This window comes from Typopeltis vanoorti, chromosome 12 (assembly GCF_054136105.1).
Source record: "Typopeltis vanoorti isolate ZY-2024b chromosome 12, IOZ_Tvanoo_1.0, whole genome shotgun sequence".
NCBI classification, from domain to species: domain Eukaryota; kingdom Metazoa; phylum Arthropoda; class Arachnida; order Uropygi; family Thelyphonidae; genus Typopeltis; species Typopeltis vanoorti.
In genome coordinates, this window is record NC_143560.1 from 15,524,451 (window position 1) to 15,812,808 (window position 288,358).

The 288,358-nt window shown below is 36.1% G+C and overlaps 2 protein-coding genes across 3 annotated transcripts; one reads left to right on the forward strand and one right to left on the reverse strand.

The window, feature by feature from the left end:
- Positions 1–426: 426 nt before the first annotated feature.
- LOC150100595 (glycerate kinase) lies at positions 427–98,418 on the reverse strand. Of its 2 annotated transcripts, none has more exons than XM_090401578.1 (5): positions 98,289–98,418; positions 72,108–72,537; positions 64,346–64,503; positions 25,577–25,752; positions 427–1,402 (listed from the first exon to the last, which is right to left on the reverse strand). In XM_090401578.1, the coding sequence occupies exons 2-5, from the start codon at positions 72,503–72,505 to the stop codon at positions 515–517; spliced, it is 1,620 nt and encodes a 539-aa protein (XP_090257704.1). In that variant the 5' UTR covers positions 72,506–72,537; positions 98,289–98,418; the 3' UTR covers positions 427–514. The 2 variants fall into 2 exon arrangements, with proteins under 2 accessions (XP_090257704.1, XP_090257705.1); XM_090401579.1 differs by lacking the exon at positions 98,289–98,418 and adding an exon at positions 80,883–80,959.
- Positions 98,419–110,764: 12,346 nt separating this feature from the next.
- On the forward strand, positions 110,765–242,433 carry LOC150100596 (WD repeat-containing protein 82-like). Its single transcript, XM_090401178.1, has 9 exons — positions 110,765–111,040; positions 132,007–132,104; positions 159,077–159,143; positions 166,456–166,555; positions 171,792–171,908; positions 209,220–209,375; positions 220,104–220,173; positions 228,268–228,410; positions 238,607–242,433. Exons 1-9 carry the CDS (start codon positions 110,865–110,867, stop codon positions 238,640–238,642), a joined length of 963 nt encoding a protein of 320 aa, XP_090257304.1. The 5' UTR covers positions 110,765–110,864; the 3' UTR covers positions 238,643–242,433.
- The last annotated feature ends 45,925 nt before the right edge of the window (positions 242,434–288,358 follow it).

Below are 288,358 nucleotides of genomic sequence, written 5' to 3' on the forward strand. Positions count from 1 at the left end.
TGATACTTTAAGATACACAAAACAAAATAATTGCGATAAATAAATAATATTCACTGTGACATATGTGGTTTGTATAAATATGGAAGCCTCACAGATGTTTTTATACAAGAAGATAATCATGTTCAAAGTAATACTGCAACAATAACAGATTAATTATTGTTACAGAAAGTTTATATTTTTTATAAGTCTCTATATAATAAAAATGCTTTTCTTTATGTGATGCTGTTTCTATCACAAGCAATTTCTATTTCAAGCACACATTCTACATGTAGTAGTCAATTTCTAGGATTCACTGCCACTACTTCCAAACATACTGCATTGCAATCGAACTCAAACCACAAATACCATTTTTTTTTCTTCAGTCAAAAAAAAAAAAAAAAAATGATATTTTAGATCCTATGTACATAAACTAGTAAAACTCTTTATTGGCTGCCTCTTTTGACAGATTACAATGTTTTTAAAAATGGGTGATAAAATTGTAATTTTTGTTTCAAAATATGAAATATTTAGGGAGTTAACATTTTGTTTTTATCAGCAAGATTTGTAAATCCATAACATTAGTTCCTGTATGTCCTGTAATCACATGACTTTTGCCTCCATTAAAAGATGTATAAAAAGAAAAAGAATCATTATTCTGTAAAAAATCTGCAGCATTTAAGCCTTCTAATTGTGCTTCTGAAACAAGAGAAATATAAGCTAAGGCACCAGCAGCTTCAGTAGGACCATCAATTCCATCAGTGCCTGCACTCAATACAACAATATTGCCACAGGCATAATCACTTTTAAAATACAAAGACAGCTCCAGAGCAGCTGAGAGAGCCAATTCCTGATTTCTTCCACCTTTTCCACTACCTGTTATTTTTACTGTTGTTTCACCTGCACAAATAATACATACAGCATCTTTTCCTTCCTCCTGCACAGCATTTACAAATTTATGGAGATTCTGATCTGGCATATCTAAATTACCAGCTATTTCTGACAAACTGATTTCTGTAACTGTTTCATGAAATCCAGAATTATCAGGATGTCTTTTCTTCAGCAGATATGTACCAAGTTTTGCCAATGTCCTTCCAGCAGTACTAGCTTCACCAGACAGTGATGTTGTTAAAACATAGGTTGCATAACCTAAAGACTTTGCTTTGTTTTCTGCACTAGAAACAGCAGTGTTGTTGTTTCCAATTAGCTCATTCTGTACATTGATAAATATCTCATCACAATTCATGTTAGATTTTTTTTTATTCATTAAAACATTCAATGCATTATGTGGAATTTCAGTTAGAAGTCCATAGCTTTCCAAAATAGTTATTGGTAAATTTGAAGCATCATTATTTCTCACTGTTGGGCCACTTGCAATAAGATCCAAGGGATCACCAATAATATCAGAGAGTATTAAGGATATCACCTGAAATACACAATAAATATATATATATATATATATATATATATTTAAAATTTGCAATTATTATAATGTAATTATTACAATATTACAATAATGTTTCAATTTAAGCACCTGTATATAATATATCATAAAAATCATAAACATTCCCTGTCTTCAATAAGTGGAAATTAATTAAAAATGTATAAATCATCTTTAAAACAGAATGAACACTTTGTTCTTATAATCAGCATAAGGTTTTTTTAAATTCAAATTCTTTAAAAGTATTGCAGATACAATGCATATGATTTAACAACTTTTGTAAAAAAAAATTATAATGCCAATGGCAAAGAATTGAACCAACAGTCTGTAATTAATGTATACCATTGATATTGACTTTGTCTTTTCATAATGCTAGAGCAGTGGTGTATAACTTTTTCAGACAGCCATGAGACAGATTTCAACTAAAAGTGACTGTGAAAGAGATCTGTCATTATTGTTAAACATCCTTTAAACTCATTCAATGTATCTGCATTCACCACAATGCCAGGCAATGCATTCCATTCGCCAATCACTCTCCAAGCAAAGACCCTGCTCCTTATTCCCCTACTCACACCTGCCTTATACAGCTTCCAGGGATGGCTCCTTCCACCATTTTATGAAAAAGTTCTTCCATATTAACCCATAAAGAACCCTTTAACTTAAAGGTCTCAGTCGTATTCCTCCTCTTACTCCTATTTAAAAGGCTTTGCAAACTGCATTCCCTCAATCTGTCTTCATATCCCACATGTCAAGGACCTTGGTCAGTCTTCTCATGAGGAACAGAAAGTAACATGAAGAAAACAAGGCCTAAAGTCCTAAATTTATCTGATTGGCTTGACTGAACAACCTTTGCATTCAGAAGATGGTCTAAGGATAAGTATCTCCCATATTTGAGGCCATTTTATGCATCCAAATTTACTTTGGATTTTTAGGAAAGAGACAAATTCAAGAATCATTCTTTCCTACCTGTATTTGTAGGAAGTTTTCCCACTTGGTTATACTATAAATTATATGCTTAGTTTAATCCTTTATCCAAGTGTAACAAAGTTTGCACCTGAAATAAACTCAGGACAGGGCAACTCGTATATAGAAGATAATGACTTCACATCATTTGCCTTAGTATCCCATAATGCAAAGCACATATCCTTAACAGGTATATATAATTCTATGCATTATGGGAAGGGTCACTACCCAGATCAGCTTCAACCTTTATTCAGGTTTTGTCAGTGGGAGCCAGACCTAGAGGTGATACTAAGACAGAACACAGATCTTTGCTGGTTAGATGGGTGAAGCATTAATGCTTTTCATATTCCCCTTTGTCTGAGATGGAGGTTCTTTGAGTGGAGTGTTATTGAGCTCTAGACTCGCCCTGTGAGGGCATTGAGATTAGCTACATTCAGCTGAACATAAGATTGATTTGGGTCTTTTATATTTGTAGTATTCTGCTTCATTGTAGTCTGAAGCTTGTTTGATCAGTAGGTTTGGATGATTACTTGCCTTGATTAAGAACTTTTCTGCTAGATCATGGAGAAAATATAAGGAATATTGACTTCTCTGTAAATCTGGGAGTTTCTTATGAACCATGGGGCATCCAGAATCATTCTCAGGCATTTGTTCTGTATCCTCTGCAGTTTTTGAATATTTGTATTCGAGGTATGGCTCCAAGCAGGAGATGCATAGGTGATGATTGGGCGTATTACCATCTTATATATAAGTAGTTTGTAACATACATTCAGCTTGCTTCTTCTGTTGATCATGGAGAGTTGCGCGATTGCTTTAGATGCCAATGTGTTTTATATGACTGTGGAATTTAAATTTTTTTCATGTAACACGCCCAGGTATTTAACCTCGGTCTGCCATGGAATCTTGACTCCTAATAGGTGGTGTATGTCCTTCTTGCTCTGGACCTTCTTTTTAGAAAACATTATAGCTGTACTTTTTTGGGGGTTTACTTGAATCCTCCAGTCCATCAGCCATTTTTCTAGTATACGAATACTGCTTTGGAGTCTGCTGATTGCCAGTCTGGGGCTGAGTGATCTTGCTAGTAGAGCAGTGTCATCTGCATATAATGCAGTGATGGTTGTACTAGGGTTTTGGGGAATGTCAGCTATGTAAATTGAAAATAACAAGGGGACAAAGAAAGAGCCCCAGAGGCACACCAGCCAGGATTTTGCGTCTAGTTGATGCGATTTCATTTATTTTGACTTGCATAAATCTGTCTTTGAGGTATGCATCTATTATTTTTATTAGCATAATTGGTAGGTTGAATTTTATGAGTTTATAAAGCAGGCTCTGATGCCACACCTTGAAAGCCTTTGAAACATCTATGAAGACTGCAGCTGTATGAAGGTTCCAATTGTAGCCTCTTGTGATTTGCTCAACCAGTCTGTGCATCTGTTGTACAGTACTATGGTCTTTACGGTATGCAAATTGCTCATTTGGAATGATTCCTAACTTGTCAGTTTCAGATTGAATCCTTGTGAGTATAACTTATTCAGCGACCTTACCAAGACAGGGTAGAAGGCTGATAGGTCTGTAGCTTCTGGGAGTTGAGTTTTTTTTCAAATCTTTTTGATAGCGATGATGTCGGCAGTCTTCCAGGTTGTGGGAAAGTGCTGAAATCTGAGAGTAGCATTGATTATGTTGACTAAATGAATTATAGATTTTCTGGGTAGTAATTTGAGTATTCTGTTGGTGATGCCATCTGGCCCTGGAGCCTTTTTCTTGTTCAGATGGGCTAAAACATTTGTGATTTCTGCTAGAGAAGTAGGTGTGATAGGTTCAGAATTGTGCTTTTGTTGTCTTAAGACTTGCTTGACACAATGGTGAATTTTATAGATAACATTGATGTTTAAATTTTCATAAGAGGGAGAATTCTAGAGAGTTTGTCCCAAGGTATAAACGAGTGCAGAGGAGTGAGTTGCTCGAGCATACCAAGCTTAAGTAGGATGGGGTGGTGGTCGGAAGACAGTTCATTTAGTGTCTCCAGCTGATGCTGGTATCTAATGTTTCTGAGGATGACTATTTCAAGTATATCTGAGCTTCCAGTTGGGCTGTGATGAGTGGGCTCTGTAGGTCTGGCAATAACTATTGAGTTTTGGGTTGAGTAATTGTTTAGTGTACAACCTTTATTGTTGACTGTGGACTGAACCAAGCTGTGTGTTTGTCATTGAAATCTCCAGCCATAATAATGGAGTCAGTAGAGCTGAGAATGGAATCCAAATCAGATGCCAACAGTGGGATGCGCCGTAGATTTTGATGGTATCGTTAGTATGAACTTCAATACCTGTTATCTCAAGGTTCTTGGTTTGCAAGTTGCTCAGGACATTATGGTTTAAATAATTTTTGATGTATACGACTGTGCCTCCTCCACCAGCAGTAAGTCTGTCTGTTTTATACATCATGAAGCCCTGTAATTAGGGCTATTAGCTGGCCTAAGATGTGTTTCATTAACTAAGATTATATCAGGATTGTATCTGTGAGTGAACTCTTGCAGTTCAAGGATTTTGTTTAACAGATCATTACCATTCCATGCTATTATCATGAGTGAGTTTGGTTTGAATTTTTTTTCATACATTGTATAGATGTCAGTATGGATTGGATTTCTAGCTAGAATCTCTTTCTGGAGTCCGCGCAATTAGTCCAGTGGCTGTGTGCTTTGCAACGATATGCCTGGGGAAGGAGTGTCCTAGGTTCGATTCCTGTTGGTGACGTGAGGAGCTGAAGGATCTTCCTCAGCCATAGCCAAGTTAGCCAGTCATGGGCGTGGACAGTAGGGTTTTTTCCACAATTTATCCTGGGGTTTTTCACCCTGCAAAGCAGGCAAACCGAACTTGAGAACTCAACACTATGGACATAGGATACAACAGGGTGTAGGGCTGACCACCTTATCCTGTGAACGGTTTGAGGTTCGATGATTAACTAACCCTCGACACTGCAAGGTAAGAGAGGGAAAAAGAAGATGAGATTAGATCTCTTTCTGGAAGATGGTGAGGAGCTTGCTTTGCTGAATTCCTGCAACATTGTGGCAAGAAAAGCAGTTAGAACTGATGTTAAGTTGGAGCTTGTTTGCTCCTGAGATGAAGGAATCCAAGTTCAAGCCACCTCTGCATATGTTTTGGTCATGGATGAAGATCACATACCTTCCTGTGCTGCTGAAGGCGAGGTATTTCGAACAGGAAGGCAACCTGCTTGGTTGCTTATGGTGTCATTGCATGAGAGAGCAGGATTCACTCTTGCTGACCCACGATTTTTTGGGCAGAAAAGGCACCGCTTGTAATTTGCAGGGCGAGGTCCTCTACGATTAGCACAACAGTCAGGTATAGTTCTTGGCTTAGTGCAGGAGCTGGTCTGGTGTCCTTCACCACATTTTAGACATTTGTAGGCTGCTCTAAACAAATTTTGGGCATGCCCAAACTTTTGGCATCTGTGGCATTGGCCTGCTGATGCCCTTTTCCTTAGAGGCTCAGTTGTAATTTTGAGCCTGCAGATATCTGTCACTTCGTATATCCTTTTCTGGGTGTTACTGATTTCTACTCGTACTAAAGGCATTGGCCTTTTGTCAGATCTCAGCATTCTGCTAACTTTGATTGAGGTAAGTCCTTGACTGATGAGGTTGGCAGTGACCTCATCCGTTGTGATGCCCTCAGCAACCCCTCTGAGGACCTTGAAAGTTTATTTTTCACTTGGTTAGAATATAATAAATTTAGTTTAATCCTTTATCCATGTGTGAGAAAACAAGGTTTGCGCCTGAAAGTATCTTCAGGACTGGGGTAAGGTGGTACAACACCGGGCAACTCGTTGCAAAGGTGGAGCAAGATAACATCACTCCTATCTCAGTATCTCCCATAATGCAGAACACATCGCCTTGTGGATATGTCTAATGTTATGCATTAAGGGAAAGGCCACTACCCTAGTTTCGACCTTTATTGAGATCTCTTCAGTGGGAGCCAGGCCAGTGGAGATACAAGGCAGAAGCATTTTGCAAGATCATCTCTACCTATAGGAGTTGTCAAATGGTGTGCCACCTTTTTAATAAATTACTCTGGATTGAGAGAAAGATGTTGAAAGTTTATTTTTCACTAGGTTAGAATATAATAAGTTTAATCCTTTATCTCAGTGAGAGCAAACAAAGTTTGCAAATGAAAATATCTTCAGGACTGAATATAATGTTGCACTAGCAATAAGTTTTAAAAGAGGTATACCGTGAGTAGACATATCGATACAAAATTAATAACAGGAAAAAAAAAAAAAAAACCTCACGTACAAAGATTATTTAACAGTATAATTTTCGCCTGTGTGTCACAGGCATCTTTAGTACATTAAGCTCAAATTAAACAATAACTGACAATTCCAAAAAACGCCACCTAAGTAGCTGGTAGCTGGTGTAAGATAACTAAAAAGGTCAATAACTTTCCTAAAAAAAAAAAATAATATTAATAATACAATAAAAAGTTAGGAAAGATTAGCTGATTTGTAAAGTACTATCTCCCATAAAGGAGATAGATGTAAGCCGTCGGATATGTTTAAGTTAGGAGAATGAAGTAGAGTTTCACATGTTTCTTTATAAAGGCGTTCCATGAGAAACTGACTTTTGTGAAGAACTCTTGTCTTTCTCCAATGAACTCTGTGTCTCTAGTGAAGAATGTACAAGGCATCAGTGAATGTATAGCAAAAGTTTTAAAACCACTGAATATTTTTGTTGCCTTTCGACCGTTTACAAAAATCTCCACCTTTCTCACTTCTCCTAAGGACAAGCTTCCACATCTTAATCATCCAGGTGTCTACCAGATTCTGTGCTCTTGTGGATTATCTTATTTCGGACAAACGGGAAGATCTGCCTCTATTCGGCTAGAAAAACACCAATCTGATATTGAATACTTTAAACCTAAAAAGTCTGGACTTGCAGAACATACCATCTTCACTAGACACAGAGTTCATTGGAGAAAGACAAGAGTTCTTCACAAAAGTCAGTTTCTCATGGAATGCCTTTATAAAGAAACATGTGAAACTCTACTTCATTCTCCTAACTTAAACAGATCCAACAGCATACGTCTATCCCCTTTATGGGAGATAGTACTTTACAAATCAGCTAATCTTTCCTAACTTTTTATTGTATTATTATTTTTTTTTTTTTTTAGGAAAGTTATTGACCTTTTTAGTTATCTTACACCAGCTACTTAGGTGGTGCTTTTTGGAATTGTCAGTTATTGTTTAATTTGAGCTTAATGTACTGAAGATGCCTGTGACACACAGGCGAAAATTATACTATTAAATAATCTTTGTATGTGAGTTTTTTCCCGTTATTAATTTTGTATCGATAGTGTTGCACTATCTTACCTTGGTAAGTAGTACAACACCATGTAGTACAACACCATGTGGTGTTGTACTACTTACCAAGGTAAGATAGTGCAACACTATATTCAGTCCTGAAGATATTTTCAGCACAAACTTTGTTTGCTCTCATTGGGAAAAAGGATTAAACTAAACTTATTATATTCTAACCTAGTGAAAAATAAACTTTCAACATCTTTCTCTAAATCCAGAGTAATTTAATAAAAAAAGGTGGCAAACCTTTTGGCAACTCCTATAGGTAAAGATGACCTTGTTACTGCTTCTGCCTGGTATCTCCAACTCTGGGCCTGACTCCCACTGAAGAGACCTCAATAAAGGTCGAAACCAGTCTGGGAAGTAGCCAATCCCTTAATGCATAACAGTATACATCTCCACAAGGAGATGTGTTTTGCATTATGGGAGATACTGGGATAGGAGCGTTGGTAGCTTGCTCCATCTTTGCTACGAGTTGCACTACTTACCAAGGTAAGAAAGATAGTACAACACTATATTCAGTCCTGAAGATATTTTCAGGTGCAAACTTTGTTTGCTCTCACTGCGATAAAGGATTAAACTAAATTTATTATATTCTAATCTAGTGAAAAATAAACTTTCAACAGAGTATAACTACTTTATATGTTTAAGAGAAATGTCACTAAGGAGATAATCTTTAAAGTGCTCCATAAAGTAGTTAGAAAACAGAAGAAAGAGAACTCCCCATTGCTATACCTACCTTCATTTTACTTTCTTTCTTCAGAGGGAAATCAGCCCCTTATATTAAGAACTCTTTGGATTTTAAAAACAAAATGTGTAGTCTTTGTTTAGGTTCTGCAGAGGTTATGATTAGTTTAGTATAGTCTAGCTTTTCACAAACATTCCATTAACAGATACCACTAATTTGTTTTGTCACAATTTTCCTTCTGCCATCAAGCTTTCTGATTTTGTTATTCATTCTCACTATTTTACTGTTCAAGATAAATTATATCAACAAACTGAAGGTATACGGCAATCAGAAGTTCTCTTTATCCTACATCTGCTAACTACTTTATGAAGTACTTTGAAGACTCTCTTCAGTGATATTTCTCCTAAAAATGCACTCTAGTACAGATATGTGGATAACATATTTGTGGTATGAAATGGTTGTCCATCAGATTTAGGACTTTTTTTCTATAAAATACATGCAGTTCATCCTAGGATTCAGTTCCCTTTAGACGAGGGACAACACAATCAGATATTTTCCTAATTTATTGATATTTCATCAACTGAATGCCAGTCTACAATTCTCAGTATTTTGGAAGAAATTGCATACAGACCATTATATGGAATTGTTAACAAGGAGGCTTGCCCCAGTAAACAGAATTATGCTATTTCAGAAACTAACAAGGAAACTGAATATGAAGTCACTTTGGAAATACCTACGCTAAAGCAAATCAATTAGGGAGACAATGAGGGAATTAGAAAAAGTAGAAAAGTAATCAGCGAGACATCAGAATGACAAAAAGATACACAGCAAAAGGAAAAACAAAGAAAAGTATTGAATAATCAGGTAACATTTCACATAAAGGTCATTATATAAAAAAAAGAACATTATATAGTATGCAGATTCAATCATAAAACATGCAATTGATGACCATGTGATTACTTCTAGGTGCTAAAATCAAAAATTTAACAAATGTAATGTAGAAAAAGAAAGGCAAAAGGGATGGTAGTTTTAGTGGGAACAAATTATTTGTCGTCTCATGATAAATACAGTATCAGAGAGGCCATGAAATGACAATTGAAAGAAGGGAAGTGTGGAGAGTGAGAAAAAGAACAAAAACATTTAGTATATTGCCTAGATAGGATAGAAATGAATTAAGAAGGGTCTATTCAAACTATTTCATGCATTGGCTGCACAGAAAACACGTTTGCAAGTACAGGTAACCCTCGTATAACGCGGATATTAGGTTCCATAGAAATGTCGCGTCATATAAATCGCGTTATACGAGACATAGATCACATAGAAAAAGTAGGGTTTGGTTCCGAAATCGTTTTTTTTTTAAGTTATATAAACAACGACATATCCAACAAAATCAATATTTTTATTTAATTCAGGTAATTCATGTAAGTTAAGAAAACATAAACTATGACAAATACATAGTATAAAATTATAAAAATTACAAACTGTACATAAATTTCATTGCACATAATGCATAAATGTTTTAGACACAATAAAATAAAGCACATATTTTAATTGTCATCATTATCTTCAGAAATAACATTTCGTAGATGTTCTTTAAGTGGCCGGAGGTCGTCACCACTTGAAATTTCTTGGGCATCATTTGTATAATTCTCATTGCATACTTCGGCTGTTTAGTCATTAAGAAGTCAGTAATAAGACTTTGCTTTCCACTATGTTGCAATTTTTTATTAAGTTCATAATATAGCGCTAAACAAATGTCCAATTGTCTCATGAATTTTCCCGAGCGCTCCAGTGAGAGATCATTATCCGTAAAATAACTTCCTAACTTTCTTGCCAAGTTTAATCCTTCTGCTAATTTCTTTAAACTGAATTCTTTAATGGATTCATCACAATCAGAATCTTCGGCAGAACTTTCCCCACCATTTGGTTTAACGGCATCTATTAATAGCACCAGTTCCTCCTCATTTAAATCTGTTTCTCCAACAATTAATTCACTAATTTCGTTTTCAACCATATCGCAAAAGCCCTCTCCACCAAAAATGTGCGTGACGTTTATTATACGACGTAGCTGGCATCCACTGGAGGTACGAAATTTTGTTCCATTACAGCCATATTTTTTTCCAGCAAGCATTCAGCATAGAGGGCTGTAATTCCTTAATGGACAGAGAAATAATTTTTACACAATTCAATATTGAAAACTCTTTCCATGCTTGAGGCAGTGTCATGTTTGAATTAGATTCTATTTTTTCCAAAATTAATTGAAATGTTCGCCAAATATAATATGACTTAAATGTTGATATTATTCCTTGGTCGAGTGGTTGAATAAGTGAAGTAGTATTAGGCAGCAAAAAAGTTATTTTAATATTCAGATGGCTTAAATTTGTTGGGTGGCCTGGTGCGTTATCTAAAATTAGTAGAATTTTGAAGTCCATATTCTTTTTCTTTGTGTAACTTTCTACATCGGGTACAAAAAAACACTTGAAAAACCAATTTTCAAATATGCTAACTGTAATCCATGTTTTTTTGTTGGCCCGCCAATAAACAGGTAGGATGGACTTGTCGAGCCCTTTCATTGCACGAGGATTTGCAGATCGGTTAATAAACATTGGTTTTGTCATGTAATCACCTGAAGCATTACTACAAAACAGTAGAGTAATTCTATCTTTGGAAACTTTAAATCCAGGAGCTGATCTTTCATTTTTTGAAATATAGGTGCATTTTGGCATTTTTTTTTCAATATAACCCAGATTCATCCACATTGAACACCTGGTCTGCACTGTAACCACCTTCTTTAATGATTTTTAAAAGTTCTGCTGGGTATTTCCAGGCAGCTTCAACATCTGCTGATGCTGATTCTCCTTGGATTTTAAAATTATACAAAGAAAACTGCTTTTTAAAGTTTTCGAACCAACCCTTACTGGCAGAAAATCCATGCTGAGAGATTTCTTCTGAAGAATCTTGATCAAGTTCTTTTAAATGTTTATAAACTTTGAGAGCTTTTTGCTTAATAAGGTGCCATCCAAAGGAATTTTCTTTTGAGTGCAATCATCTATCCAAATCATGAGATTTCTCCATTTTTTCTATTAGAATATCACGAACACGAGTAACGTGCTTTGCATTTACCGTTGACCCAGCAATAACACTTTCTCAGATTTTATGTTCATTTTGTTTGATTGTTCGAATTGTTGATTCATTTAAATTCAGAGTCCTTGAAAAAACTCCTGGTTTTTCTCCAATTTTCAACCGATCCAAGAATTTAATTTTTTCTTCGAGAGAAATGAACTTCCTCTTCAATGTTGGTTTTTTCCCTTTTGTTGCAGTTTTAGTGGCCATTACAATAAAAATAAACTTTAACATAAAAAAAAAAAAAAAGCATTATATATGTATGTAATTCACTAGAAAATAAACTGCTCTGCTTGAGAATAACACACTTATGATTTTAAATGCACTTTCCTGGCAGAAAATGAAGACAATTTTCAACAATAAACATTTTTTATAGTAAACCCTACATGGCGAACCTATGGCACTCGTGCCAGAGGTGGCACATCTGAGAATTTTGCTGGCACATCAACGATTTACAGGTGATATCCTTTTATATGCTTATAAGTTATTCAAGTTTTTTTTTTTAATTGTTACAATACGTACTATTGTAACAATTAAACAACTATTGTAACAACTCTCAGGTGACCCTGTAACCCCTAGAGAGCGCGTCCCCTGGGTGGCGGATAGGGGAGCCCACCATGTGTGTGTGTATGTGTGTGTGTGTGTATATATATGGTGGGGTGGTCCGAATATACTGAATAAGGACTCGTGGACCAACAGAGCCATAAGGGGCAATCATCTTGATTGTAAGGGAAGCAGCACTCCCATGGACCCCTAGCTGGATCTATCCTCTCCTTCTTCTACTTTGAGGAAGACCCACTTACTTTAATCTTTCCTATAAGGCCTTATCAGCCAACTCTTCTTACTTTATGACCCTTGTGCTATTAGAGTACTCGAGGGCCATGGGGTCTTTTCATTTCTGGTCTTACAACTATGTCCTCTCTATAAACCTTACTATATTTCTTCTATAATCTACCCTTTCCCCTTCAATATACCCTATTCCTCCTATGGGTTTAAATTCGGAAGAAGGCGAGTTCAGAAGCCTTAAGGTTGCAGCCCTACCACTGAACTATTCCATCGTCAAGCTAGTCCCCTGACATGGAGAACATAACCATACTTGTTATGGTTATGTTCTCCATGTCAGATAATCAGATTCAATCTGATTATCTGACAGAAAAAGATAATCAGATTGAATCTATGGGAAACGACCCTGGAATGGAAAAGGGAAAACGAAAATGGAAACGACAAAATATAATACACATAGCACACTGGAATGTAAGAGGAATAGCATATAAAGAAATAGAATTAGACCAGTTATTAAATGAAAGAAATTTTAAAATAGCAGTAATCACTGAAACAAAAAAGAAATTAAAAGGAACTATGAGAACTGAAAATTTTAATGTGATATACAGTGGAGTCGACAGAGACCAAAGAGCACAAGCAGGAGTCATGATTTGGATTCATAACTCCCTTTCAAAACAATCAAAACATTATAAATTATGGAATGAAAGAATAATAGAAGCTAGAATAAAAATAGATAGAGGTTATTTAACAATAATTGGTTTATATGCCCCAGAAGAAGGAAGAGAACAGGATAATATTGATTTTTATAATCAGCTACAAAACATATATAATAAAATAAATAAAAATGATTACATAATTTTAGCAGGAGACTTAAATGCAAGAATTGGAAACACGAAAATTAATAATAATATAGGAATACATGGAGAACACACTCTAAACAGAAATGGTAAAAAATTGATTGACTTTGTAGTTTATAATAACCTAAAAATAACGAATTCCTTCTATAAACATAAAGACATACATAAATATACTTGGGCAGCAAGAGGAAGGAAATAAATATTAGATTACTTCACATTAAATGAAAAGACATCAAAATTTTCACTAGATGTTAGAGTTCACACAGGATATGAAATAAGCAGTGACCACTTGTTAAAATAAAATTAAGATTACCACCTAAATGGCTACAAGTAACAAGAACAGAAAGAAAAATTGAAACATTTGTTTATAAAACTAGACTATTGAATGACACAAATGTACAATGGCTATATGAACAAATAATTAACCAGTATCTAGATGAAATAAAACAAAATGAAGAAATAGAAATAGAATGGCTTAATATAAAAATGATACTAAATGCAGCAGCAAATGAAAGCTTAGGAAAAACCAAAAATTTCAATAAAAGAAAAAAAACTGAAGATCTGGGATGATACAATCAAAGAAATAATCAAAAAGAAAAAAGAATAAGAGCCATAGCTAAAAGAGAAGTCAGAAAAAGACATAGAGAATCATGGAATAAATTTGTTTCTAATTTAGAACATGATTTATATAAAATAAGACCCAATGTATATAAGATTTTGAAACACCTAAATGCAGATACCAAAGAAAACATAAAATTAAACATTGAATTGAAATTAGAAGAATTTCTAAATTACTACACAGAACTGTGGACAGACAAATATTTTAAAAAAGACAACTGGCAAACAATTAACGAAAATGAAAAGTAAATAACTGAAGAAGAATTAGAAATCAGCCTGAAAGAAACAAGAAACGGAAAATCACCTGGAGAAGAAGATAAGCTAGGTTCAGAACTATATAAATACGCAGGAACAAGATTCAAAGGAAGACTCTTATTATTTTTAAATAAAATTTACTCAACTGGTATTGCCCCCTATAGAATGGAAAAAAGCAATTGTGATTCCTATCTTTAAGAAAGGTAATAGAGATGACCCTAAAAACTATAGAGGTATCAGTATATTCATGTTACAAAATATACAGCAGAATCTTAAATAACAAACTAATGAAATATTCCGAAAACTTTATTCTAGAGGTACAAAATGGATTTAGAAAAGGACGATCATGTATAGACCCAGCCTTCTGCCTAAATTTAATAATAGAGAAAAGAAGAGAATATAATTTAGAAACACATATTGCATTTATTGACTTTGAAAAAGCATTTGACAAAGTTAAAAGAAACATATTATTTAACATATTAAAAGAAAGAAAAATATCAAATAATATCCTAAAAGCTGTCACAAGTATATATGAAAATAATCAAATACAAATAAGATTAAATCATGAGCTATCATATACAAGAGAGATAAACCAAGGGGTCTGACAGGGATGTCCCCTCTCAGCAACTCTTTTTAATATCTACTTAAATGAAATAATAATAAAATGGAGTAAAAATTTACATCAAGGAATTAAACTTTCAACTACATTTAACTTAAACACTCTCCTCTTTGCAGATGACCAAATAATAATTACAAATTCTGAAGATAACTAACAGAAAGCTATTTTAAATCTAAATGAGATATCCAAAGATTATGGTATGATAATATCAATGGAAAAATCAAAAACTATGGCCTTTAAAGGACAAGATCCAGCAAGAACTAAAATAATATTAGATAACAAGGTCTTAGAACAGGTGAATTCATTTAACTACCTAGGATGTATGATCACTTATGAAAATGAAAAAGATATAAATATAAAAATTGCAAAATATTTAAAAATAACAGGAGTAATTAACTCTATATTTAAACCAAACCTAGTTCAAAAACAAACCAGGCTAAAAGCATACAATACATTAGCCCTACCGGTCTTAATGTATGGAAGCGAAATCTGGACAATAAAACAAAAAGACAAACGAAGATTAACAACAGCAGAAATGAAGTTTATGAGAAAAACTGCAAAGTATACCCTATTTGATCACAAAAGAAACAAAGATATTATGAAAGAATTAAACCAAGAACCAGTAATTGAAAAAATTACAAAATATAAACATAGATGGATGGAACACGTTCAAAGAATGAAAACACGAAGATTACCAAAACAAGCCTTAAAGTACAAGCCATTAGGAAAAAGAAAACCAGGACGTCCTCTTAAACGATTCAATGATGACTTCTACGGCCGGAACAGGCCATACTAGGCCTAAATTCTTGATACGTATGATGATGATGATGACGTACTATTGTAATACAAGTACAAGTTGAATTTTGTTTTACACAAGACAGCAGCTATAAAGATGTGCATATGACTGGTGCAGTATTAACAAAAGATCGCGTGACCCAAAGAGAAAAGCAACCGACAAGTGTTGAGTTCAAATGCTAATTCTCTTCAATCGAATTCCATAACATCTGAAACTGTCATGACAACATTCACTATTAGTTGTAACACATTCACAACAGGGTGTCATTTATTGTTCCGATGGAACTTCTCATTACTGACTGGCTCAACTCACACAAACGTTTCAACCCTAGCTTGAATTTTATGGCTTCTTGTTTGCATTTGAGGTGGCAGGCAAACTCACACATTCATTATATGGCAAGTTTCAATTCTTGGTAGTCTTTTATTTTAAGTTAGCCTTTGTGATCTGTCATAATGACACGGAGAATTTCAAATGCAATAAAAAAACACTTATTTCATAAATGAAAAATTGGACAATAGTTTTTAGTTAGATACTATGTTTCAGTGCTACATATGGTTTTGCTCAAGTCTATACAGCATAGTGTGAGAGGGGACATGTGATTCATTAGTTAGCACCATTTTTATTCCAACTGTCTCTAATTACACTATTTGTTGAGAATGACACAGACTGCAAAAGCCTCTGTACAGTACCTTATTCAATGATACAATAAAACTAAATTCGATACTTATAACTACTTCCGCGATACAGGCAGACACAAATTTAACGAAGATAAAATTTGATTTAAGTCCTGCGGTGAAAAATATGAAAAAAAATAAAGGGTTACTAGAATTTGAAACCACGTTGAACAAGGGATACCACAATTTGTAGACTGCATTATATCGAAACCGCGTTGTATAAGTATTGCATTATTCAAGGGTTACCTGTATTTGGATGTGTGAAGTGAGTTTGAGAATAGAAGGGGTTTGAGGATTTTTAGGAAGGGTAAGAAGGATAGGAGAGGGAGGAGGATGCTGCTAATGATGAATTTGAATCCAGTTATGGTAGAAAGTCATGATTGCAATACTAGTAACAAATGTCATGTTGCAAGCAGTTTGAAGCTATCTGGTATAAGGTGAAGTTTAACAAGATCAAATAAGTAATGGGGTGTTGTTACAAACTTAGTGGATTAGTTGCTAGTAATGGCAAAATGCATTGCCAAATAAGCATGATGGGTACCAAATGATTAAATATCCCAAGAAATTTTAATTATCCAAACAATCATTAGGTGGCAGCGAAATCTCATGAGAACAATGAAGCCAAATTTATTGAGATGCTGCAAGACAGTTTTCTTAAGCAGCATGTGTCAGAAGAGCCTGAGGTTAAAGAGAATTACATCTGATTATAGTATGCCCACAGTTTCGAGACCCTTCGACATTTCTGTGCATGTGAAAATAAGGAGAATTCATTCCCATTATAGGGTAATCAATCCATCTTGTGGGATGGGTTATTTATTACTACACGTCGGAAAATTAACTTCTATTTTATGATCATTGTAGGTGTTAAAGTGATAACTATTTCGCTTGCATAACAGTTGGAAACTTTTACGTATAAAGCATGTAAATTCGGGTGTTGGTGAACAACTCGTACATCGCCTTATTTCTTTCTCCCCTTCTACATGAATGGAGTCTTCTTGGCAGCTTTCCAATGACAGCTCTCTATACTTTGGGCAGACTATAAAGAGCAAAAGGGATTTTAACTAAAGATATTGACTGTTCCTCTGGTAGATAAAGGTTACATGCTGAACTACAAAGCAGGAAATTATGACCAATTGAAAATGTTGTTGGAAGAGAAGCATGGAAAGCACTTAAAAAATGCTGACATGATTCAGTATCAGAATGTGTCCCTAGAGTGCAAAGAATAAATAGAGTATGGGTGAAATAGATGTGTAAGCTTATTGGGTAAGAGATTCATAAGAAAAAGATGATGTGAAATGAATACTGTTTGCATATATATGACATCTGGTTGGCCTAGTGGTTAGCGTATCCACTCTCCAGCCAAAAGGTTGCGGGTTCGAATCCTACCATGGGCATGGATGTTTATGATTGTCTGTGAAAATACTAGTGATGGTCAGTGGCACACTCAGGATTTAATCTAGGAGGGGGCAGCGCTCAGGATTTAACCTTTGGGGGGGCAAGTTGAGTAGACGTTTTGCGAATACACATTACACATTGCATACGACCTATAACTGAGCATCTGCAGTGATCGCTAATTCATAAGTAGCACACAACATAAATTTAAAAAAAAATTAATTTTAATTAGGAAAAGATTTTTGGAAATTTTTCTAGTGTTTTTTCCTTTTCTTTGGGGGGTGCCCAGGCCCCTTACCCCCCCCCCCCCTCTGGGTGCGCCACTGGTGGTGGTGGTTGGTGTTAAATGACATTGGATTGGTGTGCAGTTTGTTGTAGTTGGTGGATTGAGTGGTGAAGACAGAGTTGAAGAGTAGGTGCCCTCCCTCAATGAATCTCTTTGGACTCCTGGAAGGGGTTGCATAATAATATTTGTTCGAAAAATTATAAGGAGCAGTCCAAAAATGTATGCTAACCCATTGCAAAAGAGTTACAACTGTTGTAAGGATAGCTGAGTACAAAAAGAAACTAGCAGTGTAAGTTAAAAATAATCTAAAGGAATTCTATCAATTATGCTGCAAATAAAAGAAAGAATGAGAACTCTGCTGAATGTAGATGGTATGCATGACAAATGCAAAAGAGATTATTCAACTGAGTGTGTCCATTTTGCTAAGCTAGCAAACTGGTGTATGCAACATTCTGCTCACTGCTATCTCATCAGCGGATGAAAAAACTCAGGATCTGAGGAGAAGGTATCAGAGCTGTTGCACAAACTGAATAACAATTCAGCAGTAGCATTTGTTCTGGTATCCCATTGGATATCGGAACAGATGCTAAAAGAATGTTCAGGTAAACTGTCTGATACTTTGATCAGGCAATATAATTTCACCTTAAAAACAGGGAAGATTCCAAAGGAGTGGAAAAAATGTATGATAATCCATTGTACCAAGGTGGTGCAAAGACTGATATGTCCAACTGTCAGCCTATCAGTGTCTATGGAGTGGTAGTGAAGATTTTGAAAAAGTTAGTAGAAGCTCCATATAAAGAAATGAGATGACAGGTAATTTATCTATACTTTGCAGAACAGCATGCATTTACTGAAGGAAGGTCATGTTTAAGCAACTTGCTCACATTTTATGAGGGTGGTCTGAAAAGTTCTCAGCCTAACAATGAAAAAACAAATTTATAATTTCAAAATTATTTTTCTTTTTCAATATAATCTCCCTTAAGACTAATAGATTTATTCCAGCGATGCTCCCGTGCCATTACCTCGCCCCTGTAGTAGTTCCCAGTAAGATCATCAAAATACCCCTCTACAGCTGCAATCATCTCTTGATTCGAAGAAAAATGCTGCCCAGCGAGAAAGTGTTTTAGTTTTTGAAAGAGATAGAAGTTAGAGAGAGTCAAATCTGGGGAATATGGTGGATGGATGTTCCAACAATTCATAGTGCAGATCCCTTAATTTTCCCATTCCCAAAACACCTTTGTGGGCAGGTGCATTGTCCTGGTGAAAGATAATTTTTTTTTATTCTGCAAACCAGGTCTTTTCTCACGAATTTTTTCAACTAGTCTGGTTAAAAGATTGGAATAATATTCCCCAGTTATTGTTTTACCCTTTTCAAGATAGTTAATAAACAAAATGCCTTTAGTATCCAAAAACACCGATGTCATGACCTTTCCTGCTGATGAAACCAACTTTGTCATCTTTGGCGCTGAACAACCGGCTTCTGTCCACTGTTTTGACTGCTGTTTCGATTCTGGTGTGTGATGTGAATCCAAGTCTCATCTGCAGTAATAAATCGACACACAAAATCAGTTTTATTTTGTGAAAACGCTCCAAGCACTGTTCAGAGATTTTCATGCAAGTGCATTTTTGATCTGCTGTGAGCAAGCACGGCAGCCATCTTGCGCAAAGCTTTTTCGTTTGCAATTCTTCATACAAAATATATCCTTCACATTCTTTTGAAATGCCTATAGTCTCAGCAATTTCATGCACTTGGACTCGCCAGTCATCTAATACCATATCATGCACTTGATCAATGATTTCTGGTGTTGTTACACTTTCTGGATGTCCTTCAAGTAGATCATCTTTAAGGCAGGTACAGCCACGTTTAAACTTGGCAGCCCATTTCTTAATTGTCGGAAACGAAGGAGAAGAGTGCCCATGAACTTTAATGAATGTCGAATAAATTTCTTTTGGCATTAAACCTTCTTTTACAAAGAATTTTATAACCACACGATACTCAATTTTATGCATTTCAAGGGATACAGACAACACTTTTGCTTCAGACAGCTGTATAAAACAAACTACTTGATAGAATGACTTGCAATTTCACATGGATGCTTATGACAAACGTACCAACTTAAAAAAAAAAAAAAATCTGAGGCCGATAACTTGTCAGATCACCCTCATATAATAATATTATCATTGAGTTAGACAAGGGGAAATGGTTATACCATGATACTTTTAGACTTTGCTAATGCATTTGACAGGATACACATGGAGCACTGTCATATAGATTGGAGAATATGAGATTGTATTATGAAATATTCATAGATATGCATAGATAACAGGATGGCTGATGACAGATATTGAAAAGTGCTGGGGGAATGGAATGGGGGGAATGAGTCTGCAAGATAAGGTGACTAGTACTGTACAACAAGAATCAGTCCTTATTCCATTACTATTCAAATTTTTAATGTAAAGATTGAATAAGAATGAATTAATGACTTTGGGAAGGATTTCAATTTCACAGATGACATACAGCTGTGAAATTGAAATCCTTGCTGATGATGCAAAGATATGTAAGAAATATGGCTGATATGCAGAAGTTGCAGAATAATTTGAACAGGCTGCAATTGCAGGCATGTAAAAATGGCTATCAGTTCAATGTTTGTAAATGTAGTCATACACTTTGGCATAACAAGATATCGATGTTGTGTTATATTAGTAGGATTTTAAAAAGAAACAAACTGTATCTCCAAAATGTAAGTCCAATTTAGTTTATGCAGATGATGTTGTACTCCTAAATAAATCCAGTATAAGTCTGAAGGAATCCCTGACTAAACACAAATATGGTACAAAAATCAGCACTCAATGGACAAAGACATCGAAAATAGGAAGAAAACAAAAACATCGACTGCATCCTGAATGGAGAACCCACAGAACAAGTAAAACGTTTCAGCTATTTAGGCATAATTTTTAGTGAAGATGGCAAATTAAATATAGAAACAGGGAACAGAATTAGCAAAACTGGTATGGAAGGAAGTCAACTGAATAAATTTATATGCAATAAGAGAGAAATTAATCAAAAACTAAACTAGCTGTAAAGGGGACAGTGTTTAAACCAATTGTAACTTATGGATCTGAGAGCTGGTTGTGATAGAAATGAAATACTTGATAAGACTGTTGACCATAGATATGAGGGTTCTGAGAAATAATCTTTCTTAGGGAAGTGAATAGATTGCATCAATGGCATTATTGCATTAAAAATGAGAATATCAGGAAAGAACCCCCAAGGTTGGTCAATTGGTAGAGCCTCTGCTACTAATGGCTCAGCAAAAAGTTAAGCATGTTTGAGCGCAGTTAGTAGTTGGAAGGAGTTCAATCGTTCAATGCTGTTGGCACACTCTCCTTTGATGAGTCTTTGGACTCCCTGGAGGTGTCACATAATAATAATAACAACATTCAGGAATGTGTTAGCATAGCTAATTGCCACCGATATGGTCACTTAAACAAAACGGGAGAGGACAGATCAGCATAATAAGTGTTTACTTGCTATGATGATGGGGAAAAAGATCCAAAGAAAAACTAAGGCTTTGGTGTATTGATATAATAAGATGTACCTTAGAAGAGAGAAATATAAGTTCTGATAATATTGGGATTTTGACAGATAACATATTTGTTTGGAAGAAAATTGTTGAAAGGAAGTTAGTAATGAAGTACAGTGATACCTCAGCTAACAAGTGACCCTGATAACGAATTTTTTCAGCTAACGAATGTTTTAGTGGATGCGCACGCTAACATAAAGCAGCAAACATGAATGGTCGGGCCATTCCAGGAGCTTATCTTTTCCATCTGTATGTGTGTGATGAAGACATGAGCTGACCACATCACATAGAGGAGACCCACCAACCCGACTGGGTTGTTTACGTTCGAGACAGGGAGAAGTGAGACGCCTCATACCAGTGCACGCTCCGTGTGAATATGAACAAGAGAGGTAAGTGTGATCGTGGAGGTGTTTGGGCCCACGGTGAAAGAGTACCTAAGAGAAGAAAACTTGCCCCTAAAAAGGCTGTGCTTCTTCTGCACAATGTTCCAGGGCATCTACCTGGTTTGGAAGAAGATTTGGAGGCAGAATTTAACTTCATCAAGATAAAATTTCTTCCTGCAAACACCACATCTATTTTGCAACCCACGGACCAACAGGTCATATCAAACTTTAAGAAATTGTATACAAAACACATGTTCCAAAGATGTTTTGATGCAACTTCATTTACCAGTCTGACTCTGAGGGAATTCTGGAAGGATCATTATCATATCCTTCATGCTATTCAAGTCATTGCCATGGCATGGGACAAAGTGTCAGTTAGAACACTTAATGCTGCCTGGAAAAAGTTATGGCCAGACTGCTGAAAGATAAGAAGTGCTGTTTCCAGTGTTCAAGATGCTGCTGGAGAACTTGCTGCTGAAAATGCTGACAATATAGAAAAGATAGTCTCCTTGGGCAAAGCATTACATTTGGAGGTAAATGAAGAAGATGTAGAAGAATTCGTTGAAGAACCCTCTTTTGAGTGTTCTTCAACTGACAACAGAAGATCTTGAAGAGTTGAAAAAGCAACTGAATCAGGAAAGAGACAAGGAAGATAAAGAGTGATCATCAGAGGAGGAGGACAGCAATAAAAAAGGGAAGAATGCCAACAGGTGACATTAAAATAATGCTGCACTACTGGGAAGAGTTTCAGTCGTTGGCTACAAAGTGGCATCCCAACAAAGTCGAAATGAACAGACTTTGTGCCTTGGTTGAAGACAAGTGTCTGATCACTTTAAAAACATTCTGAAAAAAAGAGAAGTTCAATCAACTTGGGATATATTTTTGACTTCTCCTTTAGCAAAGAGACAGAGGCCAGCTACTGAAGAAGAGGAGACTTACCTTGAATAACCTTTGAAAATTTAGAAGAAGAATAGTAAAAACGTTGTGTACATATTTTCAGTTTAATAAAGTGTATATAACAGTGTAAAGATCATCAGCTTTTCATTCTACTTTCCATTCTCCATCTAATTGGGTAGCTGTTCATCTCAGCCTTAGGTGAGTTTTTGCCCTTTTATAGTGTGCTTTTTACTATTTTATAAAACTTATCTTTAAATAGTAGGCAGCATCCAGAACGAATTAAATGATTTTCTATAGAAACCTACTGGAAATCATGTTTCGGCTAACGAATGTGATTCGGAATGAATTATCTTCGTTAGCCGAGGTACCACTGTAATTCTTTTCATATAGTACTATTTATAATATCCTGTATATCTCCTCCCCTTATGGCATGAATAAAGAATTTGACGATGATCATCAGAATGTCAGTTAAAGGAAAGACCATCGACACATCTGAATTCATTACAGAAGCTCACAGTTATGTAGATGAGGTGAAAGACCAAAATATCTCTCTGTTCATCAGCATTAAAGAAAAGTCTACTGGGTAGAGTGGCATCGAGAGCATATTAAGATTTGGAAAATATTCATGTACCCATATAATTTTTGCAGCACAGCGTACATATTCACACACATCACAGATAAATACCTAGATTAAAACTATCTTTCTATTAAATAAACATATCATGTTGGAAGCTTAATGGATTGTATACAGCACTCAGAAAGGATTAAAAATAGAATTTAATTCTGCCTATATTTCGTCTCAGTCAATGAGACATCTTCAGGGATTACAAAAAAACCTAATGTAACATAAAAACAAATAACAATACTAAGCCCAACCACGTGGGTGACACTGAAATGTAAAGTGTCAACTTTACATTTCAGTGTCACCCACGCCCAGCTAAGCCCAACCATGTGGGTGACACTAAAGTCCTATCTTGGTGGAGCACCCTCTAAGGGTGGTTGTAGGTGGCCTGGAATGTAAAGCGGGACCTCTGGTGATAAGCGTTTCCCAAATATTAGGAAGTTTAATGCAACCATATTCGTTAAGATTTGAATTAGTTAAGAAATTCAAAAGAGAATAGAATAGTCTTTCTCTTTTGAATTTGCTGTGGTGGAGCATGGTGGTTTTTTCCCATGAGATCCTGTGGGTTGTATCCAAGACATGGTCAGCCAGGCCTGACTGACCATAGTCATGGTTGCAGATGTATGACTTATGTTCCACCAGGCGGATAGTAGCTGATCTGCCTGTCTGTCCAAAGTACGCCAGTTTACAGGAACAGGGTACTTTATAGACTCCAGGCACTGAGAGAGGATGGAGCTGATATTTTGTAGAGCGGATAAGGGTTGCAAGTTTGCGGTGGGACTTAAATGCTGTGTGTAGGTTGTACTTTTTAAAATTCTTGGCTATTTTTTCAGATGTGCCACGGATGTAGGGTATGGTGATGGCATTTCTAAACTCTTTTTGAAGAGAAAGCTGGAAAATTGGGAGTGGGGGAACTGATTATTTTTTTTAATGCCGTGATTGCTGTAGCCAGTGGAGAGGATAGTGTTGTGTATGTGGTCAAGCTAAGTTGTAAGGGCGGTTCCACTGGAACAAAGATTGTGGGCTCTCTTGGTAAGAGTTTTAATAATGCCATATTGTTGAACAGGGTGGTGGTGGGAGCGTTTGTGGATGTATCTGCCTGTGTCTGTGGGTTTTCTATATACTGTGAAGGAAAGTGTACCATTGGGAAGGTGTGTAACTAAGGTGTCTAGGAAGGGTAAACAATTGTTCTTTTCCTTTTCCATCGTGAACTGGATTCTTGGATGTAGGCTGTTGGATGGTACACTGTTCTTCGCAGTATATAGAAAACCCACGTACACAGGAAGATACATCCACAAACGCTCCCACCACCACCCTGCTCAACAATATGGCATTATTAAAACTCTTACCAAGAGAGCCCACAATCTTTGTTCCAGTGGAACTGCCCTTACAACTGAGGACCACATACACAACACTTTCCTCTCCAATGGCTACAGCGATCACAGCATTAAAAAATAATCAGGTCCTCCCTGATCTTCTCTTCAAAAAGAGTTTAGAAATGCTGTCACCATACCCTACATCCATGGCACATCTGAAAAAATAGCCAAGAATTTTAAAAAAGTACAACCTACACACAGCATTTAAGCCCCACTGCAAACTTGCAACCCTTATCCACTCTACAAAAGATCAGCTCCCTCCTCTCAGTGTCTGGAGTCTATAAAGTACCCTTTCCTGTAAACTGGCATACTTTGGAGACAGGCAGATCAGCTACTATCCGCCTGGTGACAGGCAGATCAGCTACTATCATACATCTGCAACCACGACTATGGTCAGTCAGGCCTGGCTGACCATGTCTTGGATACAACCCACAGGATCTCATGGAAAAAAACCACGATGCTCCACCACAGCAAATTCAAAAGAGAAAGACGAGTCTTAGAATCAGCAGCAGCAGCTCTCAGGAATCAACCAAATCTTAACAAATATGGTTGCATTAAACTTCCTAAGATTTGGGAAATGCTTATCACAAGAGGTCCCACTTTACATTCCAGGCCACCTACAACCACCCTTAGAGGGTGCTCCACCAAGATAGGACTTTAGTGTCACCCACATGGTTGGGCTTAGCATTGTTTGTTATTTGTTTTTATGTTACATTAGGTTTTTTGTAATCCCTGAAGATGTCTCATTGACTGAGATGAAATATAGGAAGAATTAAATTCTGTTTTTAATCCTTTCTGAGTGCTGTATACAATCCATTAAGCCTCCAACATGATGTCCTCACAGCAATTAAGCCTCTACACACAGATAAATAAACATACCTGTGCAGGCCATGCAAGTTTTGCTAATCCACCACCTTTGACCAAAGATAACCTTTTTCTAATACAATTGAGTTCCTGTATAGTAGCCCCTTTTTCAGTTAGCAGTCTTATTACATGATTCTTTTCATGTAATGTAAGTGGAGGAATTGGAGCAGGAAGTAATGCTGAACCCCCACCTAAAGGAAATGTATAATATTGTATTAAAATTATATGAATATTTATATCAGTTCAAACTAATCAGTCTAAATGAAATAGAAAGACATGATAATCAGAAGATTCTGAGTATAATAAACTTAATAAACTTAATTTTTAAATTTATAGCCCCACAGCTCTAATAGCACACATGCAGGCTGACATGCCAACCAATTTCAGCTGGCATGGTTGGCTGAGTGGCAAAAATATCCGCTCTCCAGCCAAGAGGGTGTGGGTATGAATCCCACCAAGGACACATGTTTGTGAATGTCCTACTAACCAATTATCATATGTACTGCTGTGACCTGTGTCCTGGCACAGTATGTATTTCTTTGATGTCTTTATGCCATAAAAGAAAAAAAAATCAAAGCCATCAAATTCCAGTCTGTATTCACACTGAGATTTACAATATGATGAGCACCTCCAGTTCATCTACCTCAATTCTCGCATCAGTCTCTATCACATTAGCAACAGCAAAATCTCCACCTAGATGATACGTCTGCAAATCGATCACTCAGCAGCTCCAGTAAATCTTTTGCTACTGTCACCTTCCTACCATCAGCATTGATTCAAGTCATCCTTCCATAGTCATTCTTTGCTTATTCATTACATAGCAAACAAATTCTTTTAAATTTACTTTGGCCTGCTTAGCTAATTTTTTTGTGATAATCTGATTTGGTCTTCCTTGACATACTAGTCACTCTTCTTGCCTGCACGTTGTACTTGTTCATGAGCATGTTTATTCACCTTTTACTTATATTCTCTTCACAATGTTTTTTTTTTTTTTTTTTTTTTTTTTTTTTTTTTTTTTTTTGCAGCTCTTACTTTATATCACTACTCATCCATTTAACCCCCCTTTTGGTTTATCTTCCTTACCCAGAGTATGGTGTCTGATAATACTTCTCTCAAACAATCCTTGACAACCATTCCATGCACTACTAACATTCTTTCCTTGTAGTTTCTTATTCCATGATACTTCTCCAAGCTGCCTCATAAGGTTCTCATAATCACCAGTTCCACAAAAATCATTTCTTGACTGAGAATTCCACATTTAGCAAACTCCCAAAGTTCATGAAAGTCTCCCATGCATGGTCACTTTCATGAACTGGAGGCAGAGTGGGATACCATGGTTATTGATTACCAGATCCAGCACCTCTAACCCCTGGATTCCCTCCATCACATATTGTTTCAGGTAATTATCCCTCAGTAACTGTATAAATTTCATTTCCATCTTGCCATGGGGCTTTTCTCCTTCTAATCCATATCCTCATAGCTGAAGTCTTCCATAATAATTGCTCAGCTTCCGCTCATTGTGCTAATCTTCCAGTGCATAATATTTACATTTCTCTGGACCTCCTGCTCTTTAGTAGCAATATATTTTGCCTACTAGCCTGTATGTCATATCAGATAGTCTCAAATGAACCATCTACCTCAGACCTAAAATCCTCCTTAACTTCTATTTTTGTTGGTTGAAGTTCTTCGGCTATCATCAGCATATACTCTCTTCTTGTCCTATGTCTTCTCTGCAACTGCAAAACCTCTTACATTCCATTCCTGCAACTATATCATTTTCTGTTAACCAGGCAAGGCCTCCTTATCCATCGGGCTAAATGGGATATAGTCCAGGGGCACCATTGATCTAAGGGCACTTAAGAACCAAGTATGGTGAATTTTTTTTTTTCAATTTTGAATGCAAAAATCTCTATTTAATTTGAAATGTCATCGAAATTAAACAAAAATATTATTAGGATTTTTTTATACAGCTAACTACGCAAATCATTAATAATATTTTTAATAACATTTTTAATCTTAAAGATTGCTTTTCTTCATTGTGAATTAGCTTAGAACTAAGGTTAGATTAGAAAGATCTGCTGAACAAGAATTGTAAGTAGTTGTAATACTAAACAAGAATGTATGCCAAGCATATATGTTTATAAGATAATATATATAATGGCGATTTATGCTTAATCAAAGTATGTCTTATATTCAGATAATGTTAGATTGTGAATTAACTTATAACTAAGGTTAGATTAGAAAGAATTGAGACTAGCAAGAGTATTGTAATGACATTGTGTATATACATGAATGTAACTCATTCTACTGTTTGGCTTAATTAAATGGTTTGTAAGCAACACATTGGACTCATTCTATCAATGCACTATCCTAAAAAAATTCATACCAACATAAGACAGAAGTTTATATGAATTATATTTAAGCCACGACTAGTTTAAAGTAAGAGTAATATAAGCGGGGGAATATAAACAATATCTGCTTTGTCTTTGGTTTAAGATCTTATAAGCTCACACTCAATACATAGTCTAACATGTGCAGTCATTAAAACAAATAAATTTGTTAGACTATAGAGCGTGAGAAATAAGGTATAGTAGAAATAGATAAATAGCAGCAGTCGAAAGTTAAGGCAGCCATCCATTCCCAAATATTAAATAAAGAAAGCAAAGGCAAAGCAGGGTACACAGATCCACATTATTACACAGTTAGTAGGAGTGTGCAGACCAGATTTTTAGCTTCTGGTCAATTTTATATTACCCCATTAATAGCTTATAAAAAGTTTCTATTATGTCCCCTCTCTTCTGCCTCTCAATCAAATTCTACAATTCTACAACTTCAATCACTCCTCATAGGCAACATTCCACAGACTTATTACAAGTTTGCTAACTTATCTTTGGATTCTCTCTGCTAATTTCGCATTCCCAAGAAACCCAGTTTACCAAGATGAGGCCAAATCATACAGATAATAACTCTTACACTTTACTTGTCAAAATGTGTTCTTCAACATCCAAGTAATCCCCTAAGCTTTTTTTGCTATTTTTGCAATATGCCCTCTGAACTTCAATTCTGTCTACTATTACCATCTCCCCCCCCCCCCCAAATCCCTCCTCATCAGTTTCCTGCAATCATATGTAGGCAAAGCATATTTGAGAAGAGACCAACAAAAACTGTGAAAAAGAAACTTCAGAAAGAACAGACTGGCTTCAAGACAAATGACTCAGAAATCATGGGAATACAACAAGGATCTGTATTTAAGTTTTATAGATCTGGAAAAGATATACGAAAAGAAGAAGAAAGAACTACTCAAAACACGATAATTAAATGGTATAAATGGAACATTATACAGAGCAACACATAGTCTATCTTTAAGTTGCAAGTTAGCTCTATTAGAATTGGAGGAGATACAAGTTGGTTTTGTATAAAATCGAGTATATGACAAGGGTTGTGCACAATATCTCCATTATTATTCATCATATATATTGATTACACATTGGACACACCTAAAACAAACCATTGCAAAATCTGCAGCCAAAAACATCCCAATAAAAAAAGAATGTAGTCCATGGATTACAAAAGAAACTCTAGAACTAACTGGAAAAAGGAAACAAATTAAAACAACAGATTGGCAAAACCCAAATTACTTGAACCTGAATAAAGCTATTAAGAAATTTGTCAAAAAGATAAAAATGGCTATATCCAAAACATCTGTAAATAAATAGAAAGACACTTCATCTCTAATGAAACAACAGATTTATTCAAGAATGTTACGGATATAACCAAAAAATTCAAAATCCAAAACTTAATATAATTGCAGAAGAAAACGGCAAGATCTTAAATGGCACTAATGCGAGAAGATGGAAAGAGTATTGTGCCGAGCTTTACAAGGACTCAGCTACTCAACAAGATGATGCAGGGGGGGGGGTATGGAAACCATGGAAATGGAACCAGAGATCCTCAAAAGTGAAGCAGAACAAGCAATCAAAAAATTAATGAATAACAAAGCTCCAGGTCCTGATTCATTGGCTGAAATGCTGAAAAACCTTGGAGAGAATGCAGTCAACTGGATACATGATTTATGCAACAAAATCTGGAAGACTGGAAGATGGCCAAAAGATTGGACTAGTTCCACCATTATTATAATCTACAAAAAAGGCAATCACAATAAATGAAAACTACCACACCATTATCTTTATCTCACATACCAGCAAGATTTTGCTACACATTATTAAGGAATGATTACAAAGTTTTATAGACCATCAGATCTCAGAAGAACAAGCAGGATTCAGAAAAGGTCAAGGAACTAGAGATCATATATCTAACATCAGACAAATAATTGAAAAAGCAAGGGAATTCAACTTAAGCCTTTATCTATGCTTTATAGATTACTCCAAGGCCTCTGACTGTATGAGGTGGGATATTTTATGGGATATCATGCAAGAATCAGGAATATCAAACCATCTAGTAACCCTCAAAGAACTTATATCAAAGAAATCAAGCAACAGTAAGAATTGAAAACTCAGTGTCCCCTGCATTCCAACTTGAAGGATCAAGACAAGGATGCATACTCTCACCATTATTATTCAACCTTTACAGAAACTATAATGAAAAGATCTCTAAAAAAAGTGGAATGGAGGCATTAAATTAGGTGGCTGAACAATCACTAACCTACTATTACCACAGATGACACAGTGGTAATAGCAACAAATGAACAGGAATTAAATTCTATCCTAAATCAATTAGAATGGAAAAGCTTAAGCCGTGGTTTACAAATAAATCAAGACAAAACCAAAATAATGGTTTTAAACAATGCAGAGGAGATAGATATAGAAGGAATTGAAATTGTTAACAATTTCAACTACCTTGGAGTGATAATAACAAAAAAAGATGGATGTAAAAAAAGAGATCAAAAGAAGAATAGCACCAGCTAAGAAAGCGATGACTGATTTAACTAAGATCTGGAAAGACAGTCACATCTCCAAAAAGACCAAAATTAAGCTTGTAGAAACCTTAGTTTTTTTCAATATATTTATGTACTTATTATCCAGTAGCCTTCTAAGGACTGAATTCCATACAAAATCACCCATTATCCTTCAATATTTGCTTCTTCCTACTAACTTCCTCTTTCTCATTCGAATCAGCCAATTACTTCTTTATACATGCAATTTATCTTCTATATGTTGACTTTACTCTTCATTTTCATTAACTGTTACCCAAACTCTTCCACTTCATTTCCATTGCTTTTATCAACAGCACTTCCATCCATTTTCTGCTTCTTGTGATGCTTCACATTTTTGGAATGCTCTAATTTGCCACTGCACTTCTCACACAATAATACTTTTCTTCTTTTCATTCAATCTGACAGTCCATAAATTTTACACATTCCTGAAGCACAAGTAATACTTTTCACAGCATATCCACTACAAGAAATCCAAGGAAAAATTCAATCTTCAACTTGATACCTTTCACACTGCTGGTAAGTGCTTCCTTATACCCACCATTTTTGAAATATCAACTCATCATCATCATCATATGTTTCAAGGATTTAGGCCTAGCATGTTCCGGCCTTAGAAGTCATCGTTGAATCGTTTAAGAGGATGTCCTGGTCTTCTTTTTTCTAATGGCTTGTACTTTAAAGCTTGTTTTGGTAATCTTTCTGTTTTCATTCTTTAAACGTGTTACATCCATTTATGTTTATATTTTTTAATTTTTTCTATTACTGGTTCCTGGTTTAATTCTTTCATAATATCTTCGTTTCTTTTGTGATCAAATAGGGTATACTTTGCAGTTTTTCTCATAAACTTCATTTCTGCTGTTATTAATCTTTGTTTGTCTTTTTGTTTTATTGTCCAGATTTCGTTTCCATACATTAAGACGGTAAGGCTAATGTATTGTATACTTTTAGCCTGGTTTGTTTTTGAACTAGGTTTGGTTTAAATATAGAGTTAATTACTGCTGTTATTTTTAAATATTTTGCAATTTTTATATTTATATCTTTTTCATTTTCATAAGTGATCATACATCCTAGGTAGTTAAATGAATTCACCTGTTCTAAGACCTTGTTATCTAATATTATTTTAGTTCTTGCTGGATCATGTCCTTTAAAGGCCATAGTTTTTGATTTTTCCATTGATATTATCATACCATAATCTTTGGATATCTCATTTAGATTTAAAATAGCTTTCTGTAAGTTATCTTCAGAATTTGTAATTATTTGGTCGTCTGCAAAGAGGAGAGTGTTTAAGTTAACTGTAGGTGAAAGTTTAATTCCTTGATGTAAATTTTTACTCCATTTTATTATTACTTCGTTTAAATAGATATTAAAAAGAGTTGCTGAGAGGGGACATCCCTGTCAGACCCCTTGGTTTATCTCTCTTGTATATGATAGCTCGTGAATTAATCTTATTTGTATTTGATTATTTTCATATATACTTGTGATAGCTTTTAGGATATTATTTGGTATTTGTCTTTCTTTTAATATGTTAAATAATATGTTTCTTTTGACTTTGTCAAATGCTTTTTCAAAGTCAATAAATGCAATATGTGTTTCTAAATTATATTCTCTTCTTTTCTCTATTATTAATTTTAGGCAAAAGGCTGGGTCTATACATGATCATCCTTTTCTAAATCCATTCTGTACCTCTAGAATAACGTTTTCAGAATATTTCATTAGTTTGTTATTTAAGATTCTGCTATATATTTTGTAACAGGAATTTATTATACTGTTACCTCTACAGTTTTTAGGGTCATCTCTATTACCTTTCTTAAAGATAGGAATCACAATTGCTTTTTTCCATTCTATTGGGGGGATACCAGTTGAGTAAATTTTATTTGAAAACGATAAGAGTCTTTCTTTGAATCTTGTTCCTGCATATTTATATAGTTCTGAACCTAGCTTATCTTCTCCAGGTGATTTTCCGTTTCTTGTTTCTTTCAGGCTGATTTCTAATTCCTCTTCAGTTTTTTCCTTTTCATTTTCATTAATTGTTTACCAGTTGTCTTTTCTAAAATATTTGTCTGTCCACAGTTCTGTGTAGTAATTTAGAAATTCTTCTAATTTCAATTCAGTGTTTAATTTTATGTTTTCTTTGGTATCTGCATTTAGGTGTTTCAAAATCTTATATACATTGGGTCTTATTTTATATAAATCATGTTCTAAATTAGAAACAAATTTATTCCATGATTCTCTATGTCTTTTTCTGACTTCTCTTTTAGCTATGGCTCTTATTCTTTTATATTCTATTTCATCTTCTAATCTTTTACTGCTTAACCATTTGTGATAGGCTTCTTTTTTCTTTTTAATTATTTCTTTGATTGTATCATCCCAGATCTTCAGTTTTTTTCTTTTATTGAAATTTTTGGTTTTTCCTAAGCTTTCATTTGCTGCTGCATTTAGTATTGTTTTTATATTAAGCCATTCTATTTCTATTTCTTCATTTTGTTTTATTTTATCTAGATACTGGTTAATTATTTGTTCATATAGCCATTGTACATTTGTGTCATTTAATAGTCTAGTTTTATAAACAAATGTTTCAATTTTTCTTTCTATTCTTGTTACTTGTAGCCATTTAGGTGGTAATCTTAATTTTATTTTAACAAGTAAGTGGTCACTGCTTACTTCATGTCCTGTGTGAACTCTAACATCTAGTGAAAATTTTGATGTCTTTTCATTTAATATGAAGTAATCTAATATTGATTTTCATCCTCTTGCTGCCCAAGTATATTTATGTATGTCTTTATGTTTATAGAAGAAATTCATTATTTTTAGGTTATTATAAACTACAAAGTCAATGAATTTTTTACCATTTCTGTTTAGAGTGTGTTCTCCATATATTCCTATATTATTATTAATTTTCGTGTTTCCAATTCTTGCATTTAAGTCTCCTGCTAAAATTATGTAATCATTTTTATTTATTTTATTATATATGTTTTGTAGCTGATTATAAAAATCAATGTTATCCTGTTCTCTTCCTTCTTCTGGAGCATATAAACCAATTATTGTTAAATAGCCACTATCTATTTTTATTCTAGCTTCTTTTATTCTTTCATTCCATAATTTATAATGTTTTAATTGTTTTGAAAGGGAGTTATGAATCCAAATCATGACTCCTGCTTGTGCTCTTTGGTCTTTGTCGACTCCATTGTATATCACATTAAAATTTTCAGTTCTCATAGTTCCTTTTAATTTCTTTTTTGTTTCAGTGATTACTGCTATTTTAAAATTTCTTTCATTTAATAACTGGTCTAATTCTATTTCTTTATATGCTATTCCTCTTACATTCCAGTTTGCTATGTGTATTATATTTTGTCGTTTCCATTTTCGTTTTCCCTTTTCCATTCCAGGGTCATTTCCCATAGATTCAATCCGATTATCTTTTTCTGTCAGATTACAAGCAGGATTATGTTCTCCATGTCAGGGGACTAGTATGACGATGGAATAGTTCAGTGGTAGGGCTGCTACCTTAAGGCTTCTGAACTAGCCTTCTTCCGACTTTAAACCCATAGGAGGAATAGGGTATATTGAAAGGGAAAGAGTAGATTATAGAAGAAATATAGAAAGTTTATAGAGAGGGCATAGTTGTAAGGCCAGAAATGAAAAGACCCATGGCCCTCGAGTACTCTAATAGCACAAGGGTCATAAAGTAAGAAGAGTTGGCTGATAAGGCCTTATAGGAAAGATTAAAGTAAGTGGGTCTTCCTCAAAGTAGAAGAAGGAGAGGATAGATCCAGCTAGGGATCCATGGGAGTGCTGCTTCCCTTACAATCAAGATGATTGCCCCTTATGAAATATCAACTATCACAAGAAAATAAACAACAACCAAAACCAACAAAATTAAAATCACAGTACCACAGGAACAATGCCTACATCCAATCTGGCTATTGCAAAAAAAAAAAAAAAACCTGCCTTCTTAGCAGTGGCAACACAGTTTTATTATAAAAATATAATTTCTTATCAAGTATAATAGGTTTTAGCATTAAGGTTATCTGAGATGGATACTGTAATATAAAAATTATATCTGAGTTTGTTATACTAAATGTACCAATGAATAAAACATGTCTGCCATATTACTATTATAAATGGAAAATAAAATAGTTCAGATTTACCAGATTAAGAGTCTTTTTGTAACTCTTATAACTATCTAGAATCTTCCAAGCTTACAGTGAACTCAATAAAGTTCAAAAGAATGAAAAATTAGCTCACTATGCTGATTATCCTTTAACAGCACTGTTACTATGGAGCTTCAGTGATTTTTTTTTTTTTTTTTTGGTGGGGATGGAGTTCTTTAAAGAGAATTGAAATCACATGTCAATGAGAGGGCTGAATGAGTTCAAGAGTTCAACAGACTCGTCACAGGAGATTCCACCCAACAACTAACATACTGGTCGTTGAAAGTTTATTTTTCACTTGGACAGACTATAATAAATTTAGTTTAATCCTTTATCCGAGTGTGTGCAAACAAAATTTACACCTGAAAGTATCTTCAGGACTGGGGTAAAGTGGTACGACACCGGGTGACTCCTTGCAAAGGTGGAGCAAGCTCCCACTGAAGAGACCTCAATAAAGGTCGAAACTAGTCTGGGTAGTGGCCCTTCTCTTAATGCATAACGTTATACATATCCGCAAGAAGATGTGTTTTGCATTATGGCAGATACTGAGATAGGAGTGTTGGTAGCTTGCTCCACCTTTGCAAGGAGTCGCCTGGTGTTGTACCACTTTACCCCAGTCCTGAAGATACTTTCAGGCGCAAATTTTGTTTGCACACACTTGGATAAAGGATTAAACTAAATTTATTATAGTCTGACCAAGTGAAAAATAAATTTTCAACATCTTTCTCTAAATCCAGAGTAATTTAATAAAAAGGTGGCACACCGTTTGGCAGCTCCTATAGGAGGAGATGACCTTGTTAATGCTTCTGCCTTTGTATCTCCACTTGAGCCTGGCTCCCATTGAAGAGACCTCAATAAAGGTCGAAACTAGTCTGGGTAGTGGCCCTTCTCTTAATGCATAACGTCATACATATCTGCAAGGAGATGTGTTTTGCATTATGGGAAATACTGAATTAGGAGTGTTGGTAGTGTGTTCCACCTTTGCAACGAGTCACCCGGTGTTGTACCACTTTACCCAAGTCCTGAAGATACTTTCAGCGCAAATTTTGTTTGCACACACTTGGATAAAGGATTAAACTAAATTTATTATAACATACTGGTCATAAACATTCCACATTCACAACACCTCTGACAATGCATTCTACTTACCTACTACAGGTAAGCTCACTTCAATTATACAACCTCTACACTTGCCTCTCATTCCCTCCCCTCTCTCTCTCCCTCTACTCTATATATAATCCCTTCTGTATTAATTTAGTAATATCGCTCAATGACTTAAATGTTGCGTCATATCTTTTTAGGCAAGCACTTATTCCACAATTTCTTCATCATCACAGAAACCAGATGGCTAAATTTATACACCACAGTGGAGATGTGACACAGATAAAGAACAACTTTCTACAATATATACTTGATAATAATGATAACTAATATTTAAGGAATTGACAGCGTATACTAGAAATATAGATTAAATAAACTTTAATATATACTTTCCGATATTTCGGCGAACGTCACGTTGCCATCTTCTTGGGAACTTACTACAAAGACACGTGCACACAAGTACTAATAACAGCAAATGAGACTGAAGCTAGGAAGCTAGCGTTTCCTAAAGTCCTGATGGTGCCCCCTGGGGGGCTATATTGGTAGTTCTTGGCCTTTGGGCTGAAGTTCTTCTGATAAAAGTTTCCCAAATTTGGGGCAGTTTCATGCATCCAAATTTGTTGAGGTTTGGCATGTTCCTAAGGGCCAAGGCTGATTCCATGAATAGTCTTTCATACTTGAACTTGCTGCGGTGTATTACTGTGGCTTTCTTCCATCTTATTCTGTGGCGAGTATCCAGAGCGTGGTCTGCAAGCCCAGAGTGGCTGTACTGGTAAAATCAGATGTAATCCTTGTGTTCTGAGATTCTGATATTTGCTGTCCTGCCTGTTTGGCCAAAGTAGGACAGTTTACAGCTGCAAGGGACCTGGTATACACCAGGTAGGTCTAGGGGAAGTGGTTGGTCTTTGGTGGAGCGGATAAGGGATGCCAGTTTTCTATGTGGTCTGTAACAAGTGGTCAAGTCATGTTTTTTTAGGATTTTATTGATTTTTTCCGAGGTGCCTCTGATGTAGGGAATAGTGATAGATTTAGAGTAATCTTTTTTGTGAAGGGGAGGGGGTGGTGGGTTGTGGATAACTGGGTTAAGTATTTTTTGGATTTTTTGGAGGGGGTAGCCGTTGGCTGAGAAAGTGTCACGGATGTGATTTAGTTCAGTGGTTAGGGCTTGATCATTAGAACAGATTATTTTTGCCCTGTTGAATAATGTTTTAATAAATCCATATTGTTGTGAGGGGAGGGTGGTGGGATTGTTGGTGAATGTATCTGCCTGTATGGGTGGGTTTTCTATAAACTGAGAAAACCAAGGTTCCATCAGGTTGGCGGGTGACTAGTGTGTCTAGGAAGGGGAGGTTATTGTTTTCCTCTTTTTCCAGGGTGAATTTGATTCTAGGGTGTTGGTTGTTCAAGTGTGTTAGGAAGGAGAGGAGTGAATCCGGGCCATGTGGCCAAATAGCAAAAACATCATCAACGTAGCGAAGCCATATGGTAGGTTTTTGTGGGGCTGAGTTTAAGGCTTTCTCTTCAAACATCTCCATGAAGAAGTTGGCCAAGGGTGGGGAAAGTGGTGAACCCATGGCTGTCCCCTCTATCTGTTTGTAGAATTTTTCCTGCCAAACGAAATAGCCTGAGTTCATTGTAAACTGAAATAGGGTTGAGATATCGGGAGGAAATTTAGCTTGGATTAGCTCTAAGGTTTCTTTGAGGGGGACATTCGTGAATAGCGAGGAGACATCAAAACTGACCATTATGTCATTATGTTGGAGTGTAAGGTTTTCTATACTGGCTTTGAAGTGGGCTGAGTTTTTTATGTGTGATGGTGTATTGCCAGTATAGTGTGAGAGCGCTTTGACTAAATGCTTGGCTAGTTTGTAAGTGGGGGAATCAATGCCATCCACTATGGGACGTAATGGCACATTTTCTTTGTGTATTTTTGGGAGCCCATATATGCGGGGGGGGGGGTCTAGAGTTATAGGGTTTTAGTCTGTTGGTAATCTCCACAGGCCAAGAAGTGACCTTCTTAAGGAGCCTATGGAGTTTTCTAATTTGTGAGTTGGTGGGATTGTAATCAATGGGGAGGTAAGTGGAACGATCTAATAATAAAGCCTTGAGCTTACCTGTGTAATCTTTAAGATTAAGTACCACAGTGGCGTTTCCCTTATCCGCTTTGGTGATCACTATTTTTTTGTTTCTTTTCAATTCTTGTAGTGCCTTGTATTCACTACTGGATATGTTGGATTTTGGAGGTTTTGCTTTGTTGAGAACACAGGCTACATCCAATCAGATATCGTTGGCGATGTGGTTAGGCAGTTGGCGAATCCTGCGTTCAACTTGAATCATTAATTCCTCAGCTGGTAATTTCCTAGGAGCAATGGCGAAGTTGTGACCATGTGACAGAGCGTGGAGTGCTTCTGGCTTTAAGGTAGCTGACGATAGGTTAACAACAGTGTTGGTTTGTAGTTTGGGCGCCGAGTTCTTTGTTAATTTATCAAACTTGTTGATATGTCGGCTTCGTACTCGTTCAAATTCTTTTTTAGCTGCCGTACACGAGACGTCATGTAGTACCGACCAAAGCTCGTGATTCAGCGTAAGTGAAAGCTCATTTTCTAGCGTTGATATAGCGCTGTTTATGTTGGCTAGGGAACCGCGTGTGGCGGTAATTTGCTCCCGAAGTAATGCCTGGCTAGCGCAGTTGTAAATACGGAGAGCTTTCTGTGAGATGAAGCGGTGTTTAAATTTGACACAGTTCGGGATGACATGATTATCCCGGCAGCGTTTTAGGAATGCCAGATGGTTAAGTTGTCTGGATAATTTCAGCTTCAGTTTGCCGTAATGGCGGGCCTTGCGTGCGAAAAAAAAAAAACATGACTTGACCACTTGTTACAGACCACATAGAAAACTGGCATCCCTTATCCGCTCCACCAAAGACCAACCACTTCCCCTAGACCTACCTGGTGTATACCAGGTCCCTTGCAGCTGTAAACTGTCCTACTTTGGCCAAACAGGCAGGACAGCAAATATCAGAATCTCAGAACACAAGGATTACATCCGATTTCACCAGCACAGCCACTCTAGGCTTGCAGACCATGCTCTGGATACCCGCCACAGAATAAGATGGAAGAAAGCCACAGTAATACACCGCATGGAATCAGCCTCGGCCCTTAGGAACATGCCAAACCTCAACAAATTCGGATGCATGAAACTGCCCCAAATTTGGGAAACTTTTATCAGAAGAACTTCAGCCCATAGGCCAAGAACTACCAATATAGCCCGCCAGGGGGCACCATCAGGACTTTAGGAAACGCTAGCTTCCTAGCTTCAGTCTCATTTGCTGTTATTAGTACTTGTGTGCACGTGTCTTTGTAGTAAGTTCCCAAGATGATGGCAACGCGACGTTCGCCGAAATATCGGAAAGTATATATTAAAGTTTATTTAATCTATATTTCTAGTATACGCTGTCAATTCCTTAAATATTAGTTATCATGTTTAACCAGCGTATAAGCCTCTCAACAAGAATACAATATATACTGTCTTTCTCCTGATCATAGCATCAATATGCTGTGGGATCTTTAGAGCTTTTCTAGTGTATCTCAAACTTGAGGTCCCCATTAACTATCACACCTAGTTACAAAATTTCCATGACCTCCTTGAACAGAGTTCATCATGCAATAAACAGCATTACATCCAAAAGAGAATGGGGAGAGGAGCAGGAAGAAGTACTTATGTAGGGAAATTAAAATTAAAAAAAAATACAAAATGACAAATAATGAAATATTGTGAATTTGCGAGATTCAGTTATTTTTTAAATTGTTATATATATAATGCTTTCTTTAATAATACACTGCGTAATGCTATACTTTATGAAAACCATAAAAGAAATCAAAAAATAAATTTTTTTTCAAAATAGGAATTAAATTTAGGAGAAAAATTTTCATTGTTAGCATTCAAGATTAGCTCTGCCACAGCAGAGCTAATCCCAGATATTATGGTCACTTAAACAGAATGAGCAAAAGAAATGTTAGATGGTAAAAGAAAGGTTTGATGGAAAATTTTTCATGCCAGAATGGCAAAAAAAAACACCCAAAGGAATACCAAGGTCTGGTGGATTGATTCAGTAAGATGTGCCTTAGAAGACAAAAATATAAGATTAGATAACATTGCACTCGTGACATATAACAGATTAGTCTGATGTAAAATAATTGTTGAAAGGAAGTTAATAATAACATAACTTTTTCATGTAGTACTATCATACTATTGGATACTAGGTGCCGTATTGTGTGGTGGGGGCGAGGAATTATCACTCCTGAAGGATAAGTAACTTTTTTCATATTTTATTTGAGAATATTAGATTAATGCGCTGACGAACAATGCCAGCAAAGACCATATTGTTGGGCGATTTGAATTTGCAGGATTTTATTCAGCACAGCATGTGAAGTGTATCAGTTGAGAAAATTAAAGGATATGTAGAAGGAAATTGAAACTAGAGAGAAAGAGAGAGAGAGAGAGTGTATATTAAGTTCTTCAAAAGTGAGTGTCAGGTGATGAGACCACAGCAAATATTAGTTTCAGTAAAGAAATACTGTGAGTAGACATATTACTTAGAAATTATAATAACAGAATTAACTCACATAAAATATTATTTATTAGTATAATTTTCACCTGAGTATCGCAGGCATCTTCAGTACATGTAAAAAGGCTAATTAAACAATAATTGGCAAATTCCAAAGGGTGCCACAATAGCTCATAAACAAAAGAAAAAGGTCATTAAGTTTCCTAACTTATTTAAAAATAAATAAATAAAACACACACACACACACACACATATATATATATAATTAAAAAGTTAGGAAAGATTAGCTGATTTAAAAGTACTATCTCCCACAAAGGGGGATAGACAAAGTTTCACATTTCCTTATATAAGGCCATTCCATGAGGGACTGGCTTTTGTGAAAGATTCTTGTCTTGTTCCAATGAACTCTATGTTTAATGTTGATGGCATGCTCTGCAAGTCCAGACCTGTTCAGGTTCAAGGTACTGACTATACGACTTGTGTTCTTCTATCCGAATAAAAGCAGATCTTCCTGTTTGTCCGAAATAAGATAACCCACAAGAGCAAGGAATTTGGTAGACACCTCGATGACTTAGATGTGGAAGTTTGTCCTTTGGAGAAGTGAAAAAGGTGACGATTTTTCTCATATGTCGAAAGGCAACAAAAATATTTAGTGGTTTTATAACTTTCGCTATGTGTTCACTAAATGCCTTGCACATAAGGGATAGGAATATGCATTATTTCTTCTGTATTTGAAGAGAAAGATATATCCAAACTACTTAAAGCTCTATTGATGAAAGAATTCTTATATCTATTAGATAGAAAAAAGGAAATAATATAGGAAGCTTGTCCAAAGGACAAGCTTCCACATCTAAGTCACCCAGGTGTCTACCAAATTCCTTGCCCTTGTGGGTTATCTTATTTTGGACAAACAGGAAGATCTGCTTTTATTCAGATAGAAGAACACAAGTCATATATTCAATACCTTGAACCTGAACAGTCTGGACTTGCAGAGCATGCCATCAACACTAGACACAGAGTTCATTGGAACAAGACAAGAGTCCTTCACAAAAGTCGGTTCCTCATGGAATGGCCTTTATAAAGAAACATGTGAAACTTTACTTCACCCTCCCAACTTAAACAGATCCGATGGTCTACGTTTATCCCCTTTATAGGAGATAGTACTTTTTAAATCAGCTAATCTTTCCTTACTTTTTAACTGTATGTATGTATGTATATATATATATATATATATATATATATATGTGTGTGTGTGTGTGTGTGTGTGTATGTTATATATATCTTTTTAAAAAAGTTAGGAAACTTTTTTTTAGTCATCTTACATGAGCTACTTAGTGACCCCCTTTGGAATTTATCAGTTATTGTTTAATTAGCCTTTTTGCATGTGCTGAAGATGCTTGTGATACTCGGGCAAAAATTATACTAATAAATAATATTTCACATGAGTTAATTCTGTTATTATAATTTCCTAGTAAAGCAAATATTAGTAGAGTTGATAGCACCGACTGTTGAATGGAAAATGATGTTATTAATGTCAAACATGTGGCCATGGAAATAGAAAAGAATGAAATGGACATAAAGAAATTGTGTACTTGAATGTTAACCTTCACAGTACAAAACATGAAATTGAAAAATTGCAGAAGCAACAAGAGATTAGCAGGGCTGAAAAGAGAAAGAAGCAGGGAGTCCGAAGGAATAATACAGACCAACCAAACAAACAAGAAAAAGTTAAGGAGAAGATTATATATGGAGACTCAATGATCATTGGAGTACTTAATGAAAGTGTGACAAAATTGTGTCTTCCAGGTGCAAAAATTCACGATATTAGCCATCACCACTTTTGCATCCATCTGGATGCAAAAATGTAAGTCGAAGAAAATAATTGTCTTGGTTGGTGCAAATGATTTTGAGAAGCAAGAGGTATTCTATGAGGGAGGATGTAAAGGAGTTGTTAGAAGAGTGAAAAGGTGAAGATTGTAAGTTTCCTACTGCTCTATGATAGAAGTGAACTGAGAAGAAGGGCACTGATAAGATAGCTAATAAGTCTATACATAGATTGTGCAGAAGGAATGATGTATGATTTTGGGACCTGTGGTCTGTGTTTGATGGAAAGAAGATTTTGTACAATGCTGATGGACTATATCTAAATGGATTTGGTGTTAGGTATCTAGAGAGCTTTGTTCACTGAGCATGCTGAAGTGCAAATTCAGAGAAACAAGCAAATAGGGTGAAAGCAAGTGAGTTTGTGTGAAGGCACCCATGAAGTAAGAGAGTGAGAATGACCAAGTGAGGAATCTAGTCTCTCAAGCAAAAATATTGAATATTAAATAGAGTAGTCAATTCAGAAGTAAAGGTGGGTAAGGGCCCAAAGAGATGCTGCAGTTTCTATATATTAATGCCAGAAGTATCAGGAACAAGATGGAGGAATTCTTTTCATTGGTTAGCACAACTTTGCCAAAAGTTATAGGCATTAGTGAGACTTCACTAACAGCAGATGATGTAGTTACGGGAATAGAATGTGCAAGGTTTAGTATTTTCAGGGAAGATAGAGAAGATGGGGTGGGGGGGGGTTGATGATAACAGATGAATTGCAACCAAAAAAAATAGGAGATATGTTGGAAGGTGGCTGTTCATTTGAAGCAGTTTGATTTGAGATTAAGGCCAGTAAGACAAAATATACAGTTGGTTATTGCTATAGGCCAGAGAGTTTTGCAGATGATCTAGAAGACATGCATTGCCAAATTAGTACAATAAGTACAGGTCGAGTGATTATTATGGGGTGCTTCAACTATGGAGATATAGACTAAAAGAAAGAAAGATCACATGGCAGGAAGGAAATATAATTTATACACCTACTAAGAGATAATTACTATGTGGAGGGGACTAGGGATGGGACAGTATTGGACCTGGTCATAGGATCAGAATAGCTATTCATAACCAAGGTGACCACAGTCTTGACTTGGGAGATTGAAAAACATGAGGAATATTCTGTCAAGAAGGGTATATGTGGAACTACAGGATATTATGACAAGCTTAGCAAGAAGCTTAAATCTGTGCCATGGCATAAAACACTGCAGAGAAGATGTTAGTAGTGCATGGGATATAGTTAAGGATTATACCTAAGGTAAGAAGGGTTAACCAGATAGGAGTTAGCGAGAGCTGAAGAAAATGCTGTGGAGGTATATGAAGAGAAAGGTGACTAGCAAACATGAACAGTAAAAGGCTCGGGGAAGAAAGGTGATCAGAAAGGCAAGGAAGGCAAAATCAGATTATTATTATTATTATTATTATTGTTCCGGGAAACTCCAAGGAGTCGACAGACTCATCGAGGGAGGCCCTAACATCATGTCAAGAACAACTATTCAACATTCACACAGAATCTATCATACCTTGCCTTGAACTCATTCACGGTCATAGCACCCACAACAGACTCTGGAAGCTTATTCCACTCATTCACCACTCTCCAAGTAAAAAACCTAGCTCTAACACCCTTGTCAACCACACTCCTGCCCAGCTTCCAAGGCACCCATGAAGTAAGAGTGTGAGAATGACCAAGTGAGGAATCTAGTCTCTCAAGCAAAAATATTAAATATTAAATAGGGTAGTCTGTTTAGAGTCAAATAGAGTAATGATTATGAGAAAGAATCTAGCCAAGCAGTCCAAAGGAAATCCCAAAGAATTCTTTATTATGGAAAGTAAGAGAAAGAATGACTATGGAAGATTAACCTTAATGAGTGATGATAGTTACAAGGTGACAGAAGCAGATAATATAGTTGAGTTATTGAGTGACCACCTTGAAAGGGTATATCATCCTAATGAGTTTAATACTTTACATATGTGACAGACACTGATGTCGGAACAGAGGTGAATGAATTGGAGGTTCTTAGGATATTGCAGAATCTCAATGTAAATACAGCTCTGGGATTAGACGGGACATCAGCTAGGGTTTTGCAAAAATGTGCAAGGGAATTGGCAATGCCTCTAACTAGGCTCTTTAATTTAAGTCTCAGCTCTGGTAGAGTTCTAAGGGAGTGGAAAGAGGCCAAAATAATTCCCTTCAGAAAAACAGAAAGCTTTTGATAAAATGCACAGAGAAAACCTATAGAATATAGGTTGGCAGAGGAATGCCAGCCTGGTTGGCCAAGTGGTTAGAGTATCCTCTCTCCAGCCAAAAGGCTGCTGGTTCAAATCCTGACGTGGGCATGGATGTTCATCATCATCAAATTCCTGACATGACCTTTAAGAATGGATGTTTGTTTGTGAAAATACTAGTGGTGGTAGATGGTGTTGGTGAAGAAGATAGTTGCAGCTGGTGGAGTGGTGGAGACGGAGAGCTGTAGAGCAGGTACCCTCATTTGATGAGTCTTCGGACTTCCTGGAGGTGTTATGTAACAATAATAATAATATAATGAAAAAAACAAAGATATCCATTACATTTGGTATAAGTTACAAAGTTTATACAAAAATACAGTTACAGTTAAGTAATAAATTAACAGAAGAGATTGAAATAAATCAGGATGTAAGACAGGGATGTAGCTTATCTCCAACTCTATTCAATATATAATTATTGATCACATTATAAAAATATGGAAAACAACAATAAAACAAGATATCCAGTTAACTAGAACTGTTATCAATACAATGCTGTATTAATAATGGTTGTGGTTATAAATGCAGATAATCAGACTATATTACAACAGAATGAAGATGATCTTCAAAAATCAGTTCATGAATTAAACAAAAGAAGAATCAATACAATTTAAAAATTTCACAAAAGAAAACAAAAGTCACGGCATGTAAAGGTCAAGACGATGTTAGATCAAAAACATTTATAAAAAATAAAATAACAGAACAGATGACACGGTTTAATTATTTAGGCTGCATAATAATATATCTAAAAGATATAGATGAAAAAATAAATAAAAATAAAAATAGATGAATAAAAAAACAAGACAAGAAACTCAACTAAAATTTTATAAAGTAATAGCTGTTCCCACTCTACTATATGGTTCAGAAATATCATCATCATCAAATTCCTGCCATGTACATTCAAGGGGTGTACAGGAAATGATAGTACTACATGAAAAATTTACATCATTACTAACTTCCTATCTACAATTTTCCTCCAAATCAGTCTGTTACTTGTCAAGACTCCAACATTATCAGATCTTATATTTCTATCGTCTAAGGCAGATTGTACCGTATCAATCCACTATACCTTGGTCTTCTTCTGGGTTGTTTTCCTGCCAACCTGGCAGAGAACACTTGTTTTGCTAATTTTTCCTTGCCCATTCTGTTTAAGTGACCATACCACCTGAGATTAGCTCTGCTAATGCATTCCTGGATACTGACAATATCAAGTTCTTTCCTAATATCCTCATTTTTAATATGATATTGCCATTGATGCCATCTGTTCACGCCTCTAATCTTTCTCAGGACTTTCATATCTGCGGTCTCTAGTCACTGGTCAAGTGTTTTACTTCTGACCTATCTCTCAGATCCATAAGATAAAATTGGCTTTAACACTGTCTTGTATACAGCTAATTTAGTGTTCCGACTAATTTCTCTATTATTCCATATGAATTTATTCAATTGACTTCCTACCATACCAGTTTTGTTGATTCCGTTGTCTATTTCCATATATAATTTACCATCTCACTAAAAATCGTTCCTGAGTAGCTGAAATGTTTTACTTGTTCCACACGTTCTCCATTCACCATGCAGTTGACATTTTCAATGATTCTGCCTATTTTCATTGTCTTTGTCTTTTTATTGCTGACCTTCATATCATACCTATTATAAAATTATTCAATTTAGTCAGGGAATCTTGCAGACTTGTAGCGGATTTATTTAGAAGTATAACATCTAAATCAAAGAGATGACATTAACATCTCCAATTTTGATATCATGTTTAATACCACTTTCCTTCATAATGCGATCCATATAGATAACAGATGGCATCAATGAATAACAGAGAGAATAATGCACATCCTTGACTCACTCCAGATTTAACATTTAACCATCTTCCTGTACATTCTTCAATTCTAACTGTTGACTTACAACTCAAACACAGACTAAGTATTGCTTGATATAATGCCCCACTGACACCATATAACTGTAGCGTATTGAATAGTTTCTCTCTTGGCACCTTATCATATGCCTTTTCCAGATCTACAAAACTTGAATATAGATCTTTGTTATATTCCCATGATTTCTCAACTATTTGCCGTAAAGTGAAGATCTGATCCTGGCAGCCTCTAATTGGCCTGAATCCAGCTTGCTCTTCACCATGCTTTTCTTCCACAATTCTTCTCAACCGTTTCTCAAGTATATTTGCATAGCTCTTGCCAGGAACACTCAGTAAGGAAACACCTCTGTAATTCTCACATTCAGTTTTATTTACCTTTTTATATATGGGTACAATAAGAGTAGAGAAGATGTTGTGGCCTTACAAGAAGACTTGAATAAATTGAGTGATTGGGAATGGGGATGTGAGTTCAATGTTGCAAAATGTCATCATCATCATCAAATTCCTGATATGTACCCTCAAGGGGTGTACAGGATATGATAGTACTACATGAAAAATTTACATCATTACTAACTTCCTATCTATAATTTTCCTCCAAATCAGTCTGTTACTTGTCAAGACTCCAACATTATCAGATCTTATATTTCTATCATCTAAGGCACTTTGTACCATATCAATCTACCAATATCTTGATCTTCCTCTGGGTTGTTTTCCTGCCAACCTGGCAGAGAACACTTGTTTTGCTAATTTTTCCTTGCCCATTCTGTTTAAGTGACCATACCACCTGAGATTAGCTCTGCAAATGCATTCCTGGATGCTGATAATGTCAAGTTCTTTTCTAATATCCTCGTTTTTAATATGATATTGCCAATGATGCCATCTGTTCACGCCTATAATCTTTCTCAGGACTCTCATATCTGTGGTCTCTAGTCTTTGGTCAAGTGTTTTACTTCTGACCCAGCTCTCAGATTCATAAGTTAAAACTGGTTTGAACACTGTCTTGCATACAGCTAATTTAGTGTTCCAACTAATTTCTCTCTTATTCCATATAAATTTATTCAACTGACTTCCTAGCATATTAACTTTGTTGATTCTGTTGTCTATTTTCATATTCAATTTACCATCTTCAGTAAAAATCGTGTCTAAGTAGCTGAACTTGTTCCACAGGTTCCCTATTCACAACACAGTTCTACCTGTTTTCATCATCTTTGTCTTTTTATTGCTGACCTTCGTACCATATCTATTACAACAGTTATTCAATTTAGTCAGGGAATCTTGCAAACTTGTAGCAGATTTATTTATAAGTATAACATCATCCGCATAAAGCAAAGAGCTGACATTAACATCTCCAATTCTGATATCATGTTTAATACCACTTTCCTTCATAATGTGATCCATATAGATAATGAATAACAGAGGGGATAATGTACATCCTTGTCTCACACCAAATTTGACATTAAACCATCTTCCTGTACTTCCTTCAATTCTAACTGCTGCCTTACAACTCAAATAAAGACTAAATGTGTTGAGGCTTAAGTGCTGTGAAGAATTCGTGTTAGAGGTTTAATGGAATATTAACAGCACTGATTAAAACTAAAGGATTAAATTTAAAGGATTAAAACTAATTTTAATACTTCCAATATTTCGTCTTCGTCACAGAGACATCTTCGGGAATTACAAAAACTTTTTGTAACAACACACACAAATACAATACAAAGTGAAACTAAAGTCCTATCTAAATGGTGCGCCCTCTATGTGCATTTGCAGGTGGCCTGGGATGTAAAGAGGGATCTCTGATAATTAAAGTTTCCCAAATTTTGGGAAGTTTAATGCAACTGTATTTGTTTAAATTAGGTTTCTTCCTGAGTGCAGATGCAGATTCAAAGAATAGTCTTTCTTTTTTGAATTTATTATGGTGGAGCATGGTAGTTTTTTCCAGGAGATCCTGTGGGATGTATCCAAAATATGGTCTGCAAGGCCAGATTCACCATAATCATGTTTGCAGATGTAAGAACTGTCTTCTTCTAACCAGATGGATGCTGACCTGCCTGTTTGTCCAAAGTAAGTAAGTTTACAGGAACAAGGTACTCTATATACACCAGGCACTGAAAGAGGAGGGAGCTGGTCTTCAGTGGAGCGGATAAGGGTAGCAAGTTTATGGTGGGGCTTAAAAGCTGTATGGAGGTCGTACTTTTTTAATGATCTGGCTATTTTTTCTGAAGTACCATGGATGCAAGGAATGGTGATGACATTTCTGAAGTCCTTCCGAAGAGATGGTCATGGAATGAAGGACTTGATTATTTTTTTAATTCTGTAGTCATTATAGCCATTGGAAAGGAAGGTGTTGTGTATGCATTTGAGTTCGGTTGAAAGGGCAGTTTTACTGGAATGAAGATTTACTTGAACAAAGATTACAAAAAGTTTTTGTAATCCCCAAAGATGTCCCTGTGAAGGAGATGATATATTGGAAGTATTAAAATTACTTTTAATCCTTTCTCAGTGCTGTTAACATTCCATTAAACCTCTAACATGAAAGAGTAAGTATCGCTTGATATAATGTCCCATTGACACCATATAACTGTAGCGTACTGAATAGCTTCTCTCTTGGCACCTTGTCATATGCCTTTTCCAGATCGACAAAACTTAAATACAGATCTTTGTTATATTCCCATGCTAGAATGTGCAAAAAAAGAGGTCTGGAATTTGTTGATGTTTCAAGTGTGTTTGAAGGAAAGAGATAGTTGTATGCTAGAGATGGGCTGCATCTGAACATGGAAGGACATAAGCGATTGAAGAAGTTACTGTTTTCTGAACAAGTTGAAGTAATTGGGCAGGGAAACTAATATTGAAAAGGTTGAGTGTAAGAGAGAGAAACTTTAGCACTGATTGTATATCTACAGATCCTTATTCATAGAATAAATAGCAGAAGAGAAGGGATAAAAATCGGCATGGGACTACTGAAATTAGTGACTTATATATCAGTTCTAAAGCTGGTACAAGATCTAGAGGGAATCTGCAATTTTTGTATACCAATGCAAGAAGCATTCGAAATAAGAGAGAAGAATTTTTGGCATTAGTCAGTGCAATCTCACCAAAAGTTATAGGCATTAGTGAAACTTGGCTGTCAGTAGAAGATATGGTCACTGGAATTGAATGTGATGGGTACAGTATTTTCAGGGAGGATAGAGAAGATAGAACAGGGGGGAGGAGTACTGTTGATGATAGCTGATGTGTTGCAGCCAAAGAAAGTAGTATATCAAGATGATAGACATACGAATGAGAGTTCATTTGAGGTGGTCTGGTGCGAAATAGTGACCAATGCAACCAAATATACAGTTGGATGCTGCTATAGGCCAGGGAGTACAGGGGGAGATATTGAATTCATGCATCAGCAAATTAGTGCAGGTTTAGCAATTATTATGGGGGATTTTAATTATGGTGATATCAATTGGAAGGAGGAAATATCACGTAGCAAAAAAGAAATGGAGTTCACACATCTTTTACGAGATAATTACTTGAAACAGCACATAACTGAAGGGACATGTGGTGTGAGAGTGTTAGACCTGGTTATTGGTTCAGAGGATATATGCATAAGTAAGGTGTCCTCTTTACTTCCAATTGGTGAAAGTGATCATGTGGTATTGACTTGGGAAGTTGCAAAATCAGTAGATTTTTCTGCTAAGAAGGGATATATGTGGAACTACAGGTTAGGCAATTATAACAAGCTTCAGAGTGAGCTAGCAGCCGTTCCATGGCAGAACATATTGCAGGGGAAAGATGTTAGCAATGCATGGGATAAAATCAGCAGGTATCTGAGGAAAGCAATATCAGATCGTGTCCCCATGGTCAGGAAGTCAAACAAGGCAGGCGTTAGATGGATGAGCAGTAGTATCAAGCTAGATCTGACAAAAAAAGAAAATGTTATGGAGAACTTACAAGGAGAAAGGCGATCAGTACACCCATGAGCAGTACAAGGCTCAAGCTAGGAAGGTTACCAGCATAGTAAGAAAAGCTAAATCAGATTATGAGAAGACCTTAGCCAAAGAGATCAAGGGTAATCCCAAAGAGTTCTTCCGCTATGTGGCAAGTAAAAGGAAGAATGACTTTGGAAGGATAACTTTAGTGGGTGCTGATGGTATTGAGGTGACAAAATTAGATGTAATAGTCAAGTTACTGAGTGATCACTTTTCAAAAGTCTATCACCCAAATGAGGATATCTCTGTACTTGTAGCAATAACTAATGTGAGAATTGAAGCTAAGAAATCAGAGGTATTTAATATATTGCAAATTTAAATGCAAACACTGCTGTAGGCTTAGATGGAATATCAGCTCGGGTGTTGCGTGAATGTGCAAATGAATTGTCAACCCCCTCTTACTTGGATATTTAATTTAAGTTTGAACTCCAGTATGGTCCCTAAGGAGTGGAAGTTAGGCAAAGTGGTTCCTTTGCATAAGGGTGGCTCTAAAACTGCAGTAGTTAATTACAGACCAATCACCATCTAGGGAGTAGTGGTAAAAGTATTGGAAAAGTTGATTAAAGACAAAATTCAATGGGTGAATCAGGATATGATACTCTATAGAGGCCAACATGGTGTTGTTAAAGGTAGATCCTGCCTTAGAAATCTCTTAACTTTTCATAATAGAATAACATCTGAGTTGGACAAAGGAACTGGCTACACAGTGGTACGTCTGGATTTTGCTAAGGCTTTTGACAGGATACCCCATGGAACACTGTTACGCAAATTGGAGCAGATGGGAATGGATACTAAATTGGTGATATGGATAGGAGAATGGCTCAGGGAGAGATACCAGAAGGTGGTGTATGGAGGAGCCGAGTCCAGGATGAGGCAGGTGAACAGTTGTGTGCCTCAGGGCTCTGTGCTTGGGCCATTGTTGTTTAATTTGTATATAAATGATATAGGAAATGGCTTAAAGGGAGATATTCAATTGTTTGCTGATGATACAAATTGGGTAGCGCAATAAAAAATCAAGCTGATGTTGAAAGTTTGCAGGATGATTTAAATAAGCTGGTAGAATGGGCAAAAGGTAATGGATGTCAGTTCAATGTGGAAAAGTGTAAAGTCATGCATTTTGGGATTAAAAGATATAGAATAAAAAAATAAAAAGATATAGAATAAAATATTTTTTCCAGAGTAGTGATGTTTTTGTTAGGAGTTCTGGAAGATGAGAGGATGATACTACTTTTTAATCTAATATCATTAGCTATGGGTTCCGGTAACGACGAGACTGCCTTTTCTATATTACAAATGATATCCACTATAGGGACATTATGAGGTGTTATCGCAAAATTGAAACCTTTTTTTAAGTATATTGATCTCTGGTTTTGTTAATACATGATCCGATAAATTAAAAATAACTTTGCTGTCTGGTAGAGAAGGTTTTGACTTAAAACGTTTTGTATAAAGATCGTTAAATTTTTTGATTTGGTTTCGTTTGCTTGTTGTAAAGGTTTTATCATAGCTAATAGTGACTATTCTGTCCAAATGCAACCATATGTCTTGATCTAAAGTACTAGAAATATCGTCATAAATCTGATAACAGTCTAAATCTATTTGGCTTAAAAGAAATCTGGTATGCTGTATCCATTCACGTAGAAATGCCAAAGATGTTTTAAAATAAATATGTTTTGCTCGTCTTGAATGGAATTGTTCTTTTAAAAATAGAAACTTTGGAATAATCTTGTTGTCGATACATCTTTTCAAAAAAGTGAGGGGATTTAATAGTTTGGCTTTTTTACATTTAAGGAGTTCAAAACGGCATACCTTTCTTTTGGTTTCCCCATGGGTTCTATTCATGTTAAAAAACGTTTAATTTTCTTGACCAAAAAGCTCTGGAAAGACTTTTAATGGGATTATATTGATCAAGTGTATATAATAAACAACTAAGTTATACCAACTAGTTTCACCAACTAAGGCTGTTGGCATCTTCAGGGTACATAACTGATGTAAGGCACTAAAAAGTAAAAAACTGTTACAAACTATAATCAACCGATTCCAATTATATTAAACAAAGAACAGAGCGCGTACGATACATTCATAGAGCATGGATGATATCATTTGTTGTTATTTAGGAACGTTCTATAGTTGGCACTATAATTCAGTTCTGGCGAGTTGAAGGATCTGATAAGGGTCTTCCAGATCACGGGCAAGTTAGTCCTTGGTTCCTGTTAAGGTTTTGTATACAGCGGGCAACTGTTGTGGCCTCCTTAAAAATTCGGGAGCGGAAGTCCTCCTCCTCCTCCATGTAAGGAATTGTGCTTCTATCCCACTCTATGGTATGGTTCATTCTTGAGAAATGAAAAGCTAACCCCGATTTTTCTTCTCTGTTATTATTGATGTCACCTATGTGTTCTTTTAATAAACATCACTACTCTGGAAAAAAGAACATTGTATAGTTTGAAGAAAAAGAAAGACATTATCATATTGAAGGCAGATAAGGGAAATTCAACAGTGATTTTAAACACCAGTGATTACGAAGATAAGATTAACAGCTTATTGTCAGATACATCAACCTACCGTGTCCTAGTCACAAACCCAACACTAAAGAACCACAATGATACCAAAAATTTAATACGTCACGTGGTGAACTGGTCTATAGACTTAAAACGAAGATTGAAATCCATGCATCCACTAACACCAAGAATATATGGCGCTCCTAAGGTACAAAAAAATGGAATACCACTACGCCCGATTGTGGATGGAATCAATTCGCCAACTTATCTGTTATCTAAACACCTGGCAGGCCTCCTCAAACCACACATCCATAATTTGGATACTTATATACGAAATTTGCAACATTTCATTGAGAAGCTGAACTACATCTCTATCTCCAATATGGATTTACTCACCAGCCTGGATGTTACATCTCTATTCACTAATATCCCTGTGGAGGAAGTCATCAACATTTTAGGAAGTTTGCTCCCACAAGACATTACTTCTCTGTTCCATCATTGTTTAACATCAAACTTTTTCTTATGGAATAAAACCATATATCAGCAATTGACTGGCCTTGCAATGGGTAGCCCCCCCTCTCTCCATCTTGTGCTGATCTCTTTATGGAGGATTTTGAAAGTAAAATCTTAACTCAAACAGACCCTAAACCCACAGTATGGTAGAGATACGGTGGGTTTGGAACCACACAAAAAAGGACCTGTTCGACTTTCTTAAGAAAATCAACTCCCTACACCACACAATCAAATTCACTCTAGAACTTGAAGAAGATAACCAATTATCATTTCTGGACACTTTAATTAAGAAGCTTCCAAATGCTGGTATCAACCTCTCAGTTTACCACAAACCTACCAATACAGGATGTTATTTACATTTCACTTCCTGCCACCACATTTCTCAGAAACTTAGTATTGTACACATGTTGAAGAACCGTGCCTCTCTCCTTACAACAGATCAACAAGACCTCTAGGAAGAGCTATCCCCGATATCTACCAACCTTACCATGAATGGATTTCCTTGAAGAATCGTTCACAAGATACTTTTCTCTGAACCCCGACAAAGACAACAAGATGATATGTTATATTATTTCTACCATCGTCATTCCCTACTTAGGGACAGTTTCCAATGATTGCTAGACTCCTTAGACAAATAAAATAAGAGTGGCCTTTAAACCCACAGAAACGATTAGACATTTCTTAAGATCTCCAAAAGAATTAATTGAATTTATTCTCAAGAACGAACCATACCACAGAAGCACAATTCCTTACATGGAGGAGGACTTCCGCTCCCGAATTTTTAAGGAGGCCACAACAGTTGCCCGCTGTATACAAAACCTTAACAGGAACCAAGGACTAATCTTGCCCGTGATCTGGAAGACCCTTATCAGATCCTTCAACTCGCCAGAACTGAATTATAGTGCCAACTATAGAACGTTCCTAAATAACAACAAATGATATCATCCATGCTCTATGAATGTATCGTACGCGCTCTGTTCTTTGTTTAATATAATTGGAATCGGTTGATTATAGTTTGTAACAGTTTTTTACTTTTTAGTGCCTTACATCAGTTATGTACCCTGAAGATGCCAACAGCCTTAGTTGGTGAAACTAGTTGGTATAACTTAGTTGTTTATTATATGCACTTGATCGATATAATCCCATTAAAAGTCTTTCCATCGATATTATTGATTAGTGATAGAATTAAAATATCTAATACGCATTTGGTTCAAATTGTTATTTTATTTTTTCGCTTGTGAAAATCAAAACCCACAAAATCGCACCGCAGGCTGCGTTTTGGACAGCCTTGATACAAAGTGATGTAAAATATAAATGAAAAATAGTTGTAACGTATAATGCATGAATGACTTAATATTACCTGTAAAACTATTATGTTCAAAACAAAGGAGAAGGATTATTCTTTGAAATGAGTCAGCAGACAAGTTGCGGGACTTGTGAAAGTTGAAAAAAAAAAAAAAACATCAAGAACAAAGACCTTGGAAAAAGAATGCAAAAGTTACGTTCGCATGCTTGAGCATAGGCATGAAATTTGTGAAGGAAAAGACAAAGAACAGAAAGGATATTTAAGCTAAATGGTGAGTAGGAGAAGCCATTCACTCATTCACCAGGGTTCACTGAGGTTCCCCGGAGTTCCCAAGTCTTCCGAGAAGTTCCGAAGTTGCCGGGTTTCTCTGCAACCACCAGCACCTGTGGATGGGAACCAATGGAAGAATCTCAAGAGTGAAGTCCAAGTCACCCCAGGAATTTATTCATAAGAAAAGCATCCAGATGTCAACTACAGAGGAAAATAAAAGGAAAGATATTGTTCGAACTGCCACTAAAGATGAATGAATAGCTGCAATGTTTAAGTGAGAATAAGAAGCATCCTAATCAAGACAAATGTATGAGGTGTCCTAACAGAACTGTCGCTTAATACAGAGGAATGTTTGTAAGGGAAGATCTGTGAGTAATTGTAATATATCGAAACTCTTGTGCTGGAAATATGTACAACTGTGTGAAAGCATGAAATAAGTGTTTGTCATTAATTATGTCATAATTTGTCTTAATTATGCATAATACTGTGTTGTATAGTAGAGTAATGTATAGTATTGCAATGTATGATATTTAATAGAGTTTGACAATCAGGATTTAGGTAAGCTAGGATGGACAGCCATAACTAATTACTTGTCTAACATGTGCTTATATTTTTTTGGTTAAAATAAATGATTTGTTAAACAGCACGCTGATCTGATCCTGATGCACTACCCCGAAAAAAATTAAAAACCTGTGTGCTGATAGGATATCGCCATGATTAGCTTCAGTGATGAGTAGGATGGACAGAAGTTTCTGTTATAGTTACGAGCCCTTGCATTGTCGATATTCCAAAACTTCAATTCCTCACTCTCGGAAATTCAGTCTGGCTGGCACAGTCGAAAAACAAATATATTTGCTAGGCTGCAGAACTTAAGGACTGAATAAGTTGTACACGTATGGATGACTTCAATTGAAATTAGAGCGGGCCATATTTATGATTTAGGATTAAGGCAGGGCAGAAAAGGGGGGGGGGACATATCCAGCATAGGTGAAGTAAAAACCTAAAGGAAAGGCATTAATTAGATCTATGTAGTGCATATGTATATACAATAATTAAGGAAAAATTAAAATAAAGACAAATTTTACAAATGCCACAGCCGAAGCAGATATGAAATATAAATATTAATTTTATGGTTATTCATTTTAATACAAATAGATTTCAAGCTGTGTATCACATTGATGGCAGTGTACTCCAGGAAAGAGTTGAAGCTAGAGATTTAGGGGAGGGAGGGTAGAAGACAGTTAAAGTTGAGAGGACATATTGCTAAGGTAGCCCATAAGATTACTTGGATAATGAAGAACACATTAATATGCTCCCTCATATGCCCCACATCTGGATTACTGTGCTCAAGACTTATTCCCTGGGTTTCTTGGGGGATGAAGAAGTGGTGGAGAGGATTCAGAAGTGATTGACAAAGATGGATAAGTAGGATGAACAGAAATTTCTGTTATAGTTATGAGCCCTTGCATTGTCGATATTCCAAAACTTCAATCCCACACTCTCAGAAATTCAGTCTGGCTGGCCTATGAGGTGAGATTGAGGGTGTGTGAATTGCAGAAGTTGGTTGATAGGAGCTAAAGAAAGGATACGATAGAAACATTTAAGTTGCTGAAAGCGTTTTATAGGATTGATGCAAGAGAAATGTTTCAGCACTTGGCTAGAGGGAGCAGAACAAGGGGTCATCCCTGTAAGTTGAATAAAGGTGTGGGTAGAAGGGGTGTGAGACTCAATTTTTTGCTTAGAGAGTTGTGAATGAATGGAATGGGTTGCGAGTGCTTTGTCTGTTTGGGTTCCATGTATGACAGATTGTGTGAATAGATTGGGTCTCCCACGACAAAAAAATTCGTGAAAAAAGACCTGGTTTACAGAAGTAAAAAATCATCTTTCATCAGGACAATGCACCTGCCCACAAAGTGTTTTTGGCAATGGGAAAATTAAGGGATCTGCAGTATGAATTGTTGGAACATCCACCCTATTCCCTAGATTTGGCTCCTTCTGACTTCTATCTCTTCCTAAGATTAAAATTCTTCCTCGCTGGTCAGCATTTTTCTTTGAATCAAGAAGTGATTGCAGCTGTAGAGGAGTATTTTGTAGATCTTACTGAGAACCTGTAGTGGTTCTCAGTAAGAACAGGATAATGGCACTGAAGCATCGCTGAAATAAATGTATTAGTCTTAAGGGAGATTATGTTGAAAATTAAAAATAATTTTGAAATTATAAATTTGTTTTTAAAATGTTAGGCCAAGAACTTTTCAGACCACCCCTATATAGTAGTAATATTTAAACTGTCAGGGAGGATGGGAAGGAAGAAAAGAAAAATAAAACACTATTGTTAAAATTAATTATATTATTATACGGCATATCCATGGAGTCCAGAGACTCATCATGGGAGACCCAAACAACTATTATATACTCAAAACTTATCATACCTCACCTTAAACTCATTCACTATCAGAGAACTCGAAACTAATTCTGGCAAATGATCCCACTCATTTACCACTCTCCATGCAAACAATCTAGTCTGCACACCCCTACTGACCACACGTTTACAGAACTTCCAAGTATGATTCCAGTTCTCTGACTATTTGTCATGTGTTGAAAAATTTCCTTTGCATCAATTTTATAAAACCCCTTTAATATCTTAAAAAGCTTCTATAATGTCTACTCTTTTCCACCTATCAACTAAACTTTGTCTCATACACACACAACTTAATCCTCATAGGGAGCATTTCCACAGATCTCAGTTGTCTCTGAATCTTCTCTACCCACCTCCTGATCCCCAAGAAACCCAGGTAACCAAATATGTGCACAGTACTCAATGTGTGGTCAAATCATAGTCTTAAAAAGATGGACAATAACTTCCCTATCTTTATTTGTTAGCATGTTTACAACATACAAGTAATCTTTTGAGCAATTTAATCAAAGGATAATGTTTGGTAAAACTTTGCAATATGACCTCTGAACTTTAACTCTCTGTCCACCATTATCTCCAAGTCCCTAGCTTCGTCAATTCCCTGCAATCCAGTACCATCAATATAATACACCATATGGAATCTTTTCAACCAAAATTACATAACCTAACATTAAAATGACAAACATTATCCTTTGTCCACAATGCTAATTTATTTAAATCATCCTGCAGGATATCTATATCATTTTATCAACTATGCTCTCCTGCAGTTGTGCATCATCAGCAAACTAAACATCCCCCCCTTAAATCTTTCCTTATATCAACGATATACAAATTAGTCTAGAGGTACTCTACAAATGACCCTCATTCTCCTAGATTCCACTTCACTATACACTATTCTCTGGTGTCACTCCTATCCATTCCCATTTGTTTCAACTTTTGTAATAGCTTTCCATGTAATATTCTGTCAAATACCTTTGCAAAGTCTAGCAGTATAGCAGCAGTACAGCAGTGTAGCAATTTCCTTTATCTAATTCTGCAATTTTGTTACAAAGAGGGACAATAACTTCCGTATCTTTATTTGAAAGCATGTTTACAACATCCAAGTAATCCTTTGATCTATTTTATCAACTTTTGCAATATGTTTTAAACCGAAAAAGAACTCTGGAGGTTTCTAACAAAAGTATTTTCTATTTGGATCCACATATGATGTGATCTGAGTATATTCGTGAAGCAACAATATTCAAGTTGTAGTTCATATGTTGTCCACATGATAGCAGTGCTGACAGACACTCACCAAGGGGAAAGCCTTTCAGAACCCTTGCTGATGAAAGTCACTTATGAAGCCACAAAAAATTTTGAAGACTGGATCATGGAATGTAAGAAAACTGCACCAGTAGGAAAAACTAGGCATGTAACAAATGAAATGGATAATTACAAGTTAGACATTTTAGGCATGAGCAAAGTCAGATGGACTGGTTTTGGTAGACTTATAACTAAAGACAACAAGACAATATTGTACTCTGGATCAGAGGAGAAGCATGAAAAAGGAGTTGCACTAATACTAAACCCAAAAGTCTGCTGGAATGAGAACCAGTAAATGAGAGAATTATAAAAGCCAGGTTCTATTCCAAATTTATCAAACTTTCTGTTGTGCAGGTTTACACACCTACTAATGATGCAGATAAAGAAATAAAATAATGCTTTTATGAACAACTCCAAAAGGTAATAAATGTTCCAAAACACGATATGATAACTCAATGGCAATCTTAGTGCAAAAGTGGGTAAAAAGTCATGAGTAGAAGAAAACTCCTTAGGTTTCGAGGCTTGTAGAGACCGAAATGAAAATGGCATGATGTTTGTATCCTTTTGTGAAATGAACAACTTTGTCATCATTGGAAGAAGTATTCCAATTTAAGAATGAAGCAATACGTAAATTGACTTGGATTTCACCGGATGGTAGTACAAGAAACCAAATTGATCATGTTGCTATTAGTAAATTCGTAAGATCCATGCTTGATGCGAGTCAAACGTAGTGCAGATGTTGGTTCTGACCACTTCTTGTTAGTGACAATATTGAAATTAGAACATCAAAGTGTATTAAGAAAGAAAAGAAGTTCAAGAACTGCATTTGATATCGAAATATTAAAAATTAAAGAAACAAGAGAAAAGTTTGCTTTGAAGGTAAAGAACAGATTCAATATATTAGAAATAGAGGAAAATCAAGATGTAACAGTAGAAAACAACAAAGTAGAAGTATATTAGAAAAATTTCAGGAATGCCTACAATGAAGTTGCTGAAGATGTAATTGGTAAACGGAGAAAAAAAGAAAAATAAAGAATGGTTAACTGCAGAAACTTGGAAGATCATTGAAGAGAGAAAAATGATTAAATCATTAATGAACAATACAAATTCAGAACGATTACATAAGGTACACAGCAGTTGCTATAATAAACTAAATAAAAGTGTAAAGAGACCTGCAAGGGCCGACAAGAGAAAATATATTGATGAATTAGCAAAAGAAGTGCAACATGCTGCAGAAAATGGACAAATTAGACAACTTTATCAGATTATAAAACAAATCAATGATAACAAAAAAGTAATCCCTTCCTCCATTAGAGACAAACAAGGAAAGTTACTGAGAATTGACTCCAAAATTGAAGCAAGATGGAGAGAATATTTTAATAAAACTTTGAATGTAAAGGTAGATACAGGATCTCAACAGGCACAAAATATTACAACCAGTGTAATACCCACTTTAAGCATTTCCGAAGATGAGATTTCATTGAGAGAAGTCAAAGATGCCCTGAAGGCACTAAAATCAAAGCATGGCAGAAATGATAATATCAGTGCCGAAATGTTAAAAGCTAATCTTAACACTACTACTACCAAATTACAAAGGTTATACAACAAAATACAGAAGACAGAAAAAATTTCTCAAAAATTCTTCAACAATGGAAAGAAGCAGTAATTATAAAAATCCCCAAAAAAGGAGATTTGACCAAGTGTGAAAATTGGAGAGGAATAAGTTTGCTTTCAATTCCTACAAAAGTTTTTAAAATTTTTCAATTAACAGATTAAAAAAGGAAATTGAAAATTTATTAAGAGAAGAACAGGCAGGTTTCCGAACTGATTGTGGAACCATCCAACAAATATTCACTCTTAGAAATATAATCAAACAATGTCTAGAATTTCAAGCCCCACTTTACCTAAACTTCATTGATTTTAGTAAAGTGTTTGACTCAGTAGATAGAGAGAAACTTTGGAAAATATTAGAAGAATATAGAATACCTTATAAATTTCTCAACATTATTAAGAATATGTATAATGGCAGCAAGTCTTGCATGGAAGTAGAAGGAAAACTTACAGACTTCTTTATCATTGAAACTGGAGTTAGGCAGGGTTGTATTCTATCTGGTCTATTATTTATAATTTTAATTGATTGGATTTTGAAAAACTCAATTAATCATCAAAAGAGAGGAATATGTTGGAATTTTACGCCCACAATGGAAGACCTTGATTTTGCTGATGACATAGTGCTCCTGTCCTCCAAGCTAAATGACTTACAGCTTAAAACTGATGACTTTGCTCGCCACACAGAAACTGAGGGTCCTCATATAAACAAGAAGAAAACCAAGGTCATGCAAATAAATGAAAAATCAAATAAAGAAATTAAGTTAAAAAATTAAACAACTGAAGATGTTGATACTTTTATATATACCTTGGATCAGTGATAAATAAACAAGGCAGCACCGACGAAGATGTTTTACAAAGAATTACTAAAGCACAAAATCGTTTCAGGTCATTAAATAAATTAAGGAAAGCATCAAATATTACAGTTAAAGTGAAAATTAATATCTATAAATTTATTGTGCAAGCAGTACTGCTATATGACTCTGAAACTTGGTGCAAAGTAATAAACTGGGCATTTTCCAAAACAAATGTTTAAGAAGAATTTTAAAAATCTGGCCAAATACAATCACTAATGAAGAACTTTAAAAGAAAACCTTCTCCAAGTCAATAGATGAAGAGATTCACCTAAGAAGATGGAAATGGACCAAAGGTCATCCAAAATTAACTTGGAGAAGAATGAAGGAATCCGAAATGAAGGAGGCAAGATAGACGAGTTGGGAAGAAGCAAGAGCAGCTGCAAGGGACAGATGGAAAACCAGCATTGCAGCCTTATGTGCCAGTAGGCATGGAAAGACAAGTTACACTAACAGGTAATCACACTTGTGATATTGCGCTTTGATAATATATGCTACATACATTTCTGCTTCAAAATATCATAAAATAAATTTCATTGAAAACCTCCGAGTTCTTTTTCAGACATCCTGTATTAATTGAGGAGACAATTACAAGTCTGTAATTTGCTACCACTACTACTGTCTTGAAGCCACCTTTATGCAATGAAACTCTTTTCTGAGCTGAGACTTAAATTGAACAACTACATCAGAGGCAATGCAATTCTCTTACACATTCATGTAGTACACAGGCTGCCATGCCATCCAGTTCCACTGCTGTATTCACATTGATATTTTTCAATATGCTGAACACCTGTTCATCTACTTCAATTCTGACATGCATCTTTAGATGCATGTCAGAATTGAAGATCCTGGTAGAGATTTTGCAGTTACATCAGCAACTGCAAAATCTCTACCAGGATGATACATCTTTGCAAAATGATCACACTCCAACTCACCAATTTCTTTTGCCTGTCAAATTTTTACCATCAGCAATCATTAAAGTCATCCTACCAAAGTCATTTTTCATCTTACCTGCTACATAATGGGAAAAAAAAAAAAAAAAAAAAAAAACTTTTCTGGATTTACTTAGGCCTGCTTAGCTAATTTTCTTTCATAATCTCGTTTTCCTTTTTTACCATACCAGGCAGCATTCTTGCTTGCGGTTTATACTGCTCATGAATATGCTGATCACATTTCTCTTTATATTCCATCCACAGGCTTTTCTTTTTTTGCAGTTCTTGCTTTATATCTCTACTCATCCATTTAATCCCCACTTAGTTAATCCGTCTGACCTTGGATATGCAGTCTAATATTGCTTCTCTCAAACAATCTCTGACCACTTCCCATGCACTACTGACATTATTTCCGTGTAGCTTCCTAAGACATGGCACTGCTACAAGATAACACATAAGTCTGTCATAATTACCAGCTTTAAAGTTCAACATAAATCCTTTCTTGACAGAGCATTCTACATGCCTAGCAACATTCCAGAACAAGAATGCAAGGACATTCAACCCAGAATGTCTACCTTGGTTATGGATATATCTTCTGATGCTATTACCAAATCAAACACACTCAAACCCCTGGTCTCCACTATAACATGTTTCAGGTAATTATCCCTTAGCAACTATTCCACTTCCAGCTTGCCCCTCCAATCTTGTCCCCATAGTTAAAGTCTCCCATAATAATTGTTCGGCATGCACTCAATGTGCTAATCTGCTACTAATGGCTTCTACATTTTCCTGTGGACCCTCCCACTCCCAGTTTATAGCAGCAGTCAACAATATGTCCTGGCTTCTATCTCATACCAGATAGCCTCAAATGAACCATCTTCCCAAGACCTAAAATCCTCTTTAATTTCTAATTTTGTTGGTTGTAATTATTTAGCTATCATCAGTAATACTCCATCTCCTGTCCTATTCCATCTATCCTCCCTGAAAATACAATACCCTTTACATTCTCTTCCTGTAACTATATCATTTTCTGTCAACCAGGTTTCATTCATGCCTATTATTTTTGGTCAAATCAAGCTGACCAATGCAAAAAACTCCTGTCCCTTATTCGTGATACTTCTGGCATTCATGTATGAATTTTAACATCCTCTTGTATCCACAATTACCCTTGTGTAATGTAATTACCAACGCATTCAAACTGGAAACCTGTAAAATTTCATTCAGCATTGCATAATCATTTCTGTACATATGCTCATTTATCACAGGGTGGCCAGACTCGTGTTTGATTATATACCCCTAATATGTCTAGTTACTCTGGTTTTCCACTTCCAAACTGACTAAACATCCAACCATCTTACTCCAAAACTATTTAAATGCACCCTGTCAGGTATATATATATATAAGCCCTTTCGTCCACCAAATTCACCCCATATATCAATGAACTGCATACCCTTCTTCCTGCACAGTCTTTTTATTGACTCATTAGCAATCATGGCCCTTCTTCTTAATTCTGTCCTTCATACCAAAGCAACAAACTCATAATTTTTACTTCCTTACTCTTCATTTTTGCTTCTTTCAACAACTAGTTCATATCTTTTCTCACTACATATTTCTTTCCTTTCAAATCATTTGTTCTTGCCATAAAAATCATCTCTATCACTTCTCCCTTCTGAACTATGCTTTCATCACTTGCTCATTTAGTATACCTCTTATCATTGAATCACCATACAATACCTTATTCTTATTTCCAGTTTCTCATGCTTTCATACTTTCCAAATTCACTTTTTCTTTCCTTCTCCCTCCTGCTCTACAACACAGCAATCATTTCTCCAGTTGCTCTAGCTCCTGTTTTGTCTTGTAAAGGATATAAATTAAGCATGCTATTTCACTCCTTACTGTCACTTCATCACTCACATTACTTTCAGCCACTTCTTTTAGGCTCTCATTTTGCACACCACCATCATTCACTACTTCTACATTTGCCATAAAACTTTCACTGTCTTTCCTTATATCATTAATATTGGTCACTTCATTTTTCCACGCTCCACATGATGCACATTTCCAGCACTGCCAAACAAAACATTTGCAACAAACTATCTCTCCATTCTCGTTTTCATACCACAACCCATTCATCCTTGGCAATGAGAATTATAATTTCAATTATATTTCAATATCAGCATCATAAGAAATGATAAAAACAAAATTAGCAGTTTTTTGTTGTTGTTGCTGTTTTGTTTTTATAATTAATGTACAAAGAAGTATAAGTTATAACTATTTTCAGTTCCAAAGATATACACTATATTTTAAGAATCATACCTGAAATGAGAACCAGCAAAAGGTCAGTGTTCTTCAGACCAGTAACTAGGTCTATTACCTTTTCTGTTGCACATTCTGAAGCTCTATCAGGAATATTGTTTGTAGCACCTTCCATATATTTAACACCATTAAAAACTCCAAGTGAAGCATCATCATCACTAAAACAAAGCATCAATATACTAATAAAACATAGTAAATAAAATATATAAACATGAAAGTCCACACAAATCAGTACAACTATTATTACTAGATTAATTTTAATTGCATTTTACATGCATACAAAAACAGATCTTAAGTAATGAACTAAAAATATATTATTACTTCTGTCAATATATTTGTATTGCTGTTTAGTATACCTCTTTTAGTATACAAACTGATATTGGGGTGAGGGCATTTTAAATTTCTATATTAGCATTTTTATGATAATACATCATAAATTCGTCACCAAGCTGTGCACATCACTGTTTGATAAATTTCATGTTCACTGTTATTTATTCTTCCTTCAAAAAACTGATTCCTTACTGTGGATTTTCCTTTTAATGCAATGGAGGGGAGAGGAAAGAAAAGAGAGAGAGAGAAAAGCATGGATTTCTTTTTCAATGGAGAATGATAAGAAAATTGAATATGTTACAGGGATGTGTGAAGGATTACCTAAACTATTACAATAAATTTATTATTACGTAACACCTCCAAGGAGTCCAAACACTCATTGAGGGAGGACACCTGCTCTACAACTCTCCATGCACTCAATCCACCAGCTGCAAATAAACCAAACCATCTACCACTAGTATTTCCACAGACAATCACCAGGCCAGCATATATATATACGTATACAGTAAAACCCCGTTTTTACGTTCCCGCAATGTATGTTTTCATGCCATTTACGCATTTTCTGTTGGTCCCATCTTAAGGCCTATTTTTACGATATATTGTTTTCTCGCCATTAATAACTTCATGTGGATGTTATTTCCCGTGATTTGCGTTTTTTTTCTTGGGTGGAAATAGTGATTTTCGAATCGATTTCCTCTCATTCAAATCGATTTCTGCGGAAATCTGCGCATTTCTGTTTCCAGATGGCGTTGCTTTCGGCTGTAGTTTCATTTCCACCATCACGGTGACTTGCACGCTTGCAGCAGTGATGTAGTGATGAGCAATATGAAACCGTGATTTTTCAATCACAGTACGAATTGATATTGCAGAATTTCTGCTACATAATTTAGCATGTGAAAGTTGCTTTCAACTTGCGGTGGTGAATTATCCATGTTAGTAACATGGAGAAAAAAAGACAGAAAATGTATTTCAGTAGAAGAAAAGATGGCAATTCGGCGACATGTAGATTGGCATGCCAGAACGCATGTACGTGCATTTAGCAAAAGATCTTGGACTCTCTGTGTCCACTTTGAACACGATAATAAAAAACAGGTCAAGTATTGACCTCAATGCAAAGCAATCTAGCGCTATGTCAAAAAAAAAAAAAAAAAAAACGAAAATACAGTATATCCAGACATCAACATACGATGAATTGGATAAACTTGTGGTGGAGTGGTTTGTTTCTATGAGAGCGTCGGGTATTCCAGTCGATGGTACTATACTCCGAGCGAAAGCCCTTGAATTTGCTGCAAGGTTGGGGATTAATGGTTTTATTGCATCAAATGGATGGATTGATCGTTTCAAGACTTGTCATAATATTGTGTATAATCAAGTGTGGAGAAAGTAATAGTGTTGCAGGGGAAACTGTAAACCAGTGGAAACATGAACTAAAGACTATTATTCAGGACTATGAATCGAAAAATATTTTCAATGTTGATGAAACTGGGCTCTTTTATAACATTCTGCCAAGTTTTGTAAAACATTGTGTTTTAAAGGAGAGAAGTGTCATGGTGGAAAACTCAGCAAGCAGAGAGTAACTGTTTTGCTCATGGTCAATGCTGATGGATCAGAAAAGTTACCTCCACTGGTAATTGGTAAATTTAAGAACATGAAAAATCTGCCTACTAAGTATGATGCCAACAGCACAGCATGGATGACCAGTAGCATCTTCACATCCACCATGCATGCTCTGGATGTTAAAATGGGGACAAACCACCGCAAAATACTACTACTGCTAGACAAACGTCCTGCACACCCTGAAGATCTGCAGCTCAGAAACATTAGATTAGTGTTCTTTCCCCCTAATTGTACAAGTGAGCTTCAACCATTAGATCTAGGCACCAATCATGCATTTAAATGGAAATATAGAAAAATGCTTGTTGAAAAAGCTGTGTTTATGCATGATAATGGTATGGACCCAAAACAGATCACCATATCAATCCTTGATGCCATGCATTATGTGGCCAAAGCGTGGATGCATGTTACTACTGAAACCATATCCAATTGTTTCTGGAAGGCAGGAGTTACGTTTGTGAAAGAGGAGGAACAACTACAGGAGGAAGAAGAAGATATGTCAGAGCCCAACAACTGGTATGTGATGGATGAGGCTTTCTCATTTCAAGACTATGTTGATGCTGGTGTGATCAGATCAATGGTACCAAGTGTAGAAGACATCCTATCCAACCACCTTGGTGAAGAAGAAGAGGAAGAAGTGGTTTGAAGAAGACTGTGATCAAGAACCTACCATCCCCTACTAGTAAAGAAGCAATGGAAGCTATCTCTGTTTTGAGGCGGTATATTGCAAGTGCATCAGGAGATGATGGGGCATTTAATGCCTTATACACTGTGGAGAGGCAGGCGGAAAAAAAACCAAAAACAATCAACAATTAAAGATATTTTTAAATAGATAAATGTACATGATTGTAAATTCATTTATTTTCAGTCATTAAATTTTGTAATCTAGTCTGTAGACTCGCATACTAACAGTGTCATCTTTCAGCCTTTTTAAATTTTTTTTTACATTTCCTGCTATTTACACATTTTTCCATCAGTCTGCTGGAAAGTGTAAAAAAGGGGTTTTACTGTATATATGTAGAAAGTTTTTTAACTTGGGTATACTATATGTTAAAGATACCAAGCAATTTTATAAACTTGGTTTTACTCCTTTTTTCCAAGTAAGCAAACAGACAAGTAAGTCAAGTTTGTGCCTGAACATAGTTCAGGTCTGAGGCAACTTGTGGTAAAGGTGGAGTAAGATCTGATCACTTTCCTTTAGTATCTCTCCTAATGTAAAGCACATCGCCCTTGCAGAGATGTGTGATGCTATGCATTAAAGGAAGGGGCCACTACCCAGACTGGTTTCGACCAAATTTTACCTAAACAAGTTCCTACAAGGTGCTTTGACCTTATTAAATAAAAATCTCAGGATGAGAGAAAGATGTAGAAAGTTTTTTAACGTATAGTATACCCAAGGTAAAAAAAATTTCTACATCTTTCTCTTATCCTGAGATTTTTATTTAATAAGGTCAAAGCAGCTTGTGGCAACTTATTTAGGTAAAATTTATAAGCTCTGCGTTACTTCAACCTTGGCATCTCTGGGTCTGGCTGCCACTGACGAGACCTCAATAAAGGTCGAAACCGATCTTGGTAGTGGCCCCGTCCTTTAATGCATAGCATCATACATTTCCACAAGGGGGTATGCTTTACATTAGGGGAGATACTAAAGGAAAGTGATCAGAGTTCACTCCACCTTTACCACGAGTTGCCACAGACCTGAACTATGTTCAGGCGCAAACTTGACTTACTTGTCTATTTGCTTATTTTGGAAAAAGGCTTAAAACCAAGTTTATAAAATTGCTTGGTGTCTTTAACACACACACACACACACACACACACACACACACATCAGGGGCGAATTCTCCATGCTTGCTATGCTTGCTGCGCAAACTCATTACTTGAGAAAGAAGTAATATTTATTTGTTAATAAATGCATGCATTTATAAGCATTCCATTTAGGCTTTTATTTTTGTAGACAGAAGACATCTTAAGCTTGCACGGCAATAATTGAGCTTTGCATTGTGTATCAAAGGTTGAAGCTTGCTTGTCTAGTCAAAGCTACCTTGGCTTACTCGGTTGTGGGATCTTCCAGGTTTTCGGTACAGCATTGCGATTTCATGCGTGCTCATAGCCATTTCCGCTCCTTTCACGTCGTCTTAAACACAGGCCATACGCAGTCAAAGTGGCTCTAGCCAGTGAGCTTCAGCCAGCCTTTATAAGTGTGCGTGTTGCTTAGGAAAATTAAGTTACAACCAACTTTTTATGACGATGTTATTGACCAGTTTAAAGAAGAACCGTAGGGTAGAATTTGTATTCAAGTATCTAAATTAAAAAAGATAGAATATCATTTGTAAAATAAATGTTGTATTTGTATGATTTTTAAATGAACATAAATTTCTAAATATATAGTTTTAAATGGTCAGTAATTCATTATTCTGCTAATTAGACTTCAATCACACCTCTCACTCCCTGAATGATAACAAGAGCAAACATGAATTTCAAGCCAGCATTCACCGCTGATATATATAGATATATATACACACACATATGTATTCATAAATTGGGGACCTACTAAATGGATGACTAATGAAATCAAATAGGAACTGAGATGAAAAAGAGAGGTGGAGAGAAGCAGCATGAAGAATATAAGAATCAAGCCAGGAAAGTGACTGGTACAGTAACAAAGACAAAAATGGAATATAAGAAATGATCTGTACTCTCTAGTCCAAGGAAAATTTTAAGGAATTCTTTTGTTATGTGACCGATGACAGGAAAAATGGTTCTGGATGAATGAGCCTGTTAGATGGAAACGGTGAGTATGGTGAAATGTATTTAACATAGTGGAGATGTTTAATGATAATTTTAGTGGGCATTTTACTACCCTCAAGGTTTCATTCCTTGAGGGGAGAGGGTTAAAGGTTTAGAAGTGCATAGAACAGGAGGATTTATTACTTAATGGATGGAGAGGGTTAAAGTTTTACATGTGCGTGAGGAGAATGTGTTTCGAATACTAAGTATTCTGGAAGGTGGCAGGATCTTTCCTCGAGGAAAATGTCCTTTTTTTTTTTTTTATCACAAAACAGACAAACCAGGATAAGAATCCACTATGAAGATATAGCACACTATTCAGAATGGATAAACTATCCTATCCTTATTAAATTTATTCTTTCTTTTACTATTACACAGTTTTCAGAACTACTGAATAAACAAACAAAGAAACAACACTGAATGTGAAAAAACCAGAACACACATGCTTCCGTTTATGGATGCCACCATAAGCCTATGCATACTGGCCAATACATAGGCACCACCTAACACAAAAACATGAAGTCATTAACATTCCCCAAAAACAGAGCAATAACAATTTAACTGGTCATCAAACATGCTCATCACAGCTTTAATTATAACAATACTTTATAAACAATGGCAATAGCAAAAATGCTATTAACAAAATTCTTCATAAGCCTAATAAAAATATACAGGGTTATTCAAAATGAAGGAGCAGATTGTACTTGTTTATGAATTATTTCTTTCCAGCAATATAAACATGAGTTATACATCACCTGACAGGAAAACTGTCAGATATTCAGGCACTCTATGTATGTACTTCCTGTAATATGACACATATCAAAACAACAGACCATTTTTTCCCTGCTGCCATACAATTCAATGCTGAAGTTCTTGCAATGTGGCACAACAGTATCTTTAATGAATCCCCAAAGATAAAATCTGCAAGTGATCAGGCCTGGGGACCTAGATGGCCACTTGCAGAGCACAAGCTCATCAGTCCCACTTCGAAAGATCCAGTGGTTAGGAAGAGTTGCATTGAGATAATTATAGACATTATGGTGAAAGTGAGGCAGCGTCCCATCTTGCACAAAAATGAAGTAAGCAGAGTCATCTTTGAGTTGAGGGAACTACCAGATTTGTAACATATCGAAGTGTGGCATCCCAGTTACTGTTGCCTCAGCAAAGAAAATGGCCAATAAATTTTTCTGAAGGAAATGGCACAAAGCACATTCACTTTTGGTGAGTTATTTTCATGTTCAATGCTTGCAAGTGCATGTTCATGTCATGTTCTGTCCCCCATATTTTTACGTTATGATGATTCACTTCACCACTTAAGTGAAAAGTTGATTCATCAGAAAAAAATGAGTCATCCTCAAAAGGCTTTAGCCTCCATGTCATCCAACATTTTTATGCCAAATGTCTAAACGTTTTTCTTTGTCCCCATGATGCAGTGCCTGCATTAACTGCAACTTGTATCCTTTCATATGCAACTGTTTCCTGAGAACAAACCATAGTGTTGTTTGAGGAGTTCCTTGCTTGCATGGTTTGTGGATTTTCTTGCACTGCATAGAAATGTTTGTCAAATTCTTTCAACATTAACTTTGAAAACAAGTGGACAACCTGGACTTTTTATTTTACAGAGGCATCCCTCTTCTTGAAATTTTTTGTGTCATGAGTAAATCTGCTTATGATGAGGGGGTTCTTTCCAGGGGCGAATGCCGGTCTTGAAATTCACACTTGCTCTTGTTATTATTCAGGGAGTGAGAGGTATGATTGAAGTCTGATTGGCAGAATAATGAATTACTGACCATTTAAAACTATATATTTAGAAATTTATGTACATTTAATCATACAAATACAACATTTATTTCATAAATGATATTCTATCTTTTTCAATTTAGCTACTTGAATACAAATTCTACCCTATGGTTCTTCTTTATGAACTGGTCAATAATCGTCATAAAAAGTTTGTTGTAACTTAATTTTCCCAAGCAACATGCAGACTTGTAAAGGCAGGCTGAAGCTCACTAGCTAGAGCTACGTTGACTGCGTATGGCCTGTGTTTATGTAACAGAGTGAGACGACGTGAAATGGCTATGCGCAAGCATGAAATCGCAGTGCTGTTGTGAGGGCCTGGAAGCTCCAACAACCAAGCAAGCCAAGGTAGCTTTGACTAGACGAGCAAGCATCGGCCTTTGATACAAAACACAAACTTCAATTATTGCCACGCAAGCTTAAGACGTCTTCTGTCTACAAAAATAAAAGCCTAAATGGAATGCTTATAAATGCATACATTTATTAACAAATAAATATTACTTCTTTCTCAATTAATGAGCTTGCGGCAAGCATAGCAAGCATGGAGAATTTTCCCCTGATTCTTTCTTAAATTGAGCACAGAATTTACATCGAACCACAATTACAGAATTATGCTTTGCAAATTCAACAACACAAAACGCTTTCTCCTGTAAAGATGCCATTTTTTGTTAACTCTTTGAGCAAGTGACTGAAGAATCTTTTGTTTCAAGTGCTACTAGAATGTGAGGAAAAGTAAACTCTTATAGTTTTCCTATCAGGTGATGTATAATATGTGTTTGTATCATTGGAAATAAAAGTTCACAAACAAGTATAATCTGCTCCTTCATTGTGAATAACCCTGCAGAATAGAGTAAAACCATGACAATTTCAAACATTAAATGGATATCAGAAAAAATAAACAGAACACTACATAAGTGTAATCTTTAAAACAAGTACAAAATTAAAGAACTTGGTCTTTAGATGCACCAAGAGAGTGCATCCCTCATAATGCACAATTCACGTATGCGGTGATATCTTTAATTAACGAGACTAGACATTGTCATGGATGCAAAAAAAAAAGTTATGAACAGCATGGTAAATTAGTATGATGCAAAAAATTTCCTAAGAACTTTTCTTAGAAAAGAGGAGAAAAACAAAACATGCTCTTACATATTCTTATGAAGTTTATCATTACATGACACTAATTAGTGAGATATAAATTTCAAAATTAAATTATAGTATACTTACATACATTTGTTCAATGCATTCCTTTTTCAGAGTTCCTGAAGGAATGGAAACTATTCCATCCACAATATGATTTCTCAGAATATTTCCAACAGCTTGGGCCATTTTAAATACTGCTTTTCCAAATCCTACAATATACACATTGTTATTAAGATAATATTTTTTCGACCTCACACTAAGAGAATTTCCTTCAATGACAAGAAACTGGGGAATTATCTTTTCTGGAAGAACAGAGTTTACCCCATCTTGAAAAATGGTAATAGAGTCATTCTTCATTTTAGAAGAAACTGATGACATGGTTTGGCTATATATTGTTTTGGCTCGAATGAATGAAACTTGAAGTTTATTACTTTTACAGATATCATTAAGAAATAACCAACAAGAAGAATACAGTCTTGTGCTCATTTTCCATTATGCAAAAAGAAGAAATGCTTGCCCTAAAAGAGAAAGTTATCATTTTACACTTCTCATTTGTAAATGAAAGTAACTTCTGTATTTTTAGTAATAATAATCATAAACAAGTTGCAAATAAAAGTTTCCGAGTCACTGTTATTTAAAAATAAAGTTTAAATAGGGTACACATAAAATGGATGAATGGAAAGATTAAGCAGGTAATCTGGAAGAAGGCATTTCACGTAAACTGACATGAAACAGATTAGTGAGTTAGATAAGAGCCTAGCAACTGATGTATGGGAAGTAGTCTCAGAGTATTACTGTTGAACATGTATGCTAATGATATCAGGGGAAGTTTAAATGGAGAAATGCAGCTGTTTGTACATGATGATGCAAAGTGAGGAACACAACTGCTGTGGCTCTACTCTCCCCCTTCCCAAACAGACTGTGTGAAGATGGTAGAGGTCAGTGGGACTACTAATTAAACCTTGCAAGTATAAGGATTTGTATCTGGAAGGCAAGGAGTGAATTCAGTGTGTTCAATTGGTAGGGTACACCAAAGGAGGCAGAGAAGAATAAGAGAATAATGACAAACAAGAACCTTAAATTATGTAAGGCATTTCAAGACTCATCAAGATAACATAGCAGATTAAGCATGAAGAAGGCACCAACATATAGGAGTAAAGGGGGGGGGGGTTATAGTTCCACTCTACAAAGTCTTAACTTTGTAGAGTGGAACCATATTCTGACATACATATTCTGATACGTAGAATATCAGAATATGTATTCTGATATTCTACAATGGCCAGTATTCTGACTACTTATATACAAAGCGCTGGTCACTTTTTTGAGGTGATGAGGAGATTGTAGAAATTACTATTATTAACATCTGACCTCCATGGAGTCGGAGACTAATTATGGGAAATATACATGATCACACACAAAGCCCATCCATCCTTAAACTCATTCAATGAGTCTGTATTCACAACACTCTCAGCCAATGCATTCTACTCACCAATTGCTCTCCATGCAAATAACCTTCTACTAATTCCTTTGTTCACACTTTCTTTATACAGTTTCCATGGATGGCCTTTTGTTTAACCTCCCTTTCCCATTTTATGAAAAATGTCTTCCATGGTAACGATCCTGATCAACTTATGTCTCAATCATATCTTTCCCTCCTGTTCACGAGGCTTTGCAATTTACATGCAAATTACATTCCAAAGACTAGTTACTACTTTTGTGAATCTTCTCTGGACCCTTTCTAGCATATCCTTGTCACCATGAAAACCAGGTGACGAAATCTGTGCATAGTAATACATATGAAGTCTGATCAAGGCCTCACACAATGGAATCATCATATCTTTATTTCTGTGCACCAAGATCCTCTGCATCATTGCCATTATCTGATGTGATGACTTCACAACTTGTGCAATGTGGTCCCTGAATTTCAGGTCCTTCTCCACCACCACTCCCAGATCTTTCAGCTCCTCTCCCACCTTCAAAGTTTCTCTACCAAGTGCATACTTTGCATCCCATCGTATAAAATTTCAAAAGCTTACATGCTGCAACACTGAACTGACAGTTCCATTTACTTGTCCATTCATGCAATCCACTCAAATCCTTCTGTAAGGCCACATCTGCTTGACTGCATTGTTCTACCCAATTTTGCATCATCTGCATATCACAAGCCCATCCCAATATCATTAATATATAAGTTGTACAAAAAAAAAAGGCCTCGATACAGACCTCTGCAGCACACCACTAGTGCCTTTTCTCTTACAGAATACTGCACCTCCACATACAACTTTCTGATACCTATCTGACAGCCAGTCACTGATCCAACTCACAAGTCTGTTATCCAATCCCATCTGTTTCAATTCATTTAACAGATTCTTGCATTGCAGTCTATCAAAAGCTTTTGTAAAATCTAAATATATCAGCATCTCCCTTGTCCAATATAATTGTCACCTTGTTATAGTACAGTACATAAATAAGTTGATAAAACATGATCACCCTTAAACAAACTCATTCTGACAATCATAGAGAATACTGATGTTATCACCTCATTTCTGTATCCTAGTTTTCACTAATCTCTCCAATGCCTTAACATAACTCCAGATATACAGATTGAAACTGAAATTTTATTAACACTAAAGAAGTAGCACAAATGAAAATATAATACAACAGATGCAACAAGTATTTAGAACAATACAAGTGATAACAGTAGATAGTAAAAAGTAATATTACACATTATAAAAAATATCTTAAAATCATTTTTCAAGTGGTAATATAGAGATTGATAAAGAAAATACTTAAAAATAAAGAACAGAAAATGGAAATAGGCTAAAAGGAACTATACAGTGTGTTTGACCAAGGACCATAGCCATGCTGGTTACTATAAAAATTAAAATGTAGGCAATACAGTCACTAAAAAATTAAGTGACTATCTATGAGGATACATGTACAGTAAGAGAACAAATTAATCCAAACAAGCCAAATTTTCAACAAGCTGAGTTTTTGGTTTTTGTTTCCATTCACAATAATTTTGGTTTTTCTGTTTACTATTTTGGTTGAGTGTTGCGTGTTTTAACAGCCTCTACGATGTTTATTAATAGTGTTGTTTTAATAGTGTAAATAAGTTGACATTCATCATGTTTTATTCATTTTGTGTAGCTATAAAATGGACACATCTCCAAGAAAGTGTCCATGACTCAAAGACAAACTGCCAATGAATGTAGTGTTGGTTTTGGTACTGTTAATACAATTTTAAAGAAATTTAGGGAGAACTACCTTCTCTCCTGAAAGAAAAGGAAAATGTGAGCAAAAAAAGGAAACCTACTCTTACTCAATATCATTTACTAGTTAGGAAAAGCAAAATGAATCCAAGATTGTCTGCTGTAGACTTAAATAGAGCCTTGGCAGCTAGAGGCATTAATGTTTCTGACATGACAGTCTGTCGAAGATTGCTGGAAGTAGGGAGAACCGCCCACAGAACAAAAAAAAAAAAAAAAGAAACAACTGGTGACAAAGGCTACCTAAACAGAAAAAGAGGTTGTACACAAGGATACAAAGATTAGACTGCTGAGAAGTGGAAGAAGGTAATATTCTCAAATGGGAACCGTTTCTTTGTCCAAGGAGTGCGAGTACCCTATGTTCGCAAATTAGTGGAGAAAAGAATGGTCCTACAGATCCAGAAAGACAAAGAAGTCATCTTCCAACAAGATCTTGCTCCATTCCACATTTCAAAAAAAGTGAAAAAGTTCCTCAAAAATCACAATAACCAATTGCTTCAGGGACCAGATAATTCTCCCGACATTAACCGAATAGAAAATTTGTGGGCTATACTGAAAAGAAGAATTGGAAAATTAAACTGTGAAAAGTATGGTTTTGAGATGCAGAAATAAGAAAAATGTGATCTACATTAGTAGAGCCCATGCCTAAGCAAATTAATGAACTTATTAGGAACAGAGGAGAACATATAAATCATTAGGTAAAGTTGGAGTTTAATATTTGTACTTATTTTCTTGCAAAATTAAAATTTTTCTTTAAAATATGAGCATTCAGATTAATTTGTTCGTTACTGTATACATACAGTATATAACTAAGACAAAATATATAACATTTAAAGTAATTTCCTATAATATACATTTAAAATAAAAGTCAACATTATTCAGTCTCATGAGGTAGTCTTCCTTCTCAATCTTTTTCTAAAAATGCATCCTAACTTTATTTCATTTGACAATATATTGTAACTGCTTGTTGCTAAGTGCTCACAGAGGTTTGTGAAAAATTTCTTTGTTTGCCTTGGGAACTGCAAGCAAGTTCAAGCCATAATATAAACACAATTTACATTAAATACAGTAAAATTTACAATGTAATTTCTTACATACAGTATACAATTATATACATTGAGTTTCTATAATGGGAAAATGTTAAGAATGGCAAACAGGTCACTAGTTGAATATGGTCAATTGAATCCTGGTCCGCAGGATTTGAAGAGGATAAATTAACTGTGGAAAAGGTACAGAGGTAGATAACAAAGAGAGGTTCAGGACTGTACAATGTTAGTTATGAGGATCGGCTGAGGGAATGTGGACTGCAGAGTTTGGTGGATAGAAGTGTTTGGTGATAGAGGTGATATGACTGAAACTTTTAAACTGTTGAGAGGTGGTTACAGGGTTGACACTGGGGAGTTCTTTCGCTTGGTTGAACAGTAGGAAGGAGTGGTGACAAGGGGCCATCTCTGGAGGTTACGAAAGGAAACTGTGAGCAAGAGGGTGAGGAGTGGTATCTTTTCATGGAGGGTGGTTGAACCATGGAATGAATTGCCTGATAGAGTGGTGAGAGCTAGAATGGTCAATGAGTTTAATGAGTGGTATGATAGACTTTGTGTTTCCTAAGAGGGACCTCCCATGTTGAGTCTTGATAGACTTGTTTTTCCTAGGGAGGACTGCCTGCAAAGAGTCTTTTGACTCTGTGGAGGCCTAAATAATAATAATAATATTCAAGAAATTAGTAATGGCTGTAGTTCTGATTATTCTATTTTGTATTCGAATCAAAGGAAGAAGATTGTTCTAGTATTCTCCACCCTAATAGGTTGGGATATAATTGGTAACAGCCTTTATGCAGTACAACAATTTCACCTTCTGTCCACTCTCTTCAGACTTGTGCTGTTTTAACTCTTATTAAATAGACATGCAAATACTACTGTCAACTCCTTGGAGCATTCCAATAAGACACATGATGATATGTCATCAAATCCTATTGCCTTATTGACATCAAGTTTATTTATTTCCTTATATATCTCTTCATTGCTCATAATTAAAACATCCTCTCATATTTTCTCTGCACTTCAGCTTCTCATGATTTCACCAAATCATGAGACAACACACTGATAAGGATAAAACAACCTGATAAATTGTTCACTGAATACCTCAACTGTATCCTCTACAGCTGTTACTATTCCACCATCTTCAACCATTAACATCATCTTGTCATACTCATTCTTCCTTCTACTTGCCACATATCTGAAAAACTCTTTTAGTTTGCATGTGAAGTGACTTCATGTGTAAACTTTGTTTGCTTACACTTGGATAAAAGATAAAACCAAGAATATAATTTCTTGGCATCTTTAATTTATGGTAAAGCCAAGTGGAAAAATTTTTAATACCTGTCTCTAATTCAGAGTATTTTAGTAATAAGGTGTGCCACCTTTTGGCTACTTGTATATGGAAATACGACTTCTGCATTACTTCAACCTTGGTATATACCTTCTGGGTCTGGCTTCTAGTGATGAGACCTCAATAAAGATCAAAACTGGTCTGAGTACTGGCCCTTCCCATAATGCATGTGATACTAAGGCAACTAATGTGAAGTCATTAGCCTCTATATGCAAGTAGCCCAATTGTGAAGTGACTTCACATGCAAATTTGTTTGCTTACACTTGGATAAAGGTTGAAACCAAGAATATAATTTCTTGGCATCTTTAATTCATGGCCAAGTGGTTAGCGTATCCACTCTCCAGCCAAAAGGCTGCAGGTTCGAATCCTGCCGTGGGCATGGATGTTTGTGATTGTCTATGGAAGTGCTAGTGGTGGTGGTGGTGGGCAGTAGATGGCATTGGTGTAGTTGCGGTTAGTTGTAGTTGGTGGATTGAGTGGTGGAGACAGAGAGTAGTAGAGTAGGTGCCCTCCCTTGATGAGTCAGTCTTTGAACTCCCTGAAGGTGTCACGTAATAATAATAATAATAATTTCTGCCTGTTTTGCAATCTTCCTAGTCAAATGACCACTTTCTTCAAGCAGAGATAGAATAACTAGATTATTTAGTGTTAAGTTCTCTAATGCAATGATCAGATCCAACACTCTTGAACCTTATGTCCCCCTTCCATTATATGTCTTATTATTATTAAAACACTTAAGGAATAGAACAACGTAGTTAAGGATATAAATTAAATTTTAATAAATATTTTCTGATATTTCGGCAACGTCACATTGCCATTTTCTAAAGGAACTTACAAAAAAGTTACATGCACATAGGCACTACAACACAGAAACTGGGAATGAAGAGATGAAGCTATTGTTCTCCTAACAGTCCTGATGGTGCCCTCTAGCGGGCTAAGTAGGTGTTCTTGGCCGTTGGGCTGAAGGTCTGCAGATGTAGGCCTCCCAAATTTGGGGCAGTCGCATACAACCAAATTTGTTGAGGTTTGGAGAATTTCTTAGGGCTGAGGCTGATTCCATAAAGAGTCTTTCAAATTTGTATTTGCTACGGTGTATCACTGTAGCTTTCTTCCACCGTATTCTGTGGCGTGTATCCAGAGCATGGTCCGCAAGACCAGAATGGCTGTACTTGTGAAACCGGATGTAGTCCTTGTGTTCAGAAATTCTGATATTTGCTGTCCTGCCTGTTTGGCCAAAGTAAGACAGTTTACAACTACAAGGGACCTGGTAAACACCAGGTAGGTCTAGGGGAAGTGGTTGGTCTTTAGTGGAGCGGATAAGGGATGCCAATTTTCTGTAAGGTTTTCTCCATTATATGTCGCCTCAAAGTAGTTATTTTTGATTCTTATGGTGCAAAGACATCAAAGATCATAGTGCCAAGACACAGATTACAGCAGTACATATAGTAAATGGTTAGTAGGACAATCATAAACATCAATGCCACTGGCAGGATTTGAATCTGCAGTCTCTTGGCTGGAAAGTTGAAGATCTAGCTTTGGCGATCAGCAACAAGTCTATAAAAAGAACTGAAGAAATACTGACAAATGGCTTTATGGCAGTTCTATAAAAAATGGAGATTAACACCAAATTCTGGTAAAACCGAATGTTCTTGCTTTCACCTCAATAACAGACTTGTAAATTAAAAACCAGAGATATATGCTGATGGAACATTAATTTTGTTTAATCCGACACCTAAATATCTGGGAATAACTCTGGATAGAACTCTGTCATATAAACAGCATATGATTAATATCGCTGCTAAAGTTTGCACCAGAAATAACATAGTTCAGAAGCTTTGTGGTACTATATGAGGCTCAAGTGCCACAACTCTGTGGTGCACTGCCATGGGTCTAGTTTACAGTGCATGGTGCTCCTGTCTGGTTCAATAGCTACCATGTCAATAAACTAGATGCTCAACTTAACTCCACTCTGCGTTTAATAACAGGTTGCATTAGGAGTCATTAGGCTCTCCACTTTGAGCCATATTGCTTCTCTGGAACTGTGATTACAGGAAGCCTTGCTTCGTGAATATAAAAGAATTGTAAATAACCAAACCTTCCAATACATGAATTTATTCTAGATGCTTTATCTAATAGACTAAAATCCAGAAGACCTGCCATAAAAACCACCTGTAATCTTCTTAGCCAGAATGACAGTATGGTGAGTAAGTGGGATGTACTGTGGTCCCAAACAGTATCACCTGAAGCTCATAATTATATAAACATCTTCCAAAAACCATCTGGATTTGACCTGCCCAGGAATATATGGATGACAGCTAACAGGATTCATACAGGTCATGGTGTATGTGGAGACTTACTTTCAAAGTGGAATAAGATACCAAATCCCCACTGTCCCTGTGGAGCCAAGACCTAAACCATTCGCCATATAATACAGGAATGTGAGCTGATGGCATATCCAGGTGACTTTAAGGATATCTTTGACCTATCCCCAGAGGCGATCGATTGGATTAAAAACCTAAATGTTAAAATATGATTAATCTTCTGTCTGATGCTTGTCATAAATTTTGTGTTTGTACTTGCCTGAATGTAGATGCTTTACTTTTTATTTATATTATCATATATGTGTATCTTATCTATATTCATGTGTATTTTATCTCATTGTCTTTTAACCACGTGTACATGCCATACGATAAATAAATAAATGGAGAGTTGAGACACTAACCACTCAGCCAACCAGGCTGGCTCACCTCAAGTAATACCTCTCAGTAGCTATATAAATTCCATTTTCCTCCCTGCCTATGCCCATCCCTCCTCCCAATCTATGTCCCCATAGTTGAAATCCCCCATAATAATTACTCTACCTCTACTCATCATGCTAATTTGCAAGTGGATATCAGGGAGAATGCAGATGTATGCACTCTCCCTGATATCCTCTGGATAATAGCAGCAACCAATTACATATTTGGTCCTGCTGTTCTCTATCACACACTAGATAGTCTCAAATGAACTGCCCTCTGATCCTCTGTCACCCTGATGTACTTCTCTTATGCAGTTTTAATTCCTCTATTATCATTAGCAAAACTCTCCCTCCCATTCTGTTCCTTCTGTCCTTTATGAAGAAACTACTCGTATATCTCTTGCATTACATTCTATTTCTCGTGTAACTGATTGTTACCATTATTACTGATATTTTTATCATTATTTACCTTATGCTATCTCCACAGTATCCTTTTCTTCAAATTTTGTGCTTAATCCTTTCATTTAACCATTTGACACTTATGTTATTCAGCCTCTTGACCATCGTAATACATTCGCACATTGATGTTGTTAAATATTTTTTGGTCAGTTTTGATGAAGCATTTTATCCAAGCCATCCTGTAATGTTTTCATAATTACTAGACTTGTAGTTCCACATATATCCTTTCCTCACAGAGGTTTTCATATGGTTGGCTACCGTCAATGATGATCACCTCATGGTCTCTCTCACTGACTGTGAGATAATGTGACACTCCACTCAAAATCAATCTGATGAAATTATTAGATCTAAGACTGTTGATCCTTGAGTGCCCTCTGTTACATGATGCGTACGATAACTGTCTCTCAAGAAGTTCATTTCCTTTCCCAAATGCTGTCTCTTCCTTCCAATCTACATTTCTCTCATTCCTGATACTCCTGGCATTTATAAATAAACACAGCAATTCACTTTTAAGTCTATACCAGTCCTGCCCATGCCACTTGTTGGTTGTGATTTCCCAATACCCAACCAATTCTGCCATGGGATCCTTAGGGGTCTCATATCAGTCCCGAGCCTGGATAGAGGAGGGGGGGGGGTCAGTCAGATGAGTGTCGATGCTCTGACCGTAAAGAAAAAGCACAATTGTTATCTGATGCCTATACAATCAACATATAAAACATGCCAGTTCAGACGTCACCCAGATGAACAAGGTCCATGATACCAATCGAGCAATTGGGATACCGAAAGGAAACAGAAACTGAAACTAACAGAAATGTTATCAGTAAGAACATGGAATGTACAAACACTTTGGATGTCATGGAAACTAGAATTACTTGATGAGGAAATGAAGAGATATCGATGTGATATACTAGGACTCCCAGAGATGCGATGGACATCATCAGGAGATGCGAAGTCATATGGTCAGAGCATGATACCAAGAAAGAAGCAGGAGTTGGTTTCCTTCTTAAAAAAGAGCTAGAGAGGTACTGTTAGGTTACAAACCAGTCAATGAACGAATCATAGTAGCAAGATTTCAAGCAAAACCATTTAATATATCAATAGTCCAGATATATGCACCCACATCTGACAGCACAGATGAAGATATTGACTTATTCTACAAAGATCTGACAGAGACAATAGAAACAATACCCAAGCAAGATGTACTAATTATTGAAGGAGATTGGAATGCCAAAGTTGGAATAGGTAATGATGGCTGGGAAAGTGTCATGGGAAATTATGGTTCTGGAGAAAGAAATGAACGTGATGAAAAAATTTTAGATTTGCAATGGACTACGAGATGATGATCTGTAAAACAAGATTCCAACAAAAGGAGTGTAGAAAATGGACGTGGCGATCAAATTATGGGAAAACCAAGATCGTGATCAATATAATTACAATTAAAAGAAGACGGATAACAGCAGTGTCGAACTTTTCAATGAGCAGATATAGACTCAGATCATAGTTTAGTAGTTGCAAACATCAAGTTGAAATTAAAAAGAAAATATAAACTCCATCATCACAAACAAAGAGACACAGCAAGAATAAGTGAAGGAGAAAGAGGAAGAAGGTACAAAACAGTGTTTTGTACCTTCTTCTTTGTAACTTAAAAGTGTGGACAGAGAAAAAATTCAAATCTAAGAGTGAAAGGAGTAATGAAGGTGATAGAAGATGCAGTGAAGAAACAGTACCAGAAGAAGAGAAGATCAAGAAGAAGTGGATTAGACAAGAAATACTGAAGTTAGTACAGGAGAAGAGAATGTTGAAGATAAGAAGGGTTACATCAGAACAAATAGAGGAGCAATATAAAAGAAAGTGTAATGCAGTGAAAAAGCAGTCAGAAGCCCAATGCAATAATATAGAACAGCATGATTAGAACAATTAATGGCAGATGGCAACCAAAACAGACCACAATTAAAGATTTAGCAGATTTAGCACAGCAGATTTAGGCAGTGTTGGGAAACTGATTGAAGAATTGAAGCTGATATCACCTGATGTAGACATTTTAAGAGGAGAGGTAGAAAAAGCAATAGCAGCTAAAATAGAATAAGAGTTCTGGTATTGATATCATCACTGGAGAAATGATTAAACATGGTGGCGAAAGTGTGGTTACAGAAATGCACCAACTATGTAATATGGTATGGAAAGAAGGGAAAATGCCAGAGGAGGGGGTGAAATCGATATTAGTGACATTATACAAGAAAGGAAATAAGCTAGAATGTAAAAATTATAGAACAATTGCTTTGACGAGTCACCTTGGTAAAGTGACTCGTCAAAGATGATGATATTGAGAGAAAGATTGAGAACATAATTGGAATCATATCTTGCAGATGAGCAAGCAGGATTTAAGAAAGATAGAAACACAATTCAACAGATTTTGACAATGTGGTTAATAGTAGAGAAAGCTAGGAGAAAAAACAAAAACATGTATACCTGCTTTGTTGATTTTCTGAATGCATTTGACAGTATCGACCAGAAAGTGACATTAGCAGTGCTAGAATCCTATGGAATTGATAGAAAACAAATAGCTATATTAAGAGATGTTTACAAGAATGCAGTTGCAGCAGTTAGAATAGGTGATGATTTGAGAAAATGGTTTAGAACAAGCAGAGGTACTAGACAGAGAGACCCAATATCACCAAGCATTTTCATCGCACATTTAGAAAGAGCAATGGATAAAATGAAAGAAGCTTCCAAAGGAATACCTGTACACAGAATGAGAATTAACAATCTGAGATTTGCAGATGACACTGTTATTATGGAAGAAGATGAAAGAAAACTACAAAAGAACATTGAAACTGTTAAATGAGGAAGGAAAGAGATTTGGACTTGTTATGAACTTGGAAAAAACAAACACAATGGTATCCGATGAGAAGAACATGAAACAAAAGATACAAGTGGATGGAATTGATATAGAAAATGTAGAACAGTTCACATATTTGGGAAGTAAAATGACATATGATTTGGACTGTAAAAAAGAAATAAAGATCAGGACTGCAAAGGGAAGAACAAATCTGAAGGCCATGGATAACATCTGGAAAAGTAAAGTGATGATCAGCCTGCAAACTAAACTAAGATTGCTGGAAACATGCATCTTTAGTGGTGTACTCTATGGATCTGAAATGCAGGTAATAAATACAGAATCAAGAAAAAGAATTTTGGCAACATGCATCTCTATCGGAAGATACAACCAAAGGTGAATCTAATGCAGAAGATCGTAAAACAGAAGCTGCAATTATTTGGACACATCTACAGAATGAGTGAGGACAGGAAGATGAAGACATTCATGTTTGGTATTATGGATGTATAAACAGAATAGAATGGACAGACGACATAAAGGACTGGTGTGGAATGGATGTACAGAAACTGTGCACTGGACAAAGAAAGGTGGAGGAAGATAGTGAAGGAGGCATCGGACACCAACGGGCAGTGAGCCCATGGTTCGTGATGATGATGAACACCTAACCATTCCCAATCACCTTTATCACAACTTAACCTATCTATTTCCTCAGACTCAATTACATCCCAGGCCCCCATACACACATTCACTACTTCCAACATCCACTCTCTTTATACTGTCTCTCTCTCTATATATGTGTGTGCCCACTCCAACTCTCCCATTTCCTTGTTCATCTTACATCCTTGTTCTCTCATCATTATCTCTCACACTACTACTATTATCATTTAATCCACTTCAGCCTCACCAGTTCTTCTCTCCTGATCTTTTGCTTCACCTCTTACTTCCTTTGCTCTCTTGCTCGTCTTTGCAGCAACAGTCTAACTCACACCAAATCCATTTAGATGCAATCTGTCACTTTTATATACAAATCCATCCTTCCTTCAAATGCATCGCACACATTTACAAACTCCATTCCCTTCTCCATACACAGTTCTGCCAACATGCTATTCATGATCCCTTCTCTCCATTTCAACTCATCACTATCACACTCTGGCAACACACCAACTACCTTTCCACCCACACCATTATCATTCACTATCCTCAACAACCTCCGTATATATCCATCCTCACATTCTTCTGATATTCACCAAGTCATTGTTTCCAACAAACCAACAACAACTTGCTTGCTTTTCATATTTAATGCATCAGTTATGCTGATAATCCTCCCTCATAAGAAAAACATGGAATCTCTCATTTGCCATGCCTCTAATAATGGATTCTCCATACACCACTATTCTCAAGTGATTCGTCATCTCTTTTTCTCTGCTTTCCTTCATCCTATCCTTTTTCACTATTTTACCTACTATTCACTATCTTATCCACCAATTTTCTCAAGTCAATATACATAACAGACTGGCAATTGCACTGTCAGTCTGTATTTTGTTTCCTTATTTCTATTTTTTTACAGAGTTTGGTGAATAGAAGATGACAGGGAGACCTGACTGAGCCATTTAAACTATTGAGAGGTATTTACGGGATTCATAAAGGATATTTGCTTTGCATTATAGGATACTAATGCAAGTGATGTGAAGTCATTAGCTTCTATATACGAGTTGCCCCAGTACTGAAAATACTTCAGGCACAAACTTTGTTTGCCTGTGTTTGGATAAAGGATTAAACCAAGTATTATTATTATTATTATTATTAAACAAGACCTCATGGAGTCAAAGACTCATCTAGGAGGTCATTTTATCTCACACACATCTCATCATACCGCGTCTTAAACACATTCAAACTCCTTGCAGACACCACACTCTCAGGCAAGGCATTCCAATCACTCACAACTCTGCACGAAAAAAACTTGCCTCCCATACTCACACCCTCTTTATACAGTTTCCAGGGATGACCTCTGGTTCTCCCCTGATCTCCCACTATTCTCTGTAGAACTTCTCCACCATTGATCCTATAACAACCCCTTACCAACTTGTAGGTCTCTATCATATCTCCCTTCCTCCTTCTCTCCACTAGACTCTGCAAATTACATCTTTTCAATCTTTCCTCATACTCGACATTCCAGAGGTCAGAAACTACCTTAGTCAGTCGCCTTTGGACCCTTTCCAACATCTCTTCATCCTTCTGAAAACCAGGTGACCAAATCTGGGCACAATAGTCCATGTATGGCCTAATCAAAGCCTTATACAATGGAACAAGAATCTCCCTACTTCTACACATAGTGTCCTCCGCATCATTCCCAGAAGTCTTTGTGTTGTCTTCACAATTTTGGGGATGTGTTCCCTAAATTTTAGATCCTTATCCACTATCACCCCCAGATCTCTTATTTCCTCTACTTCCAACAATATATTCTCGCCAAGCATAAATTCTGCATCCCATCTTTGTTTTTGAAATTTTAAAACCTTATTTTGCAACATTGAACTCACATCCCCATTTGCCTGCCCAATCACTCAACTTATTAAAGTCCTCCTGCAAGGCCACAACATCCTCACCACTCTTCATGGCTCGTCCCAACTTTGCATCATCTGCAAACAACTGAATATCTCCATCCAAATCTTCTCCAATATCATTAATATACAAGTTAAATAGTAATGGCCCTAAAACAGATCCCTGAGGCACTCCACTAGTGACTTTCCTTTTCCTGGATATTGCACCCCCATACACAACTTGTTGATACCTATCAGATAGCTGGTCTCCAATCCAATGCACTAATCTAATATCCAACCCCATCTGCTCTAGTTTGACTGTCAACTTATCATGAGGTACTCTATCAAAAGCTTTTGCGAAATCCAAGTATATTACTGTGTATCATTCTCCTCTGTCCAAGGAAGCAGTCACTTTATTGTAATAAGTAAGTAGATTACTAAAACATGACCTCCCTTTAGCAAATCCATGCTGTCCATCAAAGATTATACCATTGTTGTCAACCCAACTCTGGATCCTAGTTCTCACAAGCTTCTCCAACAACTTAACCACAACACCCAACACACAGATAGGCCTATAGTTTGATGCTTGAGTTCGATCACCTCCTTCATGAAGTGGCACAATCTTGCCCTCCTTCCACTCTTTAGGGACTTGACCAAGTGCAAGACTCGTATTAAAAAAATATGTCAAGGCAGGTGTCAACTCTCTGGCACATTCCTTCAGAATACGCGGTGATATATTATCAAGTCCCACAGCCTTATTTACATCTAGTTTACTCAACTCCCCAAACACCTCTTGCTCACTTACAGTCAGTCTCTCCTCCCCATCATCAACTGCTCTTAATCTCTCCATGAAGTCACATTCACAAGATTGAAAGATCTTTATGAACTGCTCATTAAGTATCTCCACCACACATTCTGCAACAGTTGTCTTTATACCATTTCCTCCAATCAATGTCATCCTTCCATAATCATTCTTTCTTTTGCTGGCTACATATCGAAAGAACTCCCTAGGATTCTTTTTGGCTTCATTAGCTAACTGCTGTTCATACCTCTCTTTAGCTACTCTCACCAACCAAGTCACCCTCCATGCCTGGTCTTTGTAGACCTCATGAAATTGGTTACTTCCACTTCTCTTATGCTGCTTCCACAGTGCCCTTTTTCTCTGTATTGCATGCTTAATCTCTTTATTCATCCATCTCACACCTACGTTATTTAACCTTCTCACCCATGGTATACACTTAGACATTGCATCTACTAAATATTTTTTGAAAATTCCCCAAGCTGCATTGATCTCTTTTCCAGCTAACTCCTGTATAATTTCTTGGTATTTTTAATTTAAACCAATGTAAAGCCATTGCAATCACACATGGCTCTATGAGAAAAAATTTAGCTCTCAACCCTTTCTTGAGTGCATTCATTCTCGACTTTTATGGATGCTCTCTTGTACTCTCTCTCTCTCTCTCCGCCCTCTCTAAAATGAAAAATTCCACCTATTGGTATCCTGCATGAACCCTTCAAAAATGATTATACATTTGTACATCTATATCACCTCTCTTTCTCATATTTCTTAGTGTGTCTGCAGTCCAAAAATTTTCAATCTGTCCTCATAACCTACACAATTCTGATATCATATTTCACACTCTCCTTTGCACCTTCTCCACTGTATCAACATCTTCTAGGAAACCAGGATACAAGATTTGTGCAAAACAGTCCAAATGAGGTCATATCAAGGTCTTGTAAAGAAGAAAAATAACTTTCTTATCCTTACACATCAATGTTAGTTTCAGCATTGCAATTATCCTCTGAGTTGTATCTGCAATCCTTGCTATATGATCCCTGACTTCAACTTCCTATCTACTAAATGACCAAGATCCCTTGCACAATCAGTTACTTCTAGCACAATCTCACCAATTTAATATGACACTGGATATCTCATTGCAGCAAAGCACATGATTTTACATTTCCTAACACTGAACTGAACCATTTCATGTCTGCAATTCCAGCCTATTAAAATCATTCTGCAAGGGCATTCTTGATTGTCTATCTTTGCATCATTGGCAAACGGCTATATTTTTCTTCAATCTTCCAATGTCATTAATGTAAAGACTGAATCACAATCCAAGGGCTACCAGTGTGATACACAACTGGTCACCTTAAATCTTGCAGATTTGTTCACCCATACAACACCACTTTTTGATATCTGACAGCCATCCTCTTATCCAAGCTAATAGTTTATAATTCAATCCCATATTCTCCATAATAAATTTAGTTTAATCCTTTATCCAAGTGTGAGCTAACAAAGTTTGCGCCTGAAAGTATCTTCAGGACTGGGTTAAGGTGGTACAACACCAGGGCAACTCGTTGCAAAGGTGGAGCACCTTAACCCAGTCCTGAAGATACTTTCAGGCGCAAACTTTGTTTGCTCACACTTGGATAAAGGATTAAACTAAATTTATTATACTCTAACCAAGTGAAAAATAAACTTTCAACCCATATTCTCCAATTTATGCAACAGCCCTCCATGCTGCTGTATCCAGTCCAAAGCTTTATCAAAAGTGTCATGGATTATAAAACATTATAAAATGTGACCAAATTACTCAAACGTGACCTTCCTGTAGTAAACCCATGCTGTTTATTGCAAAGTAGACATTCTCTGTCAACCCATTTCTGTATGCAAGCTTATACAAACTTTTCCAAAATCTTCAAAATAATCTTACACCTTGCCACATTAAAGTGATTCACATTCTCCTTTGGCCATACTGCCAGTCTATCTAAATCATCATCCTGCAAATATTTAACATCACTTTTATTAACTACTGCTCTACCCAATTTTGAATCATTGGCAAACAACTGAATAATTTCACAGATCCTTTCTGATATCATTACTGTACAGAGTAAACAGTGATGCCCCAAGAATGGAGCCCTGTGACACACCTTCTACTGGACTCGATTCCTGAATAAACTACTGTCTAGTATCTCTCCATCACCAACTTTATATTCATCCTCGTGTGCTACAATTTATTTATTAGAATTCCATGTACCCTGTCAAACGTTTTTGCAAAGTCCAGCAGTATCACTGTATTATAAAAGGTGAGCAAGTTACTGAGGCATGGCCTACCCTTCACAAAACCATGTTATCCCCCCCATACAGTATTCTATTTATGTCTATCCATTTCTTTATTTTGCTCTTAACCAACTTCTTCAATGCCCTGACTACGACTCCTGATATGCTGATCGATCAGTAATTTGCAATTACCATTACTGCAATATCTCCACCTGGATGATATATAATATACTCTTGCCAAGTGTTCACTTAGTAATACAATTATTTCACCAGATTCAGTTACCTCCCTACCATCAGCATTCATTATTCTTTCATAATCATATCTTTCTTTTACTTGCAATGTACCAAAAGAACTTTTTTAATACACTACTTGAGATTATGACAGGTTATTTAACAGTATTAATTCATAACACAAAATATAAGAAAATATCAAAAATATGGTATACTCAAAACACTAACTCACAGAGCTAGAGCTATTTATTCTAATGACAATGCTCTTACTACTGAACTCACTTGTGTCACACTTTTTTAGCCAATGGCTATAATCCTCTGTAGCTCACTCGATACAGACAAAGTCCTTTTGGTTGGAAACACCTGGATTCGATTCCTGTCTACAACATGAGAAACCTTTATCTTGTCTCTTTCGACTAAAGGTGAATATGCTGGTCTCATAAGGGGGGTCACCTGGAAACTCGCCCTGTGAATACATACACAGATCTACACAGAGCATGAATATGTGGCAAACAACTCTATCTCTTCCACATACATCAATATGTGGAAGAGATCGAGTCCTCACCACGTCATTATGCCAGTAGTTAACCAGGAGTCGCATCGTGGTAGTCAATCTCCTAGATAGGAAACAACACATGAATGGGATGGGATAATCCCCAAAGAATAGAAAAAATACTAAATACTCCCCAGAAATTTCCTCCATTACTTAATTCTCTATACACAAGACTACAGCAAAATTGTTACCATTTCATACATTCAGGGATATCTGAAAAGATATTCTAGTGCTTAATAAATATCAGCTCAGTGCCACATTCAAACCATATGGCAACATTCATCCTTTCAAACTCTAAGAACAAACTCTCTCCTTTATCACATTCAGGGGTATATGAAGTGCCTTGTACTTGTGACCTGGCTCACTATGAACAGACAAAAAGAATTACCGACATCTGCCACTATCATTATGGCAAGTCAGGACTAGCAAACCACACCTAGAATACCCCTTCATGCATGATCAGATGGAAGAAAACAAAAGTTCTACACAGAAGTCATAATTCAGAGAAAGAAAGATCATTTTTGGGATCAACAGCAGCTTTAAAACATTCTCCAAACCTCAACAAGTATGGCTAGCAGGCAGTCATTTTAAGATAAAATTAACATGTTTTTTTTTCTCTCTCTCTCTCTCTTTATCCAACAATAGATGGTTTCAATTAGGACTTTAGTTCCTTGTTGTCCATTACAATTTTTTAAATTAGTCCCACTATTATGCCAAACTGTTGTGATTTCATGTACTGACAAACTATGTTTGTGCTCTGAAGACAGTGGATATAACACCAGGAAATATTAGCAAATAAGTAATAATTATTTTCTTATGTGTTGTGAATTAATACCACTAAATAAACTGTCACATACTGCCAACACATAAGCCTTTCTACTCATCTTTGAGATTTTTTTTTATACTGCTCATTTCCTTTCATACTCTGATTTTGCCTTTTTTACCATACTGGTAACCCTTTGACCTGTGCTTTGCACTGTTCATGTGCCTGCTGGGCACCTTTCTCACTGAATTCCTCCACAAATTTGTCTTTTGTTGTAGCTTCTGCTTAATGATGGTATTTATTCATTTAACCCCCACTTGATTTATCGTCCTGACTCCAGGTATGCAGTGTGCTATTACTCCCCCCCCCCCAATACTCCTTTACCACTTCCTGTGCACTATCAATATCTAGCCCTTGTAGTTTCTCATGCCATGGAACTACTTCAAGCAATCTCCTAAGTCTGCCATACTTACCAACCCTGTAATTCCATATATTCCTCCCTTCTTAACTGAAAATTCCACACATTTAGCCACCTCCCAAGTAAAGACCACATGATCACTCCCACCAATGTGGTCATATTGGTTATAGACAAATTCTCTGATATGTAATTACTAGATCTAGCACTTTCAAACCCCTAGTACATTCCATCACAAGCTGCCTTAGGTAATATTCCTCAATGACTGCATAAATTCCATTTCCTTCCTTCCTTCCTTCCTCCCACATGCACTTTCCTCCTCATCTATGTTCCCATAGCTGAAGTTACCAAAATAATTACCTGTCCTCCACTCACTCACTGAGCTTATTTAACAATGCATACTATCCCTGTCATCCTTTACAGCCCCCGGTCTATAAAGGATGATGGGAAAAAACAACCAACTGTATATGTTTTATTCTGCCAGCCTCTGCCTCACACTGAATGGCCTCAGATGTGCTATTCCACTGGCCTGCAGTTAAACTCTTACTCTCTTTGGTTGCAGTACTCCTCTGCAGTTCTTTTCTCTCTATCCTCCCTGAAAACAATATGCCCTTCACATTTTATTCCACTAACTATACCATCTTCTGTCAGCCACACCCCACTAATGTCATCCAGGTGGTGACATTGCAGGAATAAAAGAATCAACAGCTTATATGGGAATTGTGGTGAATGAAGTGGAGGTGAATATCTATTACAAAACCTCAATGTCAATACATCTGTGGGATTGGATGGTATACCAGCTCATGTCATACGTGAAGCGGCTAAAGAATTGTCAGTGCCCTGACCATTTTCTTTAATTTGAGTCTCGGGTCTGGGTTAGTCGCAAGGGGGTGGAAAGAGGGGAAAATCGTTCCACTGCATAAAGGAGGTACCAAGACTGCTGTTGCAAATTACCAAACGATCAGCATATCAGGAATCGTTGTCAAGGTCTTGGGAAAAATAGTCAAGAGGAAAATACAGGATTGGATATATGAAAATGGGATACTGTACGGGGTAGTATGGTTTTGTGAAGGGTAGATCACGTTTTATAACACAGAGACAGCTGAACTGGATAAGGGTATTGGGTTTACGGTGATTCTACTGGACCTTGCTAAGGCTTTTGACAGGATACCACATGGAATTCTAATCAGTAAACTTCAGCATATGGGGATGGATACAGAGTTGGTGAGATGGATAGGAGGGTGGTTGATGGAGAGATATCAGAGAGTGGTTTATTCAGGAGTAGAGTCCAAAAGACGGCCTGTGACTAGTGGTATGCTGCAGGGTTCTGTTCTTGGACCACTACTGTTCAATTTGTTCATCACCGATATAGGAAAGGATCTGAGAGGAACTGTTCATTTGTTTGCTGATGATGCAATAGTGAGTGCACAGGATGTCAAAATTTTGCAGGATGATTTGAATAGTTTGGAGGACTAGACTAAAGAGAATGGATATCAATTTAATGTGGCAAAATGTAAGGTTATGCATTTTGGGGTGAAAAGATTAGCAGCAATATATCACATTGGTGGAACTGTACTCCAGGAGATTGGCGAGGCCAGGAATTTGGGAGTGTTGGTGATAGGGAGTTGAAGGTTAGGGGGGCACATCGCAAAAGTGGCTAAATCAGCTCATCAAATCACTTGGTTGCTGAAAAATACTTTAACAAGCATAGACAAACAGGTTATTGTTTCTCTGTATCGAGCCTTGATAAGACCCCATCTAGACTACTGTGCCCAGATATGGGCACCAGGGTTTCTTATGGATGGTGAGGAGGTGGAGAGGATCCAGAGACAAGTGACCAAGATGATAGCAGGTCTATGGAATGAACCTTATGAGAAGAGGTTGAAGATTTGTGGGTTGCAGAAATTGGTTGATAGGCGGAAAAGGGGTGTTATGATTGAGACATTCAAATTACTGAAGGGTTTCTATAAGATTAATTCAGAAGACACTTTTGAGAATAGGACTGGTGGTGGGAGGACTAGGGGCCATACATGGAAGCTGGGCAAGAGCATGGTTAGAAAGGGTGTTAGAGCTAGGTTTTTTACTTGGAGAGTGGTGAATGAGTGGAATAAGCTGCCAGAGTCTGTTGTGGGTGCCTTGACTGTAAATGAGTTCAAGGCGAGGTAGTGAATATCGAATAGTTGTTCTTGACATGATGTTAGGGTCTCCCTCGATGAGTCTATAGACTCCTTGGAGTTGCCCGTAATAATAATAATAATGTCAATGGCCAAGATGAACTAACCAATGCCCAAAACTCCTTCCCCATCTGGCAAATCATGGATTTACTAGATTAATGTAGAAATTTTTGATAAAATATAAGACGAGGACAGAATAAGAGGACATCCCTGGAAGTTGTATAAGGAGGGTGTGCAAAAGGAAAACGAGGTGAAAGTTTTTTGTCCACTCACTTGGAAAGTAGTCAGTGGCCTATACTAAATAAAGGCTTAGTGCATGAAACAGTATATGAGATTAAGGTATTTAAGCGTTATGCTTGATAGTGGGGGGGGGGAAGCTCCCATAGAATAAATCTGTTAACTCCATGCATAGTCTGATGATAATAACAACAACAATAAATTAGAAAATTTTCAGTAAGCACTAGGAGCAGAAATCTTTTACAACACAATGCAATGTTTTGCTTCTATCCAATGATAAGTTCAATGAGCCCTACCAACAACAGTACACCAAGAGCACTAATGATATTAATGTCAATTCACAATGAAACAGATATGTATATAAAAAGTGTAAAAGTGGTCTCAAAAATCCCAAGTTGAAACAAAGTCTCATTTTGCATAACATTTGGAAGGCTTTCACACAATTACATAGCATATCAGACCTAATAAACTGCTTACATCTAAAAAAAGTAAATAAATAGCATGACAATACAGATTGGCATAGTTAAACTGAATGTCATGCGATAATTTTTATTTTCTTTTTTAACAGTTTAAAAGTTTCAAGAAATTTTCTTCCTGAATATTTTCCTAGTTTCTAACTTCCTGAAGAAGCTATCAGTTTTATTTCAGTAAAATTAAGGAGACTACAACCATGTTAGGAATATTTCATTTCCTGATGTTTCGCCTTCATATTAAGGTCAACATCTGGAGTATACACACACAGACAAAGACAAGCTATATTACATTTCAAATAGAAAGCCAAAGTGACAATGACTTAATCAACCATTATTCTACTGAGGGTGCTTAAGGGTCAAAGCTGTATAACAAAGGAGACCTCCACATAGCCTTTAAAGGAATGCGGGGAACCGACCATGGCTTCTAACCTAATGTCCAATCCTCACCTTCTCTTAGGTACCTGGATATTGAATAAACGAGGATGGGCTGGCAATTTGGGATTTAGCTGACCAAATTGTATTCTTATAGACTTGAACCACAATACAAAAATGATGGCAAAACGTGAAAGAATTTCATGCCAGCTGATGCATCGCCCAGTTAAACAAGAACCCCATTATTTTCACCAGGAAACCAGGGCGAAAAGCAAAAAGTCAGCTACTGAACAAATCCTAAAACACATCCCAACTCAATCACGAGAATTTAACATCGATACTATCAACATAAGAAGCCTGAATGGCAAAGAAATGGAGCTAGCTAAGGAATTGGGTAAGCAGCACCAGATCGACATGATAGGATTGACTGAAAAAAAAAAAAAAAACAGATGAGATCTTTCTGAGCAATAAATACAAAATGTTACATTCAGGCAATGACAATCAAGGAAAAGAAGTAGTAGCCTAGTATTCAACGTTAAATATGAGGCAAATCTTCTTGAATGACAGGCGATATCAAGTACAGTGATGTGGGCAAATATGAATGGGGAACAGGACAATGAGACTTATTTGTGCCTATGGTCACACAGAAGGTTTTATTAAGGTAGACGTGGAGGAATTTTTTGAGGCTTTAGAGAAAGCAACTGACACAATGAAAAAGGAAAAGTTGTTCCTTGTTGGGGATCTAAATAGCAGAGTAAGAAATTATTGTCAGACATACAAAAATATTTTGGGAAAATTTGGAGAAAAGGGCAAATCTAATAAACTTTTTTATTGTATTTTTGCTCAGGACATCAACTGGTTATTACTAACACCAAGTTCCAACATAAAAATGTACACAAATTCACATGGAGAGAAGATGCAAAGAACAAGAAACGTCTCATTGACTATGTTATTGTTGATAGCGATGTTTTCTCTCTGGTGCAGGACACTAGAGAATACAGAGACAAATGTAAGAGAGCTAACCACTGTGCAAAACTAGCTAAACAAACGTCACGAAAAGACTTTCATTAGAACACAGAAATTAAATATCAGGAAGGTGGCAAGATATTCTGGAGCCTGTTGAAAAAGCTCAGAAATGGAGGAAAGAGTGCTGTAAAAGGAATCAAAGATGATAAAGGTGACATGAAAACAGGAGAAAAAGATATCCTTGAAGTATAAAGTAATTACTTCGAAAACTTGCAAAATGAAACAATCTGTGACAGCATGGTGGAAAAAAACACTGACCAGGCATACAATCAAGAATACATATCCATACTTGAAGTAGTAAAAACCATCAAAAGCCTGAAATGTGGGAAGGCAGCAGGAGTAGATGATATTCAACCAGAAATGCTCAAGTATGGAGGTATAAAAGTCTTACAGTGGCTGCACTGCATAATTCAGAAGGCCTAGAGAGAGAGATGAATTCCAGATGATCGGAGTAGTGCTCTCATACTACCCATATATAAAAAGGGAAATAAAACTGAATGTGAGAATTAGAATCATTTCATTACTGAGTGTTCCTAGTAAGATTTATGTCAGTATACTTGAGAAATAGTTGAGAAAGGATTGTGGAAGAGAAGCTTGGTGAAGAACAAGTTGGATTTAGGCCAAATAGAGGCTGTCAGGATCAGATTTTCATGTTATGACATATAGTTGAGAAGTCATGGGAATATAACAAAGATCTGCATTTAAGTTTTATAGATTTGGAAAAAGCATATTACAAGATGCCAAGAGAGAAGCTATTCAAAACGCTGCAGTTGTATGGTGTCAGTGGTGCATTACATCAAACAATACTTCGTCTTTATTTGAGTTGTAAGTCAGCAGTTAGAACTGAAGGAAGTACAGGAAGATGGTTTAATGTTAAATCTGGTGTCAGAACAAGGATGTACATTATCTCCTCTATTATTCTTTATCTATATGGAGTGCATTATGAAGGAAAGTGGTATTAAACCTTATATCAAAATTGGAGATGTTAATGTCAGCTCTTTACTTAATGTGGATGATGTCATCCTTCTGAATAAATCTGGTACAGGTCTGCAAGATTCACTGACTAAATTGAATAACTGTTGTAATAGATATGGTATGAAGGTCAGCAATAACAAGACAAAGACGATGAAATAGGCAGAAGCATTGAAAATATCAACAGCATTGTGAATGAAGAACCTATTGAACAAGTAAAACATTTCAACTACTTAGGCACGATTTTTAGTGAAGATGGTAAATTAAATATGGAAATAGACAACAGAATCAACAAAGCTCCTATGGTAGAAAGTCAACTGAATAAATTTATATGGAATAAGAGAGAAATTAGTCGGAACACTAAATTAGCTGTATACAAGACAGTGTTCAAACCAATTTTAACTTACAGATCTGAGAGCTGGGTTAGAAGTAAAACACTTGACCAAAGACTGGAGACCACAGATATGAGAGTCCTGAGAAAGATTAGGGGCATGAACAGATGGCATCAACGGCAACATCATTTTAAAAATGAGGAAATTAGTTAAGAACTTGAGATTGTTAGCATCCAGGAATGTGTTAGCAGAGCTAATCTCATGTGGTATGGTCACTTAAACAGAATGAGAGAAGAAAGATTAGCAAAACAAGTGTTCCGGTCAAGTTGGCAAGAAAAAGACCCAGAGGAAGACCAAGATATAGGTGGATTGATATGGTAAAAAGTGCATTAGAAGATAGAAATATTAAATCTGATAATGTTGGAGTCTTGACAGGTAACAGATTGATTTGGAGGAAAATTGTAGATAGGAAGTTAAGTCCTAAATTTTTCATGTAGTACTATCATATCCCGTACACCCCTTGAAGGTACGTCAGGAATTTGATGATGATGTTATTCTACTGGCCACACCCACACAACCCATCTGCTCAGTAGAGGGTGTGGCATGATTCTTCACTCTAATACAGCTTCCACAGTACACACACTTTGCACCACTGAAGACAATGCTGCATGTTGGTTTGTGTGATGTGCGGCTTGCATATTGAGGTACTACCATGGGAAACCAATGTTGCGAGCCTTGGTTCTGAATGTTTTTGTGCAGACTCATATTCTAGTTACAATCCAAGATACAATGTATCTCATGAGTCCCAACAAGTGTTCTTCAGGAGTTTATCGAAAAGGTAATTGACTTCAATAATATTCGATTGTTGCAATTATTTGTAACTGTTAGCATTCAGTTTTTTTTTTGCCTTTTTTTCTACTTCATTCATTAATTTCTTTAACAGTTCACTTGATTTTGTTTGCCATTTCCAAAAGAACAGTAGCAAAATAGCTAGCTTTATTTTATATCAGTGGGTGGTTCTAAACATCTTTTTTCCCCTTCTTTTTCCTCTAAGTGGCCCAATCTAATTTCTGTTGGTTGTTCACACAGAGGATATTATTTTCTCTCTTAGGCAATCATACAATACAACACAGCTCTTCAGAGCAGGTGATGTGTTGACTTTAGCTAATTGAACAAAAGAAAAAAAATCATATCTGGTATTAGAGTTCCACTGCAAGGTCGACTGTATGTACATCACATGCACTTTGATTCGGACTAATCTCCAGGAGTCCATCCTAAACACTTTTTGCCTGCTTAATAAGTTACAGGAATTCTGATATTCGAACAGCACCATTCTTATTTATTTGTTCTCGCACGATTCATACCATATTGCAGAATCTCATCATCTCGACATACAAACATAACGAACAGAAAACGTATTTCATTACTTACACGTTGAATCCTACATGTGCGCATTGAATAATAACCGGTATCACGGTATGATAGATGTGAACTGAGACGAAAAGCTATCAGTATGAATGAATCAGTGCGCAGGAAGATTAGTATAAAGCGGTGTTTTTCAAATGGTGGTACTCGTACTATTGGGATACGAAAAAGTCTTGTAAGACAAACAAACCGTTGTTAGAACATTTGTCGCCCTAGGCCAGCACTATTTCCCCTCCTAAATTCAAGAAAACATGTAAAATTAAAAATCTAAAACGGCGCTTTTACGGTTGAAATACAATTTTCCCAGTTTTACAGCCGTCCTAATTTGCTGCTCTTAGGCATTTCCTTAGTTGTTACGATGGCAGATTTTTTTTATTACTTTTTTTTATTAACTTTTATTTTTTTGTCACCGTATCATCGCAGGCGACAAGTGCAGGACTGTTCTATAATTAATTTTTCAATAACTAAAAGAAATTTGAAAGACATTGTAAACAAAATGTATGTGTTGGGATATTGTGTGTAACTCAGTGTACAGCATTTGTACTGCTCAGCAGCTAGGCTGCTCGAAGAATAGGCTCTAGTCGCCGACTAGAGGAACTTTTCTTCATCTCATATGAAGATGAATATTATTATTATTATTATTATTATTATTATTATTATTATTATTATTTCTACGGGTGACTCCAGGGAGTCCTTAGACTCATCCTAACCTAGTATGAATATATATAGTTGGTTTCTGCTAAAGAAACTTTTTCTAAGCCATTCGTCGACCGGTTCCCGAGTTAGTTGATCAGTCCGGTTTTTTCTCGCAGAAAATCGGGTTTTTCATCCCGGAAGTGGTGAGCATTTAAAGTGGCTGCCCAGTGGAAGTGGTTTTTACACTCCTCAGCACTAAACCGTCAAATCACCAACTAGAGGAACTTTTTCTAAGCCTCTTTTCGACCGGTTCCGGAGTTAGTCGATCTCTGGCTAGGGCAAGCGGAGTGTTTTTCTCCGTTTTTCTCCCCGGAAGCTCGGATATTTCGTCATGTAAACTCAAGAAAATCGACCGTAGAACCCACGCTGTTTTCAGACATTAAAAATATTGTGGTAGGGTTAGGTACCACGAGATGGCAGCACGTTTTAATCGTCTCTTTACTGTGTGCCGCATAATTAGTGATAGCCTTGGGCCAGCTATCTCCGATTGGCTACCAGTGCATATTGAACTGCCCAATCAGTCTCCAGAAATTAGAAAGGGCTAAAACGCCCTCGCCTACTCCCTATACGGGAATAAAAAAGCACTAGCTATTTTTTTTTTTAAATTCCTTGTTAGGATTAGAGCTTACAATATGGCGACACTTGTTAGCCGTTTCTTCACTGGATGCTGCTTGATATCAGTGATCGTCTTGGGCCAGCTAACCTTCTCCAAACTGCGTTTTCCTGAGATGGTGGTACATTGGTGTTATTACAAATTTTAAAGGGTGCATAAGTGCTGAGTTTGGTGGTTATGTGAAGTGACACAAATTCGGAATAAGGTATCTTCAGAAAGCATTGTTCAGTGAGAGTTATGAAGTGCAGAGTCACAGAAATGTTTAGTGAACATGCAAGTGAGTGTCAGTCTAAGCAACATAGAGATAAGCAAGCGGAAAAATAATCTCATGATATTAAATGTAGATCCCAAGTTCTTAAGTTTAATTGGATAATCAAAACAAGATGTAATGCAGCTTGTAGGATTAATGAAGAAGGGGAATTGCAGTGTACTAATGTCAGAAGTATTCGAAATAAGTGGTGGGAGTTTTTGCCATTGTACAGCTGAACTTGACCAGGAGTTATAGTCATTAACTAGATTTAGTTGACCGAGGTTGAAGCAGTCATAGCGATAGAATGAAAGGTACATAGTATTTTCAGAGATAAAACAGGAAACAGAATGGTAGAAGAGGTTTGCTGATGACAGTTAAATGATTGAAACCAAACAGAAGTGCATCAATAGAACAGAGATGTAGAAAGCAGTTCATTAGAAGGCATCTCATCTCATATGGAGATCATCCAGATGAAATATGTAATTGTTTGGGGTAAAGGCCAGGGGATATAGAAGGGAGGCTCCAGATGGCATGCATTGACAAATTAGCATGATGCGTATACGTTGAGTAATTATTACAAGATATTTCAGCTATTGAGATATAGATTGAAAAATAGAAATGCAAGGGACTTTAGCACTTTCTATGATCAAGCTCTTTAAGTCTCAGGGAGATAAGGAAGTTGAATTTATATAGCTGAAAAAGAGATAATTACCTGAAACAGCTTGTAATGGAAAGGCCACAATGTTAGAGATTACTGGCTCTACCAATAACATCAGACAACATATTAGCAACCAATCTGGCCACACTGCTTCTTCTGGAGGAAAGTGATCATATGTCTTGACCTGTGAAATTGCCAAACATTCAGAATTTTCTATTAAAAAGAAGGATATGTGGAATTACAAAGTAACAAAGTAGGTCATTATGACAATTGGGCAGCGCAGCTTGCAGCAGTGACATGGCATAGGCAACGAAGAGTACAGGAGATGGTCAAGGGGTGTTTGAAGAAAGCAGTATCAGATTATATACATAGCTAAAAGTAAAAGTCAGAAAGGAGTTAGATGGATGAACAGCATAATTAATTAGGAGTCTTAGAATAAGAAAAAACTTGGAATGAAGGTAAAGAAAAAATGGAGCAACATGCCCTTGCTATATTTAAGGCACAGGCATAAAAAGTGACCTGTATAGTAAGGACGGTCAATACTAAGTGTGAAACGAATCTAGATAATGAGGCCCAATGATATCCTAAGGGGTTCTTTCATCATTTGGCAAATAAAATTATTACTATGGAAGGATGACTTTAACAAATGCTTATAGAGTTAACAGAAGCAACAACCGAAATAGTTCTGTGATGGAGTGATCATTTACAAGGGAATACCATCGAGTTGGTGATACTGCAATGTAAGTTGTAACGTTGACTGATGGCAAGCTATACTTTTGATGCATTGGAGGTACTTAGTGAGATTCTGAAACAAATGAGATTAGAGGATATACCAATCCAAGTAATAGAAATGCAAGGGACTTAGCACTTTCTCTGACCAAGCTGTTTAAGTCTCAGATATAAAGTACCAATGGAGTGAAAAGAGGAAATAATTAGTTATACTATAAAGGAAACTTCAAAAATAACAAGAGGCCAATCAGCATCTCAACAGTGATGGTTAAGTTGGAGAAGTTGGTTAAAAGACATGATTTAAAATTTTGTAAACAGAAATGTGATAATCGCAAAGGCCAAAATGGTTGTGTGAACGTTAGCACCTTGCCTTTAGTGATTTTCTTGCTTTTTTATACTAAAGTAACAATTAAGCTTGATAAAGGAAATTGCTTCTCAATAATACTGCTGGACTTTAAAAAGGCGGTTGACAGAATTCTACATAGAACTCTGTTGCATAACTTAGAACAAATGGAGCTAGTGATTTCGATTAAGGGAGAGCTGATGGGTAGGTATAAAAGAGTGATTTCTTGAGGGATTGAGTCTGGGAGAAAGCTGGTGACTAGCTGTGTACCACATAATTCAATACTTCATCATCCGCTGCTTAATTTGTATATCAGTAACATAGGAAATGATTTCAGGGGAAATATTAAGGTGTTTTGCTAATAATGAAAATATGAGTAAATGGAGAGCCTTCATAGATGACATAGAGATCCTGAATGATGACTTGAATAAATGGCAGCATTGGCAAGTGTAAATGATTACAAGTTTAACAGCAAGTGTAAAGTGGCACACTTTCAGAAGAAGCAATTCAGTTCCATTGAATTGAATTGCAGGAAATTGGTGAGACTAAGAATTTGGGGGTTCTTGTAGATAGAGAGTTGAAGTTTGGAGGGAATATTTCAAATATGGCCAAAACAGCACATCAGATTGCATGGTTGTTGTAGAACACACTGACAACCAGGGATCATAAAGATGTTATTCCCCTTTATAAGGCTTTAACAAGTCACATCTGGACTGATGCAAACAGATTGAATTACATGGATTCCATCGGGAAGAAGAAGTGATAGATAATATTCAAAGTGAGTGAAGAACATTGTAGCAAGTGATGGAATCATTCCTCTGAGAATAAATTGAAGATCCATGAGCTTCAAAATCTTACACTGGTAGGGAACAAGAGGGACATGATAGAAGCATATAAGTTATTAAAGAGTTTTATAGAATTGACAGTGAATGTTGTTTTCAGAATATGTCAGGAAGGGAGAGAACAAAGATTAATGCCTAGAAAATGCAAAACAGCGTGTTTAGCAATTGTCTTAGCACTATATCTTTAGTTGGGGATAGTGAATAGGTGAAATGGGTTGCTAGATATAGTTGAAAGTGCTTCGTTAATGAATTAGTTCCAGGAATGTCTAACTGGATAAATTTTCTGATTCCATAAAGATACCGTGTAATAATAAAAGAAGCGGTTGTAATTCTATGGAATTGACAATCGCATCGATAGCTCTAGGCCACCTTAAGAAAGACTGTTCTAGGTTTGTTTCTAGCAGCCGACTAAAGGATCTTTTGCTAAGCCTTTCTTTGAGCAATCCACGAGTTAATCGATCTCCGGCATGGCTATTGGGTTTTCTCTCTCTAAAACTCGGGTTTTTCATCCCATAAATTCAATAAAATCGACAGTTATAGTTTCGATCAGATATCTGATTGACTAAGGGTGGAGATTCACTGCCCCTCAATCTCGAAAAGTTACATAGTGTTAAAATAGTTTCATCTACTCCCTTCGGAAAATAAAGGCATTAGTGGACTTTTATATATAATATAAAAGTCCACTAATGCCTTTGTCTGGAAACATTGTCTGGAAACTTATTTTTTTATTATATGGGCTCCTCCATAGACTCAAAGTGAGGGATACACTAAAATTTCACCAAGCATTTGCATAATACCTCTCATACATTGTTGGCTTGAATTCATTCAACAAAGCAACTCATGAATGACTACAGAAACCTATTTCAATCATTCACAAAGCACATAATTCTCCTCTCGCCCGTACTATCCACAATCGTATTGAGTTTTAAGGTATGACTATTACCTTTCAACACCTATACAATGTACAAAAAAATTCTTCAATAGTGCAATTGGAATCTTCATCTGAACGTTTTTTAATTGAATGAGTTAGCTGATCTCATGCTGTGGCAGCAGTGTTTTCCGCTTAGTAACTTCAGTTTTTTCATCTCACATACAATCAGATCGGCAAGAGAACATGCACAATTTAAAGAAAAAAAACACTGTGAGCGATAGACGGCTCTCCGCAGTATGGATAGTGCAGTTGTGTGGATAAGGAGGGATGTATGAAGTGGAGTAACCACCCGCGATTCATCCATAACGAACACCTTGGACCTGTGACGTAGTAATAGTAATATCGATTATAATCAATCCTCTAATCTAAACTCTTTACATGACATATATGTCTCCATCATATCTCCCTGTTCATTTAATCAGCCAAATTTTGTAATCAAGAAATCGTCAACCTGGGGCGACTCGTGCATTGGCACTACGGAAATGAAGCACCCCCTATTTTTCGAGATATATAAATATATTTATTAATTTATTTATATTTGCTTGTAATATTTAATTTTATCATCAACAATCCTATACAATTATCTTATTTTGTTTAAAAAATAATAAAAATTCATATTTTAGCACTTAAGAGGACAAACGATGCTAGCAGCATTGTGTTTACCATAGTGTCATATTGCTACGCGCGCAAGCGTATCCACGTTACGCATATGAGATGCGGGCTATTAGCGTAATGTGGCACTGTCCGTCACGCAGTTCCACTGCTGTTTATATGCAGTTTGCGCCAGTAGTAGAATGTTCGTAGTGCTTATCGTGTTTACTCCGTCTCTTTAAATATTTGGACATTACAATTAAAGACATAACATTTGTTATAGTTTTTATTTTTGAACGTTATTAAGGTTATTGACAATTATGGCCTCAGAAATGCAAGGAATTCTTTCACTAAATATTCAGCAGCTGCTAAATTATTTCCCAAGGAGAAATTAGCTAATTTTAAAAATAAATTGCCTGCAGAAGAAATAAAATTAACCACTGAAGCATATCTCATGATCAACAAAGAAAACTTGAAACAGAACATCGAGTATTCTACAGGAGACCCGATATGCATGATTATTGTAAATTAACTGACTTGTTAATTAATTGATCTTTAAGTAATTTTGAATTATACCGAACTCTATAATTTTATCGATAATAAACAATATTTTTTCATCTTAATTTTTACCATAATTTTGATATTTTATCCAAACACATATACACTGTACTTACAGTGTGTATGTATATTTCGAAAGTTGCAGCACACCCACGATTTCAAGCCACGAACCGCCACCTACGTTGATAAGGAGCATTCCCACCACCATCTTTATCACTAGCTTCTAAATCGTCTCTCCCTTCTCCACATCATCAAGAAATCTAAGTGACTAGGTAGGTGCACAATAGTCCAGATGGGCTATCAATGCCTTACAAAGAGAAATAATAGTCCCCCCCCCCACTCTCTCTCTCTCTCTCTCTCTCTCTCTCTCTCTCTCTCTCTCTCTCTCTCTCTCTCTCTCTCTCTCTCTCGTGTGTGTGTGCCTGCGTTAACACTTTCATTGTCAAGCTGAAAATTGGAATTTCGTGTGGTGGCTAAATTTTTTTTATTTTTTTTATTTAGTTAACGACGTCCACGCGAAAACGCGTGATCGGCCGCTTGGTTAGAACTCGCATCGCGCGATATCGTTCATTGCCAAGCTGAAAATTGAAATTTCTTGTGGTGGCCAATTTTTTTTTAAATTTTTCATTTAGTTAGCGTCGTCCACGCGATAACGCGTGATCCGCCGCCCAGTTAGAACTCGCTTCGCGCGATATCGCGTGGTTGTCAATGAACGTGTTAAAGAGAGAGAGATAAGCTCTTGTGCTGCTGTGCATTGTGCAGTATGAACTTTAATTCACTCTCTACTAGCACCTCCAAATACATAATCCCATTAATGTCCTACAGTTCAATTCCATCAGGGTATCACTTAGTCGGTAATTCCTTCAATTCAAAGCATAACCGTACACTTTACCACATCAAAGTGTCAACCATTCTGCCTATCCCACACTGTTAATCTTCCTAAATCACCCTGCAGGACTTGTGCATCATCTTTATTACCCATGCAGCATATTACCCAGTTTTACATTGTAACTAACTGAACATTTTCTCTCAACCCAGTTGTCTATGTATCGTTATCATACAAGTTAAACAGGAACCTTCCTAGTACCGATCCTTTTGACAATTCCCTAGACACAGATCTTCCGCTGGACTCTTCTCGTCCATAAATTACCCTCTGTCTATATACCACTCCATGTTCGAATTGATATCCCATTAAATCCCATAGCTACGCTTGGCTCATGGATCTGTTATACGTTACACACTCCTATTTCATCCTCCTCTATTTATTATTATTATTATTATTATTATTATTATTATTATTACATGACACCTCCAGGGAGTCCAAGGACTCATCGTGGGAGGGCACACTACTCTACTTCGTTAATACATTGCATCCTCTCCACCACTAATTAATTTCCAACTACGATACTACTACTAGCAACGCCATCTATCTCCCATCATCACCATCAACAGTATTTTTTGTAAATTGCGTGTTCTGAAGACCGATTTGTCGGTGAGCGGGATGAAAAACCCAAGTTTCCGGGAGAAAAAACTCTGCTACCACCGTTCGAGTTCGGCTAACTCACCTTCAACTGAAAAAGCCCATATAAGGATTCCCCTCGTCACGACGAGAATCGAACCCAGGTCTTTTCTAATCGAAGGGCGTAATGTTCCACAGTTCTTCCAATTGCGCTACGGCGGCTACAATCAATTATACATCAATTCTAGTCACACTGGTAATGAATTTTCTCCACCTGGATGAAATACCTTTTGCAAAGTGATTACTCGCTGCCTTAGCCACTACATAAGGTCAATCACCTTTCTACCATCAGCATTCATGAAAATTATACTTCCTTTTATTTACGACATACTGAAAAAAATACTTGGGATCACCCTTCTCTTGCTTAGCAGATTTGCTTTCTATGCTGATTTTGCTTACTTTATCATAATGATCATCTTATGTACTTACACTTTTCCAGAGGCTGGCGGGATCTGAGGTGTTAGAATGATCTGTCCCCCCCTTCTGATTGCTTGAGGCTCTGGAATTGTTCCTAATTTTTGGGGGCCCCAAGCTAGAGTGTCGTGTGCCTTTGCATTAGTAAGGTTCTGCATACCATTTGCGATTACATTTCCGGATCAAGAGAAGCAACCAATATGTTTTGTCCCGTCAGTCTCTATCCTATCAGATGGCTTCATAGCGGTTCATAGTATGAATGAAAAACCCACCTGAATTGTTCACTTTCATAAATTTTAACTTTGCTGCTTCCTGATGAAATTTCGTGTACTATGGACATAATTTATTTGTATTTCCACACATACACTAGCAAGCTTTCTTCACCTTTGTTACAACTTCGAATATATTGCTTCATAAACGGAAAACTTATTTATAGCTACATTTCAAATTAGAAATGCATGCTGAATTACAAGACTTGATCACCTGGATTTGAATTAGCCAGTCTCAAAGATTACAGGATTTTTCCTCCTTGTAATCTTTGTTACAACTTGGCTTTTAACCAAGCAAATGGGCTAGAGGACATAACTGATGATCAAACGTGATATACTGGTCTCAAATCCGGAGTTGTTTTGAAAGAATCAATGAATATAAGTTTCCCCGCCTTCTGCTTTCCCAATAAGTAATCTCCGATGATTACACTCATCTCTTTCTCTCTCAACACACAACAAAATATTTTAAGTTACTGAAACATGGAATGTCTGGATTATCCTTTTCAAAATCCTCTCTGGATCATTCTTTTCCCTCATTACCTTCTCTGATCACATTCATTTTCCAATTTATAATCTTCATCCCTGCATTTCCCTCAAAACAATTTCTGATTTCATCTTACATATACCATTTCTTGTAATTTATTCCATCCCCTCCTTTACCAATCAATATCTCTCAAATTTACGTCCAAAGATTATTATTATTATTTTAACGGTGTCTCCAAGGAGTCAAATGACTCATCGCGGGAGACCAGACATTGACACACTCACCATTATTTACACAATACCTGTCATACCTCTCCTTAAATTCATTCACAGTTGAAGCATTCACAACCACCTCTGGCAAAGCATTCCACCCATTCACAACCCTACAAGTAAAAAATCTAGTCCTAACACCCTTGTTAACCACACTCTAACACAATCTCCAGGGATGGCCCCTCGTTCTCTCACATCCTGCACTGGTCTTAAGAATATCATCAGTATCAATCCTGTAAAATCCCTTTAACAATTTAAATACCTCTATCATATCTCCTCTCCTACGTCTATCAGCTAGTTTTTAGAGCCCACAGATCATCAATCTATCCTCATAGGGAACATCCCACAGACCTGCAACAATCTTTGTAACCCGCCTCTGAATCCTCTCCACCACTTCCGCATCACCAAGAAATCCTGACGACCAGATCTGTGCACAATAGTTCAAATGCGGCCTTATTAATGCCTTATAAAGTGGAACAATAACTTCCCTGTTCCTGCTTGTTAGTGTGTTCCTCAACAACCATGTAATTTGATGTGATGTTTTGGAAATCTTTGCAATATGCCCTTTAAATTTAAGTTCTCTGTCCACAATAACTCCCAAGTCTCTTGTCTCATCAACTTCCTGCAATTCAGTTCCGTTAATATAGTAAACAGCATGCGATGTCATCCTCCCGAAGTTCATCACCTTACACTTAGCCACGTTGAACTGACAGCCATTTACCTCATTCCATACAGTCAGCTTATTTAAGTCATCCTGTAAAATATCCACATCATTTGAATTGATTATCGCTCTTCCCAATTTTGCATCATCAGCAAACCAGTGGATATTTCCATTCAAGGTATTTCCAATATCATTGATGTACAAATTAAACAATTGAGGACCAAGAACTGAGCCCTGAGGTACACCACTAGTCACTTGCCTTTTCCTGGACTCAGGTCCTCCGTAAGCCACTCTTTGATATCTGTCCACCAGCCATCCTTTAATCCAAATCACCATCTTTGGATCCAAACCCATTTGCTCTAATTTATGTAACAGAGTCCCATGTAGAATCCTGTCAAAAGCCTTTGCAAAGTCAAGCAGTATCACTGAGTAAGGATTTCCTTTATCCAACTCCACTGTTACTTTATTATAGAAAGTAAGCAAATTACTTAGGCAAGACCTGCCCTTCACAAAACCATGTTGCCCCTTATAAAGTATCATATTGCTGTCCACCCAGTCCTGAATTCTAATTTTAACCAATTTCTCCAAAATCTTAACCACCACTCCAGATATATTGATTGGTCTATAATTTGTAATTAATGCAAAACCTATCATTGGAAATATTTACAGTTAAAATCTCTATTTCCAATTCGCTTCAAAAGTTGCATATAAAATTTGCACTTGTGTTTCTCACATGCAACAATTTTTCCTTCTCCTCTTGAAATCGAGATTTGTTAATACAGTGTTAGTTTCTGCACTACATTTTCTTCTGTTATCTATTGTCCGTTATTTTGTTCTATGTATACGAATTAAAAAAAAACTTATTGGTAGTCTTGGATAGCTTTCTATGATTGGTTAAGGGATTGAGAATGGCTGTTCACAATTCCCAAATGCTAAATGGCCTCACCTCTGTGTAATTAAAGGCAAAAGCAGATTTGTTATTTATTACAGTCCTTTGTTCTTTAAGAATATAAAGGACTTATTCACTGTTCTGACTAGATCATTATTACGACAAAAAAAAAAAAAAAATCAGCTAACGCCTTTTTATTCCCGTATATACGGGAGTAGGCGAGGCCATTTAGCCCTATCTAACTTTTGGAGACTGAGTGGGCAGTTCAATCTCCACTGGTACCCAATCAGAGACAGATGGCCCAACGCTATCACTAATTAAGCAGTACGCAGTGAAGAGAGACGGCTCAAATGTGCCGCCATCTCGTGGTCTCTAACCCTAACACAATATATTTAATGTCTGAAATAATGTGGGTTCTACGGTCGATTTTCTTGAGTTTACAGGACGAAAAACCCGAGTTTCCGGGAGGAAAAACCTGCTTGCCCGTGCCAGAGATCGACTAACTCGGGAACCGGTCGAAAAAAGGCTTAGAAAAATTTCCTCTAGTCGCCGACTAGACTCGAAACCAAGACTTCCTTCGTGCGGCCTAGCGCGATGGTGTGCAAACGCCACATCCACTGAGCTACACAGGCTCTCTGATTACGACAATAACATTTCAAACCTTTTCGAGTGACAGACATCCCACATCCCTAGCCCTTGTTTTCCATAGCTCCAGCTCTTTTCTTATCCAAATTTTCATACTCTGCTCTGTTTTCGCCCTGTCTTTTATTTCACCATACTGCTTTATCATCCGTTTCACTTGTTTGCATTCTATCTAATAATCTCATTCTTCACCAAAATGGACATTCATTGATGGTACATATAAGGAAATTGATTATTATTATTATTATTATTCATGTATCTTTTATCTTTACAGTGTCTTAGAGCTTATCATGCCTCACCCGAGAACTGTTATACTTCTCTTGAAACTGTTCATCATCACCACTTGTGGAGAGCATATTCCACTCCTTCACCACGAAAGAAAAAATATCTGCGAATTCTGCAATCCATATTCCTTTGCTTTATTTCTGCATTGAGCTCTTAACACTCTACAATCCCGATATCATTTTAGCTATCAGCCTTTAAGGGCACACACACACACACACACACACTCCTCCATCATTTTTGTTACTTTATATCATTGTTTTTATTTCACTGTTTAGAGAAACGGAAATTTTTATGGACTCTTAATTTTTAGATAATTTTTTGAGAGGGATGCGTAAGTGGAATAATCAAAATTTTGACATGCCGCAAGTGATATTGGTGTTTTTTGCTTAAAACAATATAAGTAAAAGCCTGCATGTTTTTGCTCATGATTGCTAAGAGTAAATGTGGACTGTGGTCAGTTATCTTTCAAAATATCTGCTAATTCGCGAAAATTGCCATTCTAACGTGGTATTTCGTTGATTTTTATTTTATTTATTTATTTATTTTATTTTATTTTTCTGTGTTCCAGAATACATTGACTAAACATGCATTGATTTTGGCGCTATTTGAAATAAAGTTCGGTTATTATCGAGAGTAAGATCATTGAAAAGTAAACAATGATGCCATGGGTCATTTACACACCCAACAGTTTTAATATGAGAAACTAACTCCATATTGAAATCAATCAGCGGAAATTTTTGTTATGTTATAAGTTTAATAATATAAATAAGTACTAACTTCGATATCGTTTTGGTGATGACCAATGAGAATAAAGGTAGTCATCAGCGTTTACATTTCCCGCCATTGTTGGAAAATCTAATAGCGTAAAGCATTTGAAAGATGTAATGAAGGAAAAGAAACACAACCAAATAATTGGATGTTTGGGAAACAGAATTTCAAATGTTGAATGAGAAAATGAAGCTTGTGGATCATGTGGTTCAAAGTTTCAGAGTAGCGAAAGTATTTAGAGAGAACACTGATCGCATCAATAGCTTAGATTTTTCTCCTAACGGTGACACTCTTATTTCCAGCAGTGATGATGAATCAATTGTAATATATGACTGTGAAAAAGGAACGTAAGTGATTTCTCAAGAAATGAAGATGAAATTTCAGTACTTGTGGTAGCCTTTTTTTTTTTTTTTTTTCCATCCTGGGTGGTATATAATATAAAAAAATATACCAAGTTAAGATGTATATATGTCAGCGCTCCCCCCCCCCCCTCCACTTTTTTTTTTTTAATTAAAGCAGCACGCTATACATGTGCTGCTTTAATAATTTTTGTGCGTACAACTTCTGGGAAACAAGTAAACATTTAATGGCAATTGTTAATACTGATCAACGTTCCACTTGTCACAACAACACATCTTTGAAAGCTTAGGTTTTATTTCTTGGAAGAGCGAGAAGTCAGCAGTTTCATTTGGCAGATGACTGGCACGCCATCAACCAGTGTTCATCAGGGGATGAATAACAGCCAATTTTAAAGTGGAATTATAAATTAATCAATCCAGAACAGTTGTGATGCAAGTTCGCAAAATTATCTACTCATACATGCAATAAATATCTTATGTATATGTTTACTCTTCATAAAGCATCTGAGTTTTGCTTAACTGTCAACGCCGTCTTCATAGTCTGCTTTCATAACCGATTATCGGGCGTCCTTCTGCCAAATTATTAATTTTCTGGCTTGCCAGTCTTCATAGCACTTACGGACTCCTCAACCCAAAGAGGAGAAAGTTTCACATTAACGTGTGGGTAGCAGGAATGTGTATGTGTGCGTGGCCACATAAATGTACAATTAGAGATTTCGGTTTAAAATTCTACAGGGTGGGAATAACAAATTTCGTTTTCTTAACATAAACGTTTTGCCCTTCTTTGTTAGGAAATATGGTTATTTTAGATCTTCTCATGGATATTTTGCATATTCTTAGTTGCTCTCAGAAGAATGTATTGTTTCTAGTTGTTCAAAGAAGAGTGTAATTGCTGTTTCTAGTCATTTACAGATGAGCATAGTTTATGGATTTGAGAGATTGCAAAATTGAATAGTTTGTTCATCAGATATAACCTGATAGTCTTGATTATAAACAAAACAACTTAAATGAGCTGTAAACTGTGGCCAACCAAAACAGATTGATACAACTGGATACTTGAACTGGGTAACTCATCAAGCAGAGTAAATGAACCAGATGTAGGAGTTGTGTTTGCTTGTACCTTAGGTAAGGATTAAATAAGAATATAATCTCTTGTCAAGTATAATATACATACAATATTATACTGGTTTGATGAAGCCAAACTGAAAAGGAATATGCATTTCAATTTTTAAATGTGAATTAAGTGTGAAAGGTTAATTAAGGCATCCATTAAACCATTTAGTGTCTTGCATGGATGACTGAAAATCATATAAAGACATTCACAAACATAGTGAGATTTAAAACCTTCAGGCTAGAGAGCTGAGATGTTATCCACTCAAAAGCTTGTCTAGAATTACAGTAAAGTATGAGCCAAATTACAGTAAAGTATGAGAAAAAAGAACTGTAGAGAGTGAAGAATAAAGTATTACATTTACATTATTATGTAGCATATAATTATTAAAATAGTACCTTAATTAGTATAGTAATAGGTGTTTGAGAAATATATCAACATGCAGTGGTAGAGACTAAATAATGTTTCATAAGCAGTTGGAGAATGTAATTTGGGGTGTCTGGAAAATCAGGATGTAAATGTGTTGTATGAATTTTATGCTTACTGTTGTGGCATTGAATATGATTATAGGTATAGTACAGGATGGAATAAGTTGAACAGTCTGCCTTTTTATACATTAATTATGGAAGTTATGGGAAGAGAGATGAAGAGTTTCTGGTAACTGCATACTTTGGTTCAGAGCCAAGCTAATAACTGAGACTTTGTTTTCTGACAAAGATATTTTGAATTAAATTAAATAAACAGTGAAATAAGGCAAGTATCGTGGTAAAAGATATTATGGGGAGATGCCAAACAGTTGGTAGTGAACAGATACATGAGTACAGTGAAATGCAGATTAGAAAAGTGACTAGTGATAATGGACGGGTGACATTGGCAAAGGATATAGTTGTAGTATTTAATGAGCACTTTGTCAGTAATATCAAAATTAACTCGTTGAGTAATATCAAACTGTCATGATACTGTGAAACATGTAGTAGGAAGGTGACTGATACAGGGATTAGAACTGAAAGAATCAATGCATCAAATGATTTTTAGAGACTGTGTAAAAGACATAGCTATGCCTGTATTGGTTAATGAGAATTGCTGTGAAAAGGAAGCAAAATAGTACCATGGCACAAGCATTGGTTGGTTATAGGACAGAAGTTTTTGATTATAGATAGACCAGTCTGTACATCTGCAGTTGTAATTCAGGTATTGGGGCAGTTAGTTACAAATAAAATATAGGATTAAATTGAGGGATATAAGATTGTCATATATGGACATTATGTCCATATGTCATCATATGGACATATCATGGCCAGTATAGGTTTGTGAATGGCAGGGCTGGATTTATATACAAGCTACAGCTAGGTCTCAGATGCTTCTGCTTCAGTATAGATAACCTAAAATTTGCTTAATAGAGTGTGCCTCTTAAAAGATGTAGCTTAGGGACTACAACTACCTTAAATCTAGCCCCTGAAGGTAGGTTTTGCTTTAGCAATCTATTTGCATTGTATGATAAAGTGACAGATGTATTGGACAAGGAAGACTCATACCAGTGATATTCTTGCACTTTGCAAAGGCATTTGATAAATTGTCACCAGACAAGTTAGTGTACAAGCTGGGAAAGAAGATGATGAATAACTAATTGGTTAATTGGAATGGTTTTCTCTGTCTCAACAGTACTATCAAGTTGTGTATGATGAGGTAGTAGCTCACAAAATAAAGGTAATCAGTGGTATTTAGCAAGGTTCTGTTTTTGGGACCTGCTGTTTAACTTATTTGGTAATGATATTTTATGCGGATTGAAAGAGGATCTTTAGTTGTTTGCTGATGATGCAAAGTTGGGGAGAGTTATAAGGAGTGATGCTACTTTTAACTCCCATCAGAAAGATTGAAGTATTGTTGTTTATTATTATTACGTAATACCTCTAGGGAGTCCAAAGACTCATCAAGGAAGGGCACCTACTCTACAACTCCCATCTCCACCAACCGCAACTACCTTCATCATCTACACCAATGCCATCTACCACTGGCCACCACCAGTATTTTTACAGACAATCACAAACATCCATGCCCACGGCTGGATTCGAACCCGCATCCTTTTGACTGGAGAGCGAATACACTAACCACTCGGCCAACCAGCTGGCAATTAATTATTGCCAGCCTAGTTGGCCGATTTAAATATACTTTTAGGTTTGGTGAATGGGTGAGGTTGCAGTTAATATTAATGATAGACGAAACTTAAGATTATACGGGTGATGGGTGACAATGCTAGTTATGGAAAGATAGTGAATTGAAATTGCAGAGTTTAGTGGATAGGTGAAAAAAAGGTGATATAATAGAGATGCTTAAGTTAGGGGATTTTACTACTTAGCACAGGAGGAATTATACATGGATTGGAAAATGTATTAGAGAGAATTAGAGGCTATCCCAGGAAGTTGTGTAAAGGTGTGATGAAGAGGGAAATAAGAATTATATAATTTTTTATAATAGAGAGTGGTTGAGTGAGTGAAGTGTGTTGTGAATGCTGAGAACGTAAACAAGTTTTTAAGATTCAATATAATATGTTGTTGCTTGCTGAGTAAGACCTAACAGGATGACTGTGTTGCTCCATGGAGGTTTGTTGTATTAATATCTCAAAGTTTTAAAACTGTGAATGTGGTAGATCGGAAGTAATTCAAACTGATATAATTTGGTGCATGTTATGATTAATAGAAGAGGTTATTTGATATTAGTTGTTGATATTATCGTGTTATAAGATAAGAAGACCAAAGTGTACAGACTCTTGGAATGGAAACTTCACATGAGATTATAATGGTGGTTGATTTAAATTTTTATAATATTAACTGGACCTAAGAGACTGACATTCACATTTACAGCTGAGATCATCATTTTCCTGCTATGTGCCCACAAGGGGTATTCAGGCTACTATGACAGCACTACATGATTATGTTTACATTATTATTAATCTCCTGTCAACAATTTTCCTCCAAATTAATGTATTGTGAGCACTATATTGTCATATCTTCTGAGGCACTTCCTGCTATCTTGGTATCAATAACCTGTTTTGCTAACCTTTCCTCACCCATTCACCTATTGCACCTTTCGTTTGGAATGGGCCTAAGTTCGATTCTCATCGTGACGGGAAGAATCTTTATCTGGACAATTTCAATCGAAGGTGAGTTAGCCGATCTCATACTTTTTTCTCCCTGAAACTCTGGTTTTTCATCCCACATACAGACAAATTGGCCCTTCAGAACACACGCAATTTACAGACATAGAATACCAGTTGTGGTGGTGGTGGAGGTGGGCGGTTGATGGAGATGATTCGTAGTAGAGGTTCGGTGTAGTGGTTGAGACAGTTGTAGGTGCCCTCCTGCGATGAGTCTTCGGACTCCTTGGAGGTATCAGGAATAATAATAATAATAATTCTATTCAAGTTTCCATACTATAGATTAGCCCCATTCAAACATTCTTGAATGCTGACAATGTCAGGTTCCTTTCTAATATCTTCATTTTTAATGGATTCTGCTATCTGTTCACTCTCCTAATTATTTTTTCAGAACTCTCATATCTGTGGTCTCCAGTCTTTGATTAAGTGCTTTGTTTCTGACCTAGCTCTCAGATCCATAACTTAAAATTGGCTTGAACACTGTCTTGTATAATGCTAGTTTAATGTTTTGGCTAATTTCTCTCTCATTTTGTATATATTTATTCATCTAGCTGCTCACCATATCAGCTATGCTTATCTTGTTGTCTATTTCCAAATTTAATTGCCATCTTCACTAAAAACTGTGCCCAAATATCTGAAATATTTTACTTATTCTAGTGAGTGTTCTCCATTAAGAATGCAGCTGAAGTGTTTTATGTTCCTGCCTATTTTCATAGTTTTGGTCTTTTTATTGTTACAGCTGTGATACAATTTAGAGAATCTTGGAGACTTGCACTGGATGTGTTTAGGAGTACATCGTCATCTGCATAAAGCAAAGAGCTAAGTTTGATATCTCTGATTCCTGTCCTGTCTGGTGTCTTTTCCCGACAAGAGATCGACTACCATGCATCTCCACCATGTCCTATTCTGTGCCTCTCTGCTGTCTTTGTCTTCCTCTCCTTCTCTTTCCCTCAACAGTTCCTTCAAGAAGTGTCCTTTGTAGGCAGTTATGTCTCAGAATATATCCAAAATAGCTGACTTTTTCTCTTTTTAATTTCTTTTATCATGCACCTGTTTATGCTTACCATCTCTAGTACTATTGTATCATTTGTCTTTTTTGTCTTTCCATGATATCCTCATAATTCTTCTCAGCATTCACATTTCAAAGGCCTTCAGTTTTTTCCACTCAGATTGGAAAGTGTCCATGTCTCTACTTCGTATAATAATGTGGACCATATGTAACATTTGGAGATTCTTAGTCTTGTTTTCAGATTTAATTCCCTAGATGTCAGTAAATTTTTATATTGTTGAAAGTTGACCTTGCAATTTCAATCCTTTTTCTAATTTCATCTTCTGTCTGCCATTCTCTGTGATCAAGTGTCCAAGGTATATGTATGTTTGCACCTGTTCTAATTTATTTCCTTTTATATTGATGCATATTTTTGGTATTTCCTTTTCTCTTGAAATTATCACGATTTTTGCCTTTTTAAAGTTGAAACTGAGGCTATACTGTTTGCTGTACTTGAGGGTTTCATCTATAAGAGTCTTGAGGTTATATTTGTTTTCAGCTAGAAGAACCATGTTATCTGCATATCTTAGGTTATTAATATTTTTGCCCCCTGTAGTGATTCCTTTGAGGTTACTAATTTTATTAAATATTTCTTCTGTGTACAGGTTGAAGAGAATTGGAGACAAGACACAGCCTTGTCTCACACCTTTTTGAACTGGGAATTCTTTTGAGGTCTCTCAATTTATTCTCAAAGATGCAGTCTGTTCCCAGTAAAGATTAGTTATTAGTTTAATGTCTTTTCTGTGTATCCCTATTTTTGAAAGGATTTCAATTAATTGCTCATGTTTAACGTTGAAGTCGAAGTATCTTCAGGATGGGCAAAGGTGGACTAAGTTCTCATCACTTCAAGTGCAAACTTTGTTTGCTTACACTTGGATAAAGGATTAAACTAAATATATAATTTATAGTCTAACCAAGTGGGGAAAAATCTTCCAACATCTTTCTCTAATCCAGAGTAATTTAATAATAAGGTGTGACACCTTTTGGCAACTGGCATATGGAAATATGAGTTCTGCATTGCTTCAACCTTGATATCACCTCTGGGTCTGGCTCCAGCTGAAGAGACCTCAATATAGGTCGAAACTGGTCTGCGATCCTTCCCATAATGCATAGCATTATACATGTCCGCAAGATGTGCTTTGCATTATGGAATACTAAGGAAAGTGATGAGAACTTAAGTCATACTTCAGGTGCAAACTTTGTTTGCTTACACTTGGATAAAAGATTAAACTAAATACATAATTTATAGAATTTTTGATACTTGACTGATGAGGCTAATTCTCCTGAACTCTTCACATCTTGTAGCTTTTTTTTGGGGGGGGGGGATTGGAATGAAAATTGAGTGATTATTATCTTTGGGTAGAAATCCAGTCTCGTATATTTTGTTGCATAATTTTTGTTAGCAATTTCAGTCCTTCTCCATCGAGAGTCCTCAACCATTCTGGATATTATCTATTCCTGCAGCTTTATGTGGTTTTAGTTTTCTGACAGCGTTTTCAACTTCACAAAGTAAAATGGGTGGTCCTTCTAAATCAGTCTGTTTGAGAATATTATTTCTTTGTCTCGTATAATTTCCTTGTGTATTCAATCCCTCTTTCCATGATTTATTTTTTATCCATTAGAATATGGTCTCTAATGGCACTTGCGTGATTTACTTTATTTGTCCAGCTTTTCATTTCTCAGATCTTTTCATACATTTCTCTGCTTCTGTGTTTTCTGTCAAGTTTTCTATGTCTGTACATTTGTTCTTAATCCATTCCTCTTTCGCTTTCCTGCATTCTTTTTTTATTACTTTATTAATGCTTTTATATTCATGTTTTTTAACTTTTTCTTTGTTCCATCAACTTTAATATTTTTTCCTTTATCCAATGTTTATTCCTTTTTTCCTGTGTGAGTTGTGATGTCAGACTTGTTAAGGGATTTTGTGAATTCTTTTATAAAGCAGTCTTTAACTTCTTGGTTGTTAAATGAGTCTGAATTATAAGTTTCTCTTATGAATGCTTGGATTGGTATCTTAAGTTTTATTTTGATTTTTGCAATCACTAGGTTGTGGTCTGATCCTATGTCTGCCAGGATATGTTTTTGTTTGTGTTATTGCATTTTGGAATCTTTTGCTTATTATTATATAATCAATTTGGTTTCTATAGATGTCCCCAGAGCTTTTCCATGTATATAGAATCTCCTAGGAGGATGTTTAAATATAGCGTGCTGGCCATTATTAGGTCATTCGTTTCACAGAATTGAATTAATCGTTCACCTCTTTCATTTCTGATTCCAAGCCCTTGGTTTCCCATGCAAAATGAGATTTTTTCTGAACCCACTTTTGCATTTAGGTCACCCATCATTATAATAATATCATCGGACTTAACACTAGAGATTGCAGTTTGGATGTCTTCATAAAATTGTTCCAACTCTTCATCTGGGTGGTCTTGGGTTGGTGCATGTGATATTGGATAATATACAAGTTGAATGATTGCACAGTTATTTTGACTGTTATGATTCTGTCATTTATGGGCCAATATCCATGTAGAGATTTTGCAATTCTATTACTTAGGACAAGCACTACTCCGTTAAGGTGTAGGTCACTTCCAGAATAGACTATAGTGTGATTTTTTTCTTATTATTATGCCTGTATCTGTCCATCTCATTTCATTGATTCCTACAATATCAGCCTTCATCACTTCTAATTCCTGGATTAAGTTGTCTAATTTCCCCACCTCATAGAGTGTTCTGACGTTCCATGTTATTATTTTCAAGAGATTGCTCCTTGTTTTCAGACAAGGGACATCTGAGAATATCCTCCCCGAAGAGTTCAGGAATATCATCTTCATACACTACCTTAGTAGTTCTTGTCTTACAATTCCCGGTTTCAAGTTCTTCTTCCCTGTAGCTATAAGAGCTGATGGTCGCAGAGGTCTCAACCACATCTCTAACTTCATATTGTGACATGGTGTGTTTCATGATTGACAATGGATAAATACATGGTGAGGCTCTGTTCTCTTCCACGATGGCTGGCCACAAGTCCCTTAGATGTCAGGAGTGTGCCCTCGATGTGCTGCACATCTTGCTGTCATGCCATTGATCAGTCAATGTTGATTCTCCTGCCATCTTGGCCATTCCAGACTTATAAGTGAGGGTATATTGCTGATACCCTCACTTAGTTTAGCCCGCCAGCCGAGGCGGTTTACTGGGGGTGTGGCTGTTGGTGTGCACTACCAACTTTTTGAGTTGGTAGTGCACACCAGCGACTGACATCAATACCAAGGTGCTACCTCTCCATACACCCCATCTCCAATTCCAATATTGGTTTAATGCCACTTTCTTTCATAATGTGATACATATAGATGATGAATAAGAGTGGAGATAACGTGCATCCTTGTCTTGCCCCTGATTTTACATCAAACCATCTTCCTGTATTTCCTTCGATTTGCTCCACAGTCATCAGATTCCCTTTTACGTCCAGTTAAAAATTTATCCATTTTTCTACACTAGAAAAGATTGTTTTTATACCATGTATCACAGTTGTTGAGAATAGGAGTAAAATAATGCTGACCATCAACTTTTCACTGTTGGACACTGTTGCGGTGTTACTGCCGTCTTGCTATTTCAAGCCTTATTTATACACGCAGAAACTGCGACTGCTACATTCTCCACAATACTTTGACAATCCTGCCTTATATCCGTAATATTAATCCCTTCATTCTTTCATTCCTGACATGACTCGCATTTCTTATAGTCGCTTACAAAACATTTTTGACAGATATTTTCTCCATTCTTGCTCTCATACCACAAACCATTCATCTTGGCAACAAATATGTTAAACTTATGCTACACAGCATTAAATCCCACTTTGATATCAATCAAAATCAATGTCTTGGTCACAGTTATTCTTGTACGCATCGGTGCCATAATGGAAAAACATTTCTGAAAGTATATCGCACAGTATAATAGTTAACTAAACAACACCACTTAACAACACAGTCAAAATTAAACAAAAAAACAAAATACCACTAAGTATATATAACAGTATCACTAATATCTACTAAAAATAATGGTTTATCTGAGCAATATGTATGGCAGTTGCTACTACTAATAATGGAGTTAATAGTTGAATTATTAACTATTAACTTGCTATTAGTAGTAGCGGAGTTAATAGTTGAATTATTTAGTGATCACTTTGTAATTGATGTATCCTCTTGGTGGGGATAGTGTAGTGGCTGACATGATGGTACTTAATATGAGAATAAAGATTAGATGAACTGGAAACGCTTAGGATATTACACAATCCTGTGATCAGATGGGATATCTACCCATGCATTATAAGAAAATGTGCAAGAGAATGGGTCATCTGGCCTGATTGTTTATGTTTTGGCTTGAAGGAGATCAAGATAATTCCATATAGAAAAGAGGCTCAAAGATAAAGCTTGCAGATTATACACTTGTTAGTGCCTCAGGAGTGATGATTAAGATTTTGAAAACATTAAGTCCAGAATTCTGGACTACTATAGGAAGTAGCATGACTTAGTGAAGGAAGCCTTATCTTAATTTATTCATCTTCTATAGTAAAGTGACACCCAAGTTTGATAAAGGAAATGTCTACATCATGATATTTGCTTGACTTTTCAAAGCTATGTGACAAGATACCACATGAAAATCTCTTACATAAATTGGAGCAGATGGGGATGAATAATAACTGACAGACATACAAGAATAATATAAAGCTGAGCAGAAGTAAGATAAAGGCAGGTTATCAGTAGTGGATTGCCTGGTTTTCCCTTTCAGTTGTTTCTGACATTAGGTGACTTTGTAGGCATTGCTCACAAAGTATTCCTGGTGAGATTTTTACAGGGTAGTTCACCATTACTTTCCCCAATCCCCCAATTTTATCCTGGATCAGGACAGGCATATGGCTGGGACGTATTCATGTGTGTTCTGGGGGATGAAAAACCCGAGTTTCCAGGTGTGTAAACCCCCAGATAAAGGTTCTCATGTCACTGATGAGAATCGAACCCAGGTCTTTCCGACCAAAGGGCTTTTTCTATACTGACTGAGCTACAGAGACTCAGTAGTGGATCAGTCTCTCTTTTCTACTTGGACTACTGGCTGTTTAATGTATATATATTTAATGATATTGGGGATAATATTTTAAAGTGAATATCTAGGATGTTTTGGGATGATAGTGGACAAGAGAGCTCATGGGACATATTACAAAAGTGGACAGGATAGCACAAATGATTATTAGAATGTTGATAAACATACTAACAAATAGTGTCTGGAAGTTATCTCTTTATAAGGCTTCCACATAATTTCATCTAGACCACTGCACTGATCTGGTTGCATCAGTTTCTTGTACATGGAGGGGATTCAGAGGCAGGTGACCAAAGTGGTAACAGGCCTGTTGAATGCTCCCTAAGAGGATAGATAGGTTTGCTGATTACAAAAATTGGTAAATAGGCAGAAGAGAGAGAGAAAATGATAGACATGCTGCTAAAGAGATGTTATAGAATAGATGCAAAAGAAACTTTTACAGTAAATTACTGGAGTGTAAATAGCAAGGGATCACATCTTGAAGTTGTGTAAGATTTGCTTTGATTTCTTTATGATGCAAAGACATCAAGGGCCATACTGCACCAGGACATGGGTCACAGCAGCACATATAGTAATTGGTCAGTAGGCAATCACAAACATTCATGCCCTTGGTGGGATTCGAACCCACAGCTTCTTGGCTGGAGAGCAGATATATTAACCACTTGGCCAACCAGGCTGGTGTTGAGTAAGAGTGTAGATAGAATGGTGAATGAGTGGAGTTTGGTAGCAAAAGTGAGTGTCAGTAAGCAGAGGGAGTATAGGCATTATGTGATTCTTGGGATACCTGTTTTATGATAATATCCTTTTTTCTTTCATTTTTTTAAATCAGGTCTACTACTATCTTCACTGGGCATCTACAGATGCCATATGGCCACTCTGATGCTCGGTGATTTGCCACACCAGGCCTCGCCATGTAGTCTTGTTGTTTGCTTTTCTGATGGCCTCAACTCTCTGAAGATCAGTCACTCCACATATGCCATCCATCCATCTCATTGATGGTCTACCCCTGCCTCTTTTTCCAGGAACTTTGCCTTCTATTACTGTTCTGAGAAGTCCCCCTTTCATCCTTTCTATGTGTCCAAAATATTTTAACTTTCTTCTGTCAATATCCTTAAGAAGCCTTAAAGTTGTGCTGATCTTTTCTAACACCCATTCATTTGTATGCCTTTCAGTATATGATATCCTCAACAGCCTTCTGTAACACCACATCTCAAAAGCAGATATCCGTTTCTTATCTGACTTCTTTAGGTTCCAAGTATCACATCCATAAGTCGCTGTTGGAAAAACATCTGCATCCAAAATCCTCAACTTTGTTTCCATGGAGATAGATCCATCCTTCCAGATTTTAGACAGGTCTCTGACTGTTGTTTTAGCCATTCCTAACCTTTTTCTTATGTCTTCTGAACAGCAATTCTTCACATTAATAATGTATCCCAGGTACTCAAACTTGCTGACTTCCTCAATTCTTTCTCCATTAAGGTACACTTGTTTCTCAAGAGCTTCTCTGTTTGTATTTCCTTTGAGAACCATAATCTTTGTCTTGCTAGGATTGAGTTGAAGTCCTCTGTTATTACTGATCTTGTTAACTTTGTCAAGAATTAGTCCTAGTTCTTCCATGTCATTACAAAGGAGTACTGTATCATCAGCATACCTCAGATTACTGATCAATCTACCTCCTATCCTAATTCCTGTCCTGCGCTCATCCATTGCTTCACGCGTGATTGCTCCTTATACAAGTTGGCTATCAACCTGATAGCGTGTTGAGGAAAACCCATTCTTTTCATTACTTCCCACAGTTTCACATGCTCAATACAGTCAAAAGCTTTAGAGTAATCTAAGAAACACATTACCAGAGGGAGTCTGAATTCTTTATATTTTTCTATGATCTGTCTAAGGCAAAGGATCTGATCTCTGGTGCCTTTACCTTTCCTAAAACCAGCTTGTTCCTCAGGCATCTCTGCCTCAACTTTGGCCACAATTCTATTTAACATGATCTTCAATAAAATTTTGCTTGCATGAGATATCAAACTAATAGTTCTATAATTCTTACATGCCTTCATATCACCTTTCTTATGTAGTGGTATGAAAACTGACTTCTTCCAGTCTTTAGGCCATGATCCTGTCTCCCATATCCTTGTAATCAATCAATGAAACACTCTTATCCCTCTACCCCCTGTGGCCTTAATTAATTCTGCTGGGATTTCATCTGCACCTGGGGCCTTATTGCTGTTGAGCTGCTTAACTGCTCTTTTGACTTCATGCCTAAGTGGAGGAGGTTCCAAATCAAAATTTTCCTGGTGGGAGGGCTCCACATTTTCTTTATCCACTCTGCTGTACAGTTCCTCACAGTATTCTTTCCATCTGTTTTTGATTTCCAACTCTTCTGTTGTAAATCAAAAACAGAAGAGTTGGAAATTAAATCAGGTCAGAAATTTTTTTTTTTCATGATGTTCCTTTTAATTGTCATCACTTAACATACAGCTCCTTTTAATATGTTTGAAATCTTGTCTGTTTCTCCCCCTCTCTTTCCCTTAATTTAATGGTGAATTGCCTTTAATTTCAATTCTACATTTAAATTTTTAATAACCTGCCACAAACAATCCCATTAACCAATGGATTCATTTCATTATTATTATTATTAAATGCGCATTTTATTGTATAATAATTAATTCTCAAATGCCTCTATTCCATGAAGCAATTAAGGGAAAGCTCCTTGAATTCTGGAACCTATCTTCATTTTGTATTCTAGAGAGAGAGAGGAGATGAATTGCATATCAGTATGCCAATAAGCTGGAGAGAATATTAGAGAGCATAGTTCAAGGAAATTTTATTTTATGAAGGAGCGCAAAAGAGTAATAAAGTGCAATTGAATTCACAAATTCAAGTGATGTGATTCTGATATTACTAGTATGTTGTTTGAAGTATTCTGGTTAGTCAATTTTACAGATGTCCTGTTGATTAGAAGCTGTGGTTCGGTTTATATGCGTAATTATACTACTGGATCAGAAATTGCAGAATTTTGACACATAAGCAGTATGAAGCTGGAACATACTGATAAGGTAAGTGAGGACACCTATTTATTATGGCTGAGTGTAAGGTTTCAACTTTATAAATCAGAGATGGAAGCTGTATATGATGATAATAGAACTATATTTCATGAAGAGGAGAAGATAAGGACAGTAGATAAGACATTGAAAGTCAGGAGACATGTTGCAAGGTCATGAAGCTTTGATTAAACCACATTTGGATTACTGTCTGGAGAGTATTATAGCAAATAACCAAGATGATATAAGAACTGTGAAATGTTGACTTTGAGAATAGATTTTATAGAAGAATATATAAAGAATGTGCAATAAGAATTTCTTTTCATTCTGTAGAGTCCATAATGACGATGATAATAAATTATTATTCAGGACCTTCTTGAAGTCAAGTATCATCATAGATCCATCTTAGATAACACATTGAATACTTCTTACACTGGCCACACTCTCACAACCCTCTTAGTCAGTGCATTCCATGATCTTTCCCTTCCAGTTTAAAAAAATCTACTTCTCGCCCCCTTATTCACCACTTCCTTTTGCATCTTCAAGGAATCATTCCTTGTTCATTCCTTCCTTGTTTCACCATATATAAAAAATTCCCCCAAGGTCAGTCTGATAAATTTCTCTCAACATTATTGCCTCGATTATATCACCCCCTTTGTCTTCTATTGATCAAGCTCTGCAGTTTGCACAAATGGCAACTCAGTCTGTTTGGTTATGACACCTCAGTCTGTTGCCATAACCAATATTGTTCATTACCTATATCATTTTTGTTGTCTGTGTCCATGCCTTCTCCAAGGTTATTTCATCTTCAAATCCTGGTGTATGGATCATCTGAGCACAGTAATCCAGATTAGTCTAATCAGAGTTTTCTACAGCTGAGTTTACACTCTTTATCTCTGCAAGTCAACATTCCTCTAGTTTACTTTCATTGCCTTCATGATATATCCCTTAAACTTCAAATTTCTTTCTGTCAGCCATCATGCCAAGATCCCTTGTCTCCTTCACTTCCTCTGGTATAATTCCACCAACAATGCATCTTGCATTTAGTAACATTAAACTGATATCCTTGTACATGTTGAAATTCTTCTGAAGGGCCACAACATCAGAACTATTATTAATAATAACCATCCTAAGCTTCATATAATCTGTAAACAGCTGAATATCTCTCTGCAGTCTAGTGCTGATATCATTGATATAAAAGAAGTGCCAGTACTGAGTGCTGTGGAACCCCACTTTAGTTTCATTTCCTCATTATCAATCCCTTATATATATAGCTGTCTGTTATCTGTCAGATAGCCTATTTCAATCCAGTTTATTGAACTAATATTGAAATCCATATGTTGTAACTTAAATATTAGCATATGATGTGGCACTATGTCAAATACCTTTTGCAAAAAAAAAAGTAAATGCTCTCCACCTTGCTCTTTATACTTTTCCTTCAGTAACCTCTTTCTTCAGCTTCATTTCCTGTTTAATTTCATTAGTGATTACTTTACACCAAATCATATTATCTGTTTTACTTGAGGTATGCAGTTTGTCATTTCTGCTGATAAAGATTTCTTAACCAGCTCTCATGCACTGCTGGTCTCTCTCCTCCTCCCCCATCCATGGAACTGTACCATTCTTAGTTTTATGATTATCCCTTATATACAGCTTCCTTAAAATCTGATATGTGGTAAGAGTGACCACTGCATGGTTACTTTTACCACCATGTAAAAGTGACCATGAGCAAGTTTACCACCATGAACAAGGATTACATCTCTGCTCCACTCGGATCCTTATGTTCTCTCTCTCTCTGCTGTATGTTGCATAAGGCATATGTCCTTCATAAGTTTGGTTCCCCTGTCAACATCATAACAATAATTACGGGTATAGACCATATTGGTCTGTTCCGGTCTCCTTATTCTTTTTTGAGGTTTTGTTTATAATTGTATAGTTCTTCTTCTTTTGATTTTGTTTTTAGTTATTTTAAAATGTCTTTGTTCCTTTTTTGATCAAATAATGTGTATTTCACTTGTTTTTATTCTTTGTTTATCTTGTTTGTTTATTGCCCAAATTTCACTGCCATATAATAATGTGGGCCTAAAGTATTGTATATTTTCAAGCGTTGTTTCTTTTTTCCCTTGTTATCTCCCATAATGATCGCTCATTTTACACTTGCCATATTTATCTGCCTAAACAATTCTTGCACATTACCCTTTGTGTTCACTGGCGTATAGCAACTATCCTATCTGCCTCACACCATATACTCTTAAAACCATCAATGTAAATTCTCTACTCTGATAGAATACAAACTCATTGTTTATCATAATTTCACTCCATCACACCATATCACTGTTCTGTTGAAATATGCAAAGCCTCCTATTTCTGACATTTCTTCTGTTAATCACATTTCACTGATTCAATATCTCTATACTGGCTGAGGACTAACAATGTTGCAAATTCATTCTCTTTATTTCTGATATTTCTGGCATTAATATAAAGAAACATCTAGTTTATTATCGGTATTGTTATACCTAATGTTTTTCCCCCTCCCCCAAAAAAAGAAGACATTTATCAGGTGAAAATAGCTTGGCCATTCCATGTGAAGTGTGTTGTTATAGGGAATCAAAGAATGACTGAAACAGCATAGATGTTTTATAAACCGATGAGGTCCAAGGATGTGGATAGTATTGCCAGTAATAGACTAGAATCTTTGTTATACAGTTGAGATTAATAAGCTAAGTTATCTGAATTGGTTGCTGCACGGTATGATTTCCGTACCCAAAGACAATAGCAAATGCCAATGAAATGGAGTACACAGCATGTGAATATCTTGGTAATTTTAATTTTGTAGACATAGTCTGAAATCAGTAAACATTCATAGAAGGAGATGTAATTTACGGAAAGAATATAATCATTTCAAAGGAATTTCAGAAAGAATTGAACTTTGGATTGAGATATAAGAGGAGATGATGTTTTGGATCTTGGAAGTAACTAATGGCATTTGGTTAATAATGAAGAATGGTTATGCAGTGAAACATACTATAGCCCTCACCTTTAATAATTAGAAGGAACTTGAAAATGTTCCATGTTCAAGGCCTCCAATAAGTAAGGCGATGGTCTCACACCAAGCCATTAAATTCATCCCCAACAAAAATGAATGGTGACAGAAATTGCTAAGGAAGCGTAGATATTTCTTTAGCATTCAGCATACTCTTAATTTAAGCCCTACTTAGGCATGGATAATGCAATAATATTGTGAATTGCATTGTCCATTGTGAAATCATGAGTTATACCGAAAAGTAGTTATATGCCTTGGAATAGTGAGAGCATTAGTCTTGAAATGCTTGGGCAAATTAGTTGGACATATAAAGAACAGGTAACTCTAATTGGAGATTTTAATTATAGTCATGTGGATTGGAAGGAGGTTGAATTTTTGAAGGATAAGTGTCTCAAGCAGCATGACTGAGAGAAGCAACATGAGGTTTTTATTGTTCGATATAGTATCATTTGTTTTTAGTATGCTTGGACTACATCTTCCAGACCATCAACACAGAAGATCTTGGTTTTAACATTAGAACATCCACCCATGCCATGCAAAAACTGATCTTAGCTTTGCTGATGTTATACTTATTGATACAGAACCAACAAATGCACAAAAACATCTCAGTGTACTAGAGGCACAGGCTAAACTTATTGGTCTGCAGATCAACATCCAAAAGTTCAAAGTATTCTCAATAGGTTGTGAAAACTTTATTCTTCATATCAACAATAAACCCTTGGAAAAAGTAAAGGACTTTCAATACCTTGGATCATACATCAGCAATACAGAAAATTATATTAGAAAACGTAAACAGCTGGCTCTAGTCTTCCATAACAAACTCTGGCCCATCTGGAAATCATGATTAGTATTATTAAATACAAAAATACCATGCAACCAGTAGATCCATTTTCTTGTATGGTTCTCAATTCTGGACAATAAGCACCAAAAAAAACAAAACTACAGATCTAATTAACTCCTTTGGAACTACATGTCTCAGACTGATCCTTGGCCACTTTGGACTGTGTCACTAACTCTGCTGTACTAAATCTGGCTAGGCAAGAATGACTTGTCAATATAGTCAAAAAAACTACAACTCAGATGGCTTGGGCATCAACTCAGACATCCTGAAGTCTCACCCATTTTGGAATCCCTCATCCTGTACAAACCAGATGATGGCAATCACAGTAGAGGAAGACCATGCAAACAATTTTGGCAATACGTATGTGAAACCATAGGCTGAACTGTAAAACTCCATCTGACATCTACCAGTTAGCTCAAGATAGAGAGACTTGGAAGACCATAATTTGCTATATTTAATTTTTAATATAAATTTCTTTTCACATTGTATCACATTGTGAATAAACTATGATGATTATTATTACGGGCGATTCCAAGGAGTCCTTAGACTCATCAAGGGAGACCCTAAACATCATCAAGAACAACTATTCAACATCCACACAGTATCTATCATACTTTGCCTTGAACTCATTCACAGTCATGGCACCCACAACAGACTGACAGCTTATTCCACTCATTCACCACTCTCCAAGTAAAAAAACCTAGCTTTAACACCCTTGCTAACCACACTCTTGCCTAGTTTCCATGGATGGCCCCTAGTCCTCCCACCACCAGTCCTGTTCTGAAAAATATCTTCTGAATTAATCTTATAGAAACCCTTCAGTAATTTGAATGTCTCAATCATATCACCCCTTTTCTGCCTATCAACCAATTTCTGCAACCCACAAATCTTCAACCTGTTCTCATAAGGTTCATTCCATAGACCTGCTATCATCTTGGTCACTCGCCTCTGGATCCTCTCCACCTCCTTCCCATCAAGAAGAAACCCTGGTGACCCAGATCTGGACACAGTAGTCAAGATGGGGTCTTATCAAGGCTTGATACAGAGGAACAATAACTTGCTTGTCTCTGCTCGTCAAAATATTCTTCAGTAACCAAGTGATTTGATGAGCTGATTTAGCGACTTTTGCAATGTGTCCCCCTAAACTTCAACTCCTTATCCACCAACACTCCCAAATCCCTGGCCCTTTCAATCTCCTGGAGTTCATTTCCACCAATGTGGTATACTGCTGCTAATCTTTTCACCCCATAACCTTATGCTTTGCTACATTAAATTGACATCCATTCTCCTTAGCCCAGTCCTCCAATCTGTCCAAATCATCCCGCAAAATTTTGACATCATGTTCATTCACTATTGCTCTACCCAACTTTGCATCATCAGCAAACAAATGAACAGTTCCTCTCAGATCCTTTCCTATATCGTTAATGAACAAATAAATAGTAGTGGTCCAAGAACAGAACCCTGCAGCACACCACTAGTCACAGGTCGTCTTTTGGACTCTACCCCTGAATAAACTACTCTCTGATATCTCTCCATCAACCACCCTCCTATCCATCTCACCAACCCTATATCCATTCCCATATGCTGCAGTTTCCTGATTAGAATTCCATGTGGTATCCTGTCAAAGGCCTTAGCAATGTCCAGCAGTATCACTGTATACCCATTACCCTTATCCAGTTCAGCATCACACATTAAATATGTGTTATAAAACATAAGCAAGTTAGTGAGGCATGATCTACCCTTCACAAAACCATGCTGTCTCCCATACAATATCCCATTTTCATCTATCCATTCCTGTATTTTTCTCTTGACTACTTTCTCCAAAACCTTGGCAACGACTCCTGATATGCTAATCGGTCGGTAATTTGCAACAGCAGTCTTGGAACCTCCTTTATGCAGTGGAACTATTTTCCCCTCTTTCCACCCCCTCGGGACTAACCCAGCCCCGAGACTCAAATTAAACAAAATGGTCAAGAGCACTGACAATTCTTTAGATGATGATGATAATATCCTCACAAGATGTAGGTCTGAATGAGATATTAATATTACTGCTGGTGAAGGCGGTGGTAACTGAGAGTGATCGTGAGGTAATCATTTGGGGATGATAAAGTACAAGAGAGTTGCTGTCAAAGATGGTAAATATATGTGCGGAATTTATATGGCAGTTAATTATGGGTGGACTGTATCAATACTGTGACGGCATCAATACTGTGGGTTGAGATGTGGGGAAAACAGGTTGACAACATATGGGAATTGATTATATTGCATCTGACACAATGTGAAATATATCCAAATCAACTCCCCTATGCCATCAACGTTATTCACCTCAGTGCTCGCATAAGTCATCAGCACCCAGTTTCTTCACTTTCAAGAGTACTGATGTGAGAGTAATGGGATGATATTTTGAAGGCTGACTTTTTATCTATAAAGTAGAGGCTAGATAATAGCTTGCTTTCATGATGTTCAGTATATGCCATGTGAATATGACAGTTTATATAAGGTGATACACGATGGGTGTTAATTCTGTACCACAACTTTTGGACATAACTGGAGAAATACTGTTTTATAATCGAGTAGCCATTTTAATTAACACTGAATGCCAAAGTTTTTTTTTTTTTTGAAGAATGATATGGGTAAACATCATCATAATGGAGAATTGAACAATGAAAAACTTATTTGTGTCTTTATCCTTCCTTAGTGAAGGAATTTTTTTAAGTTATTAAATATGGCAGCTGACAAAAAGAAAAGTTGATCCTTGTTGGAGTAGGCAATGAATACCAGTCATATAGAAAGATTTGGAGAAAAGAGCATAGCTAATAATAATAATAGTACATGCCTGATGGATTTCTGTTCAAGACATAGATTAGTCATTACCAACACCAGATTCCAACATAAAGATGCACAGAAATTCACATGGAGAGATCTTGCAAGAACTAAGAAAAGACTTATTGACTATGTTATTACTAATAGCACTATCTTCACACTTGTTCAAGACATGAGTATACTTGAGATTAGAAATAGAAAGTGATTACTGTTTAGTATTGATCAGGATAAAAATGAGTTTGATATCGAAAATAAAAATACGTACTCAAATTTTGAGAAGAATCAAGCTTGAGCAACTTTCAGAAGTGAAGTGTAAATTCAAATATATAAAAGTTTGAAAACAAAAAGCAGACCTTGGAGATTCAGTGGAAAGTGATGAAAAAAACATTGATTCAGCCATAACATTACATATCAAATCTATTTTTGATATGTAATGACAAAATTCTAGTTTAATTTCTTCTAATTGTGATATATATTTAAGCATACTTAAAAGAAAGTCCATCATAAGGTTGCTAATAAACTTTTGTGGATGGGAGCAACATAAAAAAATTTATTTTGTTTCAGCGAAGTTAATAATTTTAATGCACTTTGAACTTCTAATTGGGGGAAAAACATTAATTACTTTCTGTTAATATGTTTTGCAATTAGGAATTGTTATAAAAAACATGTTATGAAACTTAACATGTATTTATATTAGACCCCATGTCTACTCAGCAAACAAACCTAGTTTAATATTTTACTATTAAGTTACCTTCGGAAAGATGCTTTACTAATTTTTTTTGTTTTTGTTTCTTCTTTATAGACATAAAAGAACATTGCACAGTAAGAAATATGGTGTAGATCTTATACGATACACCCATGCAGCAAATACTGCTATTCATAGCTCAACTAAAGTTGATGGTAAGCTAATTTTATTCTGTTATATAGCTAGAATGGTAATATGCACTTCTGCTCTGTTTCGTGTATATAGAATGATAGTAAATACCATTTTCTTACATATGTCTGCATAAATTTCCATGGAGAGAATCTGCAAGTAAAAAGAAAAGTCTTTCTGACAAAGTTATGGTTGATAGCAGATATCTTCACGCTTGTTACGCACACAAGTATGCTGGAGATTAGAAATAGGAAGTGAACACCATTTAGTTTTGATTAGGATTAAAATAAGTTTCATATTGAAAAGATTTTAAACAGAATCAGACTTGAGCAGCTTTCAGAAATGAAGTGTAGAATCAAATATGCAAATGGTATTCAATAAAAAAATTGAGTAGAGAACATAAACTAATTATAAAAAAATTGCCAAAAAATTATCCTTGACCAAAGCCCTATAAGCATAATGCTTTTCTATAGGAAATTAATTTTGTGTGTGTGTGTGTGAGAGAGAGATTGCCACCGATGAGACTGTAAACCTGCAATGCCATGATTATTTTTTGATTTATTGGTTTATATTTTTTACATAATCCAGAAACCCTGTTCTAGAGACCTAACATGAAATTTTTTTTCTTCAGGCCTCCAACAAGCAGGGTGGTGATCTTATACTGACAGTTAAATTCCTAATGACATTCACAAGCATCACTGCAATGGCTGGATTCAGATCACCTGTCTGTTTGGTTGGAAAGCACGTATTCTGTCCACTTTGGTCATCCAGCTCTGCAAGCTATCAAATAGCAAATGTGGCAAACTGTCTTCTATGACAAACTATTATGTGTACAATGGTAGGCTGATACAGTAGTATTATCATTCTATATGCAAAATATAGAATGATAATAATACCACAAAATAATGTTGGTATTTGCCAATATTTTTTGGGAAAACAAAATATAACAGTAACCTATGTTATGAATAATATTGTGGAGTTTAGTTTTATTTGCCATAAATAAGTTCAGCATGAGCTTCATGTTTATCTTGGCATACTTTCAACTCATAACTCAGCTCTTTACCATAACTCAGCTCTTTACCATTATACACTCATATATTTCCATATTAATGGTATTTACATCATTGCTAATTTTGTTGTTTTTAACTGTTGTAGCAACAAGTGTGTGTATGGGGGGGGGAGAATTTAAGGTGCAAGGTTGATATTAGACAACAAGGTGGTTAGGAAATAGAGACCTTTCTACTTGGTCGCCTATTTAGGAAATGAGCATTCAAAGAAGTCCTTGGATATCATCAAATTGACTAGCTTGAGCAACTACCAGTGGGTTTGAAAAATGCCTTATTATTATTTTTTTAACATTATTAGAACTTTGTTACAAATCCAACTCTGTCTACAGTTTGAGCAGTTTTTTCACTTTCATATTATCTGTTTCATTTGTGTGTTTCTTGATTCCAATTTGATATACTGAGGATGCACTTTGATACCTTGGTGAAAATGTTATATTAAACAGTATCTTATAATGTAATTTATTTGATATATTATTTCTTTACATTATTGTTGATTAAAAATTATCTTCCAGATTAAATCTGTTGTTTGTCAGCTTAGCAATATTGGCAAACTTACATTTTGGTAAGCTAATCTGCATCAATCTACCTAGATCTTGAATTTCCTGTAGGGTTATTTTTCTGCCATTCAGGCACTTCCTTTGCTAATTTTTCTTCTCCCACTCAGTTCAAGTGACATACTGCCTTAGATTGATTGCTTACGCATACTTGAATGCTAATGATGTCAAGTTTTTCTTTAAAATATCTACATTTTTAATATGATTTTGTAGTTGGTGACATTTGTTTACTCTCCTAATTTTTTTTTTCTGGACTCTCATTATCTATGGTCTCTAGTCTTCAGTTGTTTTATTTCTAATAATCTTTCAGATCCACAAATAAAATCAGTTTAAAAATCACTGTCTTGGAGTTGAGTTTTGAATAATTTCTATTATTCCACATAAATTTGTTAAATTTGCTTATACTGTTAGCTATTTCCATATTTAATTTTTCATCTTCACTAAAAATTAGGTCTGAATGGTTGAAATGTTTTACTTGTTCTATAAAAATCTTGATATTTTCCAAGTTCTTGACTATTTCATATTGAATTTCTTACAGCAATTGTTCATTTTAATTAGCAGGTCTTATAGACTTCCTGCTAGATACTGTATATTTGGGAGTATAATATCATCCACATACAGTAAAGAGCTGATTTGAATAACTGCAGTTTTGATACCAGGTTTAGTTCCACTTTCCTTCATAATGTTATCTATGTAGATGAATAACAGCCATGATAGTGTGGGTATTACTGCTTTACACCTAATTTTGCATCAAAACAGATCCCAGCATCCTTTGGCTATGCACAAATTAAATATAGGCTATGTATGTACTCTCTATCAAGTTTCATATACACCATATAATTGTAGTGTCAGAACTTTTTATATATTTATATATATGCCTTTTCTAGATCTTCAAAACAGATCAACAGATCCATGTTATATTCCTGCATTCTGCATTCTTGACTATTTGTCTTAAAGTATAAATCAGATGTTGATAGCTCCTATTTGGCCTGAGTCCAGCTTGTTCTTCCAATTTTTCTTATGCTTGCTTGCTTGGAACATTCAATAGAGAAATTCCTCTGTAATTATCACATTCTGTTTAATCACTGGGAGTGTGCTTTTCTAACCAAGCTTTCTCATTTCTTTTGTAGCCACTGCGAGCTTTTGTACCTTAATATAAGTTACTAAATGTTTCTGGTCAGACATCATCTACTCTTACTATATTTCCACAACATTTTGAAATATATCTGCATTTCTCTTGAATATTTTCTAACACTGTTCTTTTGCTTTTTATTTTCTTTAATAATTTTTTAGTCATTACTCCAGATATCCACATTCTCCTTATGTCATATTTATCATGTTTTTTTTTTATGATCCTGTTTCCTCTTTTTAAGCTTCAGTAGAGCCTACTGAGCATTCTCAAATTCTTTCAGTCTATTTTATGACTTTTTACTCATTCATATTTATTACTTTTTTCTTCTGCATTTTTCAAGACCACATGCTGACAGAAACTTTTAATATAAATTCTTCTCTTAAAGGACTGGCTCTTTTCATTTTCTCTCACTGATTTTCTGAGGTTTGGTTCTTGTTTTGAAACTCACTTTTTGTCTCCAAAAGTAAGCGTTTCAAAACAAACCTCTGAAAGCTATTAAACATTGATTGATTTTAAAGCTTGCTTACTATATTCATTCTTATCCAGCTGAAAACTAGATGATCAGCTCCAATTACATATCCCTTATACATTCTTGTATTCCAAACCAGTCTTGAAGATATCACAAAGAACAGCTTTGTTCCCTTCATGCAAATTTTTGTTGGAACATGACATTAGTAATGACCAGTCTACATCCTGAACAGAAGTCTAGTAAGTATTTCATGGCTATTTGCTTTGCTGTTTAATGGTTGTTTTTCCTAATAAACCATGATAATTGGAGTTAGAAGCCTTAATCCATTTGCTGTTTATCTTTGCAAACCATATAGAGATCTCCAAACTTATCTGTCTTTGATCCTTAAGTAATGACCACAATAAATACATTATAATTATTTTAATCATTTTAACAAGGAAAGAATTCATTAGTAAGTTAAATAAAGTTGCTCTGATAGTTATGATTATTTAAGGATAGTTGAGATTTGATTTTGAAATTTCAGATTATGTTTCATGAGTAAGTAATAATTTCCCTTTATTTCTGATAATTAATGTATTCAGTGTGTCTGAATATTAAAGACATAAACAAATTTTCAAATTTTTTGTCTTTTTTTTGTTCTTAATTTGAGGAAAACTTTTTTTATTATTATTGAAAATAACAGCACATTATATAATGCTGTTTACAGTGAAGAGTATGAAAATTCTTATAAAAATATAAGAATGTTGTGAAATGATTTATTTCACAACATTCGTATGCTTTTCAAAAAAAAAGCAATAAATAAATAAAATAAAGAAAGTAAATAAATATATTGTTGTGATCTTTGCACCTCTGATAACCTGGCCTTCATGGAAGCTTCACCTTAGCCTGCATATGTTGCTACTGTGGATTAGCAGAACAAACAGTGCTGCATGTACATTTTGGTGTTGGAAATACATCAGTTTGAATCCATAGTTTACTATCCCTTTTCACTTGGCACACAGATCAGCTTAATTGGTCACAAGTAGTGGTGAAGATTTTCCTTTTTAAAAATGAAGTATACTGGCTAATTGGTTGGTCTTAGAATTTACAGCAAGAAACTAAGGCTATGAGGCCAGTGTGTTATGCCTGTAAACTGTTGTTCTTCTGACCAATTTTGTGGGATGAAAAACCAAAGTATCGTACAGGAAATACCTTTATAAAGTTTTTTTTTGTGTCCTAGATGGGATTTGAATGAGGTGTTTCCAATTAAAGAGCATACTCGCCAGTGAAAACATAAATTCTCATTGTAGCAGACTGCTGCGCAATTCCTGTGACATCAATGCTTTTGAATGGAAATCAATTATAGCAAACTTGTATCCTCTAAAAAAATAATTCCTTTTGTTCTGTTCGTTTTTTGTAGCAGTGAGAAGCAGATGTACAGTATGATTCATATGTACATAACACTTAAACTGTGAATGAATAAGTATCTGGAATTGAAGGGTGATTGCTGAAAAACAATACCTGATATTAAATCAGGTTTAAGGTAGGGGTATGCTCTGTGTCGATGAATTGTCCTTATTATCATGATCAGTTTCTGAAAATCTTGTGATATAGTGGCTCCTTTTTCTAACATTCTGGTTTTCTGTTTTTCCACATTCCCTTTCTGCTTACATGATCATACTTCATTAGATCCTTTTTTACATATTCTCGAAAATCAGATTGTTAACTTTTAATATGGTTCTAATATTGATGTCGTATGGAAAATGTTTCCACAATCTGACATTGTGAGATTAGGAAAATTGATAAGTTGGTGTCCAATTACTGTGATTAATTGAGGCTGAAAAAATGTTGCAGTAAATGAACTTCAGTTTTTATATAAATTATCTAAATATTGCTTTTATAATGTTACGTTATACAGATTGTTTTTTTTTAATAAAGAATATGGACAAATCAAATCCCATTTTAAGTAAGAGTTATGTTCCACTAGCTTTAATGTGAGTCAGATTTAACCCACACTGCCTATTATTTGCCTATTGCTTATGTGTTTGCAGTAGCACATTAACATATTTTAAACGTTATTTCTCTTAGTTTCATTCACAGGATGCATACATAAATTAGATTTCAATATGAAATTATTAATGCAAAGTAATTAACAGGTAAATAATATGAAAAATAGGAGAAAATAAGTTTTTAATTTGGCTAGTCAATCTTCCTTATGGATTTGTCAAGAGATAACTGAACAGTAACTTCTTTCTTCTCTTCATAAATCTCTTGATAGCAGGCTAAAGCATCATCTATTTTAACTCGGGGGTTCACTTTTTCCACACTGCACACAAACACTAACAATTGTTGAAGTGTATGAGTACAAATACACAGCCTGCCCATGTTCACTAGTGAACAAAGAAGATTGCTGTTAGGTGGCATGCAAGTAACATAGACATATTAAGTCTTGTGGTAAAATTGCTTTATAAGTGTGTTTTTTAAGGAAATTGAAAATAATACAGTTATATTCATTACAATAAATTTAATATTTCCAGTATTCCAGCAAAGTCAAATTGCCACCATCAGAGAACATGTACAGTATATGCATATGTATGCACTGAGTAATGAGGCTGAAGTATAGAAACCAAATGTGAGCTTGAAGTCTTAAATAGTGTCTCCTAGTGCAGTGGTTCTTTACCTTTTAGTTGTTTTGGCCTCCTAAGTATCCTAAAATATTTTTGTGGCCCATTAGTTTGTAGCAACATAATAATAAAATGGTTTTTTTTTTTTTTTTTTTTTTTTTTTTTTTTTTTTTTTTTTTGTAAATAGTGGTTTTATTTACTGATTATGAAGAAAAAAAAATCAGAAAACAGAAATCAACTTGACTCAAATGTATTTTAATGAGACATCTGTTGTCTCTACATCACACTGAGTTGATGCGAATAGCACTGAGTTGTGTTACTCAGTGCTATTCGCATGCAGTAGTCTATTCGGAGTCGATTTCGTTTAATATTTACCATTGTGCAAAATCCCTTTCCACACAAATATGTAGAAACAAAAGGCAACAAATTTTGAATGGCAGTGGTAAATAGGTGCAGATATTCCTTCCAGATATGTATCCAAAATTGGACCAAACTTTTCTTTTTGAAAATGGAGATCAGACTTAAATTCTTTGTCAATCCCAGTAGTGTGTCATAGTTCGTTGGTGATAAATTTGTATTTTCGCAGTTATTATATGGATCTTGAATCCACAATTTTCTATAATCGAGTTCATTGTTTGGAAAATATTTATTGAACTTTTAAATTAATCTATGGAGATGATATATAATTAAAGAATTTACATGTAGTTTATCAAATTTAAAATTATAGACTGAAATCATTTGTGAATAGTTTGTAAACATTTCAAAAACATCTGAATATACTCTTTGAATCTATCTATGCAGCTTTATTTTAAGTGATACAGTGATATAGATTTATTTTAAGTGATATAAGTATTCGTATGCATAGAAATTCTATGCATTCAGTATTTTTTAAAACTTCAGAGAATCACTTCTATCACATGTTCACATGTCCAGTAGGCAGATGTCACAACTGGCAGTGTTGCCAGCAGCGAAAAGTCAACTTGTCGCACCACCACCACAAAAGAAACTACTGCATTAAATTGAAAGCAAAAAATAATTATTTTAAGAGATTTCAAAATTTTTTTATTATTATTATTATTGTTATTGTTCCGGGCAACTCCAAGGAGTCGACAGACTCATCAAGGGAGGCCCTAACATCATGTCAAGAACAACTATTCGACATTCACACAGTATCTATCATACCTTGCCTTGAACTCATTCATGGTCGTAGCACCCACAACAGACTCTGGAAGCTTATTCCACTCATTCACTACTCTCCAAGTAAAAAACCTAGCTCTAACACCCTTGTCAACCACCCTCTTGCCCAGCTTCCATTCATGGCCCCTAGTCCTCCCACCACCAGTCATATTTTCAAAAATATCTTCTGGATCAATCTTATAGAAACCCTTCAGTAATTTTGAATGTCTCAATCATATCACCCCTTTTCTGCCTATCAACCAATTTCGGCAACCCACAAATCTTCAACCTGTTCTCATAAGGTTCATTCCATAGATCTGCTATCATCTTGGTCACTCGCCTCTGGATCCTCTCCACCTCCTCCCCATCAAGAAGAAACCCTGGTGACCCAGATCTGGACACAGTAGTCAAGATGGGGTCTTATCAAGGCTTGATACAGAGGAACAATAACTTGCTTGTCTCTGCTCGTCAAAATATTCTTCAGTAACCAAGTGATTTGATGAGCTGATTTAGCGACTTTTGCAATGTGCCCCCTAAACTTCAATTCCCTATCCACCAACACTCCCAAATCCTGGCCTCATCAATCTCCTGGAGTACGGTTCCACCAATGTGATATACTGCTGCTATTCTTTTCACCCCAAAGTGCATAACCTTACACTTTGGCACATTAAATTGACATCCATTTTTCCTAGCCCACTGTGTTATAAAACGTGAGCAAGTTACTGAGGCATGATCTACCCTTCACAAAACCGTGTTGTCCCCCATACAATATCCCATTTTCATCTATCCAATCCTGTATTCTTTTCTTGACTAATTTCTCTAAGACCTTGACAATGATTCCTGATATGTTAATCGGTCGGTAATTTACAACAGCAGTCTTGGAACCACCTTTATGCAGTGGAACTATTTTCTCCTCTTTCCACCCCCCTTGGGACTAACCCAGACCCGAGACTCAGATTAAACAAAATGGTCAAGGGTACTGACAATTCTTTAGCTGCTTCTCGTACAACACGAGCTGGTATACCATCCAATCCCACAGATGTATTGACATTGAGGTTATGCAATAGACTACTCACCTCCACTTCATTCACTACAATTCCCGTATAATCTACTGGTACATTCGTTTCTGCAATGTCACCACCTGGATGATATATTCTTGCAAAGTGCTCACTCAGTAACTCAACTATATCAACTGATTCAGTTACCTCCCTACCATCGGCATTCTTTAAAATCATTCTGCCATGTACATTTTTCTTTTTACTTGCTACATATCTAAAAAACTGTTTAGGATTCTCTTTAGCCTGCACATGGCCAGTGTTCTTTTGTAATCCTTTTTTGCTTTTCTTACCACACTCGTTACCCTTCTGGCCTGCGCTTTATACCGTTCGTGTGTTTGCCGGTCACCTTTCTCCTTAAATTCCCTCCATAGTTGTTTCTTTTTTTTGCAGCTCAAGCTTAATGGTGTTATTCATCCATTTAACCCCTAGTTGATTTATTATTCGGACTCTAGGTATACAGTCAGCCATTGCTTCATGCAAACACTTCTTAACTACCTCCCATGCACTGTCGACTTCTAGTCCTTGCAGTTGTACATGCCATGGCACTGAACCAATCAAACTCCTAAGCTTGTCATACTTTCCAGCCCGATAATTCCACATGTACCCTGTCTTAATTGAAAATTCTACACCTTTAGCCACCTCCCAAGTCAAGACCCTATGATCACTCTCACCGATTGGTGGCAATGTGGTCATATTTGTTACAGCCAAATCCTCAGATGTAATTACTAGGTCAAGCACTCTCTGACCCCTAGTATTTTCCATTATATGCTGTCGCAGATAGTTATCCCTTAATAACTGCATAAAATCCAATTCCTTCCTCCCGTGTGTCCTCTCCTCACTCCAATCAATGCGACCATAGTTGAAATCTCCCATAATAATCACCCTCCTTCCACTCATTTCTTCTATTTGCTTGTGCATACTGTCACTACCATCTTTTCCATCACCTGGTCTATAGCAGCACCCAATCGTATATTTAGTTCTGCTAGCCACAATCTCACACCAAATGTGCTCTTTTCTCAATCCTGCAATTCAACTTATATTCTCCTTGGCTGTAGCTCATCAGCTATCATCAACAACACCCCCCCCCATTTTATTCTCCCTGTCATTCCTGAACACACTATACCCATCACATTCAATCCCACTAGCTATGTCATCTACAGTCAGCCATGTTTCACTAATACCAATAACCTGTGGTCTGGAAGTGCCAACCGTGGCCAAAAACTCTTCCTTCTTGTTCCTAATATTCCTAGCATTAGTGTACATGAATTTAAGACCCCCATTAGCCCCAACCCTACCTTGATGCCTTATATTAACTATCCCACTCTGATTTGTTGTCCTTATTTGCTCGGGCATATTATATTCATTCTTACATTCGACTGCCTCCCTAAGGACTGTATATCTACTCCCACCCCTTAATAAATCTAGTTTCCCTGAATTTGCACATCCACCACATTCAGCAACACTTTCTCAAGTCTTCTTACACGTAACCATTCAAATGCAATCCATCCATCTTATATAGATCCTTTCACCCATCGAACTCACTCCACACGTCCACAAATTCCACACCACTCATCATACATAACCCACGCATAAAGTCATTCGTAATTATGGCCCTCCTTTTAAGCATTTCACTGTCATACCATGGCAAAAGACTAATCATTCTAACTCTCTCACTCTTTTCTTTTGCTACCTCAAACAATTCATTCAGGGCTTCTATCATTTCCATTTTGTCTCCTTTCAAATCATTCGTACCTGCCACAACAATCATTTCTTTCACCCTTTCCTTTTGCTCTTTAATAGACTCAGTTACATTGGTACGATTTTGTCAAATCCTCTACTATCACACCTCGTACTAACGAGTCTCCATACAGCACTGTATCCTTCATTTTGTTCATGTTCACACTCATACGTCTATTTTTCCTGTCATACTTATTGGCTGGTTCGTTCGGTTGACTTTTGCTCATACGCTCTAGCTGCTGTTTTGCCCTTTGTATCGCACCATTCAACAATGTGATCTCACTCATTACGTCTATCTCATCTTTTTTATTCTCAGTAAAACCACTAATACTATCATTCACACTCTCACAATTCTCTGGTACAACCTCGCCGTTTCTTGTCATATCCCTATTTTCTTCATTCTGAAGTTTGACAAAAATATCACACTCACGATCCGAAATACTCTTCAATTTCTCATTCTCCCTACATTTTCTACACACATTCACTCCTTTATTATCATCTAACCACACTCCGACTGCATTCCGCAAAGCGTACATTTCGCAGTTAGTACACTGAATCATCTCTTTTATACTACCGTTCTTTGATAAAGATGGTGAACCATCATTACTGGCTGCCATTTTCCTTCGTACTGGAGCCATACTTACTTGCAACGTATTTTATCAAATTATAAATTATGACACACCAGAAACACACAAAAAGATGCACTAAGAGACGCAAGGCAAACAAAACTACGCAATATTAAATAAATTTATCAACGATAACTGAAAATAATACTTATCTTATCCTGAGCTTTCACGAACACTACACACTACGGTAATCCCTCTAGCCAAATTTAACTAGAAACGTTCTATAAATTTTCCACGGCCCTCCGGGTTAAGAATCAATGCCCTAGTGGACTAAAAATGAACGTCTTGGCTGTTGGGCTGAAGTACAGAGGATGAGAGTTTCCTATTGGATTAGATTCATGCAACCAAATTTGATGTTTTATGCTACCCAAACCTTAACAAATTTTCCTACCATTCTGGCCAGAAACACTTATGTTGCTAACTTTTCCTCTCCTATTTTTGAGTGACTACACCATCCAAGATTAGCTCTACTCACACATTCCTGAATTCAAACAATGTCAAGTTCCTTCATAATATTCTAAATTTTAATATGATTCTGCCATTGAGGCCATGTGTTCACTCCCCTAATCTCTCTCTCAGAACTCATGTTTGTGATACAACTTTAATCAAGGGTTTTATTTCTAACCCAGCCCTCAGATCCATAAGTTAAAGTTGGTTTGAACACTGCCTTATATACTGCAATTTAGTGTTTTAATTTCTCTCTAATTCCATATAAATTTTTCAGTTGACTTCCTGCCATTCTAATTGCTAATTCTAATATCTATTAACATGTTTAATTTGCCATCTTTACTAAAAACTCTGTCTAAATAGCTGAAATCTTTTTCTTGTTCTATAGGTTCTCCATTCAGGATGCAGTGTTCTTGTCTATTTTCAAAAATTATCTTTTTATTGCTCATTTTCATATTAAATTTATTGCAGATTTTATTCACTTTAATTAGGGAATCTTGCTGACTTGTACCAGATTTATTTAGAAGTATAACATCATCTGCATAAAGTAAAGAGTTGGAATTAACATCTCCAATTTTCATATCAGGTTTAATGACACCACATTTGTAATGTAATCCATATAGATGATGAATAACAGTGGAGATAATGTGGCATCTGATACACACACCAAACCATCTCTTGTACTACCTTCAATTCTAAACTGCTGACTTATGACATAAATACAAACTGTATTTAACAATATAATGACCCATTCATACAATATAATTGTAGTGTTTGAACAGTTTTTTGGCACACTTTGTAATATGGCTTTTCCAGATCTACAACACTTAAATACAGTTCATTGTTATATTTGCATGATTTCTTAACTATTTGTCTTCCTTAGAACTTCTCTTTGGCTTGAACCTTGTTTGTTCTTCTCCAAGTTTCCCTTCCACAATTTTTTAGCCTTTTCTCAAGTATGCTTGCATAAATCTTACCAGGAACTCTCAGCAGTGAAATTCCTCTGTAATTAATTCTCACGTTTAGTTTTATTTCCCTTTTTATATATAGGTACTATGATAGCTCTACTCCAGTCATCTTGAATTCAACCCTCTGATCATGCCTTCTGAATTATGCAGCATAGCAGTGAAACTTTTATATCCATATTTGACCATTTCCAGTCAAAATATCTACTTCAGCTGTCTTTCCACATTTCAGGTAGCTTTTTGTACCTCAGGTATTTACACGTACTCCTGATTGTATTCCTCTTGAGAGTTTCCTGCTATCATGCTGTCACTGCTTGTTTCATTTAGTTCTTTCACAGTAATTACTCCAGATCTAGAATATCTTTAGTTTTCATGTCCCTTTTTATATCTGATTCCTTTTATGGTATTCTTTCTTCCATTTATAAGATTTCAATACCCTCCAGAATATTTTGCCACCTTCCTGATATTTATTATTCATGTTCTTGCCAAAATCTTTCCATGACTTTTATTTGGCTAGTTTTACACATTGCTTTGTTTCTTATGTTTTTTTCTATTTTATCAGAGCATATTCTGACTTTACTTGCTACAAGCTTTCAATACACTTTCTTATTTTCCTTGACTGTCTCTTTAACTTTCTAGGTTCACAAATTTGGAGTTCTGATTTTTCTATCCTTGCAGACAGCCTCTCCACACCTCACTGTCCAAATCAGTCAATATTTTCTTCAGGGTGTGCTACTGAATCTCCAACAGTTAGTTCTTGTTTTCAAACTCATTTTTTCTTGAATAATATTTGTATTAAAGTCTACATTTCACCTCTGAATGCTGCTCAGTTGTAATTAATTTTCAAATTTTCTTACACTCTTTTTCTTTTGAGTGTGATCTTCACTGATTTTAATGGTTCAACATTAAACTCATCTTCACTGGGTCAAGTTTTTCTTGTCTACAAGAAAGTCAAGTTTTTCTGTTTTTCATATGATACTTCAACTTCATTGTTGCCCTTCTCTGTTACAGCTTTTGGATTATCTTGCTTATGATGCTGAAAAGGTTGGCCAGGTTTAGAGTAGTAGTCATCATCATCATCAAATTCCTGCCATGTACCCTCAAAGGGTGTACAGGCTATGATAGTACTACATGAAAAATTTACATCATTACTTACTTCCTATCTACAATTTTCCTCCAGATCAGTCTGTTACTTGTCAAGACTCCAACATTATCAGATCTTATATTTCTATCGTCTAAGGCACTTTGTACAGTATCAATCCACCTATATGTAGGTCGTTTTTCTGCCAACCTGGCAGAGAACACTTGTTTTGCTAATCTTTCCTTGCCCATTCTATTTAAGTGACCATACCATCTGAGATTAGCTGTGCTAATGCATTCCAGGATGCCATCATATTAAAAATGATTGTTTTTAATATGATATTGCCATTGATGCCATCTGTTCACGCCGCTTAATCTTTCTCAGGACTCTCATATCTGTGGTCTCTAGTCTTTGGTCAAGTGTTTTACTTCTGACCCAGCTCTCAGATCTATAAGTTAAAATTGGTTTGAACACTCTTGTATACAGCTAATTTAGTGTTCTGACTAATTTCTCTTTTATTCCATATGAATTTATTCAATTGACTTCCTACCATACCAGCTTTGTTGATTCTGTTGTCTATTTCCATATTTAATTTACCATCTTCAGTAAAAATCGTGCCTAAGTAGCTGAAATGTTTTACTTGTACCACAGGTTCTCCGTTCACAATGCAGTTGACATTTTCAATGATTCTGCATATTTTCATTGTCTTTGTCTTTTTATTGCTGACCTTCCCTTCAGTATGTGGAATTTTCAGTTATCATGGTGTAACATGAAGAGAAAATAAAATAAAACCCCTGTATAAGAGCTATTACATAAATTATTTAAAGAAAGAAAAATATTCTTGCATCCAAGTAAAGTATATAACAAAAAGTGTTTGTTGAACTAAATAATAAAAGAAGGAATATATTACAGTTGTGATATGAAAAAATTAGCTAAGTAAGACAGAAAAGATTAGTCATAAGAAATTGTATGTGAGAGGCTAGTTTTAACACCTGAAATGAGAGATTAAAATATTAAGTAAATTCTTAGAAAATTTTGGAAGGGGGATTAATTTGAGGCTAGCAAAAAAGCAAAACTGTCGCTCAGGGTCAATTCCCGAATTGAGAATTCCGTCACGTGTGAGTCGCGTGCTCGCTGACCTCAGGATGTTTGGCAGAAAAACGCCACCCTAATTGGTCGGTGAAGTCGAATCCAGTAAGGGCGGAGAAAAGAAATTAAAGAAGGTGCCGGTAGGGGTCAAGGTATAAAAGGGTTAGAACACCCCCCCCCACACACACACAAGGCTTTTTCCCGGATAGTTTCTTCACAAGCTTTTTCGTATAGGTTTTTCACGCAGTTTTCTCCTGAGTGGCGGGGTTGGAGTTAATCTCCATCCGACACAACAAGGGAACAAAAGTGAGCAGGATTTCAGTTCCGTATTCCTATGGTAAGAAATGAGGAATGCCATTTAGCTACAGGAAAGAAGGTATTGTCTATGTGTTTCATCATTCTGTGACAACGAGAGATAGAAGTCAGTGCCCACGTGGTGAGTTTCACAGCCATTGTATAGATGATTCTAAGTGTGTCCTTAATTCAAGTACTATAGGTAAAGATCGCGAAAGCCCAGTTTAATGCCAAAAGAACTTAGGAGTGACAGATTATAGATTAGTTCATTCAAGGAAAGTACGATCGGAAAAACGGTAGAGGCCAATATAGAAAACCCAACTCAAAAGGTACTGTAAAAATCTCATGTTAATTGAAATCGTAGGTAATTGTAATCATTGTTCTATTACTGAACACTTGAAGAGACTAAGGAAAATTATACTAGGACTATAGTACATGACTGATTGTAATGAGAGTATGCTTGTTAATATTAATTATATAACTATTCAAGTGCCCTGAGATTTATGCATATGTATTGTAACTTATAGAAAAGTTTTAAATGTCAAAGTTATGTGTTAGTACAGTGAAAGGATAGTTTAATCTACATAGTTTTAGATAGTTAAATAGAGTGAGTTGATCATATACAGGGTGTTCGGGATAAATTTGACATATTTATAATTAATTATATTTTTCCGTAAGTTACATGTATTAACACACACTTCTCTTCATTTAAAAGTTTGGACCCTTCTTCATTCATATACAAGATGTCAGAAAGGATGGATAGCTGGAACCCACCTGAATCATGGAAGAGAATAACTTGTATCATGATGATTCGTGCCCACCATCAATATAAGGATATTACGACTGCTGCCCAATGCTCCCTGAATACAGTAAAAACAATCAGGCATGAACTAGAGACTTGCAATGGTGACTACGAGGATGTAGCAAGAAGAAAGATCCCTAGCAGACGATCTGATTGCGTTCGTACAGCAGAATTCCTCGCAAATCTGCAGGAACAGGTGTTGAAGAACCCTGGCATTGGAATTCGGGCTTTATTCGTGGAGTTGCTAACTGTAGTCAAGCCCTGGATAACAAGGGTAGCCAATGGTAGGCCGTATGTATGGCAGCAGGATTCGGCCCCTTGCCACACCTCTGGGAAAAGTCAAAAATGGTTGTCTGAAAATTTCTACGACTTCACCAGTCCAAATGTTTGGCCTCCAAACTCCCCAGACCTTAACCCCATGGATTATTTTGTATGGGGCGCAGTTGAAAAAGACACCAATCGCACTTCTAGTAATACAAAAGCCCAGTTAATGGATAAAATTAAAACAGTTTTTGCGTCCCTTCCCAGGGGGACTGTAGCATCAGCTTGTTCGAGGTTCCGAAGCAGAATTGAAGCTGTGATCGATGCTAATGGTGGTTATTTTGAGTAAATCTTGTTGATAGTATTGTAATTAACTCTGCCTGTAATGTTTTTTTTGTCAATTCATTAAATTTAATAGATACAAAGAAGATTTTCTTTTTCCTTACGAAACTGTCAAATTTATCCCGAAGACCCTGTATGTCTATGTGCTACAGCATATAGCGTATTCAGACTAATATAGGGTTAACTAAAGTGTTAATTAGATCTGGGATTATACATATGATTGTATGTGTTGAATTTGTTATGGTGGCATGATCACAATACCCATATAGGATCTGTTAAACTGTGAATGAAATTATTATGTATATTTTGTCCTTCATTCACATTTAACATAACCTATCATATATTAAGCATGACTTGTTTAAAAATTATTTGTTAATCCCTTGCTTAAGAATTATTATTCATGTATTATTCCTGAATTTCATCAGCTATTATTGATTAAATAATTTTAATGTATATTTTACTATTGGAAGGACTCAGTGATAAATATCATTTATCTTATTTACTTTATTCCTTCAATAATATTATGAGAAATTATATGTATATAATTTAATATACCTTATATATATATACTGTAACATATATTTTATTATTATTAATTGTAAATGAAATGAAAGAGAAAATTAAGTAACTGTAATATTTTTATTAATGTTTTTCATTACTCAATGTAAAAGTATAGCCTTATGTAACGTTAATGCGAATGTTTACGTTTTGTTCGTTGCCATGGAGAGAACAATAAAATGGAACGCGTGTGTGTAGACCGTGAGCTTCGATAACGAGAAGAGAAGAAATATATGAGTAGTGATATTGAGTAAAAGAAAGAGTTTTTGAGGCGGGAAGAAGGAAGGATATAAGCAGGGAGGTGCAAGGAAAAAAAAGGACTGAAGGGCAGGAATTCAAGAGAGTAGTATTTAGAAGTGTGCAGAGACGAAGTGAAAACTTATAGATAGCTGAAAGTAAAGTCAGCAGTGGCAGTAATAGGAATTTAGTGCCGTATTTGGATAATTAAAGGACTGGAAGGTTAATGAAGGATTCAGAATAGATCCAGTTAGCTTAGAATTACTACTTATTTCTATATTGCTTTTAGGAAGAATTGTACAGAGCTTAATTTGTTGTGAAGTAGTAAACAAGGATATCAATCTGCCCTATAGTTGCCGTCGAGAATTGTGAAGCGCGACAAATAATAATCTAGTTATAACCTTGAAGAATTCTTTTAAATGTGTTCCATAGGTGTAATAAATATAATTTGAAGATGTGCTCACATTAAATCTGACGTGCTGAAGATTAATTCCGGTGAGGATAGTCATATTTTATTTGTTTCTTTGTATGAAGATTTGAGTGATAGTTCCATTTCGCTTATTCTAACATTTACTGTGGCATATCGCTGAAGTTAGAAGTTGAAAATAATTTGCCTTGAAATAATATCTGCTGCGATCAATGATATGATAAGTGCCTGCTGAGAGTTAAGTATGGAGTATAACTGAGAGATAAGAGCGAACTAATTAAACAAGAAATTCTGTTGTATTAATCTGAGTAAGGAATCTTGTAATTGAGAAAACTGTGAATCTTGCATGTGAAGATTTTGAAGACTGAATTAATATGAATGATTTGGCCTGATGTGCTAACTTAATTGTATTGTCTTATTTTAGAAGTGGAATTCATGTATTTGTCATATAACCTTATATTAAATGTTTGTTTTGTTAATTTCAATATTGTGTTTGCCTGATTCTTTTTTATTGCACCGTTCATAAATAATTCGAATCTTGCGGGAGCCTCAAGTGGAAAATATTAAATTCGGCCTGAATGAGTAAGGAGACGGCTAATTTAATTGAAAATTGATTCTACTATTTTATATAGACTAATCTAAATATAGGGTGGCGCAGTATAAATATAAATTTCCCTACATTTGGATTAGTGATCAATTAGCAATTAATTGATTTTATTAATAAAAGTACGTTACAACAAAATGGCAGATTCGAAACTAGGATGTACGTTCCAACAGATCCTAGCCAAATACTTGTGATTAGCTAATGTTATTTTGTAAATGTTTTCTTAGTATTGAATTGAGTTATATATATTAGAAAGTGAATTGTACCATGCTAATGAGTTTAATAAACCTTTGTTCATCGATAATACAGTTGTCTGAAATTGCTGCCCAATGCACCACTTGAAAACGTATGAACCTAATCACGTGGCAGGGGAGAATATTTAGATGAGTAACGAAATAAAGTGTCACGACTGCAATATTGTCTCACATTCAGACATATTTTGGTAATTACTCCTTGTTTTTGTATTTAATATCTCAAACTAAATGTCCTAAAAGGTGCAGTATAATATAAATATTAGGGACACTAAGGGGAGAAATAGCTTAAATATTTGTATTTTGGGTAATATCTCGTACATAGATGACAGTTGGATAAAGATAAGTAGAATTTCACTTATAAGGATAATTGTTAGAATAATAATCATAAATTGGGACACAACAATACTATATCTATTACAACAGTTATTCAATTTAATCGGGGAATCTTGCACACTTGTAGCGTATTTATTTAGAAGTATAACATCATCCGCATAAAGCAAAGAGCTGACATTAACACCACCAATTTTGATATCATGTTTAATACCACTTTCCTTCATAATGGGATCCATATAAATAATGAATAACAGAGGGGATAATGTACATCCTTGTCTGACACCAGATTTAACATTAAACCATCTTCCTGTACTTCCTTCAGTTCTAACTGCTGACTTACAACTCAAATAAAGGCAATAACTAGCGTATTGACTAGCTTCTCTCTTGGCACTTTGTCACATGCCTTTTTTCAGATCGACAAAACTTAAATACAGATCTTTGATATATGTTCCCATGCTTTCTCAACTATTTGTCGTAAAGTGAAGATCTGGTCCTGATAGCCTCTATTTGGCCTGAATCCAGCTTGTTCTTCACCAAGCTTTTCTTCCACAGTTCTTCTCAGCCGTTTCTCAAGTATACTTGCATAAATCTTGCCAAGAACACTCAGTAGAGAAATTCCTCTGTAATTCTCACATTCAGTTTTATTTCCCTTTTTATATATGGGTACTATGAGAGCTCTACTCCAATCATCGGGAATTGTCCCTCTGTCCAGGCTTTCTGAACTATGCAGTGCAGCAACTGTAAGACTTTTATACCAACATAGTTCAGCATTTCTGGTCGAATATCATCTACTCCTGCGGCCTTTCCACATTTCAAGCCTTTGATAGCTTTTTCTACTTCAAGTATGGATATATATTCCTGACTGTATGCCTGTTGAGTGTTTTTTACCACTGTGCTATCACTGCTTGTTTCATTTAGCAATTTTTCGAAGTAATTACTCCATACTTCAAGGATATCTTTTTCTCCCGTTTTCATGTCACCTTTATCATCTCTAACCCCTTTTACTCCCTTAGAGTAGTAGTTTGTTATAGAAATTACTTGCTAATTTTAAGTTTTTGTTGCAGTTCTTTAAAAATTTTCCCTTTTCTATTTTCTTTAGTCTTGATGTATCTCTTACCAGTAGACGTTGCAGATTTTGGTATAATTAACCTATTGTTATTTTCCAAGGCATCATCTATTAATATGTTAGCATTCTTCATGTTCTTTCCAATCATCCTCTTTACAAGACTAAGTTTAGCATATTCACTTTTATTTCTTGGTAAGGTATTCTTGCTCTTGAACAGCAATTCTCTTTTGTCTTAGTAGTTGTTTGGCATGTGTTTGTTCAAGACCTTGTATTTTTCATTAATATTAATTTGTGGCTGATTTAATTTATGGCTTTATTGCTGTTACTCGCTGGCTGCAGAATATACAGAATTAATATTATTCTTTGGTGTTATATTTTTTTTCTTAAACTATGAGTCAGGTCCAGATATTGTTTCTAACTAGTCGAAGCTCTGTATTAAAATTATTTATTATTTATCTGTTCTGAACTGTTGTTGTAGTCTGAACTAGTATGTATTCTATTTCAGTAGCTGAAATGTTTGGAGAACACCATGTGCTCTTTTAGATTTTCTGTCAATGAAGGAATTTCTCACAGGTAGGAATTTACTTAGTGCAAACTGAGCCGAATTTCTCATGACGCTATGCTGTCCAAACATTGCTTCTTATTATAATGTGGTGCTGAAATCCCCATTAATCTGCTGTTTCATTGTGATTTGCCTCATTATTTGCAGCCTTTATTACATTTTATAAGGTTGTTGCACATATCATTGGTGATCATTGGTTTCGAGGCTATCTGGTGAAAAGACATGCTGTTAGAAAGTTCCTGAAAGATCTGCGATTTTTGTTGATTTATTAAGTGTTTTCTTAGATTTAATTGTATGGTTTATTTTAATTGAAAACCAAAAACGAATAGTAAAAGAGATGGTAGTTCTGGTAGGTACTAATAATTTAAATAGTGACAAATACAGTATGAGAGAAGATATGAAAGGTCTGTTGGAAGAAGTGAGAAAAAAATGCGAGTGAGTAAAAACTGTAGGATTACTACCCATATATGACAGTACTGAGTTAAGTTGGTGATGATAGCAAATGATTTCATGTATAGGCTGCATAGAAGAAATGGATGCGAGTTTTTAGATCTGTGGAGTGTGTTTGATGACAGAAAAGACTTGTATAAGAAGGATGCCCTGCACTTGAACTCATATGGCATCAGGAGCTTGGAGAAATTACTTCTTGGTATGAGACCTAATGCAGAGAGTCAGAGAAACTAGATCATCAAGGGAGGAATGGGAAAAATGTGTGTGAAAGTTCAGTAAGTGAATGTCTTAGAATGTGGTTATGTATGTGGTGAAGGGGCAGAAAAATTTGCTTTGGATTTGGACCTTTTAAATATGTCTGAGGAGGGAAAAGAGAACATTCTAGAACAAGACCAAATAGATTGCATATCTAATTATAAGAATAGGCTAGGTGGTAATTTCTTATGTCTATACACAGATGCCAGGAGCATCAGAAACAGGGGTTGAGTTCATTGCTTTATTGAATACGGTGTGGCCTAAGATTGTTGATATTAGTGAAACCTGGCTATCAGAATCAGATATGGTAAGGGATCGAGTGTAATGGGTATACTATTTTTAGGAATGACAGAAGAGATGGAGAGGAGGAGGAGTTCAGCTAATGATATCAGATGACTAAGTCCAGTTAGGGTAGAAACACAAGAAAACAATAATGGTAACATTGTCCCATGTAGCAGTGAGTTTGAGTCTATCTTGTGTGAAGTGGAGGTTATCCGAATGAAATATATGGTGGGTGTTGCTACAGACCTGGCAGCTCAGTTGCAGGGGGACAAAGAAATGCATTGCCAGTTTAATTTAGCCTATGATACCAAATGAGTGATCATTATGGGTGACTTTAATTTTCTTAACATTGATTGGGTAGAAGAGAAATCTCATAAGAAAGAAGAGGAATTTATTGAATTGCTGCGAGACAACTTTCTCGAACAGCATGTGAAAGAAGAAACTTGAGGTCAAAGGTGTTGGATTTGCTCATAGTGTCAGAAGGGGTCGCTGTTAAGAATATGGCTATTTTACCACCAATTGGTGACAGTGATCATGCTATGCTTTCTTGGGAAGTATCTAATTGTGTTGATGCTCTGATTAAAACAGGATACATGCTGAACTACAAAGATGAAAATTATAATCAACTTAGGAGAATACTATCTTTGATCCCATGGTATCAGTTACTGAATGGGAAAAATGTCAGCAACACATGGGAATCTTTGAAAAAGTGCTTAAATGAGGCAGTATCTGAATGTATCTCTAGTGTTCAAAGAATAAATAGGTTGGGAGTGAAATGGATATGCAACCTTATTAAGCAAGAGATCCACAAGCAGAAGATGATATGGAAAGAATATTGTGAGAATTCGAGTGAGAGGAGTTATGAAATATATAATGCTCAGGCGAAAATTAACGAGTATTGTGCAGAAAGCTAAATCGGAGTATGAAAAGAAATTGGCCATGCAATCTAAAGGCAATCCAAAAGAATTTCATCATTATGCCACAAGCAAAAGAAAGAATGAATGTGAAAGAATAACTTTATTGAATGCAGATAGTACTTGAGTGTCGTAAGCTAATGAGATTGTTCAGTTAATGAGTGCTCACTTTGCTAAGTTATATCAACCAGATGTATGTGACATGGTGCACAGTGCTACTGCTACATTGCATGAAGAGTTAGAGATGCATGAAAATGAGATTGAAGAGCTGTTGTATAACTTAGATATAAATTTGTCAATAGGGACAGATGGAATATCAGAACGTTTGCTAAAGGAATGTTCAGTCGAATTGGCTAGGCCTTTCACATGTTTGTATAACTTGAGTCTTAGCTCACACGATACCACAGGAATGGAAGACATATTTGATAGTTTCAATTGTATAAGGGTGGTGCAAAAATGAATGTGTCTAACTACTGACCTATCAGTATCTCTTATGTGGTAGTGAAGAATTTAGAGAAGTTGGTTAGAACTCGCATACAGAAATGGGTACACAAACATGCTATACTCTGCAAGGAGCAACATGAGTTCACTAAAGGAATGTCATATTGCTATAAAATATCAGCAATTTGCTCATATTTTATAGCAGTGCTACGGCTGAGTTGGATAAAGGGAATGGATACGCTATGATAATGGTGGATTTTTCTAAGGCATTTGATAGGATACCACATGAAAGGCTGTTGCATAAACTGGAGAATATGGGACTGGAGTATAAACTCTTGACTTGGATCAGTGGATAGTTGACAGACAGACATCAAAAAATGGTATTCACTGGGTGTGAATCTGCCAGATTTAAGGTGACCAGTGGTGTACCTCAGGGTTCAGTCCTTGGGCCATTATTGTTCAATCTATACATTAATGACATCAGGCAGGGTCTAACATCAGATATGCAATTTTTTGCTGATGATGAAAAGATAGGCAGGGCAATTAGGGATGCTACTGATATTCAGCACTTACAAAATGATTTGAATAGACTGGAAATTTGGGTAAATGAAAATGGCTGTCAGTTTAATGTTAGTAAGTGTAAAGTTATGCACTTTGGTGTGATTAGAGTTCCAGCGGCATATTATATTAGTGGGGTTATTCTACAAGAAACTGAGGAGACAAGGATCTTGGCGTAGTGATGGATAAGAAATTAAAGTTCAGAGGTCACATAGCAAAAGTTGCAAATACAACTCAGAGGATAATTGGTATGTTGAAGCGAACCTTGACATGTAAGGATAAAGAAGTAATTTTGCCTCTTTATAAGGCTTTGATAAGACCACACTTGGAATACTGTGCACAGATTTCGTCTCCCGGGTTCCAAGGGAATAAAGAAGCTTTGGAAAGGGTGCAAAGAAGAGTTACAAAGATTATATCCAGATTATGGGATTTAGATTATGAGGGCAGATTGCGAGTATGTGGATTGCAGACTCTGGTTAACAGGAGAAAGAGGAGTGATATGATAGAGGTCTATAAATTTTTGAATGGGTGTTATAGGATATCATCTGATGAAATTTTTCGTTATATGGAAGGCGAGGAGAGAACAGGAGACATCCATGGAAGTTAAGTTTGTTCACAGTCAAGAAAGGGGTAAGAGCTAGGTTTTTATCCCCAGAGAGCAGTGAGTGAGTAGAATAGTTTTGCCTTTAGGGTTAGTGTGTGAATGAATTTAAGGGAAGGTATGACACCTGGTTTGGGTGATTTATAGCCTCCCTCGATGGGTCAAGGATTCATCAAGGGAGGTCTCAGATAATAATATAATTGGATTATGGTCATTACACATTAAAGATGCCAAGAAATTATATTCTTGGTTTCATCCTTTATCCAAGTGTAAGCAAACAGAGTTTGTGCATGAAGTAACTTCATGACTGGGCTATTTGTATATAAATGCTGATGACATCATGCCAATTGCCTTAGTATCCCATAATGCAACACATATCCTTGCAGACATGTATAATGCTATGCATTATGGGAAGGCCCACCACCCAGACTGGCTTTGGCCGTTATTGAGTTGGTTTAAGTGCTGGAATACCTCTCCAAAAACTCATGCGATCCCTTAGATTACTCAACAGTGAAGGACCCGAAGGATCATTTAACTTAGTGACAGCTCACTGGGATAAATCCTGCCACTGGGAAGAACCCTCAGTGGTGGCTCTTTGCCCAATGGTAGGCTTACCAACCACTGAGCAGAGCCACTCGTATCTCAGGGAAAGCAACTACTTCAGCACAAAAGCACATCAGTGGGAGCCAGACCCAGAAATGATACTAAGGTTGAACCAATGCAGAAGTCATATTTCCATATACAAGTAGTCAAAAGGTGTCGCACCTTATTACTAAAATGCTCTGAATTTAGAGATAGATGTTAAAAGTTTTTTTTCACTTGGTTATACTATAAATTAAAGATGTCAAGAAATTGTATTCTCAGGTTCATCCTTTATTGAAGAGCCACTACCCAGACTGGTTTCGACCTCAATAAAGGTCGAAACTGGTCTGGGTTGTGGCCCTTCCCATAATGCATAGCATTATATATGTCCATAAGGATATGTGTGTTGCATTATGGGATACTAAGGTAATTGATGTGACGTCATCAGCCTCTATATACAAGTAGCTCAGTCATGAAGTTACTTCACATGCAAATGTTTACTTACACTTGGATAAAGGATGAAGCCAAGAATATTATTTCTTGGCATCTTTAATGTATAGTATAACGAAATGAAAAAATTTCAACATCTATGGTCATTAGAGTTATTTCAGGTACTTTCATTTTCAGAGAGGCTACATGCTTAGAGGATCCCTTCAGGTAATCTTGCTTTGTTTGGCTCTATTTTGTTTATTTTCCATTCTTTGATGAAGAATTGATTCATATTTTGCTCCCAGGTTTCTTTAGTGTGACAAAATAAGTCCCCCCCCCCCTTCAGATCATTTGTATGCTCTGAGTTGCTCCTTATTTTAGCAAGGCTTAAGATGTTCCATTTCTTTGTTTCCACTGCCTTCTCCATCTCTTGTATTCCGTTATGAGTGCTAAGGTCAGCATGAATATCTTTGAAATATTACCTTGGTAATGTTAGGGTAGGATTTTCCCACTATGCATGTTGAGTTTGGAGACTGTATATTTTCCATGACTGAACTTCTACTTAAACCTCTTATGCAACCCTAATTTATTCATGGAAACCTTGAGTTAGTATGAGAGATTTGATTATCTGACTTTAGGCTGGAGATTAATTTATTCTTCTGTGGCAAATCAGTCCATTTTGTGGGGGAGGGGAGATAGAAGAAGTATGAGTAGGTGAAGACTACACTTTGTTTGAATAAAACTGCTCAAATTTTAAACTGGTGTAATTAGTTCCAATTTTGACTTAGTGTTTCTTTGTAATAAAAGTAGTCAGTGACTTACATTGCAGCACTTGGCTTAAGAGTGTTAGATCCTAAATGATGTAATCTTGGAAAGAAATCATTCATTTAGGGTCTAACATATAAAAATTGCAAACATAGAGAAATACCTGCACATCAGTTGTAATTAAAAGTGAAACTTCCTCACTTTATGTAAAAATTTGTATTCTTTATTTAAGCACCTTATATTTAAGCTATTGTTGATTAATTTGAGATTTCATTTTGTATGTCTTAAAAAAGAGGGATAATGTGAATTAAATTTAAGCCTTACTTAAGCTATGTAAAATCTATTGTGAGTCATCATAAAGCTGTTAAGTATTAATTCCTGGAAGGCCTAAAGCTATACGTACAGCGTAACGCTGGTGGCTATATTCGGAAAATCACATAACCATGTATTCCATGAATCTGAGTATATCAGCGTTGTAGAAACGAAGGATAAGCCAAAGGATGAAATTAGTAAGAATCGTGTGCAAAAAGGGGCTGAAAAAGAAGGCGCTCTATAAAAGGGGGTTGAGCCAGGAACACAAGGCCTTTTTTTTCTTGATCTCTGGTCATATTGTTTTCCTGTTGGGTGGTTCATAAGTTGGCAGGCAGTTTTGCTTAGGAGGGGAGTGAAGTCTGTGATGTCGGGCAGCGAGCGTTCGTAAAGAAATGAAGCTGGATTCTATGCAAAGCTGAAGGAAAAAATTCCAGTCCTAGCAGAATTAGGCTGTCGCTGAAAAGCCCCATTGAGTTGTTCCTGAAACGCAACGATTTTGAGTCTGTTTCCGGCAGAAAGAATGAAAATAGTGTAACCCCTACGTATATAGCTAGACAACCAAAAATATTCTATTTATGTATATAGATAGAATATAGACAGCCAAAAATAGGTGAGAAATATCCAGGAAAAAAAACGTGGTGCAGAACGACGCAGAAAAAAGTCAGTAAGGTGCTATTGCTCTAATTTTGTGTGAATGTTCATTAGAAGAAAGAAGATTGTTTACGATTGTGAAATTAAGAACTTTATAGTAAGGAACTCTGTGGACAGTCGCTATTTAGAAAGTTAACCTCGTTTGTGAGTAAGAAGAATTGTTTAGGAGAGATCTTTTGTAACTTGTATGTGATAGGATTAACTTGATGCGATATGAAAGGTAGAATTTAGTGTCTCAGTAACATTAGAATGGTTGATAGTTTGTTCTTACGAGTAATGCTGCTAGAAGGAATTTAGCTTAACTTGTTATCATCATTTGATTTATATCCCAATGTGTAATTACTGTGTTTAGCATGCCTTATAAGTTTTAATTAGTTCGAATGTGTTAATCTCTTAGTTCGAGCTTACTTAGTATTGAACATAATTAAGTGTATGAGTTTGTATTGTGTTTTAGATATTCCAATAAACATGTCATATTTTCCTGAACCTGAGTCATGCCTGATTATGATTCCAAATTACCACTTATAAAAATAGAACCTATTTTGGCACGAAGTATTTAGAGAGTGAATATAATAATAGATTTAGGTCATGACTGCAATAATCTGAATCTATACGGCAGTTTAAATAAGATATTGTGTAAGAAAGCTAAGAATCTAGTATTGCCTCCCTGAGTAAGGATCTTTTGTACTATAGGGTATTGGCTGCCGCAGCAAAATATAAATTTGCCAGTATCCGAAGAGGAAACAATCCTAGATATAAGATTAAAGTAAGAGAAGAAAGAATAAATAACGATAGAACAACTTTATAATAAGAGTCATTGCCATTACCCTTGATAGCTTGTTGAACTTGATTAAATCCAAGCATTTTAATCTGTCTGACCAAAATAATATATTATTTTCATAACTAGTGCATTTCAAAATAATATATATTTATTTATTAGGATTATTTTATTTTATTTATTTTTAAATATTTTTTAATACATAAATTTCATATATGTTGTCAATTTATTTTTAGATACCATTAGATATTTATCTCTTCATGACAACAAATATATCAGATATTTTCCCGGACATACAAAAAAGTAAGTTTCATTTATCTTTCACTGTTAGTATAATTGTTATTGAATATCTATCAAATATTAAGTCACTGGACTTATATTTTGTATTTTTATTATTTCTTTTACATAGTACAGAAACTAATCTAGAGAACAAAGATGGAAATTTTCAAGCCATTGCAGGTCTCCAATAAGCAGAGCAATAGTCTAACAATGGAAGATGAGTTTCATCTCCCACTTAAAGACACTAGCATCCATGCAAACAGTGGTATTCCAATCCACAGGCTATTGGTTGGAGAGCAGATATGCTAACTGCTTGGTCAACCAGGCAGGCGCGCGCGCACACACAGATGTGTGTGTTTGTGTATACTGGATTGGGATGTAAAATGTATTTCTTGTGGGTTACAATCAAAAACAGTGGTTTAATGGTTGGCAGGGATTGCTTAAGCAATAAAACTACATGCCTCTACATTTTTTAAGGAAATTTTTAAGGCTTTTAAGCAATGCAGAGAATTAACTGGGACTTCTGATCCAATGTCTAGTCTTCTCCTTCTTGTGGTGTGTATCTTGTTAGATATTTGTCTGGATACTGAACAAATGATGAGCTGGCAGTGTAGGATTTAGCTGACCAAATTGTATTAGCTTAAGCCCAAAAAAAAAAAAGATGATAAGCAAGATAAAATGTCATACAAGCTGAGGTGTGTGTCATACTGTTAAACAAGACCCATAACTTTTTTTTATCGGGGGAAGCAGATGTCGGCTACTGGAACAAACTCATCAGCAGAATTGAAAATAGGTTATCAAGAGAAAAGAACTGGAACTTCCACAATTATTATTACCAATTAATATACCAAATATTGACTAAAAGATATACTCTATGTTATGATAATCTTATGAAATGATAGGCAGTTTCAAGTAGAGTAATGTGGATGAAGTAAAGTTCACTCTTATTTTGCACCTGATTTAAGGTCGAACCATCTTCCTCATTATCATCATCTAGTAATCCTCTGAGTTGTATTTGCTGTCTTAGCTATACGAGCCCTGAAATTCAAATTCCCATATAGCTACTAAAACTCCAAGATCCCTAGTCTGATTGCTTTTTGCTGGCATAATACTGCCAATACAATATGTCCTTGAATATCTCATCACACCAAAGAGCAAAACTTTACATTTACTAGCATTGATCTGATAGCCATCTTCACATACCCACAATTCCAGCCTATTGAAATCATTGTGCAAGTACTGCACTCCTCATTGGCCTGCTTATCTCTGCATCATCAGCAATGAGTTGCATGTCTTCTGATAAATTCTTCCCAATGTCAGTAATGTAAAGAATGAATAATAGTGAAACAAGGAGTGATCCCTGGGATTATGTTGCGATTTGTCATCTTTAATCTTGCAGATTTGCCCCCCCCCCCCCATACACCACTTTTTGATACCTGTCAGTCAGCCATCCTCTTATTTATCCAAGCTAATATTTTATAATCCAGTCCCACATTTCCCAATTTATATAACTGCCTTTCATGCTGTAGCATGTCAGAAGCCTCGGCAAAGGCCAAAATTATCATAGTGCATTCATTCCTCTTGTCTAACTCAACCATAATATTATGTGTGCATGGATTTTTTTTTAAATTTTTTATTATTTATTTATTTTTACATGACTTTCTCTTAGTAAACCCATACTCTTCATTGTAAAGCACTGTACTGTCAACCTATTTCTGTACTTGAGCTCTTACCAACATTTTTCAAAATGTTTACTACCATTCCAGAGATACTGATAGGTCATTCATCTGATACATTAGTTTTTGCACCATCTCTGTGCAAGAGATGGTACAAAAACTCATGTGGAACTTTTATGAGGAATTTTCAGTTGAAGGTGAAGTAATTCAGTGTGTCAGCAAATCTAAATCTGGCAGCAGTGGATTCATGTAGCACCTTGTGGAATGTATGTTTAAATGCAGAAATTTAAAATTTCTATATTATTCAATTTCTCTGACATTACAAAGCTCATTTTTTTTAAATAAATTTAAAATTGAAATATCTGCAAATAAAAAGTCAAAATAAATAAATAAATAGAGTACACCAAATGATTTTTTCCAGCAGTAATTATAAAACAAAGATGAGAAAAAAAAGTTTGTTCTACTGAGATAAACCATGCTTTTTCCAAATCTTGTCTCCTGGTTGAGATACAGAATTCGCATGTCTCATATGTCTTATAAGCCATACAATACACTTGATTGACATCCAGATATACCAGAATACAGATAGAATTAACTGTCCTATTAATTACATTTATATGGAGCCATTTACTTGGCTGTGACAGGCTATTGAGCCTAATCATATACAGGAGAATATGAGATCAGATCTTATACACAATTAGGATTGATTTTAGCTTATTCACTCAACTCTAATTCTCAAATTATTAAATATTTTTTAGTAGCTATTCATCAGTTTTTTTTTTCTTGTATTTCCCAAGAATCTGTTTAAATATTGATTGAATAGCAGTGAAATCTCCTGAGAAGAATGAAATCAAATTTATTGAGCTGCTGCTGCTGCAAGACAACTTCTATGACAGAAGAAACTTGAGGTCTAAGAGTGTTAAATCTAATTATAGTGTTGAGGGGGGGGGGTTAAAGATGTGACTGTTCTGCCTCTGGTTAGTGATAGAGCATGCTGTACTGATTTGGGAAGTGGCTTAGTTTATGGATGTTCCATTCAAAAAGAAAGTTGCATGCTGTAAACTACAAAGCAGGAAATTATGACTAACTGAGGAAATACAAGAAAAAAAAAACTGATGAATAGCTACTAAAAAATATTTAATAATTTGAGAATTAGAGTTGAGTGATTCTTGTATTTCCCAAGAATCTGTTTAAATATTGATTGAATAGCAGTGAAATCTCCTGAGAAGAATGAAATCAAATTTATTGAGCTGCTGCTGCTGCAAGACAACTTCTATGACAGAAGAAACTTGAGGTCTAAGAGTGTTAAATCTAATTATAGTGTTGAGGGGGGGGTTAAAGATGTGACTGTTCTGCCTCTGGTTAGTGATAGAGCATGCTGTACTGATTTGGGAAGTGGCTTAGTTTATGGATGTTCCATTCAAAAAGAAAGTTGCATGCTGTAAACTACAAAGCAGGAAATTATGACTAACTGAGGAATATGTTAGGTTCTGTCTCATGGTATCAGTTGCAAGACAGAAAGGATATCAGAAGTATGTGAGAAGCAGTTAAAAAAATACATCAGTGGTGCAGTATCAGATTGTGTCCTTAGAGTTTAAAAAATAAATATGGTAGGTGATGAGTGCAGGTAATGTGAATGAATTCAAGAAAAGGTATGACAGCTGGTGCAAGTGATATATGATGCGTCCTCTCTTGATAACTCCCTGTTTCCCTGGAGGTCTCTTTTAATAATGTTAATGATAAAATTTACTTTTAAAAATAAATTTAATCTTTAATTTTGCAAGATATCTTTGAAAAACATGAAAATAAACTACTTGAATGTATGCAGCAATTTCAAGCTGTAATATAGGCATATTTCGATAGGCAAAAATTAAACATATTGGTTTCCATGCTCCCATGAGTACTCTAACATTGAATAAATAAATACTTTGAGTCAATATAAAGGATAAACAATATAAAAATTCCTGTTGATTGGATTTTAACGGTATAGATGTGAACACAGATTGATATGAAAATAACTATTTATTGACTTAATTGCTAATATTTTGCTGGTATTCTATCCAGCATCTTCAGAGCACGCAAACAAAGTTTGTTACAGTAGCGAGACCACCTCAATCCGGTGTAACGGTGGGACTAGTATGAGCAATTGTAGTGTGCAACACAAAGACTAAAGTCCTAATTAGGCACCATCTAAGTTGAAAAAAAAAAAACCTAGAGAGAAAGCAGGTATTCATTTGGTCTTAGGATGACTGTCTCCCAAATCTTTGATAGATTTATACAGCCATACTTGTTGAGGTTTGGAGTATGTTTCAAGGCTTCTGCTGATTCCAGGAACAACCTTTCTGACTTGTTATAGCTTCTGTGCAGCACTTTTGTTTTTTTCCAATTGATCCTGTGTGCAGGGGTATCCAAAGCATGGTCTGCTAGGCCCGACTTGCCATAGTGAAAGTGCCAGATATATTTTTTGTGTTTGAAGTGCCCTGCTTGATGACATGAGCAGGTTGCTTCATAGACTCCTGGATGTGATAAAGGAGAGAATCTGTCCTTAGGTGAATGGATGAGAGTTGTCAATTTCACATAAGGTTTAAATGTGGTGATTAGTTGGTGTTTGTTAAGCACTCTAGATATCTTTTCAGATGTGCCTTTAATGTATGGGATGGTGACAGTTTTGTTGTATTCAGTGTGTCTGGGCCATGTGGCCAAATATTTAGCAAACACATTATCAACATAGCATAGCCAGAGACTAGGTTTGAGAGTGGCTGTATTGATAGCTAGCTTTTCAAGATGTTCTATGTAGAATTTGGCTAAGGGGGAAGAAAGGGAGCGATCCCATAGCTGTTCCATCTAATTGTTTGTATATTTTCCCTTTCCATGTTTTTTTTTTTCCAACTTAGATGGTGCCCAATTAGGACTTTAGTATTTGTGTTGCAAGCTACAATTGCTCATATTAGTCCCACTGTTACACTGGATTGCGGTTGTCTCGCTACTATAACAAACTTTGTTTGGATGTTCTGAAGATTCTGGATAGAATACCAGTGAAATATTAGCAATTAAGTCAATAAATAGTTATTTTCTTATCAATCTGTGTTCGCATCTATACCGTTAAAATCCAATCAACATGTGCGACGAACATGTTGATTGGATTTTAAATTGGATAAATAAGCCTTTCCACACAATATAAAACACTAGATATAAAATTGGAGAAAATGCAAGAGCTAATAAGAATTTATACTTGGCACATGAACTGGTCATTACTGACATCATGTCCATGTTTTCAAATAAAGATGCAAATTTATAAATTGGTATCTAGAGAAAACACACAAGAAGCAAAAAATAAGAAGGTATAATTCTAGGAAAGACACTGGTCTCCAATAACAGAGAAATCAAAAATATTACTTGATTGTGTCACTGGAAGTGACTTGTTGGTTGCTTTCCATTATTGTTATTGGAAGTGTTTGTTGTTTAGCTTCCAAATTGTGGCTTATTTATTTGTTTTATTTTGTTGATGGTTTTGCTTTTAAAGTGGGGGGGGGGGATGTTTCTGTTTTAATTTTATAGTGTTTGTTTATTCCGAGATGGCTGTTTTTTTTTTGTAATTAGCAATCAGGATTTAATAATTTTAGGTTTAGGCTGAATGTTGTGCTTTTTTTATGTGTTCTGTTTGTTCTCTTTTTATTATGTGTTTGTGTGTGTGGAGGTTGTTTGTTTTGCAAGATTATTTTCATTTTTCCAATGAAAGTTTTGGAATTTGTTATGATTTGGTGATTTGTTTGGTTTTTTTAAGCTACAACTGTGTAGCCTGAAATTGTGTGTTAGGAGATGAATTTCATTGCCGATGTGAGACCATTGCCCCGCTTATTGGGGGCCTGAAGTGACTAAAATGAAGTTCCATGCTTGGTCTCTAGAACAGAGTCTCCAGGCTATGTAAAAAATAAATTAAAAATACAAAATAAGTATATTAAATTGATAAATATAGAAAAAAAATCCTTAACTCACCCATGGTACAAAATGTGTCATAGGCTTGCAAATAACCTTTTGTGAGTGCTGGGAAAATTAGGTTTCCTCTTCTGAAGGCTAGTGGTGTTTGCTTCATGTGCTACCTTTTCTGGTTTTGGCTTTTTCTTAGTGGTATGGAAGTTTCTGAAAGAGTTGGGGTTATGCCTTGGTTTCACTGACTTTAAAAGGTCAAGTTAGCTTTAGAGCAGCAGGCCAGAGGTGTGTGTGTACTTGGCACCACCATTTCCGATACTGGCTTTTTGGTATTTTGTTTTTTAGTTTTTTTTTTTTATTTAATTAATTTAATTTTTTAACTTTTGTCAATTTTTTTTTTTTTTTTTTTCATGGCATGGTAGTTGTATTAGATCGCTTTTCTATTGTAAAGAAAATGTGATTGTTTTAATTAAAGAATTGTGGGTAACATTTTTCGTTTAGAGTAATATGTACTTTAATGATTAATAGACGGATGACTGAAGCTTGTTTCCTTGGTAGTAAACAAATATTTATCCATGTTTCTCATTGCTGGTGTTAAATGACCTTGTTCTCACTGATGTAATTAAAGTTGAGAAGATGATTGAACAGAAGAATGCACAGAATTTAATCTAATCAATTTTAGATTAAAGATTAAAGATTAAAGAAAAAATATGCAAAAATGGTACGTATTTTTGCATATTTTTCCTTATGGAAGTTTTTATGTAGAAAATACAAAGACTATGTGAAGAATAAGTGAGCCAATATTATTTATTTATTCTAAGATAATTGAAGAAAATCATATAAGTAATACACACTAGTGAATAATGATTGTAAGTTTAAAAATGTATTGGATTTTGCAAAAAAATGAATAGAAAATGAAAAAAATGAAAAATGCTTTGTACTACTATGAAACTTCTACTGTATTAATGTTTTTTTTAATACTCTTAAATACTGTTATTTTGTTTTTATTATAATTTTGATTTGTATATTATTTGATATTTAGTATTTTGTTTCTTTTTTTTAATTTTTTTTTTTATTTTTTTAAGCATAGCCTTTTTCTGCTGCTTAGTGCATATCACATAGTTCTTGCCACCAGATGCTGTGTTAGTCACCTGATTATTACATAGATCACAGAGTTTTCTGGATTTCTCAGTTATTGGAGACAGTGTATTTCTTAGAATTGTAAAAAAATAAAAACAAATCAATTATGTTATTGTTGATAGTGATATCTTCAGGATACAAAGAGTACATTGGGTACATTTCAGATATAAAGTGATTGCTATCTTGTTCTGAGCAGGATAAAACTATTATCCCAAGTAATACAAACTATGATAAAAAATATTACTGTTTTAATAATGTAGACCTGCTTTTAGCTTGTATAACAGCATTTAGTGTAAATTTTTCACATCAAAAGTATGCTAATTTTTTGATTTCCTACAAAACTTGTCAAAAGTTACATGGGATATGGAAGATTAACCTTCATTAATGAAGGGTAATTATTTCCTTATATAATAAGTAAAATAACTGGCCAAGTTATGACACAAAAATTAGCTTGCCATCTTTTTCTTTGAATTAGAAAAGAATTAACAATGCACACATTTTTAATGTTTTAGATAATTTTTATTTATGAAATAATGAGTATTTTTATTTCCTTGTTACTTTTTCTAGTTTTTTCTTTTCACTTTATTTAGGGTAGTGGCTTTATGTATGTCACCTGTCGATGATACCTTTCTCTCTGGTTCCCTTGATAAAACTATTAGATTATGGGATCTCAGATCTCCAAACTGTCAGGTGAGTATAAGTCACTTTGCATTCATTTATTATCTTGAGAGAGCTTTGTTCACTGAGTGTGTGGAAGTGCAAAGTCAGGAAAACTAAAGAAATAAGAGCAGATGCAGAGAAATGTGTGTGAAGGCACCCATGAAGCAAATGAGTGCGAGAAACAAAGAATCTAGTATCTCAAGTAAAAATATTGAATAGGGTAATCAATTCTGGAAGTAAAGGTGGTTGGAGATCTATAGGAATGCTGCAGTTTCTATATACTAATGCCAGAAGTATCAGGAACAAGAGGGAGAAGATTTTGTGCATTGGTTAGTGCAACCCTGCTAAACGTTATAGGCATTAGTGAGACTTGGCTAATAGCAGATGATGTATTTACAGGGATAGAATGAGATGGATTTAATATTTTTAGGGAGAATAGAGTAGACAAGATGGGGAGGGGGTACTGCTGATGATAGCATATTAATTACAGCCAACAAGAGTAGGAGTCAGTCGTGCAGATGGCAGTTCTTTTGAGTCAATCTGGTGCGAGATGGAGGCTAATAAGACAAAATATAAAATTGGTTTCTTCTATAGGCCAGGTAATGCTAGAGCTGATGTGGATGACAAGCATTAGTAGGTTAGTACAATGAGTACTTACAAGGGTTTGAGGGCAGATGGTTCAAGATTTTTTGTCCTTTTATAAGTTTGTCCAAGGGAACACTCGTCCGGTTGGACATTTCGTCCAATCTCAATTTGTCCTATCGGTCAATTTGTCCTATATATCACTATGTCCAACCTAGATTTTTCCTCCATGAAAACGCAAGAGTGATTCTGAGCCACTTGTTTTAATTTGTACAAATTTTTACAAGATATGTATGTGAGCATTTAATTAGAACAAATCAAATAAGGAAACAACAGAATTAATTCGGAAATTGGTGTGAAACAGTATGTGAAAACGAGATAATGGATTTTGAAATCTGTGGAGTTTGGAGAATTTAGTCTTCCTCATTGACTTCCTCTGCTGGGTTCACCTTCAAACAATAAGCGATTGACCGCAGGTATGTGTTGAGTCTGTTTTCAGCCTTGTACTGAGGATATTGCTGTACTAGAGAGAAAATGCGTTCTTGGTTATGTAGGTACCAGCTATTCACAGAAGCCCTGATATTTCTTTGACCTCCAAGAAGGCGTGTCATATCTCATTCGTTCTGCCTCTGTTCCTCCTTCAGGGAATCGATGAACCTCCAAAGTGATGGATGGTACACCACCATCAACTTTGGAATTTGTTATGCCAACCTTCTACAGAATTGTTGGTTCTCTGTGTCCTATTGTTGACCAAATCATGGAAATTCCATACCTCGGGTGGAAAGTGAGGATTTTCTGCCCCCACACCCTCGAGCTGGATGCCCTCTGATGTAAACACTGAACAACATACTCTATCATTCCTTCCCGGTCTTCCAAAACACACTCTGCAATGTAGTCAAATACTTTGAGTACGTCGTCGATCAGCACAAATGGCAAGCTGAACAGCATTGATGCTTCTTCACGTATAGGGCTTCCTGCAACTTTTCCACTGTTTGTATTTGGCTTTAGAAAGGTGTGGTTCCCACTTGGTGTCCTGACACAAGGCAACATGCATGAGGATGTGTCTGGAGAATCTGTTGTGATAAAGCAACAAGGTGAGGATTTTCTCACTTGCCTAGTCACAGAAGATGAAATGTGTATTCTTCACTTTACCTTGGAGAGCAAACAAGACTCCATAACCTGCAAACATCCACAATCTCCTGTGCACAAAAAATTTAAAAATTGTTCCCACTGTCTGAAAAGTCATGGTCACAGTATTCTGGGATCACCAAGGTGCTCTTTTGGTGGACTTTTTGCCAAAGGGAGGAACAATCAATTTAGAGCTTTACTGTGCAATGATGTGCAAACTGAAAGCCATTATTTGACCAGGACTCCTGACAAGTAGCATGATTTTGATGCATGACAATTCTACTGGCACACACCACTCATGAGTAGTTGCACTGTAATTATTGGGAAACTCTGCCATATTCCAGACTTTCAATTGTTTGGCTCCCATCAAGAAACACTTTTCTGAAAGGCATTTCACTATTAATGAGGAAGTTTATCAAGTGGTGCAAATAGTGACTGACAGCCAGTCACTGATCCAACTCAGCAGTCTGTTATCCAATCCCATCCATTTCAGTTTATTTAACAGCTTGTCATGTGACAGTCTGTCAAAAGTTTTTTGCAAAATCTGAGTATACCACTCTTTATTGCATCTCCTTTGTCCAAGACATTTGTCACCTTGTTATAGTACATAAGTTAGTAAAACACGATCTCCCTTTAACAGACCCGTGCCAATAACCACAGAGAACACTGCTGTTATCAATCCATTTTTGTATCCTACTTTTCACCAGTCTCTCTAGTACCTCTAAACCTTCGCCACAACTCCAGATATACAGATTAGCCTATAATTTGTAACCACAATCTTATCTCCCCCTATTTCCCTGTTTCCTCTTGTATTCCCATTCTCTCTTCATCTCTCACACTACCACTATTTCCATTGCTGAGCACTTCAGTCTCTTCCATTCCAAGGAAGCAAAATGCTTTTGAGTTTAATAATCTTTCATTTCATCTCTTACTTGCTTGCATCACACACACACAGTGCTTTCATCTAGCAACACTTTCTCCAGTGTCACATAATTCTATTCTTCCCTCAAATACATGCCATATATCCACAAACAGTACTCCCTTCTTCTCACATAGCTCCTAGTATGCCATTCATTTTTCTGGCTCTCTGTTCTCAACTCCATTAAACTATCCTCTAACAGTGGAATGTATTCTCGAAGCATTCATCACCGCCTTTACCCCCCCCTTTTTTTTCTTTCATTCTATTCTTTTGCACACTTTCATTTGTTTCCAATAAACATCTAATATCATTCCACATATTCATTTCATTTTTCATTATGAATAACTGTTTCATGAAATGTTTCATGTCAGCCTGGCTGGCCAAGTGGTTAGCGTATCCGCTCTCCAGCGAAAAGGCTGCGAGTTCGAATCCCGCCGTGGGCATGGCTGTTTGTGATTGTCTGTGGAAATACCAGTGATGGTGGTCGGCAGTAGATGGCGTTGGTGTAGTTGCAGTCAGTTGGTGGATTGAGTTGGTGGAGACAGAGTTGTAGAGCAGGTGCCCTCCCTCGATGAGTCTATGGACTCCCTGGAGGTGTCAAATAATAATAATAATAATAATGAAATCTTGTATTCCAACAATTTCACTCTGTCACACTGGTAGTCTCTCTACCTCTTGTTTTGCTGCACCTTACTTCTGTTTCCTCATTTATACTTCCTTTTGCTCCCTTATCACTTACTTTCACTTATGCATTCTTACGTTCTCTCACTCTCTCACTAGCTTTGGTTCTTTTCTTTCATTTATGCTATCTTTCATTTCTTCAGTCTGTTTCGCATTTGTGAACTCATAGTCTAATAAAATATTGCACTTCCTACAAATCCATACTTGTCTCCTGTTCAGACTCTCCACAAACATATCTCTCACATTTCGCCACACATACATATTACATTCAGAACATAGATTTTTGAAAAGTCTACATCATTAACAGCACTTGATTTTCACAGTGCTCGCCTAGTCACACTGGTTGACGCCCCACATGGTTGACCTCATGAATACTGCCATTGTGTTCTGTTCGAAGAAGGCAAGTTTCACAATTTCAGTTAACGATTAATAAATTAATGGAACTTATTTAAAATAGAGAATAATTATGGATTTAATAATCAAAATTAATTTGTGATAAATTATGATATAGAAAATTTAATTTTTCAGCATTTTTTGGAATACAGTATGTCTGGTTTTTTCATAAGTATTTCTGACTTCTGAAAAAAATTCTTTCAAGAAATATGCTGGTGGCTAGTGCTGAAGGAAATTTTCTGAGAAATTGTGCTGCAGAATAAGTTTACTCATTAGCCTTGGTGGAAACCCTTCTATTTGAAGGGTTTCCACGAAGGAAATTAACAGGAATTTCTTTGATTCAGCCAAATACCAAATCTTTCTACTGATTTTGCCAAAGCCGAATATCGGGAAAAACACGGCAATATCCGAATACTGAAGCAAAACTGAATTTCGGCACATCATTGGTTCATTCATTATTCAGAATACAGTTCATTTACATTTCCTGTCAGTTTTCATAGTTTTGTCTTTTGAATTTAATATATCCAATTTCATTTTCAGATTTAATTCAACTTTCTTTCATAATGTGAGTCATCTACACCATTTCAACTGTTATCATATAGTTGATGAATAAATGAATAACAGTGGAAATGTGTACATTCTCGTCTTGTACTGATTTTACATGTAAACATATGCCAGTATAGCTTTCATTTGTGGCTGCTGATTTAAATATAGGATAGGATATATATTGCCTTTTATAATATCCCGTTTACACCTAGCTATTATTTTGACCCCCCCACACACACACTTTAGAACCTTTATCACATGTCTTTTCCAAATCAGCAAAACTTAATCTAGCTCCTTTCTGTATTCCTATGATATTTAAAGGTGCTCCAAAAGATGCTCATTTTTGATTCTTTTTTTAATACTTGTGTACATTTTTCTTTTCAGTTTTATTATTGTTTTTATCCTCAAAACTAAATGTTAATCGCTTTCTTTATCAGACCCTCCCCTTTACCCCCTTACTACTCTAGCATTGTGAACCAGTCTGAAGATATCACTGTCAACAGTAACATAATTTTTTCAACCATTTCTCTTGATGTAAGCTTATGCATATCTTTATATTTCAAAATGGTGTTAACAGTGACTATACTGTGTCCTGAACTAAAATCCAATATCATTCCAAATTCCATTCCATTCGAATCCAAAAAGAGTCAGCTTTTTATTTATTTTATTTTAATATCAGAAGCTCTCTCTCTCTCTAATGAATGAAAAAATTCCTCTACTTCTTCTCTACTGGAGTCCTCCATGATACCATAAGCAGAATGTTTCATTACCCTATTTCACATTTTGTGATTTTTCCTATTTACTCTACTTGCCTTCATTCAAAAACCAAACATCTTCATGTTTGACATTTTCTGATAATAAACATCCAGGTGCTATGAATAGCTTCTGGATGTTTCTTTTTATTTATTTAAGTGTTATCTGTTTTCATTATACAGTGTATGATATCACCTTATATCCTTTCTAAAAGAACATATCATTACAGTAAAATGTTCTTTTTATATATCTTTTAATTTATAGGGATTAATGCATCTTACTGGCAGACCAGTGGCAAATTTTGATCCTGAAGGTCTTATATTTTCTGTTGGTGTTAATTCTGAATCAGTCAAACTTTATGATTTAAGATCATTTGATAAGGTAAGTACATTTAATTTTATATATTTTTTAAGTTATAAGGTTTTTTTTTTTAATTATTTTTGTAAGATGTGCATAAAATTTTCTAGAAACAAATACTTTTGAAGATAGTTTATTAATCATTTTGACTAGTATTATAACTAGCATTACAGCATAAATTCACAAGGATCATTTCAACATATTTCTTGGAGTGATTGTAGCTGCAATGTTAAAGTCCTCTTCAGGTACAAGGATATGAGGTTATTTTTGTCATGCACTTAGTTCATAGTATGCTTATTACTACCCATGTTTTTAATTCATAATTTGGATTAATGTAATTATTCCTCTAGGGGAAAAAATTGTAAATTTCATAGAAAAACATAGAAATTCATAGAAAAGGTTTAGAGAATACTGTGATAATTCTATACATTTAAGTTTACATAATTACAAGCTTCATAATAGTTTTCTTCCAAATCTTTTATTTGTCACAAAAGATAGCTAACACTGGGTTTAATAGGTCGTAATAGATATTTAATTAAACCAACTAGTTTTGTTGCATATGCTAGTGGTTTTGTCCTTCCTAACCCAGATTAGGAAGAACAAATATAGCAAACAAATATACAATGAGCAGTAAACATGAACCATTACATAACTAAAAAACAAATGTTTACCACATTGTATATTTGTTTGTTCTTCCTAACCCAGAAGAAGCCACTAGCATATGTGGCAAAACTAGTTGGTTTAATTAAATATCTATATTATGACCTATTAAATGCAGTGTTAGTTATCTTTTATTATATTCATTTTTTTTTGTCAAAAAAATCAACATACTTTTATTTGTCAGTTCAGCTCTAGGTGTCATTCCTGCCATCCCAATATCAAACACCTTCTTTGTTAACGTTCCCTCTCCCATTCTGTTTGATTGACCATACCACAATATTAGCACTGCTCACACATTCTTAAATGTAACAATGGCAAGTTTATTATATCTTCATTTTAATGTGGTTATGATATTGATGCCATTATTGAAAATTTTTCTACTTAGTTTACAAAGTAAATTATACTAGACAAGAAATTACATTCTTATTTTAATCCTTCACCTAAACATAATCATAGTTTGTGCATGAAGTTTCTTCACAGCTAAGCTGCTTGTATATAGAGGCTGTTGACTTCACATCAGTTGCTTTAATATCCCGTAATGCATAGTATACTTCCTTTTAAATGTATATATTGCTATACATTATGGGAAGGGTTTCTACCTTTATTGAGGTAAAAAAATGTGAAGTTGTGCTCATTAGGCCTATACTAGTTTAGGGACAAGAGAGTCTGATAATAGTATTAGGAGAAAGAAAAGACAGATGGATAGTAGGAGAGAGATTGGGGGAAAAAAAAAAAAAAAAAGACCTCTTCTTTACATCACCATCATCTTCTTCCAAAAGACCAATTGGAATTAGCATTCAGAGATGACTGGTTAGCCTTTTATGGGTTAACCTTCAATTGACCATAAAATCACAATGAGCTAAGAAGATGCAGTGTGAAAAAACTCTCATAAATAGAATAGACAGAATTTTATCCATAGTGAATAATACGAGCATCTCCACCACCTTGCCAAAAATTTGGTATCTCCTAGAATGTTTTTTCCTAAATAAAAAAACCATTGGACTGAACAATAGCACTAGTGGTCTAAAGTATTTGTATGTCATCATATCACTGGTTTCAAAGCTATATTTTTTCCTAATTTTCTATAAATGATATTTTAACTCATTAATTATAAATATCAAAGTTCTTTTCCCATTGGTAACAGGGGGAAGGTATTGGAAGGAAGAAAAAATAAAAAGCACTTGTTCTGCTGTAAGTGATGGAATGACCAACATATTACATAGTCTGTTCCAGATATGCAGGGCAAGAGGACAACTATAGAAGTCATGTTCCACTGTTTCATTCTGTAACAGATGCCACTAATTGGATCTCTGTTGTTAAGGTATACTTCTATTTGATTGCATTTACTGAAAAGCTACCATATGAGATTCTCCAAGCAAGATCACTTCTGTTAAGTATCTTTGGAACTTCATTGTTATTAAAGAGTGTCACTGTTAGTATCCAACTGTGGAAGTTTGTGGCAGAAGAGTTTAAATATTTCCTTTTACAAGGTTCTACTGTTATTAATGGCAAGAATGTTGATGCCAAAATGCTGTAGTATGGAGTATCTGATGCCATTTCATTGCGATACATGACATTTTATTTCTTTTTATAAAGTAGGTAAATTTTATTAAGCAATCTAAAAAAAGTTGGAAAGAAAGTGTGATAATTAAATCTATGTTCCACCCCTTTTTTTTTAGTTTACTGCGGTATAATAATCTCTTTATTTAATAATCTGTCAAAACAATTTAATTTAGCGCTACTTTTGTCTCCGCAAAGAGAATAAAGAATTAATATTAAATCATTTTGTTAAAAGTTTTTTTTTAATTTAATTTATGTTATTTATTTATTTATTAAGTGTCACTGAACTTCAGCAACATTTTGTAATAGACATAGACAATTCATGGAGTTGACAAATTTCGTGTTCAAGAAATTCACTTTTCAGCCAGTAGATATCAAGAAACTATTTTTCTTATTTTTTCACATTGTTTCTTCCTACTGTTCAAGGACAGCAGCATTGAGTAATACTGGCAGTTTGAAGCTGGCACACACATACACAGACATTGTAGCATCAACAAAGCTGTGTAACAGGTTATTGTTGCTCTGGAGACAAAGAGATGCATATAGGTTCCTGTTTAGAGAGAAGAAATAGTTATAGGAATGTATTTGGAGACCTATATATTTATCTAAAGTATTTATTTTTTTCAAATGGTATATGACCATCAGAAGGTTCACGGACAATTCATTGGGGGGGAAAATTCATCACGTGAACTATTGATCATGGAAAAAATTCGCTGAAAACGTTATTCACTAGAAAATTGAAATGATATTGCATTGATACCGATATATGAAAAGTAAATGCAGTGCAAGATAAATTTCACAAAATATATATATTTTTTTATGTATTAATGTATTATTTGTTTAGATTTTAATTAGATTTGCATAATATTTTTATTCTTTTACAGTGAAAGTAATATTTTATTGATCGGTGAGTTTCCTAATTTCTGTTTCATTTTAAAATTGTAAATATTCTTTCTTACTTAGATAACTACAGGTTCTGCTGATGGAATATTAATACTTACAAAACTGGAATAGAGTGGTTTAGGGAGAAAGGGCACCATATTTAAGAATATTTATTCTGTGAACCATTCACTGTTTTTCTACGCACTTAGACACCCATCCACACACTATTATCGTTTACAGAGGAATTTTTCTAATTTAGGAATAAGAAAAACTTAATTATTATATGTAGCTTTCCAGGCATCTCTGTTTTGAGCCAGTTGAGTTATTTCTCATGGAGAGAGAGTATCTGTGCTGATCCTATCCTATCCTGATTTATGCTCATGCATAGACCTACACTTTTTACCATGTAGGCATTTGAAAAACCCCAGAAACTGGGAGGAATAACCCTGCTGTCCACACCCAAGACCAACTAACTTGGCTATGGCTGAGGAAGATCCTTGAGCTCCTCACGTCGTCGATGGGAATCAAACCTAGGACACTCCTTACCCTGGCATATGGTTGCAAAGTGCATAGCCACTAGGCTAACCACTTGGACATTTGTGCCGATAAAGTAGTTAATATACTGCCAGAATTGTTTAGTTGGTCTTCATCTCCATCTTTGTTCATTTGAGGGGGAGTATAAAACTAAGATGTCAAATTATGGAGAAGGAGGATGTCTCAGTTGATGTCCAACCCAATCAAGTTGACATCTGCATTGGGTTTTAATCAAGGGTTTTTGGTTTACCTCTTCTAAAATAGTGGAATTACAAATATGATCCTTCCAAGAGTAACAGTCTTAAGCAGGTGTATTAAAGCTATTAATGCTTTTTATTGCTTTTTTTTTTATTTTTTATTTTTTTATTTTTATTATTTTTTTTTTTTGGTGGAAACATTCCATGTTTCTACATGATAATATATAAAGATAGCCTGAGAGATTGATTTGTGAAGCCTTTTGCTTCCAAGGTAATGAGAGGCGATTTCGATATATTTCTTAGATTACTGTGTTGATTGAGAGCTTTATATTTTCTTAATGTTATGTCATTTCCAGTATTACACACAATTCTCTATTTAGATGGTAGATTGGTTCCAGAGAAAATCATGTAAATGAAAACAGCATAAAAAAGAATACAGTGCATATGAAAAAATAGAAGAATGGTTCTAGATGTGAAAACCCGATACGAACAATAATATATATGTATCTTAAAGAAAATAGTGTGTCACTAATAAAACCGAAATTCGAAAAGGTCCAAATACACCTGCACATATGGTTATTAGTTAGATTTTATTTGTCAAGTGTAAGCAAACAAAGTTTGCACCTGAAGTATCTTCAGGACTGGGGCAACTCGTGGCAAAGGTAGACTGAGTTCACATCACTTTCCTTAGTATCCCACAATGCAAAGCACATCTCCTTGCGGACATGTATAATGCTATGCATTATAGGAAGGGTCACTACCCAGACTGGTTTTGACCTTTATTGAGGTCCCTTCAGACCCACAGGTGATACCAAGGTTGAAGCGATGCAGAAGTGATATTTCCATATGCCAGTTGCCAAAAGGTGTCACACCTTATTATTAAATTACTCTGGATTAGAGAAAGATGTTGGAAGTTTTTTTCACTTGGTTAGACTATAAATTATATATTTAGTTTAATCCTTTATCCAAGTGTAAGCAAACAAAGTTTGCGCCTGAAGTATCTTTAGAACTGGGACAACTCGTGGCAAAGGTTGGACTGAGTTCACATCACTTTCCTTAGTTATCCCATAATGCAAAACACATCTCCTTGCAGACATGTATAATGCTATGCATATGGGAAGGGTCTGGCTCCCACTGAAGAGACCTCAGTAAAGGTCGAAACCGGTCTGGGTAGTGACCCTTCCCATAATGCATAGTTTTATACATGTCTGCAAGGAGATGTGCTTTGCATTATGGAATACTAAGGAAAGTGACGTGAATTCAGTCTACCTTTGCCACCACTTGCCCCAGTCCTGAAGATACTTCAGGTGCAAACTTTTTTTGCTTACACTTGGATGAAGGATTAAACTAAATATATAATTTATAATCTAACCAAGTGAAAAATATTTCCAACATTTTATTCGCCGTCACTTTCTGACAGTAGCCACATTCCTTTGTGTGAGACTGGGATTAAATCACTTCCATCACTTCAAATATTTTGGTTGTCCTGTTCATACCTCAATGGTGAAACATTTTCTTCAGTAAAAGGAACTAAATTGGTCAGTTGGTGGATTGAGTGGTTGAGACAGAGTTGCAGAGCAGGTGCCCTCCCTTGATGAGTCTTTGGACTCCCTGGAGGTGTCAAATAATAATAATAATTCAGTGTCGTATCGTGTCGCACTGATTAGATCATCGGCTTGTCGAGAGCTCCTGAAAAGACTAGTATTATTTTGTGTTAACATTAGATATTTTACTAGAATTTTAAGTAGTATTTTTTGCTTTTTGTTTCTTGGTGTGTCTGTGCAATTTTTGCGTGTTTTCTGTTATTTTAATTATCATTTTTAAGAAAAGATAGCGTACACATGGCACCGATAAAGAAAAAAATGGCGGCCAGGTCGCCATGTTTGTTTAAGAGTTTTGATGTAAACGAATTTATGCAATGTGCTGTCTGTGAGATGTATGCCTTGCGAAGAGCGGTGGGAGTCTGGTTAGAAAGTGATAGTGGAATTAATATGTGTAGAAAGTGTAAAGAGAATGAGGACTTCAAGTGTGTTTCGTGTGTCGAGACTGATATCGTTAACGATAGTCAGAATGTAGAAAATGGCGGTGTGCTAGAGAATTGCGTGGTAGTGCCAGATAGGTGTGAGAGCGTCGCTGAAAGTGTAAAGGAAAGTAGAAACACAGAAAGAATGGATGATTTGATCGATAATGAAAATGGCGAGATAAATGCGAGTAGCGAAATTGCCCGTTTGAATGGCACGATACACAGAGCCAAAAGACAACTGGAGCGTATGGAAAAAATGTGTGTTGAACGTACCGACAAATAACCGGCGGAAGTCTGTGACGGCAAATAATAGAATGTTCGTAAACGTCAATAAAATGAAGGAGCGAGTGCTGTATGGGGATTCGCTATTAAGAGGCGTAATAATTGAGAGTTTAACGAAGTCGTACCAGCCGGGTGCGAACATAAAGGACGTCAGCGATTCTATTCGACTGCAAAAACAGAGGGTGAAAGAGATGATAATCGTGGCAGGAACGAATGATTTGAAAGAGGACAAAATGGAAATGATAGAGGATGTGAGGGAGTTGTTTGAGGTAGCAAAGGAGAAGAGTAAGAGAGTTAGGATGGTGAGTATCTTACCGCGGTATGACAGCGAAGTGTTTAGAAGGAGGGCCATAATTGCCAATGACTTTATGCGTGGGTTATGCATGGAGAGTGGTGTGGAATTTGTGGATGTGTGGAATGAGTTCGATGGGCGAAAGGACTTATAGAAGATGGATGGGTTACATTTGAATGGAGTTGGTGTACGGAGACTTGAAAGAGTGTTGATGAATGATGTGGAAGTGGATGTACAGACTCAGGGAAACTAGATTTATTAAGAGGGGTGGGAGTAGATATGCAGACTTTAGGGGGGGCAGTTAAGTGTATGAATGAGTATATTATGCCCGGGTGAGCATGACGGACAACAAATCAGAATGGGATAGTTAGTATAAGGCATCAAAGTAGGGATGGGACAAATGGGCTTCTGCGATTCATGTACACTAATGCCAGGAGTATTAGGAACAAGAAGGAAGAGTTTTTGGCCATGGTTGGCACTTCCAGGCCACAGGTTGTCAGTATTAGTGAAACATGGCTGACAGAAGATGATAAAGCTAGTGGGATTGAATGCGATGGGTATAGCGTGTTTAGGAGAGACAGGGTGAATAAAAAGGGGGGAGGAGTGTTATTGATGATAGCTGATGAGCTTCAGCCAAGGAGTATAGAAGTTGAACTGCAGGATGGGGAAAAAAGCACATTTGAGGCTGTTTGGTGTGAGATAGAATCTAGCAGAACAAAATATACAATTGGGTGCTGCTATAGACCGGGTGATGGAGTGGATGGTGGGGATAGTATGCATAAGCAAATAGAAGAAATGAGTGGAAGGAGGGTAATTATTATGGGTGATTTCAATTATGGTAACATTGACTGGAAAGAGGAGAGGGCACATGGGAGGAAGGAATTGGATTTTATGCAGTTATTAAGGGACAACTATCTACGTCAACATGTATTGGAAAATACCAGGGGGCAGAGAGTGCTGGTCCTAGTAATTGCAACTGAGAATGTAGCTGTAACGAACATGACCATGGTGCCACCAATTGGTGACAGTGACCATAAGGTCATGACTTGGGAGGTGGTTAAAGGAGTCGAATTTACAATTAAGACTGGGTACATGTGGAATTACCGGGCTGGTAAGTATGACAAGCTTAGGTCTGTGCTTGGCTCAATGCCATGGCATGTAAAACTGCAAGGGCTGGATGTTGATAGTGCATGGGAGGTGGTTAAGAACTGTTTGCAGGAGGCAATGGTTGACTGTATACCAAGAGTCCGAATAATAAATCAAGTAGGGGTTAAATGGATGAATAACACTATTAAGCTTGAGCTGCAAAAAAAGAAACAATTGTGGAGGGAATTTAAGGAGAAGGGTGACCATCAGGTGCAGGAACAGTATAAAGCTCAGGCCAGGATGGTAACAAGGGTGGTAAGAAAAGCAAAAGCAGATTACAAAAGGAAATTGGCCATGCAGGCTAAAGAGAATCCCAAACAGTTTTTTCAATATGTTGCAAGTAAAAGGAAAAATGCTCATGGTAGAATGATCTTAAAAAATGCTGAGGGTAGGGAGGTAACCGAATCAGTCGATGTTGTGGAATTACTGAGCGAGCACTTTGCAAGAGTATATCATCCAGGTGGTGACTTTGCAGAAATGGAAGAACCAACAGCTTATACTGGAATTGTGATGAATGAAGTAGAGGTAACTGGTCTATTACAGAACCTCAATGTCAATACATCTGTGGGATTGGATGGTATACCAGCTCGTGTCGTACTTGAAGCGGCCAAAGAATTGTCAGTGCCCTTGACCATTTTGTTTAATTTGACCCTCAGGACTGGGTCAGTCCCAAGGGGGTGGAAAGAGGGGAAAATAGTTCCACTGCCCAAAGGTGGTTCCAAGGCTCCTGTTGTAAATTACCAAACGATCAGCATAACAGGAATCATTATCAAGGTCTTAGAGAAAATAGTCAAGAGGAAAATACAAGATTGGATAGAAGAAAATGGGATACTGTATTGGGGATAGCATGGTTTTGTGAAGGGTAGGTCATGCCTCAGTAACTTGCTCACGTATTATAACACAGTGACGGCTGAACTGGATAAGGGTAATGGGTTTACAGTGATTCTACTGGACCTTGCTAAGGCCTTTGACAGGATACCACATGGAATTCTAATCAGTAAATTGCAGCATATGGGAATGAACATAGGGTTGGTGAGATGGATAGGAGGGTGGTTGACGGAGAGATATCAGAGAGTGGTTTACTCAGGAGTAGAGTCCACAAGACGGCCTGTGACTAGTGGTGTGCCACAAGGATCTGTTCTTGGACCACTGCTGTTTAATTTGTTCATAAATGATATAGGAAAGGATCTGAGAGGAACTGTTCATTTGTTTGCGGATGATGCGAAGTTGGGTAGGGCAATAGTGAATGCAGAAGACGTCAAAATTTTGCAGGATGATTTGGATAGATTGGAGGTCTGGGCTAGGGAGAATGGATGTCAATTTAATGTGGCAAAATGTAAGGTTATGCATTTTGGGGTGAAAGGATTGGAGGCTGTTTACTGCATTGGTGGAACCGTGCTCCAGGAAATTGATGAGGCACGAGATTTAGGAGTGTTGGTGGATAAGGAATTGAAATTTAGGGGACACATTGCAAAAGTGGCCAAATCAGCTCATCAAATCACTTGGTTGCTGAAGAATACATTGACAAGCAGAGACAAGCAAGTTATTGTTCCTCTGTATCGAGCCTTGATAAGACCCCATCTCGACTACCGTGCTCAGATTTGGTCACCTAGGTTTCTTCTTGATGGGGAGGAGGTGGAGAGGATCCAGAGGCGAGTGACCAAGATGATAGCAGGTCTGTGGAATGAATCGTATGAGAACAGGTTGAGGATTTGTGGGTTGCGAAAATTGGTTGATAGGCGGAGGAGGGGAGATATGATTGAGACATTCAAATTACTGAAGGGTTTCTATAAAATTAATTCAGAAGATATTTTTGAGAACAGGGCTGGTTGTGGGAGGACTAGGGGACATCCATGGAAACTGGGCAAAATGTGGTTAGTAAAGGTGTTAGAGCTGGGTTCTTTACTTTTAGAGTAGTGAATGAGTGGAATGCGCTCCCCGAGTCTGTGGTGGATGCTGTGACAGTGAATGAGTTTAAAGCGAGGTATGATAGATACTGTATGAATGTCGAATAGTTGTGATGAATATGATTTAGGGCCTCCCTTGATGAGTCTAATGACTCCCTGGTGTTGCCTGTAATAATAGTAATAGTAATAATAAAATTAGCACTAATTTCCAATAATTCTGAAGGTTGATTTTTTTTTACCACGAATTCTGTAATTAATCATTGAAATCCTGTTTTGACTAGATCATTGTATAATTCTTCATATCGCACTATATATGACTTTAATTCACGTTTAAATTGTTCAGCTCGTTCAATATTTGGGTCGTGTGTAAGAAAATGACTTTGCAATTTTACTAGCCATTTGAAGCCCTTCTTTAATTAATCCTGCAGTGAATCTCTTCATCATCATCACTTTTTTCTTTTTCATTGATATTCTCAAGAACAGCTTCTATTATTTCATCATCACTAACAGCCTTGTCAACCATCAAATCTTCAATATCTGCAGATGAAAAATCATCAAATCCTTCTCCGCCAACTGCATGTGCTAATCTGATGATATTGGGATATTCAGTTGTATGCAAAGATACAGGGTTTTCTTTTTCACACATTCTGGCCAAGTGACTTTCCAACATGCATTTAAAGTTGATGGTTTCAATTCTGATAATGCCAACTTAGCAAGTTTGCAATCGAAATAAAAAATTTTTTCCTCACATCAATAACTGTCAGTAAATTATCCTTATCTAGTTTATCCAAAATGTATTGGAATGTTCTTATGTAGTGAGTTTTGAAGGAAGCGATCACACCCTGCTCTAGTGGTTGTATTAATGATGTTGTATTAGATGACAGAAAACAAAATTCCACATTTGGGTGTTCTAAAACAGGATGGAACCATTTGTGAAAACAATTGATGGAACCATTTCTGAAAAATTTCTTTTGTAACCCTACTTCTTTATTTGCTTTCCAGTGCACTGTGTTAGATCCTGAATGGAGAGCTTTACAAGTAAATTCTTTATTCAGGATTTAACATGATAAATACCACTAATTAAGGAGATATCTGTACATCAGCTAATAATTTTGAGGTATTATTTTATGTTATGTAATAATGTGTAGTCCATGTGTGCCATATAGTGAGAGTTATTCCTGCATAACTGAGATGAGAAGCAGAGAATTTTGTGTCAAAATAGTAAGAATCGTGTAAGGGAATTGTTAAGTTATTTGCAATTCCCATTTAAGCTGTCTAGTACATTACAAAAATCTCAGAAAAATTATAAGTAGTAATCTGGAATAATCGCCTATAATCTGTACGAGTCGAGCATAGCGATGGAGGCTATACCTATGTGGAAAATGACGTCAGAACGGCTACCTGGAATAATGTAACCTAACAGATTAGGGAGAGTGTAGGATCACCCAATGGGCATGAACGATGGGGTTCGTGGGTGAAAACCACATCGAATAGAGGGTGCCAGAAAAGGGTGAATAAAAGATGAAGCGCGCCATTTTACAAGGCTTTTTGGTTTTTTTCTTCTTCGGTTCCTGGATTTGAGTTTTAGGAGGTTTGTTGGGGGAGTTATGAGAGAGCGATGGATCAACTACGGTGATGACGGACTGCGGGTTCTTTTCTTGAGAATGCTTGAAGATTTCCAAGCGGAGCTGATTATGATATGACAGCCTATGCGGAATCGAGCCTTAGCAGAATGTCCCATTGGAGAAAGTTTCCTGCAGAGTGATAGACAGCACGCCACAGTCGGAAATGATAAAAAGAAAAGCGTAATGCATCGCCAGGCTTAAAGACGGCTGAAGAATATACAGTAAGGTAATCCAGATCTACATGAGATGGTGGTATGAAATCTGAAAGGATCCGGTAATGTAAAGATTTTCATTCTATGTTAAAAATCGCTTAGAAGAATAAGAAATTTGTGTATACTGTAAACTAAAGGACACTAGTAAAGAACTTTTAAGTGAGAAATTGATTGAATTAATTAAGACCCTGTGGAACAAACAAGAATTGTTGATAGGCAGTATTTTGCTTGAGAATGGCTAGGCTTGCTTAATGAAATTTAGAATTATTATAGTTATTGATAGAGTATTAGTGAAAGTGTTCAATACGTGTTCTGTGAATAACTTGTGAAAGGAATTATATCCTAGTAGTATTATGCTTACACTTAATCTTATCCTTTCGTAATTGAAGGATTTAGCATACTCAGATTTGTTGTAATTTAGTATGAACCTTAACTTAGAGTGAATTTTGATCCATTGAGTATTTGAATTTTCTTAACTGTAAATGTTTTATGTTTCTCCAATAAACATGTTTTGTACCTTATACCTGAGTTTATGCCTGATTACGAATTCAAACCACCACTTATGAAATAGAACCTTTTGGCAGGAAGGAATTTAGATATAATTGCTTAAGTGAGATTCGAGTCATGACAGCTAACTGAATCTGCACAGCGCTAGCGTGAGATTAATTATTGTGTCTATCCCTTTTGAATTTAGAATTATTTCCCTGAACAAGAGTCTCCTCTGTTATAGGATGTTGGCTGGCTCAGCATAATATAAATTTTGCAAATATCCGAAGAGGAGATAAATCTGAATTAATATTTTAAGGGCATGACAGTAGATTAGAAGGAGGGCTATTTTAGAGGTAGAACAAGATATAGAAATAGGTATAATATAGAGAAAACGGTGACATAACAATAGAGCAGCTAGTAGGACTTAAATTGAGTAAGGTTAAAATATAAAAGGATTAAATTAAGAAATAACCAAATAAGTATAAAGAAAGTATAAACGACAATAAACAAATATATAACAATGGTGCAGACGAGATATTTAACAACTGGTAACATGTTAAAATCCACACTTTTCATTGCCTGTGGTACGTCTTAGGAATTGATTAATGAGTAATGGTTTTAATATACAATCTCCTGAAGCATTGCTGCAAAATAATAGTCACACGATCCTTTAAAGCCACCAACACTTTTTTGTGATTTCACTATATAAGTTCTACGTAGCATTTGTCTAATTCTGTAGCATAGAGTAATCCCTGATATTTTAAACATTGAGGTGGGGGAGATTCCACAAAAATCAGTTTTAAGTACATATGTACTGTACTAGGAAATGATAATTATAATGGAAATACCTTTTTAACAGAATTGAATTCAAACAGAAATTTTAAAAATAAGTGCCATTTGAACCACGTTAAATCAAAATATACAGTGTAAAAATAGAATTGCTTTTGTTTTCTAAACCATATTATTTTGAAATCATGTAAAAAAAAGCTGTGTAAAAAGAGAATTAGCTGCATTTATATTTGAGCTTAAGTATTGGAAGTCTTCCACTTTTTCTAAAGGTCGGTTGTGTTCTGTAATGATAAAACCTTGTACTATATTTGTGAGTATTTTAGTTTTATTTCAGTTAACTGTCAATCCAAATATTTTTGCAGCTTGGCATAGTTTGTCACGGTGTTGTTGCACCTTGGCTAAAGATGAGTCTATTAATACATATCATCTGCATAGCTGAGGTTGTTAGCCGGTTGAGTCAGTTGTTATCGACATGATATTTCTGATTACAGTTTACTCTTGAATGGTTCACAAGAGAAATAATTAATTACTTTTTTTCACTTTGGGGCATCCATCGATATATATATATATATTTTTTTTCTTTTTCAGGAAAAAAAGGCTAAATATAAAATGTAAAATTTCTTAGTGTCATAAAATACTTGTATTGGAAGAAAAGGTAAAAACTAGTATTAAAGCTGCAGATGGTGATTTACATCATTATGATAGAATTTACGTAATTTTATTATCATTTTCTTTAACATAATTACTCAAAATTGCAAGATATCTTGACTATGCAGGAAAAGTGCAGTGATTTTCAAAATACACGTGTATTCAATAACTGAAACACTTCACCTTCTGAATTAGTTCAGATAAAAAATATATTAGATCCGCATTGATGTCTAAATGCACAAAACAGAAAAATAGTGAGCGGTTAGAGGAATAAATATTCTTAAATATTGTGCCCTTTCTCCTTAACTATTCTTAAATACTTTATTCTCCCTACTAACTATTCTAACTGTTAATAGTTACAATAGTTAATAGGAATATGTAAATAGCTAACTATAAATATTAGTTGGATATAACTATTATACCTAAATATTCTTAAATATGGTGCTCTTTCTCCCATTCCAGTTCTGTAACAATTAATATTCCATCTACAGAGCCTGTAGTAAGAAAGAATATTAATAATTTTATACGGAATAAAAAATTTCACAATGCTAAATATAATCCAAAATAATACATAATATATATATATATATATATATTTTTTTTTTTTTTTCATATACGGGAACGAAGTGAAATAGGATTTCAAATTTTCTTGTGAAGAATTTTCTTCAGTGAATTTTCCGCACGATGAATTTTCTCTGGGATGAATTGTCCTGTGATAAATCGTCTGGACATGCCACTAGAAGATAAAAATCTAGAAGGATTCGTATATTCTTGTTTTAAAAGAATATGTTAACAGTAGCTCAAGTTTTTAAGGAGCAAATTGCAGTACTAGTTTTGGTCTAATGATTGTTTATTTAACTCGTTGTTTATTCTGTCAGTGGACAAAACTGAAGGCAGAATACTTAGGACAAGAAGAAAACTGTATTATTCAGACAAAGAAAGGGCCTGAATTCATGCAATGAAGATTTATTTAGAGAACCATAAAGTCAACAGTTTACTCTAAAGTATTTTCACTTCATGAATAACTTTCTGAAACAGGATCGTTTTTCTGAAAATTATTTACAGTGAAGTCTACTGAGGATAGGATAAGATACTTTATTTTCAAAGAGTGTTAACATTGAGCCAAAGTGATTTTATTTCCTTTGTTCCTTGATAGAAGAATTTTTATTATTCCGGAAATTAAATTAGTATGAGTGTGGGAGAGAGAAAGCTCATCCTTTATGGAATATTTTTAAATGAATTTCATCATCATCAAATTCCTGACATGTACCCTCAAGGGGTGTACAGGATATGATAGTACTACATGAAAAATTTACATCAATACTAACTTCCAATCTACAATTTTCCTCCAAATCAGTCTGTTACTTGTCAAGACTCCAACATTATCAGATCTTATATCTCTATCGTCTAAGGCACTTTGTACTGTATCAATCCACCTATATCTTGGTCTTCCTCTAGGTCGTTTTCCAGCCAACCTGGCAGAGAACACTTGTTTTGCTAATCTTTCCTCGCCCATTCTGTTTAAGTGACCATACCACCTGAGATTAGCTCTGCTAACGCATTCCTAGATGTTGACAATGTCAAGTTCTTTCCTAATATCCTCGTTTTTAATATGATTTTGCCATTGATGCCATCTGTTCACTCCTCTAATCTTTCTCAGGACTCTCATATCTGCAGTCTCTAGTCTTTGGTCAAGTGTTTTACTTCTGATCCAGCTCTCAGATTCGTAAGTTAAAACTGGTTTGAACACTGTCTTGTATACAGCTAATCGAGTGTTCTAACTAATTTCTCTCTTATTCCATATGAATTTATTCAATTGACTTCCTACCACACCAGCTTTGTTTGTTGTCTATTTCCATATTTAATTTGCCATCTTCACTAAAAATCGTGCCTAAGTAGCTGAAATGTTTTATTTATACCACAGGTTCCCCGTACACAACACAGTTGACATTTTCAACAATTCTACCTATTTTCATTGTCTTCGTCTTTTTAATGCTCACCTTCATATCATATCTATTACAACAGTTATTCAATTTAGTCAGGGAATCTTGCAAACTTGTAGCAGATTTATTTAGAAGTATAACATCATCCACATAAAGCAAAGAGCTGACATTAACATCTCCAATTCTGATATCATGTTTAATACCATTTTCCTTCATAATGTGATCCATATAGATAATGAATTATAGAGGGGATAATGTACATCCTTGTCTGACACCAGATTTAACATTAAACCATCTTCCTGTACTTCCTTCAATTCTAACTGCTGACTTACAACTCAAATAAAGACTAAGTATTGCTTGATATAATGCCCCATTGACAGCATATAACTGTAGCTTATTGAATAGCTTCTCTCTTGGCACCTTGTCATATGCCTTTTTCAGATCGACAAAACTTAAATACAGATCTTTGTTATATTCCCATGCTGTTTCGACTATTTGTCGTAAAGTGAAGATCTGATCCTGACAGCCTCTATTTGGCCTGAATCCAGCTTGTTCTTCACCAAGCTTTTCTTCCACAATTCTTCTCAACCATTTCTCAAGTATACTTGCATGGATCTTGCCAGGAACACTCAATAGGGAAATACCTCTGTAATTCTCACATTCAGTTTTATTTCCCTTTTTATATATGGGTACTATTAGAGCTCTACTCTAATCATCAGGAATTCGTCCCTCTGTCCAGGCTTTCTGAACTATGCAGTGCAGCCATTGTAAGACTTTTATACCACCATACTTCAGCATTTCTGGTCGAATATCATCTACTCCTGCTGCCTTCCCACATTTCAAGCCTTTGATGGCTTTTTCTACTTCAAGTATGGATATGTATTCCTGACTGCATGCCTGGTTAGTGTTTTTTATCACTGTGCTGTCATCACTGCTTGTTTCATTTAGCAGTTTTTCAAAGTAATTACTCCATACTTCAAGGATATCTTTTTTCTCCCATTTTCATGTCACCTTTATCATCTCTAACTCCTTTTACAGCACTCTTTCCTCCATTTCTAAGCTTCTTCAACAACCTCCAGAATATCTTACCACCTTCTTGATATTTATTTTCTATGTTCTTGCCAAAGTTCTCCCATGACTTTTGTTTAGCTAGTTTTACAGTGTTTCGCTTTCTTACATTTGTCTCTGTATTCTCTAAGAGAAAAAGCTGATTTATTTGCCAGGAACCTTTGATATGCTTCTTTTCCTTCACTGCCTCTTTAATTTCCTGTGTCCACCATGGAGTTCTGATTTTTCTATCCTTGCAGACAACCTCACAACATGCCTCTCTGGCTGAATCAATCAGGGTTTTCTTCAAGGCTTGCCACTGAATCTCCAAGGTTTGGTTCCTATTCTTAAACTCTTTCATTTTTTTTTTCAATAATCTTCATCATCATCATCATCATCAAATTCCTGCATGTACCCTCAAGGGGTGTACAGGATATGACAGTACTACATGAAAAAATTACATCATTACTAACTTCCTATCTACAATTTTCCTCCAAATCAGTCTGTTACTTGTCAAGACTCCAACATTATCAGATCTTATATTTCTATCGTCTAAGGCACTTTGTACCGTATCAATCCACCTATATCTTGGTCTTCCTCTGGGTCGTTTTCCTGCCAACCTGGCAGAGAACACTTGTTTTGCTAATCTTTCCTCTCCCATTCTATTTAAGTGACCATACCATCTGAGATTAGCTCTGCTAACGCATTCCTGGATGCTGACAATGTCAAGTTCTTTCCTAATATCCTCATTTTTAATATGATATTGCCATTGATGCCATCTGTTCACGCCTCTAATCTTTCTCAGGACTCTCATATCTGCGGTCTCTAGTCTTTGGTCAAGTGTTTTACTTCTGACCCAGCTCTCAGATCCATAAGTTAAAATTGGTTTGAACACAGTCTTGTATACAGCTAATTTAGTGTTCCGACTAATTTCTTTCTTATTCCATATGAATTTATTCAATTGACTTCCCACCATACCAGCTTTGCTGATTCTGTTGTCTATTTCTATATTTAGTTTACCATCTTCAGTAAAAATTGTGCCTAAGTAGCTGAAATGTTTTACTTGTTCCACAGGTTCTCCATTCACAACACAGTTGACATTTTCAATGATTCTGCCTATTTTCATTGTCTTTGTCTTTTTATTGCTGACCTTCATACCATATCTATTACAACAGCTATTCAATTTAGTCAGAGAATCTTGCAGACTTGTAGCGGATTTATTTAGAAGTATAACATCATCCGCATAAAGCAAAGAGCTGACATTAACATCTCCAATTTTGATATCAGGTTTAATACCACATTCCTTCATAATGTGATCCATATAGATAATGAATAACAGAGGGGATAATGTACATCCTTGTCTCACACCAGATTTAACATTAAACCATCTTCCTGTACTTCCTTCAATTCTAACTGCTGACTCACAACTCAAATAAAGACTAAGTATTGCTTGATATAATGCCCCATTGACAGCATATAACTGCAGCGTATTGAATAGCTTCTCTCTTGGCACCTTGTCATATGCCTTTTCGAAATCGACAAAACTTAAATACAGATCTTTGTTATATTCCCATGCTTTCTCGACTATTTGTCGTAAAGTGAAGATCTGATCCTGACAGCCTCTATTTGGCCTGAATCCAGCTTGTTCTTCACCAAGCTTTTCTTCCACAATTCTTCTCAACCGTTTCTCAAGTATACTTGCATACATCTTGCCAGGAACACTCAGTAGGGAAATACCTCTGTAATTCTCACATTCAGTTTTATTTCCCTTTTTCTTTCCCCTTCCCTTTCTCTTTGTGTATTTTAGTCTACAGTTCACATCTGAGAGCTGCTCAACTTTTATTCGCTTTAAAACTTTCTTACATGTTATGAAATTCAATTTTATCCTGCTCAAGACTAAATAGTGATCACTTCCAATTTCTAATCCTCTGTACACTCTGGTGTCCTGCACCAGGGAGAAAACATCACTATCAACAATAACACAGTCAATGAGACTTCTTATTCCTTGCCTCTTCTCTCCATGTGAATTTGTGCACATTGTTATGTTGGAACTTGATGTTAGTAATAACCAGTCCATGTCCTGAGCAGATATAAACAGGTATTTGCCATTATTATTAGCTTTGCTCTTTTCTCCAAATTTTTCCAAAATATTTTTATATGTCTGACAATCATTTCCTACTCTGCTATTTAGATCCCCAACAAGGACCAACTTTTCCTTTTTCATTGTGTCAGTTGCTTTTTCTAAAGCATCAAAAATTTCCTCCACTTCTACCTTAATAGAACCTTCTGTGGGACCATAGGCACAAATAAGTCTCAGTGTCCAATTCCCCATTCTGATATTTGCCCACATCACTCTACTTGAGACTGCCCGCCATTCAAGAAGATTAGCCTCGGATTTTGTGTTGAATACTATGGCTACACCTTCTTTTCCTTGATTGTCATTTCCTGAATATAACATTTTGTATTTATTGATCAGAAAGATATCACCAGTTTTTGTCTTTTAAGTTTCAGTCATCCCTGTTATGTCGATCTGGTACTTATCTAATTCTTCAGCTAGCTCCATTTCTTTGCCATTCAGGCTTCTTATGTAGATAGTACCGATCTTTAACTGTGGTGATGTTGAGTTGAGGTGTGCTTTCAGATTTGTTCCAGTAGTTGACTTTTCACTGTTTGCCCTGGTTCCCTGGATAAAACAACGGTGGCCTTGTTTAACCAGGCGACACCCCAGCCGGCATGAAATTTTGTCATGTTGTACCATCATTTTGTATATTGGTTTAAGCCAATAAGAATACAATTTGGTCGGCTAAATTTCAAATTGCCACCCATCCTCGTTCGTTCAGTTTCCAGGTAGATACCCAACAGGGTGCACCATGAGAAGGTGAGGATTGAACATTAGGTCAGAAGCCGTGGTCGGTTCTCCGCATTCCTTTAAAGGCTATGTGGAGGTCTCCTCTCAGTTATACAGCTTTGACCCTTAAGCTCCCCTAAATGAATTTAATGTAAATATATTTGTCTATTTTTTTTATAAATTAAACAATGTTGTTTTGTATTACAGTTCTCTTGCCATATTAACAAGACTACAATAAGTGAAAGTAATATATACAATTTTTAAAAGTTTGGGAAAACTAGAATTGTTTTCTTGATGAATGAGTATATTGGAAAGAAAACAGAAATACTAATATGATGCTTGTGGTACAAATCTTACCTGGCTTTATTTATAGGTGCAGGAAAAACACTAACGAAAATAGAAATGAATGAATCCTCTACTCCCTCACACATGCATTCATGACTTTTAAACATTAGATCTTCTGGGATTAAATACAAAATATCTTGCAAAGGCATATTTAGTCAGACTAAGACATAACAGAGAACTTGCCAATTCTTGCCCTGGAAAGTCTAAAACACGTCTTCCATATTAATCAAATGTTTTGAGCTAATGGAAGTTCCCTATAGGAAATTGGTAGCAACAAATTTCCTTGCACACAATTACACATTGTTGATTAAGATATGATCTGTTAAGTTTTTAGAGTAAGGACAGTATGTCTTGCTACAAATTCACTTGGTATGTGACCTGTAGAGAGAGAAAGGTATTATTGTTATTAGAATGAGAGCAATAAAATCTAAGGCCTCAATAAAATTCTATCCCCAGATCATCTAGTCTTTGGGATTTCCTTGTCTGTCATTCTTTGAGTCTGTTTACCTGTTGGATGTGAATAGGAAAGGCAATAACATTCCAAGAGTCGTAGTTTCTCACAGTGCTGTTGTCTTTAAACAGGTATTCATGATGTTTTTCTGAAAGGAGTTAAAAATGTTTTGTATAGTGGATGTGTCTTTGCCATCCACACGGATTTGGGTGAAGGGGGGGTCCTTTTAAATTTGCATAATTTCATAAATTGCCTGTTGAAGAATTTTAGCAGGGACTATCTGCTAAGAGCTGCTTTATTCTTATTTTAAAATTCCTTTCTTCCACTTGTTTCTTCCTTTCCAGTTCTATCTCTATGTTGATATTTCTAAAGATGTCACTGCATTCTATACCATTGCATTGGTTTGCTCTGAACAAGCTTTTCTTTGTACTGGTGTTTTAATTTTTTAAAATTTTTTCCTTTTGAGCAGACCACATTCCTTTCCCCATTCAATCATGTTCTCTTTTGCTGCTCTTTGAATTATGACCTAATATCCCAGTCCTGATTAATATTCCAGTTTGAAAAAATGGAATTTGGTTGAAAATTAATGGAAAATCTGGCAGAAGTTTCAAGTGTACAGAATGGATCTCTACTTGTTCTGTTCAGGGGAATTTAAGTAGGACTGAATTATTATCTGATATATTGATGTCAAGATTCTTGATTTGAATTACTCTGTTTGATCTGAATTAAACATCTTTGAATCAAGCCGGGAGGAACCAGTACCTTGATTGTTGTAAGCCTAAAAATTATGATTGTGAATCCTCTGTATGTCTGATGGTTGAACATTATCAAGACATACTCTTAATTGTTCATATCCTGCTTTTCCACTTCTGAGGTCATCACTTCTTTTGTTTAAAGTGGAGTTTTTCAATACAGTTCATTCTCCCATTCTCCAGCTTCTGTGATGTAGTGGGCACCATAAAAGTATGGCTGCAATTCCTTGAAGAATTGTGATCCAACTCTTCTAATGGAGCATATATACATTTATAAACATTATTATACCTCCATGGTATTTCCAGTCTGTTGTCCATTCTTTATTTTAAAATTATGTGAGATGCTCAAACATCATCTAAATCTAAACAGGAATGATGGATTAGTAATTCCAAGAATCTGGAGGACCCATCTACAACCTATATAGCATCCAAAACATGATGTCAAAACCCCAACACATCATCAAATTCCTGACATGTACCCTCATGGGGTGTGTACAGGATATGAGAGTACTACATGAAAAATTTACATCATTACTAACTTCATAACTACAATTTTCCTCCAAATCAGTCTGTTAGCTGTCATGACTCCAACATTATCAGATCTTATATTTCTATCTTCTAAGACACTTTTTACTGTATCAATCCACATATATCTTAGTCTTCCTCTGGGTCTTTTTCTTACCAACCTGACAGAGAACACTTGTTTTGCTAATCTTTTCTCTCCCATTCTGTTTGTGACCATACCACCTAAGATTAGCTCTGCTAACACATTCCTGGATGCTAACAATGTCTAGTTCTTTCCTAATATCCTCATTTTTAAGATGATACTGCCATTGATGCCATCTGTTCATGTCCGTAATCTTTTTCAGGACTCTCATATCTATGGTCTCTAGTCTTTGGTCAAGTGTTTTACTTCTGATCCAGCTCTCAGATCCATAAGTTAAAACTGGTTTAAACACTGTCTTGTATACAGCTAATTTAGTGTTTGGGTTAATTTCTCTCTTATTCCATTTACATTTATTCAGTTGACTTCCTACCAGCTTTGTTGATTCTGTTGTCTATTTCCATATTTAATTTACCATCTTCACTAAAAATCGTGCCTAAGTAGCTGAAATGTCTTACTTGTTCTATAGATTCTACATTCACAATGCAGTTGATATTTTCAATGCTTCTGCCTATTTTCATTGTCTTATTATTGCTGACCTTCATACCAAATCTATTACAACAGTTATTCAGTTTAGTCAGGGAAGCTTGCAAACTTGTAGCGGATTTATTTATAAGTATAACATCATCCACATAAAGCAAAGAGCTGAGATTAATATCTCCAATTTTGATATCAAGTTTAATACCACTTTCCTTCATAATGTGACCCATACAGTTATTGAATAACAGAGGGGGATTGTAAAAATAATCATATTAAAAATTCTGAATATTTTTACGTATTAATTATGCTTGTTAGTTTTTGTTTTCATACACGCAAGGTCTGCACTTGTGATGTGCTCGTTATGAAAATGTTATATTAGAAGTAACATGTAAAGAAGTAAAAATATTGAAGTACTTACTAAACTGATTATTTGTGTTACTTATAAGAAAGTTTGTTGTATTTTAAAATGTTGAATTTTGTATTTTGTGAAAGACTTTCTCTTAGCGCTAATGGATACAGCGAGTCAGCCATTTTATTGCAGTGCGTAGTTTCTGACTTTTGTGGAGTGCGCATGCTCCCGGAGAGGATTTGATGTGTGATTGACAGCTGACAAGGAAAGCGTTGCGTATCCAAGTTACAATTGTAAACAAGAGAGCGTTCGGAAGTTTTTTAGAACACTGGCCGAGATATATTCAAGTTGGGAGGAACTTGATTTTTTTGTGCGGCAGTCAGAAGGAAATTTCATAATGTATTCCGAAAAGGGAATAGTGAAAATAATAGGTTTCAAGCAGGAATAAGTAAAGAATAAAAAGGAAATCTTGAAACTGTAAGTTTTTATAAATTGGCCGGTAAATATTCAAGTTAGAAGGAACTTGATATTTTTTTGTGTGTGGCAGTCGGAAGATATTTTATAGTGTATTCCGAAAAGGGAATAGTGGAAATATTAGGTTTCAAGGAGAAATAAGTAATGAATAAAAGGAAATCTTGAAACTGTAAGTTTTTATGGTGAAATAAGTTAAGACTGTCAATTTAGTATTGTGAATGAAAGGAGAACTTGTTGCTTACATTCTAAAGTGAATGTTTTTCTTAGAGAAAATATTGATAAGGAAGTTTTATAAGTATTAAGAATGCCTGAAAGTGAAAGTTTAGAAAATATATTGATTAAGAAGATTTTTAGGTATTAAAGGTGCCTGATCTGATGAGTATTACTACTAAAAGGAAAACAGGATATAGTCAAGAAGACTTTATGTGTGTTATATTGATTGATGAAAAGGATCCTGAAAATGAAGTACAGAGCCTTGTAACTTCTGGAAAAGAGCCTTAACAGAAAGAGAAAAAGACTATGAACATTTTTTTGTGATTGTGAAAGAAAAAGCGTTTAGTCTTAAGAGTAAGTTTATATTTTTAAATAAGGCCTTGGATCCATATAATCTGTAGTTATAGTTATGTGTTATTACTAGAAGTGTATATATATTGTTTTAGTTTTATTAAATGTGTTTATTTTGTACTTGGTATTGAGTCAATGATTAGTTGGATTCTGGAAGAGTGAGTTAAAGTCATTACACCAATTGGAGTAAACTCTTTGTGCAAATATAATAACATATAGGGACACTCGGAGTCAAAATAAAAATAATTGTTAGTAAAAGAAATTTATATAATATTTCACCTCATAAGTATATAGAGAGAATAATAATATACATAAAGAGGGAAATATATATAAAATACACATTATAAATAACATAACAGTTAGAATTGAAATACAGGAAGATGGTATAATGTGACCCATACAGTTATTGAATAACAGAGGGGGATAACATACATCCTTGTCTGACAACAGATTTAACATTATACCATCTTCCTGTATTTCAATTCTAACTGCTGACTTACAACTCAAATAAAGACTAAGTATTGCTTGATATAATGCACCATACAACTGTAGCATTTTAAATAACTTCTCTCTTGGCACCCTGTCCTATGCCTTTTCCGGATCTACAAAACTTAAATACAGATGTTTGTTATATTCCCATGATTTTTCAACTATTTGTCGTAAAGTGAAAATCTGATCATGACAGCCTCTGTTTGGCCTGAATCCAGCTTGTTCTTCACCAAGCTTCTCTTACACAATCCTTCAACCATTTCTCAAGTATACCTGCGTAAATTTTACCAGGAATACTCAGTACAGAAATACCTCTGTAATTCTCACATTCACTTTTATTTCCCCTTTTATTTATATATGGGCACTATGAGAGTGTACTCCAATCATTTGGAATTTTTCTCTCAGTCCAGCCCTTCTGAGCTATGCAGTGCAGCCACTATAAAACTTTTATACCTCCATGCTTGAACATTTCTGGTCAAATATCATCTATTCCAGTTGCCTTTCCACATTTCATGGCTTTTTCTTCAAGTATTATTATTATTATTATCATTATTTGACACCTCTAAAGAGTCCAAGGACTCATCAAGGGAGGGCACCTGCTCTACAACTCTGTCTCCACCACTCAATCTACCAACTGACCAGAAATCCACCAACGCCATCTACTGCTGACCACCGCCACTGGTATTTTCACAGATAATCACTAATATCCATGCCCATGGTGGGATTCGAATCTGCAGCCTTTTGGCTGGAGAGAGGATATGCTAACCACTCGTCCAGCCAGGCTGACATATGGATATGTATTCCTGACTGCATGCTTAGTCAGTGTTTTTTTTTACCACTGTGCTTACACTTATTGTTTCATTTAGCAATTTTTTGAAGTAATTGCTCTATACTTCAAGGATATCTTTTTCTCCAGTTTTCATGTCAACTTTATCTCTCAAATTCCTTTTACAGCACTCTTTCCTCCATTTTGCTTCTTTGCCAACCTCCAGAATATCTTGCTGACTTCTTGATATTTATTTTGTATGTTTTTTTTTTGTTTTTTTTTAAGTTGGGCCCATATACAGGAGGTTGGCTGGTCAACCTATAGTACATTAGTACCATATATGAGTGATGGGTTGTGAAAGGAGAAACTTGTTTACATTTGATTTGAACGCCTGTATATTGTATTCCTTGGGAAATACGTCAGGGGGAAGACTGTTTCACAGTACTGCAGTAGCAGGGATGAATGAGGAGGAGAAGAAACTTGTTCTGTGGGTTTCGAGGTGTACTGTAAAAGGATGTTGAGGGCGGCAGTTGTACATGTTCCAATGGGCTTGGTACAGGGTGAGGAATTATTGATGCTGTTTCAGATGAACCTCCCGTGAAAGTATTTATAGAATATACAGATTGCAGAGACCAAGCGTCAATGTGAAAGTGAGAGGAGCGAGTTGGTTAAGGATTGGTCATTTATTAGTCTAATTGCTCTCCTCTGTATTGAGTCAAGCATTTTGAGGGAGCTTTTTGGAGCCCCACTCCAGATGTGAGAGCAGTATTCGAGAGCTGGGCAGATTTGTGACTTGTATAGTGTTAACAGCTGTTTAGAGGAAGTAGCGTCTTGAGCGAAAGAGAAAACCTAGTTTTTTGGAAACTGAGGATGCAATGGTTGTGATGTGTTTATGCCAGGAGAGGCTTGATGTCAAGGTAAGATGCCGAGAAGAGAAATTTCGTCTTGTCTGTGAATTTGAGTGTTATTGAAAACAATGCTGGGGGAAAATGGTTCTTTTTTGTGAGAAATAAGACATAACTGGGTTTTACTAGCGTTGAAGTTGACAAGGTTGTCTGAGCCCCATCGGAGGATGGCTTGGAGGTTGGAATTAAAGGCAGTAGTGGTTGATGTTCTGTATATGAAGTGAGTTGTGTAGGGTAGAGTTTATCAAATGAAAGGGAGGAATGTAGTGCGCTGTAATCTGCAAAACTGTGTATTCGGTTAGAGGTCAACTGAAGTAGGTCATTGATATATAGAAGGAAGAGGGTCGGTGAGAGAACTGAGCCTTGAGGGATTAGTTGTATGGTGGGAGAATAGGGAGCCATCTACCATCACACATAGCGTGTGTTCAGACAGGAAGCTGGCAATCCATCTGCAGAAGTCCTGAGGCAGTTCAAATGATGGGAGTTTGCTTAGTAAGCCTTTGTGCCAGACTCGCTCAAAGGCTTTGGAGATATCGAGTGCAACTACTTGGGATTCGCCGAATTTCTCCATAGCGCTTGTCCAGTGATCAGTGATGTATGAGAGTAGATCTCCTGTTGAACGGCTTTGGCGGAATTCGTACTGGGGGTCGCTTAATAGCCGGGTACCTTCAAGGTAGATTAGGATTTGAGAGTTGATGATTTTCTCCATTACTTTAGATAGGACTGAAGTGAGTGAGATAGGGCGGTAGTTAGATGGGTGATTTGTCACCCTTTTTAGGAATGGGTTGAATATAGGCCAGTTTCCAGGTTTTGAGATATAAACCAGTGGAGTAAAAGAGTGTGTACAGGTGACATAGGATAGGAGTTAGTTCAGATGCACAGACCTTCAGAATAATTGGAGGAATTCCGTCTGGGCCAGGAGACTTTTTTGTGTCTAATTTAGACAGCAGGTTTGTGATGTCTTTTTGGCAAAAGGATGTAGGAGCATTGTATGTTGGGCAATTGGAATGACTGGAGGGCATTTGCCATTGTCAGTTATGTGTGCATTGGAGGCAAAGTGTGATGCCAGGAGGTTAGCCTTTTCTATGGGTGATGTTGCAAATGAGCCATCTGGGTATGATAGAGGTGGGAATAGTCTAGGGCAAAAGTTACGGCCAATTGCCTTGGCAAGGGACCAAAAGCAACGACTTCCATTTGAGCGGGCTGCAAGCTTCCTGCTTTTTGTCCATTCAAAATCTGTTTCGGAAGTATTGATAGTTTTCTTGCATTTGTTTCGGGCTTCAGTGTAGGCATTGAATGAGGATGGGGTTCTTGATTTGAGCCAGTTGTGCTATGCCTGATTTTTCATTTGTACTGCCTTGGCACATTTTTTGGAGAACCAGGGTTTAGTTAGGGGACGGCAGGTCTGAGTAGTGTGGGGAATATATGCTTTTATGCCAGCGAGGATCACTTTGGTAATGTGTTCGGTGCATATGTCTGGACTGGAAGACCGGAAACAATAGTCTAACCATGGGAATGAAGCATAGTAGTCTTGGAGACTGTCCATTTGGCACTATTATAATGCCAAACTACTCTTGTGTGGTAACTGTGTAGGTATTGTTGCATGGGGGAGGAGATAAGCACTAAGTTATGGTCAGAATTACCCAGGGGACTTACTACATTCACTACATATTTGGAGGGGTCATTAGTAAGGAAGAGATTGTGGGTATTTGGGGAGTGGTTTGGGTTATCTGGTCTTCTGGTTGGTTTTTGAACAATTTGTGTGAGGTCATTAGTGACTGCAAATGTTTCGGCATCTCTGCCTGCAGGATCTGTATGACTGGAAGAGGAAAGCCAATTGGTGTTATGGACGTTGAAATCACTCAGGAGGATGATTTCACTATTTGGGGAGTGGGACTGGAGAAAATCAACTTTTAAGGAGAGGAAATGGAAGAGCTCTGAGTGATTGGTGGTGTTAGGAGAGCGATAGAGACAGCAGATGAATTTGACTGAGTGGGGGAGGGATATCTTCAGCCAAAGAAGGCCGAAGTCAGGCAATTCCAAGCTAGTTGTTCTCTGGCAAGGTATATCAGAGCAAATATATGCATAGACGCCATCCATGGGTCGAAAGGAATTAAATAGTGTATACTTAGGAAGGTTGAGATGAATAGTGCTGGGGGGGGAGGTGAGATTTGAGTTTCGGTTAAAAAGAGTAGGTGGGGTTGGTGGATTGCAGGTGGTAGTGGATGCTGTTGAGGTTAGAGTCGAGGCCACAGATGTTGAAGTGGATATGCAAGGTTCTGTAAGGCATGGATTTGACCCCAAGGGTCCTGCATGTTTCCTATGCAGTGCCTGCATGCTGGTGTTCTTGGTGGCTACTGGCGTCACTTGGTTTTTGTACTAGTTTGGATTGTTTGTAGTCTATTACCCGACTGCTGCCTCCATTTTGGCGTTTCTTCTAGTTGTTTTCGGAGTTCGCATCTTTGTTCTCTCTGGGCAAAGGTTAAATCAGGTCGAGCACGTATGAGCGACTGGGGGCAAGTGTCCTTTAGTGCTCTTACCAAAGTCTTCCTATGACTTTTGTTTAGCTAGTTTTACATAGTGTTTAGCTTTCTTACATTTGTTTCTATATTCTCTAAAAGCACAAGTTGACTTATTTGCCAGGAACTTTTGATATGTTTTCTTCTTTTTCATCATGCCTCTAACTTCCTGTGTCCACCATGGAGTTCTGATTTTTCTATCCTTGCAAACAACCTCACCACATTCCTCTCTGGCTGAATCAATCAAATGTTTTATTCAGGGCTTGCCATTGAGTGTCCAAGGTTTGGTTCCTGTTCTCAAATTCTCTCATTTTTTCTTCAATAATGTTTGTGAATTTTAGTCTACAGTTCACATCTGAGAGCTGCTCAACTTTTATTTGCTTTAAAACTTTCTTACATGTTCCTCTTTTCGATACGAAATTCAATTTTAACTTTGAAGACTAAATGGCGATCACTTCCAATTTTTAATCCTCTGGACACTAGTGTCCTGAACCAGGGAGAAAACATCACTATCAACAATAACATGATCAATGAGACTTTTCTTATACCTTGCCTCTTCTCTCCATGTCAATTTGTGCACATTTTTATGTTGGAACATGATGTTAGTAATAACCAGTCCATGTCTTGAGCAGAAATCCAACAAGTATTTGCCATTATTATTAGCTTTGCTCTTTTCTCCAAATTTTCCTGAAATATTTTTGTATGTCTGATAATCATTTCCTACTTTGCTATTTAGATCCCCAACAATGACCAACTTTTCATTTTCATTGTGTCAATTGCTTTCTGTAAAGTCTCCGACAATTCCTCCACTTCTACCTTAGTAGAACCTTCTGCAGGACCATAGGCACAAATAAGTCTCATTGTCCAGTTCTCTGTTCTGATATTTGCCTATATCACTCTACTTGATATTCCATGCCATTCAAGAAGATTAGCCTCATATTTAGTGTTGAATACTATGGCTACTCCTTCTTTTCCTTGATTGTCATTGCCTGAATATAACATTTTATATTTATTGCACAGAAAGATCATCAGTTTTTCTCTTTTTTGTTTTGGTCACCTCTATTATGTTGATCTGGTATTCCTTAGCTAGCTCTATTTCTTTGCCATTCAGTTGAGTTGGGGTATGTTTTTGGATTTGTTCCAGTAGCTGACTTTTTGCTGTTCACCCTGGTTCCCTGGCAAAAACAACAGGGATCTTATTTAACCATGCGACACTCCAGCTGGCATGAAATTCTCTCATGTTATACCATCATTTTATATTGTAGTTTAAGCCAATAAGAATACAATTTGGTCGGCTAAATCCCAAATTGCCAATCCATTCCTTTAAAGGCTATGTGGGGGTCTCCTCTCAGTTATAGAGCTTTGATTCTTGGGAAGTGAGAGGCAAATTCTTTGCACGGAGAGCAGTAGAAAAAAGGAATGCCAAAGAATGTGACGAGTGTAGTAAGTGAATACATTTAATACATGGTTCAATGATTTTTGTGTGACTCAGTAACTCACTCACAAGAAAACCTTAATATAAGAGTACTGTAGAGATGTGTTTAATGTAGTTCCACTATAAAACTTTTATTTTTTTATCATCTGTATATTATTATACTGAGGTGTATAAAAAAAATTACTTTATTTTGTTAATTTATATTTTTGTATATATATTTATTATTATTATTTTTATTTTTTCACCAGTGGTCAGTCAGGCTACGATAAACAATTAGCAAAACATTTACATGCATCTTACTTTTGTGTAGTGGTATGTAGCTTGTGTCCTGTGCATATGTTTGTGTTCCTGATGATGACCTCAATACAGATCTCGAAATGTTGGATGTTATTTCATTATTATAAGTCAAGTAATTGCTCGAACACGTGTTTTTTGTCTTCATAAATTCTTCACTATGAAGTCTCTTGTCAAGATTTATCCCTCTTATGGAAACATCCAAGGAAGTGGGGAGGGGTCAAGAATATGGTTAGGCCTTCCAAAGTTCAAATAAGACAAGAGCATGTATTTATTTTTTAAGGTTTTTATATCTGCAGAATTGTCTCTTGGAAAAACAACCTAATATTATGGTGTAGCATACGTTTCCATATGGCTTCTTGTTTAATTTTCTGTGGAATCCTTTTACGTTTAATGAGGCAATGCAGTAGGGAGATGATATGATTAGGGAAATGTAACTGGTCAGTCTTTAACCTCTAGATTTTGGATGAAACTAATGAGGTCTTCAATTTTTGCAAAGAAGCAATTATGTGTACTACATCTTGCAATTTTTTTCCCTATCTTGTTGCAGTTTCTTGCCATTATTTCAATTTCGTGAAATAATTTCAATTTCTTGGCTGCTCTTCTTGATTTGGAAACTAGTTATTTTATTTTATTTTTTTGTTTGTTTCATGTAGATGGTATTCATACTAAGGGAATATTGCAGTAGTGTACTTCATTATTATTTTCTTTAATTGTAGCTGCTTTCCTTTTATCAACATGAGATGGTTCCTCATTATCCATGAACTCTTCTGAGTCTTAATTTGAAAATCCACAACCTTATCTGTCTTTACATTTCCTATCATTTCTGTTCCTTTTTTTTTTTTATCTTGTCTTTTAATTTCTTACGTTTATCTTCAGTTTTTCTATTAATTCATCTTTCCTTTTCTGTGGTCTTGTATAGATACGAAGATCTTTCAGATTGAAGATTGATTATTTTTTCTTGTAGAAGAAAAAATAATCCCCTTTGCTTGCCTTTGGTCTTATCTGTTCATTTGTTTATACTAAATTTGTTGTTATTAATTTTACCTAATGTTGTCCTTCAGTTGACAAGGAAGGTGGCTCTTGCTGTGCTAATTTCTGTACAATGTTATGCACTTTTTTTGTGATTTTACCAAGTGTAGTTGTTTGTTTGAAAGTACCCTTTTTGCTATACTAAATCAGATGATATGGAAACTCTTCATTATTGCCTTCTGATGTATGTGCTGCACTAACAGGTTATACTGATGTTCTCACTCTTTCTGCAAAAGTTCTGAGGGGGGGGGGACTGTAGAATTTGATTTTCTGACCTTTTCCATTTCTAGAAGGATTTGGGACATTGACTGGCAATATGTCTGATCTCTACACAGACAAAACATTCAGCCTTGAGGCAGTTATTACCCAGGTGATCACATGAGCTCAGTGCAGGCACTGTCTCTGCACCTCTGGATAGTTCACTATTACTCGTTGTATTGTACCATCTTGGCAAAATTTGGTACTGGCATCTTCCTCTCCCCCTTCTTTATGGGGTACCTGTCTGTAGTGGGAAGGACCTGCTTCCAAGTGATGGTACTGGCCCTTTTCGTTCTTTCTCTTTATCTTTGCTTTTCTTTGCTCTACTTCTCCTGAATCGTTTATGCTATCCTGTCTTCCATACTACCATTGCTGGGATCCAACACTCTGATGCTGTGTTTATTGCATTGCGATCCATGGACATCCAGAAGGGAAGGAAGGCATCCTGGTAGTGTTGCTCTACTTTTGTCCCTGCTTCAGCAAGACAGGCGGTTCTGGATGGCCCAGCCAGGAACAGTAGGCTAGTGGGCTTGCCTGCAAGGATCAGTGGTGTTGCACCATGATCCAGGGGTCGGAGCCCAAGCACTTGCTATAGTGCTGGTATAGCATCTGGGGTATCCCTAGCATTCCTCTCCCAAGTGCAGTCATTGCCTGCTGGTGAGTGGGCATCCATGTGTGGCTTTGTGGTTGTGGGACTGGTGCCAAACAAAGCATGAATTTTTCATCCTCAAATTTTTCAGGACTCTCACACTCAATACTGATACTGGCTATCACTTAATTACAGAAGCAAAAAAAAAACAAACAAAAGACCTGTAACAATGATATAAATGTACTACCAGTTTTATCATCATCCATGCAACAGGTGAAAAGTCAATAAGCAAAGTGAAAATGCCATGCTTCTTTATTCAAAAAGGGTTTAGCAGGAGTGGCAGGATCTCCTAGAACGGTTCAAAAAAAAAAAAAAAAACTGATCTGGTGATATCTTTGTGGAAACATCATGTCAGCAGCACTCAGAAAAATTACTTAATACAATATCAATGGATGGAATACCAGTTACAGTAATACCTCATATATTGCTAAACTATTCTATAATAGAGGATTGATATCAGAATTGGATCTTCTTGATGTTTCAGTTGGGGGTGGTAAATATGATCAGAGCTTAAAAATTAGAGAATGACTGGTATGAGACACATCATGATATGTAGAGATGGTTATCTGGTTTCTACCAGGAACATCATCCTTACTTTTGATACACCTAAACCTTCAATATCTGTAAAAGCAGAATATCTTAATTGTTCTGTTAGGCTGTATATCCCTAATCCACTGAGATGCTTTAAATGTCAGAAATACAGTCATGCCTGAATTGTCTATTGTGGCTCTACCACATATGCTTGATGTGGTAGTAAAGAGCATGATAATAAACCTTGCTCTGCAAAGAAAGTTAAATGTGTTAACTGTCAGGGAGATCATCCAGCCTACCTCCGTGCATACCAGAGATGGAAGGATAAAAAAGAAATACAAAATATAATAGCAGAACAAAATGTATCAGAAAGCAAAGAGGAAGCTAACTTCCACCACAGCTATCCTGAAATGTTATGCTGAAAAAAGTGACAATTAAGAAAATATCAGTAGCAACTCAAACCCATATGTCTATTACATTTTCTGATAATTTCCTCATACCTGAACTTTTACACTATATCATGAGTGAAATGGGTCAGGCAAACCCATTCCACTCAATCATCACTCATGAAATAAAAAATCTAGTCTTCACACCCCTGCTAACCACACTCTTACCCAACTTCCAGGGATGACCTCTTGTTCTTCCCTCTCTAACCATGTGTTGAAATATTTCATTTGTATTAATCCTATAAGATCCTTTAAGTAACTTAAATGTTTCTATCATACTCCCCCTTCTTTTTTTTTTTTTTTTTGCCTATCAACCAACTTTTGCAATCTGCAAACCCTCAATCTATCCTCACAGAGAGCATTCCACAGACGACTCATCATCTTGGTCACTTGCCACTGGATCCTCTTCATCAATTCCTCATCCCCAAGAAACCTAAGTACATTCACACCAATAGCTTCCATTATTTCTTTAACACACACACACACACACCAAAGGCATGTGTGGCAGTTTGATGTGTGTGTAATACTGAGCCTCCAAATTCATAGAAAAGATGTTAGTCCACGTAGGATGCTGCAGAAGAGACTATTTTTAGGGCATAGTTATTATTATTACACAGGCATCTCAATGGAGTCCTAAGACTAATTGTGGGAGGCTCACACGATAGATATTGTGTTGATAGTTTGAGCCTCCCACAATTAGTCTTAGGACTCCATGGAGATGCCTGTGTAATGATAATAACTATGCCCTAAAAATAGTCTCTTCTGCAGCATCCTACGTGGACTAACATTTTTTCTATGAATTTGAAGCTCAGTATTACACAGACATCAGACTGCCACACATGCATTTGGTATGTGTGTGTTGTGTTAAAGAGATAATGGAAGCTATTGGTATGAATGTTGACAACATTACTTGCACCCAAACATAGCAACATTCCTCCTAGTAAGTTTACACTCTGTCCTGTAACCTCTCTTTGTCAACTACAAAAGTCATACTCCATTATCTGTCTACCTGCAATTGTTTAATGTACACAGAGCAGCTTGCTCTGATTTCTTGCCCATCTGTATTGATGGTTTAAGATCTGAGACCTCTGTTGGTTGTGCTGCTGTGTTTCCTGACATTACTGTATCCTACCTAATTGCAGTAATTATATAGCAGAGTTAGATGTCATTCAGTTTACACTTGTGTATACAAAAGAAAAATGTTATCAAAAGTAATTTATACAGCTTCATTGAGTTATTTACAGGCCAGCTTGTCTCCTGTGTATAATCCACACCCAATGTCAGAAGTCTGTCACAACCACATCTGGATTACTTGGTATATGGGACTGTACAATTGTTGTATGAAATGAAGACCCTTAATTTTGATATTTATTTATGCTGGATTCCCAGCCACATTGGAATTAAAGGAAATGAGATTGCAGATGCATCTGCTAGATAGCTCATAATTTTTCCATGTACTGTTTGACAGACTTCAGACATCTTATAAGATCAAAACTAATTACCCAATAGCAGTCTTCATGAAAGAAAGCATTGCTTGAGATTAAGACTGAAATTAAGCAATGGCAATCTAGTCAATATAGAAACAGAAGAGAGGAAATTGTTCTTGCTATGCTCTTCATAGGTCACAGTCATGTTTTGTTGTTGTTATCGCTACTGAAAGATAAGTCATTTTTTCATGTTTAGTTAATCAAATTAGGTTAACTCATTGTAGTTTTTGTTTTATACAGGTGTGTGATTGAGTGTAGTTGTTTAATTTGTAAGTAAAGGTTGTGTTTTTTTTTGTTTAAGTATGATATTGTTCATATGGCACCAATGCATGGTAGAACAATGGCAGCAAAGACATTATTGTTGGGAGATTTGAATTTATATGATTTTGTACAGTGAAATGTGTTTATAAGATATATTCATCATGAAAATTAAAGGATTTATGGTAGGAGAGCGAAACAGGTGACACGGGGGGGGGCGTAGGCGCCAGGGTCCCACCCCCCTACCCCCCTAGTATAGATATAAGTTCAGAACAAACATCATGTAATACTCCTCTTCTTCTTCTTCCTATCATGGAATATAGGCCATGTGGCCTGTTCCGGTCTCATGCCATCTCTTTCTTGGTCTTCCGATTCTTCTTTTTCCACTTATTTTGTATCTGTATAATATTTTTGGTAGTCTGCTGTTGTCCATTCGATTTAAATGTTCTAGCCATTTTTGTTTATACTGTCTTATGTCTTAGTAATTAATTGGTTTGATTTTTAGGGATTGTAAGATTTCTTCATTTGTTTTGTGGTCTCACTTGGTATATCCAGCTGTTTTTCTGAGGAACTTCATTTCTGCTGTTTGAATTCGTTTTTCATCTTTCCTTTTCATGGTCCATGTTTCGCTTCCGTATAGTAGAGTTGGTTTTGACAAGACATTATATAGTCTGATTCTAGTGTGTTTTTGTACCAGGGATGGCTTAAATATACTATTTATTATGCCATTTACTTTGACAAAGTTTGATATTTTAGTGTCTATGTCTTTTTCTTCTTCGTATGATAGATCACATCCCAAGTATCTGAAAGTGTTTACTTGTTCTAGTATTTTATTATCTATCACTATTTTACTTCTTATTGGGTTTTCTCCTTTGAATGCCATTATTTTTGTTTTTTCTTTGGATATTGTCATATTATATTGCTTTGAGATATCATTTAATGATTTTAATGATCTTTGTAAGTCATCTTCTGATGTAGCTAATACTATTTGATCATCTGCAAATAGTAGTGTATCTATCTTCATTTGCGGGGTCCAAATGGGTTATGCTGTTTCCAGATGGTTAATATTTCATTTATATATATATTGAAAAGCAGAAGTGAGAGGGTACATCCTTGTCGTACTCCTCTTGATATATCTTTCCATTCTGAGGTGTGTTCTAATTTAACTGCTATTTTATTTCCTGTATATATTTCTTGAATAGATTGTAAAAGTTGGTTTGGTATGTTTAAATTGGTTAATATTTTAAACAATTTTTGTCGACTAATTTTGTCAAACCCTTTTTCATAATCAATAAACGCCACATGTGTTTCTTTTTGAAATTCTCTTCTCTTTTCTATTAATAATTTTAAAGTAAAAATTGGATCTATGCAGGATCGGCCTTTTCGGAAGCCATTTTGTTCTTCTAGTAATTTGTTTTCTACAATGCTGCTTAGTTTCTCTTTTAATATTCCTGCATATATTTTATATCCTGTATTCAGCAGGCTAATTCCCCTATAATTATTGCAATTGTCTTTATTTCCTTTTTTATAGATTGGGATGACCAGTGCTTTTTTCCAAGAGTTAGGGGTTTTTCCGGACATCCAAACCATATTAAAAAATTTCAAAAGTCTTTCATTAAATTTTTCACCTGCATTTTTGTATAGTTCTATATTTATATTGTCTTCTGGCATTTTCCTATTTTTCATCTTCTTTATTATATTTTTCAGTTCTAACATTGTGATATTTTCTATTAGGTCATTCTTTGTCTTATAAAATTTTAATTCATTGTTCTCATCTGTCCAGAGATTTTGGAAATAGGTCACCCATTTTTCTAAATCTATTGTTTGTATTTTTATCTTTTCTTTTATTTCTTTATTCATGTATTTTATTACTTTATAGGTTTTGGGTTGTGGCTTAAATAAATCCTTTTCTAGTTCTGTTACGAAATTGTTCCATCTTTCTCTATGTTTTTTTCCTTACTTCTCGTTTTGCAATTGCACTATTTCTTTTATACTCTATTTCTGCTTCTATTGTTTTGGAATTTAGCCATTTCTGGTAACTGTCCTTTTTGGTTTTTATTATATTTTCTATTTCTTTGTTCCAGTCTCGTAGTCCTCTTTTTCTAATCCATTTGTGCTTTATTCTTAAGGTTTCTGTTGCTGCTTTTGTGAGAATTTGTTTCAAATTTTCCCATTCATCTTCTATGTCACTTGATTCATTTGTGGTTTCTGTTTTTAAGTTTGTGCATTTTTGATATTGTAGTCTAACTTGAGGATCCTGTAATGAAGAAATTTTGTAGCTTGGCTGGTAAGAATTTTCAATTCTATGTGTTTTTAGCCACTTTGGTTTAAAACGAATTTTTGCTGATACCATATAATGATCAGAGTTTAATTCAAAGCCTCGATATGCTCTTAGGTCTAAAATTAACTCCGCTAATTTAAAATTTGTGATAACGTAGTCAATTACTGATTTGTATCCTCTGGCTGACCAAGTATATTTATGTATTTCCTTGTGTTTAAACATTGAATTCATTATTCTCATATTATTATAAATGACAAAATCGTGCAATCTGCGACCATTTTGATTACATGTATCTTCGCCAAATTTACCTATGTTTGTTTTGTATTTTTTGTTTCCTATTCTGGCATTTAAATCTCCTGCTAGCAGTAAATAGTCAGTTTTGTTTGTTTTATCTATGGCATTCTGTAATTCTTTATAAAATATATTACTGTCTTCTTCTTTTCCCTCTTCTGGTGCATATGCACCTATTATTGTTATGTGGCCTCTTAATGTCTTGAGTCTAATTTCTATTAGTCATGTAATACAAAAGTAGAAAATGCTCAATTTTCTGATTGTGAAATGTCAGAAGTTAAACATTTATAACTTTTCAATTTTTAGTAATATATGTATAGTTTTAGTTCATGCGCATAAGAATTCCAATAAAAGATATCCTTTGAAATAGAAAACTGCTTTTGATGATATACACTATTCTCTGTACTAATTATAAAGATATGAAGTTTGTATTCCAAATTATAAAATCATCATAAATATAATTTGTTTTATCTTAATTTGTATATCTTAATATCTTTTAACATAGTGTTTCTAATTATGTGTGCTTTAAAGGGTCCATTTAACACCTTCAGACTTCCGCAAGATAAGGACTGCGATTGGACAGGTCTTAAATTTAGTCCTGATGGAAAAACAATCTTGATATCAACCAATGGACAAATCATTCATCTTAGTGATGCCTTTCAAGGAAATCCTTTGCAAACTTTTATGGTAAATATTACATATGAGCAAGTATTTTGCTTGTCTTTCTTTCATACTGGAATTTTAACACGTTCGCTGCCAACTATGAGTATACTCGTATGTCGATTTACCAACCTCCTATGCCAAACATGAGTTAACCCTTAGTATAATTACGTTAATTTGGACCCTTGGATTCTGAATAAAGCAGAGAGCACTGGGGGCTTGATAGAAGCGAAATAATTTCAACTAAAATATAGTATATTATATATGTGCCTCAGAAGCCAATTATGAATATACTCATATGTCGATTACCAACCTCCTATGCCAAGCGCGAGCTAATCCATAGTAAACACATAATTTGTAAATCAATTTAAAACTGATAAAATCAATAAAAATTATAAAATGAAATCAATAAAATAAAAACCAATTTATTCAAATTACGAATGATACACTTTAAAACAATTTTCCACGCACGATGGTGGTTTTTCCTGGCAAACAGGACAATAATTACGTGTTTCGCACGTCGTTGTTTCTTTCATGTACATACTCAGCATGGCTTTGTCGGCGAATATTTTTTTCTGTAGGAGGCAAAATTTCCAAATAATGAAGATCCTGAATCCTGCTGATATTCTGTGATGCTGTAAACTCATCCATTCCAACAAAAACTGAGATAAATTGATCTCTAAATTTTAACGCAGTCATTGCGTTTCCAGTAATCATATTATAAAATTTATGCACATTTTGAATGTGTATATATATATATATACATATCAAAAATGCGTATTGCCAGTTTCTTTGGCCATCTAATTGTCTTTCGTAAAGGTGAATAGTAAGAAAGCATGTGATCAGAAAGATCGATGCCTGACATTCCCAAAATAGTCCCTTATGATATTTGGTTTTAATTGAATTTTACCATTCCGATTTTTTGCTTCAACCATTTCAAATTTGTGCATATTTGAAATGGAAAGAACTTCCCTCTTATCCTTCCATTTACGATGATGAATTCATTAAATTCATCATCGCTCATATTAGCATAAGCTTCTAATTCATTATCAGCAAGTTTTCTTTTACTGGTCCTGGCGAAACTGAAGGTTTTTAGAGACTAGACACAATAAACACATTCTTCAGTGCATGTAATATATGGTTGGGGGTGATATGAGATTACTTGTAGTTGGCGTATGAAACAAAATTCTGTTTGATAAGCCGGCTACAAGATTACTCGTAGTGACCTTGAAGACGCGAAAGCGCTTGGCGTGTGGGAACAAACTATGCCCAAGTAGCGTGGCAGCGAACGTGTTAAAGTTAAACTAATTTATTATTAGTGTGTCGATGAGTTAATATATATATATATATATATATAATATTATATAAATGTATATAATTCATATTTTTTCAAGCTATTTGACAAATTATATCTTTAATTTATTTGTCTTAATTGATAAAAAACATTGTGAAAGTTATATTTGCACGTGAGGACTCACTCATGTATCAGATAACAAAAGAAAAGGTAAAGCATCAGTTTTGTTCTGCTGACATTCTTGCTTGATTCTAGTGAAATTTTAAGTGTATAAGTTAAGGTGATGCACTGAAGAAGAGATCACAAGCTGTGTACTATATATTGATGAAAACTGAACTGTAGTACACTGATGAAGCCAGGGATTTGGGGGTGATTATGAACATGGAGTTGAAGTTTAGAGGGAATGTTACAAAGGTAGCCAAAACAGCACATCAGATTACTTGTTGCTGAAGAACACACAAGCAGGGATAGATAAGTTATTGTTCCCCTATATAAGACTTCAGTAAGGCCACATCTGGTGTGCAGATCTGGATCCCTGGATTCCATGAGGATAAAGAAATAGTGGAGAGGATCCATAGGCAAGTGACAAAGATTATGGCAGGTCTATGGAATACTCCCTGTGAGGATGGATTGATGGTCTGTAGCTTCAAAAATTAGCTAATAGGCTAAAAAGAGGAGACATGATAGGAGCATATAAGATTGACAATGAAGACTTTTGTTCAGAACATGGCAGGAAGGGAAAGAAGAGAGGGGGCATTCATAGAAATTTTGTAAGAGCATGGTAAGCAAGGATATTAGGACTAGATTTTTTGTTTGGAGGATGGGTGGAATGGGTTGCCAGAGGTTGCGAGTGCTTAGTCAGTGAATGAGTTTAAGAAGTGATATGATGGATAATGTGTGAATAATGTATCTCCCACAATGAACTTCTAACTCCATGGAGATACCTTTATAATAATAACTTCAAGCATTAATATGATAGGATATTCTTATAAAGTTTGGAAAAGCTTGTGTTTTTCTGAAGCTGTATTTGAGAACATATACCCTGCATTTAAATCTCATAAATTGAGTTTGAAATGAAAGGCAGTTTTAACTTGCCATTATTTTTGAGATGCATATTAGTGACTATTACGTTGACAGTTCTAGGTAGGGAGTCTGTAATCTGTAATTGCAGAATTGAGTTTTAAATACTGTAAATTTCAGTGAATTGCTAAGTTATGATTTTAAGTGGAGCATAAAATGAAGTAGCCTACCAGATGAAAAATATAGACAAGTATAAATGAAAGAGAGCAAAACAAGGCAAGAATGGGATGAAGTTAAATTCATCAGGACTGCTTAGGTAAGGAAAGTTTTTTTTTTTATAATAAAAAAAAAATACTGTACAAAGTGGAGAACATGTTTAAAACTTGCTTCATAATAAAAAAAAACTACCATGACATTACTTAGGTTTATATGAGACCAAGTTATTTCACTATGACAGACCATTAAGTCTAACAGGAAGATGATATATATATCTGCTAAGTCCCATCATCAAATTTCTGATATGTACCCTCTGGGAAAAGGTGGGAGAATTTTAGAATTGTACTACAAGGAAGTTATAATGATGAAAAGTTTGTCATTAACTTCCTATCAAGAATTTTTCTTCAATTATAACTGGTTTGTCAGGATTCCAATACTGTCACATCCTGTATGTCTGTCTTATAAGTCATGTTTTACTATATCAGCTCACCTACATCTTGTTTTTCCTCTTTTTCCTGCCATCCTGGCATATATTACTTGTTTCTTAACCTTTCTCAGTTTCTATTTAAGTGACCATACTACCTGAGATTAGATCTACTCACTCATTTCTGAATGCTAACAATGTTGTGTGTGTGTGTGTGATCCTTATGTGAGGTCCCCAGATCTCTGACATAGCAGTGCTATATGTGGGCAAGTAGTTAGAAAGAAGAAAGGAGTTTTATGTATTTCTTGAAGACCTGAGGAGTGTATTCATTGAGGAAAACAGCATGAGGAATACTGTTCCAGAGAACAGGTTTTAGAAAATTGAAGGCAGAGGATGAGACAGAAGTTCGATGAGTTTGGAGTTGAACTGTATGTCACATCTTAACTCACAGCTTTTCTGTTCATAAGTAGAAGTTGAGGGATGGTAGTGGTCAGTTCAGTAGAGCAGCCCATGAAAATTCTATAAAAAAGACAAAATGTAGCAAGAGTATCTATGGGAAAGTGGCTGGATCAAGCCAGTGAAAAGGGGTGGGGGATTCATCATCAATTAGCTAATTGTTTGTTTCTGAATACATTTAAGCATTCTGAGGGAGGTCTTAGGAGTACCACCTGAAATGTGGGAAAAATATTCCATTGTTGGTCAGATTTGAGCTTCTCTCCCTCCTAACATTCTGTTAAGCTCAAATCTGACCAACATTGGAATATTTTGAATCAAAGAAAATATTAACCTTCTTGGAGCTTGCAGAGTATATGGACCTGATATACTTATGCCAGGATAGGTTAGATGTTAAATTTAACCCAAAAAGAGAAAACAGATCAGCCAGCAGTGTAGTGTCAAAAGTGATGGAATGCGAGACAGTTTTTCTTTCTGGAGATGAGACAGTTATATTTTGATGGCATTGAAATTCACTAGGTTATCCTCACTCATTTGAGAATGGTGAGGAAAACAGTAGTAATGGCATTGGTTAAAAATCTTGAAGCATTAATTATTTGAGCCCTACTAGGCTTTGAAAATGAAAATGAGGAGCTGAGAGTACTGTCAAGTTCTTCCTAATATCGTTGTTTTTAATATGATTCTGCTATTAATGCCTCTAATTTCTCTCAGAACTCTTCTATCTGTGGTACCCGTCTCCAGTCTTTGATCAAGTGAATTTCCCAGCTCTTAGTTCCATAAGTCAAAACTGGTTTTAACATGTAAACATATAGTTCAGTGTTTTGATTAACACGTTTGCTGCCATGCTCCTCGGGCATAGTTTGTTACCACACGCCAAGCACTTTCACTTCTTCAAGGTCAGTACGAGTAATCTCGTCACTGGTGGTAATCGACATACGAGTATATTCGTAGTAGGATTGTGAGGCTCGTATACCAACTACGAGTATACACATGTTCGCTGCTACGCTCCACATGCCAAGCATTTTCACTTCTTCAAGGTCAGTACGAGTAATCTTGTTGCCGGCAGTAATCGACATAAGAGTATATTCGTAGTTGGCTTGTGAGGCTCATATACCAACTACGAGTATACTCATAGTTAGCAGCGAACGTGTTAATTTTTCTCTTATTCCATATAAATTTATTTATTTGACTACCTAACATACCAACTTTGCTATCTTCACTAAAAATTTTGCCTAAATAGCTGAAATGAGTTTTATAAAGTAGAAATGGTTACTTCTATAGATTCTCCATTTAGGATGCTGTTGATCTTTTCAGTGTTCCTGCCTGTTTTCACAGTCTTTATATACAACTAATTTTCATACCAATTTATTACAGCAGTTCCTTCAATTTAGTTAAAGGAATTCTGAAGATTTGTACTGGATTTATTTAGGAGGCTAACATGATCTGCATACTGCAAAGAGCTCAGATTAACATTTTCAATTTTGATATCAGGTTTAATTTTAATATGTCTGGAAATGTCCCTATAAGGACAGACTGAAGTTTTGTGAAATATACAAAGCTCAGTTGATAGTCATAAAAAAGGGGATATTAAAAATAAGTTACTAAAAGGTTTTTATAGAATAGTTGCTAAAGAAATATTTCAGTTCATGACAGGATAGAGGGCAAAACTGTTGATCACTTTTGGTTAGTGTGTTTCTTGGGATGATGCAGAATTGATAGAGGATTCGGAGGCAAGTTAAAAAATACTTTCCTTTCCATCATAATGTGATCCATATAGGAAATGAATAACAGTGGAGATAATGTGCACCCTTGCCTCACTCACTGATTTATCATCAAACCATCTTCCTGTATATCACTTTCAATCCTAACTGCTGACTTACAACATAAATATAGACTATTTATTGCTCAATATAATGTCCTATTCACACCATATAACTTGTGTTTTGAAAGCTTTTCTCTTGCCACCTTTTCATATGCCTTTTCCAGATCTTCAAAACTTAAATACAGCTCATTGTTATATTCCCAAGATTTCTTAACTATTTGTCTTATAGTGAAAATCTGATTCTGACAACCTCTATTTAGCCTGAACCCAGCTTCTCCTCCAAGTTTCCTTTCTACAATTTTCCTTACTCATTTCTCAAGTATGCTTGCATAAATCTTATCAGGAACTCTCAGTAGTAGTGGAATTATTATTATTATCCTAAGATCCCATGGAGTCAAAGACTCATCTAGGAGGTCCTTTGTCATACATACAGCTCATCATACTGTGCCTTAAACACATTCAAATTCTCTGCAGACACCACACTCTCAGGCAGTGCATTCTAATCATTCACTACTCCCCATGCAATCAACCTGCTGCTCACTCACTAACACCCTCCTTATAGAGCATCAAGGGATGACCTCTTTGTTCTTCCCCCCCATCTCCCACCATTTTATGTATAACCTCTTCAACGTTAATTCTATAACAACCCGTTACCAACTTGTATATCTCTGTCATATCACCTCTCTTCCTCTTATCCATTAGACTCTAAATTGCATCTTCTAACCTTTTCTTCATATTCAGTGTTCCAGAGATCAGAAACTACCTTAGTCAATTGCCTCTGGACTCTTTGCAACATCTCTTCATCCTTTTGAAACCCAGGTGGCCAAATCTATGCACAGTAGTCCACATGGGGCCTAATCAAGGCCTTATACAAAGGAACCAAAATCTTTTAGCTTCTATTAGTGTCTTCTGCATCATTTCCAGAATTCATCATGCTGTCCTAACAGTTTTGGCAATATGTCCTCTAAATTTTAGATCCTCATCCACTATCACCCCAAGATCTCTTATTTTCTTCACTTCCAACAATATATATCCCATCTTTTGATTTTGCATAAAGTCTTCTTGTAAGTCCACAACATCTACTCTACTCCTCATAGTTCATTCCAACGTTTCATAATCTGCACAAACAGCTGTATATCTCCATCCAAGTCTTCTCCAATATCATTGACATACAGGTTGAACAGCAGTGGCCCTAAAACAGACCCCTGAGGCACACCACTAGTGACTTTCCTCTTCTAGGATATTGCAATCCTAAGTATATTACTATTATTGTGTATCCATCTGCCCCTGCCCAATGCTGCTGTCACTTTATTGTAATAATGAGTAGATTACTAAAACATGACCTCCCTTTAGCAAATCCATGCTGTCCATCAAAGATAATACCACTGTTTTCAACCCAATTCTGAACCACAACTGACTGACAGATTTACCTATAATTTGATGCTTGAGTTCTTTTTACCTCTCTTCTGAAGCATACAATCTTGCCTTCCTTGCACTCATTTGGAACTTGACCCAATGTAAAACTCATCAAACAAATATGTCAAAGTATGTCAGCTCCCTTGCATTCCCTTGAAATACATGGTGATATATCAAGTCCCACAGCCTTATTAACATCAAGTTTGCTCAATTCTCCATATACCTTGTTCACTTACAGTCAGTCTCTCCTCCTCATCATCATCAACTGCTCTCAAACTCTCCATGATGTCACATTTAGAAGGATGAAAGACCTTCATTAACTTTTCATTAAATATTTCAACTATATCCTCCTCAGCAGTAGTTGTCTTATACCATTTTCTCCAATCAGTGATATCCTGCCATAATCGTTTTTTTTTTTTTTTTTTGCTGTCTACACATTGAAAGAATTCCCTACTAGGATTTTTTTGGCATCATTAGCTAATTGCTGCTCACAGGGAACTTTTGCTACCCTTACCAACTGAGTCGTCCTCCTTGCCTGTTCTTTGTATTTCTCATGGAATTGATTATTACCACTTCTCTTATGTTGCCTCCATAATGCCTTTTTGTTCTATATTGCCTTTTTTTATCATTCATTCATCCATTTCACACGTACCTTATAACATATCTGCTGTTGATATGTTATGTTAGAATGATATGTTAGCTTAACCGTTAACATAATCCTCGCCCTCTGCTTCATCTCATCAGTCATACCTGGCATTATTTAACCTTCTGATCTTTGGATATATTTAGGCATTGCTTTTACCAGATATTTCTTGAATGTCACCCAAGCATCTTTATCTCCTTTTCACCCATCTCCTCATTCCATTCTACAGCAGCAAGCTTTCTCCTGAGCTTCTCATAATCACCAACCATGTAGTTCCTCGTGGAAGACTTCACATGGTTGGCAACCATCCAGATTATCACTTCATGGTCACTCTCAACTGGAAGGAGATTCGACACCTCATTTATAATAATATCTTCTGATGAGATGATCAAATCCAGGAGCCTCAATCCTCATGTGCTTGCTGTTACATACTTCCTGAGGTAGTTTTCCCTCAGAATTCATTTTCTTTACTTACAGTTGCTATCTCATCATCCCAGTCTATATTGCCATAATTAAAATCAACCATAATGATCATCCTTTTTCTATTTGCTTGCTCATTTCATGGTCTCTACTTTCCATATTACCAGGTCTATTAACATCTAACATCTAAGTATTTCGTTCTATTCACTTCTATCTCATACCATACTGCTGTGAAACCACTGCCACTATTTCCTCATTGCATAGACTCTTTTTCTGTCATCAGCAGCCTCCACTTTCCTTTTTAACCTTTCTATTTTCATAAACTACATCATATCCTTCCATCTCTATTTCTGTCAAGATGTCATCCTTATCCAACTATGTCTCCCTTATTTTAATAATTTTTGGGCTAACAAACTCAATCAATGCGACCCTTTCATTTCTCTTGTTTTTGATACTGCCAGCATTCGTATACAAACATAGCAGCTCATTCCTGGATCTATAACAAGTTTCACTGATCCACTTATTAGATGTGACTTCTCCATACCTTCCTCAAATCTGTTTACTCGACTTCCCAGGCTATCCTATTCCCTTCTTGTCTACACACATGCTTTCATATCTTCGAGTATCAACCTTTCTCATGCTGTGTTCCTCTCTCCACCCTGAGTCTCCCCCATTTCCCTGTTTGTCTTGCACACTTGTTCTCCCATTCTCTACACTCATGCTAACCAGTTATGAAAATTCATAAGCACCACTACAGTCTTTCCTTCCTTACTCTCCCACTCTTTCACATTGCTTTTTGTCTTCTCATATTCATGCTCTGCACTCATTACTCTCCCTTCCAGCAGTAGCCTCTCCAAATTACTTGCACCAAAACAATTCAAATGCAGTCCATCACTTATACAATTCAATTCCTCCTTCAAACTCATTCCACACATTAACAAACTGCAGTCCTTTTTCTTCATACGTTTCCGCTAACATATCGTTCATAATCCTCACTCTCTGCCTCATCTCATCACTGTCATACCTGACAACACACTGACTACCTTTCCTATCACACTGTTATCTTTTATGCTTCTCAACAACCTCCTGATATTCACTCTTACGTTCTCCTTGTTCCCAGTCAATTCATTTGTCCTTATTACCACTACCAACTCTTTTGCTCACTCACTTCTCATATCAAAAGCCTTGATCATTTTACCTTTCAGAAAACAAACCCTATGCATCTTCTTGTTTTCCACACCTCTTATAATCGAATCTTCATACAGTGCCACTCGTGGGACTTTCATTACCCTTTTCACACCATCATTTGTTTTTGTCTTCTTTACTCTTCCATATATAACTACAGTTCTCTTAATTTTATTCCACATCTGCCTCATCTTCACCAACTCAGCTTTCAAGTTTTGCATCATTTTTCACTATCATTCACTCCTGCTATTTTATCGCCAGTCACACACACTTGTTTGCCATCAACTCCACTTTCAACCTTACTGTTAATTGCACTGTATATTTCAATGTCATTATCGCCCACTTTATTGTCAATAGAACTCTTTTCCTCACTATCTTTTCTCTGTAATTCTCACATTCATTTTAATATCCTGTTGTATGAGAGCTCCAATCATCGAGAATTTGATCCTCTGACTAGGCCTTCTGAATTATGCAGTATAGCAACTGTAAAACATACTCCATATTTTTGCTCCAAAAATGCTGTATATTTGAGCATTTCTGGTTTCATATCATCTACTCTAGCTGCCTCTCCACATTTTGAGTTTTTTCACTTTTTCTACCTCAACATGTGATTATTTTCTACCACAATGTCGTCATTGCTTGTTTCATTTAGCAATATTTCAAGATAATTTATCTAGATATCTGGACTTTATCTTTAGTTTTCATATTGCATTTATTATCTTTGATTTCTTTTACAATACTTTTCCCTTCATTTCCAAGTTCTCTCATAAATTATAAATTAAAGATGCCAAGAAATTTATATTCTTGATTTAATCCTTTATCCTTCGTGGGGTTGCAGGGCTGACATGACTTGACAGAGTCAGAAGCTCTGCAATTCGGGAAACCCTCAATACTCAACCGCTGCTTCTCTGTGTTGAGAGATCACAGTTATGTTGGTATGGGCACCTGGTCAGAATGCCACTAAAGAGAGGCTTCCCCAGCAGGCCCTGTTTGCCAAGCCAGAGGGTGGGAGGTCACATGTAATGCCAAGGAGTCACTGGATAAATTATATCCAAAACCTTGGGTGGACACATCTGGGAATCCCACCAGAACACCTGAACTTGATGGCAAAGGATTGTGACCATTGGAAGTCCCTCTTGCAGTTGCTGCTCCCACAACCCAATTAGGAAAGGTGGGCCTTGAAGATGGATGGATTAATCCTTTATCCATGTGTAAGAAAAGTTTGCATGTGAATTATCTTCACGACTGGGCTACTTGTATATAGAGGCTAATGACTTCACGCCAGTTGCCTTAGTACTCGCCATGGTCCCCAGAACATTTTGCTGCTTTTCTGATATTTATTTTCTGATATGCTCTTCCCATGACATTTGTTTCTAGTTTTACCTCTTTGCCTTCTTACACTTTTTTCTATGTTCTCTTACAGCAAATGTTGACTTAGTTGCCAGAAACTTTTGATGACCTTTTATTCTGTCGTTTCCGAATATATAACTTACCCTCGATAATCCTTTTTATAAGCTATAAAACTCTTGAATATTATAATAACTTCCCATCTTAAATTTGATTTTTAAAATCATCAGAACTTTTTTTTATGTTGTACATTTAGACTGTGTGATGCTATGAGAATTGAAGTCCTAAATTTTTATTTCAAAGAACAATGCCAGAGGCAAGTTTAACATTATGACATTATTCTGCAAAAGGCATATAAACTCAACGACATGGCATGTATCATATTTATTATTATTAAATATGTCCTGCTTTCGCATCTCTCCAAGATATTTAGTGTATAAAAATAAATATGTGTTATTGTTTGATGTTCAAATATTGTAAGATGATGAGCTTTTATTTATTTTTTTTAAACTTAGGGACACATGAATAATAAAGGAATACCTCTGGAAGCATCTTTTAGTCCTGATTCTCAATTTATATTCAGTGGTAAGTTGAAGTATACTTTATATGTGCATTCACTTTGTTCTTGATATCAAAAGAAGAAATCACATTATTTACTGTTATATCTTCTTCTGTTGAATTCTTTTGAAAGCGTCTTTCAGTTAGTTTGGAAAGAGCTGGTTTCATGAAGTGTTTCTCAGCAGAAAATTCTGTTCATCTATACCTTCTTTGAATAAACTGAGAATGAGCAATTTGCATACTTAAAGAACTTATTGACTCCTCTATTGTCCACCTTGAATTGTACTGAATCCAGTATACCTGTGACTTGCCATATATAAGTGAAACACATGATTCCAGACTATGAAAAGGGAACACAAACAACACATCTGATTTGGGCCTTTCTTCTCATGCCCTGGACACTTGGCATGAATTGATTGGAAAGCCATCTATTCCTTACATCTTACCAAGACTTGGTATGAATGAAAATTTAAAGTCTGTGAAATCTAATCACTCCCCCTAATCTCAACAGTAATGGTGGCCTAAAATTTTCAAGAATATGGATGGCATACATTCATCCCACAATTTCTCTTTCATGTTCTCCAGTAATCCCCTATGGACTGGAGGTAGTCATTTTAAATATCGATGCTTTCTATCATTTCATCCTTTAGTGTACTTTATGGAAATAGACAACAGAATAAACAAAGCTGATATGAAGAGGAGCCAGTTGAATAAATTTATATGGAATAAGAGATAAATTAGCCAAAATACCAAACTAGCAGTATACAAGACAGTGTTCAAACTAGTTTTCAATTATGGATCTGAGAGTTGGGTTAGAAATAAAGCAATTTTTCAAAGATTAGAAATTGCATATATTGAGGGTTCTGAGAAAAATTAGGGGAGTGAACAGATAGCAGCAATAGCAGAATCATATTAAAAATCAATCAATTACTCGTATTGTGTACGACTACCCAAGGTGCCAATTTCACGGTGGTGAAATTGGACAGGACATCCACAAGGTGATGAATGAGGCCTTGAATTGGCTTTCCAGCCTGGACCTTGACCTGTAGTTGGTATGGTGGTTGTAGTGGTTATGGAGGAAACAGAAGATCACGCTCCCGTCTCACCATGAAGATGTTATTCTCGTAGTCACTCACAACATAGTCCTCGTCATAGTATCAGCAGAACTCCTCCTCCTCATGCTAGATGATGATGATTAAACCTCGGATACAACGACATTTATGTTGTGAAGTGTTGTGAGAACATGCAGCCTTGTCATACTTGTTGCAGCAGGACGATAATTGTCTCTGGCTTGATTATGACAAGTTACTTTTGCTTTATTTTTAAAAAAAAAGGAAAGACTTAGAAAGCAGGTTGTGCCTTTTATGTAATGAACTTTTAGATGTTAAGATTTTCATCATTTGTTTCTGGAAATTGTGATTGATTCACTTACCAGTTTCATGTAGCCATAAGCATAAATAAATAAATTAATTAATTAAAAATCAAAATATTACAAAGGTATTTGACATTGTTAACATTCAAGAATGTGTGAACAGAGCTAATCTGAGGTGGTACGACTGCTTAAACAGAATGGGAGAGTGAAGGTTATCAAAATAGGTATTTGATGCCGAGATGGCAGGAAAGAAACCAGAGGAAGATCAAGATCTTGGTGGATCAAATCAGTTGGAAGTGCCTTAGAAGAACAAATTGTTAGATACAACAATATTGAAGCACTGACAAGTAATAGACTAATTCAGAGGACAATTGATGATAAAAGAGTGCTGCCATATTAGCCTGAACGCCGCTTTGACAGGAAATTGATGATCATTTCAGCTCTTAGATATTGATTTGGACACTGATAGTGATATCAATGGAAATAACAAGACTAGCTTTCATTTACTCCAATGCTGTGGCATACCATGTGGATTGTAATGTCTCTGTGTGTGTGTGTGTGTGTGTGTGTGTGTGTGTGTGTGTGTGTGTGTGTGTGTGTACACTGCTTGGAAAGAAGTCAACAGACACCATAGTGTGAAGAATGCAGCCATAATGCCCACCTTAATAAGGTGTAGGACCTCCTTTCACTGTGATTACTGCAGCATTCTTACAGTGCATTCTTTCCACAAGTGTACAATAGAGATCAGTGGGAATTTTACACCATTCATTATGTAGGTATGTAATAAGGCCCTGGACTCTTGTGGGGTGGATGATCCTCGACCTCACCCAATGCTCCAGTTCATTCCACAGATATTCAGTAGGGTTGAGATCAGGACTCTGTGGAGGCTAGTCAAGTGGGGGTGATGATGATGTTCATGTCCATAAACCATGCAGTTACAGTAGCTACTTTATGACATGGTGCATTGTCTTGCTGAAAGAGACAGTGGAACAGTTCTGTAGAAATGCCACAAAGAGGAAGCATTGCATTATCTAGAATGTTCAGATACCTCTTGGAGTTTAATGTTTGTGACACCACAGAGGTTAGAGGCCAAGCCAGGAAAAATAGGACCATACCATTACACTGCCACCTTCGAATTTCACAGATAAGCTTATGCACTCTGGCAAGAGATGTTCAACAGGCATCTGCCACACCCATCTATCTACTCAGTAGATGGTGTAGTATGATCCATTGCTTCATAACACAGCTTTCCAAGCTTCCACGTCCCACTGTACACACTCTTTACAATGCCAAAGATGATGCTGCATGTTGATTCAGGTGTGGGGCTTGCATATTGTGGTTCTTCATGGAAACCCATGTTGTGAGTCTTGGTTCTCAATGTTTTTGTGCTAATTCATGTTCTAGTTGATGCTCAGAACTCCACACTCAGTGTGTCAGCTGATGAATGGCAGTTTTTACATATTATCCTTCATAACACCTTACAGTCATGCTTGCTGAGTGTAGTGAGTTGTCCACTGCAGTTAGCACTTGCAGCTGACTCCCTGTACTTCCATCTCAGTATGGTATATCACTGATTGTTGACTTGAAATGGCCCAATTTGTCAACAGTTTGCCAAACAGATAGGCCTGCAACATGGCATCCTATCACAACACCTTTTTCAAACTTCATCAGTTCCCTTCTCACAGCCATTTCACCCAGACACACGGTTGCACTGATTTGGGAGCATCATATTCCTCCAATGGAATATACCGACTACAAACATGTAACGCATTACATGGCACAATGCACTTTGTCCATTGGGGGGGGGTGGGTTGTCTTTCCAAGCAGTATATGTGTTGAAAGACTGCTAGTTGTTGCTGCATGTTCTGTAGAATCTCGTCTGTCAATCCTTTGTCTGCAGCAGGTAGGCATCTTTGTTTGCTGTCAAACTGTTTGATTACCTGTTGTATGGGATGCCCATCCTGATTTATGTTTTCTTCTTTTGTCGACTTCCCCTACGTGTTCCCATCTGGCCTACATAACAAACACCACAAAATCAATGAATCTCATAAATGCCTGGTTTTTTCATGAGATGATGTGGAGGTTTTGTTGGGTGTAACAATTTGTTTATGAGATTCATTGCTCTTGTGGCGTTTGCTATGTAGGCCATGGGAGATCAGCATGTCTGAACACATAAGCTGTGTTGAAAGAAAAAAATAGCATAAATCAGGATTGGTGTTCTATACAAATGCAATAGGCCATCAAGTAGTTTGGCAACAAACAAAACTGCTTCATGTTAATCAATTGTTTTTCAAGAAAGTTCAAGGAAGTCTTGCAAATGCTATGGATCCCCACACAATCACAAAAATAAAGGCTTAATCCTACACCAAAAGTTTGATCTGCTTTCATTAAAAACCTCACTGCTATGGACTTAGGATACAACACGTGTGATGCGACAAAACGTGACAGCAACAACTATCATTGCTCTAACACATATATAGTAATTAATTTAACATTTTTTTATTCTTGTTACTTATTCATATGCATCAGTTGTGAAATTACAATGACATCTAATATGTGTAATTGTTTCTAGTCTCTTTTTTGTACAACTTTTGCTGATACTCCTGACAATGTAAGTCTAACAACTTACGTAACTTGTAGGGTTATATTTGTTTAGTTTTATTGAACTCATTTTTTTATCTTAAACATGTGATCTCAATATCAGAAGCTGTCTATCACAACTCTTCCTCTATCACAGCCAGAAGTGTGTAAAGTTTCTGTGTCTGTCGCGTTGCTTACTATAGACAAGAAGATCTGTTAATGTCTGATTTGGAGAACATAAATACATTCATTCATCATCAGTATGGCACCGATGACTGGCAGACCATGTGGTGGTCATCCCTTCATATAGGATTAAACTGAAGAAAACTACAACTACACAAGAAGCCATTACAAGTGTCAGATACTATTTTTGGAATCAATCAGAATCAGCAATTAAGCAATTCTGAAACTCAACAAGGATGGCAGCTCAATAAGCAACCATATTTATTAAGTTCCAGGAACGCTTCATTTTTTATATATATATATATAAATCAGCTCCACAGAAGTGACAGTGCCATGCTGTATATCGGTAAGTGGTTAGATGGAAGGGAAGAATTTGTTGATGTGTTTTTCGAAAATCTGAAGGTTGTAGTCATTGGGGAAAACTTCCAAAGAGGAGAGGTGTAGGAAATGAAAGCAGAGGATGAGAAATTGGTTCGATGATGTTGGAGGTGAGCTGAAAATGGGTGTTGACACCACATGGTCTGTTGAATCATATACAAACACCTGATCGTGGTTTGTATATGATTACAGGAAAGTGGAGGGATTATAGCAGCCTATAGAAGAGACATAATGCAGCAGCAGTACATCTGTGGTAAAGTGACTGAAGGGATAGCAGTGAGGGAGGGATCATTTAACCAAATTGCTACTTCTGTATACAATTAAGCATTCTGGGAGAATTTTAGATGCACCACCCCAAATGTGGAAACAGTATTTGAAGGTTGGGCAGATTTGAGCTTTATAAAGTGTCAGGAGTTGAGCAGGAGAGAAGTACTGTTTAGAATGGAAAAGAATATCAAGAAATTTGGAGACTGAAAAAGCAATAACAAAATCATGGCTTAATCCTACACCAGGTTTGGTCTGCTTTCATTAAAAATCTTATTGTCAGTATTGCTAAGGAATGCATTTAGAAGGGACATGATTGCAAATGTGTCAATGCATAAGTTATGAAGGAGAAATAGTGTGCACTTTTTTTGAGGTATGGAGTAAATTTGATAGACAAAAAAGGGCTTGTATATGACTAATAGATTACACTTGAATGGATTTGAAGTTAGGTATCTGGATAAAGTTTTGTTTGCTGAGTATGCAGATAAATATGTGCAAACACCATTGAGTCACTCATCATGAGATTGAGAAAGATCAGAGAATGCCCAGTGCAATTTCTCAGGTGTCAGATCTCAGTGGAATACTCATTAAATAGAGGAATATTACGATTTGTGTATACTAATGCCAACAGCATCAAGAACAAAAATTATAAGCTTTTGACTTTGGTAGCTTGACTTGGCAAAAAAAAAAAAAAAAATTGTAGACATTAATGAGACTTAGTTGATGGAAGAGGATATAAAGTAATAACAAGAAAATATAATTAGTCATTAAAATTTGAAACTTACATCTGCTAGTTTTGTGCACCTACAAAAAAACTGGTGGCTTCATCAGAGCTTAATAAAGATCAAAATTATATATAAATAGGAACAACAAAATTGTGCAAACACTGAAAAACCATTACAATAAAAATAATTAGATTCATATCAACAAATGAATGTAACATTGCATGACGGCATTAGCTGCCTGCAGTTGACTGACGATAGTTGTTAGTGAAGTTGAAGCTATTCTTTTCTTTTATGCTTGATATCTGCAACATGTTTCTTCCTTCTCACTTCAAACCAATAGCTTGGCTGTCCTGTATAGGCATAACCACATGATTGTTGGTTGTAATGTTCCATATCAACAGTATGGTTAGTATTAGAAGCATGGTTGGCCAGGCTAGATCTTTTTTCTTTTATGCTCAACAACATGTTCCTTCCTTCTTACTTCAATTGATCTTATGCAGGCAAAACCACATGAGAATGGAATTCTATATACTCCTGGATATTTGTAATAGGGTGTGCTGTCCTTAACAGACCTAAGGAGGCTGCAAACTGTTTGTATCAGTTTGAAATTCACTTTGATGCTGTGATTCTTGAAAAGAAATGCAGTTTTAATCAGTGGGCTGTCATTATATGGAAGTAAATATAGTCTCTGTACTTGACATTGTGATTATTGAGAGAGGTAGGATTTAAAAATAAAACCCTGTCAATTGTTTTCTTAGAATAGCAATTAAGAACATTTGAAAGTCTGAAGTTCAGTCTTGAGTTTGTCCTCAATTTATATAATTGAAACTGCTCAGTTCTTTAGGGTGTAGATTATGCCTAATTTTTAGGAAGGATAGTGAAAAGATGAGGCATGAAGATAACGTCCTGTAAGAGTACTCTTACAATACACCTCAAGAGAAACACCAAGGAATGTTCAAGGAAAGGGAGTTTTCCATCTTTTTCAAGCTCTAATGTAAATTTGATTATTGGTTTGTAAGAGTTAAGAGAATGAAAAAATTGTTAGATTTGGGAGGTCATGTTTCCAAATAAAATATCAACATATTTCCACCACACTACAGATTTCAGAGTCATTCCTGTTAGGAGTCTTCTCAAAGTTCTCATAAAGTGATCAGCTGATGGAGGAAAAAGGGGCTGCCCATTGCAAGTCCAAATTGTTGTTTGCAAAACACATTATTCCAATGAAAAAAATTGGACTGGAGGCAGTGTTCAAACTTATTAGTTTGTGACTTATTAGTTCAAACCTATTAGTTAGTCTGATGGGAAAAGGTCTCCAATAAAGTTTAACACATCATCATCTATGGGAATATTAGTAAATAGGGATACTATGTTGAAACTTTCAAGGATGATACATGTACTTGATAGCTTCTAGATAAAATGGAATGAATTTTTGATGTAAGAGTCAGATGATTTTATGTGATGTCCTAATAGGCTTGCCAGATATTTAGATCAAGCATAAGTTGGGAGTTGATGTCATCTATGATTGGTCACAAAGAAATGCAAGGTTTGTGCATCTTAGAAGATCTGTAAAGTTATGGAGGAATAGGATGTAACAACTTGAACTTTCATAATAATCAGCTGTAATTCCAACCAAACCAGACCCAAAGTAAAGTTTGGATCTAGTTTGGTTAGAATTATAGCACTTTTACAGTCCCTAATTATTATTTGATATGAAATCATAAGTAACCAAGCCTTGAGTTGTCGTGGTTGTATATTAAATTTCATGATTAATTCTTATATAAGTTATATAATTCATGCATCACCTCAAGCATTCTCTCTGTTCTTCGACCTTTTTTCATATCCTCTTTTGCACTCTTCTCATCTCCTTATCCATGCTTGCATTCTTTTATATATATTGTAATATGCTATTTTTCACTCATACTTTTCTTTTTCATACAGTTCCAAACACTTCTTTTTCTGTATGACAACATCTTTCCATTACCAAAATTCTATTATTGAATTTGACATTCTAAAATTAACATGTGTGTGTATACATTTATATATATTTTATTTTTATTTTTTTTTTCCAGAATTCATTTTTACTCGGAATATTATCAAAAAAACTTTAATGACTGTTACCGAGAGATAAAAAGATGACATGGTATATTTAAAAAGATACTACTAGTTAACAAGTTTCGTTGAATACATCAACATCTTCAGGTATCACAATCAAAGAAATATATAAAGAATTACAGAGACTTAAAATTATAATAACAGAACAAGTACAAAAAGACAGTAGTGTGTGTGTATATATTTCTTTGATTGTGATACCTGAAGATGTTGATCTATTTAACAGAACTTGTTAACTAGTAGTATCTTTTTAAATATACCATGTCATCTTTTTATCTCTCGATAACAGTCATTAAAGTTTTTTGAATATATATATATATATACAACTGTTAAAAAGTCTAAAACCACAAACTAAAATTCAGCTGAAGTATTCTGAAATATAAAGATTAGTTTTTAAACTGAAAACAACTAGATATATAAACAAAAAAATGTAAAACTTTTTTTTTATCATCAACAGTATTACATGCAATTAAGCGTATCAATATCTAAACTGAATATTACTATTTTTAGGCTCAACAGATGGTAGAATACATGTGTGGAGCGCTGAAACAGGAGTTAAAACTGCCGTGCTTAACTGTGATCATACAGGGCCAGTTCAGTGTGTACAGTTTAATCCCAAATATATGATGCTTGCCTCTGCCTGTACAAATATGGTATGCATAGTTTTCAAACTAGTTTTTATTTTTTATTTTAATTGTAATCTGTTTACTATATTAACAAATAACTTGGGCACTCACCCACCCACTGAACATTGAAAAGAAAGAAAACTCCACCTAAGTAAGCATCATAGGGAGGATTAAATAACAAGTCTATACCCAATTAATATTGAAATTAGATTGAAATTTACTTTAAAATTTGGATTAGAATTTTATTATTTAAATTATTACATTATGATGCTCTTTAATTGGAAAGACCTGGGTTCAGATCCCATCTAGGCCTCCAAGAACCTTTATCAGGGCTTTCTTTTCTTTTCAAGTGAAGGTGAGTTAGCTAATATCATATGGAGGTGGTGGGATTTTCTTTTCCAGAAATACAGGTTTTTCATCCTATGAAATAAGCAAAAACCAGCCAGAGGAATTCACACGGTTTAGACATAGCAGGCAATGCAAATAGGATTAGCCACCTAACTCATAAGCAGTAATCAGATCTCTAAGATGTGAATACTTGGGTATGATAGGCTGTTGAGCCTAATGAGAAAAGAAGATGGAATTATTACATTATAAATGAGTAGGAAGCCAAAGAAAATAATGTAGGAAGGTTTTTCTGACCACCCAGCCAAACTTGACCTGGTTGACTGAGTGGTTAGCATATCTACTCTCCAACTTGACAGGCTTTAGGGTTGAATCCCACATGGACATGGATTTTTATGAATGTTGTTAGATGGTAGATGAATTTCATTGTTCAGTGTGAGTTTATCATCCTGCTTATTAGAACTGGAAGCAACTCTAAAAAATTTCACATTAAATCTAATCTAAAGAATTGTTTCTGAATTGCCCAACTCTTAGCCTATTATTAGTTTACTAATACAAATAACTGGATTAACTTAAGTTAATCCAGTCATTTGTATTAGTAAAGATAGATTCTTCAAATGTGAGTCACATTAATGGAGAGAAATCCATGGAGGAAAAAAGCTTCTCAAATTGAACTGGAGTGTAAATTAGCAGATATAGCAAGTGATATTTATTGGAGGAAAATTACTCAGGAGAAGGAGATTAAAATCTTGTTACTAGAAGTTAATTCTAATAATTTTTTAGATGTATGATTTTTAGGCAGCAAACAGGTAAGCAACATATCTTGATGAAGAGGATTCCAATAAATAGAATAATATCCCAAGTACTTCTGTAAGTAGTAACATTATAATTTATGGAAATTGCATCTTACAGGAAGTAAGAATCCATTGACCATAAGCATGCCACTCAGATATGCTTGTCTGTAGTGGTGAAGAGACAGGATCTGAATATGCTATTTTCAGGAGGGAGTGCTAGGTGAAGAAATATTATTTAAAGGAATTTCTTGGCACTCATTTAGATCTCAAAAGAAGCAAAAGTATTTTTATATATTACATAATTGCAAATTCCTTGCTTTATAGGATTGATTCATTGGAAATAGCTTAATGGCAAGGTATACATTGCAATACTTGAAGGATCTACTGGGATGGGTAAAACTATAATAACTATAGCATTTTTTAAATTTTATTTATTTATTATTATTTAAGAATGCTGAAAAGAAGTCAAAGGATAGTCACTTAAACTGAATGAGAGAAACATAACAGTGTATATCTGAGGCAGACTAGGATGTTCAAACAAATAGCAAGGAAATCATGACATCAAAGGATGATTTTGAAGGATATAACAAGTGGTATTTATTGGAAGAAAATTACATCCATTAGTGTCCATTCTTAGACACTAATAAATGAATTTAAAAAGTAAGCTTTTGTTGTTCAGATTAGTAACTGGAAACTGCATATTGCAGATATTTCTGAAAATTGGCTTAATAAAGGCCTTAATTTTTGAGGAGAAATTATTCCATTGTCCGAAGAAACTGAGTAGTATAAAGTGCAATTTAAAAAAAAATGTATGGGTTAAATCATTTGACCCATGAGTTGATCATTCTTTATATTTAGTGGGGTCTAAAAATGCTGACAGTTTTATATGTCATCATTTGTAGAACTACTAAATATAAAGAATTACTGTATAATTCTTACTGTATAAAGAATTATACAGTAAGAATTCATTGTCTGTGAAATTTTTAGGTGGTAACGGGCAGTAGATGGCATTAGTGTAGATGATGCGTTTTGCTGTAGTTGGTGGGCTGAGTGGTAGAGATGAAAAGTTGTAGAGTGGGTTTCCTCCCTCAGTGAGTTTTTGGACTCCTTGGAGGTGTCATGTAATAATAACAACAACAATAATAATTACAGGCATTCAAGAACACATAGCCAATATATATATATATATATATATATATATAAAATGATATATATATCATTAAACAGAACCATCTTACTTTTCATGTGGCTATAGATGACTTGACTATAAGATGGATTGGAATAACATTTGTGTTCCAGTCAGAGCAGAACACATGGAATTCTTAATCATAACCAAAGGATGATGGTGCTTGATAGATCCAGTTGGTATGCTGCATAACTGTGGTGGTAATTTAATGAAATGATTTAGAAACTATTGTTATGTAAGTAGTTTATATAGTACATACACTTTCAATTTTTAATAGCCATTTCTAAAAGTTTTATGGATACATAAAAAGAAAGTCATTTTGAACTGATATCAAGATAATGAGCCCTGCAGGAATAACCTTAAAAGACTCATAGCAGATGTAATTACTTGACAAGTGTTAAACAGAAGTAGTTTACAAAAAATAATAATAAAATAAATAACAAACGTCAGGAGAAAAAAAAAAGAAATACAGAATGAGAAGCATAATAAAACTTCTGTAACTGATAAAGTTAGAAGGGGAAATTGGATATATTGCTCCAGTGTATGTTGCTATTATTTTATTATCAAGTCATTCCAAAAGTAATGTAATTTTCAGCATTAAGTGTTGAAAAGATATAAAAGATAAATCACTTGCTAATTTAATCAAGTATATATATTCTCTATTTTAATCAATAATGCTCTTCCAATGTTGTGAAAGCTTCATAATGCCATTTCCATAGAATTCAGCAGGTTTGGAGGCAATGAAGGTGCATACGCTCAATTTCAGTGCCTCTGATGTATCGTATTGTTTTTCATTAATGAAATGTTGCAAACTTTGAAATAATTGGTAATCTGAAGGTACAAAATCAAGGAAATACAGAGGATGTGGAAGCTTTTTCCCAGCTGAGATCCTCATCTTGGTACAGGTGATTCTCGCACTATAAGGGCATGCATTACCATGGTGAAAAACAGCACCCTTTCATTTGACCAGAGAACACCTCTTTCCTTTCAATTTTTCATTCAGTCGATCAAGTTTCACAGTGTACTTCAGCTGTGATTGTTTGGTTTTGTTGCAAGAGTTCAAAGTGTATAATATCAGCCATATCCCACGAAATGTTTAACAAAACCTTCTGAGGGTGAAGATCTTGTTTTGGCTGAGGTTTAGCCTGTTCTCTTGAATGGACCCACTGCCTTCAATGCTTAACATTCTTGTAAAGTAGCCACTTTTCGTTACCAGTGACTGCACTACTCAAACGGAGATTGAATCTCTCGAGAATGAAGAGCAGTGCAGATGTTGATGCTCTCTCTCATCATCATCATCATCAAATTCCTGCTATGTACCCTCAAGGGGTGTACAGGATATGACAGTACTACATGAAAAAATTACATCATTACTAACTTCCTATCTACAATTTTCCTCCAAATCAGTCTGTTACTTGTCAAGACTCCAACATTATCAGATCTTATATTTCTATCGTCTAAGGCACTTTGTATCGTATCAATCCACCTATATCTTGGTCTTCCTCTGGGTCGTTTTCCTGCCAACCTGGCAGAGAACACTTGTTTTGCTAATCTTTCCTCTCCCATTCTATTTAAGTGACCATACCACCTGAGATTAGCTCTGCTAATGCATTCCTGGATGCTGACAATGTCAAGTTCTTTCCTAATATCCTCATTTTTAATATGATGTTGCCATTGATGCCATCTGTTCACGCCTCTAATCTTTCTCAGGACTCTCATATCTGCGGTCTCTAGTCTTTGGTCAAGTGTTTTACTTCTGACCCAGCTCTCTGATCCATAAGTTAAAACTGGTTGAAACACTGTCTTGTATACATCTAATTTAGTGTTCCGAATAATTTCTCTCTTATTCCATATGAATTTCCCACCATACCAGCTTTGCTGATTCTGTTGTCTATTTCTATATTTAATTTACCATCTTCAGTAAAAATTGTGCCTAAGTAGCTGAAATGTTTTACTTGTTCCACAGGTTCTCCATTCACAACACAGTTGACATTTTCAATGATTCTGCCTATTTTCATTGTCTTTGTCTTTTTATTGCTGACCTTCATACCATATCTATTACAACAGCTATTCAATTTAGTCAGAGAATCTTGCAGACTTGTAGCGGATTTATTTAGAAGTATAATATCATCCGCATAAAGCAAAGAGCTGACATTAACATCTCCAATTCTGATATCATGTTTAATACCACTTTCCTTCGTAATGTGATCCATATAGATAATGAATAACAGAGGGGATAATGTACATCCTTGTCTCACACCAGATTTAACATTAAACCATCTTCCTGTACTTCCTTCAATTCTAACTGCTGACTTACAACTCAAATAAAGACTAAGTATTGCTTGATATAATGCCCCATTGACAGCATATAACTGCAGCGTATTGAATAGCTTCTCTCTTGGCACCTTGTCATATGCCTTTTCCAAATCGACAAAACTTAAATAGAGATCTTTGTTATATTCCCATGCTTTCTCGACTATTTGTCGTAAAGTGAAGATCTGATCCTGACAGCCTCTATTTGGCCTGAATCCAGCTTGTTCTTCACCAAGCTTTTCTTCCACAATTCTTCTCAACCGTTTCTCAAGTATACTGGCATAGATCTTGCAAGGAACACTCAGTAGGGAAATACCTCTGTAATTCTCACATTGTTTTATTTCCCTTTTTATATATGGGTACTATGAGAGCTCTACTCCAATCATCGGGAATTCGTCCCTCTGTCCAGGCTTTCTGAACTATGCAGTGCAGCCACTGTAAGACTTTTATACCACCATACTTCAGCATTTCTGGTCGAATATCATCTACTCCTGCTGCCTTTCCACATTTCAAGCCTTTGATGGCTTTTTCTACTTCAAGTATGGATATGTATTCCTGACTGCATGCCTGGTCAGTGTTTTTTATCACTGTGCTGTCATCACTGCTTGTTTCATTTAGCAGTTTTTCAAAGTAATTACTCCATACTTCAAGGATATCTTTTTCTCCTGTTTTCATGTCACCTTTATCATCTCTAACTCCTTTTACAGCACTCTTTCCTCCATTCCTAAGCTTCTTCAACAACCTCCAGAATATTTTGCCACCTTCTTGATATTTATTTTCTATATTCTTGCCAAAGTCCTCCCATGACTTTTGTTTAGCTAGTTTTACACACTGTTTAGCTTTCTTACATTTGTCTCTGTATTCTGTAAGAATAAAAGCTGACTTATTTGCCAGGAACTTTTGATATGCTTTCTTCTTTTCCTTCACTGCCTCTTTAATTTCCTGTGTCCACCAGGGAGTTCTGATTTTTTTATCCTTGCACACAACCTCACCACATGCCTCTCTGGCAGAATTAATCAATGTTTTCTTCAGAGTTTGCCACTGAATCTCCAAGGTTTGATTCCTGTTCTCAAACTCTTTCATTTTCTTTTCAATAATCTTTCTGTATTTTAGTCTACAGTTCACATCTGAGAGCTGCTCAACTTTTATTCGCTTTAAAACTTTCTTACATGTTATTCTTTTCAATATGAAATTCAATTTTATCCTGCTCAAGACTAAATAGTGATCACTTCCAATTTCAAATCCTCTGTACACTCTGGTGTCCTGCACCAGGGAGAAGACATCACTATCAACAATAACATAGTCAATGAGACTTTTCTTATTCCTAGCCTCTTCTCTCCATGTGAATTTGTGCACATTTTTATGTTGGCACATGGTGTTAGTAATAACCAGTCCATGTCCTGAGCAGAAATCCAACAGATATTTGCCATTATTATTAGCTTTGCTCTTTTCTCCAAATTTTCCCAAAATATTTTTGTATGTCTCACAAACATTTCCTACTCTGATATTTAGATCCCCAACAACGACCAACTTTTCCTTTTTCATTGTGTCAGTTGCTTTTTCTAAAGCCACAAAAAATTCCTCCACTACATTTAGGTTCTACATTAGTAGAACCTAAATGTAGTGGAGGAATTTTCCCACAGGAAAATTGATCCCACAGAGGAATTGATCCCACAGGAGGAATTGATCCCACAGAAGGTTCTACATTAGTAGAACCTTCTGTGGGATCATAAGCACAAATAAGTCTCATTGTCCAGTTCCCCATTCTCATATTTGCTGACATTACTCTACTTGAGTCTGACTGCCATTCAAGAAGATTAGCCTCGTATTTTGTGTTGAATACTATGGCTACTTCTTCTTTTCCTTGATTGTCATTGCCTGAATATAACATTTTGTATTTATTGCTCAGAAAGATCTCACCAGTTTTTGTCTTTTTTGTTTCAGTCACCCCTATTATGTCGATCTGGTACTTATCTAATTCTTCAGCTAGCTCCATTTCTTTGCTATTCAGGCTTCTTACGTTGATAGTACCGATCTTTAACTCTGGTGATGTTGAGTTGGGGTTTGTTTTCAGATTTGTTCCAGTTGCTGACTTTTTGCTGTTCGCCCTGGTTCCCTGGCGAAAACAATGGGGGCCTTGTTTAATCGGGTGACGCCCCAGCCGGCATGAAATTTTGTCATGTTGTACCATCATTTTTTATTTTGGTTTAACCAATAAGAATACAATTTTGTCGGCTAAATCCCAAATTGCCAGCCTATCCTCGTTCGTTCAGTATCAAAGTAGATACCCAACAGGGTGCACCACGAGAAGGTGAGGATTGGACATTAGGTCAGAAGCCGTGGTCGGTTCTCCGCATTCCTTTAAAGGCTATGTGGAGGTCTCCTCTCAGTTATACAGCTTTGACCCTTAAGCACCCCATGCTCTCTCTCTCTTCAGAAGGAAATGTTTATCAAAACCTTCTGAGGGTGAAGATCTTGTTTTTGCTGAGGTTTAGCCTGTTCTCTTAAATGGACCCACTGTCTTCAGTGCTTAACATTCTTGTAAAGTATCCACTTTTCATTACCAGTGACTGCACTACTTAAACGGAGATTGAATCTCTCGAGAATGAAGAGCAGTGCAGATGTTGATGCTCTCTCTCTTCAAATGTTGTTCGTCAGTTCATGAGGAACTCGCTTGCTGAGCTTAGGCACTATTGCAAATTCTGATGGATGACGATGTATTAAGATCTTTTGCTAAATCTTCAACAGTTTTGCACTAAATCTTCAACAGTTGCATTGGTATTTAGTGACTTCCAGCGTGTCATTATCGTGGGAGACAGGGTGCCCAGAGTGAGAGGAGTCTTCCAGCTAAAGTTCCATTGCTGAAATTTTTGGAACCATTGCTGGCATTTTTGCACATTTAAAACATTATCACCATACACTTCTTGCATATTGTTTACAGTGTTACCAGCATTATTGCCTTTTTTTTGAACTTATTATTATTATATGACACCTCCAGGGAGTCCAAAGACTCATCGAGGGAGGGCACCTACTCTACATCTCTCTGTCCCCACCAACCGCAGCTATCATCATCATCACCAATGCCATCTACCACCCACAACCATGACTAGATTTTCACAGACAAATCACAAACATCCATGCCCACAGCAGGATTTGAATCCGCAGCCTTTTGGCTAGAGAGGGGATACACTAACTGGCCAGCAAAAAATAGCATGATGTGCATAATGTACTCTTCAGTGTACATTATGCACATAGTAATATATATTATACACTATACACTCCATAGTAATAAAGAGTTATTTAAAAAATAACTTATGTATGATGTTCCTGCAATGTGGAATTCCTTAGAATGATGCCGCTTCAGCTTAGCAGTACTTATAAAGCTTTAAAAATTCATATTTAGACAAGCGACAAGCTGAGACATGTTTGAACAAGTACAGTATAAAAAATGACATTACTTTTGGGATTACCTAATATTAATCTTTTTTATGTGAATACCACTTATAAAAGTTGTAAACCTGCATTCACATTAATATTGTGGGTAGTCTAAGGATTAGATAATCCGTAAGCCCTGTACTAGCAAAAATCATGATGCTTTTCCAATCCAGTGACTGGCACAGATGTTTGAATTGTTTTGTTCATTCAAATATCAAAGCCACAGTGAGATTCAAGCCCATGGCTCTGTGAGTTAGAGATGCTATCAGTCGTCCAACTGAACAGCATTAAACCACTTGTTATTTTTGATGAATCACTGACTTTAGGACTTTCTTTCTAAATGGGAGTTTGCAAGGATTATCCCTGGTTGTAAGGGAAGTTCATTGTATAAAATGCAAAATTAATGTTCAGTTATTCTTAAGTGTTATTGAAAAAGTAATCGGAAAATTAATTATGATGGGAATAATTTCTTGAGCAGCATGGTTCTTTTAAGGGATTGTTGATTTTAGCAGATATGCTAAACTTTTAAGAAATAGATCATATTATTGATGATCTATTTCTGATGTAACCTCTTCATAAAAATGTGATTTATTTAAATTATAGAATTTTTTTTTTGTCATGTATTTCTGGATTATCTAACTGTTAGAATTCCTGCTAATGTGTTATTGATTTCCAACATTTATAATGGATAAAAAAAATTTATGGGTAAAAAAAAAGAATGTTCTTTTGGCACGACGTAAATACCTGGATTTTGGAGTGAATTACCTAAGTTTCCAAACTAGATAATTGGAGGAGGAAATCCATCAGAACTTCTGGCCAGCCACACCCATAGAATCACTGCTAAGTGGCATTTTCTCTGTTGGCTTTTGTCATTAGTATATCTTTGTTTGATTTTATTGCTAATGCTTTTTCTTTTCTCACTATTCTTTTGAATAGTAACTTCATCACTAAAATATTTTGGAACTTATATTCGAACGTTAAGTACTTTTTAATGACAGAGACGATGTTCTGTGAATTATTATTTTTTTTTTTTTAAATCTGTTTCATGTCATTTCCATTATTGGATGTATATTGACACCTCTACCACATGAACAAGCCAAGGGTAAGCCAGAAACTGTGTTCAAGATACTAAATTAACAAAAGTAAAATCTGCTGTGTGTGTGTAGAGAGAGAGAGAGAGCACAGTTTTGGCTTACTATGAAACAGGTTGGTGTTTTCATGCTAAGTGATGCAAATCATGAACTACTTATAGGTCTTTGGACAACTGTAATTTCCACAATTACAACTGATAATTTCACATTAAGAAAAAGCAAATAAAACACTTAAGGAATATGCAAAAGGATGATAGGGTTGATTAATGTGCTAAAAATTTTTAAATAATATTTGACAAACATTTTTCTGGTTTTCTTTTCATGAAATTAATGCCAAATCGATGAAACAAAATATAGCTGCTCTTTTGGATATACAAAATAGATTTAGAAAACAAGATTGTTTCACAGATTGATGATAAGTGAAAAGCAAGATGCATTAGCAACAATTTCCATAAACCTATTTTAATCAACAAATGACCAATAGAAAAACTACATCCACATGGATTTGTGTTGTATATGCACATTTATATAAATTGACATTTTCAAACATGAAATATAACGATTTGAAGTGTACTCACACTCACTGGTGATCATTATAATGATTGTTTTCAGTGACAGTGATGAGCTACAAACTAAATTATCAGTTTTCTTATCCCCATAAAATGCAGTATAAAAGTTAATTTATATCATGTTTTATGTACATTTCTTTTATTATTATGGATATTTGTGCCAGGTATCCATTATTGATATTTCTGCATCATACACATCTTCATATGCTCTATGGTCTAACTTTTAATCTTAAATGTTATCTTGCCATAGTTTATTTAAATAATATGTTTGGGTGAAATGTAACTCCTATCTGTTGAACAATTAATTGGCAGAATTTTACAAAAAGAGAGTAACATGTTTTTAATGAAAGGAAGGATTGCATCTATATGTGAATGCATATTCATGCTCTTTTTAAAAATTTCTCAGTTTTGATAGTTTATTTTATATTTGGAAAGAAAAATTCATGTGGCACTGTTTAATAATTATCCTATTTTTGTGTTATATCTATAGGCTTTTTGGTTGCCTACTGTAGAAGAAAATCTTTGACATACAAGAAAGAGAAAGTATTTTATAGAACAAATCACCAAAAAAGCGGGACTGCTAACATTTGCCATTCCTGAAACTATCATCAACATTCATTTTTCAGATAGCACACTGTTTTTATGTTTTTTTCGAGGAGATTATCATATATGCATTTTAAATCGAATGTGAGTGTCTTTTGTCCACTCTCTTAACACTGTAAATTTTTGAGCATTTTAAATTTAATGTGATATCACTCTCATTTTTCAGTTACATGCATACACCATTTTGTAATCTAGTGCAGCCATAATTGAATTGTGAAGACATGCACTGTAAATAAATATCATAGTGTGAAACTAGTACCTAGTTTGAATAAGAGTAAAATGTGTTATCTATTGAAATAGTTTTTACAAAAATGTATATATTATACATTATTCTCTTATGTAGTCAATTCATGATTTTTTTTGCAAAATGATACAAAAGAAAACAACTCTTTTTTTTTTTAATAGAACAAATAGAATGTCAACATAAATTTAAATGTTGAATAATGTGAATATGTAGAAATGGAGTAGTTCTATTTTTTTATATTATAATTGGCATTGATATGAATATTTCAACCACTTCATTCTCAAAACATTACCATACATACTTTTTAACCTCTGCTTTTACCATACATAACTATTTATAGTAGCTATATTAGGGAAATGGAAAAACAGATTTATCTGCTACATCTTTTCTATTTTCTTTTCTACCATGTATCAACTTATTATTATGGCTCCTTCACTTGATTCATTTTTGTCCTTCGAATTTGTGCTGTCAATGGGAAATTCTTTAATGTTTACACCAGTCATCATAAAATAGTAGTGTTTCATGGTGACCGGAGTCTTTTTATAGATATACATATATATCTTCTTAAATGAGAATGTTGCACTGTCTTGAATGACTATAGTGAATCAGATTTATCAAGAGATGTTCAAGGATATGTATGAAAATTATTAAAAATATTTCATAAGTTAAATATTAACAATGTTTTGCTTCTTTTGAGGTCTTAGTCAACCTTATCAGTGGCTTGCATAAACATTCTTTTAACCCTTTGAATAAGCGACATGATTGTCATCAATAGTAAGTCTTCTGTAATGGTCAATGTGAGCTGATCTCTTGTGGTCATTATTTGCATTCTTCTCTATTACCTGTTTAACAGTTTGATATAAGAAGACCTGTTCTGTTTGAAAAATAAGTTATTGGAACAAAAAAAAAAAAGTATTAATAGGAAATTTCAAGACCTTCTGGGAAAGTCTATCATTGAAAAATTTAGCTTCCAAACCAGCTGCACTCTTTAACCACTTCACTACCCACTTTGTGTGCATGTGCGTGCACACACAAACATAAACTATAATGATGACTGTTAAGTTAATTGCGATGCCTTTTGTATCAGTTGTGTTCATATACACGTAGATCACTGCTTTTGTTAAGAAATCTTGCAAAGGTTGCCAAGCAGCAAAGTCGATTTTATTTTACCTGCATTCTCTTTTTCTCATCATTTTGGATTTTGTATTTATTACAATATTTTTATCTCTAAAATATGTGTAATTTTTTTTTCAAAACGTTTCTAAATTTCATATTGAAGTGTAGAAAAGGCTGTTTTAAAGAAAGAAAGAGTTTCAACAAGTTGAATGTGCATGCATGCATGCATGCTTTGTGATACAGACCAGTCATTCATTGAACACATTTTTTGTCATGGTGAAAATGGGAAGTTACAGTGTATGCCATATCACCTTATGCTATAGTTACATATGTTGATTTCTTTTTTTTTTTTTTTTTTTTTTTTATGTATTTCTTATGCTCTTTAGTTTGCCATTTGTTGGACTCTCTAAAGTTATATTTTGCACATGCATGTGTTGCACTCTTCTTGTCACTTGATAGGGATTAACACAACTACAAGCACAGATGGAACATACTGATCCACCTCAGTATACAGTAGGACAGACCTGAGATATGCAGGCTAACTGGATAATGCATGAGCTGTACAATCCTAGGAATGCCATAATGATTAAAACCAGTGCTAATGTAATATTTGTTTTTAGTTTTTCATTGTGAGATTGCTTTCATATATGTTTTCTTCCAGCTTGTTCTGCAGAAGAAAAAAATTGTGTGGGATTTAAATCTGATCACTGTCAGGACTACGTGTCATGATTTTTAATCCTGTTTTAAAAGTGTTGTAAATTTCTTAAATTGAAAGCATGCATAATCAGTATAATTCTGAAATATGCTTAGTAGCAAAGCTACTAAGCATTTCTGTCCATCATTTGGAATCACTCTATCTCTGTTGTATGAATTTAAAAAAAGAAAAGGATCATTCAATATAAATGTATGTTGCATAACTGGTAGACAAAATAATGAAACCACTGAAGAACTTCCTAATAGAATAATAAGTGCACATTGCAAATAATGTAATATGCATTCAGTAATGTTTGATATATTCCTCCTGAAGAATGCAATACTGTTCAATTGCAGGTAGACCCAACTCATACCACAGATGGGTAATGAAAATGCTGCTAATCAGATGGTCAAATTGGGATGTTTGTTAGAGGGACCACATTAGTAACACTGTCATGCTTCTTTGACTATCTATAGATGGCATATACTCTTTATAACTTGGACGTTGTTATTCACAAAGACCCTGTCAATGATTGTGTAAATGACTGCATAGTCATAGTGATTTACAGGACCCCTGTTCCTTCAGTGGAATAAGTAGCCAATCCACTTAAAAAAACATGTTGTCCTTGAAAGTCATTGAGAAAGCTCAGTGACTTTCTAAGAGAGAGAAATGCAGTTCTATTATTTTTGGGGAGTACATATTGTGAATCCCATTGGTAGGTATTTTCATTGTGAAAGATCACCATTTGCATTCATAAGAATCCCATCATAATCATCAGTAGATATGAATACTCGCTTAACATGAATATTCATATAAATTTCAATTTTCATCAACTTGCTTTGATTCCTAGAATTAATTCCATACTTTTTCCTCTTTGTCTGTGGAAGCAGCTTATATCATTATTTAGTCATTGTCTTTCTCTTCTTATTTCTCAGGTATTTATCATTTGTTTCTTATATTTGTCAACTTTTGTTATATTTTTGTGATTTTTTTTCCCCGTCTTAAAAGCAGCAACTCTGATCCAAACTATAATGTGTGCAAAGATGTGTACTTTGCTTTAAAAAAAAAACAGTGCCTTTTCAGAAAAGTATTCAGAGCAGCCTTCAACAATTACACGATATCATAAGAAAAGGTTACATAGTACACCTTTACTATCACAATATTATTTTATTGCACCTTGCATAGATGATGGCTCAGTATTTGAATGAAATTGGCTAGAAAACATATATGGAATTGATCAGTGTCATAAAATCAAACATACCACTGTCAAATATGGCCATATTGCTGTGTTGGGAAAATGTCTGTGTCAAAGTGAAGGAACAATATTTACATTTTAAAATTATAAATGGAATAGTTATAGTGAAACTTATTTAATTAGATCTGAAGAGAGCAAATCATGAACTTTGAATGAAATGAATTTGAATTATACAAACGTTTTTCACAAAGCTATGTTATCTATGTAAAAAATTGTGTATAAAATTTAGAAAGAAATTTGCATCTATGTTTAGTTTTTTTAAGATAAATGTTTTATGTATGAAAGATACAAAGGAGCATACATTTTTGCCTGTAACATTAAAAAAAATTTTTACTTTAAATATTGTTTATTTTGTCAGCCGATATTTCAGCCAGTTATTGTATATTAGTTTTGGTTTCAATTTGATATATAGCAACACTGTGTTTAATATTTTAATTGAATGAATGCTGTACAGTGAAAATAAATATATATGAGAAGGTAAATTGCAGTTAGAGTAAGTACTTATGATAAATGCTAGTTAATGAACCCCCCCCCTTAAACCCTTGTGTTTACTTTGGATGAAAACAACAGTGCATATAAATGTTGTGTCCTGCAGCAATTAACTAGCATGCCACCCATGACAATAAACCTGATTCTCCCTATGGTTTATTATCAACTAAGTTGTATAACTGATCCAAATCTTCTGAAGGCCTAAGGAAAATTAAATGTTAAATAATAATACTTTTTTTTGCCCTTAGTTTGGCCTGAGTTCTTGAACTTTAGATAAAGGCAGCATGGTCAAATATTGGATCTTGCACAGATGCATTTGATTAGTTGGCTATACTTAATGAATTGGCAGTAAACACTGTCATGTTATGTGCAAAGTTGTAAATGAAATATCTGAAGTATTTTAAGGCAAGTTATTAGTGTGTGTGTGTGCGCGCACATGCATGTATTCTTGTGCTTGAATGTATCGTAATTTTAAAAAACTTGCAAAGTATACAAATATACTTCAAAAATTCATTTGTGAAGTACAAATAATGATTTCCCATTTGTACTTCACAATTTTTTTTCAATTACATGATACGTTCAAGCACAAGAATGCATGCGCGCGCACACACACACACACTCTCTCTCTTCAATAACTTGTCTTAAAACACTTCAGATATTTCATTTTGAAATTAACAGACCATAAAAAAACATCATGAACTATGCCAGGTGCTATCTCTATCTCAGTCATGCATAAAATATTTTATATTTTAAAATCGTTATCATTAAAAATCAATTATGACAGGAGACAGAGTATCTCCACAGACCTAATTAATTTAATATTGGTATTAAATTGGGAGGTGGAAAACAATCGCAAACATCCATGCCTACTCGGGATTCAAACTCGCAGCCTCTTGGCTGGAGTGCGGATATACTAACAACTCAGCTAACCAGGCCATCATACAAAAAAGGAAAAAAAAATAGTGAAGAACATAGTTACAAATACACAGTTAATTTTTTACTGTTCTGGTGGAAAATATACTGCTTGGAACAAAGTCATTGGGCAACAGGCACCACTGAAGACGATACCGCATATTGGTTCAGGTATAAAATACCAGTGTGAGAAACAAAGTAATGATATATAAGTCTTTATTTAAGCCAATATATCACACTGCCATCTCTGAATTTCATGGTTGAGATTACACACCCTGGTAATAGACATTTACAGGGCATCTGCCATACCCACACTCGTCCATCTGCTCTGTGGAGGGTGTAGTATGATTTGTCACTCCATAACACACAGCTTTCCACCTCCCACTATACATGCTCTTTGCACCACTGAAGACGACACTGCATGTTGGTTAGGGTAACGTGAGGCTTGCATATTAGTCCTACCCAGGGAAACCCATGTTGTGAGTGGTGGTTCTGAATGTTTTTGTGCAGATTTGTATTCCAGTCAATGCCCAGAACTCGACATTCAATGTGTCGGTTGATGAATGTTACTCCACACTATTGTATTCTTTTTGCATTTTGTTGTCTTGTATGTGGTTTTTTTGTGTGTGGTAGCATATGCATGTATTCTTCTTAGCCAAATGCTAAATAAAATAAACTGCTGCTACTTCAGAACCTTTCGATTAAGGCAATAAAGACACGATTACTTAGGGCATGCTTACAGAACCAACAAACAAACTGCATCCAAATAAGTCATAGACTTGGGCCATTTGCTCTACTTACTTGGCCAAAAGAGAGAGGGGAGGAAAAAAAAAAAAAAAAAAATCAGCTAACACCTTTTATTCCCATATAGGGAGTAAGCGAAGCCGTTTTAGGTATGAATGAAAATAATGCTCAACAGTAAACTTCTTTTCTTCTAACGTCAAAATCATTGCTATAGCTAAATGTGATGGCATATACTCTACACCAGTGATGGCGAACCTTTTTATCCAAGTGTGTCAAACTTTTTTTTTTTTTTTAAATATTGACACTTGCATATATGCATTATAAATTAATTATATACATAATTATAGATGGTGACTTATACATATCATATTAGGCTATTTATTTAATAGGACATTGACATAAAATCTATGAATTCATATTATACAATTAATTTAATAAACTGAAATTACAAACTTACATTACATTTAATGACTTTTCTGTTGCTGAGTACTGGTAGAAGGTTCTTTCACTTAACTGAGAGCGATCTTACACGATTTATCGCAGTTTTTTCATCAGAATACCAATATTTTTCAACATTCAAGGTGTGTCATCTGAAACCCTAAAGTGTGTCAGTGCTGACATGCGTGTCATAGGTTCGCCATCACTGCTCTACACATGTTCTTCTATTAATGTACATGCAGTCGAACTTCATATTTCATATCGCATGTACTGAAGGGGTATTAAAGTTTTTTTTTTTTTATGTGCCATACCATATGAATTATCACATAACACCTTCAAGGAGTCCAAAGACTCATCAAGGGAGGGCATCTACTTTACAACTCTCCATCTTCATCAACCGCAACTACCTTCATCATCTACACCAATGCCATCTACCACTGACCACTAGTATTTTCACAGACAATCACAAACATCTATGCTCACAGCAGGATTTGAACCCACAGCCTTTTGTCTGGAGAGCGCATATGCTAACCACTCGGCCAACCGGGCTGGCCATTTTTAAAACTATAAAAGTCAGAAAATTAAACATGCTACCCTTACAGTTGATTGCACACTTATGAATCATGAATATAATGGTGCAAAAAGAATGACAATTGATGTTAAAAGCTTCCAAAAAGAACTTATCATTCGACACCGATATTCACCACTTGCACTATTTTCCACCCTCTCACGGCGATATTATCAAATTGCGTTTGATAGAGCAGTGTTGGCAAGCATAAATGCTATTGGCCTTGCTAACCAGGCCAGTAAAGTATGATGCATGCTGAAAAGTGGTGTCCTATTTTTGTTTTCAAAGCAAATCTCCATAAGTGTTTGCAATTTGTTGAGCACTCACCAAAGTGTTACCAATATAGGACAATTATAGCTGCTGTGAAAATGATGGGTTCAAATCCCATCCAGGGCATGAACTTTTGTAAGGCTTTCATCTGAAGGTGTTTGTAGTTTTAGCTGCTGCAGATTTGTGTTTTCATCCCATAAACAGGCATATGAAGAAAGCATTTACAGACATAACCATCTGGCTTCAATCCTTATTTGCTTGGTCCCAAACCAAAATAATAGAGGTGAAAATGGGCACTTAAGAAGAAAATATCACTTCAGATGAAATGGTGCAATTAATAAGTTTCTGACTGTAGTAAATGTTTCACTTACTGATATTCATTAGCAAAATTTTTATGTAAAAAGAAAATAAAATACATAAAATTAGTATAGTATAGTAATGTTGTAAAATGAAATTAATAAATTAATAGAAAAAATTCCTTTTACCACCATGTTACTAATACCCATGATTTGAAGCCTTTTGTGGGTGGGAGTCACAAAAAAAAAAAAAATAACTAGAGAGATGAGTGTGTCGATATATACATAAATTTGATTTTTGACTATACGTATTCGTGATGCAGCCTGTGTAGCTCAATGGAAGAGGCACTTGCTTCCTCTGCACTACTAGACTGTCTAAAGATAGATTTAAGTTTAAGTCTAGTTGCCGATTGGAGGAACTTTTTCTAAGTCATTCTTCGACTAGTTCCCGATTTAGTTGATCTCTGGCATGGGCAAGTGGGTTTTTCATCCCATAAACTCAAGAAAAGCAGCCATATAACCACACTATTTCAGATAATTAGATGTCCTGCTATGGTTGGGTACCAGGAGATGGCAGCACTTGTTTGTCATACTCTTCATTGGTTGCTTCATAATTAGTGATAGTTGGCCAGCTGTCTCTGGTTGGCTACCAGTGGAGATTGAACTGCCACTCAGTCTCCAAAAGCTAGATAGGGTTAAAAGGCTGATTTATTTGTTTTACATAGCCATGCTGCAAACTTTCTAGATGTGGATGATGTAGTTCATAGCGTTCTTACATCAGTACAAAATCTTTGGACATACTCCTTCATTTATTGTAGTGTTCTATCACTGAATCCAGTTAGTTGTAGTGGTGCCAATGGAAATGAACTAACTATAACTAGACACGAATTGTTCAATTACAAAAGTGCACACGCGAGGTCGGGAATTTTCCCCACTGGTTTCTCTCTCTCAGACCACTTGCCATACAGCCCATTAGTTACTTCAAAATTTTCTCTTTTCTCAAAAAATATTTCAGAAGATACCACTACATGTCAGGTTATGAAATTGAGACAGTCATAAAGCTATTGAAATATGTAGACCATAGAGGATAACTAGACTGAAAAATAATTGTGGAAATTCTCGGAAAAAGTTTGGGTTAGATACTTGTTTTGTTTCAGTGAATCGAAACTTCCATTACCAAAAACGAAGACAAAGTAAAAAAGTCTTTTTACTTTGTCTCGGATGAGACAAAGTAAAAAGACTCATTGCAGGGATTCCTTACATATCAGTTCTTATCAAATTCCATCTTAAACTCATTGTTTCCACACACTCATCCACCATTCTCTAAAAGAAATTAATCTTCACTCTTACACACAGCGACAAAACTACATGGATGTCTCTTTTTCTCTGTGAAAAATTTCTTCAGTATTAATCTGGTATAAATCTCACCAACTTGTATCTCAATCATATCACCAGTGCCATATCTAGCTTTTAATGGGCCCTGTGCAAGATTTTATTTTTGGTCCCCCTTTTTTTAAAAAAAATAAATAAATAAAAAAACAAATACAATAGAAATGGATCAGTTAATTTTTAACTTGAACCAAAAACATTACGGAATCGGCCATCACGGCAACAGAATTAACAATTTGAAAATGAAAATATAATACTGATTATTTTTTGATACCCCATTTCAGACCCCCTGTGCTTGTGCCCCCGTTGCACCTGCCTAGTCACGGCACTGCATATCACACTTCCTTCACCATAACAATAAATATTACTTTTTAGAACTTTCATACCTAAATAAAGTATGCTTTTATATATATATATATATAATGTTATTTTAAATTTGCTGGACTGGTTTGGCTGAGTGGTTAGCGTATCCGCTCTCCCGCCAAAAGGCTGTGGGTTCGAATCCTGTGGTAGGCATGGATGTTTGTGATTGTCTGTGAAAATACTAGTGGTCGGCGGTAGATGGCGTTGGTATAGTTGCGGTTCGTTGTAGTGGGTGGATATGACAGGGTGGAAACCTCGAGTTGTATACACAATGAGTCTGAATTCCATGGAAGTGTCACTTAATAATAATTATATTTATATTGTTTTAAAATTAGTTCAGTTGTTTTCATTTTTAATCTAAAAGCATTTCCATCCTTAAAATAGATGAGACAGGAGGGTGATTTTGAGATATGTCATGCAAAAAGGGATGTCTCTGCTACTTTAGGTTTTTTTTTTTTTTTTTTTTTTCTGATGCTGCTGCTGCTGTGATGTTTACCTTTCTTAGTTTTGGAATTTCTTCAGTATAATATAATAAGCATTGCTATAGGTACACCAGCATATTTCTTAAAAGGAGCACACTTTTAAGATTATAAAAATGAACTTGTTAAACTGGTTTCAAAGAACTTTAGATGTCTCCATCTTGTAGTAAAAAAAGCAGCTGTGCATCATGAAATCCCATGAAACGTTAGTTTAATTTAAATACAATATTCCAAACTAAGTCTGTTCGAGATATCATAGTACTTTATGTTGCAGGGTCATTACAGTGCTTTATGTTATGACATAAAGCACTGTATCAAACATATCTAACAACAACAACATAGAACATTAAATGTTCATCTTTCAAATAACTATCTCCCAAATGGAGAAATAGATATTGAATCAGTTTTGTTTAGATATGGCTAATGCACAGAAACTTCACAAGGTTTCTTGAATTATTTGAAATGCCTTTAGTGCGATTTGAGATAGTGGGTGGTTATGCATTAATTCTACAAAGGAGTAGACAGCACCCTTTTTAGTATTAAGTTTTGGTAATGATAGGGATGCTAGTCTCCTCCATCAACAACAGCCCATGACTATCAATAATTTTATACGAGTCAAGGGATGCACTACAGTAGATAACTGTCACCACTGATTATCCTACACCTAACTCAGTGCCAGTTCTATGGTGATTTTTTTAAAAACTCGAGTTTCCAAGAGAGAAGGAAGAAACTAATTGCTTCTGCTAGAGATGCTCTAACTCAGAAACCTGGTGAATAAAAAAAGTTCTAAAATCCAATCTGTAATGGTCAGTACAAAAGCTGTTACACAGGCACCTGCATATTTTCTTTGCTGAAAATTAAGTTCAAGAAAGGAAGCTCGTTTCTCAGCAGGAAAGAAGGAAGTGGAAAGTTGAATTTGTTTGGGATATGTGAATTTTCTGAAACAGCTGTGACAAGGAACATTATCTATCATTCATTCTGAGCAGAGGGTTTAGGCAAATAGTAATTTCGTATCTTATTAAGAATAGATAACGGATATATATTGTATGATGATATATTGTAGCCAGGTAGATCAGTCTACAAATGTTCATACTAAAAGATCATCATTTGAGCAAATGATTCTGACTCAGTGGGCAATGCTTTATGACATCAAATTTGTTTCTGACTAGATGGATGGTATTCAGTTGGTATATTAGTGAACAGTGATGTCGTATTGAGTTTTAACTTTAATTTTAGAAAAAGAATCGAAAATTTTACGTAACATAGATACATTCCTAAGACTAGAAAGGATTAGCTCTGATAGGTATTTTACTATTATACATAAGCACCATTATAACTGAACTCACAAACTCAATGGAATTCGAGTTTTGTGGATTCTTTGCAACCACATATTATTGGAGATCTTTTGTGAAAGGTATGGGGTCAGATCAGAGAATCTTTATTCCAAGCAATGTTGTCCAAAATTTTACCCATTCCTTGACTTGCAATTTGGTATGATCATTAGAAAGTCATCTGCAAGTAGCCCTGTTCTAATAAGAGACATTTTCCTATTCTGAAGAATTCGTGATGACTCGCATTCCCTTTCTCAGCGTCAGTAAACACGATATTGTTGTTTCAGACTAACCTCTGAATACTAAAGATTTATGCCTAGCACTATCGGAGATATTAGCCCTATACTAAACTTAAGCAACTTTAATATTAACCATATTGAGGTTGCTCAAGTCTATTCACTACAGGATGGCACTGCTGAATGGATAACCAAAATCACACATTTATTGAGGGATATCTGAAGAAAAATCATTCCGTTTGTTTCTTCCAGAAGAATTTGTCAAACTTTTTTTTTTTTTTAAGATCTGGGCCCCTTGGTTTCTTCTTGATGGGTAAGAGGTAGAGAGGATCCAGAGGCGAGTGACCAAGATGATAGCTGTCTATGGAATGAACCTTACGAGAGCAGGTTGAAGATTTGTGGGTTACAGAAATTGGTTGATAGGCGGAAAAGGGGTGATATGATTGAGACATTCAAATTACTGAAGGGTTTTTACAAGATTAATTCAGAGGAAAATTTTCAGAACAGGCCTGGTGATGGGAGAACTAGGGGCCATCCATGGAAACTGAGCAAGAGTGTAGTTAGCAAGGGTGTTTTACTTGGAGAGCGGTGAATGAGTGGAATAAGCTGCCAGAGTTTGTTGTGTGCCAGAGTGTGTTTGTTGTATGACTAAATTTATATTTACAGTCATGTAAATGAGTTCAAAGCGAAATATGATAGATACTGCGAGAATGCCTAATACTTGTTCTTGATATGATCTTTAGGACCTCCCTCGATGAGTCTAAGGACTCCTTGGAGTTGCTTAATAATAATAATAATTTTGATTAGTTCTTCGTAATTTTAAGAGCAGAATCTAAGAGCGCTGTTGACCAGAAATGGCCTGTAAATAATATAAAACAGTTCTTCTTTAAGATCATTTGCAGATTTCCTTTAATTTGGATTGGATTTGCATTTGGTAAGCTTAAATCGCCTTTGTCAATATGCAATTGGTCAAGGGGGAAGTAACTGACTGAACTTTTGATTTTTTTTAAATAAAAAAGAACCTGTTCGGCTTAAACATCTATTTGAATTCGATTCTTGTCGTAACTAGATGGATCATTATTTATATGGGCTTTTTCAATTGCAGGTGAGTTAGCTGATCTCATACGGAACTAGCAATGGATTTTACCTCCTGGAAACTCAGGTTTCCCATTCTGCATACAGCATGGCCCCCACAAGGGTGGGGCTGACAGGGCTCTAGCTTGGGGGGGGGTCTGGAATTAGGGGCCTGTCTTGTCAGGTCAGCCAGTTAGGTGAGACTAACAAAAGACAAAAAGAAACTTTATAAAATAAGAATGAATATGTGCCGAGAGGGATTATTAGCTTTTGCAATTGTTTCCAACCCATTATCCATCTTTTCAGACTTTTATGGTTATGCTTCTGAACTTCCCATTCGGAAGGATTTACTTTAGTTTTCAGTTTTCGTTTGCCCATCTCGCTTTCTCCTTCAGCACTGAACACAATTAAAGGCCTGAAAAAATATTTCAGATCTTATAAAGGGATGCTAATGACAATGTTTTGGCACAAAATATTAACAAATATTGACAATAAGAACATTATTATACAAAGTAAAGGAATACTCTTGAGGTCGAGTGCGCACTTATAAGAGAATTAGTGCAAGAGATACAACACTTACGTGACTCGTGGGAAAGTGTTGTCCAAGAAGTAAAAGTAGTTGGTGAAGCAATCAGTGTGTAACCTCAATTTTGCGAAAATCGAGAAACTACTGTAGAACCTGAACAACATTTCGAAATTTTCGTAATTTATCCAGTATAGGATTTCATTATTATTATTATTATTCGTGATACCTCCAAGGAGTCCGAAGACTCATCGCGGGAGGACACCCATTATAAGTGATTTAAAAACAAGGCTTGTGAATTATTCTCACCTATTTTAAATTCCACAACTTGGATGATGGTCAACTTATCGCAAAAGCAGCAAACCTTGTGAAAAAGATCTGTCAGAAGAGTTATTGAATGAAATTCTTCACCTTAAAAGTATTCATAAGATAATTTTTGGCACAGAAACAAGTCTGGTGAGACTTCTGAGCATAATTTATGACAAAAACCTGAAAGGTATATTTGCCAATATCTGCCTCGCCATTAAACTGTTTTGCACAATACCGGTTTTAGTTGCTGTTTCTTCATCTCAGAGATCATTCAGTAGACTGGCCAATTCATTGAAAACATGGTAAAGAAGCACTAGCCAAGAACGACTTAATTCCCTTGCAATTTTGTGCATCGAAAATGATTTGGCTAAGCGAGTTGATTTTACTGACATTATTGATAAATTTGCGTCAACAAAAGCTAGAAAATATCCTTTGAGGTAATTTTGAATGTTATTATTAGTTTGTATTATGTAGATGTCGGTAGTTTTTTAAATAAATATTACTTTTGTGTTATCATTTTAATTGATCCTAAAACCATGGAGACTGTAAAGCAATGCGTTGTCCTTAACCTGAGCGACAGGTAGAGGGTCCGCCAAAAATCCTGGCCTGGGGGCCCGCTTCAGGATGTGGAGGCCATGGCATACAAGCAAATCTACTAGAGAACTCATACAATTTAGAGAAAAAAAAATACTGCTGGCGAGAGTAGTAAATTGCATCGTATGCTGTGGTCAGTGCTGTTGTGTAGGTGGTATATGTGTTGGTATGGCGTAGAGACAGAGGAGTAAATAGGGAGGATCTCCATGATGAATCCTTGGTGATGCACATAGTAATGATAATAATTGAATCTTCATGCGGGACAGTAGAACGTTGCGAAAATCCGTTTCGATAAGTAAAGAGTGAACCTGAGATTGTCAAATCTTTGTCCGAAAATCTCAGGATAAAGTTTCTTTTGTACATGCTGACTATTTCATATGCCCAGGAATGCCAGGTGGAAGAAACAGATACAGGTACAATTATCTCACTAAACAGCAAATTTTTATATAGTTCACTATGAAGAATAAAAGTTTGCCGCTGTGTCTCCTCAGTCTGTTTTATAATGTTTCGTTAATAACATGTTTACTAGCTGATGTGGCCCTAGACCTGAATATCAAAATTTCCTTAACAAGATCATCAGATCCATTCGTGCATCACTGTTGTTCAAACAGAAAATCATAATTCCTTACCTTCCTTTTTTTAATTGTATTATTTCATACTTAGTCTTACTGAAGGATTCTTAATTTTTTTTTTATCGTTTATAGTAATTGCACTTTTATTGAAGATGTAGTCATATGAACTAGCGCCATTCGTCTTGTTAGAAAATTGGTCTCCTGAAAATCCTTACACATTTCAGCTTGTGTTGTTTGCTTAAACGAATATCTATTACCCAATGCGTGAACATGATAGCATACTGACTGACCTTTTTTGAAATAACTACAATATATCTATTATTTTTATTTATTTACATAATTGATACACAGTCAAAACAAGATTTAAACAACAAATATTAATTAAACAACAATTTGACTGGAGATGTAGAACAATTCAGATTCTACCCAAGATTCTAAGAATAGCTGTCAGGTAGAGTGGTAAAATATAAACTGTTCCTAGTAGTGCTGTTTTTTTTGCAGGTCATGTGGGATCACTTCGTTGATGTTTAATTGCTGTAAATAATTGGATAGCTTCTTTGAAGTTGCACCAAGTGCACCGATAACTATTGGGATGATTTTTTTGTGTTTAAGCCACAGTCGGCCAACTTCAATTGCCAGATCTCGATATTTAGTAATTTTTTCCAGTTCTTTGTTGTTAATGTTGTTATCACTGGGTACTGCGATATCGATAATCCAAACCTGTCGATGTTCGATAATTGTGATGTCAGGTCTATTGTGTTCCAAATACCGATCAGTTTGTATTCTAAAGTCCCAGAGAAGTTTTGCTGTTTCGTTTTCCAATACAGTTTCTATTTTATGCTGCCACCAGTTATCAGAAGTAGGAAAGCGATATTTTTTGCATACGTGCCAATGAATTATTTTGGCCACTTGATCATGGCGGTATTTATAGTCAGTTTGAGCTATTTTGCTGCAGGCACTGATTAGATGTTCTACAGTCTCATCTTTCTGATCGCATAATCTGCATTTGCTGTTATTATTGATGTTGAAAATTTTTGCTTTGATTGCATTAGTTTGAAATGCCTGTTCTTGAGCTGCTAGAATATATCCTTCTGTTTCTTTTTTAATGTATCTGTGTTGTGGCCATTGCCATGTCTTGTTCACGTCGATTTTGTCCTCAGTATTTCGAAGAAATTGGCCAAGCACGGGTTTATTTTTCCAGCGTACATATCGGATATTTTGTTGTTCCTTTTTGTAATCGGATTTGTTTCCTGTTGCTTTTAGAAGGTCCTCTTGTGTAATTGCTTGAAGCATTGGCTGAGAGCTATTGTCGATGTAATTTCTTAAACCAATTTCTTCTTCTTCCACAGTCTGTCTCACTTACAGCAGACCCCGTCCACCTATTCTCCTCGGTAGGTACAACCGGTCAACATCACTTCGTGGGTGTAATGCACGATGCATAGTCATTAGTTTTCTAGTTTTGCGGTCTAGTTTGTCAGGGTCTTCTTTTGTCCAATTAATTACGCCAGCTGTGTATTGGATCACTGGTATAGCCCAAGAATTCATTACTCTAATTGTGTTTAATCCATTTAGTTTTGTTTTCATAATATTTCTAATTCTTTTGATGTATTCTGATCCTGCCTATTGTTTAACTTTCGAGTGGAGAATATCATTGGCTTCTAATATTCCTAGGTGTTTATAGTGTTCGTCAGCTGAAATTTGCTTTTATATATTTCTCTTGTTCAAAATTAAAATTGCTAGTGTCATTAATTTTTCCTCGTTTAATAGATAAAATTGCGCATTTATCTAAACCAAATTCCATTTTGATGTGCTGACTGAAAATACGAATTATCTTCAATAAAGAGTCTATTTGCTGGGCCTATTTTCCATATAGCTTCAAGTGATCCATATACAACAGATGGGAAATTTTAATATTACATTTAGGAATTTCATATCCAAGTTTTGTTTTCTTCGGAATCATATACAAAGGAATCAAAGAAATGTTGAAGAGCAATGGTGACAAGTAATCACCTTGGAAAATTCCACGTTTAATGCTGATATTCCAAATCGTCATTATTCACTATTAATGTTGTTTTCCATGATTTCATAGCAGTAGCCAGAAACGAACATATGTTTTTGCTAATTCCAAATATTTGTAGTGATTTTAGGATACAGGAGTGTTTCAGGGAATCGAATGCTTTCTTGTAATCTATCCATGCCATGTTTAAATTAGTTTTTCGTCTTCTTGAGTTTCTGAGAATCATTTTATAATAAGGATCTGGTCTTTTGTTCCTCTAGATTTTTGCAAATTTCCTTTTTGTTCAATCGGATAAATCTGATTATCTAATAAGTAACGGTATATGGAATTTGCTATGATTGCAGTGAACAGCTTAAGCATAGTTTGTAGGCATGTTATTGGACGATAGTTACTTGGGTCTGCATCCTTATCCGTATCTTTCATGAAGAGAAAAGTGCGCCCAGATATCATCCAGTCTTCCACTGAGCCAGACTGCAACAAATAATTAAATTTTTCTGCCATTCGATTATGTAGACTGGTTAGATGTTTTAATCAAAATCCATGTAGTTCGTCATTGCCAGGTGCACTCCAGTTTTTTAATTTTCTAGCTTGAGAACTGACCATTTCTTTAGTGATGATAATGATATTTTGCATTTGTTTTTGTTTCATTTCTGATTCTATTTCCTTAATCCATGAAGCATCTTTATTGTGTTCGATAGCATTATTCCAGATTGACTTCCAAAATTTGAGTGTTTCTTCTTTTCCGGGTGAATGATGGTTTACATTTGTATTTCTCTAGAGAGACTGGAAGAACTGACGTTGGTTCTGTCGAAATTTCATATTTTGTACGTATTGGTTTATTCTTGCTTCATATCTTTTAATTTTCTCTGCAGTCGCTGTAATTCTTTGTTTTAGCTCTTCGGTAACTTCAGCAATTGTTTTGTTGGCCAAATTATATGTGTTAATCAGTTTGTTTTTATTATTCAACCGTCCTTCTTTAAAACTCTTTAAGTTGCTTAGATCAGCTCGAAGCCTGTTAACCTTTCGTTCTAACCGGATTTTCCATGGTGCAGATTGTTTCATCCTCAGCTTTTGCTCTTTCGGTTTGCAACCAAGCTTCACTGAAATGATATAGGCTGTGCTGTATAGAAGGTGATTTGTTTCCTTTATACTGTTGGTTGTGAAGGTTTCAATTACAGCATTTGCGTCTAAGAGGAGCTCTTTTAGCTTAGATTGTTGTAAAGCTTTTAATGGTGGTAGTCTTATACGGTCATTTATGGAGTTCATATGTTCCAATACTCCTGACTTCATTTTACACTGCCCTTCTGTCAAAACATTCTGAGGTATGTTGTCAACTTGATGTTTACTGAGTTGAATTCCATAGTTTGATACAGCTACTTCCTGATGATTTTCTGTTACTGGAGTTGTTGGTTTATTACATAACTCTTGCAGCTCAAGTTCAGCAAATATTTTGTTATAGAAAATGAAATTCTTTTGATCCAGAAGTCTTTGTTCTGTTATTGCAGATTCTGGGAATTTTTGTTTCCAAATTAAATGCATATGCTTCCTGAAACCTCGTTTTTCTGGTGTTGATCTGTAAAAACATTTCATAATGTCTCTGTTTTCTTCTACAGTCCATTTTTTACGTTTGGTTTCTTCCAGTCGCTTTTCAGCTTCCTGCCCTGATTGCCCAGCAAGGAGAGCTGGGTCCTGTAGCCCACTTGTCGCCTGATGCCCAGGATCCCCAACATCTGACGCAGTCCTTGATGACCCGGGCGTCGACTGATCCGGTATGGATCTCTTCTTCCTTTTCATCATTGATGGGGAATGGAATACTGTTAGTCTGGCTCCTCAGTTGATACCTTCCTGACAATGGTGGCCCTGCTGGCAGCTATGTAACCGCCTGAATAGCTCTTAACATCACTGAAGCACGCAAGCCCCACCACCACGACAAGGCCGTGTTCCTTCAGAGGGGGTTATTATTATTATTATTATTATTATTATTATTATTATTATTAGAGGGCGCTTTAGCAGCAAGCACGCTATTTCTATGCTCCCATATTTTAAGTTGCAAAGTAGATCTTTTCTTGTGAATTAAAATTTAAAGTACATCAGTGAACTCCGTTCTTCAAGACGAACATATAGATGTAAAAACTGTAAGTATCTGTTAAGTAATAAGTAAAATATAAGTATTCAAAGTTCGAAGTATATGTTGGTCAACTACGCGAGAAGAGAACAAAGGAGGACGCCATATTAGAAAATACAGCAAGATCGTCAAACAAGAAGTATGAAGTGCTACAAATGCCAAGAAGACCTAACGGGCGAAGAAAACCACGTAACATGTAGGAACTGCCAAAGAAACATGCATTTTTTATGTTCAGGATTGTCCGAGACTACCTGGCAGCGAAAATCAAACAAGAATCGTGACGAGTGGAAGTGTCCCCATTGCAGAGATAACAAAGGAAAGTCGCCTTCGACCGCAGGCGGAAAACAGCCAACGCAGTAAACAACCGCAGGCAGTAAACAGCTATCAACAACAGAGGGAATTAAAAACAAAGAAAACAACAACGGAAACCCAGGTGAGCCATCTTTAAATGCATTACTTGAAAATAGATTACAAAACCTAAAAGACTGTTTAATCGATTTTGTTGGAGAACTATTTAAAAAACATAACGCACAAATTACAGAAAAATTTAACCAATACGAGGCATTTATTAAATTTAATAATAACTCGATAGAAGATATGTTACAGACCGTTAGAGAAATTAAAAACTGCATCAAAGAGCTAACTGAAAGACAGCATAATTTAATTAAAGAGACAACGGACCTACGGCAAGAACTAAACTCTCTAAAGCAACAGTACGAGCTCTCCCACCCCCCCCCCCCCCCACCCCCCCCCCCCCCCACCCCCCCCCCCCCCCACCCCCCCCCCCCCCCACCCCCCCCCCCCCCCACCCCCCCCCCCCCCCACCCCCCCCCCCCCCCACCCCCCCCCCCCCCCACCCCCCCCCCCCCCCACCCCCCCCCCCCCCCACCCCCCCCCCCCCCCACCCCCCCCCCCCCCCACCCCCCCCCCCCCCCACCCCCCCCCCCCCCCACCCCCCCCCCCCCCCACCCCCCCCCCCCCCCACCCCCCCCCCCCCCCACCCCCCCCCCCCCCCACCCCCCCCCCCCCCCACCCCCCCCCCCCCCCACCCCCCCCCCCCCCCACCCCCCCCCCCCCCCACCCCCCCCCCCCCCCACCCCCCCCCCCCCCCACCCCCCCCCCCCCCCACCCCCCCCCCCCCCCACCCCCCCCCCCCCCCACCCCCCCCCCCCCCCACCCCCCCCCCCCCCCACCCCCCCCCCCCCCCACCCCCCCCCCCCCCCACATATAAACCTTATTGTAAATATTGTAAATATTATTATTGTATGTAATTTATACTGAGACATAATAAAATGTTAAAAAAAAAAGATACTGAGACATAATAAAAAAAAATTATTATTATTATTATTATTATTATTATTATTATTATTATTATTATTATTATTATTATTATTATGTATATTCTAAATTCAAAAATTCTGTATAATTCTTATTGTAAATATTATAAATATTATTATTGTATGTAATTTATACTGAGACATAATAAAATGTTAAAAAAAAATTTTAAAAAAAATTATTATTATTATTATTATTATTATTATAGCACATTATTATTACAGCACATATATTATTACAGCACAGCTAATAAACCAATGAATAATAACTGGTGTCATCCTCAGATAAGCTCAAAATAAGTTTCGAGGATGAAAGCTGACAAAATACATCTCATCTCATCCAAGATAAAAAAATACCATTATTATTATGCCTGTACCTCTATGGAGTCAAAAGACTCATCGCAAGAAATCCATTATTCACACAATATCTATCACACCGCTCCTTAAACATATTCCCTGATGAAGCACTCTCAACCACATCTGGCAACCCATTCCATCCATTCACCATCTTCAAAGAAAAAATTCTATTCCTAATATGCTTGCTAATTACACTCATTCTTTTCCTCCCTTTACTAAAAAAAAATTAGTATCAATCCTATATAACCATATTAATAACTTATATGCTTCTATCATGTATCTTCTTTTTTCGAATATCAGTTTTTGAAGCCCACAGACCACCAATCTATTAGGGAGCATTCCATAGACCTACCATAATCCTTGTCACTTACTTCTGGATCCTCTCCAGCACTTCCCCCTCACAGAATCTGGGTATCAGCATCCGTGTGCAGTAGTCAAGATGTGAACCTTATTAAAGCCTTATATATAGGAAAACAATAATTTCTCTATCCCTGCTTGTTAGTGTGTTCTCAAGAACAACGTAATTTTATGTGCTATTTTGGCTTCTTTTGCAATATGCTCTCTAAAGTCGACTCCCTGTCAGCAATCACTGCCAATTCTCTGGCTTCATTAGTTTCCTGCAGTTCTGTTCCATCAATATAGCAAACAGCTTGTGATACCTTTCTAAAGTGCATCCCATTACACTTGGCCACATGGCAGCCATTTAACTTTGCCCATATTGTTAGTCTATTTAAGTCTTCTTGCAGGATCTGTACATCACTTTCATTCACCATTGCTCTTCGCGGTTTAGCATCATCAGCAAACAACTGAATATTTCCTCTCAGATCATTTGCTGTATCATTGATGTACGAATTAATTAATTGATGTACTGATTCCTGTGGTATAACACTAATCACCTGTTTTATCCTGTACTCAACTCCTCCATAAATCATTCTTTGATATCTGTCCATCAGTCATTCTCTAATCCAACTCACCAGATTGATCTCCATCCCATTTGCTTGAATTTATACAACAGATTTCTAGGTTGAATCCTGTCGATGCAAAGTCTAGCAATAGTACTTAATTTCCCTTATCCAACTCCACTGTCATTTATAAATGAAATAAGCAAATTACTAATGCTAGACCTACTCTTCACAAAACCCTGTTGTCCCACATTGAGTATCATATTCGTATTTGCCAGTTCTGAATTCTATCTTTTATCAGTTTCTCCAACAGTAAGAATACGATTATTAGTCAGAGAAGAAATCAGTGGGTATAGAGTTAGTTAGTTAGCTGATCTTATATAGCCGGCGAGATCTTTCCTCTCAAAAACTCTGTTCTTTCATCCTACAGATAAGCCAAACCTGCCAGAGAAGACATGCAATTAACAGCAATACACTGAGTTAGCTTTGCATTAGGAATACCCTTCTCCCCCCCCCCTATTTACATATTCGGCGCGATGACGAAGTACTACGTGATATCAACGTGACGTGCGGCTATTATAAATGGATAAACCTACCCTTTGTAAGTAATCAGTAAACGTTTGCCCACAGGGCAGGTGCGAATATTTCGAAAACTTCCGTACTTGTTGGTTACTACCATTACTACTGTATCAAGGGTGTGCCAGGATTGGATTAACCATGAACAGACATCCATCAGAAGGGCTTAAATTGGTTGATGCTAGAAGTGAGTGTCTGGTGTCACGACTGGTATCTCAGCAACTACGTGTAACAGTCACATAGCTCACCCACCAATGGAACAGCGGGGCAGCTAGACCCGTTTCCACATGCAACTTGCACTGTACCTTCCTTCGCCTGGGGTTCCACTGCCGGAGACCAACAGGGGATATCCATGATGACGGCAAGGCCTCGCAAACAACGCCGTTCATGGGCCAAGGAACGATGGCAGGGCACCATGCATTTTGTGTAAATAGCATGGAGCCCTTCCCCCTTCCTAGTTACAAACTAGAAGGGGAAGGGCTTCATGTTCAGAGGGGAAGTGCAACAGGCCGGTGGAGGTGGTGTTATGGCCTGGGGAAACTTATTCTAGGTCCGTTGGTTATCATCCCACAAACGTTGAACGGTGAACGCTACAGGTACCTGTTAGCCGATCATTTCCATCTACGAGAGTGGTCTGAAAAGTCCTTGGCTTAACAATGAAAAAACGAATTTATAATTTCAAAATTATTTTTATTTTTCAACATAATATCCCTTAAGACTAATCCATTTATCTCCAACGCCATTATCCCATCATCTCTAGTGGTTCTCAGTAAGATCTTCAAAATACCCCTCTACAGCTGCAATCACCTCTTGATTCGAAGAAAAACGCTGACCAGCTAGGAAGACTTTTAGTTTTAGGAAAAGGTAGAAGTCAGAGCGAGCCAAATCTGGGGAATAGGGTGGATGTTCCAACAATTCATAATGTAGATCCTTTAATTTTTCCATTTCCAAACATCTTTGTGGCAGGTGCATTGTCCTGATGAAAGATGATTTTTTCTTCTGCAAACCAGGTCTTTTCTCACGAATATTTTTCGTCTATTCTGGTTAAAAGATTGGAATAATATTTCCCAGTTATTTTTTTACCCTTTTCAAGATAGTTAATAAAAAAATGCCTTTAGCATCCCAAAATATCGATGCCATGACCTTTCCTGCTGATGGAACCGACTCTGTCTTCTTTGGCGCTGAACAACCACCATCTGTTCAGCTTCTGTTTTGACTGCTGTTTGGATTCTGGTGTGTAATGTGAATCTAAGTCTCATCCATAGTAATAAATCGATGCACAAAATCTGTTAAAACGCTCCAAGGTTCAGAAATTTTCATGCGAGTGCGTTTTTTATCTGCTGTGAGCAAACGCCGCACCCATTTTACGCAAAGCTTTTTCATTTGCAATTCTTCATGCAAAATATATCCTATACGTTCTTTTGAAATGCCTATAATCTCAGCAATTTCACGCACTTTGACTCGTCGGTCATCCAATAATATATCATCGCTTGATCAATGATTTTTGGTGTTGTTACACTTTTTGGACGTCCTTCAAATGGATTATCTTCAAGGCTGGTACGACCACGTTTAAACTCGGCAGCCCATTTCTTAATTGTCGAGAACGAAGGAGAAGAGCGCCCATAAACTTTTATGAACTTTCGAATGAATTTCTTTTGGCGTTAAACCTTCTTTTACAAAGAATTTTATGAACGCACGATACTCAATTTTATCCATTTCAAGGGAATACAGACAACACTTTTGCTTCAGACAGGTGTATAAAACAAACTACTTGATAGAATGACTTGTAATTTCACATGGATGCTTATGACCGATGTACCAACTTAGAAAAAAAAATCTTGCCGAAAGTGTTGCCATCTATGGTCGAGGCCGAGAACTTTTCAGACTACTCACGTGTATCTCCAGGCGGTCTAACCCAACCACAGTGCCATCTTGCATCAGGACAACGCACTTTGTCATCGGGCTCGTACAAGTACTGAGTGGTTGGGGGAACCAAATTTGCCACATTGCCTTGTCCCCCAAACTGCCTTGACTGTAACCCAATTATGTGGAATATGCTAGAACGGGGTATGAGAACTCCTGATCTTCCACGGAATGAGCATGAAATGAAGGATTTTCTGTGGCAGACATGGGTCGAGTTACCCATGAAGGATGTTCGACAACTTGTGGAATCTGTTCCTAGGCGTCTGCGAGCTGTGATTACACAGAGAAGTGAACCAATACGTTATTAATTGGGCGTTTCTAATGCAAAGCTAACTCAGTGTACACTTGATTTATTATTCGTTCCGTAATTCCAACAATCCAACTCCGTTGCAACAACAGAGATATCATTTTCGTAAGTACAATTAATCAAAAAATATTTTGGAAGCATCATATCTCATAATCTCTTTTCCGTGGCTACAGTTTCAAAAAAAAGTAACTCCGAAATCCGATTGTCGTCAGGAATACTATTACCATGTCGGAGAAACAGAGTTCTCAGTCCAGTGGAAAGCAAACAGAGCATTGTCATTTTGACCTTGGATCTATAACTCCATTTCTCTTTCTCTCTCTAACTTTCAGGATGTGAAAAACATATTTAAGGACTATTCACCTGAAAGTGAATTAGCATAATTCAGATATAGTTTGACATTTTTCATCCACAAAACAGGCAAACCGATAAAAGGAATGCACATAATTAACGAACATAAATACATTCACCACATAGACTCAGTTGTTTTTCAGCCGTATTAAAACAACCAAAAAATCTACCTCCCTCCACATGTATGTTTAAACCAGAGCAGCAATCGGTTAACATTATATTTTATTTAAACTAGAGACCCATCATCCTAACAAGTCATCCACTTTCTTCTTTGCGATATCTCTGAAGAGGTCCTCGTCGAAAAACTAGCGTGCATTTTGACCCTTATCAGACAAGTTTCACGCCTCATGCAAAATAAGCTATAGATGACGTTGCAATACAATATGGGGAGGGCAATGATAGTGTTCTAGATGATGATGATGAAATGCACTTTTTTTTCAGTGTTATTTCTGGTAACATGATCTGCCACTTGGATGTTTTATTGACTGTTGCAATGAGTCTCCTTTCCAACCCAAGCACTGGCCTTTTTTTATCTTGAACGGTAATACTAGCCAGTGATCGTTCCATTTTCTTCAAATTCTTCAAATTGTTTGTCAGTTTGTTAGTCAAAGTCCATGATTCACTTCCATAAATTATGATCGGAAGGATACAGCTGAGGAATAGTTTCTTCTAGGATTCGGATGTCCTCCTGTGTTTCATGGCATTTTCCAAAAGCTATACAACCAGGTTGAGTCCTTAGTACGAGGGTAGCCTGAAAAGTTCTCGGCCACGAGAACTTTTCAGGATGGCAACACTATCGGCAAGATTTTTTTTTCTAAGTTCATACATCTGTTATAAGCGTCCATGTGAAATTGCAAGTAATTCTATCAAGTAGTTTGTTTTTTACAGCTGTCGGAAGCCAAAGTGTTGTCTGTATTCCCTTGAAATGGATAAAATAGAATATCTTGTAAAAGAAGTTTTAACGCCAAAAGAAATTCAGTCGAAGTTCACAAAAGATTATGGGCACTCTTCTCTTTCATTCTCGACAATTAAGAAATGGACTGCCAAATTTAAACGTGGCCGTACCAGCCTTGAAGATGATCCACATGATGGACGTCCAAAAAGTGCAACACCAGAAATCATTGATCAAGTGCACGATATCGTATTGGATGACTGGCGAGTCAAAGTGCGTGAAATTGTTGAGACTATAGGCATTTCAAACAAACTTGTAGGATAAATTTGCATGAAGAATAGCAATTAAAAATGCTTTGCAAAAAATGGGTTCCGCGCTTGCTCACAGCAAATCATAAACGCACTCGCATGAAAATCTCTGAACAGTGCTTGGAGTGTTTTCACAAGAATAAAACCGATTTTGTGCGTCGATGTATTACTATGGATGAGAATTGGATTCACCATTACACACCAGAATCCAAACAGCAGTGAAAACAGTGGACAGAAGCCGGTTGTTCAGCGCCAAAGACAACCGGCAAGTCAAAGTCGGTTCCATCAGCAGGAAAGGTCATGGTCATAAAATAAGGGACCTGCACTATGAATTGTTTGAACATCCACCCTATTTCACAGATTTGGCTCCCTCTCACTACTATCTCTTCCCAAAACTAGAACTCTTTCTCCCTAATGAGCGTTTTTCTTCGAATCAAGAGGTGATTACAGCTGTAGAGGGGTATTTTGCAGATCTTACTGAGAACCACTACAGGAACATCGATGGATGTATTAGTGTTAAGGGAGATTATGTTGAAAACTGAACAATTTTTAAATTATAAGTTCGTTTTTTCATCGTTAGGCCGGGAACTTTTCAGACCACCCTCGTATTACTTCTTCCGCACGACTTCCCTGTACTGTTAACGTTTTGTCCTGGGTAAACATAGGAAGTCACTACTGTATATCAATTTTGTTACAGATATTTTGGTTATATTATTATATCAATCAATTTCCATTCATGTAGACTTTTTTTTGGTGATGTTATTTATTACACATTGTTTTTTTTTTAATTTGTTTATATTCGATCCTTTCATTTATACTTTCTTATTAAATGTATTGATAATTTCTTGAAGTTCTGCTGGGTAGCCTAAAATAACAATATCATGAGCAAATAGTAGCTGATTTAGCTCTTTTACATTTATTATTATTATTTCCCTTTTTCTTCATAGATTTTAAATTATTTCTTTTAGGGGTACCGTAAACAGTTTAGGTCAGTGGTTCCCAAACATTTTCGATTCTCGGCGCCCTTGCTGAATCCAGGTTTTTCCAAGGCGCCCATGTCAAATTCTAACAAGTACACTTTGCGAAATAGCGAATAATTTTTTTAAATTAAAAGATTATGTAAAAATAAATAAAACACGTATTTAAGATCACAAAAAAATAATTGAACAAATTCAACTAATTATCATCAGTGGGATGGATGAGCATGTTGATCACCGGACATTTTCTCAAATTTTGGAATCAAACTGGACACAACCACCCTCATTTCCTTCTTTACATTGATTTTGGCGCGATACTTAGTTTTTATCACAGCGACCGCCGAAAATCCAGCTTCGCACAAATATGAAGTCGCAAATGGAATTAAAATTCTCTGAACTTTTTCACTCAGAAGCGGATATTCATCTTTTACTGATATCCAAAATTCAGTTAATTCCATGCTTCTAAATTTGTTTTCAACGTAATGTTGCAAGACAACTCAATAAGATTCTCTTCATCTGCAGCAATAAATTCAGATGGAGCACTGGCATTAAATGGATCTTGAATCCATGAAAATTTATCGATATTATCATTGTGAAAATATTTCTCAAACCAGGTGATAAGTGTTCTTCAAAAATCGATTTCATACCTCGAGAGAAATCAACTCCATTGGAGGTCAAAAACTCTTGCAATAAGGGGAAACATTCTTTGCCTCCGTCTTCATTTATTTTTCTTTTCCATAGTTTTAGTTTTTTTTTTTAAAAAAAAAAAGCTGAAATTTTCTCAATCGACTTTAAAGGTGCATTTTGCATCCCTGCAGGGAGAGATTCAGAGCATTCATCTTTTCAAAAATATCACACAAGTATGCTAGTTTTACCAAAAAATCTTCATTCACAAAATTTTCGGTATACTTGTGGTCTTCCTCTTTAAGAAAAATATAAATTTCCTGTCGTAGTGTTCAAACGTACGAGACAAAACATTACCACGAGAGAGCCATCGCGAAGTGCTGTAGTACAAGACGTGTGCTCGGATCCCATATTCTCACATAGTTTTTTGAAAAACTTTGCCTTCAACGGCCGAGTTTTTATAAAGTTTACTACATTCACTACATGTTCTAAGACCTGGTTCAATGTAGGACTCAGATATTTTGACGCGAGTGCTTCCCTGTGAATAACGCAATGGGTCCACAGTGCATCAGGGGCTTTGCTTCGAATAAGTGCCTGCACTCCTACATAACAGCCGGACATAGAACGAGCACCATCAGTACAGACACCAACGCACTTAGTCCACTTCAAATTATTTTCAGATATCTCGAACAAGTCTTGAGCCTTAGCACCAGCAGTAATACTTTTACAAAAGAAGTCTCCTGCAATGTTATTACCATCTATAAACCGTACATAGCAAATCAAGTGAGAATCATTATTATTATCTGTGGCCTCATCCAGCTGCAACTCAAATTTCTTCCCTTTTATTTTTTCAATTAATTGATCATTGAGGTCCTCCACTACGTGCTGTATTCTGCGACTGATGGTGTTATTGGACAAAGGCACTTTTGAAAGCAGCTTCCCAGGAGACTCACCGATCATAATGTTCACCATATCTACAGCAGCCGGTAGAATGAGTTCTTCTGCGATGGTATGAGGCTTCTTATATTTTGCGATTCTATGTGCCACCTTGTAAGATGCTATAAAGCATTACTTAGTATTGACGCCTGCTTATAAAAACTACCTTTTTGTTGATTTAACTCTTTTAACTGTCTGATAAAGTAGTCACGTGATGTACTAACCATGCTGGGATGTTTGGTTTATAAATGGCGTTTCAACTTACTTGGTAGCATGCGCTCTGGTGCCAAAACTGTCATACACAGTACACACTGAGGCCTCCCTTCACCTTTTACTTCTGTGGACGTAAAGCCAAAGTCCAAATAACTGCTTTCATATTTTCGATACTTACGCTTCTTCACACTCTTGCCACTATTTGACGGTGTGCCCACTTTATTTTCTCTCTCAAAACGCTTATTACTGTTTAGTAAAAAACCGATCAATTTTTAAAAATACATACGAGAAGAAATACTTCAAAAACTTCAATTGACTAAATCACAACAATATTCAGTTTATACAATCTCCGAAAACTAATTCAACACTAAGACCTAGCGAAACCGACAGCTATTTATATACGAACACAAAGTACCGAAAACGTTCGAGAACCTACTAAAACAATCGAGAAACTTAATTATTGTAGAGCGCCATCTAGTAACCATTTGTAGAGGCTTCTGCAAACAGTATTACTAAGAGAGTTACTGGTTTGCACCAAGTCCGCTAGATGACGCGTCCTATCACATTGAATTGAAAATTGAAATAAAATTATGAATATTTTGTAATCGCTGCGCACACTTTGGGAACCACTGGTTTAGGTGGAACAGTATCTTCATGACTAACTTCCCATTTTACAGAAAATTTCCTAAATGTTTCTGATTTTATAGATGCAGCCAGTGGCGGCCGATGAAAATTTTAAGTGTGGGTGCTGCATATACAAAATAAGAAAAATAATTCATTTCTTCCTAATCAGTAACCAATTTATTAATTAGTAAATTTACATATTAAAAATTGCTTTATTAAAAATATTTCACCCTCACCATGAACACACACCAATAATAAAACTGACTGACTGATCCGTTATTTCGTACACAGAAATAACGCGCGCAAGCATACAATTTATCTGTAGCGACACTGCTCAACGAGCATTGTCGGTTTCGACGTAACGATAATTGACCAGTGATACTCGTCATGATTCAGCCTTGTATCTATAATAAATAAGTAATTCTAAGTTATTTTAACAGAATAAAATAAGATTTACCAAAAATAGTTCACCCTCACCACGAACACACACCAGTAATAAAAGTTACGTATCTCACAGAAATAACGAGCGCATGCACACAATTTATTTGTAAGCGACATTGTCCAAACGAGCAGTGTTGGAATCACTTGTAACGTGCAATCACAAGCGCAAACGAATATCGGCGAGTCTAGCTGCAATTGGCCGAACGTGATAATTCCGACACTGCGTTAGATCGCAGTGCATCTGTTTCGTAATCTAAAGCGTTAATCGAACAATTCCAATTATTAACTATTCAATCAATGTCGAAGCATAAAGTGTAACCTTCAACAGGTTGTATTGCATTTATATAATGTTGTAAGCATTGTTATTATTTATAAACACAAACAAAATTTAATTTTTTCATTTTTTCCCCCTTGGGGGTGCTGCAGTGTCGCAGTGCTTATGTACGAGCCGCCACTGGATGCAGTTGAATTTTTATACATATGAATGTGTGTCAAAATCAATACAGGGTCAGAATTATGAATTTTTGACATGCATCATTTGTCCCATTATATATACCGTATATGATGAATAGGAGTATAGGATGTTTTTTTAATTCTTTAATATAGTTGAAAGAAGGCTGAGTGGGTGGTAATTTTTAATATCGTCTCTGCTTCCCTTTTATAAAAATTATAATAAGGATAGCACCTCTGACTCTTTGATATTATCATCTGTCATAGGCAGGATGCATAGATGTTCTCTAGCACAATCGTGTGTGGTAACCACTTACTTTTAAAACTTCTGTTAGTATTTCATCTCCACTTCATTCATGCCTTCCCATCGTATGGAACTTCTTTTACAACATCAGGTCATATTTCTTTCTTCCATTTGGAGTATTACATTTTTGTTTTCGTACTGGTCTGAGTTTTGGTGATCATCATATCATTTGTTCTAGTTTTCTATTCTTCTTCTGAATGATCTATTCTTTGTCTTTGATTAGGCTTCACTCCATTTTCATTTTTAAGAGCTATTATTATTATTTTTTCTTCTGCCTAACTCCCCAGTCCTTTTAGACTTATATTTTTTCCATTGTCATGCCTGATTTTATTATTCTCGTGTTTCTGATTTTGTGGGTATACACTTGAAATAGGATTATCAAGTCTGAAAACTGAAGTTGTTCTTTCTTCACCTGCATTTTATATATAGCTGATGTTATATAAACTATTTTTTTAATTTTTTTTAACGGAAACGAAGTTATCAAGTATTTAAGCTGTAGATAAAAGAAAAGGTATCAAAATTCCGGAATGTGATATGTTCTGATACAAAATTATCTCACAGATAAGAAATGAGGGAAAATCACCTAATGGAATAAAAGATAAGATAAACTTTGGCATGTAAACAAGGAATAAAACAATAAACACCCAAGTCCAAATACTGCTGAAGTATAAATATAACTGTTACAAGTAAAAATCCAATCTAACCAGTACTTCCTTAAAATGAAGATCTTTTTTTGAATTGCCAGTATAAAAATGTTAAACATTGGAATAGTTTTTGTTATAACGATGACATTAATTCATTATTTTCTAAATTAAAAATAATAAAATATTTGAGTTATTTTCTAATTTGTGGTTTCATACACTTTCGAAATATTCATTGTTCCACACACACACACACACACGCACGCACGCACGCATAAATTGCACACCATGTAAAAACGATTTATAATCATAAAGAAGTTGCAAATATTTTTTTCTTAGTTTCCTACAAAGGTTATACAGGTGCCTCAATACCATTATGGGAACGTTTCCATAATGCTAGACCTTAAGAAAAAAGGCAGTTGTAGTCAGATTATAGTTCTCCGACTGAAGAAATATTTTCTAGTTTTTTTTTTTTTTTTTTTTTTTAACGGATGGTTTCCGAATTAGTCGATTTTAGGAGCAGTCTGAGAGGTTTATTTATTTATTTCTTCTCTTTCAGAAATTGGCGTCTATACCGCGAAACACTCAGAAAAATCGACTCACTCTGTTTCAGATCATAATGGCACAGTTGCCATTATTGGTTTAAGTAGCGAGATGCAAGCAGTCTACAGTTCTCTCTCTTCGAATTCTTCAAAAGTATCGGTAGTAATGTACTCAAGTATCGGCCAGAGGCTGGCTCACCACATTTCCGAAAAGTTAAGGCTAAAAAGAATACCCGCTCTCTTTGACGAATAAATTTCCAAAATTACTGTACTCCATTGAAATAAAAGCAAAAAAAAAAAAAAAAAAATATTATTATTTTTATCAAACCGCCATAGAATCAAAAGACTCACCGTAAGAGATTGATTGTCACATACACAGTTTATCATACCGCACATTAAATATATTCAAAGTCTCTGCACTCACCACACCCTCAGGAAATACATTCCAATCACTCACTACTCTGAATTCTAAAAATCAGCTCCTCAACCCCTAGTTCACACTCTCCTTATAAAGCTTCCAAGGATAACCTCTTGTTTTCTCACTGTCTCAAACTCTGTCACTATGTAAAACCTCCACCACATTAATTTTGCAGTTATAGTTTTTTTTTTTCAATACCTAGTGATCTTATATATTTATTGGTTGATAATAGGGAATAAAATAATAGAAAAAGCAAAATAGGAAAACTAGCCAGAGATTACATGCAATTGATAAACTAAAATGCATTCAGAATAAATGTATGAAATGTATTTAGAATAAATCTACTAAAATGGGTAGAATTGATTACTAAGAAGTTTCCACAAATGCGAAAAATACTCGAGAGGGTTGTATAGGCTACTGGCATTGTATTTTTTATGGAGTAGCATTAGAAGAGTGAACCAATAGTTTTGTCCTTCATTTATTATCTACTCATTTTGATGTTGATTAGTGAATACCTTTCCTGTTTCCCAGGGTGTCTCAAGAAAAATTTTACGACAGTGAGTTTTAGTGTCCTTTTCACTTTTTAAACAAAAAAAAAGGCAGTTTTACAGCAAGAATTTCATTATTTTACCGTCAATTTTCTAGAAACCTGTGCTCGTTACAGTCTTGTTGCATTTAGCTCTCCATATTTTCCTCTGATCTCTCAATTATCCAATATTCTTAATGAGATCTTGAATGGGTTAGTATGGCATACGTGTATTTACATGAGACCCTATGATTCAGAGAGTGAAGAGAATAAGTAAGCTAATTAAAGATTGTTAATGCTCATGCCAAAGAAAAATCGTGTTGCTCTTCATTAATACCTTTTCAAAGAAGGTGTTCTGGCAGGAAAAAAAAAAAAGATTGCCATTCCTAAATATCCAGAGCAAGAAACCATTCCAGATTTCCATGTCATCAAAGCAATGTAATCATTCTAATCTGGTGGATTTGTAAAGGAACAGTTTGCATGGTGCCGTGATTATTGGTATGTCACGAATGAGGGAATACAGTCTATGATAGATTTCCTCCACTTACCACCAGAAATTGCTCCCGCTACATTAAGAAGACAAATAAGAGAGGCAGCAATTAGGTAGAAGCCAAAGACATCAGTGGAACAAGCAACAAAATCTGAAACTTATCGTAGTGCCTACCATAGGGTGGTGATGCGGCAGAAAAAAAAATGAAGTTGGTATGGGATATTGTTACAAGTCTAGAAATTAAAGGAGGATTTGGAAATGGAAGATCACCTGTAATAAATGTAGTGGATGACATAATCCTGATAAAATCTTTGTGCAAAATGTATTTTTATGATTTAAAAATTATATTGTTATTGTTAACTCTTTATAAAATCTGTCCGCATTAATCTGGTAATAATTCCTTAACAAGTTATATGTCTCCATCATATCCCCTGCTCCTCCTATCCACCAGTTTCTGCAATTTGCATTTTCTCAATCTGTCTTCATGTTAAACATTCCAGAGACCAGAAACCAACTTAGTCAATCTTCTCTACATCCTTTCCAATACATCGTCATCTTTTCGAAATCCAGTTGACCAAATCTGTGCAAGATAATTCGGAGGGCACTGACTTGTAGAAGTCAGTGCCCTCCGAATTATGTGCTGTCCTCACAATTCCAGTAACATGTCCCAGAAATTTTAGCTCCTTGTCCACAATCACTCTCAAATCTCTCATCTCTTCTACTTCCTCCAAGGTATTTCCACCAATTATGTACTCTACATTCCGACTTTGCTTACCAAATTTTAAAACCTTACATTTGCAAAACTACAGAGGATGATGTGGTTTTGCAAGAGGACTTGCAAAACCACAGCATCCTCTCTACTGCTCATAGTTCTCTACTTTGCATCATCTGTAAACAACTGCATATCACTATTCAAACCCCTACCAATATTATTATTATTAACATACAATTTGAACAGAAACAGTTCCAAAACAGACTCGTAGGGTACACTACTATTAGCTTTCCTCTTCTGGGATATCGTTCCTCCATAGACAACTCGATGGTACCTATTGGATACCAATCTCTAAACCAGCTCGCTAATCCACTATCTAGCCCCATCCGTCCCAGTTGAATTACCAGCTTATCATCTGGAAATTTATCAAAAGCTTTTGCAAAATCCAAATATATGTATGCATCACCCTTATCTAATGAATTAGTCACCCTATTGTAGTAAGTGAGTAAATTGTTAAAACACGATTTTCCTTTATCATACCCATGCTTAACATCAAAGGGTATTTTGCTATTGTTAACCCAATTCTGAATCTTGGTTCTAATTAACGTCTCTGGCAGTCTCTATTAGTCATAATTTCCCTATGAATTGGAACAACTTTGCCCTCTTTTCACACCTTTGGAACCTGACCCAATGCAAGACTCATGTTAAAGGTTATATCAAAGTTGTTTTTAACTACCTGAAACATTCCCTCAGTCTAGGTGGTGAAATGTCAATTTCTACAGCCCTATTAATATCACGTTTATTCAATTCCTCATATACCTCCTACTCCATTCCCACGGCATTCAAGTTCTGCAGGAGATCACATTCACAAGAATGAAATACCTTTATGACTTGCTCATTAAATACCTCAACTATATCCTCTGCAGTGGTTATTGTTTGACCACTTTCGCCAATTAGAGTCATTCTTCCATAATCATTCTTTTTTTTCTACTGTCCACATATCGAAAAATCTCATGATTTTTTAGCCTCATCCCTAACTGTTGCTCGTAATTTACTTTTGCAGTACGAGCAAAAGGCAAAAGTACTGGATAAGTACTCTTATCAAACGACTCACCCTCCTCGTTCACTATTTGTACCCATCATGTAACTGATTGTTACCACTCTTCTTGTGCTTTTTTCCAGGTCGCATGTCTTACCTCTTTATTCATATATTTAACACTTGTTCTGTTTAACCTCGACCTTTGGAAGACATTCTCATAATGTTCCTACCAAATAGTTCTTCAATAGGGCCCAAGTATCATTTATATCCTTTCCATCCAGTTTCTCATTTCATGTTATTACTGCAAGCTATCACCTGAGCTTCTCATAATGATCAGCCCCATAGTTACACATATATCGCTTTCTAACAGAAGTCCTCATATGGATGGCCACCCTCCAAGTGATCACTTCATGATCACTCTCACTAAATATTGGAAGATTTGACAATCCATTTATAATAACATCATCTAATGAGATGATCAAATCCAATATCCTTGTTGGTGTACCCTTTGTTACGTACTACCTATGGTAATTATCTCTCAAAAATTCCAGAAATGCATTCTCTTTTCCCCCGGATGCAGTCTCTTTATTCCAGTCTATGTTATCATAATTAAAGTTACCCATAATCATCACTTGTTTTACGCTAACCAGGCTAATTCGCCTATTCATACCCAACTAAATATTTCATCCTATTCACCTCTACTTCACACCATACTATCTCAAATCCGTTGGTACAATATGCCTTTTGTAAATCCACCCCAGATGGGTATAACTCATCTACTAATATCAGCAGGAGTCCCCCCTTCCCTTCTTCCATCTGCCTTCACGAAAAATATCATATCCATCCATCCATCTCCATTACTATCAAGATGTCATCTTTGTCTAACCATGTCTCGTTATACCAACAATTGTGGGGAGAATAAACTCAATCAACGCAACAGTTTCGTTCCTCCTATTTCGAATACTTCTGGCATTAATAAACTAACATAAGAAACCATATCTAGTTCTACAAATCCTATGGACACACTTTCCCCAATATCTTCTTATATATTACCACCGATTCTACAACTTTCCCAAGCTATCTCAATCCATTTTGTCCACCCACATATTCACTTCTGAATCCAGCATCTGCACTTTGCATTGAGTGTCTCCACGTTCACCCTGACTCCCCGATTTTTACCTCTTTGTGTTGTGCTTCCACCCGCTCATTTACTTTACTCATAATACTCACCTCTCCATTCACAAGCTTCCTTGTCCTGCTTTTTGTGCTCTTTCGTATCACCTCGCACTACCTCAGATATTTTAGTCACCACAGTCATTATCTTTCCTCCCAGCCACAATCGCTCTAGCTGATTCACACCCAAAACATTTAAACGCAGCCATCTTCTTTATACAGTTCCATCAGTTCCTCAAATTCATTCCACACATTTACGAAATGCGCTCTTTTCTCCTCACATAGCTAGGCTAACATAGCATTCATAATCTTTGCTCGCCGCCTCAACTCATCACTATTTCCTTAGCAAATAGTGATGAGTTGACTGCCTTTCCTACCACACTGTTATCTTTTACTCTTCTTAACAACTTCTTGATATTCAATCTTATATTTTCCTTATTTCCATCCAAATCATTCGTCCCTACTACTACAACTAATTCTTTTGTTAGCTTATTCCTCATATCCTTATTCCTTCAATCACTCTGCTCATTACAGCTCCCGAAAAACAAACCTTGTGCACCATCTCATTCACCAGACCTCTAATAATGGAATTTCCACAGAGAGCAACTCAGGAATCATGGAATCTTTCCTTCCATTTTCAAGTTAATGCGATTATATTGGTTATGCTAAAAAAATATATTTTTTTATTTTATGTTATGTTTTTATTAAACTTGTTAAAATATACATTGGAAGATAGATAACAAAAAGGACTATTTACATATTATAAGAATGTACATTACAGAGAAAAAATAAGATTTTCGTTTTAGATATACAATAGAAATGAGGGAAAAAAGTACATTAGTAGTAGACCGAATGTGTCTTTTTAGTAAGAGTCAATATTACAGTTCAGTATCACTTTTAGTTATTTTTCAGCTGAAGTGTATTTTCATCGGCAATCCAAAAAATGGTACCAGTTGAGTTCCACTCTATGAATTTTGTAACAGTTCCTGTTTCTTTGTAATAATCAAATTCCACTGAAAGCCTGCTTTGTAGTTTCCGACGTAGGCTACACATGAGGGTTTGTTCCAATTCAGTGATGGATGGGTGCTGGTTATTTCTTGTGTGCTTAAGGTAGAAACTGTAAATGACGGCCTTGGCGCAGATGAAGAGGAAATTGCATATTCTGTATTGGTTCTCTTCTGTATGGACTAAATTCCAGTAGTCTTCTTGGCTGTGTGTGTAGTTACAGGTGCTAGAGGCTGTATTCAGGGCGTAGGTGATCATCGCTTTCATCACACAGGAGAGGTTAGATATGTGTGTTCCAAGGTGTCTGAAACTTCGCAGAATAGACACTGATCCTTGTCTTAGCTGAAATTTGTGGAGCTTAGTAGGCGTTGGTAAGATGTTATACCATAGCCTCCACTGTATGTCGGAATCTGGTTTTGCACACGTCGATTTTTATGGAAGATCCCACTGAAAACTGGGTGGCATGTGCAGCTTAGTAAATAAGAGGGATAAGGATGAATATACGAAGGGAGAAGTTGGAGGCACTGATATGAGGAAGTGATATATTTTCTTGTAGTTGGAAGGAAGAATTAGAAGTGAGGCGTCAGATGATGCAAGATGAAAGGTAGAATCCCGCAGTTTCTAGAAGAAATACGGATTCACTGAGGTGTAGCGATATCTGGGAAGGCTTTTATAATAGCAACTTGCATCAGTTGATATTGCTTTTCAATTTTGGAGTTTTTCAATGGTAGGCATGTGAGTGTTTTCCAGTTTAGCTTCTGGGTCAGGAGGTCCCTTATGATTCTTATTCCTACCAGTTCCATGTAGGGAAAAGGAAGGGCTGGCCAGTTGTGAGACTTGTTATGTTTCTGTTCGAAAACAGTGGTTCTGTTAGTACAGCTGACTCTGTTGATCCTGTCAGCGTGTGATGAAGTTCTGTATTTTCCCACCGCTGTAGAGCATCTTTGTAAAAATGAGATAGTTTAGGAGGTGGTGGCACAGAACTGACCATTCGAGGACTGTGGAAAGTGTAAGTCCTCTGGTGGATGATTTCATGATGTAATCGAAGGTGGTTACATAAGTATGATTGGACTGAAGTGTCTTTAGGAGAAGGATTATCCTGAAGGATGTGATCTTGTTTTCAAAGGAAATCAGGCCTTGCCTCCCTTATTGAGTGGCTTGCAGAGTTCAGAGTCTGTTGTCCAGTTAGTATTGTTCCATTGCCTTTTTAATGTGATGGAGAAGATTTTCAGGGGATGTTAGTACTTTGAGGTTATGCCATAGCACATTCGCAGCCATCTGGTTGATTATTAGGATTCTTCCTCTAAGTGAAGACATTGAACGAATGCTGTTCCATTTTCCTAGCACTTGTTTAAATCGGTTGTGTAGCTGTGTCCAGTTCAGTGCATTATATATTTTGGTGTTGCCAAGGTGTACACCTAAATATGTTTGTCCTTCATTTGACCAGGAACATTCGATCGGAGAATCAGTTCTGGCCTTCCATATGCCTGACCACAAACCAGTGGTTTTTGCAGAGTTTAATTTGGCCCCTGGGGCTTGTGCATATTGTCTGTGTGCTTCCTCGGTTACTGTCATTTCTTCTTCATTTCAGACTATTACAGTGACGTCATCGGCATATGCTGATAGGGTTATTTTTTGATGTGGCTCTATTATGCTGATTCGTTTGGAGATGATGGTGTTGTGTGCTCTTTTTAAGAAAGGTTCTATGATCACTGTGTATAATTGTCCAGAGAGAGGACATCCATGCTTGATCCCTCGAGAGTATGGCAAAGTGCGGGTGAGCCTGTTGTTAATATTTAAACAGAAGAGTGCATCTCTGAATAGCAATTGCACTGTTTCAATGATGAGCAGAATGTCTTTAAGACTTCATAAAGATAATCGTGCCCTACCCTGTCGAAAGCCTTCTCCTGATCAAGGCTAAGGAGTGCTAGGTCTTCATTTTGGCTGTTTATGATGTGGATGAGATCGCTTATTAAAGGGAGGTTATCATGTATTGATCTTCCAGGAACAGAATAAGTTTGATGTCGGCCAATAACCTCGGGCAGTGTTGGCTTTAGTCGGTTTGCAATAACTTTGGAAATGATTTTATAATCTGTATTGATTAGTGAGATTGGACACCAGTTTCGGATATCTGTGTGGTCTCCTTTCTTTGGTATCAATCGTGCTACTGAGGTCGTGACGGATTCTGGGAGCCCATCGAGGTAGGCTTCTTGCAGTGTTTTAAGGAGAAGTGGTCCGAGTTGATTCCAGAAGACTTGGAAAAACGTTGTTGTGAGACCATCAAAGCCGGGAGATTTATTCTTTGGCAAGGATGTACATGCAGGTTTTAGTTCCTCTAGAGTGATTGGGTTTTCTAAGTGAAGTGATTCCGAACTGTCGCAGGGATTCTTTTTTTTTCTTTAAGTATTTCGTGAATGGCGTGAAGGTTTGTTCCTGTAGAGCTGTGTGCATTCTTGTATTATTGTAGGATTTCAGAAGTGATTTTACTTGGATTTTCTGCCATCTTGAAATCTAATAGCGGAGATGCAGTTTGCTGACTGGTATGTTTTTTTCCAAAGAGAAAAATATTTTGTGGGTGCATCTGAGGAATGTATTTGTGTATGTCGCGATCTAAGTAGGGCACCCTACTTAGACCACCTTTAGTTATTAAAGCCTGCGTGTTTGTTATGTATTCTGGATCTTTCAGGAGGGTATTGTTGAAGATCCAGTAGGCACTTCCTGATTTGGATGCTTCCATAGATAATGAAAGTTGCAGCTTAATGAAGCAATGATCTGAGATGTAGGAAGGAATGTGTGAGATGTTTCTAACTAGCGGAACAGTGTGTTTGGAAATGTAGTATCTGTCCAGTCGTGCTTGGTAAAGTGGCATATTAGTTGCTGTGGTTGCTGACCTCCATGTGTAGGAGTTCTTATCTGAATGTTGATGCCAAAAGACATCGATGAGTTCATTATTGTTTACCAAGGTTTGAAGTTGGTTTATTAATGAGCTACTATGTTCAGTACATTGACGTCTGTCTTTTTCTTGGTCAAGAGTGCAGTTAAAGGCTCCAGCTATTATTATATGTTCTTGGTCAATACTAGAACGATGGTTTTGAACGAAGTCCAAGATTTGTGATGCCAGAAAATCCTGCTGTGGTATGTAGATATTGAACACATGCAGGGTATTATAACTGGGTGTTTTTATGTGATCCTGGTATTTCTGCAATCTTTTTAGGTTTGTAGGGGGATTGATGATGTACACCTAAGCTAACCCCTGCTCCATGGTGTTGTTGGGTTGCAGAGTGATGTAGGTCATAAGACCACTCTTCCCATTTTCTAGATAAATTGGATGAGGAGTTGATATTTGTTTCTTGAAGAAGTATTAGGTCTATATGATACTCCTGTAACTGGTCAAGGACTAATCTATTGCGTATAGAAGAGTCACATTCTCTTGTATTAAGAGAAAAAAAGGCTCAACGACATTATGTTTATGAAAGTTGATTGTAAGTGGAATTTAATATTGGTCCTCGTATTGTGCTTGTAGCCCATTAATTAGGTAGTAGATTTGCTTGCTCCTGTTTACCTCTGCTCTGCTCTTTTTAGATTTCAATTTCGAGTGAAGATCCTGAAGTTGACATATTAGTTCAGGGATTTTTGTGGTGTATTTAAGGGCTATAGTTAATTTGTGAGGGGAGCTTCATACTTTTTGTATGAAGGATGACAGCTGCTTCATGATTAGGGGATTGTCAGTGTGGGGAAGTTCCCCTCAGCTTCTTCCTCCTCTAAGTCGTAGTGTGGAAGTACAGTTTCCTCATCGTCTGGAAACTCTGTTTCTCCTTTTCTGGCTGCAAGTGATGAAAGGCCATTCTGATTATTTTCTTCTATCAAAGAAGGTTTTGAATTAGTGGTGACCTGGGTTGATGATTTTAGTTGTGTCCAGGGATTGCTTATAATTAGTTCATCCTGGTCATCTCTGTTAGGAGGGTCCGTGTTTTCATGCTGTTTGTTAAATGTTGCTTGATGTGCGACTTCGTTATCAGAGCTTTGGATCTCATTACTCTACAGGCATTCCAGAGCGACGTGAACCCTGTCTTTTCGAGTTCGGTATTTTCTTGGCTCTGAAATTCGTGAAGGGGAGAGGATTTTCGGTTTACTTTTTCCTATGTTTTGATTTCCTTCATGTACGATGTTTTCTGTTCAACTGGTTTGCTATTCTGGACTGGAATATTTGTTGATGAATCGTTGGAAATATTATTACTATTACTATTATTACGGGCAACTCCAGGGAGTCATTGGACTCATCGAGGGAGGCCCCAAATCATATTCATCACAACTATTTGACATTCATACAGTATCTATCATACCTCGCCATAAACTCATTCACTGTCACAGCATCCACCACAGACTCAGGGAGCGCATTCCACTCATTCACTACTCTAAAAGTAAAGAACCCAGCTCTAACACCTTTACTAACCACACTTTTGCCCAGTTTCCATGGATGTCCCCTAGTCCTCCCACAACCAGCCCTGTTCTCAAAAATATCTTCTGAATCAATTTTATAGAAACCCTTCAGTAATTTGAATGTCTCAATCATATCTCCCCTCCTCCGCCTATCAACCAATTTTTGTAACCCACAAATCCTCAACCTGTTCTCATACGGGTTCATTCCACAGACCTGCTATCATCTTGGTCACTCGCCTCTGGATCCTCTCCACCTCCTCCCCATCAAGAAGAAACCTAGGTGACCAAATCTGAGCACAGTAGTCTAGATGGGGTCTTATCAAGGCTCGATACAGAGGAACAATAACCTGCTTGTCTCTGCTTGTCATCGTATTCTTCAGCAACCAAGTGATTTGATGAGCTGTTTTGGTCACTTTTGCAATGTGTCCCCTAAATTTCAATTCCTTATCTACCAACACTCCTAAATCTCGTGCCTCATCAATTTCCTGGAGCACGGTTCCACCAATGCAGTAAACTGCCGCCAATCTTTTCACCCCAAAATGCATAACCTTACATTTTGCCACATTAAACTGACATCCATTCTCCTTAGCCCAGACCTCCAATCTATCCAAATCATCCTGCAAAATTTTGACGTCATCTGTATTCACTATTGCCCTACCCAACTTCGCATCATCCGCAAACAAATGAACTGTTCCTCTCAGATCATTTCCTATATCATTTATGAACAAATTAAACAGCAGTGGTACAAGAACAGATCCTTGTGGCACACCACTAGTCACAGGCCGTCTTGTGGACTCTACTCCCGAGTAAACCACTCTCTGATATCTCTCCGTCAACCACCCTCCTACCCATCTCACCAACCCTATGTCCATTCCCATATGCTGCAATTTACTGATTAGAATTCCATGTGGAATCCTGTCAAAGGCCTTGGCAAGGTCCAGTAGAATCACCGTAAACCCATTACCCTTATCCAGTTCAGCCGTCACTGTGTTATAATACGTGAGCAAGTTACTGAGGCATGACCTACCCTTCACAAAACCATGCTGTCCCCGATACAGTATCCCATTTTCTTCTATCCAATCTTGTATTTTCCTCTTGACTATTTTCTCTAAAACCTTGACAATGATTCCTGATATGCTAATCGGTCGGTAATTTACTACAGCAGTCTTGGAACCACCTTTATGCAGTGGAACTATTTTCCCCTCTTTCCACTCCCTCGGGACTAACCCAGACCCGAGACTCAAATTAAACAAAATGGTCAAGGGTACTGACAATTCTTTAGCTGCTTCTCGTACAACACGAGCTGGTATACCATCCAATCCCACAGATATATTGACATTGAGGTTATGCAATAGACTACTCACCTCCACTTCATTAACCACAATTCCCGTATAATCTACTGGTTTATTCGTTTCTGCAATGTCACCACCTGGATGATATACTTTTGCAAAGTGCTCACTCAGTAACTCAACTATCTCAACTGATTCAGTTACCTCCCTACCATCGGCATTCTTTAAAATCAATCTGCCATGTACATTTTTCCTTTTACTTGCTACATATCTAAAAAACTGTTTAGGATTCTCTTTAGCTTGCATGGCCAATGTTCTTTCGTAATCCTTTTTTGCTTTTCTTACCACACTCGTCACCCTTCTGGCCTGTGCTTTATACCGTTCATTTGCCTGCCGGTCACCCTTCTCCTTAAATTCCCTCCATAGTTGTTTCTTTTTTTGCAACTCAAGCTTAATGGTGTTATTCATCCATTTAACCCCTACTTGATTTATTATTCGGACTCTAGGTATACAGTCAGCCATTGCTTCTTGCAAGCACTTCTTAACTACCTCCCATGCACTATCAACTTCTAGTCCTTGCAGTTGTACATGCCATGGCACTGAACCAATCAAACTCCTAAGCTTGTCATACTTTCCAGCCCGATAATTCCACATGTACCCTGTCTTAATTGAAAATTCTACACCTTTAGCCACCTCCCAAGTTAAGACCATATGATCACTCTCACCGATTGGTGGCAATGTGGTCATATTTTTTACAGCCAAATCCTCAGATGTAATTACTAGGTCAAGTACTCTCTGACCCCTAGTATTTTCCATTACATCCTGTCGCAGATAGTTATCCCTTAATAACCGCATAAAATCCAGTTCCTTCCTCCCATGTGTCCTCTCCTCACTCCAATCAATGCGACAATAGTTGAAATCTCCCATAATAATCACCCTCCTTCCACCCATTTCTTCTATTTGCTTGTGCATACTGTCACCACCATCTTTTCCATCACCTGGTCTATAGCAGCACCCAATTGTATATTTAGTTCTGCTAGCCACAATCTCACACCAAATGGCCTCAAATGTGCTCTTTTCTCTATCCTGCAATTCAACTTCTATTCTCCTTGGCTGGAGCTCATCAGCTATCATCAACAATACTCCTCCCCCCATTTTATTCTCTCTGTCATTCCTGAACACACTATACCCATCACATTCAATCCCACTAGTTATATCATCTACAGTCAGCCATGTTTCACTAATACCTATAACCTGTGGTCTGGAAGTGCCAACCATGGCCAAAAACTCTTCCTTCTTGTTCCTAATACTCCTAGTATTAGTGTACATGAATTTAAGGCCCCCATTAGCCCCTACCCTACCTTGATGCCTTATATTAACTATCCCACTCAGATTTGTTGTCCTTATTTGCTCTGGCATATTATATTCATTCTTACATTCAACTGCCTCCATAAGGACTGTATCTCTACTCCCCCCCCCCTAACAAATCTAGTTTCCCTGAATTTGCACATCCACTACATTCAGCAACACTTTCTCAAGTCTTCTTACACCGTAACCATTCAAATGCAAGCCATCCATCTTATATAGATCCTTTCGCCCATCAAACTCACTCCACACATCCACAAATTCCACACCACTCGTCATACATAACCCACGCATAAAGTCATTTGCAATTATAGCCCTCCTTTTAAACATTTCACTGTCATACCGTGGCAAAAGACTAATCATTCTAACTCTCTCACTCTTTTCTTTTGCTACCTCAAACAATTCATTCAGGTCTTCTATCATTTCCATTTTATCTCCTTTCAAATCATTCGTACCTGCCACAACAATCATTTCTTTCACCCTTTCCTTTTGCTCTCTAATAGACGCAGTTACGTCCTTTATGGTCGCACCAGATTGGTATGATTTTGTCAAATCCTCTACTAACACACCTCGTACTAACGAGTCTCCATACAGCACTCTATCCTTCATTTTGTTCATGTTCACATTCATACGTCTATTTTTCCTGTCATATCTTTTATTATTGGTTGGTTCATTCAGTCTACTTTTGTTCATGCACTCTAGCTGCTGTTTTGCTCTTTCTATCGCACTATTCAACAACGCGATCTCACTCAATGCATCTATCTCATCTTTTTTGTTCTCTGAGAAACCATTTATACTATCATTCACACGCTCACAATTTTCATGTACAACCTTGCCGTTTCTTGTCATATCCCTGTTTCCTTCATTCTGAAGGTTGACAAAAATATCACACTCACGATCCGAAATACACTTCAATTCCGCATTCTCCCTGCATTTTCTACACACATTCAATCCTTTATTATCTTCTAACCACACTCCGACCGCACTCCGCAAAGCGTACGTTTCACAGCTAGTACACTGACTCATTTCTTTTATGGGGACAGTGTTTCCTAATGTGACCCTCTTCTGACAGAAGTAGCAGTGTGATGAGAAGGATAAGTAGAAAGTGTAGGTGATTCCATTTATGTTCGTGTTGATTAACTTTGGCTGGTTGTGCAGTGCGTCGTTGTTTGGAAAGTGCATTAATGTCTATCTTCGGAAGCTTTTCACATGGGCGAATTCGGGCTTTTTCGTAGCTGCTGACAATGTGCGTATTTTTCCAGTGACAGAACCATATCTTGATAATATGGATCTAATGAGTTGATGGGGAATTTCAGGGGGGACGTTTGATATTGTTACTTTTGTTGGGGCCAGAGCTATTGGGGCTGCTTCGAAGTGATGATCGCCTATATCGACGCCTTTTTGCAGTACCGTTTGTGCCATGAGATGTAGCTAAAATACACCTGCAGAGTACCAGCTATGCAGGAGACGTCAGTGATGTTTTTTTAGGGTACCATTTTGGCGATCGCCGTAGATACTCTTCTAGTGTTATGTTTTCTTTGGTGGTGAAAATAACAATTCCATTTTCTCGGGAAATGACGTTGGTTACAGTGGTAGTTGTTTTTGCGTTAATCGGTTTACTGTTGGCTGTTGTGGCATTCGTGTGTGAGATCGACGTGTTGGGATACTTCGATTAGATACACAACATTAGCATAAGATTTGGAATTGACTGACCTGTTTTCCATGTCTATAGCATCTATGAACTTTGCTCTTCCTTCCGGGTTCGAAGTCGTAAGGAGTCTTTGTTTTGCTGAGTCAGTGGTAGTACAGGAATGTGCGGTTGCCATGGCAGGTAATCCTTCGCCCGCGAAAGCCGCTGGTGAGGAGTCCAGCTATTGCAGGTTGCGAAGAAGGAATTATGGCATCGAAGTTGAAGTTATATAGTAACTCATACAGCAGGAAAAGGAAACTGTCATAGATCACTTATCAATACACTTACGCGTACACAACTTGTATGAGTGGGTAGCTCTCAGATTGAGGAATATATCTATATAAAAATGCAAGTCCTTATTTGCGGACAAACGCATAACAGGTGGAAAAAGGCAGGAGCGATATGAACGCACGTGCAACACAATAAAGATTTTTTTTTTTTACACACACATATATATATATATATATATATATATATATATATATATATATATTTTTTTTTTTATTGTAAACATAACAATCTTATGTACAGGATTAATCGGTTTTTGATTCTCTGCAGTCAGGCAGAGAGGTTACATGCTCATACTCTTGTTGAGGTATGTTGCATCGAAATATCAGTTATAAGGTGAATTACATTTTTTTTTAAATTACAGCCATTAACAGTTTGACGATACTCTATAAGAACAAAATCTGACATGTATGTATAAGAGCATAACAGTTACTGTGGGACAATATTATCTATTTACATGAGGTTGACAGCTGATTAATATTCGCACTGTTAAGCACGAAAAGTCTTTCTTCCCCCTTTCCTTGGGGGGAGGGGATGATGTCACTTCTATGCTGGAAAGTGGACTATGAGGCAGTCGCCCTGATCAGCCAGGAGTTGATTCCGTGGATTCCAGTCTTGGTGAAAAAGATCTAAAGTGTTGTTTTGCCTGTGGTGGTGATGCTCGTGTAGGATCCGATTCTTACCTTTTGTTTGAAGGCTGCAAGGAGTTGGTCAGCTGCCTCTCTCTGTGAAGTTGCTGTGCTGTCTGGTCTTGTATGTCTGAGGTAGAAGTTGTATATTACCGCTTTCGCGGTGATGAAGAGGTAATTGCGATTATTTGACTCCACATGGATAAGATTGAAGTACTCCTCTTCTATATGAAGACTACCACAGGTGAGAGCTGCCGTTTCCCGAGACAGACTGATTAATTGGGTGTTGACTGGGCATTCCAAATAGATATGTCAGACTGTTCCTGATTGGTAGCATAACAGGCAGTTATCTGAGACATCTGAGTTAAATTTTCGTAATATAGTTGGAGTGGGTAGTACGTTGTGTCACATTCTCCACTGATCTGGGTCAGGTTTGATGGCTCTTGTGCGATACGGTAGGTCCCATTGAAATGGTGTTTGATGAGATGATGCAGGATTTTTCAGTAAAGTGTTTTGGTTCGACTGTTGTGTTAGAGAGCTGTAGATTTTGTTGGTGTTTCTGGGTGTAAGTTTCTCCTATGAATTATTAGTTTTATCGGAAAGATAGGCGCTGGATCTTCTGAGTTAGGAGGGCTAAGCCCCTCTTCTGTTATGCTATCGGACATAACAGAAGAGGGGTTTTGAAAAAACGATTTTGGAAAGCGCCAGGTGAGGCTCGGAGAAAGAATGTCACCCAAGATCCTCACGACTCGCCAGCTCCATGGAGGAAAGAAAATCTCTTTCTGAGTGATCGGGTTTCTTACCATCATGTTGTGGAAGATGGGTTCCAAGAGGATTTCAGGAAGGGATACTGTCTTCACTGTGTGCTGGAGGTTTAGCTTCTTCCATCTTCGAAGGACATCTTTGTAGAATTTTGTTAGATTTACTGGAACGTGAGCTGTTGTCATTCTTAAGGTTGTGAAGAGAGAGAGAGAGAGAGAGAGAGAGAGAGAGAGAGACTCCCCAATGTCTGCTGACCAGTTACCAGACAGTGGGGAGTCGGTTCGGTTTGTCCATTTGCCACATCACAGTCCTGTGGTTTTATGTGCATTTAGTTTGGCTCCTGAGGCTGCCTGGTATTGTTCGTATGCTGTTTGTATATTATGGAAGTCCTCTTCTTTGCAGGCTATCATCAGCATATGTTGTCAGGGTTATGGTTTGGTACGGAATTTTAGGACAGGATGCCCTAAGCAGCATGATGAGTCTACATAAAAAGGGCTCAATGGCAATTGTGTAAAGAAGTCCGGAAAGTGGACAGCCTTGTTTAATACCTCTGCTGTATGGTACAGTTATGGTAAGTCTGTTGTTTATTTTCATGCAAAAGTGCGTCTTGACATATAATATCTTAATAGAGTGAATGATGCCTGAGCCAATGCCAAAGGCTTTCAAGCAGCTGAAGAGGTATAGATGTTCCACGCGGTCGAAAGCTCTTTCTTGGTCTAATGTTACAAGACCCATTGTTTCACTGTTGTTGTTCGCTATGCTTATGAGATCCCTTTATGAGGCGTAAGTTTCGTGGATAGATCTTCCAGGGATGGAATAGCTCTGATGCCTATTTATTATTTCGCTCAGAGCGGGTTTATGTTTGTTGGCCATGGCTTTTGATATAAATTTACAGTTGGTATTTATGATGGAGATGGTTCTCCAGTTGCCTAATTTCGTCGCGTCTCCTTTTTTTGGAATGAGTTTAATCACAGATGTTGTCATATTAAGTGGGAAGCCATTGGTATTCGCGTCGACAAAAATTATGTAGAGGATCGGTCCGAGCTGTTCCCAGAAGGACTGGTAATACTCAGTGGTGAGCCCGTATATATGCCAGGAGATCTATCTTTAGGTAAGGAGGTGCAGGCAGTTGCGAAATCGTGTAGCGTGATGGGGAGTTATGTATTTCGCCTTGTTGCTGATGAGAGTCTTTTCACATCGGAGAAAATTATATTCGTGGCTTCAATAGATATTGAGTTGGCTTGATATAAATTTTTGTAGCACTGCAAGATATATAACAGGATTTCATCATGATTTTCTATAATGTTTCCACTATCTGTTGTTATAGCAGATATAGTGGTACACTCTTGTTGGCGTTTTTCTAGTGAGAAGAAATACTTTGTGGGTGCATCTGTGAAGTTAATGTGTTTGCGTCGTGCTCTTATTAGTGCTCCTCTTGCACAGTGCTCTAGGTGTGAACGTATGGTGACTTTTAGGGACTGGTATTCCTCAGATTCCTGATAATGTAATTGTTGTTGTTGTTGTTGCAGAATTTTAAGGACTGAATGCTTATTCAAATTCCTCTGGTGACTATATTTTTGGGTAAATACCCTAACATTGGATTTAAAGAGTGACTACCACTCGGAAATTGATTGGGAAGTAGGCATATCTCTGATGAGAGTTTCGATATAGATTTTGGAGGTTCTGAGATATTCTGTATCTTGTAGTAGGCTGTTGTTAAATATCCAGTATGCTGCTCTTTTGTGTCCGGTGTGTCCAGGAATGCAAATGCTCAGAAGGATGGAATCATGATCTGATGCATGAGATGGATGGTATGTGACTCTCCTGACATAGGGTATGGTGTGCATCGATGTGTATTACCTATCGAGCCGTGCCTGGTATAGGTCACTGGTAGGCCCACCTTTGGCTCTCCAGAAGAACACTTTCTCATGTGGGTGCAAGTGTCTGAAGGTATCTGCCAGCTCGTAGTCATTTATTACATCCTGGAGAAGATGAGCTAGTAAGTGTCGATGTTCTTGGCATTGTTGTCTGTCCATTGCAGGATCCAGAGTTCAGTTGAAATCCCCTGCCAGTATGATGTGGTCAGTCACCTCGCTGAGGTGGTTTCGGACGAACTCTAGTACCTGCACTGCAAGTTGTTCGCTTTGTGGAATGTATATATTAAAGATATGTATGAGTTTTAATGAGTGCATATATAGCGCACCCAGGAAAGGTATCGATTATTTCTAATTTTAGGGCGCTATTTTGGTGAATTCCAATGGTAACTCCTGATCCATGAAGTTGTATGGCAGGACAGTGGTGCATGGTATATGGCCAGTTCCTCCAGTGTTGATCTGAAGCTTTGCTGTTGCAATGGAAGTTTGTTTCACAATAAAAATAGATATTTTTTTTTTTTTTATTGTGAACATAACAATCTTATATACAGGATTAACCGGTTTTTGGTTCTCTGCAGTCAGACAGAGAGGTTACATGCTCATACTCTTGTTGAGATTTGTTACATCGAAGTCACTTATAAGGCTAATTACATTTTTTTTTAAAAATAAATTAAAGCCATTAAGAGTTATTTTAACATGATACTGTATAAGAACATAAATGTAAAAGAACATAGAAGTTACTATTGCACAATATTATCTATTAACATGAGAGTGCCAGCTGATTAATTTTCGCACTGATAAGCACAACAATCCTTCTTTCTTCCCCCTTTCTTTGGGGGGGAGAAGGTGTCACTTCTATGCTGGAAAGTGGATTACAATGCAGTCGCCCTGCTCAGCCAGGAGTTGATTCCGTGGATTCCATTCTTGGTGGAAAAGATCTAAGGTGTTGTTTTGCCCATGGTGGTGATGCTCGTGTAGGATCCGACTTCTCACCTTTTGTTGGAAGGCTGCAGTGAGTTGGTCAGTTACCTCTCTCTGTGAAGATGCTGTGCTGTCTGGTCTTGTATGTCTGAGGTAGAAGTTGTATATTACCGCTTTTGCGGTGATGAAAAGGTAATTGCAGAATGAATGGTTATTTGACTCCACATGGACGAGATTGAAATATTCCTCTTCTGTATGAAGATTACCACAGGTAAGAGCTG

Excerpts from the sequence above, each read along its gene's own strand:
- LOC150100596 (XM_090401178.1), top strand. The coding sequence starts at position 110,865 with ATGTTGAATGAGAAAATGAAGCTTGTGGATCATGTGGTTCAAAGTTTC. Across the intron at positions 132,105-159,076 it reads TAGCTCAACTAAAGTTGATG|ATACCATTAGATATTTATCT; the intron begins GTAAGCTAATTT and ends ATTTATTTTTAG. Across the intron at positions 159,144-166,455 it reads TTTCCCGGACATACAAAAAA|GGTAGTGGCTTTATGTATGT; the intron begins GTAAGTTTCATT and ends CACTTTATTTAG.
- LOC150100595 (XM_090401578.1), bottom strand. The coding sequence starts at position 72,505 with ATGAGCACAAGACTGTATTCTTCTTGTTGGTTATTTCTTAATGATATC. Across the intron at positions 64,504-72,107 it reads AAGGAATGCATTGAACAAAT|TGATGATGATGCTTCACTTG; the intron begins GTATGTAAGTAT and ends GCTTTGTTTTAG. Across the intron at positions 1,403-25,576 it reads AACTTGCATGGCCTGCACAG|GTGATATCCTTAATACTCTC; the intron begins GTATGTTTATTT and ends TGTGTATTTCAG.